This window comes from Xiphophorus maculatus, chromosome 3 (assembly GCF_002775205.1).
Source record: "Xiphophorus maculatus strain JP 163 A chromosome 3, X_maculatus-5.0-male, whole genome shotgun sequence".
Taxonomy (NCBI): Eukaryota; Metazoa; Chordata; class Actinopteri; order Cyprinodontiformes; family Poeciliidae; genus Xiphophorus; species Xiphophorus maculatus.
The window spans coordinates 31,255,865-31,544,222 of record NC_036445.1 but is presented as its reverse complement, the minus strand read 5'-3'; the positions used below and the strand labels follow the sequence as shown (position 1 = coordinate 31,544,222).

General features: G+C 38.9%; 3 protein-coding genes and 1 long non-coding RNA gene across 10 annotated transcripts; 1 reads left to right on the top strand and 3 right to left on the bottom strand.

Moving 5' to 3' along the window:
- Positions 1-14,815: 14,815 nt before the first annotated feature.
- Positions 14,816-16,992, top strand: LOC111608168. The gene is made up of 5 exons (XM_023331392.1): positions 14,816-14,857; positions 15,082-15,441; positions 15,597-15,657; positions 16,209-16,362; positions 16,725-16,992. The coding sequence occupies exons 2-5, from the start codon at positions 15,139-15,141 to the stop codon at positions 16,855-16,857; spliced, it is 651 nt and encodes a 216-aa protein (XP_023187160.1). The 5' UTR covers positions 14,816-14,857; positions 15,082-15,138; the 3' UTR covers positions 16,858-16,992.
- A 48,690-nt stretch (positions 16,993-65,682) lies between these two features.
- On the bottom strand, positions 65,683-67,471 carry LOC111608173. Of its 2 annotated transcripts, none has more exons than XM_023331412.1 (4): positions 67,225-67,471; positions 66,907-67,093; positions 66,646-66,773; positions 65,683-66,481 (listed from the first exon to the last, which is right to left on the bottom strand). In XM_023331412.1, the coding sequence occupies exons 1-4, from the start codon at positions 67,456-67,458 to the stop codon at positions 66,254-66,256; spliced, it is 777 nt and encodes a 258-aa protein (XP_023187180.1). In that variant the 5' UTR covers positions 67,459-67,471; the 3' UTR covers positions 65,683-66,253. The 2 variants fall into 2 exon arrangements, with proteins under 2 accessions (XP_023187180.1, XP_023187182.1); XM_023331414.1 differs by having other exon boundaries at positions 65,683-66,477.
- Positions 67,472-105,261: 37,790 nt separating this feature from the next.
- Positions 105,262-284,056, bottom strand: adgrb1 (adhesion G protein-coupled receptor B1). Of its 6 annotated transcripts, none has more exons than XM_023330323.1 (32): positions 283,466-284,056; positions 235,646-236,592; positions 193,285-193,443; positions 192,463-192,570; positions 189,350-189,517; positions 188,831-188,995; positions 188,493-188,657; positions 187,542-187,706; positions 187,344-187,445; positions 187,135-187,241; positions 186,081-186,275; positions 184,934-185,002; positions 183,087-183,195; positions 181,253-181,396; positions 174,484-174,559; positions 172,472-172,574; positions 172,318-172,361; positions 163,368-163,494; positions 145,152-145,255; positions 144,000-144,102; positions 143,763-143,913; positions 143,600-143,669; positions 143,251-143,317; positions 137,757-137,842; positions 133,988-134,047; positions 118,976-119,147; positions 117,676-117,771; positions 117,563-117,602; positions 115,132-115,793; positions 112,403-112,438; positions 112,026-112,184; positions 105,262-106,620 (listed from the first exon to the last, which is right to left on the bottom strand). In XM_023330323.1, the coding sequence occupies exons 2-32, from the start codon at positions 236,376-236,378 to the stop codon at positions 106,426-106,428; spliced, it is 4,740 nt and encodes a 1,579-aa protein (XP_023186091.1). In that variant the 5' UTR covers positions 236,379-236,592; positions 283,466-284,056; the 3' UTR covers positions 105,262-106,425. The 6 variants fall into 6 exon arrangements, with proteins under 6 accessions (XP_023186091.1, XP_023186090.1, XP_023186088.1 ...); XM_023330322.1 differs by lacking the exon at positions 133,988-134,047 and adding an exon at positions 126,962-127,051; XM_023330320.1 differs by lacking the exon at positions 133,988-134,047 and adding an exon at positions 127,323-127,421 and having other exon boundaries at positions 283,466-284,055.
- On the bottom strand, positions 201,796-203,076 carry LOC111608039. The gene is made up of 3 exons (XR_002752498.1): positions 202,995-203,076; positions 202,167-202,236; positions 201,796-202,052 (listed from the first exon to the last, which is right to left on the bottom strand). It is a non-coding gene; the product is annotated as an uncharacterized LOC111608039 (long non-coding RNA).
- Positions 284,057-288,358: the final 4,302 nt, after the last annotated feature.

The following is a 288,358-nucleotide window of genomic DNA, read 5'->3' as shown; positions in this document are numbered from 1 at the left end:
CTGAAGAGAGGCTCACCTGGATCCCTAACTGCCTACAAAACTCCCTCCAAAAACGAGAGACGAATTGAGGACCACGGTCAGAGACAATGTCCATGGGTGACATTGGGCTGCTCAAGAGTGAGATCCTCACCCTCAGGTGAGGATCTCACTCAGAGGGAACTTCACTAGGGGTACCAGGTGAGTCATTTTGGAGAATCAATCGACTATAGTGAGTATGGTGGTGTACCTGTTAGAGGTGGGTAAGCCAGGGATGAAGCCCATTGAAATATGTGACCAAGGCTGATGGGGAACAGGTAGAGGGTGAAGAAGCCCTGCTGGGGGTCGGCGAGAAGGCTTAGCCTGGGAGCAGACCCGGCAGGCAGAGACAAACTCCTTGACATCCTTAGCCATGTTCTTACACCAGAAGCGTGACTGGACTACCCTTAGGGTTCTGACTACACCAGGGTGACAAAACAATCTTGATACATGGCAAAGCTTGAGTACCTCAGGGACGAATAGACGGTGGGGAGGACAGCCTGGAGGGGCCCGATGCTGTTGGTTAGCCTCCAAGACCTGGTTTTCGACCTCTAGATGGGTTACTGCCAGGCAAACAGCCTTCGGAAGAATAAATTCTTCCAAAGAAGTCACTGGTTCATCCAGGGGTTCATGAATCCTGGACAACGCATCAGGCTTCACATTTTTGGAGCCGGGCCTGTAGGACAAAGTTAACACAAAGCGAGAGAAAAAGAGAGCCCACCCGGCTTGCCTGGTGTTGAGTCTTTTGGCTGACTAGAGGTACTGGACGTTCTTGTGGTCATTCCACACTAGGAAGGGTTCCTTAGCTCCTTCTAGTCATTGTCTCCATTCATCCAATGCTAGTTTAACAACCAGTAACTCTTGGTCCCCCATGTCATAGATGCTCTCAGCAGAGGAGAGGCTTCTAGAAAAGAAGGTGCATGGATGAATCTTACCATCTTCATACCTCTGGCTAAGGATCGCGCCAACACCAGACTCCGAGGCGTCGACCTCCACAATGAACTGTCGACTCAGGTCAGGAGAATGGAGAACAGGTGCTGTAGAGAACAGGTGTTTAAGTCTTTGAAAACCCTTGTCTGCATTAAGGTTCCACTGAAAATGAGACTTGGGAGAGGTTGGAGCATGAAGGGGCGAGGCAATAAAACTGTAATTGCAGAAGAACCGCCGATAGAAATTAGCAAAACCTAGGAACCTCTGGAGCTGCTTACAATCTTGAGGAGTAGGCCAATTCAGCACAGCGGAAACCTTACGGTCCTCCATGGATAGCTGGTTGGGGGAGACTAGAAAGCCTAAGAAGGAAGTCTGAGATACATGAAATTCACACTTCTCTGGTTTAACAAACAGGTTATTCTGTAGAAGACGAAGAAGCACGGAACGAACATGGTTGATGTGTGAGGGAAGATCCTTAAAGAAAACCAGGATGTCATCTAGATAGACAAAAACATGGAGACCTGTCATGTCCTTAAGGACATCATTCACGAGGGCCTGAAAGACTGCTGGTGCATTAGTGTCAGGTTTGAACACCTATTGAGACAGATTAAACAAACACAAGAGAGTTAGATTCTTTTGTACTCGCGAGGAGAACAGCCAGAGATATGTTTTCAGTCACACATCTCTTCCGTTCTGAAAACATGTATCTGTTCTCCCTTTTTATTGCCGTTAGGATCCCTGTTACAGAGAGCGTCTCAAAGGGGTGGGGAAAACACTTCAGTCACATAATTGCAACGCAAATGCTAGTCACCAGAGGTGTGACCAAGTCACTGTGTTGCAAGTCTCAAGTAAGTCTCAAGTCTTTGTCCTCTAGTCCGAGTCAAGTCTCAAGTAAAGACAGGCAAAAGTCGAGTCAAGTCTCAAGTCAGGAACCTTTAATTTCAAGTCATTTCGAGTCGTTTTTATTTTATTTTATTTTTATAATTTGCAATTATACAAAAAATTCAAATAATAGACCATTTGTTCGTTTTAAAATATGTATTTATCTCAAATGATAGAACATGTGTAGCTGAACACAAAGTATAAAAAACATCTTCAAATTGGACCGCTTTATTGCCCAGTTCTGTTAAACTTGATAATCAATAAAAAAAGACGAAAATGCTGACATTTCCACAGCACAATACAAAGAACCATAACAGCAGTTTTTTCCTCTTTTCTCTGACCTGTCAAAACAATATATTGTCAATATAATTTCCCAACGTAGATGTCTTCAAATACACCAACCATCCTTAGATGATACTAGACCCGGCTCATCATCATGATGGGACAGAGAGACTCTGTTCCCTGTGTTCAGGTCCAGAATCTGCTTTCTGTTCCGGAGCCCCGCTCACTATCCACCGGCTTCCTGAGCTAACACGGTACACATTATTTGTGGAGGCATTTGAAGGACCGGATTTATGGTAAATAATCACCAATTTTACCCGGAGTACACATGCTAACACGAAGTTAGCTAAAGTCAGCTATCTTACAGCAAAAGAAAAGTGCCACCTACCGATCTTTGTGAAGCTTCAAATGCCGGACAAAGTTGGACGTCGTGGCATCTCCATCCGATATTCTCTTCTTGCATGTTTTACAAGTTGCAGTTCGTTTTTTAGTCGAAAGTTCATAACCTACGTAGCCAAAAGAAATTACTCGCGGAAGCATATTCGAGCGGTTATTTCGTATTTAGTTCCCTAAGCTCTGCAGCTTTGCCGCGTTTTTTTAAATGTCCAAATCCTGTTAATTTGATTGGTTGTGCTGCAGCTACGTACACATACATACATAAGGAGAGAGGAAAACCATAGTGACGGTCTGCGCATATTGATACGGAATGAGTGAAATTAATTAATGACGCCACTTTATAAATAATGTGTTTTAAATTTTAAGACTTTGAGTAAAAAATATCAAGTCTTTTCAAGTAAACAGCTTCAAGTCGAGTCAAGTCCCGAGTCAATGGCATGAAAGTCAAAGTCAAGTCCGAGTCTTTGAGCATTTTTTCAAGTCAAGTCTCAAGTCGTGATTTTAACGACTCGAGTCTGACTCGAGTCCAAGTCATGTGACTCGAGTCTCCACCTCTGCTAGTCACTAACAAAACACATGGTATCTTGCCCTAGATTATTCTGTTCCAGACACAGGATAACACAGAGCAAGTTGTACGTCTTCATGGCAACAAGTTTTATAGCTATCTAACAGGTCAAGGATGCAGAGGTTTCTGCTGAGTGATAACCCTGTTGAAAACGGTTGTCTCTGCTCTTCCTCAGAGAGGCCTTCTGAGAAAGGAATCAAAGTAATTCAACAACACAGAAACATTCTTTATGCTAAGATGAAACAAATAAAGGCATATAAGACAAGAACATTATAAAGGCACATGAAACAACAAATATTTGATAATAATATATACAATTTACCTAACAATTAGTCAACCCAAATGGCATCACTAAATATTCATAGTGCCCAGTAGGGGTGTTGAAGGCAGTCATCCATTTGTCTCCCTCCCGAATACGCACCAGATGTTATGCATTCCTTAGATCCAATTTAGTAAAGATGGTAGAGCCTTGGATGTGTTCAAACGCAGTGTTTGTGAGTGGGAGGGGGTAACGGTTCTTGATGGTGATGTCATTGAGTCCTTTGTAGTCGATGCAGGGACAAAGTGAGCCATCCTTCTTTCCTACAAAGAAAAATCCTGCGCCAGTGGGAGATGAAGAAGGACGAATGATTCCTGCTTGGACGGCCTCCTTTATGTAATCTCGCATGGCTTGGTCTTCAGGGACTGAAAGTGGATATAAACGACCCTTGGGTGGGCAGGTGCCAGGTAGTAGGTTGATGGCACAACCGTAAGGGCGGTGTGGAGACAGAGAGGTAGCACAATGTTTACTGAAAACCTCCTTGAGGTCATGGTAGACCTTGGGGATCCCTGAAAGCTCAGGGTCCTGAACTGGGGCCCCTGGGGAACTGGCCAAGGATGATTGGCAGCTTGATGACAGGAGGAAAGACAATGGGGGCTCCATCCAAGGATCAAACCATGCACCCAGTCAATATCTGGGTTGTGAAGTCTCAACCAGGTGGCACCAAGGATTACAGGGATATTAGGTGAGTTGATTATCAGAAATGAGATGGATTCCTGATGATTCCCTCCCACGATCAGTCGGACTGGCTCTGTCTCCAGCTTGACCTGGTGTAAAACATGACCGTCAATAGCCTGAACCTCAGTCCTCTGAGTACTTTGTTTTAATTTCAAATGGAGTGAGCGGCTTAGCTCCGCATCCATAAATTCAGTGTCAGCTCCAGAATCAACAAAAGCTGCTAGGGAGTGGGAGCGACCATGCATAGAAATCTGGGCTTTGATGGTAATTAATGAAGATTTGGTTGTAGTGTGCTGGTTAAGTAGAGCACTACAAACTGAAGGAACTAACCTCTTGGAGGGACATTGGCGGAGTTGATGGTCCTCACTGCCACAGTAGAAACACAGGCCTTTCTTGAGCCTGCGCTCCCTCTCCTCTGGTGTCAGCCTGGAGTGACCAATCTGCATTGGTTCTGGTTGGTCCTGGGGGAGAGAGGAAGGTGGTTTGGGCAAAGGTGACCTCATTGTGAGCCTGGAGGGGACCCCCAAGGATGGGTAAAGTCGGTCTGAAGCCTTCTCTAGCCTTCTTTCATGCATCCGCTGGTCAATCCGGGATGCCATGGTTTCCAGATCAGCCAGATCCTTAGGGGGATCACGAGTTGAGTGTTTGTCTTTAATGCCCTAACTCAGACCCTGGTAAAAGGCATCACACAAGGCTTCATCATTCCAATCACTGTCAGCAGAAAGAGTATGAAAGTCAATGATATATTCATTAATGCGTCTCTTGCCCTGTTTAATTCTCTAGAAATGAGAAACATGACGTGGATTGGCTCAAACAAAAAAAACCACAGAGCACCATGTGAACATCACAGGGCAGCTCTCTTAAATCTTCAACTAGGAACACGGTAACGTTAAAAGTAACATGGTTAAACTTTGTATGCTGTTTACTTATACTGTAATACTGTGAAAGGAAAAAATAACATCATATGTGTCAAAATGCCATATGGTGTTTATGGCACTTTTATGCTTGAAGATGTATGTTTTACTATAATTTTCACGTAGTTTAGTGGTTCTTGTTAAGGAAAATGATTATTTAATGCTAAAAATACACTTAATCTTACGACATGTGTAAAGGGATAGCCAACACTTTATTTGGAACAGTTTTCTGTGGAGCATGGGGGAAGCAGGGCCTTTTCCTTCCCCATTGACACAACAGAGCAATAAATTTGCATTCCAATGGGAGTGGGGGGCTACGGAGGTGTCTGTGAAATCTCATCTTAGGACGTTTGCCGCCAGGGATCTTCCGTATCAGGCAGCGATGGGCACGAAGTGGTCCGCCCTCTTACTTAGATAAAAAAAACAGACACCTTTGCCATGATGAGGGGACTGTCCAAGTTTTCTGAGTCCCTACGGAGTTTCTAATAGGTCAAAGAACGGAACGCCTTGACTGCATATATTAAATAGGGAAACACCTTTTTCATTTAAAAAGTACAGGTCAGCAAGCAAACAGAGAGTTTTTTTCCATCTTTTTACTCCACGTGGGCGCCTTTGTCTGTCTTATGTGTTTCGTGTGTCTTCCCTTGTGTGTCTTATTTTTATGAGAAAATGCATATCTCTGTTCCTCTGCAGTTTTGTTGTCGATTGCTTTGTATGAGATTAAACTCTGTGATCTGTGACGTCAACACGTTTTGTTGTTGTTTCGTTTTACCAGCACGCGGTCGCTGCACGTCGCTGCACGGAGAGCGTCACTCGCCAAGGACTCGGAAGATCCCGGGCAAGATTAAAGAGGAAAAGAGCCAAACGTTTTGTCCAACGCTAGCATAAAATGATCCTCTTTTTTAATAATTGGGGGCTTCGTCCGGTTCTGGAATCTTGGCGGGTGGCGGTCTCTCCCCGATCGATCCGTCCGGCTCGTGCGGTAAGACGTTTTTTAATTACTCTTTTGTTGTGTGCGGCTGCTCGGAGTTTCGAAGCTGCAGGGGAGGATAGATTTGTTTTTAACAGACTGTTGTTTAGAAATTGGATTAAAAGGCTGGAACGTTTGTCTGTGGTAGACTTTGACGAATAGTGTGTGGGACACTTTATGGAATTACGCAGCACAGGGGACCGTGGCGGGTTCAGACGGAGGATTTTGCGCTCCCTCCGCCGTACAAAGGCTGGGTTTATTAATTATGTTCTTTGCCCTGGGAATCAATGACTGGGTCCCTAAAAAATGAATTTTCGTGCGTACAATAGTCTGGGGTAGACTTTGGACATAGCCTGGGGTAGGCTTTAGATTTTGAGGAATAATCTGAGGTAGATTTTGGAAATAGTCTGAGGTAGACTTTGAAAATAGCCTGCGGTAGGTTTTAGGAATCAAGTATTAGTGTGTGGTACACTAGACAGGTCTGGGGTAGGCCGTCAGATAGAATTTGTGGTAAATTCTTATTATAAGCTTGCGGTAAGTTTTGAGTTTGCATTTTTATTTTTAGCTGGCGCCTTCTTTGTATTTTTGTTTTCCTTCTCCTCTTGTCTTTCTAATTTGTCTATCATTCTGTTTAGTGTTATCTGTCTTTGTCTGTTTGTGGTGTTTTTGAAGCTAGCGGCTCTTCTGTGTGAAGTGTGCGGGCAGAGCTCTGCGTGTGTATCTGCGTGTGTATATGCGTGTGTATCTGTGTGGTCGTGTGTGTGCGCGTGCGCGAGTTCGGGCTGGCTGTGTGTTTGAGCGGAGTGTTAAGTTGTTTGCAAAGCGCTGTTTGCGTGAATGTGACTTCCTTTTGCTGCGTTTTATTGTAAAGTTATTATGGACACTGTGTTGCGACACGTGCTATACGCTATGGTTCGTAGAAGAGTCTTAACGGGAAAGTAGGACGATGGCGACACGTGGTCTTTTAGTTTAAAAATAAATAAATAAATAAAAATAAAAATAACAGTTAAGTAAATTAAACTGGTACCAGAAAACAAAATTATTGGTTGTGGTTTGATTTTAACATAACTTTGAGATCTCTCTTTTTAAAACGTGCACGGGGAATTAAAAGGTTCCTGACGATTGGAGTTTAAAATTAATTAAATTGACACATGAAAATATGTTAATAAAACATTGGACAATTCCTGAAGCTTCAGTAAATTTCATATAAACTTTAGTAAAATTGATATAAATTACAGTAAAATTTGATAGAATAATGACCACAGACTGACACTTGGGGACTGATGAAATTCTGACTGACTATGAAACCTGGCCGGATGTGTGTTTTGTGTTTTCTGTAATGTGTTTTGTGTTTTTGTATTGTGTTGCGATTTATGTTGGTGTGAAAGAGTGTGAGATTGGAGATAAAATACCACTTGGTATTTTATGTCATATAAATATAGAGCAATTTTTTAGTGCTGTCCCGTGGTGTTAAATTTCCAGTTTTAGGACACCCTATGTGTTAGACTGGACTAAATTATTAATATTAAGCGATAACAAATTGAAAACAAATTATGGGTTCTCCGGTTAAATAAATGAATAATTAAATAAATAAATAAAGAAAGAAAGAATAAGCCAAGAAAATTAGGTCACAGAGGATTGTAGAAATGCTGTCTTGGCAAATTAATAGATAAATACACACAAGATTGGGTAGAGAAATAAATAAACTAAAAGTATATAGCATTGATGACTGAAATATTAGCTTAAATGTTAAGTATTCCTTTTAGGCTGACGAGGAAGTAGTGAAATAGAATGAATTACAATGAGTAAAATAGGATTTTTTTTTTTTTTCATGAGTTGAGGATAAGAAAAAACGAAGATTTTTAGAGAAACAGGCTCTAACTGTAAGAGGTAATTGTTCAGATAACAACAAACTGCAATATACAACTGACTCTAGATATTTTAACAATCAGTCTTTTTCAAACAGACCAAAACTTTAAGATAGATAAAATATTGTTAAATCTACAGGACTTACGGATAATTAGACAGGATAAATTAGAAGTCACTCTCTTGTTAAATAGAAATTGGTTAAATATAGAAAAGTTTGCTAAAATTTACAAGATTTGTTGTTGAAGGATAACATTAAGTTTGAAATAACTTATTGGTTAATAAAAAACATTATATGGAATTATTGTAGAGAATCAATATTAAACTGTAATAAGAGATGATTAAATAGTGCCTGTAGACAGACGAGAGGGCGGCAAATAACATAAGAAAATTAAGGAAAATAAATAAATAGCACGAAACGAGAAGAAGCGACAAGTATGTTTATTTAGACATGAGACTGATGGAGCTCAAGGAGGAGTTATAACCCCATTCACAGAACTTCAGCACGGGAGAACGAGCTACAGCTGTGCTGTAACTTCTACCCCCACTAGATTCAACTAATTAACATGTGAAGCCTCTTTGTATACCACTAATTTTAAGTGCGAAGCAACCTCTGCTCACAGAAGTTCAGCAAGGGAGCACCAGCAGCTGTAAGGCAAATTATACTCTCTCCCATCGTTTACAGTACTTCCTGACAAAATATCTGCATGTAAGTTCATTTTTAAAAGTAGAAGGAACTAAAACATATCTGATGATTCCAGTGCCAAAGCCTAATAAAGAATTAGGTGTTCCTCCTGAAATCCTTATCGGCTCTCTTCCTGCCATAAAATCAGCCCCTCCAAGAGGTGGGGGAGGGGTTTTATGGTGGGGTTATAGCTTTGCCTTGTGCTCTGGCAGAAGAGGTTGCTCGGATAAGTGTAGTGACTTTAAAAATACAACTTATAAACTTTAAAAATACAAAAGGATTTAATTTTTCTTTTTTCCTAAGGAACATAGAGATTGGCTGTTTAAATTTTAGGGTATTGTTTCACATTATAGATTATAGGAAGGAGTAGAGAGTCTTTTCTCATCACATACGACAGGATTTTTGATGCGGTTTGGTTTCCTAGCTTTAGTGAAACATTTTCTCTTTAAAGTAGATAGTTTAAACAAGCGAATACATAGTGAGTAAGGAATAATGTGGAAAATGTTCAATATAAGTTTTTAGCATCAAAACACTGAGTCAACTGTCACACGCTGACACTCTTGGTAATGATTTTCTGGTTTCCTTTCATATTACTTTATATAGTGAGTAGTGAGTAGTTTAGATTTTTATCTTTAAATTGTTTTCATTAGTCTGACTCTTTAGTTGGCTATTTGTTGTGCACTCATTTAGTTAACTTTAAGTGTCAGTTCTTCTATATTTTGTTAAATATCACGAATTCATTTTTGAGTTACCAGTTTCCTCTCATTTTGCTCCGAAAGGGGGAGGGGGAAATTTGATCTTTAGTTTAATTTCTTTTCATTTGTAGATTTAGTGATATACTGACCAGTATTTGTTAGGATTTTGTGTTTAATTACCCCTTAGTGTGTTAATGGTCTGATCAGCCGTTATCTAAGTTCCCCTCATGTCTTGTTAGGTCAGTTTGTGCTTACGTCGTTCTGTTACTACCTGTGTTGTTTTTTTGTTATGTTGATTTCAGTAGGGGCCCACTTTATTATTTTTGGATTTTCTTTGTTAACTGTGTTTAAATTTTTTTCTTCAACGTCTCTCTGGTTCGTTTATGCAAAACCTTCGCTGAGTCTTAATTGATACACATGCTTTGTCAAACGCTAGTGAAAATTTTTGAGAACTTGGTGGAATGAATTATTTGAGAATCATAAGAGTAAAATTGAATAATGAGCTTTAGAACTGTAATGTGAAATGTTTTTTGAGAATAGTAATCTTGAAGGTTTAAAGCATGCTAACTTACATTGTTCTGTTTGTTTTGGGAGTTTGCCTGTTAGGACGGGGGCAGCATTGCATATCGGGTGGATTTTTCTCAGCTAAAATAATAACCCTGTTTCATCAACATCGTTATTTCACATACTAGAAATAATGATACATTAGCCAGTAATGTATCAAAGGGGGAGAAGATGCATGGGTTCATCTTTTATAATACTTAAACAAATTTTTGAAGAACATGTCTGATCTGTGCTACACATAAAAGTGAAAGGAAAATATTCTCTGGTAATATATGTGCTTATTTTAAATAGGTTTGAGTTGTTCTCCATTGAAAGATTTTCTGACAATGGGCTAACATATTTTGAGAAAATAGATAAATTTATAGTGATAATGAAGCATATTTTGGTTAATTAACTTGGGAAAATAATTATAGATATTAAAATATTATTGTGTCAGCCATTTTCAGAGCATTAATTTAATGGAGCATGAATGTTTTAAGAAATGTTTTGAAGAATCTGTTCTTGATTAAAGTTATCACTAATCACTAAAAGTACACAGGCGGGATTATAATGATTTTTCTAAACTTGATTTTGATTTTTTTTGATTTACATCCATTTAAAACGATTTTGAATAAAACTTTAAATTCGACGACAAGTAGAAGCCGAGGTACAAATTGGTATATTTTGAAAATGTTTGGTTTTGTTAAGGCATACATTTACATTATAATTTCTCCATTGTCAACTTTTTTGAATTTTGTTTAAGGAACGCATGTAAAATGATTTAGATAAATGACCAATAAGATCTAGTTTGTTCTATAAAAGTAATTTAAATGGGACAGTTTAATTCACAGCGATTTTCATTTTTGATGGTAAATGTAAGCTTTACAACTACATTTTTAGGTTTTTGTGTTTGTTTTGTTTCGTTTGTTTGATCCTATTTTTACAAGATTGGTTTAAGAAAAGATCTGCATTTGTTTAACATTCTGGGAAAACGTTATTTTGGAAACATGTCTTTTGAAGCAAATGATTACAGGGTTTTGGTATTTTTCATCGGTTGGAGCTATAGTATATAATAATAGCAACGTACATTGAAGGGATCACATCCACCATTTGATGAGCAGAATTGGACAAACTAGGAGATAAGGTTTCAAGTGATGTGTTGCTCATGGTTTTACACGCAGACTGCCCTGGAGTCCGAGCTCCAGGTGGGACTTTGGACTCTGTCACACAAGCTGTTGTCATGCGAGGCGGGGGTGGGGCTGCTTGGAGAAGCGGCTTCACACTATTTCGAAGATAGCAGCCACAGAGTCACGAGCGGTGGAGGATTCACTCTGACACGGGGTGACTTTAAGATGTTTGTGTTGAATACACAAAATGAATGATGCTTTTGGAAAATCTGATCTCTGTTTGTCGTTTCAGTTTGCAGCCGTTTTCCTGGTGCCCTGTGGATGTGGTCTCATTCAAAATCTGCGTTCTTTGATAAAAAGGATTAAAATAGTTCCTCTGATGGGAAGTGACAAAACAAATTTATTTTTGGGTGAAACCATCGTTTGATTATGCTGACAGTAATGAAGATGATATTAAAGAATGTTGTAATTGTGTTTCTGATGCTAATGAAATTCATGTTGAAACAAAATGTCTGTTTAATAACCTGTGACAGGTCGCTTCACGAGATTTAGTTTCCTCACGAGGAGATTTCATTTTCTCCTTGACATCTCTCTGTAATATTGACCTAATAATCCCATTTTCAGTGAGCAACGGACGCTCAGGTGGAAGCCTGAGGTTTCCGACTGAAGAAGATCAAGCTGCAAGAGGATCATCATAAACTTTTATTGCGTGTTTTTCGTTCGTTGTGAACTCTGGAAAGGACTGTCGTTTTGTTTTTTGCGCGCATTTTTTGAACAATTCCTGACGAAGACTTCATATTTTTTTTTGAGAGACTGTCGATGGACGTTTAAAAAAAAAAAAAAAAAAAAAAAAAAAACAGAAAAGACGTGCAGCAGATTGTAATTTTGTGTGTTTCTTGTTCGACGTTTGTAATTTTGTGATGAATGTTGTCTGTGAAGTTGCAGAGCATTTCTTACTAGTTTTTTTATATGTATGTCCCTGCTTTATTTTTTATTGTATACTTTGGGTTTTTGGTTTGTCTTGTGTTTTGGTTGTATTGAGATAATTTTGTTTTATGATTTTACATTTTTAAGGATAAGTCTTTCTACACCTTGGGTTTTGTTTCAAAGGGGGATTGTATGTAATTAGGGTACGTCACTCTTTTGTCTTTTTATTTTTCGGTTTTTTCGTTTCTTCATACATAGTTTTGGTTCTGTATTAGAAGGCTTAATCAATTTTTATTGAGGTCTTTTGATTAAGACCTCAAAAGGGGGATTGTTAAGGAAAATGATTATTTAATGCTAAAAATACACTTAATCTTACGACATGTGTAAAGGGATAGCCAACACTTTATTTGGAACAGTTTTCTGTGGAGCATGGGGGAAGCAGGGCCTTTTCCTTCCCCATTGACACAACAGAGCAATAAATTTGCATTCCAATGGGAGTGGGGGGCTACGGAGGTGTCTGTGAAATCTCATCTTAGGACGTTTGGCGCCAGGGATCTTCCGTATCAGGCAGCGATGGGCACGAAGTGGTCCGCCCTCTTACTTAGATAAAAAAAACAGACACCTTTGCCATGATGAGGGGACTGTCCAAGTTTTCTGAGTCCCTACGGAGTTTCTAATAGGTCAAAGAACGGAACGCCTTGACTGCATATATTAAATAGGGAAACACCTTTTTCATTTAAAAAGTACAGGTCAGCAAGCAAACAGAGAGTTTTTTTCCATCTTTTTACTCCACGTGGGCGCCTTTGTCTGTCTTATGTGTTTCGTGTGTCTTCCCTTGTGTGTCTTATTTTTATGAGAAAATGCATATCTCTGTTCCTCTGCAGTTTTGTTGTCGATTGCTTTGTATGAGATTAAACTCTGTGATCTGTGACGTCAACACGTTTTGTTGTTGTTTCGTTTTACCAGCACGCGGTCGCTGCACGTCGCTGCACGGAGAGCGTCACTCGCCAAGGACTCGGAAGATCCCGGGCAAGATTAAAGAGGAAAAGAGCCAAACGTTTTGTCCAACGCTAGCATAAAATGATCCTCTTTTTTAATATTCTACGTTGAAATAAAGAAACACGACATCAGTATGAGGAGAGGATTATTGAAACCGCTGTTAGAAGGAAAGACCAGAGGATTTCATCAGGACAGGTCAGGATCAGAACTAGTTTTTTTCAGACTTCTGTTTCGCAGCTCATCTCCACAGTCTCAGTGTATAGATGCTACAAGTCAATGCACTGTTTTGTTGAAGATATGGGTTTTCTCAATGTGAATGAATCAGGGATGTATTTTCTATTATACTTTTATATAATTTTTATCCTTTACCTCAGCTTGTGGCTACCCGGACGGCTCAGAAGACCCAGTCACCAAACTGCTCCCACACTGTAAAAAAAAACTGTAAAAAAACGGTAAAATGTACAGTAGAAATTTGAAGGAATTTTCCGTTTTTACATTTTACAGGTATTTTTCCCGTATTTTCAATTTGGCGCATTGCATCATGGGAACAAGAACCTGCACGAAGCGCAAAATCTTGTTCTGTAGCCATTCAAAGCTCTCTCTCCGACACTGAATGTGTATCCTGGACCCAGGTTGGACTTAGAAGTTGGAGTAATCGGTTTTTGGCACCTCTGGGGTAATGTAAAGTAAATCAATAAACATTTTTTAAATTAAAAAAACAAAACATAGTATTAGTATAGATAATATTTCAGACTGGCGAACCGCTATCTTCTTGTAAATACGGTATAAATTTGCATTCGTTTTACTAAAAATGTTTTTACTCATATTTTTTAAATACCGTTTTTGGTTCTGAAATGTAAAAGTAAGACGAGGTTATTTATAACGGTGACCGCTTTTCTCTTTTTTTCCCCACACTCCAAGTACGGCGCCCATTTTTGCATTTATCTCTTGAGGAACTTGCTAGCTTGATTTTTTCGACCATCTTAATAAGAATGTGTCTCACATAGCCCCCCAAATTATTGATATATATGACAGTCGTCGTCTGCTGTGAGTTTTCTTGATTTAGCCTTTGGTGTTTTGCGTTTTTTTCTTTTCAATATCCAAACTGTTGATAAATAGCGCGTGAAAGTTAGCAGTTCACGGCGTCATACTGCTTGTGCTTATTCTTAAATGTCAGGCTGTAGTTATTTTAATTGTTAAGCACAATTTGATAACCTGGGTGTGAGACGCAGGTGGGGGTTTTTTTTCTTACTTTGACAGGATAGTTTTTACGTCCAGACTCCAGCTTTGTTCTCTTCCGGTTCGTTTTTTGTTTGAACATTATCTTTTTCAGCCAGTGATAAATTTGTTTTGAAGTCAGTCAGGATATGGACAATTAATTTACATATTCCTGAAAGAAAAAAAGGGAATGAGCATTAGGAGGCCCAAAAACTGATATACATAAAGCATTTTGGTTTGCATTTAATTAGAAATTTTGACTGATAAGCCTTTTTGTAACCTCATACTTTTTGGTTACCTAAAGCCCACCTTACAAATTACTTTCTTGCAGTCATACGTTACTGCAACAAAGCCAAGACATTATGTATGTGTGTAATATTTGCACATTTACATGCATCTCATCATCCACATACTTGAAGCATTGCAGATCTCACAGACATGTCCATAATGTATTTTTCTCCTGTGGTCATAAAAAATGTGGAAGAAGGTTTTCTTCATATCGTTGCTTTGCTGTTCACATGTCAAGAACACATTCAGACTTAAAGACCAGTCAAACCCAAAATCGAACTCTATCTGTACAGTTAAAATGCTCATTCAATTTTTGTACAACAGAATATGTGGATGTCAAAGGGATAATTTCTCATCTAAGTGGCCACATAGAAGAAGGTTTAGCAATAACTTGCCCTTTTGATGGGTGCTCCAAAATGTTTCATGTGAAACCATCTTTTTCATCTCACATCTCCAGGTATCATAGGGGATGGAATGAAAGTCAAATATCAGCTGTGCATTTATGTGACGTTGCAGAACAGCATCTTGAGGAAACGGTTTCAGAACAGTCAAGCTCAGGTGAGGCACCATGTAGTTCAGAAAATGTAGGAGATGCTAATGTTGACCAGGCTTTGAAAGTAAATGAAAGTAATGATGGTAAATGTACCTATACAAAAAATCTGGCCATATTTTACTTGGGCTTGCAAGCAAAGTATTTAGTTCCAGCCTCCACTGTGACAGAGATAGCAACTGAAATGAAAACTCTTCAAGATATTCAGCATGAATGTACAATGTCTACACAGGAACAACTGAAAACTGCCTTCCAAACAAATCATTTTCCAGAGTCTGATGTTCGAAGAATGATGGCTGAAACCTATAGCATCCAGCGAGCAGCAATCAACAGAGGAAACTCCATCAGCAAGTTATTAGAAGACTGGCCTTTTCTCTTTGAAGCAATCCACCTGTTTGATCACACAACCACCCTTCTTGGCTTCCCAGTACAAACCAGACTGGCAGAGGAATTGTCAAAGAAAGAAAAGACAATAAAGGACTTCCTTGGGTCCAGAGGGGTGGATATTCCAGGAAGTGATGCTGTCCAGGTGATTAGTGGAATCGCAAAATTCTTCAAGGAGAAACCAGCCCAACTATTTTGTCAAAATGAGGTAAATTTACACTGTAAACATTTCTTTTTGTCCAAAAATATTAACAATTATTTCTTTTAAACATTAGCTGTTTAGTTCCGTCCATTATTAGAAGATTTACATGCTTTGGTGTTTACATTTCTCTATTTTGTGTATATTTTCTTTTCTCTCCTTAGCTGCTGCATCCAGAGAGTCCTGATCTTGACCTGCCAAGCACCCCATGCATCTTTATAATGGGTGTGCAATTATTATTATTTTGCTTTCCTCAGTCTGTTAAACTTTTGATTCAAAATTCTATATGTACTATGTTTTCTAGAATAACCTTCAAATAATGTTAAAGTTTGCTAATATACATTTTGATGCAATATCATACACATTGTTGGAACTGAATACCAGTGGTCCCCAAAGTCGGTCCTGGAGGCCCGACATCCTGCATGTTTTATTCTCTCCCTGGTGGTAGTAACAACCTTTCAGCAAGTCAATGTTCCTCTTAGGCCTCTAATGAGCCATCATTTGATCCACGTGCATTAAACCAGGGAGAACTAAAACATGCAGGATGCCGGCCCTTGAGGACCGACTTTGGACACCCATGGATTATACAGTATTTTGAATAAATGTAAGGACAGAGAAAAATATGTTGACAGGTACGTGAAAAAAAAGTCATATGAAAATTAATATAATAAAACATTTTCTATATAATTACTGCGCGTATTTAGAACATATTTTGGACATGTTTTGGTCACCTGTGGTGGATCTTAAACTCTTGTATTAATGATTTGTTTCTTTAGGTGAACAGCTTTTTAAAGTTGCTGTTGACCAAATGATTGTGAATGACCACATCAAGTCACCCATCGCTGCCCTAAGCTACGCCTTCTCCATGTTTTATGTCTTGAACATAAAATATCCAAAAGACATGTCCCTGACACTGGAATTTATACAAAGGTTGGTATATTTTTGTTGATATTTTGAATTATTTGGTCTGAGCAATAATAATTGATTAATTCTGTGCTTTTGAAACACAGTTCAGAAGCATTGTCTTATTTTCATTGTTTAATTTTCAGTCAATCTTTTTTTCCCCTTTTTTTTACAATTTTATCAGTTTCAAGTAACTTCAGTGATTGTTACGGGTTTGCCTTCATTAAAAGAAGTGTACTAACAATTTTGTTGTTTCAGTGATTGTTCATTCAAATTAGTCATAGTTGAGGATTGTCAAGAAGTTATTTGCAACTGTTCAGCTGCAATAATGTAATTTGGACGCATCTGTCTGTATGTTAAACTCAAGTATCCATTCCCTTTTTTTTTAGAGTCTTTCTGGGCTTAAACCCCAAACGAGGGTCAAAGGCTGAAATGAAGGGGAAGAAGCATCATCACATTCCACCCCGACTGCTCAAGTTTGTAAATGAACTGTATGACTTTGACAGTCCATGGAAAATTTGATTCTTGTAAAAGGTGATGCTTCATAATGTTCTCTGTTATGTTGACAGCAGTTCAGAAAATAGTAGTTGGATGTTGGTCCTTGTTTACACCTGTGATTTTAATCTTGTAATGCAAATTGCAAGATTAAAATTGTATTTTTTTTAATGTTAGTGTTGGATTGTGTTAATTAAATTAAACTTAACAAAATTATTAAATTGACTTCAAAGTCTGGACTCAAGAATGAACTTTACATTGACCTTAACAACTTTAAAAATATGTTTGACTGAATATATAATTGAGAATGCAATTTGTAATTATATTGTAATGATGTGTTGATATGGTATTGAAAAACCATGAACTGCAAAATAAAATTTGCAAATGGATTGTTTATGGTTTCATTGTTAACCCATCTGCATGAGCTATTTTAACACTAAATTTCATGGTCTAAATGTCCTTTTGAATAAGAAGTTGAGTTTTGCTTAAATTTATGTTTATTTAAAATGTAGTGCTTTATATTTATTACTTAGTCAATGTCTAACACAGACTTGAATGGTTTGAATGTCAAAAATACAAGTTTTTAAGTAACAGAAATGCTTGTGAATATACTACAGATTTACTGGAAAAATACGGAAAATTTTAGTTAGGGATTAACAGAAATGCAAGTTAATTAACATTGAAAAACTGTGAAAATACCGTAAGAAAACAGAAAATGTACTGGCTGAAAATTACCAGGATGTTTTCCTGTTTTTTTACGGAATGTTTTAATACATATTGTAAAAAAACGGAAAATTTCAATTCATTATTTACAGAAGTGTTTGTGAATATACAGGACATGTACTGTAAAAATACGGAAAATTTCAATTATGGATTAACAGAAGTGCTGGTAAATTTAACATAAAAAATGCTGTTAAATTACGGAAAACTTATGACCAGAATTTCCGTAAAAAAACAGAAAATGTACTGGCAGAAAATTACCAGGACATTTTCCTGTTTTTTTACGGAATTTTTTTTTACTGTGCAGGTTGACCAGCATACTGAACCCCTGCCTGTGCTCTGCTGCTGGTATAATATAAATCAATTTGTAATGTAATATACTTTTTTCTTTCACTTTTTGTGTATTTTTAAGTGAAATATTTTAATCTCAAGTACTAGAGTATTAAGACAGCTTATTAAAGAAATAAAAATAATTTAGTCTGTTAGATTTTTTTTTTTTTGCATATTGTCTATGCTGTCCATAGCAGAGTTGACATAGTACACTGTAATAAACATGTTTGTTTTGTACAAGTAAAAAATCTGTAGCTGGAGTTTGACAATTACTGATTTATCAAAGCTTGCCTTTACAGTAAAATGCCTAAAAATTTAAATTAAATTGTTTTATTCTTTATTGAAATGGCAAATGCACATTGAATCATGGCATTATGTAAATATGTTCATGAATACACCACTGTAAAGGTGCATGTTCATCAATGCAATATAAAAATTATTTATCAGAACCAGTTGTAGGGCTGTGTAATTTTATTGATTCTATGATATTTATTGATATGTTTTTCCTCAGAAAGTACATTTTTGATTATTGATACATTAAATCCTACCTTGAGTTTTATGCCATATCAACATGAATTAAATGATATTTTTTACCCAGTTGCACATGTACATTAAAACTGACATGCATTTGCATGTTGCGTTTGCATGTTGCATTTTTTTTTATTATTTTTGCCTCAAACCTTGATACTGAACATTTGAACATGAATGTGCAACCAGTTACAATTATTTATATAATGAAATGAAATAGATAAAGTAGATCTAATATAAGTGAAAAAGACAAAAAAAGGTTCCTTTTCTGCATAACCAAATACGCAAAGCTACACAATTAGCATTTAAACGAAGCAAATGTATAACAAAAAACATTTATTATGGCATCAGTTCAATTAATTAAATCCAAGTCTATGGAACAGTCATAAAAAAGTTCACCAAAGTCACTCTGTCACTCTAAAATCTTTCTGAAAATTGTAAAAATGTATCAAATCATATTGTTTGCTGAATATTGTGATATATACTGTATCATGAGCAGAATATCACGTACCGTATTGTATCATGAGATTAATGCATTACTGCAGCCCTAACCAGTTGTATCAAATGTAAACATTGTGCCCCAAAACAAATAATCACATCAAAAAGTTTGAAATGTTGTCTTTAATGCTTCTTTTTATTCACAAATATAATAATGTTTGTAAGAGAATGTGTCAGAGACATTTAAGCTTAAAATACTTTGTAGATCTGTGCTTTATGAATGTGGGAGGTAAGCCATACTCAATATGGCGAACGCCGTGGCGTATCGCAGCAGTGGGCTGACCTGCTCAATGAAGCATTTAGCATTAGCTTCTGGTTCAAAAGCAAAAAGTGGTGAAATCAGCAATTTCTCAGGTTTCCGACTGGGACTATGGTTAGCGTTTTGTTAATGTTGCATTTTTGTAATTGTGCTTCGTTAATGTTTTTCAATTTGTTGAAGTGGTTTGTGCCTCAGGGCCATCATATGTCACTGACTTTACAACAATCTCTTATACCAAGCATGCATGTACTGACAGTGGGGAGGAAAAATTACTCTTTAGCAGGAAGAACCCTCCAGCAGAACAAGAACCTGGCTTAATATGAAGGGTCAGCTGCCACGATCGACTGGGGGTTTGAGAACACAGAGCAGAATGGATAAGAAGAAACAATTATTGTTGTATTTATTTTTATTATTTTTTCCTCAAACCCTGATACTGAACTTTGAACATGAATGCGCAAAGTAAAAAAGAATTGAATCACTAGCCTTGTTTTGAAGAAGGTCTCAGTGTTCCACTGTGCAGCTTGTGCTGAGTCCTGAGCAGTTGCAGTTCTGTGGCAAGTGGTGGCAGTCTTGTGCTTCCAAAACCATTAGAGAAGCCATCATGACAGTATGCAACAATCATTGTCCTGCATTTCTTCACTGCACATACACATAGAGGAAACCCACACACTCATACATATAAAATTAAACATGCAAATTTATGCAGACACACATATTAATTCTAAAATGCACACCCCTCCACATAACACAGCAGCATGTCGACTCTCATGCAGCTCTTCATGCTGCCTGGTTACAGAGTTTCTTTTTAACCCAACATGTCCAGGTTTACATCTCTGCCAAAGCCTCGGCCTCTCCAGCCGGATCTATCCAAGCATCCCTGACACTGTAGAGATTTAGAGAATTGTGAGCTTGAGGTTTACACAAGGCTCATTGTGTGGAGAAGATTACTTCCAAGTGAGAAAAGGAGATCTCTTGCTCAACCCCCCGAGCTACAGTTTCACCCTGCAAAGCATCCAGAGGGCCAGTTTGCCTCAGCAGGCAAACAGATATCCCTGTGTAATGATAAGCATTTATTTCCACTATCCTCATTCTAATAAAGAATAAAGGAGAAGGTGACACTGCCACAACAACTGAATGTCAATGCACATGTTTGACAAGCAAATATACCAGTTTATTAACAGTGAAAATGAGTTCTACACCTCATGCAGGACAGAGACACACCTTTGATAATCTTGAATGGTTTTGTGCCTTCTGTTATTTTAATTGCTGGATGCTGCACTTTAAATTGGATCAATTAAATCATCCTGTCTGTTGACTGTTCTCAGATGAGAAATACACAGCTGCATCAAAAACAAATACTTTTTTGTTCTCTGCAGCATTTTGGCATTGTAACCCTTGCCAACTTAATAGAACTTTCATCAGTACAATAAAATAAAACCTGGGTAATTCTTTAATGACAGAATAAGATGCCTTCTAAATTAGACCAGGATATTGATGTGAATTAAGTATGCAGAAGTATGCAGTTTGTTTTTTCTTAATACAAATTAAGTAAATATTAAAATGGAAAAAAATCATTAAACCTGATGAAACTTGGGAAATAAAGACCATTGTCATTCACTAATAATACTCAAATAAAAGTATGGTTGTTTTTGTGAAATAGTAATAGAGGTACTAGTGCAAGAAATGGGCCAGAGAAAAACTAAATTATCCCTTCTTTTTTAAAGGGATCCACCATTAGTTGAACATGTTGGCCCAAATATGTTGTGATTTTCCTATTAACTAAAGAATTGCTGTTTGTGATACATAAAAACTAATAATTACTTTAAAAAATGTAATATCTTTCATTATATGTTTCACGCAGGGAGGTTGCAAATTTTTCACCTGCGCAATAAATGTTGATGTTACGGTTGGATCCGTTCCGTATTAGAATCCACAGAGTAAACACAGGAAAGCTAACTTTACCTGAGTTATTTATAGTATTGTGTTTGATTGGTGTGAATTTAGACAATGCCACACTGCATCACTGTTGACTGTAATTAAAGAAAATAAAAACAAATACTGAGGTGAGTCTGCATTGGTTCCCATAAGAAAAAAAAGAGTGCAATGGGAAAGAACCGAACACAACTTTGGGAGGACCTACATTTGTGCTCTTAACACTTCTCTCCAGAAGACTTTAAGTCTGTTTTATGAGCAAAACTGATGAAGCATCTAACAAGTGGTCATTACCTTTGCATACTAAAGCCAAATGCCATGTTAACAGTTTTTGCCTTCAAAGCACCTAAACCCCCCACCGGCTAGTGAACAATACGCTGGGAGAAACATCAGAGATAGGCAATGCTGGAAGCTCTTTAAAATTAATAAAACTATTGCTACTGCTGCTGGTATTGAATGTGAAACCACAGACCATACCAGACACAGAGCTATTTACAGGGCTACTTACCGGATCACAAAGTTCGATTCCCCCTCTGCCCACCTCTGTTATCGTGTCCTTGGGCAAGACACTTCACCCAACTTACCTGTGGATTAGAAGACTGCCCCCAGGCAATGTATGTGTGGATGAATTTAATGTAAAACATTTTTGAATGTCCGACTAAAAGGGTTAAAAAAAATTAACTAAAATCTGATGTTATATGCACATTCACTTCAGCACATTAGTGTGTGAATGTGCTGTTTATTGTGTGACAATGTAGAAAGCAGACTTTTAACCTTTTGTTCAGGAGATAAACATTTCAGTGCTATGGGTTTGCCTCCATTAATGCTCATTATTATTACTTGTCTTTACATATTAGATTTTTCTGCCTAAGACAAATAAATGCATTGGCAGAGACCACACTGTGTGCCATAGCCTGTTTTTGTGTTATTGGCAAAAGTAAGTGAGGCATGAGGGGCTCAGCTGGATTGCTGTTACCATTGAGTCAGTTTCAACACGTTACATATTGGAGTGGTATTTCTTTTTTATGCAGTTAGTTCTACATGAAGGTTTTAAAATTCAACTTTTAATGTCTGCAGAACATAGGAACATAGAAACAGGTCCTTTGTAAGAAACAGTCTGGAGAGCAATCTTCTATGCTAAAAATAGGTTTAAAGAATGTCTATAAGAATGTCCACAGACATCAAGGATAAATTTAGTCATATTTGGTGAATGTTTTTCAACATGTTTTTAAGTTTTTATTAGAAATCTAAATTTAGTCAAGAATGGCAAAAGAAGAATAAGCTGCTTATCCTCCGGACCACTAGATTATTAAGATAGCATATTTACTAGATAAGCCACACAGTTACATACGTCAGAACTTGCAACAAAAACATTTAAATTCAGGATATGTAGGATACTATGAGTAGTACATATGAAACTACGAAATGCTCATAGTTTTCTTTCCACTGCTACTAAAATATTCACTCTTTTACCTAATACAACTTGAACTTATGTCCTGTCTGCCTTAGAGGCATTCTGTCAGTGCTGCATCATCTCCCTGTTATGAGGGAAAGTCGCTGAGTTAACTTCAAAGGCACAGACGTGCTGCTGACAGTGTAGTTGGAAAACGCAATTCCTGCTAAAAGAAGATCCTTCCTCACAGCAGATGTTACTCTGTTGGTTGTGAACTCTGTAATGTTCACAACAAACACAAGTGTTTATTTTCACAGTTTTATTTATTTTAAATAGTTTGCCTTGGCTCCTGGCAAGGCGAGGCAGACAGCCCAGTGGAGCTGGTGCATAGCCTCTGTGAAACTGCCCCAGGGCAGCTGTAGCTACAATGTAGCCACTTACCACCATCAGTGGATGAATGTGTGTGTGTGTGAAGGCTTGAATAATTGAATGTAGTGTGAAGCACTGTGGGGTGTGATTCTAGAGAAAGTGTTTCAAAAGTAGAAGTCATTTACGATTTACCAGCTATTTTCTCACCTTTATAAAACCTTCTTTATATTTAGCATGCTTGATTTTAGAACTGAACCCATTGTCCGCTTCTCTTCCCTTTATTTGATAGTTTTTTCTAAGCTAAAAGGTTTGTTGCCAAGAGTTGAAGTTGTTTTTCTACATAGAGAGAACAACTGTAAAACAGTTGGATTTCCTTTGAAAGATAACTTGTCCTTTAGGCTTTACTGCACATCCGGTAATGTTTTCTAAAGGAAAGTCAAGAGGAGGCTCTGAATGCGTAGGTAGGTAAACCTGAACTTGCTTTCCTCTTCCTGAAAGAGAGCAAAGTGGCTGACAAAGGAGGGACTTAGTGGGGGATGGAGGTGGAGAAGGTTACAGCAGAGGGAGATGATTAGCATATTGCTCCAGGGACTAAGTTGATTTTCTGTACACTACACAAAGAGCATGTATGCTTTGTTATTTATAAGTTTGGTTCAAAGAAATACACTTTGAAAAGTAAATATTAGCAATGTGGGATTAAAAAAATGTGCTTCAGGTTGCACTGAGTTTAAAAATGGCTTCAAATAAATCATAGAAAAAGCCTGGATCCACCATTTGAAACAGTTTATTCAATTTGTACTCAAATCCAGTTCACTTCACTTCAGGCTTTAAATGTTCTCATGTAAATCAGTTTTCCTTACAACTGTGCTGGGTGAATGTTGTTCTTGGGTGGAACTTGTTGCTACTTTGAAATTCACATATATCTGTTGTTACGACCCGGCTCGGCCAGGGGAAAGGGAAGTAACATTAAAGAAACCTAGGTGGTAAGGTTTAACAGTTTAGAGGTTTTATTGTTTGGGTTCAACAAAAATAAAGGGGGTAAAAATTAACAATAGTCAAAATGTAGAGACTAACAAAAGGGTACTAAACAAAACACAACCCCAAACTTGGTTGGGCTTACCAGTTACCTGACAGGTATGACAGCTGCGACAATACTGGCGTACATCTGTTTTTAATCCCGGCCAGTAAAAATGTTTCAGAACATTCTGATAAGTTTTTGTTACTCCCAAATGTCCTGACCAGCTTCCTTCATGTGCCAAGGCCAAAATGTGTTTGCGGTAACCTGATGGAATCACAATTTGGTGTACCACATTCCAGTCAGCATCAGGGAGGACAACAGGGCACCATTTTCTCATCAATGCTCCATCATTTACATAAAATGCTACTGGTTCAACTCTAGCTTTGTCAGCACTTACAACACTTGAGAAGCACCTTGTAAGGGTTGGATCCACCTTCTGAGCTGCACAAAGCTGTGATCGGGAGATGGGAGAAGAACCAAAATCAGCTTGTCGCACATCTGGTTTCAGCTGCGGGACTGCAGGCAACTGTGTTGTAGCCGGTAGTTTTTTCTCCTCTGAAAAGATTGACATAAGCACACTGTCAGACAAGTCTACATTTTCCTCTGAGATTCCCTTCAATTTTTGAGCCCTAGTGAGCACACAGGAAGGAGAGACAGTAGTCTGTGTGGCGTCTTCCTCCTTAGGAAGGGAGCAGGGGACATCTAATACTTCTAGGGATGGTGTTACCTTACCACCTGCAATATCATTACCAAGTAAAAGGGAAATACCTTTAACTGGAAGCGCAGAACAAACAGCAATGGGGAAAATACCAGAAATCAGTTCTGAGTGTAACTGCACCAAGTGTACAGGCCGGGGGGCATAACTCATTTCCAGTCCTTGCAGAACAACACTGTAGCCACAAGATGACAACTCCGAAAATGGTAAGGTATCTGTTAAGATAACAGATTGGGAGGCACCAGTGTCTCGCAAAATACGAACTGGATGTGGATCTGCAAGTTTTCCTGGTAATGAAACATATCCAGTCAGCAAAAAAGGTTCATAACATGGATCGGGACTATAGCTAAGTTCAGCCTTTCATAGGGTATGAGACTGGCTCTTTATTAACCCCACACCTTTTGGTTTGGTTTGTGTGTTCTGTTCTTTTCGTTTCAAGGCTAAACAATTAGCAATGAGATGACCCGTTTTGTGACAATAGAAACACTCCTTGTCATTCTTTTGAGGAGTTGATTTGGGTTGCTCAACAGCTGACTTTATAGACACACTTTTATTGAGCACGGACTGAAAGGTAGACTTATGTGTAAGCACATACTCATCAGCTAACACAGCAGCAGAAGACAGAGAGCTTACCTTTTGCTCATTCAAGTGAACAACAACACGTTCAGGTAGACAATTTTTGAACTCTTCCAATAGAACAAGTTCTCTCAGAGTATCAAAATTTGTCACCTTACTTGAAGCACACCAACGGTCAAAGAGACTTCCCTTTCCTCTGGCGAACTCTACATAGGTCTGAGAGGGGCTTTTCGTAAAAGACCTAAATTTTTGCCGGTAAGCCTCAGGAACAAGCTCATAAGCTTTCAAAATGGCAGCTTTAACCACATCATACTTTTGGGTGTCTGAAAGAGGAAGGGCGGCTACAACCTCTTGAGCTTTACCATAGATTTTGCACTGTAGAAGCAAAGACCAAACGTCAGGTGGCCACTGTAAAGCCTGTGCTATTAGCTCAAAAGCAGAGAAGTAAGAATCAATCTCTGTCTCTCGAAACTCAGGTACTAAAGAGACGTACTTGGTAACATCAAAGGGGAACATAGAAGAGGGCCCCCTAGAACTACTAGTAGGGCTCTCACTGGTTGTTTGAACTGGAAATCTGGCCTTATACTCAAGCTGTAGCTGTCAAAGCTTTATAGCTTTTTCAGCCTCAGTTTCCAACCGTTTAATTTCAAGCTGATATTGCCTGAGTTGTGCTTTCTCCTCAGCCTCAGCCTCAACTTGCAATCTGGCGAGACGAACCTTCAGGCGAGCATCAACTTTGGACCCAACAGATCCAGAGGAAGCCGAGAGGGGATCAAACCTAGGAAGTGTGACAGGAGTCTGAATCCCACCAACCACCTTCAGGTCCCCCTCTGGTGTTAGCTCCTGAGGCCTCTCTGCAAGGTTTGAGGGGCCAGCAGATTCCCTCTCTGCAGCAGGCACAGCAACAGTTGGTAGAGCAGATGAGATTGGAATCTGTGAAGGCAAAGATAACACATTCAACTCAACCAGTTTATTCACAATTAGATCCCTTAGTTCCTTCTTCAGCAGGTGCTTGGAATAGGAAATGGAAAAGTAACTTGCAATCTCAGCTAAATCAGCTTTACGACAAGATGCAAGTTCTTCAAGAGAAGGTTGTTCCAAGAACTGGTCAATATTAAACTGAGCCATTTCTGAACTAACAACGCAAACTTTACAGCAGCACCTCCAGGCAGCAAAGACAAAAAAATTTCCCTAAACTGTAGCCACGGGATTGTATTAAATAAATCCCGGACGAGCCCCCATTTAATGTTATGACCCGACTCGGCCAGGGGAAAGGGAAGTAACATTAAAGAAACCTAGGTGGTAAGGTTTAACAGTTCAGAGGTTTTATTGTTTGGGTTCAACAAAAATAAAGGGGGTAAAAATTAACAATAGTCAAAATGTAGAGACTAACAAAAGGGTACTAAACAAAACACAACCCCAAAACAATCAGTTGTAAATCAAAGAACTTAACCAAACAAAAATAGACTTTCAGAACAGGGTACACAAAACAAACTACAGATCTCTAACAGAGAATCAAAGATCCCACACAGGGACAAAGTGAGTGACACAAGCTATCCAAGCTAACAAAAGTTATCAGAGCTAACAAAGGTTATCAGAGCTATCAAAACAAGTTTACAGCAGTCAAACCCCTAACAAAGTGGCAAGCTGTCTAAACAAAGAAACAGCCGCGCCTTCTCCCAGGATGTCCTTGGTTCTTAAAGGGAGGCCTCAACAGTGATTGGTGGAGCCGGCAATTGATAACCCAATCACGGTAGGCCTCAGGATGTGGCACAGGACAAGCAGGGCAGCACCCACTTCCAGGTGGAGTCAATCTGATTAGCCACTGAAAAACAACAAACACAGAAAAGGCCACTGGCCGTAACATCTGTCATATCAATTAATGGTGCAGAAGTATGTATTTTCCAGGCACATAATACTATTTTATTGCACAGCCAAGTAACTGTGTTACCTTCAGCGTTTTCTAAACATGCTATATACAGTATATCAAATATGACTTAAAAGAAATCTGACTTTCTGATACAACACCTTGAAATTGGGTCTGTGTCTCTTTAAAAAGGCATTCAGCTTGAAGCACGCTTGCCGATGCCCTTCCAAACTATCCCATTATGAAGCCTGTGTTGCATGTAATAACAGCACAAATGCGAACACCAAAACTTCAGCCACCAGCACTTACAAAGTTTGATTTTTGTGAGTCTGTGCTCTGTTGCGCCCTGTCAGTTGTGTCCAATGGGAGAAATAATCACCACTCACATGGCTTTATTTACAATTTGTTGTCTGCTAACAAAAATATCACAATGTGAAAGTGAACCGCACCAAACAGAACAATATAAAGTCTGCAAACAAGTGGACCAAAGGACTTTCCTATTGAGAATGCACCTTTAAGCTGAACTGGCACAAGCTGATAACATAGCATTAATATGCTGTTTGTAATTCTAAGAACAGAATCGTTTTTTACTAATGGATGTGGTTTGTCAGTCAGGTGATAAAGATGTTGCATACTAACAAAGAAATGAAATATGTGATGGTTTGCTCTGTCCAAGATATGTAATAAAATCAAGCACTTTTTTTTCTTTGTGCAACTATAATTTTGCTGGACTAGACTGATTATTTTTCAAGGATTATTCAGTGCTTTCCTTAGAATTTATTGTCTTTCCTTCCTCATCTTTTCTTTCAAATATCCTGAAATCAAGAGGAGAGGCTTTTGGGATCTGTGTTTTTCTCTGTGTTTATTTTGAGTTTTCTGTGTGACTGAGTCTCCTGTTGTCCTGTCTTTCCCTTGATCGTTTCCCAGGTGTGTCTCGTTCCATGATTACCTCCTGTGTATTTAATGTCACCTGTGTCTCTGCGTCTCTGTTGGGTCCTAGTCGTCTGTGTATGCTGTCTCTGTCTTCATGTCCATTCGTATAGCTAGTGCTACCTGTGTTGAGCCCTGGTCTCCGCTCTGCAGTGCTGCCTGGTTTTGGACTTTTTGTTGGCTTTTTTCATCATCAAACCACCATTATTCATCAAACCTGGTACCATCGCGTCTGCCTCACCACTCATCCACACCAATTCATGACAGAAGCACTATGTTTTGAATCTTTGAATTATTCTGCTGTTTATAATTCATACCCAAAAAACAGAATAACTTGTTTTGAAACTGCTGTTTTATGAATCCCTAATCTATTTCTTGGCTCAATAGTATTTGTTAGAAATACCCTTTACTTTTCCACAGTGGGGAAATTTAGGTGTAACAGTAAAGTGACAGGCAATTGAGGCATATACACATTTTGTGTACATGCCTCAAAAAATAAAATTAAACAACGTTTTTGTTTAATTTTATTTTACTTTTATCTTATAAAGATAATTAAATAATTATGAAAAATATATTGTACAGTAAGGGCATAATTACTTCATAAAATACTGTGCAGATATCAAAATGGGATCAATCTGAACCGAACTGAAATGGGATGAAAAAAGTCATGAAAGCCAAGTAAAAATATATATTAAATGTACAAATATGCGTTTGTGTATTTGTGCTTTAAAGATGACAAACAGTTCACTGATGCCAGTGTCAAAGAAGGTCTAAACCAAACTGATCTTCATTCAGACAGTAAGGTTGAGATTTGAATGTTTCTTAACGTTAACTTGTTAAAAAAATAATAGTTTCGTGTCATATCAGTATTTTCTTTTTTCTTCTATTTAAGCAGGTAAAAGAACATCAGTGATTTCATACTTGTGGATAGGTGTTGTGCACAGGATCTCTCCCAAGTGTAAATGTAATAGCAAACTGAAGTGAAGTGCAAGGACTCAGTTATAATAACAGATCCTCTATTGATTCTCTCTCAAGGGCCTAAGAAGGCAGTTTAATACTAGATGCAAACTAAATACACACTCTGGGAAGCCAATATCCCTGCAGATAGGCAGATCCAATAGATATTGTTTAGTAACAGCACTCCAGATACACTGCAGATTGCTCTACTCTTACCCCTAACCCAGCACTCCTTCATTCTAATCCAGGCATAGGTCTGTCTTCTCTGCTGTCACGGTGCTTACAGAGATTGGCAGTTTAATTAACTTCATATCTCTGTGTGCTGCAGCAGCAGCTACTTCTCGCTGGGTAAGAGAGTTTGTGTGGCAGCTGCAATCAACACATCTGTTCCATAAAGACCCCCTGAAACTGTGACGCCTGAAGACTCCAACTGAGATTTGCACTGAGATCAAGGATGTCTAAGTGCAGATGGTCCATAATCTCTTGACTGCCATTTTAATAGTAATAACTAACAATACACTGAGAGTAGGGTTATATGTTTTAATTTGAAAAAAGTCCTTGAAATATATGGCAAAACTTAGTTTTGTTTTTTTTCTTTAAATGAATCTTGTTGGTTTATTTGGCAGTGCAGACTCACCATATCATGTATTGCGGTGGTGTGAGGCAGAAGCAGACCCAGGTAAAGTGAGAAATGACGGTTTTAATGATAAATAAAGTCCAAAAACACAGGCAGCACGACTGAGCGGAAGCCAGGGCTCAACGTCGGTAGCAACTGGTATAACAAATGGACAACACGAAGGACTGAGTGCACATTAGACGAGGACCCGACAAAGACACAGACACACAGGTGACACTAAATTCACAGGAGGGTAATCAGGGAATGAGAAACACCTGGGAGTAATCAAAGGGAGGACAGGACAACACGAAGACTCAGGGACACAGAAAACTCTAAATAAATACACAAAAAAACACAGAACATGACAGTACCCCCACTCAAGGGCGGCTACCAGACGCCCAAAAAACCCCAAAAACACAACAAGGGTGGGCGGAGGGGCACTGGACCAGAGTCCAAAACAACAAAAAACTACCCACAAGGTGGGCGGAGGCAAAGGAGGTGGGAACCACGGAGGTGGTCCGGCGGTCGTCCGCAGCGCTGGAGGTGGGAACCACGGAGGTGGCCCGGCAGCCGCCTGCGGCGCTGGAGGCGGGAACCACGGAGGTGGTCCGGCAACCGCCCGCGGCGCTGGAGGTGGCAATAACAAGTCTCTGGGGCCGCCCTGAGGCGGCGACGACGAGTCTCTGGGGCCTGACACAGAAAACTCTAAATAAATACACAGAAAAACACAGAACATGACACATGCAGAAACTACAGTCTTCACCACAGCTGTCTTGAGTTTGATTCCCTGTTAAATAAAATTAACTAGTGCCAAAACACTCTTTCAGTACATGCCAATAGCAGAGTATTCCTCTCCATTTATGTATTTAATGACTAAATGACAGGCTTTGTATGGTAGTGGGTGTGTTCTGTTTTTCTAATTTTAGTGAGAACATGAGCAGCAATGTTCTGAATCAGATTTCTGAGCTGTGAAGATATGTTTGCAGTTATCCATCACTGTTTAATTCTTCATTTCGGGCCACATTGGGTTCAGTTTGTTAGATTCCAGGGTTTTATGTTTTTCTTTGTGGGTTTTTTGTTTTGTTTTGGATTCTTTGCTGCTTCACCGTTTGTCCACCAGATGGCGCCAGATGCTGCTTTCCTGGAGAGGTGTGCCCATGGTTCTACGCACCTGTCTTCAATCACCTCATTATTTCCTGGAGCATAAAAGAAGCTGACTGCCAGCACTTCAATGCCTGAGTGTTAGCCTTCTATGGTATTCTGAGCCCTCCAGAGTTAGCTCTCTGAGATTTTTTCACTCAGGGCAACAGTCAAGCCCTGCAGACTCGATTAGGAGAACATTATCATAACTACACTCACTGCTACGAATCTGCCTTACGAGAATTAAGCTCCCGCCAAGCCGAAACCAACCGGCGCTTAACTGAATTAACGAACTTTCTTCAGAATTCTGTTCCTCAGACTGCAGCTCCAGATCCTGCAACAGTCCCAGACCCGGTTCCGCCAGTCTGCTCCTCATTTTCGGAAGTCCGACCTCCTGCCCCTGAAAAATTCTCCGGAAACATATCCAGGTGCAAAGGTTTCATTTTACAATGTTTATTAATTTTTAACCACTCACCCCAGAGCTTCTCTCATGACGGCGCAAAGATCGCTTATGTCCTTTCCCTGCTGTTGGGTCGGGCTCTAGATTGGGCTGAGGCCAGATTTCCGTCTCCTGCCAGTTTTGGATGTACTTTTGATGAGTTTTTGAAGGAGTTTAAGCAGGTTTTCAGTCAAGACCCGGATAAGACATTTAATTTGTGTGAGCTGTGGAGAATTAGACAGGGTCAGCGAACGGTAGCAGATTTCGCCATAGATTTCAGAGTAAAAGCAGCTGCATCTAACTGGAACGCTGCAGCGTTAAAAAGTGCATATTTTCATGCTCTAAATCAGTGGTCCCCAACCCACGGGCCGCGGACCAGTACCAGTCCGTGGACCAATTCATACCAGGCTGCGCAAGAAATAATTAAATACTTCCTTTTTATGTGTTGAGTCTGGAGGATCTTTTATTTTGAAATTCCTTTAACCGGATTCTGTCGGTTACTTCTTGTGCACCAACATTGAGCCCACAAGCAGCAGAATGAGTTGGAAACAGCAGCAACCGTCCTGGTCCCGCAAATTTCCGAAGTTTTGCGTCCCCCATCACCTCCCAGTCCGCAGCAAATATGCGAAGTCTCGACCGGTCCGCGATACTAAAAAGGTTGGGGACCACTTCCCTCTTCGTGTCTCTGCGCTTGATGGAAAAGCCCTTCCTCATATCACCCATCAGACCAAACCGTTGCATTTAATTATTTCTGGTAATCATAGCGAATTCACCCCCTTCTTTGTTTTTCCCACAGCCAACTGCTCCATAATCTTAGGTTTTGAATGGCTACAACAACATAATCCTAACATCAACTAGTCAGATAAGCATATCGAATCCTGGTCCACTTCTTGTCATTCATCGTGTCTCCGTTCTGCAGTTCCCCCAGGTCCGTCTCCGGCAGAACCACAAGAAGCAGACCCTCCCGATCTATCCTACATTCCGCCCGAGTATCACAATTTGGCACCCGTCTTCAGTAAAACTAAAGCTCTCTCACTACCACCTCACCGCCCTTATGACTGCACCATCGACCTTCTCCCCGGAGCACCTCTATCCACCAGTCGCCTGTACAACATCTCCCGACCTGAACGGGAAACAATGGAAAAATACATCAAGGACTCTTTAGCCGTTGGCATCATCCATCCGTTGTTGGTAAAAAAGATGGTTTACTTTGACCCTGCATCGATTACAAGGGACTGAATCAGATAACGGTCAAAAACAAATATCCTCTCCCTCTGTTATCATTTGCTTTCGAACCAGTCCATGATGCCACAATTTTTACCAACAGACTAATGGCCAGATGGAAAGAATGAACCAGGAACTAGAGTCGACCCTCAGTTGTTTCACCTCCACTAACCCTTCCGATTGGAGTCAGTCATGTTTCTGCTGCTACTGGTCTGTCTCCGTTTGAAACATCATTAGGTTATCAGCCACCATTACTCTCCACCGAAGAAAATAACATTGCTGTGACCTCAGTTCAACACCACATCTGCCGCTGTCAGAACATCTGGAGAACCACCATCAACGCTTTCACCTTTAGAAGATTTAGTCCTGGCTTTTGGATTTTGCTCCCCTCGTGACACTGTGGAACTTACCCACTGGTTGCCCGTGTTCCACCTCCACCTCTCTTGTTTGATCATCAGTGTCTCCTGTTTTCTCCAGCTGGCAGTTGCACTGCTCCTCTGTCTCCCTTCATGCCAGAACTTACCTAGCCCATCTTCAACTGGACTCCGCTCAGTCGAACCACCCTCTGGAACCTGGACCACTCTAGGATTTTCAATAGACCGCAGCCCTGAACCCGCAGTCGAACCCCCCCCCCCCCCGCTCTAAGATCGCTCTAATTCATCCTCACAACTCCCATTTTCAAATACTTAAAGCTCACCGCCTCTCCTTGCTGTCCTGTAGTGTCCTGACGCCTCCAAGAACCCTTCCCTGGGACCACACACACACTCATTCAGATTTATCTTTGTATTTCAATAAACAGTCTTTAACTGATTTCCTGTTCTCCTGTGGTGTTCTGCATGTGGGCAAAAAAAATAGACCCAAACATGACACAGGTCCTCAAAGGGCCTGTTATGCCAGAATTTGATAGAATTACCCAACAACAAGCAGTTAAAATATTAATGTGGATGCCTGAGTTGGGTTTTCTTTAAGGTTATGAAACATAGATAGAGGATGTTAAAGTTGCAATGGGAGAAAGAAACCGGCAACACCACCTGGAATAACACTACAAGAAAATTGAATTGTAATAGGTAAGTTCTACTGGAAGAAGAAAACAAGAGTTGAAAGTTTTACAAAATTTAATGGAGTTCAATATTTAAAAAGCACTTTTTAATTTCAATATCCTAAAACAGATTGGTTAGGACAAAATTAATGGGGTGCAACAAAGTTGTTAGCTGAAATAAAATATATGTAAATCTCTGAGGAGACTGGGGCTTGCCAGTGGGGGAAGCTGTGATGTAAAAGGGGACAACATCCAGTGAAGAAAAAAAAAAAAACATCAATTGAAGGTGGTCCCTAGTGTCTAGGGACCACATTCACCTTCACACTACAAAATGCCTATACAGGGCCGTCGAAGCCCTGACTAGTACCAGACTAAAGCAAAAAAAAAAAAGAGAATCTATTGCAAAGAAAGAATCGAAAACAGGACAACCAGTCCCACCAGGCCAAAATCACAACGAAAAACAGCAAACAAAGGCCAACAAAAATATCGCATGGCAGGCTGGTCTACAGCGAATGGAGACGTACGCGCACCGCGTCAGGACACATCCTCGGTGGTGGTGGAGGGAGCGGAAGGGCGGATCCCTACACATGTCGAAATCAGCCTTTTTATAGGCAGGCCAACAGCGCCACAAATTAACAAAATCAAATTAATTACGAAAAAAGAATGATCTAAACTCCAAAATATATTAAACAAAAAGTCATTCAACTAAAGGCAATACACAAAACAATCTAGAAAAATAAATAGAATTATAATGTGCCCGAAGCACATAACAAGGATCATCATGCATGCAACCTGCATCACTTATGCCAGGTTTGGTGACAATTGATCTTTTGTGACATTTATGCAAGAGCGGAGCCAGGGGGGTAGAAACTACCGTAAGAGCGGGGTGGGGCTGAAAGTAACATGACAGAAAGAGGGGCTCGTAACACTGTATATTTACAGGAAAATCCTAATAGTCGAGAAAAGAGAGCAAAAAACAGTAGTTTCCCAGCCAAAATGGGAGGCTCGATGGGTATGCTCCAAATCGCTAGCAGGAGTTTAAAATTTGAGGTGTGAAAAAGAGAAAAAACGCCAAAATTTGCCCTTTGACCAAAATGGCTACCTCCCTGTACATTTTAGAGCATGCCTCCAAGAGAGTTTTTTTCTTGATTTGGTGAGCTATACCTACGTACATAATTTCAGATCTCTACAATGTACGATTTGTCCTATCTCACGTTAGGGGGCGCTGTAGAGCAGTGTGGCCATGCCCACTTGCGATTCCATTAAAATCGTCTAATTTCACACTGGAGGCAATTTTAGGCAAAGTTTGGTGAGTTTTTGAATACGTTTATGCAGCCAAATTTACGATTTCGGACGGAAAAAAATAATAAAAAGAAGAATTACTGCAGATACAATAACCTTCAAAGCACTTTGCTGCCCGGGGCTAATAAAGTGGCGGTATCACATCAACAAATACAATATTGCACTTATTCCATTTAAGTGGTGTAGGCCACCACGTTGCTTCCAATCAAAACGAGAACGTTCACAAAGACATGCAAACCAACTAAAATATAAAACAGCAACACCGTTTTATATGTAAAACACTATAGTCTGGTCATTGACTGTGCAACTCCGTTCAAAAAAAATTCTCACTTCCAGGACAGTGTGGGGTTTCTCTCCTGGATTCGAATTGTCTCTGGTAGATTTTCTACTGGGTCAATCAGCAAATGGAAGGAGAAGTTGTGAACAATGACGTCTGTTTTTGTGTTGCTGTCTGCCTGTAGATTTAGTATTGGCAGTGGAGGAAGTGAAGGAAGCTGTTCAGGCCACACTTCCAAATATTAAATGAACATTTGCCGCCTCATTCGGCTCAGCTCTTGTCTCTTCACAGTGGAGGATGATTGTTTACAATGCAGGCAACATCTGGTAAGCTTCCTGGTACTGAACTCTCGCATTACATAAGTCATGTCATGTAATTTTACCAAGCAACTTGGTAAAATTTTAAAACTCAACAGAGTCCATGCCTCCAGGAAGCAATTGTTTCTCGACAAAATGGATAAATTGACAGTAATTCTTTTGTCCTCACGTCAGTCAAGACCTTTGCTTGACTGTCTTGCTAATATTATTGGATATAGCAGAGGAATGCAGAAATAACCAAAATAAGAAGCAAGATAAAGTTATTACTGGCAAACCTCTAGGTTGATAATATTGTCACCTGGACGGGGCCAGAAAGCTGACAGAGGAAGCTTGGTAGAAAGGTCTCTTCTGCTATAGTTAATAATGGAGCTGGCTTCAAACTCACCTAATACTGTCAGTTTACTCCTAGGCAACCAAAAATGGAGTTATTGTTTGGCAGTTTGTCATCTGAACCACAGAACCAATGACGGTACATTGCTGTGCATTTCCAGGCTTTCTAATTGTTTGGAAGTTTCTTTTGTGGAGTCGCAGACAGCTGATCACGCAGTGGCCCACCAACATTATTATATATTTAGATATTAGTAAATAATTACTTCATTGAGAACAAAAAGTTATGTTTGAGAGATTATGATTATTGGGTGGACATCTTTTCACCATTGAGGGGAAGTTGATGGTGAAAAGGTCAAGTTTACAGCTTAACCAAGTAAAGCTGCAGACTGTCTTTACCAGCCCAAGCAACCTGTTTTACAGTATCACACGTTTCATATTGCTATCTGATACATTATCACACCGAAAATCCTATTATATCTGACACAGACCTTTAATAAATACTTTTTTTCATCACTGTCTTCTGTTATCTATTGCCTTGCTACACTGTCACTTTTCATTGGTGATGGCATAAATGTGAATTAAGGTGTCGTGGTGATGGGGAAAAGCTATTAAAATGTCTCCATTCAAAGTATGATGGTGAATTGATTGTGGCTTCAAACAGGTTTATTTATTTTATTTTACTGGGAACAGAATACCCTGGTGCTAACTTACAGATTATTCTCTTAACTATGACTCAGAATGGCTCTCAGTGTAGAACAGACTTCACATCTTTGAGATGAGAATTTCAGTTCATTATTTTTGAGAAAGCTGCTCTAGCTCTGAATGAAAAGCCTCTGAATATGGGGATCTTCAAGTAAAGCACCACATTTATTGTAGCTTTTTCTTCTGCACGTTGACTGGGTTGTTCCAAACCATATTGTTTGATCAAAAGCCTTCTATTGTAGCTCTGAGTTTATGTTTATGTTTTTTTCCTGCTGGAAGGTGAACCTTCATCCCTGTTCCAAGTCTTCTGCAGCCTCAGATATTTTTTTTCAGGATTGTTCTGGATTTAGTTCCATCTACCTTCACATAAATTCTGACTTGTGTACCTGCTGAAGGAAAGCTGTTCAGCCATGGAGATGACATGTTCACTGTAACTTTTTCTACTCTAACAACTCCCACTTGTTGGCCAAAAAATTCTGTTTTGGTCCAATATAATCAAAACACCTTCTTTCACATGTTTTCCCCTTCAAATTTTCAACAAGTAAAATTTGAAGGGCCTCTCTTCCACCAATATCAGATTTTGAAAGTACAAAATTCCAAGTTGTCCTGTTGACTGAGTTGCGGTACTCTACAGTTCCTTCAAAGTTAATACAGGCCTGAAGGCTGCTTTTCTGATTAATGAGGCCCTTCCTTGGGATGTCAGTTTAGACAGAAACAACCATCTCCTGCAAGGCAGTTGGTTGAAGAATGCCAGGCTTATTGTGCAGTTACAGGAGCTGTGTGACTTGCATTCATTGAGTTGAATACAAATTACTTTGTTTACTGAAATATTCAATGTTTAAAGGTAAAACATTCTGTCCGACAGCTACACTTTAGGACTACAGTGACTACAGACTCAAGATCAATACAAATTTATGTGATATCTTACAAAACAACCCACACCACAATCAGCTGAAGCAAATATATTAGAAGAGTGAAAGTCTATTACAATAAGCAAAGGATTGGGTCAATATTATACACAAAATCTGAAAAACTTTGAGTTTGAGAATCTATTTAAAAGCCACTGTTTTAGCAAACAAATTATATACTAAATAAGAGTATTGGAAGGTAAAAGTAGTCTGAAAGCAAATATGTACAGAAGTCTCAAGAATGAAGTAATTATTTCAAAACTCACTTTTTTTTATTGTTACAGACAAATCCCTCTGCAAATATCTCCCATTCATTCCTAAACATTGTTTTGGAAGCTAATTTAAATTCTGATTGGCTTTAGTTTTTTCATCTTTCCTACACAAAAATATGCAGAGTGATGGATGCTACAATAGATTTCTTAGGTCTATTTTTACAGACTGTAAATGAATGCAAATGAGATAATCATGGTCAAAAAGTCAAGGTAGTGGAAAATGCTACAGTACCTCTGAACAGTGTGTTAAACTATATGGACACACCTGAATCAGAATGACAAACAATGAAAAGGCCAATTCTCTCCTCCCAGAAGAAATAAATTCTGCAGAGTGTATGTGAGCATTATATAAATTTTATTACATACACCTCTGAAAACTCATTTCAGATTGGAATTGCTGTCTTTTTTAATCATATTTTGAAGGCAAAGCATGGCTTGTTCAATAAACTGCTATATATTGTTTTTCTTCCCCTCTTGACACAGACATGGAGTTTTGGATTTTTGCTCACTTTCTTCCTCTGTGCAGCCCACCTGGAGTGTGGCTGCACCAGCTCTGATTATTTTAGGTATGTGTCTAGACAATGTTCATCATCATGAAAAGCACTGTGAGTGTGTCAATAGTCTGCTTTTCTTTTCTCTGAGGATGAGAGGTTCACTCACTGCTGCACGTCTAAAATCCCGATAGGTGACACACCATGGATTTTTCTCTCCCCTGTTGATAGCTTAGAAGCAGCTTTTCCCCCCATCAGCATCAAAGAAAACTGCATAGAGAAGTGAAAGCAGCAGCCTGCTTAACCTAGCAGGCTTGCAAAGGTAGGTCAGACCTTGTGAAATAGCTTTGATTTCTCAGTAATGTCTTTTCCATATGACATGACTCTGGTTTACCGCTGACCGATAGTCAACAGTAGAGAAGCAACACATTTCAATAGTTTTGAGAGTTATAAAGGTAAGTGTTCATAATGAATATTTTGTAAAGCCACCTTTTAGTTTAATTCCAGTGTTCAGACTTATTTTTGTTACATTTCATTTGATTAATTACAAAGAATTTGAATGAAAACCAAACTGACTGAAACTTAATTCAGGTTCAGCTTAACGTTTTGGTAACATTCACCCTTTTAAATTCTAGTAGAAAAGGCCCTTAATTCCATTCTTTAACTTCCTCAATTTAATCTATTTAGACCGATGTTCAGCTTTTTATGATCGAAGGTCACCTCTACATCTAGATTTCAGGAAGTCATTTAATGAGCCTGTCGGCTCATGGAATTTTCACATTAAAACTACTTCAGGCATGACTGATTTTTAAAATTTACTCATGCAACTATGAAACAGATAATTATGGTGGAAAATTCAGATTTTGGATTCCAGTAAATTTACTGAATAAAAGAAGATTCTTGACTGACCATGAACAATTTGCAATAAATATTGAATTGAATTATGACAGAATTACTAACATTTAATCACTTCACTTTGGTTAACCACAAACACAACAACAGATTACTTCTAAGTTCAGAAATCTGGACATGGCAATCTCCTGCATTAAGTCTTGCCAGAACTTATCACTGGATCAATATCAGACCTACAAAGTGTAGGAAAGGAGAAGAGAGATAATTTTTAACAAGAAGTCTTCTATTGTTCAAACTTGAATATAGACTTAATTTAGATCCTACTGGGCATACCTGTATGTGCATTTGAAAGTCTTATTTCTTATATACTGAGAATTGCACATTAGGAAAAAATTTGTTTCAGTATAGAAGAGCAAAACAAAACAGAAAGAAAGAAATTAGTATATGCACAAAGCAAATTCAAAATGTTACATATTTTAAATTCTACTCTTATAGAGTCGTATTCTGTATATGTAACTCTGGGATGTATAATACTAGCAGTGAAAATCAAGTGTTGAAACAAAGTGTTTCTGTGTCAAATCTGGAGGTGTTGAAATGGAGTAACTCTTGACTTCTTAACTCTGACCTCTTACGTGACTATAACACTAAAAGAGTCACTGACTCTGTTGGTCTCAACTATTATTTTCAGTTGAGACCAATCTTTGTGAGAGACAACACATTTGCCACTTTGCTTTGTGATGGTATATTTAGTTTAACAGGACAAAATTTATTTTTTGCAGGCAGAGTATAACTATAAATGGACTGAACTTATATAGCGCTTTTCCAGTCATTTTTTGACCACTCAAAGCGCTTTACACTAGAGTCACATTCACCCAGTCGCACTCACAAACACGCACACATTTATACACCAATACACAGATCGGTAGGCAATTTGGGGTTAAGTACCTTGCCCAGAGGCACATCGACATGTGGCAGGAGGAAGCTGGAATCGAACCTACAACCTTCCGATCGCAGGACGACTACTCTACCAAAGAGCCACAGTCGCCCCCAGTAGTGCTGAAAACAGTTTCTTGAAACTTAAAGAGGATAAGACAGAGGTGGCGATTTTTGGCAGATCCACTTTAGATTCCCTGACCAATCTTGGCACTTTGGCCCAGTATGTCAAGCCGGTTATTACAAATTTAGGGGTCAAGATGGATGCTGGTCTTAAGCTGGAAGCACAAATTAAAGCCGTTGTAAAATCCAGCTTTTTACACTGCACTTAAGGCAGCTATCCAAAGTAAAACCTATTCTCTCCAGACAGCACTTTGAAACAGTCATCCATGCATTTGTGACCACACGGCTGGACTACTGTAATGCACTTTACATAGGAGTCAGTGATTTATATATTTCCCAGCTTCAGAGGGTACAAAATGCTGCTGCACGTCTTTTAACAGGTACACAAAAATTTGACCATATTTCCCCTATTTTAGCTTCCTTACACTGGTTACCAGTACATTTTAGGATTCATTTTAAAATCCTTTTATTTGTTTTTAAAGCTCTTAATGGCCTCGCCCCTCCCTATCCGTCTGAGCTGTTAAATTCTTATACACCGTCCCATTCCCTCAGGTCAGCTGATCAGCTGCTTCTGAAGGTACCAACAACAAAGTGTAAGCTCAGAGGGGACCATGCTTTTTCTGTGGCAGCCCCCAAGCTATGGAATGATCTTCCTTTGGGCATAAGACAGGCCTCTTCACTTGTTGTTTTTAAGTCTCTTCTTAAGACCCATCTTTTTTCTTTGGCTTTTGGCACAGTCTGAGAGGTTACACTTTGTTTTATTGTGTCTGTATGTATTTTATATTTCAGTCTTTTCTATTTTATAATCGCATTGTATTTTATGATTGTGTATAGCACTTTGGTCCTGTTGGTGTATAAAGTGCTTCATAAATAAAGTTGGTATGGTATGGTAAAAGTGAGCATAACATTCAGGCAAATTTTTTGTTAACTTATATTCACCTAAAACAATTTTCACATCATGAATTGTTGACATACAATGACAACATTGACATAATATGCCGGTACTTGAAGTACCGGCATATTTGCTCAATGGAGCAAACAGCAGTAGCAGATGTGCTGATTGGATTCTACATCAACATACAACAAACTCTATGCAGAAAGGCCCTGAAAAGATTTGAACTTGGAATATCCTTGCTTCAAGGCATTGGCACCATTCAGCCTGCCAGTTAGTGTGTTTGCTAGACTATTGTTTTTATTACTTCAGCAACTTAAACCCAGTTTCCCAAACTATTAACAATTTGAGAGGTCAGTACAAGAATCTATTACTAAGTCTATTATTATTGCTGCAAATCTTCAAGTTTAAGCTTTGTGCGTTTCATTTTCCATTTACTATTCTTATAGATTTGAGACTTTTATTTGATCATATTCCAAATGTTTAACCTTTTTGAAAACATAGTTTTGCTCTGTGCTGAATACAACCTAACCTTTAAAAGTACTGCTGCATTAACTTTCAGCAATTGAAGTTTCTCTTAGCTCATGATGACATTTTCAAGAAAAGCAACAAATATTATTTTTCTTGAATGTCCTCAACACACATACACACTCATCATACACACATACAGACATACACCTTTCTCATCTTTGTTTGGTGTTTTTAATGTTTGTTTTCCCCCTCATTTCACATATTACTTAACTAAAATCTATTTTTCAAATGAGTCATGGTTTCCAATGGGAAAATGTTTTTGAACCCATGAGCTGTATCTTATATGTGCATCTTATTTATTTCTTATGTGGGCTTTTCAGACTTGATGTATGTGTATTACACTGGATGGGATTTTTTGAGAGACATCAATATCTCTATAAATGGAAATACTACAGGTAACAAATGTCTAATTCACCCTCATTATGGTGCTCAAACCTGTGTCCTAAGAACAAGTGCTGTTTTGGGGTTAGGACATAGGTTTAAGACTAAGGTGTGAAATTAGTCAGGTTTATGGTTTGGTTTAGTGTAAAAGTCAAGATTTGGTTATAGAAGTGAATAAAAAATGAATGGAAGTCAATGAAAAAATTGTGAGGATAGAAAGATATACTATGTGTGTGTGTGTTCATCAAATTCATACTCACCACACTGACCATGGCGCTTCCCAACATGAAGGAATTTCTCAGAGGTTGTGAAGCAATGTAAAAGCTGTCCACCAAAGCTGTGGGGATTTAAATTTTCCAACTTTTTAATCTGTGGTAATTAATGAGTCAGAGAGGCTGTCCAGTAGCTGCTTGGAAACTTAGCCTTTTTTAATCCTTTGTGGAAAATAGATATTAAGAAAAAGCATGTGAATTCAATACAAAAATACTTTATTAATCCCAAAGGCAAATGAAATAAAACATGGTTAAAAAGTAGTTGCAGAAATGTTGACCATAAATATTTCCTCCCGTAAGAATGTCTGTTACATTTTTGTACTCTGCACATTACTATGTACTCAAAGAATTTAAAATGGATGTTTTAGAATTTTCTATGGAAGACTTGGTTAGGTGATTTAATCTCTCTAATGGTAAGATAATATCTGAGTTTATTCAGTCTAACTATAAAATAAACTAATGTGGAAAACATGCAGTTAAGATAAACGTCAAGCTTTCATCCAAGTTCTGGTTTAAGTAACCTGCTCTGTCTGACTAACATCCCAGACAGGATAATGTTCATTACTCCTAATTTATTATTGTCTTCTGATAGCTGTTGGTGCTTTAGAAGACAAACCCAGATCAACTGGTGACATTGATCCATCCATCCATTTTCTTACACCAGGCCTTATCCCATTGGGGTCGGGAGGGAAACTGGTGCCTATCGTCAGAGGTCAACGAGCGAGAGGTGGGGTACCCTGCACTAGAGCAAAGACCTGGCTTATGTAAACGAGCTAGTATCTTCATAATTTAAAATAAGACATACCAACAAAAAAAAATTCTTCTCTTTCATATACTCAAGGCTATTTCAATGTACGTCAAACCTGTTTGGAAAGAATACAGTGGTTTCAACACCTTTCTTTAAATGTTGCTTCTTTATCCTTAACTTGTGGTGAGAAAAAAAATTATCTTTTTCCTCACCATAAATTTCAACTTTATCCTCGATACATGACGAATATTGGAAATTCTCCAAATAAGCAAAATATTTTTCAAATATTTGAAAAGTCTCAGCAATGAATACGACACCTGTAACAACAAATGTTGCTTCCAAAAAGTGTGCAAGCTATCCTTGTTGAAAGATTTTCTTTCTTTTTTTTGTCCTAATTAATTATATTACATCTTTAAAGTAACATGAATTTTGGCAGTTGTTCATCATTAAGAAATGTTTTACCCAAAAATGGTATTATCCTAACAGGACACTATGCACAATGTTTTAAATCTAAGTTATAAAATACAATTCTTAGAGCAACAAATATAGTCATATTCATCCATCCATTTTCTAACACCCTAGTCCCTAGCGGGGTCGGGAAGGGTGCTGGTGTCTATCTCCAGCTAACGTTCCTGGCGGGGTACACCCTGGACAGGTCGCCACTTTGTCGCAGGGCTACACAGAGACAGACAGGACAAACAACCATGCACACACACACACACACACCCTTACTCCTAGGGATAATTTAGAGAGACAAATTCACCTAACAGTCATGTTTCTGGACTGTGGGAGGAAGCCAGAATCCCCGGAGAGAACCCACGCATGGACAGGGAGAACATGCAAACTCCGTGCAGAAAGACCCCGGGCCGGGAATCGAATCCAGGACCTTCTTGCTGCAGTGCTACCAACTGTGCCACTGTGCAGCCCCTAGTCACATTCATATTCAACACTTCTTAAATATCGTAACTGATCATTTTACTATTGTTGGGATTACTATGAGTTGTTACTTTTGCCTATAATACATCTATCAGTTCATGCTTTCACCTAGGCTGGTAAAAGCCAGCCCCTTGTTCTACGATTTGCTTCACCCAGAGGGTCTGGGCTCTCAGCTATTGACAAACATCTGTTGAAGAGTTAAATTTTACCCAATCACTAACATTTGCCCATAACACTTGATGCCAGGGCCAGCTCAAGCCTTCATTTTGGTGCCCTCTATTCCTGCTAATTATGTGGAATGCTGCAATCAACAGTTAGATGATTAGATCATTTGCACACCTACTATAAATTTATTAGACCTCTGATAGTGCTGTTTGCCTTATATCCTATGCATTTATAACATAGGATACATTTATCACCCAGTCGATTTCTGGGAGCTGATTTCCTTAATTTTGGGGGATTGTGATCAGCCGATGGTTATATGTGAAGCCAATCTTATCCTCTGATCTTATCTTTGTCAGCAAAGGATTAAAAATCAGCCTCTGTCCTCTTCTGCTCTACAGTGAGAAGTTTGACTGTCAGACCCACCAAGTCATGCCTGCACATTTGCAGTTAAAAATATTTACCCAACTGTTACCAACTCAGTGACATTCTTGCTATATTTAGCGACATTTAAGACATAAAAATTGGTATCAGCTAAAGTCAAAATCAGCAGGTCAGGCTTTTTAAACTGGGGGATCGGCCAGAAAATTGCAATCAGTGCAGCCCTACTTAAGATGGAATACATACACACATATTCATGACATTCTTCGATTAAATGAATTTCTCTTAAGCGTAACTCCAATAGCTAAAAATTTTATTTCTACCAGGTGAATCTTTCGCTCCTGAGAAAGTGGACCAGGTTCATTCTGAGCCTTCAAATGATTTTAACTAAAGTTTCACATACCTTAGAAGTTGATGTAAAAATAATGTTTCTTTTAGCCATGACCATGATCAGCAGCAAACAACATATCACCAACTACAGCTTAGAGCAACTGATTGATATATTAATGTAGTAGCCATGCAGTGTGATTTGAAAACATTTTGATAGACAATGTCAAACATTGAGAAGTTTTAATTGTTATCAAACATTATCAAACCAGCATGACAATCAACTCATTTAAAGTTAAAACTCAGTTTCACAAAATTACAAACATTCTAGCATAAATGTCTGGCTGTACAACTGGACCGCTCAAGGTCGCTATCAAGCTAATTTTCTATTAGCAGCTCCACAAATGTTTCTTCGGTAGCCCTAATCCTCTTCCGTAGAATCATTATCCCATGAAAGTCTAGATTTTGAATCAAACTCCAGGGTCCACTTCACCAGCATATGGCCTCATAAACATTACATTACCAAGACACATTCAAACAAACCTTTATCTTGACTTTTTTTCTATTCTTCCTCTTTCTTTTCTCTCTCCCTGAAGGATAATTTCTTTGCTGAGACATTGTTTTGCTAACTTATCTTCTACCAGAGCTTTGGATGTTTGGATGCACACTGCACATTGCACAGCAGCTCATATTAGCAGTAAAGCGTGCATGACCAACCACGGCCACCAGAGTTTATTTATTTATTTTTTGTTCAATTAATTTTTTTCACCACTGGAAGAGAAAAGAAATTAACTGAGCAAGGAGGCTGTTAATGTCAATTCAATATTTGGAAGATTGACCAACATGGACTGAACAAAATCCTTCACTTCCTGCTAAAACTACAGGCGGACTACAATTCTGAAACAGCACAGAAAATCAAAGTTCACAGTTTCTCTTTCTGTTCACTGATTGGTGAAGATAAGAGTTTAAGTTGCTTCTTAACTCTACCAGAGCAATCAAGTTCAATGGAAGCAAGCCCAGACACAGCAGTGAAGTAAAGAGATGAGGATAGAGCAGAATTGCCCAAGAAGGCAGAGGTCAGGCTTGCCCACACCCAGTACCCTCATTATTTTCTCACTCATGGACATGGAGCCTTTGTCTTTGAGGATATTTTATCTTCTTAGAGGGCCCAGTTGAACTCCTACTTTTCTGCAGACTTATGGCCTTGCTTTTGGGAGTTCTGCATACAGATGTCAGTATAGTCATTCTTGGAAAAATCTCACCATGACTTAGCTGCTTGTCAGCAGCCATATGCAGTAGGGAGGGAATTTAATATGACTGCATAATCCCACAGATGATTGTTTGAAGCTTGATCCCCCCTGGAAGAGTCCCAACAGGATCCTGGCTGTGCTGGAAAACCAGGTACATCAACTCACTTATTGCACTGACTATTCGTCCAGCTACACAGGAGACCTACAGGTGGTTCATGACGGTATGCCTGATGGTGACTACCTGAAAAAATGGTTCTGGGTAGTTCCAAGAATTTTCAAGACTCTGACAGTGCAGTTCTGCTGTTAGGCTGTTAAGTCAGTCTATCATTATAGAAATGTTTCATTCTGCTCATTCTCTTACTGATTAAGCTGTTTTGTGTTCACACAAACAGGTTATATGTACAACAGTGCTTGTAATGTTGATCAATGAATTAGTTTGTTTGTGGTTATAACTGTGTTGAATTGAGACTTTTCTTGAGACTATTTGACCAAGCCCAGGATGTGTGATGTGAGCTTGATCCCCTGTATGTTTGTAAAGAGTTTTATTTTGGAAAAGAGGCCTTGTTACAAAATGTTGCTTGAAAGCTCTACCTAATATAAAAAAAGTGCACTGCTCACAAAATTAAAGGGAACACATCCTATCATAATGAATAAAATATTTCAGTTGAAAATCTGTATTCATTACATTCTGACTTTAATCTCAGAATTCTGACTTTAAAGTTAGAATTTTTTTTTTTTTTTCGGTAGCCCTAATCCTCTTCCGTAGAATTATTATCCCATGAAAGTCTAGATTTTGAATCAAACTCCAGGGTCCACTGCACCAGCATATGGCCTCACTGTTGGTCTGAGGATCCCACCCCTGGTACCTCATGCTCAATACTTATTTTATCTGCAGTAAAATACTAGCCATTATAACTGATGTCATGCACATTTTATTTAATTCATGTGAATCCTTAATATTTAATTGACAATTTTATATCACCACCAGGTTATAGAGGATGTTTTATTCCTGCTTTAACACCTGTCGTCCACCAAGGTCATCCTCAGTAAGACTTACCGCGAATGAGGGTGAGGCCTGACTTCCATGCATAATACAGTATTTTTATGTTAAACCTCTTGACAAAAGGGAGCACCTTATTCACTAAATTGGTGTTGCTTTCAGCGGCCCAGCTGGGTATGTTCCATATATTTCAATGCAATGTTGAGAGTTCAACCTCCTAGTTTGTGCTCTTCAATGATAGCATATTTCAGTCCAGTAAAAATTGGCCAGGGGCTGGGGTCTGAATATTAATGAAGTGCTAAAGCTGTAATGTACCTGGGATATTAAAAGCCAGCTGTTCTATGAATTAAACTGAAACAGTTGGTGGCTCCAGGCAGCGGATTTTCTGAAGGAAAATGAAATTTAGTCATTGTGGCGGTGTAGTGCTGGTAATGAAATGCCATTTTAGCCCATTGAACGTGACATATTTTCTCCCTTCTATCCCCTATCTGTACCACTCTGAGAGGAAGTCAGATGTGTGACCTTTTCCAGTTTTCTTGAGACTTCGCTCCAGCAAAATGCCCTTCGATATTTTGCTGCGCATCTAAGCTAATTGAATCTAAAAGATTGTGCGTGAACCCAGGGCTGCAGTAATGAGAGCAGTGCTGCCTGGGTACAAAAGGTCTGTAAATTGATAGAAAAGGTGGGCGAGCCCTCTGACAATATGCCTGAGATAGAGCCTCCAAAGGGCATCTCCCATCCTGCCTGATACGCTGTGGGAGCCAAAAGGGCATCAAGAGACGAATGTTGAGTTACAGCCTATAACACTGATCCAGCCATCTTCTTCATCAAAAACCATTCAGTTGCACGATGGATCAAACACTTGAGATGAAAACATAATGCCAGCAGAGTTCAAATTTGGATATTTCTTCAGTTATAGATGAGGCAGAAGAATAGTTTTTACCTTTTGTTGTTTAAACTACTATTGTTATGTTCTCTGTCTTTCTTCAGCGTTAAAAGATACAGTATAAACATTTTAATTTTTTCCTATTTTTTTCCCTGAGCTATTGAAAAGATGTCTCTGCAGACAAGAACAACCGATACTTATTGATAAAATCATTTAACCAAGAATTCACACGTATGCAGCAAAAAATAGAATCTAGATTTTAACAAGCTGCTTTTCCCTTTAAAAACTGTAGCATATGTGCTGTCATTATCTGCAAAATACTATGATTATAGATGGATTAGCTTTGGACAGAACATTTTTACACATACAGGCAAAACCACTATATTTCGTGAGCTTTAACAATAAACCTCAGTGTCATCCACAGTTACTTTACAGCTTTATGTAAGTCATGTCTTTCTTGTATCACACAAGGTAAACAGAATCCCTAGTACTGACTTCGAAAAATATGTTTCCTGCTACAAATTAAAACCTAGGTAGAGTCATTATAGAAAGTATAGGAAGCCAAACAGAGGTTATGAATACTTAAAATAATTGAAAGTGATAATTAGTTTGCAGGAGACAAGCTAGAGTTGTGCATCCATACGAGCCTCTGGTCCAGTGGTCACTATGACCATGGCTGTTTTTGTAGTACACAGCTACAGAGACTGAGTCCCTTTGTAACGTAGCTAAACCTTACAGGTGTGTAGGCGGCCGCTATGAGATAAACCACTGCTCTTTCTTGCAGTCACCACATCCACATGGGTCTGGATTTTTCCAAGATGGCAGCGCGCGTAGACGCAGCGGCTTTGTGCTCACCGACTCGAAGTTTGTCTTTTCCACTCTGCTCGGTTAAAAACACCTACAACCGACAAAATTTACTGGCCATTGGTCAAGCAATCGGGGGAAGTCTGTCACAGGAGCTTTTCCGTGTCCACAACAACATTCCGGTCGATATTGCACGGACACCGGGCTCTCCCTGGATTACAATCCCAGTATCTATGACAGGGCGACGGCGCAGAGATCGTAAACAAAAGAGGGGGTGTCGCAGTGGCGTGTTAGCGAGGCTCAGGAAACAGCCACACAAACCACCGCTACCAAGCATTTTTCTCTCCAACGTGATGTCTCTCGTTAACAAACTGGACGAATGGAAGCTGTGGATTGCAACTGACAACCTCATCCGGGAATGATGCATTCTGTTGATCACAGAGACGTGGTTAAATCCAACCATACCGACCCGGAGATCGAGCTAGCAGGCTACACAGCACACCGACAGGACCGATCAGTGAGCTCCGGTAAGAAAAGAGGAGGTGGACTATGCGCTTATGTAAATAACAGCTGGTGTACGAACTCCACAGTAGTTGTTAGCCACTGTTCTCCAGGCTTGGAGTTCACCACAATTAAATGCAGACCCCGATACCTCCCACGTGAGTTTAACGCCATTCTACTCACTGTGGTTTACATAGCACCGGATGCTAAGGCTAGCTCGGCCGTGGGACTCCTGCATGATACTATCAGCAACAACCAGAACAAGTTCACATCGTCTCTGGGGACTTTAATCATGTTAATCTGAAATCAGTCCTCCCCAAAGATGCGGCTCTAATGGCTCTTCTTACTGTGGAGAGCCGGCTCTTTCGGCTCCCAAACTGCTCCCCATATATATTTTTGACATTATTAATTAATTAATAGCTTAAACCTAATTTTATAATATTTTGTTTCATTATTGACATTGTTAAAGTAAAAATGCCGCATAACAATGCTATAGCAATACCGATGCGTGTGATGTCCACATGTGCCTGTGCAGGTTGTTTGTCGAGCCTGCACGATAGAAAATGCTGACTTTGCACAGTCTGCACTCTGCCCTGGAGCTTGATGTAGCATTAAAATGAGTCCAAATCTTGCTCCGTTTTCTGTCACTCATTTATTTTCACCTATTCAGTTCTCACACTGACTCCCCTTCTTTCTGTGCTTCTTGACCGCTGAGTGAGTGTCTGTACATAAACACCTGCCGACGAACGCTATACAGCTTGGCCAACTGCCTGCCGTTTCCACAAAAAAAGTGGAGATAAACTTTTTTTTTCAGTGTTTTTCCGCCACATTATTAATTGAAACTATGTGTGATTGGTCAGATGTGTGGAGCACACGCTTGACATGAGGGCAGTGGACCGACCGAGGAAAAAAACTCGCCGCTCTAGCACTGGCTGAAGAGCAAAACGTGCAAGGAGAGGGAGAAGGGGGCGGAGAGACAGCGAGGCACCGCAGGACAAAAAAAAAACGATGTGGGGAAAAACTATCGGCTCTGGCACTTGCAGAGCACAAGCACAACGACAGGGAGGCGGAGAGACAGCGATATACTGTAGAAGAAAACCCAGCTCCCAAATAGGATCCTAAAACGGCTCCATTGTGGAGCCGGTTCCAATCGTTCACTTCAAAGAGCCGGCCCTTGGAGCCGGATCGTTCGCGACCGACACATCACTACTTGAAAGCCAGGAACGCTGCTTTCAGGTCTGGCGACAAAGCACTCTACAGTTCTGCCAGAGACAACCTGAGAAGAGGCATCTGCCAAGCTAAGGCATCATACAGAGGGAGAATAGAGAAGCTGCTCAGGAGCAACAACACCAGGCATGTGTGGCAGGGTGTTCAGCACATCACAAACTACAGATCCAGCAACCAGCCATGCATGGAGGGAACCACTTCCCTGGCAGAGGAGATGAATATCTTCTTTGCCCGCTTTGAGGCGACACCTACCACAGCTCTATCACAGCTGCCTGTCCACAGCAGCTCTGCTCTCACAGTAGAGGAGAGTGAGGTGAGGCAGGTGACGAGGAAGGTGAACCCAAGGAAGGCTGCGGGACCTGACGGTGTGTCGGGACGGGTGCTAAAGACTGTGCAGACCAACTGGCTGGAATCTTCACAGAGATTTTTAACCAGTCCCTGTCTCAAGCCACTGTCCCTCCCTGCCTAAAGTCCTCTACCATTGTCCCCCTGCCGAAAAGAACCAACATCAACACCCTGAACAACTACCATCCAGTGGCACTCACACCGATCACCATGAAGTGCTTCGAGAGACTGGTGCGGAGTCACATCCTCGCTGGCTTGCCTGCTGAGCTGGACCCTCTCCAATTTGCCTACAAAGCAAAGAGGTCCACAGAGGACGCTGTATCCACAGCACTTCATGCTGCCCTGACCCACTTAGAGAAGCAGGGGAGCTACGTCAGAATGCTCTTCGTGGACTTCAGCTCAGCATTTAATACTATACTTCCCCAACGTCTGGTGTCCAAGCTAGCAAACCTTGGGCTCCCATCAGCCACCTGCAGTTGGATCCTGGACTTCCTAACAGGTCGCTCCCAGAGGGTCAGACACAGGGTTGCGTGCTCAGCCCACTTCTCTACATCCTCTACACTCATGACTGTGTCTCCAACCACCTCAGCAACAAGATCATAAAGTTTGCAGATGACACGACTGTTGTTGGTCTCATCTCAGGCGGGAAGGGGGAGCTGGAGTACAGGGATGAGGTGAAGCGGCTGTCAGAGTGGTGCAAAGTCAATGACCTTCTCCTCAACACCTCGAAAACAAAGGAGCTGGTGATCGACTTCAGGAAGAACAAAACGGACATCCAGCCTCTCACCATCAGTGGGACCTGTGTGGAGAGGGTCCCAGTGTTCAGGTTTCTGGGCATGGAGTTGGAAGACAAGCTAACCTGGAGCACCAACACCAAAGAGCTGTTGAAGAAGGCACAGCAGAGACTGTACTTTCTGAGAATACTCAAGAAGAACCGTCTCCCCTCAGACCTGCTGCAGGCCGTCTATCACTGCTCCATAGAGAGTGTGCTCACGTACGGTCTGTGTGTCTGGTACGGCAGTAGCACATCCGCGGACAAGAAGGCGCTCCAGAGGGTTGTTAGCTCAGCAGAGAGAACCATAGGCTGCCCCCTCCCCACTATGGAACAGATTTACACTTCCAGGCTCCACAAGAAAGTTTTGGACATTTTAAATGACTCTTCACACCCTGGCCATGGTCTCTTCCAGCTGCTGCCATCAGGCAAGAGATACAGAGCAATAAAAACCAGGACAAATCACCTAAAAAACAGTTTTTACCCGATGGGTTAGTCATGGCACTAAATTCAAAGGCATAAGAACTTCTGCTCTTGACACCACTTTGTTAAAAATGTAAATTCTGTTGCGACACCTCCAGGTGCTGCAACCATCTTCTGATGTCTATTTATTTTTCATTTTGTACTATTTATTTCTTTATCTTTGTATATTATGTATATACACATAACCTGCATCTTAACTCGAGTCGAGCAAATCTCAATCTCGTTGTAATCTGTTGATGACAATGACAAATAAATCTTATCTTTTCTTATCTTATCAAATATCATCTCACTCATGTTAATTGAGCACTCAACATTTTCCAGAGCAATAGTATGAAACCTCTGTCTCATCAGTTTGTAAATAACACTAGGCAAAATATGCATATATCCTACGATAAAATGTTATCTAGAAATAAATACATAAAAAACAAAACAAAACCAAGAGAACATAAATAAAAGGACACTGAATATAAATGGGCTGTCAGGAATGTTTAGAGAGATCTGCATGTTTGGTGCATGGGAAAGTTCTTAGAATGGATACTAATGCAGTGTATCCATTTCAGAAATTTAAATAAGGGACGCCCACTACGGCCTGTGTCGCTCTACTCTCAAAAACATTTATTCAGTATAACTTCTTCAGTACCCCTGTTGGCCCCCATCTAGAACCGCCCTTGGGCTGCAGGTCTGTGTCTGGCGCATTTTTGGTTTGCATGTTTTTCTTCATTGATAGGAAGTCCGGTTATCCAAACTGGTAAACCATGTTAATAAAATAATCGTGAACATTAAATGGCCACTGAACGAAGTATTCAGAGAATACATCAGCATTTCTAAATAAAATACACAGAAAGCCCTAAGAAACTTTTTAAAAGTAGGAAATATTTATGTATTTACTGTTAATCTATAAGATTTGTTCTTTTAATGGCCATTTATATGATTTTAGCTAATACTATAATGTATAAAATAAATATCCAAACTCAACATCTTAAGCAAATAATCAAACCATAATAGTCTACTAACTACAATAAGACAGTTAATCAATCATAAAATGTTCAGGAGATGATTGATAGATGAAGAGGCACTGATGTTATTTAGCTGACTTTAGAATTTCTTGTGTTTTATTTTGGTCATTATTTTTACATTTAGTGCTGATATTGTTGAGAAATGAAATATATTTGCTACCTGTTGCTCGTTGTTATCTCGTCTCCCCAGGTCCATTAATGTGTCATGTAAAAGTGAAACCACAGAAAAATAAGGATACAAGCTTATGACAAATTTTAATCGAGTTTGATGGATTAAAAAGTCCCACCCAAATAAATAATCAATTATTGCATCGGTGATCTGTTTTAATAAGGACATATAAAAGCCTTATCGTATCGAACATCTGTTTTAATTGTATTGTTTGACCCTTATCTCACATTGCATATGGAAATATGACGCCAATTCATTGTTTATCGGAGAAAACAGATTGAAGTGTATTATTATCGTTGTATTAAATCCTTATTGTTAATTTCCAGATTTAATTGGGCCCCTTTTATTATTTAAATTAAACTCTTATCTTAATAAAACATGCTTAAGTTATACCTACCCCTATTGAGCTTTCTGGAAAGTTCTAGTGCTTTGTAACATGTCCTCTCAATTGCATCAATTGGTGCCCCCTTTTTATCATTTAAATTAAAGTCTTATCTTAATAAAACATGCATAATCATGATGAAGTTTCTGGAAAGTTCTGGAAATTACATGACTTTTGACCCAATGACCTCCTCAGACGGATGGAGCCTGCCCCTAACTGCTCTTATCTTGCTATTCCCCTCTAGCATATGCCCATCCCACTTTTTAGTTTATGTTATAATGAGCCTATAGAGATAAAGGGGCGGGATTTCTGTTTTTCTGCTTTAAATATTTTCTCAGATCATCTCTTTCTACTTGTTGCATTTGGAGAGGAAGAACCACTTGCTCTGAAAAATGGTTTGCATCAAAAGAGAAAAGCCTCAAAAGAGAAGACAGTAGGAAGCTAATCAACTAGCACGTACAGTACAGACCAAAAGTTTGGACACACCTTTTAATTAATGAGTTTCCTTTATTTTCATGATTATTGACATTGTAGATTCACACTGAAGGCATCAAAACTATGAATAACACATGTGGAAATATGCACTAAACAAAAAAGTGTAAAACAACTGAAAATACTACTGAAACTGAAAATTATATTCTAGTTTCTTCAAAGTAGCAACCTTTTGCTGTGATTACTGCTTTGCACACACTCTGCATTTTCTTGATGAGCTTCAAGAGGTAGTCACCTGAAATGGTTTTCACTTCATAGGTGACCCACAGTGTGTGTGGTATGAGCTTAGAGCAAATTCTGTCAAAGTACTCTGATGATGTGGCCAAAAATGATAAGATGGTTTATAATTTTGTCAAAAAATATCAGAAATGTATCACCAGTGACAGTTTGTCATTTTTCACTTACACTGCATGTCCTCTACAGATGTTTCAGGACTTGTATGGAATTAAAAAATAATAAAAATAAATAAATATTTGTACTTCCCCTTATTAATTAAAAAGCAATGTGTGTTTCTCTCCCTCACCCTTTTATTTTGTTTGTAAGAATGACAGAAACAAAAAATATGTTTGATCAATAAAAACATTTATTGAACATTCACAATACATGTCATGTCCTTTTTTTGAGTGTGTGTTTCCTTCTTCTATGGGAAAATGTGATCCATTTGATGGATGTCTTATTTTCCTTAGTGATCTGCCTGGATTCCTATCATCAGTTGTTGTCCAGTGGGGTGACGGAATGATCTGTTTGCGTTTTGTCGAAGGAGAGGGATCAGAAAATGTACTGTTTTCAGACATCCCACCCCCCTCCCCCCTGTGTAGAAACCCAGTACAAGTATGGTCTTTTCACAGAAGAGAAAGGAATATTTAATTGCCTTAACTCCAGATCTGTTGGCAGATATTTCAGAGTTAGACTGCACTATAGAGTCTAGAAAGTTTCAAATTCCTATAATATACACTGCTCAAAAAAATAAAGGGAACACTCAAATAACACATCCTAGATCTGAATGAAAGAAATATTCTCATTGAATACTTTGTTCTGTACAAAGTTCCATTTGCACAACAGCAGGTGAAATTGATTGTCAATCAGTGTTGCTTCCTAAGTGGACAGTTTGATTTCACAGAAGTTTGATTTACTTGGAGTTATATCGTGTTGTTTAAATGTTATTTATTTATTTTTTTGAGCAGTATATTTTCCCCATTATGATCTATTGTAAATGTTATATGATGGCTCTGTGCTTCTAATTTCAAAAGGTCATTTCTTTGAACTAGTGTACAAAAAGAATTATTCCTAATTCTGTTTGTAAGATTGGACAAAAAGTGCATAACTTTTATATAGAACTCAGCTAGGTCTGGTTGACCTTGAGGTGAAGTTAGTTTCAACATTTCCATAAATTCAACATTATTAAACCTTGAACGGGCTGTTGTCTGTTTATTAGAGGCCCTTTGGCTGACCCCACCCATCTGTGTCACAGAGGATGAGGTGCTGGCTTGTGCTTGCTTTCAACTCTGGGCTCGCAGGCGCACTTCTGGCAGGTGAAGCAAGGCTGGAAAGGTCTTGTTGTTGTTCCAAATCAGATAAGGCCATGTCTAACGATCTGAAAAAAGCGTCAATTTGATGTTGGATTTCTGGCGGCAGAACATGTGGTCTGCTATGTGCACGGACCACATTTTCTAAAGCCTCAAAATAATGTATTGAAGGTGAAAATCTTTGATCTGACTCAGGGCTTGATTCTAAATTAGTTTCAACAGACATACTAACACAGTGATTTTATTCCACTTTAGCTTTATTGATTCTTTAAGACAATGTAGCAAGAAACGAGAGATAGGACGGACAGCGTCTTCAACTGGAGCTTCTGAGAAGGATTTATATCAAATCCCAGGAAGTCCCTGTCATGGTCTGTGTTTTTCTCTGTGTTTATTTTGAGTTTTCTGTGTTTCTGAGTCTCCGTGTTGTCCTGTCTTCCCCTTGATTATTCCCAGGTGTGTCTCGTTCCCTGATTACCTCCTGTGTATTTAATGTCACCTGTGTCTCTGTGTCTTTGTCGGGTCCTCGTCTGATGTTTGCTCGTTCCGTTGTTGTGTCCATTCATTTGTCCTGTTTGCTACCAGTGTTGAGCCTTAGCTTCCACTCAGCTGTGCTGCCAGGATTTTTGGACTTTAGATTTGTTTTTCATTATTAAAATCATAATTTTCTCATATCTGCCTGGATCCTCAGCATCTGCCTCACCACCTCACACCACCACTTCATGACAGTCCAGTTAGGAAGATCCCTCCAGAGATTGAGGGGAGCTTGCATGAGATGGAATAGGGAGTCACTGGCTGAGGGGTTCAAAATGGCTTCCGTGTATGTTCAGGTCCTAAAAAGAAGAAGAAAAAAAGAGGAAATAACATCCCTGATTTAAAAAACATTTATAAAATAAAAAAGGAACATCTTTTTTTTACCTGTAACTGATTCTGCAGTTCGTCCTGTAGCGGCATCTGACCACATCACCACTGCAACTGGGCGGATTGTTAAATGCGCTTAAAAAAAAAATCAAAATATTAATAATTACAATGAGAAGAACATTTCTTAATTGGTTAGGATCAGCACACTAAATCTAAGCTCAATCTCCTAATAAATCAAGAAAGATTAAAATAATAGAAAAAAAAAATCTTTATTTTTCAAACTTACTGTGTTGTGGGTTTTGTTTACCGTCTTTCCCGAGAACTTTTCCTGCTCCAGTTCAGTTACCGGACAATCCCCACGAGCTGCACTTGCTTGAAATGGAAAAAAAATCTAATAAAAAAATTAATAAATAAAACATAGTGCAACATCTCATACCTAAGTTTTTCTCAGATTCAGAGGTTTTAAGACACTGAAATGAAATAAAAAACAGAGCAATATAAGAAATATAAATTAATCACCTCTCCTTGGGCTGCCACCTTATCTTGGTGGAGGGGTTTGAGTGTCCCAATGATCCTAGGAGCTATGGTGTCTGGGGCTTCATGTCCCTGGTAGGGTCAGACAAGTCCTAGGTGAGGACTAGGACTTGCAGTCCGAAGACCCCAATGATGAACGGCACCATTGGACTTTGTGTTCCCTCGCCCAGACGCGGGTCACCGGGGCCTCACTCTGGAGCCAGGTCTGGAGGGGGGGCACGACAGCGAGAGTCTGGTGGCCGGGCTTTTTCCCATGGAGCCCGGCCGGGCTTAGCCCGAAGAGGAAACATGGGCCCCCCCTCTCATGGGCCCACCACCCGTGAGAGGGGCCAAAGGGGTCGGTTGCAGTGTGTGATGGGTGGCGGCCGAGGGAGGGGACCCTGGCAGTCCGATCCTCGGTTGCAGAAGTTGGCTCTTGGGACGTGGAATGTCACCTCTCTCATGGGGAAGGAGCCAGAGCTAGTGTGTGAGGTTGAGAGGTTCTGGCTAGAAATAGTCGGTCTCACCTTGACGCATGGCTCTGGTTCTGGAACCAGTCTCCTTGAAAGGGGCTGGACATACTTCCACTCTGGAGTTGCCCCAGGTGAGAGGCGTCGGGCAGGAGTGGGCATACTTGTTGCTCCCCATCTCGCCGCCTGTACATTGGGGTTTACCCCGGTGAACGAGAGGGTAGCCTCCCTTCGCCTATGGGTGGGGGGACGGGTCCTGACTGTCGTTTGTGCTTACGGGCCGAACGACAGTTCAGACTACCCACCCTTTTTGGAGTTCTTAGAGGGGGTACTGGAGAGTGCTCCTCCTGGGGACTCCCTTGTTCTGCTGGGGGACCTAAACGCTCACATGCGCAATGACAGTGAGACCTGGAGGGGCGTGGTTGGGAGGAACGGCCCCCCCGATCTGAACTCGAGCAGTGTTCTGTTGTTGGACTTCTGTGCTCATCATGGATTGTCCATAACGAACATCATGTTCAAGCATAAGGGTGTCCATATGTGCACTTGGCACCAGGACACCCAAGGCCACTGTTTGATGATCGACTTTATCATCATTTCATCGGATCTGCGGCCGTATGTCTTGGACACTCGGGTGAAGAGAGGTGCGGAGCTGTCCACTGACCACTACCTGGTGGTTAGTTGGCTCCGGTGGTGGGGGAGGAAGCCAGTCAGACCTGGCAGGCCCAAACATGTTGTGAGGGTCTGCTGGGAATGTCTGGCAGAATACCCTGTGAGACGGAGCTTTAACTCCCGTCTCCGGCAAAACTTCGAACACATCCCGGGGAGGTGGGGGACATGGAGTATGAGTGGACCATGTTCCATGCCTGCATTGTCGAGGCGGCCGATCAGAGCTGTGGCCGCATAGTTGTTGGTGCCTGTCGCGGCGGCAACCCTCGAACCCGTTGGTGGACACCTTTGGTGAGGGATGCCGTCAGGCTGAAGAAGGAGGCCTATCAGGCCTTTTTGGCCTGTGAGACTCCGGAAGCAGCTGATGGGTACCGGCGGGCGAAGCGGCATGCGGCTCGAGTTGTTGCTGAGGCAAAAACTTGGGCGTGGGAGGAGTTTGGAGAGGCTATGGAGAAAGACTTCCACACGGCTTCGAGGCGATTCTGGTTCACCATCCGGCATCTCGGGGGGGAAGCAGTACAGCACCAACACTGTTTATAGTGGGGATGGTGTGCTGCTGACCTCTTGTGGGCCGGTGGGCAGAGCACTTTGAAGACCTCCTCAATCCCACCAACATGCCTTCCATTGAGGAAGCTGAGCCTGGGGACTCTGGGTTGGGCTCTCCAATCTCTGGGGACGAGGTCGCCGAGGTGGTTAAAAAGCTCCTCGGTGGCAAGGCCCCGAGGGTGGATGAGATCCGCCCGGAGTTCCTTAAGGCTCTGGATGTTGTAGGGTTCTGTTGGCTGATGCGACTCTGCAATATCGCATGGACATCGGGGACAGTTCTCCTGGATTGGCAGACTGGGGTGGTGGTTCCCCTGTTCAAAATGGCGGACCAGAGGGTGTGCTCCAATCATAGAGGGGTCACACTCTTAAGCTTCCCTGGCAAGGTCTATTCAGGGGTCCTGGAGAGGAGGGTCTGTCGGATAGTCGAACCTCGGATTCAGGAAGAGCAGTGTGGTTTTCGTCCTGGTCGTGGAACACTGGACCAGCTCTTCACCCTCGGCAGGGTCCTGGAGGGTGCATGGGAGATCGCCCAACCAGTCTACATGTGTTTTGTGGACTTGGAGAAGGGGTTCGACCGCGTCCCTCGGGGAGCCCTTTTGGGGGGTTCTCCGGGAGTATGAGGTACCGGGCCCTTTGATACGGGCTGTCAGGTCCCTGTATGACCGGTGTCAGAGTCTGGTCCGCATTGCCGGCAGTAGGTCGGGCTCATTTCCGGTGAGAGTTGGACTCCGCCAGGGCTGCCCTTTGTTACCGATTCTGTTCATTACTTTTATGGACAGAATTTCTAGGCCCAGCCAAGGTGTTGAGGGGATCTGTTTTGGTGGCCTCAGGATCTCATCTCTGGTTTTTGCGGACGATGTGGTCCTTTTGGCTTCATCAGGTCATGATCTGCAGCTCTCGCTGGAGCAGTTCGCAGCCGAGTGTGAAGTGGCCGGGATGAGGATCAGTGCCTCCAAATCCGAGGCCATGGTCTTGAGCCGGAAAAGGGTAGAGTGCCTTCTCCAGGTCAGGGGGGTTGTCCTGCCCCAAGTGGAGGAGTTCAAGTATCTCGGGATCTTGTTCACGAATTGGGGAAGAAGGGAGCGGAAGATCGACAGGCGGATTGGCGCAGCGTCTGCCATCAAGCAGGCGCTGTACCGGTCCGTCGTGGTGAAGAGAGAGCTGAGCCAAAAAGCGAAGCTCTCGATTTACCGGTTGACCCGGTTGACCCTCATCTATGGTCATGAGCTTTGGGTCATGACTGAAAGAACGAGATCGCGGATACAAGCGGCCGAAATGGGTTTTCTCTGTAGGGTGTCTGGGCTCTCCCTTAGAGATAGCGTGAGAAGCTTAGTCATCCAGGAGGGACTCAGAGTAGAGCCGCTGCTCCTTCACATTGAGAGGAGCCAGTTGAGGTGGCTCGGGCATCTGGTCAGGATGCCTCCCTGGTGAGGTGTTCCAGGCACGTCCCACCGGGAGGAGGCCCCGGGGAAGACCCAGGACACGCTGGAGGGACTATGTCTCTCGGCTGGCCTGGGAACACCTTGGGATTCCCCCGGAAGAGCTGGAAGAAGTGGCTTGGGAGAGGGAAGTCTGGGCCTCCCTTCTGAAGCTGCTACCCCCAAGACCCGAACCCGGATAAGCGGAAGAAGATGGATGGATGGATGGATAAATTAATCAAACAAGCAAGCAAAAAAATTAAGATTGATAGGTATATTTGTGTACCTAAAATACAAAGAAAGAACCACAGAAAACGTTTCAGTTTTCAACCAAGCTTTTGCAAAAGGAGAAGACACAGCGAACTGCTCCTCTGAACAGCTCACCATGTGTTCTGAAGCTCTGCAGTAGAACTTGTCTTTAATTAACACAAAACAAAAGAAAGGGGGCTGGTGCTGATAAGATCAGCAGTCATTCAGGAACTAACACATAACAAAAGGTAGATTTACGACTAAGGAATTGCTACATAGGGGGGCACAGAGTATAAACAAACTCAGGTTTACGACTAAGGAAACTCTCAGAAGACCATCTTCAAAGAGCTAGTTTTAAGGGTTAAAGAAAGGTTAGCTCTGTCTCACACATGTTCACTTTTACCAATAGATGACCCTAGTAACACTGCTAATGTAACAATGATAATAAAATTATTCTAACAAAGATCGTACTTACTAAAGTCCACAGGTGGAAATTCAAATTGATCTGTAAACATTTGCAGATCAATTATTCAGTTCGCAAACACACAAAAGCAAATATTACCACTCACCAGACATCTTTATTGCGTCAAAAGAGACACCGCATGTGGATTGCACCAGACGTGTTTCTGGCCTCTTCGTTCGCGCTTTGAGGTCCTCGACTTTTTATGCTGACCCATGGACGGTTGGCTGGGTGGAGTTCTTTTTTCTGATGGTACCATATCTTACTCAGGCAGGCAGGCAGGCACAACTTTTTAAAAATGTTAATATTCATCAATATTTTAACAATCTTATTTATTTACAACTATTAGCACAAATTGTCATATAACATTGGAAACCAGGCAGCTGGTCAGCTTTATACAGCCTAAGATTTTTTTTGCTGGCACTCTTAAAGATAGGGTAATGGGGAAAGAACATGTGAAAATACTTAAGGAACTCAGCCAGTCAGCTGAAGTTTGACTTCAAATGGTTGTTCCAAATGTACAATGACCCGATCTATCAAATTAGTTATAAAGTGGCTTAAGGACAACAAAGTCAATATTTTGAAGGGTTCATCACATTCAAAATTTGTGAATAACGCTAATAAACTGTTTAGAAGCAAATTTGATTCCATGTTTAGTATCAGTACCAGTAAAGTACTCTCTACGACCAGGATATGCAGAATGAAGATGGACGTCATTAAAACATACTGGAAAATACTAGAAAAAACGTGGAGAACTTTGGAAAAAATTCAGCTGCCACTATTGTAAAATGTGCGCACTTTATGAAAATGGTCAGTTTATATAACAGAACAGTATGTTTTCTTGCCCAAAATTGGCCCAAATCTTTAACTGGTTGTAGATACTGAGGGAAGAAAGTTATGTGGAATTAGCTCATTTCATGCTTTGTATCTTGCCTTCAGCTTGACCGCATACTGATGTCTGTCGGGCTTCAGTTAGTCAGTTTGAACTCACTTCAGTCATGTTGTACTTTCATGTGTTTTGTCGGGGTTGACGTGCCACTGCTTTTCAGCTCCCTAACTGAGGTGACTGGTCCGTCTTGTTCATGCTGCTGACAGCATCTCACTGTGATTTTTAAAATATTTGCTCTGCGCTGTGACTGCTCCAAGCTAAATGTTATTATTGCTGTGAAGCAAACAAAGATAATCTGCCCTCAAGGGAAATTATGGCTCAGATATTGATACTGTATAACACACTGATCCCTCTGTGGGTAGTTGTCACAGTGACTTTATCTGTCCTGTGGCCCACAGCAAAACAGACTGACCATGTGGCAAGAAGACTCATTACTTCACTTTACAGGCTGTCATAACACTGACAGCCCCAGGGAACATACCTGAGGCAATAGCAAAGAGAATGAAGCAGGTGAATAATTTTTTAAAAGTGAGATTAAATCTGTCACAATTTGTTTTGCATGGCAGTATAGTGTCTAAGTGGAAAATAGCAATTACATTCACAGTTTATCACATTGTGCCCCTTATCACATTTTGATTCAGGCATCTTCTCAAAGCCATTTCATAAATAACATTGTCTAGGAAATCAAATCTGTTAGCACAACAGAAGCTGCTTGGAAAGCTTTCTGATCTGCTGCAGTTGTGCAAAAAGCAGAGTGCTTATTTTGAAAAAGAGGGCCATGAAAGTCAGTAAAATACCAATTTGAAGGCCATAACCTTTTGTTGATCTGAGCAGATGGACTGGCTGGCTTGTGATATAAACCTTTCAGATGGAGGGTTGATGTGGGTGGATGCTACACTGCACGGACAAAAGGGATTCAAACACAGAGAATGTTCATTACGGATAAACAGCTGTGTTACAAATGAGTCCAATTACACAAAACTGACAATTTTTAAGGTTTTTTCTTCAGTTGATCAAAACTAAACTGCAGCAGGACTTTGACCAGAGCTGGAGGATCAAGGAAAATTGAAAAGCTAAACACAAATTGTGATGTTCTAGGTTGAATATTACTTACCAAATGCAATTGCTTGTACAACATGGCCCTGTTTCAGAAAGCAGGATAAGTAAAAGTCCAGAGTGAGTTCTGGGGTAACTCTGCGCATATGAGTCTTCAGGATACACGCATTGTTCAGATAAGTTGACACTTATCCTGAATCAACTTACCACAACTTACTGAGTGAATCAACCCTGCTCGGTTTCAGGATTGTTTGAACAAATCCTGAGTTTGTTCCTCTTTTTAGGTGAGACCTGGCACAAAATAAGGAAAGTGTCAGAAATGGGGTGTTCTATTCTTTCGATGTTGGAGAGCAAATACTCAGTCGGCAGAAGTTGATCACACCATGATTAGAATGTTTTAACATATTTTTGAGTTGTAGTCTTTCCTCACACACAGTTTATCTCAATGAAATTCCAGCCTGCACATCACTCATATGACACAAGGACATTCTTTGTGCTGCACTTTGTTTTAATGCCAAAGGGATTCTGTAGCATCTGAACTGTGAATGTACAGCAGGGTTCCTTTGTAGATGTGCATTTACCACTCACATTTATGTAATGAGGTTCTCCTGTGTTCTATGTGTGCATAATTTGCTGGAATTTAATAAAGAGTAGACCCCCCATTGGCTACTCGGGCACAGCAAAATGCCAGCTAAAATTAGCTATAATGCTTGGTGTAATACCAGGGTTCAGCCACCGCTATGAAGGGTAACTGCGGTTTTATAAATCTTAAAAAGTTTTAATTATCCCCTAAGATTGATTTCAATTGTCTGACATAAGAGCGCTACCTTGGAAATGAAACAATATTACATATGTTATTATAAACATATAAAAATAATTTATGATGTAGGATGATAGAATGCCAACTGTTTAATAAATCCAGATGCAAAATGTCTTCACTCCTAAATATTCCACACTCAACTGTCAGCTGTATTATAAGAAAATGGAAGCATTTGGGAATGACAGCAACTCAGGAACAAAGTGGTAGGCCACAAAAACTGACAGAGTGGGGTCAGCGGATGCTGAAGCGCATACTGTGAAGAGGTCGCCAACTTTCTGCAGTCAGTCACTACAGACCTCCAAACTTCACGTGGCCTTCAGATTAGCTCCGGAACTGTGCACAGAGAGCTTCATGTAATGGGTTTCCATGGTGACCTGCTGCATCCAAGCCATACATCACCAAGTGCAAAGCAAAGTGTCAGATGTAGTGTTGTAAAGCACGCTGCCACTAGACTGTAGAGCAGTGGAGCTGTGTTCTCTAAAGTGACAAATCGTGGTTCTCCATCTGGCAATCTGATGGACAAGTCTGGGTTTGGTGGTTGCCAGGAGAACGGTACTTGTCTGACTGCATTGTGCCAACTGTAAAGTTTGGTGGTGGGAGGATTGTGGTTTTCCAGGAGCTGGGCTTGGTCCAGATATAGTTAAAGTAACTCTCAGTGGTTCAGCATACCAAGACTTTTTGGACAATTCCTCGCTCCCAACTGTGTGGGAACTGTTTGGAGCTGGACCCTTCCTCTTCCAACATGACTCCACCAGAATAACAAAGCAAGGTCCATAAAGACTTGGATGACAGAGTCTTTTGTAGATGAGCTTGACTGGCCTGCACACAGTCCTGACTTCAACCCGATAGAAAACCCTTGGGATGAATTAGAGCGGAGACTGAGAGCAGGTTTTCTCATCCAACATCAGTATGTGATCTCACAAATGCGCTACTGGAAGAATAGTCAAAAATCTCCACAAACACTCCTAAACCTTTTGTACAGCCTACCCAGAAGAGTTGAAGCTGTTCTAGCTGCAGAGGGTGGACCAATATCATATTGAACCATATGGACTAGGAATGGGATGTCACTTAAGCTCAGATGTGAGTCAAGACAGGTAAGCTAATATTTTTGGCAATATAGTGTATGTATAGCCTAATATATATTATTCAGTAGTTCTCATGATCATAATGATGTCTAATTCATCTTAATTAGATGTAATTAAGAAAAAAATAGAAAACAATGCTAAGCAAGAAATACCAACAAGTAGATCAACATAATAATAAATCACACAGAAATATGGAATTTCAGGTGGATGAATTGTTTTGTAGCATATATTGCACAATATATAACTGCACAAAAATGTTACTAAAGTACATATCAAACATGAATTAAAAGAAACTTGACATCACAATTTGACACATTGAAATCTGCCCTTGTCTCTTTAAGAAGCTCCTGCTCACTCATGTTTAGTGAAGTTCATGGTTTCCCTAATTTTAGTTTTGCTATGTTTAGATTAATAAAACTGTTGAAACATTTTGCAAGGCTGCTTGCCTCTACAAGTTCTTACCTCTGCTCCATTGCAAATAAAACCAGTGCTGTGTTAAGCACTGAATTTCTGTGGCTAGAAATTCAGTTTCTGCCAAGCTCTAGCAAAGCCCTGGAACCAGCCTGGTGGAAAAGGCCCTACACAGTAAAATTTGCAGTGTTAAATCAACACCTAAAGAGTTGAATTTAACACTGTCTCCGAGTCTATTTGGTCCTTATCGGAATTGGTGTCAATTTAACTCTTTCAATAGTGTTACATTTTCAGAGTTAAATTTAACTCAAAATAGAGTTAATTTTTAACACTGACTAACACTGTGCAGCGTTAATAAAACTTAACACTCCTACTTAAATAACTCTGATAAGAGTAAATATGATTCTAATCAGAGTTAATAAGTTACTCCACAGTGGTGACAAATTAACTCTGATTCTTATGCTTTTCAACACTGCACTGAGTTATTGACAATCAACACTGGAGTTTCATATCTCCTATGAGTGTTACTCTGACATAGTACTGTGTTGACAATTTACTCTTTTGCTGTGAAAAAGCAACTCTACACAGATATATATGCAGTGCTATTTTTACATTTTTGTAGAGTTAAATGACAATCATAATTCAGTAATGCTTTTAAAATGTACAATTGAATAAAATCAAGTTACCACAGAAATGCATTTAACTTAACTTTATTGAACTAAAGCAGATTTAAAGGATTTGTTAACTTTTAGTTAACACACTTTTGGTAGTGTTACAGTAGCATGACATGGTGTACATCTTATAACAGTAGAGGACTTTGCATTGACTGTAAAATGGCTTCCAGGGTGCCTGGCATGCCAAGCAACCGATCTCAAGTCCACAAACAGTTAACTTCAGTCTCTTAAGAACACCATTAGCAAAATTATCCTATGTCTGCATAAAATGGCAATATGGAACCGCATATAAGGCAGTATCTGTCGTACCGTACTTCATTTGAACATCAAATGGTTTGAAGTATAACAGATCATTTATATGCAAAACCTTTCGAACATTATCTGGATGCAGCTTGACCTTAAAGGCATGGTAGTGGTCATCAGAACACATGGTTTCCATCAATTTTCCACAGAGCAAAACACTGTCATCTTTTACAACAATTGTTTGAATCTTACAAAATACAGGCATCTCACATGCTACCTCAGTACATATAATAAAGTCAGGACGGTACTCTGTACCATAGTATTTTATCCACTTGGCAGAAACCACACTGGTTGTCGAAACAATTCCAAACTTTGCAGCAATCGCTTCTCCCTCTTTTAACTCACAAAGTGTCACCATCTTTCCTGGACCTACACTGAATCTTTCCTTGCCAAATGATTCATGATACATTGCCATGTAACTTTTATGCTTTTTCGCTAATGTTTTAGTAATGTTTTTAATGCTTTTTAATTGTTGCTTGAAGAAACTAACACAGGGTTGTATGTTGCGGCAAACACGTAATGTGCCTTAAACAGTTCGTCAAAAGCACCAAGAGAAGAAGTTGACCTGCAAGCAATGACATTTTTGTCAAGGATGAAGAACTGGTGATCTACTTTCTTCCTCTGTCCCACAGCCAGGAGATAGGGTTGTGTGCTCATGACAGCATCAAGATGTTCTTGAATGCTGATTTCTGTCTGAGAAAAAAAAACATTACCATTATAATCCATAGCTGCAATACACAAGACAGTTTTCATATGGGCAAAAAGCATTTATCTTATGTGTGATATGGATCTAAAACTGAAACTCTTCAGTGAAACGACCTCAAATAAAACAAATACAATTTGCAACAAATACAAACATTCTTGAAGACCACAAGATGCTTCTCTGGTTGATAGCCAGACATCTTCCAAGGTTTCTTTTGGCCCAATGCAGAGGGGGGAATGAGGTGTTGCAGCAGCAAAATTGATGAGAGGTCATTATCCCAACCTGTGACAAGAGAAATTTGATGTTGAATTGATCATCAGCAAAATCTATGCAATTAAAATTGGTATGTGTGCATCACTAAGTGAAGCTCACACAACAACTGAATCCCACATAATGTGGAAAAAGCCATCCTTACTCATGTCATCATCCACTTCAGTGGCATCCTCAGGAGGGTCAGCTGCCAGGAGAAGTTCTTCAAGGTCACTGGTGGTTGGAAGTTTTCTGCATTGTTGGATGATCTTTCTCTTGAACGTGGTCATCTGTTGCTCCAGAAACTTGCCAGACACGTCTTCTTCAAACATCAGGACAAAATCCTGCTCCACCTACAATGTAGATAGTGAAAAACTTTAACATTTTCCAGCCACATTAATTGTATTCATTTGACTTGTCACAAAAATACATAATTTTTTTTACATAACTGTGAAATTATCAAAATAACCATTTAAATAATTACCAAGCCTTTGACATCTTTGAAATGTGAAAAGACAGAGAGTATTTTGCTTGGCTGTTGGGGGTAGAGGACCATGTTGCGCCGGAAGTCAAATGTGAGCTTCATCTTCTTCTTGATTGTGTCCTCATCGGCTGAATACTTAATCACTGTGATGGCTTCCTTACACTCTTCTTCACTCAGGACAGTCTCTGGAGCAAACTGGGTCTCCTGTCTGACAGCTGGTTCCCCCAAGCCCATGTTCACGCATTGCTTCTTTGCATTTTGCTATTAAATATAAAAAATATACTTAAACTTAAAAACAGAAGAAGAAGAAAAAAAAACTAACCACCCACAAACAAGTCAACACCCTCCCTACGGTAGCAGATCTTCAAGTGTTGTAAATGGTTTACCTCAATATGATGTTCGTCTGTCTCTAGCAGTGGATCTTTGAATAGTTTTTATCCTCCAGGCTAAGTACCCGATACCACTTGCAGCATCGTAATAATGCTCCTTGGGGAGCATTGAAAGGATGGCAAAAGCAGACATAGCCACAAAATGTCAGAATCATAACTAAAAGCTGATGAAGAATTTCTATGCAAACCAAACAGTTACAACTACAAGCAAGTGAATCAAAAAATAGGCAGAAGTGGATGATGACAGATCACATTACTCCCTACCGCCCCCCCCTCCCACACATATCATAACCTCGCAGTCACACATACATATCCCCCACCCCCACACAGCCATATTGTTCTGCACTTTGCACTGTCACATTATCTGTACTTTGCCATAATTGGACCTGCTGCTACTTCTTTGGTGTGGTTGAGTGCCTTTAGTTAATTTAGTTGTATATATTGTTATTATTATTATTGTGTGTTTGCTTATTTATACTGTATATATTTGACCTTTTGCACGGGAGCTGCAATGGAAATTTCGTTGAATTCTGTTCAATGACAATAAATGCTATCTATCTATCTATCTATCTATCTATCTATCTATCTATCTATCTATCTATCTATCTATCTATCTATCTATCTATCTATCTATCTATCTATCTATCTATCTATCTATCTATCTATGATTTTGACTGACACAACAAGCAAATCTGCTGAGAGCAGACATCTAAGAATATAAAAATATAACTTGTCACATTTCACCCAGAAGTTACACTATCATGTACACACCCCACATGTTCACCGACACCCATTTGTGCACCCATGTCAACACAGACCTGCATATCATGTTACTATGGCAGTGATGCAATCCGGTCAAGGAAGTATTGCGGTTGGTGCCAGAAGGCTGGCATCCTGAAGGTGAAAACTAATTTACTATGAAGCTTGTAATTTGTCTTGGTCTGATCTACAAAAGAAACAGTTTAGAGCTGTGGCAGGACACAATTGAGTGCCATAAAGTATTTGATGTAGATTTTTTGATTAGACTTGTGAAAATGAGAAGTGTTCACATATAAAACTTTAAATTAATATTTTCCAGTTAGTCAAACACAGAAGCTTCTTTTGTTTTATTAAAATCAGAGTTAAGGGATGGTAAAAGAATGGTAATTAGTTTTTAAAAAATTAAATGAAGCAATTTTAGACAAGTAAAAAAAACAAGTTTAGTGATGAATATCCACTTTTCTAGATGGCACCAAACTGTTCCAAATAGCAAAACTCCTAGGTATGTCTATACTAAAATGTCTCCAAGTTCTCTTTAATGTGTCTCAGTTTCACGCATTTTTTCACAGGCAATATACACAACTAGACCTGTCACGATAGCAAATTTTGCTGAGCGATTAATTGTCTCAAAAAATTATTGCGATAAACGATAATATTGTTTGAAGACCTTTTTACACTGATTTAATGGAAATGACGTAATAATGCATATGATTTCCTGTCAAAGATAGATACACTTTATTTTCAAAAGAATATGTAACACTGGAGCTGATAAACAAAATAAACAAAACAACCAAAAGCAAAATGGATTCTCAGTCTCCATTAACAAAAAATGTACTTGATAAAAACTAAACAACATAAAGCCAAAGTGGAAATAAATACTGCATTCAACCAAAAGAGTGCAGATTATGAAGTGTGTATATTATGTTGCCCTTCAGTAATAATTAGATTTAAATAGAGAAGATGGACACATCCCACTGCCTGATGCAATAGTTCACACTACATGATTTTTTGCTCCTATTTTTCCCCTTACAACAATCTTAGCACGTTGGTCTTTCTAAGATTGTGTGGTGTGTTATGGTAGATCGTAGTTGCCACTCCGATCCAAATCAGGGGTTTTCCCCGACTGGGCTGTGACAGGTAGCCAATCAGAAAGCATGGATTCTCCTCTGTGTTTTCTGAGGGGAAATTACGTTGGGGAATCCCAAACAGCTGACACGGCACAACCGAAGTCCAGCAGACATTGGAGATGATATGTGGAAACAACATTAATGTTTATTCAACAAGCAAAGAATATAGAAATGACAAGGGGAGGAGTTGGAGCGAAATTGCTACCGCAGTTGATAAACCCGGTTTCTTTTCAGCTGTTTTTCGTTAACGTGATGTAAATAGGTTCTAATGATTTTCATTCAGTCAGGACTGACACTAGCCACACGCATTGCAGGTAGATTGTAGTAAAGCATTGATTAATGTCTGGTTTTAAAATTAGTTCACTGGACTTGCAGCCATTATTTTGTGCCCATTGTTGGACACCACATGGCAGGACCGAACCTGATCGAACCGTTATACCTAGGATTTCTGTCGGCTAATGTGTGGTCTGTCAGGGTTTGAAAATGGGCCGACAATCGGCCGACAGCTCTAAGATCGTGTCGTGTGCGCTGGGCATTACACTAAGGAAATGAGGAAGGGAGAAGTAAGTGGAGAGCACCGGAGTTTAGCCTTTTTTCATTCGGTGACATCAACAGAAAGAGAAAAAGGCCGGAAGAGACGATAATGCCGATAATTGAAATGACGTCGATAGTTTTAATTTATCGTACGATTAATCGATTTATCGTTTATCGCGACAGGCCTATACACAACTAGATTTATGGGTTTCAAGTGTTTGTAGCCTCATTTGTTACATTTTTAGAAGGTTTATATAAAACATTGTTGAAAGGTGAAATAAAAAAAATCTCAGCAGCAATTTCACAACTGCAACCTAAGGAAACTCATGTGCAAAGCAACTGCATCAGTTAAATAAATGACCTGATAGAAATTAAAAGTTTTCAATGCATCATTTAACAGTAACACAGCTGTATGATACTTGCATAACCTTTCCTGGAGAATGGATCAACGAGGTAGGGAAATAAGCTCACAATTCCTCTGGAATACATTTCTTTAACCTCTCTGCATGGTGAGATCCTGCAAAATTAAAATGGCCAAGGTATATTATCCATGGTATGCATTGAATTTAACAAAAACTTGAATTTCATCTAAACACTACATTGAGCTAACCAAAGAATATTTACAAATTACCCATTCTTCTCTGTCATATCAGCTGCCAGTATGTTAACCATTTTCCTTCTGGTTTCATCTGTGAGGCACTTGCTTCGATTAAATTCCTTCATGATCCTTTCTCCACCAGGTGTGTTGTTGAGAATGGATTCCACCAACTTAAAAGAATAAATCATTTCAGCTTTTAAATACATATCAAGTGCTAGTGCACCTCTGAATTGTTGTAACTTTCAACATTAACAGAAAAACGTGGTGGGCTGCTGGTGGACAGCTCTAGCACCCCAGCCACCAAGCATCGTAGGTTTTCTGGGGGAAAATGTGATAAAGATTTTTAGAACACAATACTTTTTGTAAGTTCTTGAGTTAATTCTTACTTGTTCAGGTTCTGTGTCTAGCTGCTGCTTGTTTAGCAGAAGGACTCTCTGAAAGAATGAGTATCTCTTGAGAATCAGACGAGCTTGGCTAAGATTCCTCAGGCGATTCCACCAAGGAGACAAGAGAAGCAGATGAAAGACAAAAACACTAACCACAATGAATTAGCAAGCTCATTAAATACTAACATAAATGACAAATGTAACAAACCAGTTTCATATTTGATGGTTAGGACTCCAGCCAAGGGATCCTTAACCACATCCTCATCCAACTCAGTCCCAGAACTGTCAACAACCTTCACGCCCTCTTATAGCTGGCACGCCAAATTTTGCAGATGCTAGAGAAAAAGACAAATGTTTGTGTAAATCACAATTATGAGGTTATGTTACTCTAATACTCACTAATACTATGTGCATAGACGCATTAACATTACTGTTGTACTGAAAAGCCATACAGCCAACGTGACTTATTTTTATTTATGTCACCTTTTTTTTTTAAAATAAAGAACATATCTATGTAATATGGCTTGGACATGGATTTAAGGTGGACATAGTCGAGTTGGACGAGCTAACATTTTAAGCTAGGCATTCACTCGGTCAGGTTAGCCGTGCAAAACTTGGTATTAAGACATCAAAACTCATGCCGGAGTACACAATAAATATTCCTGTAAAACAATTCATGTTTAAAACATAAAACTGTATTATCTTATAATAAGAAACTTACCGCAGTCATTCGAGCAGGAGAAAAATGGCGTCACGCAACGGTTAGACTTGTTGATTTGAGAGGAGGAGGTGGGCGGAGCTTGTCAGAGTCAAATTGACACGACGTGTATACACTCTGGAAATTTACACCAACACTAGGTGGCATTTTACTCAATCTGTTGTTGTATTAGCTCTGAAAGAGTAAATGAATTGTGACACTGCATATTTAACACAGTCATTATGATTTAACAAAGTGACTTTTGTCAATATGACGGCTAAAACTCCCATACTTTCTACATACTGAGAGTGATGTTTTAGTTGTTAGCTGAAATACATATAAAACTGTGAAATCTATTGAAAAGTGTGAGTTCATTTTGTGCCTTCACATCATGGATTGCATCATTAAAAGCGGTATAAAGATCTGATGCATTCTAATTGTTATTACCAAAGTGAAAAGTGAATGAGGAAATGCTGCTCTATCATTTGTCTGCCTGTCAGGAGGACAAACAAAAAAACATTCTAATCCAATTAGCATATCGCTTGTGCTTGGAGTGTTCATTGACTGGCCATTGGTCTACCAGATGGTTAAAATTTCTGCAATTATGAGCAACTAGAAGTTTAATGTCTCACCACTATTTTCACTGGTGTGACGAGGTAGAATGAGTGTGGGTGGCTATAAAGCTAGAAAATGTCTTCATGTCAGTCATTTTGGAATGTATTTATACGGGTACTGCATCCAATCAACTGATAGAAAAAGAAATCAGAAACAAACTATGAAGACTAGAATATGTGAAGAAAGAAATCCCTTTCGACAGAGCTAAAGTTCACAGTGACTGATCTGTTAACAGTTTCAGATGGAATATGCTAAAGCTCTTAACCCTTTCATGCATGAATTATGATTCTTTGTGTCAGAATTTTTTTCTTAAGGCATAAAAAAGGTAGGAAATTTTTTTTGTAAAAATTATTTTTTTTTATTTTTATGTGATTAATTGTAATTTTGTCCAAATACAAAGTTGTTATTTGAAAAATACAACAGTAGTATTGTTCCTTAGGGGTTATCTGATGTCACAATATTTTTTTTACTTGCAAGAGTCGTCTACAGTAGAAGGAGGGACCGGGTCGGTTCTCATGCTTTTTTGTCTGTCGGCCATATTGTATTTAACAAAAAATAATTTCTTGCATTTGCAGCTGATGGCCAGTAGTTGATGGCATATTTTATGATGCATTAGTGTCCACTTCAGTGGTCTGTGTGCATTTATAACATAAAAATCCACAGGAAGCACAAGAAAATGGCTTTTAGATAGCTGTCCACTGTAGTGACCACTATGCATGAAAGGGTTAAAGTAGAAGCTCATTATTTATCATAAAATCAGCTTATATCTTCAGTGATCAGTTTTCTTTTGCAAGCAGTAAGTGATTTTCCTCTCCATGTGTGCTTCTGCAAATCTCTGATGCTTCATTCAAACTTCGTACTAACATGATTCTTAGCCAGGGAAAACATTCACCACATTCAGCAGTCTAAATTAAAGGTGTATTCACACCAGAAAAGTCCTTTGACCCGGACCGAAAGCAGACTTTTTGTTCCCGTATGGTGTGTTTGTTTTCACATTGTGCATTTTTGAAAGCAGACAATAATTTGTAAACAAAGCCACAGAAGTGTTTCATTGCTCCAATTGGACAGAAATAAGATAGCCAGGACAGAGCACAAACATGGAAAAACAAAAGTTTGAAGTCCTACTTGCTGCATTTCTTTTGTGCACATTAAGCCTGTTACTGCAACAGTAACAGCCTAAATCTCAAGAACAATTTATTCAACACAGCTTTGAAATTTTGGAACAGTGTCATAAAGTGAGTTGATGTCTTTACCTTTATTAGCCTGTCTAAGTAAAGCCAAATCACATTGTGAGCTACTTCTGTCTATCGGTCAGTCTTCTAATTTAATTTCTCTCTCTTTAAGCTAGGTTTATAATTGAAGTATCGAACTGCCTAACTATTGAATTGTAGTACAACTGCTGAGTACTTTAAAGCACCTACTGCAGAAAAAGTTAACCAGAAAAACAAGAATGACTATCACTCCTGTTTTGTCTTGTTAAGAATGCACATTGATTCCTTCTTTATCATATTTTCTATAATGTTATTAGTTGATTGCCATAGATGTTCTGTGACCAGCAACATTATCTTGTTTGACTTGTCCATCCTCAGTGAAAAACTCTGAAATTAGGCAAGTGCTTACATTTTAACTTAAGGACGCATTGTTGTTGAGAAGCAATGCAGATAGACAGACTGAGGATGGGTTTAGCTTGAAAAGATGTGCGATGCATGTGTGATTCATTGTAGTTGCTCTCCCAAGCAGAAATGCTTCGCTTTGTACTCCACACACTTTCAATGTATTATTCAACAGTTCACGGAGAGCAGTTGCTCTCTGAATGGCACTGAGAGGTCAATGGCTCATGGAGCACTATTACCATCTCAGGCTCTGACTGTCTGTGTGCATATGTTTGAAAGAGAAAAAAAGAAGTAGGCATAAAAGAAGAGGCAGAATTTGACATTTAAAAACCACTTTTGAACAATGCTAGGTGAAAGTCTAATCAACAGAAGACCTATACCTCGACACACTTTGAAATAGCAATGAACTGGCTCTATTGAAATGTGGAAGCTTTGTTTGGTCTTCAGAATGGCATGGCTACCACTTTTGCAAATGCTGCTTATTACTGTTTAACTTAAATACTTTATTATGTTTTATTTATGTAGTGTTTCTTAAAAAAGTAACAGGTATTGCCATAGAGAGGGCAGGAAAATGATTGGTAGTAAAGGCACTTTAGGGTTTCTCTTCTCAATCACTGTCACACATCACTGTCACAAGAAATAGGACTTTGTACATCTAGTGGTGTATCAAGGACAACTAAGTTGGACCATCACATCTAAATCATAAAAATGACATGAAAAATATTCAATGGCTTTCCCTCACTTACACATTTCTACACCAGTTAGAAACAACATTATGACTGCTGACAGGTGCAGGACATAATTTTGGATTATTTCTTCATCCAGATGTACGTCAGTGAATAGGGACAACACTTTGTCTTCAAAGTTAAGGTCCCAGTTTACTGGAATGTACTTCACTCTGGAGAGGTCCACGAAACACATCTGCAAAAGGGTCAGTTGTTGAACAGTAAGCTGCTTGAAATCATGTTCACATCAAACTGTTTTGTTTGCAATACTGATCTGATGAGGCTGAGAGTAGACACGGCAAGACTGACAATCTGTGCTGTGCAATGGCTGCTCTGATAAAAAAAAAAAAAAAACAGGGCTAGGCACCCAAGTAGCTGATCAAACTTGTTTGTATCCATCCAGATTATATGAAATGAGGTAATCTGTCACAAGAAATGTAAGCCTGTGAAAAAAAGCCTACATTTTTACGCATACAGATATGTTTGTAGTTCAACGGATCTTTGGTGCACTTCTAACCTAAAAGAGTGGAAGGGGAGGAGTGCTGCTTTATTACACTGGATGTGACTCGTACTGAATGTTTGTGCATATTCACATATTCTTTAATGTTTCTATTAAACTTGACAACACAACTTTTGGGAAAAGTGAAAAAACAGCCCCTCCATTCAACTATATGGCAAAATAAGTTTTCATAACACCGTTCATCATATATGGTACGAAGGGGTATTTTCACCACTGTTAGAACATTAAACCTTTTTTTTATTTCTTCATTATATTTGATCTTTTTGATTTATGCTTGTTTTGTGGTGGGAAACAAATATGAGAAGACCTTTAGCACAGTATCCAATACTCTTGGCCATCCAGACAGATCGAGCAAAGGTCCCCTCAGTGAAACCTTGTGAAATGTTATGGAAGGCTAAGTGTAGTCCTATTGGCTCTAGTGAAGTTCTAACACCAGAGGTGCTAATTAATTTGTCCAATGGTTTCTATTAAACATTTGTCTTTCTCTCTCTCTCAAATATTGGTTGAACTTTTCAAACTTTCAGTGTGACATTCTGCTACTGAAAGAATACACAGTAAAATTTCCAGATTAAAATGTACTCAATTTGAAAAAATTTTTACTCTAAAAAAGACATTTGGTCCCAGTCTAAATAGAGTAAAATGTACTCTCACGGAAGAGTTGAAATTACAGATTAAAATCAACACCATTTAGTGCAAAAATTTTAATCAATGCCAAGAGAATTTACTCCAAGTTGTTTAAAAGAAAAAGTACCCCTCCGTATTTTAACTCCAAGTGGAATATAATTTACTCTAAAGAGAATTGCATTCTATTCTAAGTAGAGAAAAATTTTAGTCTAACTAAAAATAAATTTTACACAAAATAGAATAACATTTTATTCCGAATAGTGTAAAATTGTGCTCTTAATAGTATAAAATTTTACTCCTAATTTAATTTAATTCCATATTGTGCAGTTAAACATTTAATTAAATTCTAAAACAGTGCCAAATGTAACTTTATTTCACTCACTAAGCAATTGTTTTATAGCTATAATACACAGCTGAGTTTGTAAGAATACAATGCAAAGACCAGAAATCAGTATTTGAACAGCCATTTTTATTGTTCACAGGAAACAGTATGGAACAATATAAACATTTGCATCTTCATGACTGTATGACACCTGTAAATCAAAAGCTCTGTAACAGTAAAGCTCTTCTACATAAATAACATGAGGTCCGTCTCTTGCATACAAAACTTGAAAAGCACTGAAATGCTCATTCAGACACACTGTTTGCAGAGCAAATGTAACAAACAGTAACCTCTCATCTTTCACAACAACATTGTAGATCTTATGGAAAACTGGCATTTCACAAAAAACTTCTTTACAAACAACTAAATCTGCACGATACATATTTCCATGATGTTTGGCCCATTCTACATTTAATACCTTGGTGTTGATTGGTAACTGAATCATAGCAAAACAACTATTTAACGCAGCATCTGAGCCCTCAACTCTGCAACCCTAGGATTCACTTTGGTTGTCTCCACATCCATCTCATAAATGGCGGTCTGCAGAAAGTTGTACACATTGACCAGATTATGATCATATGAAGTGCCGAACACAAAGTGAGCTTTAAAAAGCTCATCAAAACAGGCAAGAGAACCTTGTGATTTACAAGGTATGGTATGTTTGTCAATCACAATGAAGTACTTGTGAATCACGCTCCTCTGAGTCCCTACTGCAAGCAGGTATGGTTGACGGCTTTCTGCGATGCCATCAAGGTGCTCCTGGATGCTGGTTCCTGTCTGTGGCAAAAACAGAATAAAACATGATTAGTCTTGGGTTTCAAAGAAGAGAGGGTTCTAATAGATAAGGCAAATTACTTTTCAGCATCTTTTAAATGTCACTTGAAATTCAATTTAAGACCAACTTCACAAGAAATACAACTAATTAAATATATATAAAAAGGGAAAAATAGAGAATTTTGATCAACATAAATGTTCCCTTTACTGTAACCTTACCTTGACAAACTTCACAAGATGTTCACTGGCTTGTCTGGCTGAGAGTTTTCCTGGTCTCTTGCGCCCAAGGGGTGACGGTGGCAGGAGGTGCACTAGGATCAAAATGGATGACATGTCAATGTCCCATCCTAGAAGAAAAAGTAAAATAAACATAAGTTACCAAAACTTCTTATTTGCAACGATGTTAATACTTCCAGAGTAAGCTTACCAAACACTGAGGGCAGGAGGAGGTGCACTTATATTGAACCAATTCATATAAAATTCTGTTACAGTAAACACTTTCTTTATAAGTCATTGCAACTTACCATTTTCCTCTTCTGTTGTGCCTTCAGCATTGTCAAGAAGGTTCTTAAGGTCATCAGACTGTGTGAGACCACGACTTTGTTTGAGGACTTTCTGCTTGTAGACAGTGGGCCACTTCTCCAGGAACTTTGCAGAGATGGCTTCCCCAAACATCAATGTAAAATCTTGCTCAACCTAGATGAAGTGAAGGTTTTAAAAATCATTTTGTTAAACTTTCTCACATCCATCTTAGGATTTAATAAATAAAGCTTGGGAACTTATTGTGCAGTTTGGTTGCAGGATTTACTTGAATTTAGCCAATTACCACAACTAAAACAGAAAAAAAAACATATCAGCTCCATATAACTCGATATAAACGGGGTTTATGGACAACATAGTAAATCAAAAATGTTTTACTGACAACTTACACAGTTTGCATACAAAGCACAACTTTAATTCTTTTTTTTTTTTTTATCGTTGCTCTACGTTCAAGAAAAGTTACTAGCATAGTACTCCCGCGCCATTTTCTGGGCGGAATACTGACTCCACATGCTAGCAGAGCTAGCTCCGATAGTACAGCTCGCTCCTCTTTTAAACTCCGTTTCTCAGCTTAAAAATAGCGGCAGCCTTGACTTGCGAAAATAAAATAATGGACGTAGAATTGTACAACACTGATGTTTTTTTCTGCTTACATTGTTGTAAACGGCTAAATTAAGTTAGCTGAAGCACACATGCTAACTAGTTAGCCAACCATGTTAATTCCTCGCTGCACCCCTCCTTCCCCCACTACCAAACAGCAGCACGTCATCATAATTAGTCTTAATAATAAAAAAAATCATAAAACACCACGTAAAATATATCTACAACCCATTTGGGGACTTACCTGGCACACAGCTAATCGTTGCCTCCGTTTCCACTGCAGGATAACAAGATGGTGGAAGAAACGAAACTTAAGGAACTTCAGTGGGCGTGTTCTTGTTTTACTCCGATATAATTGGGGCCTGCCATGCAAAGCAATGGCAGGAACCTATTACTATTGTCGGAGAAAGTGTTTCTTTAATTGGGGCCTGCCCATAGCAATGCATAGGGATTGTAATCCCTATGCATTGCATGGCAGGCACCTATTGTTCTACACCTCAAAATAACTGCCGCTTCCTACTACCGTTAATGCGGCTCGTACCGCTGCATGCCCCCTCACAATATATATATCAAAACGTGAGGCTCAATCCTGTGAGGGGAGCTATTACTTTTGTTGGCATTTCGAGTAACTGTGGCGACATAATTAACAAAAAACGAGCCAAATTTAACTCAAAACAAAAGTCTAACTGACACAAAACAGTGTCAGTTAGACTCAAAATAGACATAGAATTTAGTCTGCCTCTCTGAACTGCTCTTTAGAACTACAATGACTGAAGGTTAGAACTACAACATGGCGGACACTGAGTGCCTACAAAAGAGGTCTGAGCTGAATGTCAGAACTACAAACATGGAGGAACTGTCAGTTACTACAGAGGAGGACTGAGCTGGCCTTTAGAACTACTTGTGTTTTGGACTTTGTATAGCTGCTTTTATCCAACCATTGTTACACATGGAATTAGTGTGCCAATTTAAAATTAAGCTTAATGAAAATTTCAAAATAAAAGCCTTGAATATTTTTACATCATGTAGTTGCTCTTTTTGGCTTTATTTGACTTTTTCATCCAAAGCACTGTTACACATGATATTAGTTTAGCTCTTTGAAATGAAGCATACTGAAAATTTCAAAATAAAAGCCTTGAATATTTTTACATCAGATAATTGCTCTTTTTGGCTTTATGTGACTTTTTTATCCAAAGCACTGTTACACATGGGATTAGTGTGGCAATTTAAAATTAAGCTTAACAAAAATTTCAAAATAAAAGCCATGACAATTTTTACATCAGATAATTGCTCTTTTGAGCACTATATAACTGATTTAACCCAGCAATTGTTACACATGGGATTAGTTTGGCACTTTGAAATGAAGCTTAACAAAAATTTCAAAATAAAAGCCTTGAGAAATTTTACATTAGGTAATTGCTCTTTTGAGCAATAAATAACTGATTTAACCCAGTGACTATTAGACATGGGATTAGTTTGGACCTTTGAGATTAAGCTTAACAAAAATTTCAAAATAAAAGCCTCATCATGCCCCTGAGGTTAGTGCACCGCCGCAGGCGGTGCAATAATATTATTCTGCATTATCTTTTTCGCATTACGCTTTTCGAATATGTATTACGGTTCCCGAACAAGAAGGATTTGTTTCCAATGCTTTTTTTCAGTAAAACGTGTTTGCTCAAACACACAATTGTGTGTTTGAGAGCTCAGAGCTCAGAGCTCACACCCTGCTGAGACCATTATTTACCATAGCAACGGAACTCAAGAGGCTATTGGCTGGTGGTTAGGACTACAAGTACGCATCACTGTAGTTCTATATATAGTGGAATACTCAGTTGAAACAGAGGTTGACTGAACTGGCCTTTAGAACTAATTGCTGCTATGGGCTGTATATAACTGATTTAACTCAGTAACTGTTACACATGGGATTAGTTTTGAACTTTAAAATTAAGCATATTGAAAATTTCACAATAAAAGCCTTGAATATTTTTACATGACGTAATTGCTCTTTTTTGGCTTTATTTGACTTTTTCATCCAAAGCACTCTTACACATGGTATTAGTTCAGAACTTTAAAATGAAGCATACTGAAAATTTCAAAATAAAAGCCTTGAATATTTTTACATCATGTAATTGCTCTTTTTGGCTTCATTTGACTTTTTCATCCAAAGCACTGTTACACATGGTATTAGTTTGGGCCTTTGAAATGAAGCATACTGAAAATTTCAAAATAAAAGCCTTGAATATTTTTACATCATGTAATTGCTTTTTGGCTTTATTTGACTTTTTCATCCAAAGCACTCTTACACGTGGTATTAGTTCAGAACTTTAAAATGAAGCATACTGAAAATTTCAAAATAAAAGCCTTGAATATTTTTACATCATGTAATTGCTCTTTTTGGCTTTATATGACTTTTTCATCCAAAGCACTGTTACACATGGGATTAGTTCGGAACTTTAAAATGGAGCATAATAATAATTTCAAAATAAAAGCCTTGAATATTTTTACATCAGGTAATTGCGCTTTTTGGCTTTATGTGACTTTTTTATCCAAAGCACTGTTACACAATGGAATAGTTTGCCCCTCTGAAATGAAGCATACTGCAAATTTCAAAATAAAACCCTTGAATATTTTTAAATCAGATAATTGCTCTGTTGAGCATTATATCACTGATTTAACCCAATGACTATTACGCATGGGATTAGTTTGGCCCTTTGAAATGAAGTTTAACAAAACTTCCGAAATAAAAGCCTTGACAAAAATTTGAAATCATACTGAATGGTGCACGTCCGCCTTACTTAACGTTCTTGCGGTTCTCCGCATGCCATTGATCACGTTGCGGCGTTCTTTAGCGTCGATGCCAATTTGTGGCGTGACAACGCCGGGCCCAAACCCGACGGGCGCGCCTTGGCAGGCCCCGGCTAAATTTCTTCCGAAATTTTCTAGTCTTCTTTATTTTTCTTCCGTAACCGTTAATGCGGCTCATACCGCTGGTGCACACCTACAAATGAGGTATCAAAACGTGCAGAAAATTCACGCCATTCCAGCTATTACTTTTGGTGGGATTTGGGCTTAACGTGGCGACATAATTCGCAAAAAACTACGAAAAAAACCCCATTATAAGTCAATGGGAAAAATCCTAGAAATACCCTATTTTTGAGGATTTTCTGTGTCGTCACGAATTCACGTAGAAATGCCATTCAAATTTCATTTTGTAGATACGTCTGTGATCTCTTCGAAAGTGAAGACGGCTCGTCGATACCAGTTACGGTTTGTCCACAATTTGCCTCTAAGCAACCCAAAGTTTCTCATTTTTCCTAAAGTTAGAGTGCGTCTCTGGCTGCTTAGAGTGAGAGATGAAGACAACTTTTTCAGCCCAAATCATTTTTGAAATCGCCATCACGCCCACAAATATCGCACGATTAGTATCAAAATCGGTCCTGACATTGATACGCCTGTCTGCTCCGGTAAAATGTTTTCGAAATTTATCTAGACGGTACGGTTTTCTGTCACGGTGCTTCAGAGCAAAGTCATGCGACAGGATTTTCTGAGGCTGTCTGAGGCTCTCTCCCATGTATTTGAATAGAATTTCAGATCTGGGCACAACATTTCTTTCTCTCATCGCTGTAAATGCTCTGAGTGAGGTACAGATATGAATCTCGGGACTGTCGCAGAAGACACATTGCCCTCTCATACGCTTCAAACGCTTTTCGAATATGTATTACGGTTCCCGCACAGGAAGGATTTGTTTCCAATGCTTTTTTTCAGTAAAACGTGTTGGCTCAAACACACAATTGTGTGTTTGAGCATGTATGACTCACAGCTCACACCTGCTGAGACCATTATTTGCCATGGCAACGGATCTCAAGAGGCTATTGGCTGGTGGTCAGGACTACAAATACGCATCGCTGTAGTTCTATCTATAGTGGAATACTCAGTTGAAACAGAGGTTGACTGAACTGGCCTTTAGAACTAATTGCTGCTATGGGCTGTATATAACTGATTTAACTCAGTAACTGTTACACATGGGATTAGTTTTGAACTTTAAAATTAAGCATATTGAAAATTTCACAATAAAAGCCCTGAATATTTTTACATGACGTAATTGCTCTTTTTGGCTTTATTTGACTTTTTCATCCAAAGCACTGTTACACGTGGTATTAGTTCAGAACTTTAAAATTAAGCATACTGAAAATTTCAAAATAAAAGCCTTGAATATTTTTACATCAGGTAATTGCTCTTTTTGGCTTTATTTGACTTTTTCATCCAAAGCACTGTTACACATGTGATTAGTTCGGAACTTTAAAATGGAGCATAATAATAATTTCAAAATAAAAGCCTTGAATATTTTTACATCATGTTATTGCTCTTTTTGGCTTTATGTGACTTTTTCATCCAAAGCACTGTTACACATGGTATTAGTTTGGCCCTTTCAAATGAAGCATACTGAAAATTTCAAAATAAAAGCCTTGAATATTTTTACATCATGTTATTGCTCTTTTTGGCTTTATTTGACTTTTTCATCCAAAGCACTGTTACACATGGTATTAGTTTGGCCCTTTGAAATGAAGCATACTGAAAATTTCAAAATAAAAGCCTTGAATATTTTTACATGACGTAATTGCTCTTTTTGGCTTTATTTGACTTTTTCATCCAAAGCACTCTTACACGTGGTATTAGTTCAGAACTTTAAAATGAAGCATACTGAAAATTTCAAAATAAAAGCCTTGAATATTTTTACATCAGCTACTTGTGTTTTGAGCATTATATAACTATTTTAACCCAAGGACTATTACGCATGGGATTAGTTTGGCCCTTTGAAATGAAGTTTAACAAAACTTCCAAAATAAAAGCCTTGACAACATTTTAAATCGTACCGAATGGTGCACGTCCGCCTCGCTTAACGTTCTTGCGGTTCTCCGCGTGCCACTGATTACGTTGCGGCGTTCTTTTAGCGTCGACGCCGATTTGTGGCGCGACGACGCCGGGCCCGAACCCCACGGGCGCGCCTCGGCAGGCCCCGGCTAAATTTCTTCCGAAATTTTGTTTTTCTAGTTTCCTCTATTTTTTTACTCCGATTCTATTGACCAATGGAAATGATTTCACTCTTTAATGTATAAACAGGACTCTTTTAGATGAAAATGATGTTAACTCCGAAAAAATTACTCTCCTATTTTTCCTGTGTAGATACATTTATTTTATTGGTCTTAACACATCTTCACTTGGGGGCAAATTGTTGTTAGAGGCAGTGTGTGCTACAGAAGATGCATTTAGCCTAAGGCATGGTTCAATAATTTAGAAAACAGTGTATTCTCAGATTCTTAAAAAAAAAACACTTAAATGTTGCTATAGGAATGTAGTTCAACTATCATTATTTTGTGTTCGTTTCCAAAAAGATGGAATAGTTACTGCTCACTGACAGTAAAAATGCCATCCCTTTGTTGGGGTGACAGTCTAAAACAGTCTCAGTTTAAATATCTGAGTCTGAATCTCTGAATCTTAAAGAATTGTCCTAGAATTTACACACACACACATATATATATACAGTATACAGTGCTGCTTGAAAGTTTGTGAACCACCCGAACATGGTCATTATTTTCTAAAGAAAAATTATAATAATCATGTGACATGAACATCCAAATCTCAAATTGTAAAGCAAACCTTCCAAATAAGGGAAACAAAGAAAAAAATATACATGTTTTCATTATTTATTCAATAAAAGTATTTTATCTGTCAAAAAACTGAAAATCTGCCAAGTGCAAATGTATGTGAACTCTTTCAGTTAGTACCTTGTGGCTCCTCCTTTTGCAGCCATTACTTCAACTAAACGTCTTCTATAACCACAAACGAGTGTCTCACATCTGCTTTTTGGGATTTTTGTCCACTCCTCCTTGCAGAACTCTGCCAGTTGAGTGAGGTTGGAGGGACATCTGGCATGTACTGCCCGTTTCAGATCTTGGCACAGCATTTCTATGGGATTGAGATCCGGACTTTGACTGGGCCAATCCAGAGTGTGAATCTCCTTTCTCTTAAGCCAGTCTTTGGTACTTTTACTTTAATGCTTTGGGTCGTTGTCTTGTTGCATAATCCATTTCCGTCCCAGCATCAACTCCCTGACTGATGGCAGGAGATTCTGGTTAAGAATTTGTTGATAATCCTGGGAATTGATGGTTCCCTGGATTATATGGAGTCGTCCAGGTCCGGAGGCAGAAAAGCAGGCCCAGACTTTCACATTTCCACCACCATACTTCACTGTTGGGAGGACGTTGTTTTCTTTACATGCAGTGTTTACTTTTCTCCAAACATGGCGCCTGTGATTGTGGCCAAATAATTCAATTTTGGACTCATCCGTCCAGAGAATGGACTTCCAGAAAGCCTCTGGTTTGTCCAAGTGCTCTCTGGCAAAGTTTAAACGGGCGGCTTTGTTCTTTTTTGAAAGCAGAGGCTTCCATCTAGAAACTCTCCCATGAATGCCATGTCTATTGATATTTCGCCTGATTGTAGACGCATGTACATTTATCCCAGATGCTGACATAGAGGTCTGTAACTCTCTGGAGGTGATGCGTGGGTGAGCCTTTACCTGCATTATTATTTTTCTGGTGCTTCTTTGTGTGAGTTTTGACGGCCGTCCATTTCTGGGCAGAGTTGCGGTGATGCCTAGTGCCCTCCACTTGTAAATGATTTGTCTCACAGTGGATGGATGAAGCTGGAATCTTTTGGAGATGGTCTTATAGCTTTCCCCAGACTGATGGGCTGTCACCACCTTCTTTCTGATGTCCTCAGATGTCTCCTTTCTTCTCGGCATTGTTGATCTGGTCTTTATGCCTTGACACAACAGTGGTTTGGTTGGTTTCCTCCCCCATTTAACCTGTGCACCTCAAAACTTTTCCCAAGGATGTCTCATTTGATTGGTCTGCTTAGTTGATTGCTTGAGCACTCACATGTGTTTCACCTGAGTCTTTTACCGGATTGTCTTTACCAGTGCAGCTGTGGTTCATTTACTTTTGCAGATGCTCTGATTCCATATTTCATTTAGTCTGCTTGCAATTCATACATTTCCCTCAAAACAAGCAAATGGAATCGATGAACATAAACCTGACATTTCATATACAAAAACTGGTAATGAGAAAATAACAAAATCATGGTTAAAAATAAGAAAAATCTAAATTACTCACCTAGTTCACAAACTTTCAAGCAGCACTGTATATGACAGTCGATATATATACAGTACAGACCAAAAGTTTGGACACACCTGTCTAATTCAATGGGTTTTCTTTATTTTCATGACTATTTATAAGGCAAGAAATCCCACTTATTAACCTGACAGGGCACACCTATGAAGTGAAAACCATTTCAGGTGACTACCTGTTGAAGCTCATCAAGAAAATGCAGAGTGTGTGCAAAGCAGTAATCATAGCAAAAGGTTGCTACTTTGAAGAAACTAGAATATAAGGGGTATTTTCAGTTGTTTTACACTTTTTTTGTTTAGTGCATATTTCCACATGTATTATTCATAGTTTTGATGCCTTCAGTGTGAATCTACAATGTCAATAGTCATGAAAATAAAGGAAACTCATTGAATTAAAAGGTGTGTCCAAACTTTTGGTCTGTACTGTATATATATGTGTGTGTGTGTGTATAATCTGAGAACATCATGTATACATTAAGGATGTGCACCTTTCAGCAGACTTATGTTCTTCATCCCATTTCAGACAGAACAACATCCAGTTGTGCCGCTGCCAAGGGGAAAATTAGCATATAAGTGTCTCTGTGACAGCAAAGCTGTGTCTTAACTGACTGACCACAAACACCCTGTGGGAGGAAACCAAGAGATTATCTCCTCCACCAACCACCCACATTAAAGCTGACCTCTACAGACTCCCTGAGGAAGGGTTCTGCCATTGTAGTCATTGATCTCCCACCACACACCATCAATACAGTTCTGCCTCAGTAATGGTACACTGCTATGTGAGTTAATGTACTGGAAATCACCAACGTGTTTGTACTTGGACGTGTAGTTAACGATGCTGACTTTCTCAATATGTTAAAGTGATGGCTGTAAAATCGGCTGTCAGCAATATTGGTGAGCACTTGCACATCAGGTTGTTTCATGATCTGGGATGTCAGAAATAGCTATGTAGAGTTTCTAAACTCTCAACTTACTGAAGCATGTTTCCTTATGTTTCCTTGTAGCTATGAACCATATTTCACCTCCCCCCCCACACAACCACCACACCATCCCACACCACACACATGCATGCGCACGCACACGCACGCAAGCCCGCTTTCTCACTATTCTCTTTACTTCACTAGAAAACTGCGAGAAAATAGGTGTTCATACAACTTTTGACGGGAACCTTTTCTGTTCCCATGGATAAACTCCACCCACACTGAGTGGACACTCAGCAGAAGTGAAGGGAAAACGTAAATACTCTATGCATAACTCATTTGTCTTGATTTTAATCAGCAGGTCAATTTGACCCTGAACAGTGTATGTCTCAAGTTCAATTATAAAGATCACCTATTGAAAAAAAAAATCTAAATGTAATATAAATTTTTTTACAAAAGATCAATTTGAAGGAAATTATTGTTTTTTTGTTTGTAGATTTTTTTCAGTGGACATAAAAAATGTAAATTCCATTTTTTATGTCCAAATGAGTAAATGAGCAAGTTGTTGTTATTGATCCTTTATTTGTGAAAAATAAAAAAAAAATCATTGCACAAATATTGATAGAAATGGTTAGTATTGGAGTTAATAATCAGATACAAAAATGTTTTGGAGGAATTTTTTGGTTTCTGATACTATTGCATGATTAAACACTCCCCGGGTCAAATAGACCTACTGCTGTACCTCAGAAATGAACATAACAGGATGTTTAAACCTGACTTAATCTAGAATTTTACTGTCCAGGCATATAGTGGCATTTTATAACAAAATCTATCAGCAGCTATGAAAATGCAAACATAACTTAAAATAAATTAGACTTCACAATTTAATACTTTAAAACTGGCCTCTTTCAGAATCTTCTCTTTCTGGCACTCTGCCTTCAGCAAGTCATCAAAACAATACTTCTACATTATGCCATATGTCTTTGATGAGGGATAACAATATAACATGATAGATGTTATAAACATATGTTCATAACATACTGTGCTGGCAGTAATTCTTCCCAGCCAGCAGGTGGTGGTGTTTTCATGTTAAGTTTGTTATTGAACAGTAGAATGAGTTCAGAAACGCATGTATAATGGCTGACAGAGGCAATTTATCAGTCTTCATTTAATCATTCTTCATCCTGTTTTGTTGTTTAGAGAAAGCGCTGCTTGTAAGTATTTTGTGTTATTTTATTACATCTGAGACAACATTGAGCTATAGTTGTGGGCATTTATGAAAGGATGATGTTTGTAAGGCTGATTGTGACATGTTATTTACACAGTATTAAGCATTTGTGCCCTTACTATTTGTATGATTTGAATACTGTGGTATTCTAATTCATGTTTTTCATCTTTATTTGTAGTTTCACTCTTTTGGTAATTGATAGCAACGTCAATTAAAGGGACATACGCCTGACAATCGTCTGAGAGTTTATCTTTACAACTGTTACTTGGAAACACAGTGGGGGCAGAACACATACACTGCCTGGCCAAAAAAAATGTCGCCACCTGGATTTAACTAAGCAAATAGGTACGAGCCTCCTATTGGATAAGTACTGCATAGGCGATTATCTTTCAGCTGGCAACAAGTTATTTAACCCCAGCTGATGCAATGAGTAACTCCTCATTTCTTAAACAACCATGGCAAAAGACACATCCTGTGGTCGTGGAAAAGACGTTAGTCTGTTTAAGAAGGGTCAAATCATTGGCATGCATCAAGCAGAGAAAACATCTAAGGAGATTGCAGAAACTACTAGAATTGGGTTAAGAACTGTCATCATTAAAAACTGGAAGGATGGTGGGGAACCATCGTCTTCCAGGAAGAAATGTGGTCAGAAAAAAATCCTGAATGATCGTGATCGGCGATTACTTAAACATTTGGTCAAATCAAATTGAAGAAAAACAACAGCAGAACTCAGGAGTATGTTTAATTGTGAACACAAAAGAATTTCCACACGCACAATGCAAAGGGAACTCAAGGGGTTGGGATTGAACAGCTGTGTAGCCGTAAGAAAACCTCTAATCAGTAAGGCTAACCAGAAAAAAAGGCTTCAGTTTGCTAGAGAGCATAAAGATTGGACTCTGGAGGAATGGAAGAGGGTCATGTGGCCTGATGAGTCCAGATTTACCCTGTTCCAGAGTGATGGGCGCATCAGGGTAAGAAGAGAGGAAGGTGAAGTGATGTACCCATCATGCCTAGTGCCTACTGTACAAGCCTGTGGGGGCAGTGCTATGATCTGGGGTTGCTGCAGTTGGTCAGGTCTAGGTTCAGCAACATTGTGTGCCCAAAGAATGAGGTCAGCTAGTCAGCTGACCTCATTCTTTGGTCAGGTAGTCACCTGAATATACTGAATGACCAGGTTATTCCATCAATGGATTTTGTCTTCCCAAATGGAACGGGCATATTCCAAGATGACAATGCCAGGATTCATCGGGCTCACATTGTGAAAGAGTGGTTCAGGGAGCATGAGACATCTTTTTCACACATGGATTAGCCACCACAGAGTCCAGACCTTAACCCCATTGAGAATCTTTGGGATGTGCTGGAGAAGGCTTGTGCAGTGGTCAGACTCTCCCATCATCAATACAAGATCTTGGTGAAAGATTAATGCAACACTGGATGGAAATAAATCTTGTGACACTGCAGAAGCTTATTGAAACAATGCCACAGCGAATGCGGGCTGTAATCAAAGCTAAAGGCGGTCCAACAAAATATTAGAGAGTGTGACCATTTTTTGGTGGCGACTTTTTTTTTGGCCAGGCAGTGTATGAGTCTGTTTTACATAATACCCATCATTTAAACCTCAAACTGACATAAAAAAGCTTCTTGGTACTGCTTGTACAGCTTGCAGCAAATTGATTTTCTGAACATGCTGTGTTCATGATGGTGAAATGCTCTATTTGTGTGCTTAATCTTTCTATTTTTCTGCAGCCATTGTGTCTCAACTAAATGGCCTGTTAGCCGAGCTATTATGACTGAAGAGTTAAGCGCTATTGTTGATTTATTTTTAACAACTGTTCCAATTGCATCTGCAATACAGCACATTAGAAACTATCCACAAAACTAAGCTGCCCAAGTGAAAAAAAATACTTTTGTATGTTTCAAACATACTTACATTTGCGTTAGTACATTTTAAGTATACTAAGTATTAAGTGTACTTCATATAAATGCTTGTACCAATTTTGACATTATGACTTTAAACATACTTAAATATAATTGTACCACAATACACTTCTAAGAAATATATTAAACGAAAGGGTACTTTAAGTGAGCAAAATATGTATTTGGTCAAGCATATCAATGAAACAATATGCTTTTAAAGATATTTTGTGTATGTTTTAAAACATACATTCACTTAAAGCTTATTTTAAAAGTAAACTATTAAATATACTGAAATTTCAGTATGTTTTAAATTACATCTCAGTGTATACTTTAGGCTAATGCAGTATGCCTTTTTAAGAGCCTTAATAATCTTTTACTATTTTGTTAAAATGAAAGGAGCCCGAAGGGACGAATGCTGCTAACGTGTTGCTTAGCTGGTGGTAAGTTTGCTTCAAAATGCTAATTATCTTTGTTTAATTATAAACAGTGCAGTACATATATAAACAAACTATTCTGGTTTCAGAAATAGTTATTTTATAATTTTTTTGTGATTTTTATGATTGATATCATGATAGCCATTGAATTTTATGTTATAACTGCATGGAGGCTCTGTGTGTTGTGACTTGATATAGTTTTTTTATAAACTTTATTGGGTTTAATTAAGCTCAGTATGCCAAAGAGACTTTGATATTGTGAGGCTGCTTAGATATTATAATTTTCATTTTTTATTTTTATTAACTGACAGAAGACTTAAATGTTGATTTACCAATTCAGGTCACAAACTCAAACACCATACAGGCGAGCTGTGCTCCCACAACAGCCCATGAAAATGTTATTTTCTCTTTGCAGAGTAGCCTGACCTGAGGGTATGTTTTCCACTTCCAAAAATCTCTACAGCAAATATTTATTCATTTTCCTCTTTTCATCAGCTCCTTTGTTTGAATCTAAAGGATGAAAGAGAACTGTTGGCAGGATGCTACCAACAAAAGATGAGGGAACTATTTTCAGCTCTACCTTATTGATTCTATTTGATGAGCGTTCAAGTAAATCTTACACATTGTTTTTCAATGTACCCTCTCACACTCAAATATGAGGTAATGCATAAAAATTTAAAAGGAATACTTACATTTATGCACAATCAGACTAACAGCATAGCAAGAACACAGTGAGATTTAATTTGCATATAACTGGATATTGGGTCCTACTGCAGATTACATTTAAGTAGTTTTTAGCAGAGAAAAGATGATTGTTTCTACATTGAGATATTAAGTCAGTGTCTTATTTGTGCCAGTAAACAATAAGGAAGGCAAGCTCAATTAATATACCAATATACTCATCATACATTAAAACTGCAGAGCGTTGCTTGGAAGACACAGCTGTTTTCTCACATACAGTATTTAAGATGTGCTGTTTACTTATGAAATAAAAGCAAAATAATTTGCTTTCAGTTTGAGCTCTTCTTTGTGACTGGAGGTGATGCTCAACATTTCCTTCCAGCCTTCCTGAGCACCATTTATCTTCCTGTTATAACCCAATCACACCATTAGCTTGGACGGGGGAAAGCTGTCAGTCTTCTCTTCCATGTGCGTGACGGGGGAGATGACGTCACGCACATCTCCCTCGTTAGATGGGAGATATGCGTGACGAGGGAGCTACTGGACTGAAAATGTAATCAGTTAATAAGACTTCTCTTTCTGTCTGTCTACAAAGACAGACTGAAATGCTTCAGTCCCAAACAGAGACATTTACTGTCAAAGTGCTGCACTAGAAATATACATAAAGCATTTTTTTCCCTTGACACATAGATTTTACACTTTTGGTTTTTGCTTAAGGTGAAATAAAATTACATTTGTGCAAGTCTTGCTAGCAACATCCCAGGGCATTGTGGAAAATAATGTGCTTAAGACAGATAAAGAAAACATCAAGTAAATGAAACCGTTTCTTCTAAGTGATTTTGATTTCTTCTGTTCGACAACTGAATCATTCCTCTAAAATAGATCATTCAGAGCATGAACATGAGGCCTCCAGCTATTTCATCTTTTCTGTTATTTCAAGGAAAGTGAATCAAAGATTCATTTTAATCAGTGACATAATCATCTCAGTCACATGTAAAACTTGGATTAAAGCTCACCATAGTCCAGGCTGTTTAATACATAACATTTATTTGTTGAGTAAAAATGTTTGTATTACTTGTAGTAAAGGATGTGAAGCTTTTTACCTTAGTCAAGATGGTGTGCACTAGTGATGGGATTTTTGGCTCTTTTATTCGAGATGCGGCTCTAATGGCTCTTCTTACTGTGGAGAGCCGGCTCTTTCGGCTCCCAAACGGCTCCCCATATATATTTTTGACATTATTAATTAATTAATAGCTTAAACCTAATTTTATATATTTTGTTTCATTATTGACATTGTTAAGCACTTATGATGAGTAAAAATGCCGCATAACAATGCTATAGCAATACCGATGCGTGTGATGTCCGCATGTGCCTGTGCAGGTTGTTTGTCGAGCCTGCACGATAGAAAATGCTGACTTTGCACAGTCTGCACTCTGCCCTGGAGCTTGATGTAGCATTAAAATGAGTCCAAATCTTGCTCCGTTTTCTGTCACTCATTTATTTTCACCTATTCAGTTCTCACACTGACTCCCCTTCTTTCTGTGCTTCTTGACCGCTGAGTGAGTGTCTGTACATAAATACCTGCCAACGAACGCTATACAGCTTGGCCAATTGCCTGCCGTTTCCACAAAAAAAGTGGAGATAAACTTTTTTTTCAGTGTTTTCCCGCCACATTATTAATTGAAACTATGTGTGATTGGTCAGATGTGTGGAGCACACGCTTGACATGAGGGCAGTGGACCGACCGAGGGAAAAAACTCTCCGCTCTAGCACTGGCAGAAGAGCAAAACGCGCAAGAAGAGGGAGAAGGGGGCGGAGAGACAGCGAGGCACCGCAGGACAAAAAAAAACGATGTGGGGAAAAACTATCGGCTCTGGCACTTGCAGAGCACAAGCACAACGACAGGGAGGCGGAGAGACAGCGATATACTGTAGAAAAAAACCGGCTCCCAAATAGGATCCTAAAACGGCTCCATTGTGGAGCCGGTTCCAATCGTTCACTTCAAAGAGCCGGCTCTTGGAGCCGGATCGTTCGCGACCGACACATCACTAGTGTGCACCTTCTCAAGATGGTGCATTTGCTGCTTCACGACATCCAAACATCAGTCAAGAGGATGACTACACACAATTAGTTCATCTGATTTAGCAAGTAACAAATCACTTTAATTATAATCTTCATAATTCTAGTTTGATTTTATACAAGTATACTTCTGCAAAAGAAAGCAAGAATCTTGTGTTATATTGTTTCCAATCAAAATCATATTTTGACTACAGACATTATTAAAATGTGTCATTTGTCTGTGGGCCTTGTATCATTATCCAAAGTACTTCATGGGATATCATGGGAATAACAAATGGTCTCAATCATTTTTGACACACAAGAATGAGTTTACAATAATTCCATTAGAGTTTGCTGATAACTTACATATATGTGGAATCCAAGGGGACTAGTTAGTGTTAGGCCTGACTTTAAACCCACTTCTATTCCCCCTAACCATTAGGTCCTGTATACATTGAGAAAAAATGGTTTGAATGAGTGTTTGGCAGAAACATTACCAGATTTTGTATCTGGAATAATGGCATAGCAAGTTGTGAGAGCTTGCAGTGTAGGACTGCATGCCTGGTTGGCAGCCTGGTGTATGTGTAATTTGGCTTTAACCGAGGAGACAAACCACTGCTCTGAAAACAGATTTATGTCAGAAAATGTATACAAACAGATGCTAATGTCAGACTCGTTGTTTATATAGCTGGTGTTTCTTTCCTTTTCCCCAATAAATAATTTGACACGATACATTTGTAGTATTGCACTCTTATTTATGAATAATAAATCTACTATTGTTTCTTGTGTGTGCGCATGTGTGGTTAGGTGTGTTTTTTTTGTTTTTTTACCAACAGCAAGGATGTTGGTTAAAGAAAAAGAAAAAAAAGCTGTAATAGAAAAGTAAGATAAGATCATTAAATGACAGGAAACCCTTAAAGTATGAGACGTGTGAATTTGGAAAATCAACTGCTCAACTTACACCACTTGAAGGTAATTTTACATGTTTGAGTAATGATCAACTACTTTCTTTTTTACTTCTTTGAGATAATTCTGAACTCTCAATCTCCTCATCCATCTATTTATTATCTTATACTTAAGTGATGTCAGGACACAGAGATCAAACATCCGGGAGGAAAACCTAGACATCTCCCCCCCCAGTAAGTCTCATTATGCGTTATACACATAGAAACACTTGAGCTGTGCTAAAATGAACTAATCTCCTATTCACTCTTTGCAGCTACATCACAAAATCATTCAAGGCGCCATGATGGACATCGGTAATGATCATCAATCATCAATTTGGGACGAGAGAAGGCTTTAGTAATTTTTCGATATCTTGCCTAGGTGCAGCATATTTGAAATGTTTTTCTTATTTGTTTTATTTGTTCTTATTTGCTAGTTAATTCTTGGCTTCTACTTGTTCAAATCAACCTAATTTGTCTGTGAACGTAACACCCTTGGGACACATAGATGGCGGTATTTCCAAAAGTTAGAAATAGCTAACTTAGAAACCGACCTCTGCCTCCCGACGTGTTGATCAAATGACCAACTTTGCCTGAATTCACACCACATGATTTATATCACTATTATAAATGGCGTTTCCCCTCAAACCGAAGAAACATTAACAGTTTTTTTCATACATGTTTGGCTACATGACATTTCAGCATTATCTCCGTAGTTGCTAATGGTTAGACATGTACCCTCGCTATAATATAATATAAAGTAAATGAGCGTTAATCATCTAACCTTGTAAAAAGTGTTCGCTGCAAATTCGTGATTACACTGAGGGCTGCCAGTCACTATAACTGACAGCTGCTATCCGTATCTTTCCTCATTAAAAGTTAGACAATAAAATTACAAGTTTGGTTTGCTTCCTTGTCTGTTTGTGCAGCCGACCACACAGCACCCAACTAAATAAAAGCGATATTAGACAAGTTGTCTGGCTTTACAAGATCACATAGGTTGTTTTGACATCCATCATGGTGGAGTGGGCAAAGTTTTGAAGAGCGTGACATCATGTGCAAAGGGTCAATACACCAGGGACCTCGTCTAAAACCCACCTGTTTAGAGCTCCCGTTGATCAATAATAACTGGAACCAGTGGCGGAGCTAGACTTTTATTTCTGGGGGGGCAAATGGGGGGCCAGGGCTATCTGTAAGGGGTCCACTGACTATGACAATGACAATACAGTAAAAGTACTTTCATTCACATACTATATATAAATAAAGACTCATGAAATGAGATTTGCTCATGTAATTTGCAGTTTATTATCAATGCATGCCACACAAAGCATAAGTGGACATTAACCTCTAAATGACACCATTGTAACAAGACAAGACTTACAATGAGAATGCAGTGTCACACAGTTCACAATTACAATATCTCAAAAAAGAAGGTTGTATGTTATGGAAACTGTTATTTAATAGATGCTACATGTGCATTTTATTTTCGAACTTAATGCAGCTATGAACAAATGTACTGACTCCTAAACTATCATTGATACAAGTAGCCCTTTTATATTGACTCCATGCATACATTGCATTTACATGGTGCTCTAACTTTGAGTGAAGCTTAAATCCAGACTCCTTGGACAATGCCTTTTTCCAATTACTGAAGCCGGAATGCAAAGCAAAGACACTATCTGGTGCATTAGGCAAAGAAAAATGCCTACAGGCAAAGCAGTAGGAGGAGTCTTTAATAACAGAATATTCTAACCAAGAATAGTCTTTGTACCAGGAGCTGTGAAAAGTTCTCTTTCTTGTTCCATGCTGAGTTCTGGGGAAGTTTGTCAAACTTGGCTGAACAGGGCCCTGTTCTTTTGACTTTGAAATATCTGGAATACAAACACAATGGTTATGTACACATAATTTACATGATCATTATGTCATGTAAATTGTGCAGCTACTAAGCAGGTCTTAGTGTAAGTAAAATTACCACTGGGTCCTTTTGGAAAAGCAAAAGGAGTGCTGGACACTGCTGAGAAGAGATCAGTGGTATCTCCTGCAATTGCCCCTTCTGGCTCATCATCATCCTGGTCAGGCGCAGAGCTTTCTGTGTTTTCAGACTCCTCCTTTGATGGAACTACGTTGTAAAAACAGTACATTAACATAATTGAACCAACAATTAAAGAAACACATTAGCAGAAGCCAGCAAGTAAAAATAACCTAAAACGGGGCAGGAATTTGACTGTTTCTGTAGATACTCTGACCTGGTGATGGTGGATTGGTGTTTGCCAGACTTTCTTTCTCGTGACTGTTCTCAGGACATGAGCTACCAGGACTGCTGATGTCAGAGCTGAACCCTGTTTGATCTGTGCCTGATTTGCTTCTTTTTATAAAGAAGCTGTCTATCCTGCCTCCCTGTCTTTTCATTCTCAACTGACCCTAGGAAAAAAAACAAGCCAGTCATGTTATGCCAAGTATCACTTCCTATTACTTAGTGTTAATAGATCCCCACTTCCAGTGTGTAGGTCAGGGGAAACAGACTGTGGCTGTATGTTCAGCATTCAAACTTCTCAGCTACTGGACCGACTAACCTGTTTTTGTTCATGATCATTATCGACTTTATTTATAAAGCACTTTAACAGCAGCCAGAGCTGAAATAAAGTGCTAAACATCAGCGATAAGATAAAAGAAAACATAAAAGAAAATGACAAAGCTAAACACATAAGAATTTAAATAAATTAAACATTTCATGGAAAACATAATAAAGCAAAAAGAGTAACAGATTAAATTGTCACAAGTTCATGCCCTTTCCTAGGGGAAACGGAACCTCTAACAAAGTGTTGCCGTTTCATAGAAAATGTTTAGAAAAGAATTAGTAAAAATAGCAAATGTCAGTGGGGAACTTGTGTGGAGTTTTTTCACTCATTTTATAGTACAAGCTGGCTCCATTAGCATTACCTTTCACAGGTAAGAAAGAAAGAACACAATTTTATGAACAGAATTTCTTGACTTTGTGGCCAAACGACAGCTTCTGAGCCAATAAATATTTCCCATGTAATTATATTGGCCAGAAGTAACTACTCTGATTTTTATTTTCTTAGTATAGCTAACATTTTTCATTCTGTATAGTTTTATTTAATGCGAGAGCTAATAAGAAATCGCTGTTAGAAAGAAAGAGCATTACAGACCAGAGGATTTTGGCAGGTCATATAATCAGGAATGTCGTGATCCATTCTGTCTGATAACACATGCACCACGTTGGATACTTTTTTTTTTTACTTCCCGTATTTATCCTCCCGACATTGTTCAGGCAGACGTGAGTGGTAAACACACTGAAACACGTCAGCGTCTTTACAATACTTTTTGCTTCTGCGTGCATTACGAGTCTGACTGGCAGACGTGACGTATCATAGCAACTGGCCGACTCGCTCACTAAGTCGGCGTCTACGTATGTCTATAGCTGTAGCATTGTTAGCTTGATGCTCGCAACTTATAGTAGTAACTCAACTACCAGAAACTATTTCCTGGCTGAGCACAAAATGTTTTTAACGGGGTTTTTTTATTGGTAGTAGTAAACCATTGTAAAACTTACCTTTGAAGTCAGATTATCCTCTTGGAGTCAAATCGACTGTATTCCTCTTAGATGTACAATATTTCTCTATCGTCTCTTCGCGGTTCTCCTTCTCTTCTTCTGTTGGGTCAACTCTGTTGTGTCCAAATGGTGTATCACAATAAACGTAAATGGTGCATATCGCCCCCTGCTGCTTTTGAGCAGTCACAACAGTCACAAGTGTCACAACCCATTGTGGTACATAGTGCTACCTACTGTGAAGGAATGACTGGGTGTCGTGACATGTCGATCATTTGGGGGGGCCGCTGGGGGGGCCAATCAGATGGCTGGGGGGGCACTGGCCCCCCCGGCCCCCCCTCTAGCTCCGCCTCTGACTGGAACATTGATAAATATATTTGATGTAAATTTTCTTATAGCTATTCTTGATGATTTTGATAATGGCATTTGACAAAAAAAATAATGATGGTGATGGTAAGTTTATACTGCCCCATTCATCTCTGTCTTGTGTCCTTAAGGAAGGCATTTCACCCACTTTACCTGCTGGTGGTGGCATCACTGCGTTGCAGTCAGACTGTCTCAGGGCAGCTCGGGCTACTATCCAGTAGTTTGCCACCGATGTGTGTGTGATTAGGAAAAACTGATTTTTCTGTAAGGCATCTCTGAGTGTCCAGAAAAGCTCTTTAAAAGTCTGATATCACATAACGCTTGTTGGTTGTATCATTGTACTATATTTTTAATGTGCAAAGAGCTTTTAACTGCTTTTTTGCTGAAATGTGCTATACAAATAAACTTATATTTGTGTAAGTTTATTTCTTGTTTAATTACTAATCTGATTAACCAACAAAGTAGATATATTCTGGGAACAGCAAGAACCTGGCATCCAGAAAAAAATGAGATTAGAGAAGAGACGAGGAGTACAGACTTAGAGGAACATAAGAACCTGACATCAGAGGATTGTAATGCCGCTGAGGCAGAAGCATATCAACAAACATGAGGGAAAGTGTCTAACAAGCACAAAATGAAGCCTCAGGGATTTTAGCTAGAAACAGAACAATCAACTAATCAAAGGAAAATAGTAAGAATCCAAACCACAAGGACCAAAATACAAGAAAGGAACAAGAACATCAACTCAACAAAATCAATTTTGTATGAACTACTCTCACAGTGAATAGCATCGTCACAGCAATCACTACTGTCATCAACCATATGAGGATATGGTGGAGGCACCAAACTCCCCGCACACCTCCCAGAAAATATCAGGTAGAGTGATCAGACTAAGACAACTGAAAGAATGGGGGTAAGAGATGGCAGTAGAATTTCACCCTGGAATATATGGATCGACCTCATTGGGCAACAGTTCACTCGCCTTGCCTAGAAGGACAAATGTCAGCCTTAAATATATTTTATTTTATCACTCTTAGATATATTTTATAAACTTTATCTCTTATATTCTATTATTAATATTTAAGACCTTGGATGGAGTAGCTTGTCAATGAATAAGCAATTTCCTCTTGGGGATCAATAAACTATATTCTATTGTATTGTTTACCTCCTACTGCATCAGGAATATTAGAATGTATTACTCAAGCTTGACTTTTACCAGCAAACCATATATTTTTCTTAGTTTATTTTGAGGTCAGACTGAAAGTATGAAATCAAATTAGCCTAGAAGGTTTCTAAAATGGCTAATCCAGGTAGAGTATCATTGAAGAGCTCAACTCTTGACACAGAGCATTAAATGTTTTATTGAAATTTGATTTTGTCTTTTTGATGGTATGGCCAAGTTCAAGTTACAGCAGTGTGCAGCTGCAGCTATCCATTAGCAACTTTCTCACCCTCCACCATCACCAACAACCACATACAAGAGTTAGAAGAGATCAACAAAATGTCGTCCAAGTGCCTTTCAATTATTGCCTATTGTCAGACCCTTGTAGGGTGAGACACAAGTAGACCATCAAAAAGCTAATGCCTTTTGATGGTCTAATTAACAACATGAGGTTAATGTGTCTGGATGGATCGTAATGATGTTATAGGCCACTTTTTCTTCATGCTACATCACCACGCCACTTAAAGCACTGTGGCAGAAAAACAAGCCCCCGAAGTGAGAAAAATCAAAGCGAACTCACTGTGTCTGGAACTGCACTATTAGTCAGGGGTTCACGGACAGCAAGAGGGAATGTGTGGGTGTGTTTGACAGAGTTGTCATGACAGGCGATGTTTCAAACAAACAGCAGTAAATTGTGGAAAGGTCAGCCTGTAGAGTTCAACGTGTAATGTACCAAAATTAATAAATGAGCAGAACACTAATAAAATGAGATCTAAGACTTTGTATCTCGAATACCAGAACTCAAGCTTTCCTTTTGAGACAAAACGTTTAGTATTTTACCGAGCAATTTGTACAGTTATAGTACTGTAGTTCAATTCAATTCAGTTTTATTTCACAGCAAAATATTAGCTCGAAACACTTTACAAAAAATTAATTTTAATTCAATCATGCATACATTCTAATTGATTTATCAAACAGTACATTAAGCACAGTTAATTAATCAAGTTAGGTTAAAAGGTTTCTATCCAAGGAAGCCCAGCAGAGCATCTAGTCACTGACTTTCAGCATTCACTCCTCTAAGGTAGGCATTGTCTTGACTTCACAGTAATCCCTCATAACGAGCATGTGTGTTTCAAATGTGAAGACTAAAAACTTTTTTCATAATAGTGAAAGTCAATAGCAGGAAAGGCATAATGTAGACATGAAATGAAATGAAAGACTTTTATACATAAAGAGTCCCCTTGTGTTATGTGTTGTTTAATTAAGAGTCTCCCACTAGTGTGCAATTTGTTTGCTTTTGTTTTTTTTTCTTTTCTTTTCTTATACTTTTTGTGTATTGTTTGACCTTTTTTTTTTTACTGTGCTCTAAAATTAATAAAAATAAAGTTAGAAGTAAAAAGATGACTGCAACGTCATTCAACGTCACCGCAGTGGAGAACAGTTTGAGAGTTTAACAGTTAACGGTTCCTCCTGGTCATATGTGTTGTTGCAGCAGGGGAAATAGTCCCCTGCTGGATGGGATATTTAATAATGCTGCTTGCTCTGTTGCTAAGCATCTGATAGTTGCACAGTGGTGCAGTTAGAAGCCCTGTTGCCTTTACAAAAATGGTCCTGGGTTCAAATCCCTGCCTGGGGTCTTTGCATGGAGTTTGCATGTTCTCCCTGTGCATACATGGGTTTTCTCTGGGTACTTTGACTTCTTCCAGTTCACAAACATGAATGATGGTCTTTTGAACTTCAACAGCCTCTGCTGCCACTGCCTCTTGGCCACTGTGCAGCTGCTCCAGCACATCATGACACAGGAACTCAGGGTGCTCTCCACCACTCACCTGTAGGAGTATGTTGTACTCCAATTCATCTTTCTTTCTATAATTAACTAACTCATTCACTGTAGAAAAGTGAGCAAGTTTTCTACAAGTGAGGCCTTCAGGAATTTCACTGACTGAGCCAGCATGGAGTCTGACAAACTGGTGATGGCTGAACAGTTGGTCACTGTTGAACACCAAGACACCAGAGGAAAGTACTGAATGACAGAAACTTGCACAGCCCAATCCAGAATATCAATAATATTGATAAGTTGTTATCAGTATGGGATCGATACTAGTATTTTGATACTTGTATCGAGTCAGAGTCCTATTTAAAATTGTATTTTATTTTTGTATTGTAGTTTGTCAACACTTCCTCAAAACAGATTTTGTTTTGTTCTGCTCTGAAATGACAATTTTTGGCATTTTGTTCATTTAGGAAAATAATGCATCCAAACTCCTAAAGGTAACGAGTTTCATGATATTTCAAACTTACATAAAAAGTTTAACTTTTAAACTTTTTATTTAAGTTTGACCTTTTGCTTCCAGAATTAGACATTTAGTTTGCATTCTGCCTGTACCCTCCAACCTTGTGCTGAGAGTACAATGTCTGAATGCCTGTGTGTGAGTGTGTGAGTACCTTGCAGGTGCATTTGACGTTTGGTTTTCTAAAAGTCAGAAGTTTCATGATATATCAAACTTAAATAAAAGTATTGGCATCAGTACGGTTCCTGTAGTTGCTTGGCATCAAATTGACACCAAAATATGTAGTATCACACACATCTAAAACCATCCAGTTGAAGCATATCTGTGTTTATACACTACACCAGTGGTTCTCAAACTTTTTTCAGTGATGTACCCCCTTAAAAACATATTTTTAGTCAAGTACCCCCTGACACGGGCAAAACATTTTTGGAATTAAAAAGAGGTACAGTGCTGTAAAATCACTGTCTGATTTATTAAAGCCAAATAACTTATATCAGTGAACCTGACAAATACATCCATATTGCAAACATTGCATGGTTAAACAAAAAAGAAAAACAGAACACGGTGACCACCAGGAAGGTACAACCCCTGGCAAAAAGTATGGAATCACCAGTCTTGGATGAGCACTCATTCAGACATTTCATGCTGTAAAACAAACTCAGATCAAAAACATGATACAATATTAAGGTCGTTCCAAAGTGCAACTTGTTGGCTTTCAGGAACACTCAAAGAAATGAAGAGAAACTATTGTGGGAGTCAGTGAATGATACTTGTATTGACCAAGCACAGGGAAATAAATATGGAATCACTCAATTCTGAGGAAAAAAGTGTGGAATCACTCAAATTGGAGGTAGAAAAAAAAGGACACACCCAGTCTATTTCCTTTCCCTAAATGGACACCTGCCCCAGATTAGATGTGCCCGTTAGTGTGCAGTTCAAAACACCTGCAGTCATGACACCTTGGAGGGCTGCTGGACGAAGTGGAGTGGTGAGAACCATGGCTCCAACAAGAGAAATGTCCCTTGAAACAAAAGAGAGGATTGTGAAACTTCTTGAGGAAGGTAACCCTTCACGCATGGTTGCTAAAGATGTGGGCTGTTCACAGTCAGCTGTATCCAAGATATGGACCAAATACAAACAGCATGGAATGGTTGTTAAAGCCAAGCGTACTGGTAGACCAAGAAAGACATCAAAGCGTCAAGACAAACAACTTAAGGCCATTTGTCTTGAAAACCGAAAAAGTACAACTAAACAGATGAAGCATAAATGGGAGGAAGTTGGAGTCAATGTATGTGACCGAACCGTAAGAAATCGCCTAAAGGAGATGGGATTTCAATACAGGAAAGCTAAACGAAAACCAGCATTGACACCTAAACATAAAAGAACGAGACTCCAATGGGCTAAGGAGAGGCAATCATGGACTGTGGATGACTGGATGAAAGTTGTCTTCAGTGATGAGTCAAGAATCTGCATTGGACAAGGTGATGATGCTGGAACTTTTGTTTGGTGCCGTTCCAGTGAGATTTATGAAGAGGCCTGCCTGAAGAAAACAACCAAATTTCCACAGTCCTTGATGATATGGGGCTGCATGTCAGGCAAAGGCACTGGGGAGATGACTGTGGTTAATTCTTCTATCAATGCACAAGTTTACATTGACATTTTGGACAGTTTTCTCATCCCTTCAATTGAACAGATGTTTGGTGATGATGACATAATTTTCCAAGATGACAATGCATCGTGCCATCGGGCAAAAACAGTGAAGGCATTCCTTGAAGAAAGACACATTCAGTCGATGTCATGGCCTGCAAATAGTCCAGATCTCAACCCAATTGAAAACCTGTGGTGGAGATTGAAAAAAATGGTCCACAAGAAGGGTCCAACCAGCAAAGCTGATCTGGCAACTGCTATCAAAGAGAGTTGGCACCAAATTGATGCAGAATACTGTTTGTCACTCATCAAGTCCATGCCTCACAGACTGAAAGCTGTTATAAAAGCCAAAGGTGGTGCAACTAAATACTAGTGATGTATTTTGAATGGTCTTTTGTTTATGCGTTTTTCATGATTCCATACTTTTTTCCTCAGAATTGAGTGATTCCATATTTATTTCCCTGTGTTTGGTCAATTAAAGTATCATTCACTGACTTCCACAATGTTTTCTCTTCATTTCTTTGAGTGTTCCTGAAGGCCAACAAGTTGCACTTTGGAACGACCTTAATATTGTATCATGTTTTTGATCTGAGTTTGTTTTACAGCATGAAATGTCTGAATGAGTGCTCATCCAAGACCGGTGATTCCATACTTTTTGCCAGGGGTTGTATAAAACCAGTCAAACCGTTTTATTTTAAAGTATATTGAAACTAAATACTGAATATAAAATTCAGTGCATGAACACACATTTATATTTTATCGAACTTTTTACAAAATAATTTTTCCCAAGACTTATTATGAGGAGCCTACTGATTTTTTAAAGATATTTTGAAAAGCTTCACGTACCCCCTGCAGTACCTCCATGTACCCCCAGGGGTACGCATACCCCCATTTGAGAACCACTGCACTACACACTCCACGTCTACGTTTAGTGGGGTTGTGCAGATCTGTAAGTCAGCCACCATCCTCAGCAGTCCTTTAACATTTGCTCTTGCCTGACTTCAGCAACACTGCCTAAACACTTTTATGCTGTTGTTTATATTTTAATAAGGTCTTCATGTTCAAATCAGACAGGGGGAATACCATTCTGCAAAATACGTATGTCTAATTCTGGAAGCAAAAGAAAGATCATTATTTATTTATTTTTTCTTAAATTCATGATTTGTCTTTCTACAATAGTTTATTGAAATGTACGTATTTATTTATTTGCACCTCCTTCAAAAGTTGCAGTTTTTATTTTGTTGTGCTCTTTTGCATAACAACAAAGGATTCTTATTCTTATTCTGATGATGCACCACAATGTGGTAGTCAAAATATTGACACTCTTGTGTACTTTTTTATATGACAACAAATATTTAGAAGAGAGTGCCCTCACTGTACAAGAGAAAAATAACACCCTTTTGGCCATCATATAAAAACACTAAGTGTGATTCACACCAGAGCACTTCAGTTCACTGGAAGTGAACCAGACTTTGTTTCCTTGAACAGCCGATGGATGATTTGTTTAAGCAGATTGTGTGGTTTGAAAATGGTCAGGAGAGAAAATGACATCTCTATGGATACATTTCACTCTTTCACTCGTGTTTCTTAATGCTGCAGTTGTCATCTTACATAGAGAACAACAAGCTTTTAGCTCCTGTTTTACCTAATGCTCATTCTCAGGCTTTACCATTATGTCGCTGCCAGGTGGTGTAACTGCTTGCTGTTACCTGAGTGGTCTGGTGTGTCTGAAGACAACCATCCAGAATAACATACTCATTTCTAAATATTTATAAAATGATTAAAAGAACTCTCTTGAGCGTGTAGACGGAGATTCGTTACAACCTAAACCCAGCAGACAGTCTGTGGCATGACTTGAATATTAATATTCACCAAATCTCAACTTCAGCTATATTTTCCACAATGGTGGCGGTACAAAGTATTCACTCAGAGGGGCTGAATATAAACTACAGTCCAGCAAGAAAATATTTTTATTTACTACATTCAATTTTTCTCACAGTTACGCACTCCTTTGTTTACATCTATCAGTTAAAATGTTTAAAAATTTGTTTATGTACTTGTAGTAGTCCTGTGGCAAGTAGTAGAGGTATGTAATATTGCATACTTTGGTATGGATCTGATACCAAGAAAATATTTGTCCAGCATCACCAATACAAATAGACACTTTATATTTAAATTTGTTATATAATTACTGACCTTTAAATGTTTTTGTGATTTTTACAGAATATGGACAAAATTTATTGGCATCTATAAAATACAATGATAACACATTAACATGAGTTGTGTGTATTTTTTCTAAATAAAGTGCAAAAAATTACCATTTGAGACCAAAAGAAAAATATTGAGGTAGAGTTGAGAAACTATAATACAAAAGAAATGGAATCTGAAACTAAAGTATAGATTTTAACACACTGGTATCGACCCAATATTGATACTTTGGTATCGATATAATTGATATATTGGATCGATCCGCCCACCTCATGGAAACTGAAAAGTTTTAGAGGTCTGAATACTTTAGCAAGGCACCTTTATCATCAGGGAGCAGACATAAAGATTAATTATATAGATATGCTTTTATTAGAAATAAGACACATTCATATTGTGCTCTGAAAACTGTACATCAACAAAAAAGCAGTACTGGGAAAATAAAAAGGGGGAGAAGGGGTGCGTGACCTGGAGATGGGTAGGGGGGAGGATCTGTTTTGGAGGTAAGGATGGCTTCATGGGGATATGGGGGTGGGGGGTGGGGCGACAGAGAAACACAGATCTGAATGACTCAGTGGTGATATCAAAACACACAGTTACATAGCGATACAGAACACTTGTAGTCCAGTACCCTGATGAGTCAGGAGAGAGGGTGCTGGGGGGGAGCTTATCAGTATCAGAATAATCATGTTCATATTCATAATAATGAGAACAACTATCCTCAAGCACAGTAAGAAAGATATTTATAGGCTAAAATCCATTCTGTAGAACTCTGTCGAAATAATTACAATGCTATACATCAGGACTCCAGGTGAGACTTGTGCTTTCCCTCTTTGCAGCTTGCACGCACACACACTGCCTGATGACCTCATTGGATGTCATCATCGTCGACCAATGAGTCAAATATAAGTAGAGCGCGTACTAATAATGCGCTTCTCAGGGCACAGACAACCCCCCCCCCCACACACACACAGGGTCCTTTCGGTTCACTTTTCCAGACTGCCAACATGTTAAGCTTTGTTATTCTCAGGGTGTCTTTACTTTATGAACCCCAAGTAGCCAGGCTCCCACTGAATGATATGGGCCAATCAGAGCTAGCAGCCCACACATGCCCACCACAGTCTCTGAACTCTCCCTGCTTTTTGTCCTCCGTCAGGTCAGTCTTGTTGACCTCGGCATGCTCCAATCACTGTGCCCAGATCGGTACTGAGGAGCGGGTTGGGTCCGGTCCAGGTCCTTAAAAACCCAGCTTAGTGTCACTGAGAGGCAACTGAAGCTGAGCTTAACATCAGCCTCCATCAGGACAGCCTCAATATTAGCCAAGAGACACATCAGGATTATTACATGGTAACAGTTGAATACAGGGGGAGCATAACTATGCTGTTTAGAACATCTGGATGATGCACACGTAGAAGCACGCCGTCTCTTGTTATGAGTCAGCTCACTGTTGTCCAGACAGTCCACTTTTCCGCCACAATAAAGTATCAAATGAAACAAAAAGAGATGCCATGTTCCTCTTCGCTCCAAACTCCAATTTCCAACCCTGTGAATCTAGTCCTCAGCCCTTCTCCAATTTATGTCCCTGCAGAGGAGTCTACTTCATTTTGTGTTGACCATGGCAGTGTGCATGAGGGTGCGTGTGTGTGAGTGTGTGGTGACAACACTGAAGATGGCAGGGAGCAGCAGGGTGTGAGGCCTTGGTCAGAGGTCACACTTCCGTCTGCAGGTCCATGATCTCCTGACCCACCAGGGGGATGGTGGCGCTGCTCTTCTCCCACTCCACTGTCTGCAGCTCCAGGGGCGATGCCGCCACCGCTTCCAGCTCCTTCCTCACCCAGGAAGGGGGCGAGTGGGGTTTGCGGATGCCCTCCCATGCCCTCTTACTGGGGGTCTGCTGCTTGTCCTGCAGAAAAGGACACAATAAGAGAACTCGCCTTTTTTTATTTTAGTTTTTTTTATTTGAGAAACATTTGAATAAAGCAGAAGTGGCCAACTCCAGCATCCCAGAGCTGGCGTCCTGCATGTCTCAGATGTGTCTCTTTTGGAGCATAGTTAAAGTAATGACTGAATCTGGTTCTCAGCATGTCATAAGGTGCTGTAGATGAATCATTCATTTGGTTCAGGTGGGAAAGAAGAAAACAGGCAGGTTGTCGGCTCCTGTACACTGATGGTGGCCTGAAAGTTACTTCATAATATAAACTCAATATAAATTACATCAACTTAAGGTTTCTACTTTAATTCTTATGGAAAGTGCAAGAAGACTGAATGGATTTCAGTGGATTTTATGGTTTTTTGCTTTTTGTAACTAAATGTTTCAGATTATCTCACAAATTTTACCATCAGACAAAGGTAACCTTTCAGAAAAGAAAAAGAAAAACATTTGCAAATATTTTATTTATTAAAGGAAAATAAATATCTACACCAACCTGGGGCAATATATTGTGGACTATAGAAATTCAGGAACAGATGAAAAACAAAGTCAATAACATCTATCAATTTGGAAAGCCGTTTGTAACGGTTCAGGATTCCAGAGAACCTAATTGAGATCGGCTAAGTGAGCACTGAGGAGGCTAAAGCAGCGACTCGTCCAGCAGGTCTCACACAGCTGATACATGCTATTGCTTTTACAAATTATTCACGATCAACACACATTATGACTTTATTTCTTTTCTTACAGTAACCCCAATGAAATACTGCTGATCAAAGGAAACACAAAGGCCCTTCTCACAAACCCCCAAATCCCTTTTTATTTTCTCCCAGACTGTTAGGGCAACTCTGTGGAGAGACAACATCAAAGTGGATTTTTTTCCCCTTTTTTGGGAGGTTTGAGTAACAGGACACTGTTCCAAACGGTGGAACTACTGGTTTTCACAAATACCAAGGTTGGTTTCTATATGGAATTTAACTTTGGCTTTTTCCCCAATAAAAGAAAGAATAATCTGAAAACAGGATTTTATTTTTAACTCAGGTTGTCTTTGACTGATGGTGGCAAGGAAGCAAAAACAGAAGAAACCTGTTAAGAGGCAAATACTTCTCACAGCACCATAAACCCATTTAGCAATACTGTCAGACAGGATAATAAATGCATCTTATCTTAATGAAAATGGTGGTTATGGAAATTATTTTAAAACAACAGCAACCCCCCCCCTTTTTTTTTACAGTGAATCAACTAAAATATGAATAATAAGAAAAGCATATGTGCTTTCCAGTAAAGGAGCTCAATGCAAGCATGAAGTGGCATGAATGTCCCCCCCCTCCAAACCTCCTTTTTCCTTGTAGAGTCAATTCAACGAAATTCTACAAGTGACGTAATAAATTGGTTGATAATGAAACAGGAGAAGCAGAGAGGCACTGCTGGTTGTTTGGCTGCTGGTGTCATTAAGCATAATGACCATGGGCTCCTTGCAGGTTTGTAGAGCCCTAAAAGCTCAGGGCGTCAGTGGGGTCACACTTCTAACACATCAGTTCCACAACAAATATAAGAATGTTTAATATGTTGTTTTGATTTCATGTTGTCTATACAGTGTAGAGATATTTAGCATAACATTATGACCTACAGTACTTGCTAGTGTGTTGGAGCAACTCTGTGGTGAAACTCCTTGAAGTTCTGGAAGAGGATCGGTTTGTTTGTCCACAACATCCTACAGAAGTTGAGTTGGCCTGAGATCTTAATTTGCTGATATTCTGACACCTTTCTGTCAGAATCTTCTTTAATACTCTGAGCTACACTCCCTCAACTGGGCCTGCCTTAATTCCTCATGTGCCTCAATGGGCTTTCATGAAGCTCCATTAACCTTCTTTAGTAGATATGGCACACTGCAGAACACGGACACCAGACAACATCTGCAGGTTAGGAAATGTGGTCATGATCTGCTCCCTTTCAAACTTGCTCACATCCTTATGATGTTTTTCCTGCCCTAATGATTGGAGAAGATTGTACATTTCAGGAGGAACAGGGCTAGACCAAACCCTACTTCCAAGGGGAGGTGGTTGAGAGATTTTAACATAAAATCAAGAAAATTAACCCTGACCATCCTCTTCAGTCAGAGGCTTTTTACAGGCTGCTACAGGAGATCTTTCATGCCAACCGCCATCACTGTCTTCAATAACTCTTTGAAGAATTTGGATTAATATGAGTTACAACTTTTATTTTCCCTTTGGGATTAATAAAGAATTTTTGAATTTGAAGGTCTACTTGCCACAAAGCTGTTACTATGAGATAATTAGTGTCCATTCTTCTCTCAGTCATAATGTTATGCCTCATTCATGTATGATCTTAAGAATTACTCTTTAGCAGAATGATGCAGTTATTTTAAATTTTATGTTGATAGTCTAAAGTTAAAAATAAAGCTTATCTGTGAATCCTTGAGAAAATTGGCATGAAAAAGAACTGAATTTATTTCAGTATTTATATAAAATGAAAAAACTAACATACCCTTTACAAATCCAGAAAGAAAGATTAAATTAAATTTGAAACAAGGTGGGCATATACTGTATAAGGCAGTTACAATGAACAATTAATTAATTGCATGATAAAATAAGGTCAATAATTTCCATTTTGAGGATTAATATTTTTGAACGGAAACTCTTTTACAAAAACGTCATAGTCAATTTTATTTATGGCTTTGGTTGTGTGTTGTTTATACTACATTTATATTTATTGATTCTGGTTATTTTTATTATCCCTGTTAAGAGTGTGAAATGTTCTGTACAAAATTAAAGCTCATTAATCTTTAACAGAATGAACTTGCATTATTATGCCATTATCAATCTATTTCTTGAAAATTATGTCAAACAACAATATTATCATTTATTGCAATAATTTTTGAGACAATTTATGATCAAGCAAAATTTATCATGACAGCAATAGTCATATATGCTTGACCCCTTGCTTTCTATGACTCCTCCAGGTCTACTCTTTTTCTTTCAGGTTTACATCCTAATCTCTTTGTTGACTTGAATGGAAGAGCTTGAGCTCACGTACACAGTTAATTTTTTTTCTTCTCTGTTCTTAAAACTGCAGAAAACTCAGAAAGGTCTTGAAGACTGTAAAGTGAAGTTACCTTTTTCAAATAAAAAGATATTTTAGAAAATAACATTTAACACTTCATTATTATAATAATGATAATGACAATATTTTTTTAAGTACATTTAAATTTGTTTTTTGTTAATCACTGAATGTCCGGGCTGTGTAGAGACCTTTGGAGGGGCAGGGGCTTAAAGTTAAACAGGGGCACACTGAACAAGATCTTAAAACACCATATAGTAACATAGCAATAACTCATAATAATCAAGAATCTAATATTTAATCGGATCATATTGTATCACTGTCATCATGTGGGGACAATGTAAAGCAAATTTACTCTAGGTTTTCCCCAACAGGTATAATGTTGCTTTTTCTGATGCTGTCAGAGCTGGAGGGCTGTGTAGACTGTAGTTGTTAAACAGACCAGAGGAGAGATTAAGTTTGTTACGAAATAAGTAAATTCACTGCTATTTTACTAAATAAACCCTAATAATATCCCAGTGTTTAATCTCCATAGCAACCTGGCTGCAGACTGCTTTAAAGATCAAAAAAGCTCAGAGGGGTTAACTCTACATATTTTCAAAGTTAGCACCTCAGAGATCTAGAATTGTAAGACTGAGAGATAAATTATTTTCATTAGATTTTGTCATTCAACAAGGTCTTGAGAAACATCCATGCATTGAAGTTTAGCTGATTACTACAGCAGTGTTTTCATAGGTCTGCCAAAAAAATCTATCAGACTTCTACTGAAGGTCTAGGGCCGATATAAATGCTTGAATTGTAACACAGACCACAGATCTAAAACTTTAGCATTTGTTTATTAAGAAACAATAAGTATTTAACAATACTATTAAATTTTATTTAATGGTTTCATCAGATATAAATTAAAAAATAAATTGTACATTTAGGATTTAATTCTAAAGTTTACTTTGTAAAATGCACAGAATCATCTTGATAGTTTGGTTGTTGTCTTACCATGGCTACAATCTGAAGCTATCTGTAATCTTTGTGTTTGGACTTGGTTTGTTTACAAATACATCACAGCAAATAATAGCCAAAAATCAGTGGTTGATTTTAAGCTTGGCCAATTAACCTGGTCCCTCTCTCACAGACTTCACTAAATATATATTTAAAAAACTGTTAGTGATGTTGATGTTCTTAGCAGGAAGCAATGACCCTAAATCAGATTCTGACTAAGGCCCCATATTTACATAGGGTCGGCCCTGAATGAAGAGGTAGTTGCTGCTCTGCACATCTCTGTTAGATGCGAGAAACTAATAGGGAGTTTTTATTTATGAGACACTAGCACTGACAGACCTTCAGGCTTTTTTGTTTCATGACTATTGGGCCACAGAGACTGTATCGGTTGCCCGGGTTTTATTTTTATTTTGTCAATCTGTCAGGAGTGATGTGAACCCACCTGGTAGTAATGTTAGGTTAAGGGAGCTAACAGTGAGCAGGCGGTACCGGGGCTTTGAGGTGCGTTCTGTAGAAAACCTCAGAGGCCTTCAGAGAACATCTGTATTCAGCCTGTGTAAATACTGCAGGATGCTATAGATCAGGGGTGTCAAACTCCAGTCCTCAAGGGCCGGTGTCCTCCAACTTTTAGATGTGCCTCTGCTGCACCACACCTGAATAGAATAATTAGGTCATTAGCAAGGCTGGGAGAACTGATCTACACAAGGAGGAGGTAATTAAGCCATTTCATTCCAGCGTTTTGTACCTGTGGCACATCTCAAAGCTGTAGGACAGCGGCCCTCGAGGACTGGAGTTTGACACCTGTGCTATAGATGAACTGAAGTGGCAACTGCTTCTAACCTGTGGATGTGTCAAATTAAAAGGGGCAGTTTAAGAACATTTGCCACACTTTTCAGATTTTTTATTGTTTTGAAATAGATTTGTTTATATTTAAAAACCATGCCTTTTCCTCTCTTTCCCTAGTTACACACTGTCTGTGTTGTTCAATAATAAAAAACATCTTAATAAATTTCTACTGGCAGGTTGTGGTTGTTATATGACAAAATGAAAAGCACTATAATCAGATCTCCACACTCAGCATTTGGTATTAATGATAGTGCTACATATGCTCACCCACAGTTTGAAGCCACCGTTCATTTATTCCGATTCTAACACAGAACAATAAACCACCATATTTCGAACCAAGGCATTGACAGTTAAACAGGAGAGCTAATGTCAGTGTTAATTTGTGCTAATGGTTAGAGGGAAAGGGAAACATTCAGTATAGCAGAGGGGAAGGAGCAGAATAAAATTAAACTGTTTACACTCATGTTGGTCTTGTCGCTGCCGGTAGAGGACACACTCCATCTTTTGGCAGCTTTGGCATCAACAGGTGGAGACTCTCTATCCTTGTCTGCACTTTGAATCTTCCTGTTCAGGTCCTGAAACATGTCCTGGTGCCGTTTCCGGGTGTGCATTATTTTCTACACAGGAACATCGCACGTTACGTACAAGTTTAATAGAACAGACTACCATCAGTTCTATGTCTGCTTTCTCTGCACATTAAACGTTCCTACTCTGCACAATACTATCAGTTCTGGAAATAAATGTAGTTTAAAAAGGTAGAAGTCTTTAAAACAGACATCTGGCTTTTTGGTGTAAGTTTCAGAATCTCTATAGGAAGCAAAGAAACTACAATTACCTCAAAGTCAAGCTCTGCATAGCGTGATTTTCGTCTCTGGGGGGGAGATGAGACAGAGAGATTAAAATTCCTTTTAGATATTGGAGGCCTTGTGAGCAGAAATACTCAAGTGTTTAATAGTGGAGCTCCACATGAACCGCTTTAGAAAAGGTCTTCCTGGGCTTAGGAGGAGTGAGTCATGGGGGACGAAGCGAGCTCTGCTGTTGGTTATTCAGACCCTGCTGGCACGAGTTTTCAATAAACAGCTTGTGACCGAATGACCTTTAGGTCAGCTGTCCCTGAGAGCTGAAGGAAGGCCTGACCTTCAGGTTGCCCGTTTCCTCTGGCAGCTGCTGCCTCACACGCCATTATGGAAGTGTGTTTTGCCCCGGAGTGAAAAGACACCAGCAGGCAGATGTCTGAGCCACTTTGTGCTGATCGGCGTGGCGTCTCATCCACATGCTGCTGTCTGTAGCGCGAGCTCACAGAGAACTAACCTTTTTACAGATGCTCCTCTAACATGGGCCCAGAGAAGCTTCTCATTATCAGTGGAAGCAAGCAGCTGTGGTATGCATCAGCTCGGAGATGACCGAAGTGATGAAAACGTGAAATGTTTTGACAGCAATTAATGATACTTCTAAGTATTGGAATGATTATTCAGTTTAATACTGTTTGCCTCATATGGTGATCATAGCTGGGAATCCTTTCTCACGCCAACGCTGTGTTGGTTAAAAGAGGCACAATAAATTATTCCAGAAAGCAATTATAGAACTTAATTGTTCCTTCAGCTGCTTGTATTAATGATTAGTTTATGTTTAATAACAGATGCTGCATCATTCATGACTGATGCAGGAGAAACAATAACTTTGTTAAAGTTAAATACTGATTTCTCTGGATTATGAGGCAAAGAAAATGAAAAAAATGTGATGAAAGGATGATATTTACAGTGTTTACATTATAAATCTTGCATATTATCATATTTTATTGAACTAACCCCATCAGACCAACAGAATCATTCTGAACACTCCAAGCATTTGGTCCACTGATCCCATCTGAAGATTTTACATAGTCATTCAAAAAGCTTATGACAATAAAAATATAAAAACAATGTCTCATTTCCACATTCATGTGTGTTCAGTCAGGATTTCAGTATAATCTGCTGATTATATGCCTTCCTCATAAAGTACATGTCTTTTCTTTCTATAGAAGTGATATTTCATCACATTTACATGTCTAACTGGATTAAGAGGAATATATAAATCTTCTGGTCCTTACAAGGTTACTAAAGCCAGTTCACTCTATCAGAAGTAGAAGCACATCCACCAGATGTCATTATTGTTCCAGTGCTGCTTCATATTTAGCTCCATCTATTTTTAAATCAAGTCCAACCAGCATGATACTGCCACCACCATGTTTCAACCTGTGGGGGAGAGGCCTCTTTTTTAATATAAAAAAAAAACAAACAGCAAAAAAAAAACACCTGAAGGGCTGTAACCCTAACAGTTTCTATTGTGCTTATTAGTGCATATCAAGGAGTATTTGGTATTTGAACTATTAAAAGCATTTGGAGAGCAGGTCTCAAGTATCCACAGGTTTGATCTACCTCCTGGAGCTTCTGGTCCTTAACCTCCAGAATTACCAGACAGAGTTATACCTAACAGGAATGTTGCTCCACCCACCCGATGTGCCGTAGCCGCCTATCCAACTCTGGATGAACAGAACCTCTGAATGTTCTGTGACTTTACAGACACATCTGAAGAAAACCTCACAAACATTAACAGAACAACGTCTGTTATTGGGTCCAACGTCTGAATGATCAGAAGTAAAGAACAGACTGCTACAGCTGTTCTCTTATATCTACATAACAGATATAAAGCAGTCCATAATAAATAACAATTTCAAGCATCTACTGTTGAAAACCCATGAAGGAGCTTGGTCTGTCAGGGATTCTGGGTTTCCCAAAGTAATAAATAGAACTTCATGTCTGTACGGCTAAAATTAAATCATATTCCCTGTTTGTGCCAGAGTCTTGGTTCTGAAAGGACTTCCAGGTGATAGGTTTAGCAACACACCTGCATGTGGAAATGATACATTACTGCCTCCTTAAGAGAATTGTTTTACATCTGTCTACATTGCATGCCTGGTTGTTGTTTTGATGGGGCTGGCATTGTTCTTATGAGTAATTAAGTTAGCACTTAATAACAATATGATAAAAAATCCCCCACTGTTTCCAAAACTGGGAAGTCGTACTTAAATGTAAATTAGATCTCATGACTTTATCAATAAATTTAACTGATAAGACAAACAAATCTAATGTCAAATCTACTTTTATTATTTACTCTATTATACTGTTCATAAAAACAAAATCTTACTAAGTAACTTTGGTCTTGTTTCAAGTGCAAATATCTAAGCACACTTGAAATAAGACACAACTAACTTACAAGTAACTTTTCAGCAAGAACAAGGAGTTTGAAATCAATAATTCCTTATATTGGTGGAAAGGTACTAGTTCCATTGGGAACTATAACATGGGAAAACATTTTGTTAGATTTTATGTTTCTGCAGTGAATAATACACCCGTTTCATTTACACAAGGTGTTCCACATGTTGTGGAAATGGAATCATCATTATTTTGTACATGGTGTAATACATAAAACAGTTTAATCACTGGCATCTTAAGTCTTACAGGAAGTGGAAATAAATTAGTTCTCTGAGTCTATCTGAAATCCGTCCAGGTCCGGTGGTCTTACCTCCAATGAGCTCATGGACAGTGTGGAGATGGTTTCACTCTTGGACATCACCCCGGAGTTGCCAGAGTCGCCTGCATCTGCCAAGCTGCTTGTTGTCTGCGAGTCTCTAGGCATGTTGTGTAGGTTGTGAGCTGGTGAGTCTCTGTCAGTACACGACACACTGACCTGGTCAGTAGGAAGGCTCTTGAGCCCAAAGCCAGGGACTGGTTCTCCAGCAGTAGAGTTGGCCAGATGGATGAGCCTGCTCTGAGGGAGCTGTTCCATGGTGATGTTATACTTGCTGGTCGGATCATCTTTCCCCTTGGCGGTCTTCAGGGTACCTGTGTTGTTAGCCGGTAGGATGACGTACCCTGGGCCTTTGCCGGTGCTGTCTGAGCTGCTGCCCTCCCCATTCCCTCGGGGCAGTTCCCCGTCCAGCTGCTTGAAGAGCTCGCCATCACAGATGTAGATGGATTTGGCGCCGGGGAGCTCAGTGCTGATCCCCTTTGCAGCACCTTTCTCCCGGCGCAGAGTGAGGGTGTGGCTGGAGTAGTCGGCCACATTCTGGAGGTGAACCTTGGTCATGCTGGCTGGCATTGTGTTAAAGTTGGATCCTTTCTGAAGGGTGAGGGTCCCGGCAGAAGCCTTGTCTTCCCCCTGGAGAGACGAGCGCTTCGCTGTGCCTGGAGACCAAACATAGATGAAGGATAAACTTCCCCACCTAATACTTAAACGATCAATGAACCTTCATCACATTCCACTGAAACAAAGGAGTTAAAAGATTAAGTTTTATATTACATTAATTAAATACAGAATATAAAGTGGTACAAGTCTTTATTATTGTGCATCAATATTGTTTAGTTCATCTTTGGGCTTGGACTGGGCCACTCCAACACATTCCCATGTGTTGGATTGTGTCCTGCTCTGTCTCAGTTTTGATCCTCTTAGAGCTTCTAAAAGGTCCAGAACTTAGTCTAGTAACTCTTCCCAGCTGCTTCTGCTGAAGAAGAGTACCACCACAGCATAATGGTGCCATCAGCATGTTTTCCCATGGGGACGTTATATTCTAGGTGATATGTATGGTAGTTTTCACATTGCAGTTTCTATCTAGGAAGAAGCAGTTCAACTCTGATCCCATCTGAGCAGAGCAGGATCTTCCATATTTGTAGTATTGTCTACATAACTTTGATATAAAGTTTGCAGTTTGATTTTCCTCTTTTTACTCTTTCAATAACAGCCAGATTTATGCAGTGTATCAAGATGAGCTGTGAATCTCAGTAACTCCTCCAGAGTTATCACTAGCTGATCAACACATCAACCAGTTCTGAAGTCCTTCCACTGGCTCCCTCTAACTCAGAGAATAGACTTTAAAATACTTCTGCAAGTTTATAAATCCCCAAATGGTTTAGTACCACAATACATTAATACTGCTGCTGTTGTATCAATCTTCCAGACCTCTCAGGTTCTGGTTCCAGGGATGCAGAGCAGATGTCGAGAAACAGCATTCAGCTTCTATCCACCACAAATCTGGAACAAACTTCGAGAAAACTGCAAAACAGCTGAAACATTGACTTCCTTTAAATCTAGAGTAAAAACCTACATGTTTTAGTCCATTTCTTCTGTCTGCTCCTCTTTAAGATGAACTTTCTGGACCAGCAGCCTCTCCTTGCTTAATGTTGCTTTCTTCTGTTATTAAAGCCTTACTTTATTAAAATCCTCTTCTGCTGCTTACTCCTTATCCAAACAATGCAGTTGGAATGTTTCTTTTTTTACAGGCTATATGATTTTAAATATAAATAAATAAATTAAATAAGCATAAAATATTCTTAGCATATTATAACCTGGGGTATTTCATAAAACGTTTAGGTTACTAAAATGCCTTAGACAATGCTTCAAACTAATTTTTGAAAGATTACTCTCTGTGGTCCCTCTTCCTGTTTGACTTCTCCAAAGAAAAACAAAAACAGCAATCGTGTCTCTTGTCACTTTTCCATCAGGTTTTCTCTGCAGCTCAGTAGCTTTTCTGCTCCAGATGCTGCTCCTAATATTCCATCTAATGTTAAAATCAGACTCCTGCTCTCAGCAGATTTAAGAGCAGAGCCCATATCTGATGCAGCGCTGCCAGAAGGGACTTCATTATACAGCAGCAGATTAGGAGAGACTCAGGCGGCCATGCTTATCTGCATTTAACTGCTCAGCACATGTCCAATCTACTTCCATTCGCCATGATTTAACTGTGGCACACAGCAGTCAAGCTGGATCTCTTGTTGAAACACTTCACTGAGAAAAGGAAGTTATTATGACTGTTTGACACAAGTGCTTCACATCTGTTCCAACAACACAGAGGAACCTGCAGCAGTCAAAACAGACAGATGAGCCACACAGGAACAGCTGTCCCTAAAGCTGAATAAAAGACAAACAACAAATGAAACATATCAAACAGGAAACTTACCGGATCTGCAAGCCATATCCACGTCTTTTTCAAAGTCAGTCTGAGGATAAAAAATAGCACATGTACTGACTGCTTCTTGGAAAGAACAAAAAAACAAGATGGCTGATGCTTACCATGAGTTGAGCATGGCCATTTTGAAAAGATCCACCTGAATCTCCATTAGTGTCTTCCTGCCGATCCACCACTCGACACTTGACCGCTTCCTGAACCTGCAGGAAACCATGGGAGCAGAGGTCACTCAGAACAGGACAAATACTAGCAGCACAGATACAGAGGGACAGGCAGGAGATTTTAATAACTGAGCCACATCAGGCCAGACAACCTAAACCAGGGGTGCCCAAAGTCAGCCCTTGAGGACTGACTTTGGGCACCCCTGACATCCTGCATGTTTTAGGTCTCTCTCTGGTTTAATGCACCTGGATCCAATGATGGCTTGTTAGAAGGCCTAAGAAGAACATTGACATAAGTTTGTTACTACCACCAGGGAGAGAACTAAATCATGCAGGATGCCGGCCCTCGAGGACCGACTTTGGGCACCCCTGACCTAAACCTTCTAGTTTAGATAACAAAACCTTTTACCATTTAGGTCCAGATGTAATGGGGAATATTTGCAGGGATTGTTCAGTTCACCTCTACAAAGCTTCTGCGTCATATGACCTACTGTAACCTGACAACTATCAATGTAGAGCACAGGTATCAAACTCCAGTCCTCAAGGGCCGGTGTGCTGCAGTTTTTAAATGTGCCACAAGTACAAAACACTGGAATGAAATGGCTTAATTACCTCCTTCTTGTGTAGATAAGTTCTCCAGAGCCTTGCTAATGGCCTAATTATTCTACTCAGGTGTGGTGCAGCAGAGGCACATCTAAAAGTTGCAGGACACCAGTCCTTGAGGACTGGAGTTTGACACCCTTGGTGTAGAGTGCTGCTGAAACAGTAGTCATTCATTCTCCAGGTGTGAAGTGAAAAACACTAGGGTTTTCAAAACCAAAAGCTAGTGTTTATGAAGAATGAAAACACTTTTTCCTCTAGGTTTTCTCCGCACAAAACGTACTATAACATGTTATATCCTGAAATATCAATAAGCCATATAAAATCAGAATAAAAATGCTAATTTTAGCCTTGCGCTTCAGTGAACTGCAGCACATAAAAAACAAAAGCATCAAGATTTCATTTGGTTGAAGAATCACACTAATGTAATACTGATGAAAGATATTGTGTTACTGCATTTTAAAGCTACTGTGGTTTCAACAATTAATTTTAATGAAGTACACACACTTAAACCCACTAACTGAAGTCTGCTAGTTTGGTGGTCCAGTTCAGTTCTCAGACTGATGATAGACCTCAAAATACAGTAATATAGTATTTCACAAATATTACATTAGCAATAACTCTGGGCGATCATGTTGGGTACCTCTCTGCGCAGGATGCAGTGAACCATTACGATAACAAAACCTTCCAGAGAATCAAACACAGCGAAAAGAATCTGGAAGAGGGCAGAACGCCGGTCAGTGATGGCCAGGACAGCAGACATCCATGTGAGGGCCAAGAGAGGCAAAACCACACAGGAGCTCCACAGTGACGCCCTGCAGGACATGAAGAGAATTACAGTCATAGTGTGACTACGCAAAGCAAAAGCTAGGACTACATAGGTTTTCTACCTAATGTACTACTGACATTTTATTACGTAGTTAAGATTAGTTTGCTTTCATAAAGATCAGTCTAAAACAAAAATTATTGAAATAAATAAGGTTACTCTCTTTCACAAAGGTAAAACAGGAAATAATATGAATAACAATATTTTGTTCTTCAGTAACTATCTAGGCTGTAAATAGAAGTTCTTACCCATGCAAAAATATATTCATTTCTTTAACTACCACATATTGTATAAGTATATAAATACATATATGTTTCTAAATTACATTTCTCACATGCATGTATATTTAAGATGGTTTAGTCAAACCACATAGGATTTAGTGCCACAGGAAAGAGAGGGAAGGAGTGAGGGTGAGGGTGGAGGTCAAAATAAAAGATGTGGAATGAGGCTGAAACAGAATGTAAAGACAAACACAGGAGGCAGAGCAGGACAGAGAGAAAGAGAGTCTGAGCTGAGGAAATGTTGTTCCTGCCTTTCTCTGCTTGTTTATGTTTCTGACTGATCCCATTTGTTCTAATGAGAGTATTAGAGATAAACTGTTCTCAGTACAAGTGTTCCGAAATGAACTGAGCATAATCAGCACTTTCACTTTTAATTACATAATATCCAGAGGTGGAAAAAGTACTCAGCTAACAGTGTAGCACAAGCAGTGACAGCAGAATCTTTCTAATTAATCCATAGCAAAGCAAAGGAAACTAGATGAAAAAAGGCCTGATATTCCAAATAACCGCTCCTATCATTCTAATCAGCTGACAGTTTGGACTTAGGCTGGTAAATTCGTTATCTTCATTCGATATATTTTCAATAACAGCTAATTACACATGTCTATATGTTTTCTGTGCAGTATTTCTATGATTTTACTAACTGCCCACTAGTGTTAACCAAGGAAAGTGTTTATAGGAAAAATAAATGAAAAATAAAATCAATCTTAACCAATTGAAGTTTGTGAGCTAATAAAACTTAAAGCTGTCACCAATTTATGACACTTAAGAATAAAGAGCACACAAAAAGAAAAGAGGACAGTACAATGTATGCACTGTGTGAATTTCGCCCTCATTTATTAATGGCAATACAGTGAACCCTCGTTTTTCGCGGGGGTTGCGTTCCGATAAGAACCCGTGATAGGCATAATCCGTGAAGTAGTTACCTTTATTTTTTACAGTTATTATACAGTATAATTAAATACTCTACATCAAAACCAAAGAACAAAAACTGTTTTCAAGCCTAAGCATTTTTTAAACAAATAGAACACTTTCTTACAAATAACTACAGCAAAATAATCATTTTAATCATCAATACAAAGTACAGTAGGACAAACTGTCCTCTGACTGTGACGCTGCGGCCTGACTCCGCTCTCCAGAGGCTTTTTCTCCTGAAGCTTGTGGTGCAGGTGTGTTTTTTCGAGAGAAGAACATAGTTATCGGTAGTTGTTGTCGCTCTCTTTTCTTCTGGGCAAAAATATTTGCCAAAATTTGCCAAGCTGTATTACGTACATTTAAATACCTCAACGCTATTAGCACACAGGTAGAGAAGAAGCGCGGAGACTGTTTAGCCAATCAGGACACAGAACACAATGCACTGTGAAAAAAAAAACTGCACAAAAAACTCCACGAAGCAGCGAGGCCATGAAAGGTGAACCGCGTTATAGCGAGGGTTCACTGTAGCTCAACTTTTTATATTATTGTTATATGTAACAAGTCTAGCCTGTAGAACAAAATATTATATTACAAGTCTTTTAAGGTGATGAGATCCTCATCTGAAAAAGTTCAGTCTACTATGAAATAATATTTGATATACATATGTATACATTTATAAACAACAGCTAAAGGTTTGGACACACATTCCCATCCAAAGTTATTTGAAATGTACCTTCTGTATGTTGAATACAAAACAAAAAAGTTTTATAAATGTAGACATGAACAACGGTCATGAAAAGTCAGGTGAGCAATTTTATGTCAGTGTGGACTTGGAGTGACGCAAAGAAAATCAACTTATACTGGAGAATTATTAGTTAAACCATTGTTGTTAAACCATCCATCCATCCATTCATCCATCCGTTCATCCCTTGGTAAGGATAGGTAATCCTTGCAGGGTTACCTATCTTCATGATCATTGTGGTATGTCCTGGACAGGTTAACCATCCATCCCAAGTTATAGTGAATTATATCAGATATTTTTCCTGTTCCTTAAAAATTTATAACGAAGATAAAAGAGGCAGATTGCAGGAAAGTCTAAAGCAGGGTTGCCCAAAGTCAGTCCTCGAGGGCCGGCATCCTGCATGTTTTAGTTCTCTCAATGGTGGTAGCAACAACCTTTTCAGCATGTCAATGTTCTTCTTAGGCCTTCTAATGAGCCATCATTTGATCCAGGTGTTTTAAACCAGGGAGAGAACCAAAAGATGCAGGATGCAGGCCCTCAAGGACCAACTTTGGACACCCCTGGTCTAAAGGCTCCAGAAGGTTCTGACATTTAACTAGCCTAACTAAAAGATTTCAAAAGAAGAAATTAAAATTGTGGACTCGTCTGATAGCAGGATGGAGAAAACTGGAAAAATGAATGAAGCATCTAGATTAAATCTTTATAAGCAAAATTGACAAGTCTTTTTAAAGATTTTTTAAGGATGATGGTGTTTGTGATAACTAAATCTAAATGTGGGCTTAGTTTGACATTACTGATTATTGCACAAGACACTAAATACTGGAACAACACGAACACGTTGTCTTGTGAATAAGGGCTCTTTGGACTGCATACATTTTTATGCAGTGTATAAATGTGAAGTGTATATTAAGTCAATTTTATTTTTTAAGACAATTTTATTTTTTAAGACATGACCTTACTTTGCTTGTATTTTTGTTGTTGAAAATGTGCTATATAAATAAAATTACCTTTACAATTATATGCCTTACAAATATATAACTGGCATTTCTTACAATGTATCTCCAGGATTAACTGAGGTGAATCACAACCATCTACAAATACCTGAAATCCAGAAAAACTTTAGATCCGCCCTAAAACTGCTTAGAACTGCCTATTTGAAAAGCTGAACACCAAGTGTGCCTTATATTCATCACTACCCTCAGTGGAAACCCTCTTGGCACAGCTGCAGAAGCTAACAAATGGCAGCATTGCCCAGGAGTTTCAGCTTTGTACTTTGTACTTTGTACTTTTCACATTGCGGTATTTAAGGAGTGCACATATTGTTTTCAAACCTAAGTACTCTCTCAGTGGTTGGTACTGAAGGGAGACGACTTTGTTCTGGATCAGTGGGAGGAACACTGAGAAAAGCCAATATGTTATGACATCATGATGGTTTGTGGAATTCAGCTCAGTGTCGTGCTGAATATCTGGGTTTGAATCGATCTCTGAACGTTATCAAGCTAAGACCTTACTTCTAACATTTGAACAACAGGTACTCGTATCTGACACAAGATTTGGACTAACATATCTGGAAAAACCCTGTTTCAGGTTCGTCTTTGTGTGTGCCATTAGACCTCTGTTGCAATGCTTTCACCTTGAAATTTAAGAGAAACCTTTTGAACTATTTTTTGCTCTATGGATAAATCGGGGTGGGGTATACAACAGACAATTGCTCCCAGCTGCTGAATTAAATATTGTTCGGAAAGTTTAATAAATCACACAAGAAACTGGCTCTATGAAGACCTCTGGTCTTTGATAAAGTTTTTGATAAATGATGCCCAATAGGTGGTAAGAATCTAAGGTTAACCAGTGATTAACTGGTGACAAATCAGTGACTAACCCTCGCTAACTTCAAAACTGACGTGAGAGTTAGTTTTGATGGTCAATTTTGGTCAAAAATACATCTTAGTCTAGGGTAACAATCAAAACCTGAGGTTTATCCAGGTTTTGACTTGTTTAATTTGATTTTAAAAGATAACCTAATTCCCCACTTTACACTGAGGTTCTAAATATGATATCACATACACACATGATCTGTTGGTTCAAATTTATATTAGGAATTTTCAAAGTTTCTCTAACATACCATGAACTACCAACATCTTAGGAAAAGTAGCTAAAAAACAGAAAATTTGAACATGTTGTAAGGGTTATCACAACTACAAGACTCAAATTGCTTTTTTAAAATAACAGATTGAATAATGTTGTTGGCTGGAGTCACAGTAAATGAATTAGGTTAACAACTGATATGAGTTTATCCAGGTTTTACATTGATTTATATTGACAACCATACTGTCAAAGGAGAAGAGAATGATAAATGATCAACTTTTAACTTCGTATGTACTCCAGAGTCATTACTTTTTAAATCCCACTGAATTCAGGTGGGTTTTGTTTTTGGGAAGAGTTTTGTGACACATTTACTGACCATTCAGGGTTGAGCAAAGAGAAAATGGACAAATGTTGCATTGTTTACTCTATTGACAAACTGAAGCCATGTTAATATGTACAGATGGAGAAATTGATGGGGTTCGAGCAATAAAACACATTGTTCTCAAAATGTCTTTTTGACATCTGCACAATAAATTATGACATTCATACAATATAATTACATTGTAAAAACATAAAAAAAGTGTTGTTAAAATGTGTCATGCTGTATGTATATAGTAATAATGTGATATAGTATTATATATTATATTATTATATATAGTATAGTAAAGAATGTGAATATATTGTCAGTACAATGAAATTCTCAGGTTTTAATGTGATATAGCTCTAGTTTGTTTGGTTTGGGTGTCAGCTCTTTGTCTCCACTCCCTACATCAGCTGTTTTGGTTTGCTGGAGCAGAAACAATGTGAAGAAGTGGACTTAAGTGATCCCAAAGGATTCAGAAAAAAGCAACACGTATGCAAATGTAGTACAAAATGAATTCCTGAGAAAAATAATGGTGTAAATTAACCACATAATATACCAAATTAACCAGCTACTGCACTACTTGTTGACGAAAGCAACATGTTAAAATTATTTCAACTTCACAGTTACACAATAACATGATAGTCAATGACAGCTGTTATGAATGAATGAATGAGTGAATGAATGAATATAGTTGATCAAACCCCAGAGGGGAAATTGACAGACCTATGTTATCACCTATGTTGTCATAGGTTGTTACAGATGTTATATGTCTCAAAATAACATAGATCTATAATTTGCTGCAGTGTTTCACCAAAGTAGAACAAACCTAATTTCTTCAATATCATTTGAAACAATATGTTATATTAATCAGTTGTTTCCTTTGTATTTAATAAGCACTAATGTCAGCAGTGTGATCCTACTCAAGTGCCAAATTAATTTGTAAAATCAAAAACACATGCACTTGTTTTCCTGCACTCTGGAAATACGAACATACAGCTCTACAGATTTACATCTATGTGTTGACAGAGATTTACAGTATATTCCATGGTCAATTTTGGTCAAAAATATATCTTAGTCTAGGGTAAAAATGCCTACTAACAACAATATTGTTAAAATATGAAAACTAAATTGCTGATCGTTCAAAATTATTGTTAATAATTCACTTCCCATCTGCATTGGAATATTGATGATCTTACTCCTCCTCCAACAACATTTTAATGTCATGTTGTTGTTTCATGATACAAAGGATTTTATCATCAACAGGACTGATGAAAGAGTAGCCTGGCCATTGCCTTGCTGAGCTTTTCTGTTCGATTAAAATCTCATTTTGCAGCTAGTCTGGGCTTTCTCCCAGTCACTTGGATTCCACCGGTAGAATTACTACTGGGACAATCAGTAAACAGAAGGAGAAGCTGTGAATGATGCTTCCACATATTGAAATACACTATTACCTGTTTTTTTCCTCTTGTATTGTGAACTGACAAAACATGTGCAAAGCTGTTATCAATTTAAAAAACTTGGACAAGTTTTAAATTATACAACTTTAAATATATGGCATTCTATCTCAACAATTTAACATCTCCAGAAGTATATATATGAAGTATGTACAGAATATACTGCATAAGGTTTCAGAGTGGAATGAGAAAGTTTTTCAGTGTAATCTCAGGAGTCAGGCAGGGTTCCATTTCATGACTGTACTTGTTCCCAATAACTTCAATCCTAATACACATGGATGCAGGACGTTCATCCTTGGAATAAGCGAAGCAGCTTATTACCTTGGCAGTGTGACAAGTAACAGACACAAAACTAGATATAGATTGTAGAATCGGAAAGGTGGCAACAGTGCTACAACAGGAGCTCCTTATATGAAGCCTCAGCCACTACCCTTTGCCAAGCTGTGCTTGTGGAACTCTATTGTCCTGTCAGCTGCAATTTATGCCTGTGACACTTGAAAAAGTACATAACTAATAAATAAAAGAAAGATTTTTTTCTTTTCACTGATGATGCATGTAAAGATTTAGTTTGACAGGATAAGTATTGCGACTTGCTAATCATTGCCTTCAAACATTGCAAAGGCAAACAACAGAGCCAGACCCGAGAACACAGGCACCATCCGAGAAGAACCAAAGAAATGTCTCAAAGCTTGTGGAGACACACAAGCTGTGAAAAAATAGAGAACTGAAAGACGTTCGCCACCCAAAGTGCAATTCAGCAAACAAGGACTAGGTAAGTCCACAAGAACTTTGGAGATACTCACTCTGGGGGTGTTTGACACTTTTAGTTCTGCTTTGCCTTACTTTTTGTGCTAATGGTGCTAAATCTTTGATCAGCTGATGAAAATTTGCAATTATTTGACTACTTTATTTCTTGCTACTGTTTCTAGTTGCATTTTGAAGCTCAGTACACAACTTGGGATACAGTCCAACATAAAGAAATGTGAACACTTGTGAATTTTTCCTCAGTTTTACAATATTAATCATAACTATTTTTATATTTATTTTATTTTTATTTACATATTTATAAATGTAATATAACGTATTTATAATGTAATGTATAATGTACAGTACAGACCAAAAGTTTGGACACACCTTTTAATTCAATGAGTTTCCTTTATTTTCATGACTATTGACATTGTAGATTCACACTGAAGGCATCAAAACTATGAATAACACTTGTGGAAATATGCACTAAACAAAAAAGTGTAAAACAACTGAAAATACCCCTTATATTGTAGTTTCTTCAAAGTAGCAACCTTTTGCTGTGATTACTGCTTTGCACACACTCTGCATTTTCTTGATGAGCTTCAAGAGGTCGTCACCTGAAATGGTTTTCACTTCATAGGTCAACCTGCCCTGTCAGGTTAATAAGTGGGATTTCTTGCCTTATAAATAGTCATGAAAATAAAGAAAACCCATTGAATTAGAAGGTGTGTCCAAACTTTTGGTCTGTACTGTATATGGTTGCTTTTCTGGACAATGGAAGCCAAAATAAAATTTAATTGAAAAGGTGTCCAAACGTTTGACTGTTGTTGGTTTTATATTGATATATGAACCAGCCTTTATCTGAAGATTTACGTTTTAACTTGAAGTTCTTATTTGCATTGAAAAAACTTGGAACGTTGATATTTGGCACATTCACATTAACTTGACAAAAAAAAAAAAGCCTGTTGCTTATGAGTTGCCAGCATGTCAGCATACAAACTATGAGGTGAAATGATGCATTGTAATTGTTCAGGCACCCTGCATGAGACAAAAATTTTGCTATTTTGGGATATGTGTGGCTTCTAGCTTTGAATGCTTCAGATAGAAGTGGAAAACCAAACAGCTAACTCATCTAATCAAAACAAGATTTTATGCCAAAGAAGCTAATATTGGAAAATTATTTTTAAAATAAGAGTGATCAATGGAGGCACTTACGGATCACAGCAAGGCGCACACACACAAATAATTACTGTGTGTGGCTGGCCTCTCTGCAAACATGGCCTCCTTATTGACAGCTTTGTGATTCTTATGAGACAAACACACACACACACACACACATACACACTTTCATTCAATCATTTAACACAGAAGAATAGGCAATTACATCACAAAATTAAGTTAACAGTTTTTGTATGAGGAACATATCAAAAGCCTGACTGCAAGAGCATTGCAGGAGGGGAAAAAATGGCAGAAGGATAAAGACAGAAAACGACTCAAGTGAGAAAGAAGAACGGCATACAGCAGAGGAGAGAACAGAGGTGAGAAGAATTAAGGTAAAATAATTAGCGGGACTAACATGGCGTTACTGGTAGCTGTGGTGGAAACGTCAGCCGAAGAGATAACTCCGCACTTGGCACATTTGAGCGTCATATTGTACAGTGGCACTGTCATCTGACTGCAAAGTCAAATTAACACGCTGTAACATACACAAACAGATACAAATGCTCCTACACGTAGACTCACACAAACAGGTGCGCAAATGAGCACATGGCAGAACACTACAGACACACACACACGCATTGAGTCACAGTGTTCTCGCACAGTCTCTCTCTCAGGGCTACAGACCTGCATGAGGTTTTGTGTCTCAGTGTGTGTAGATGTGAGTCTCAAAGGGACAGGGTAAGTGGGACAGGTCATGGCCCATACTGGATGTTTTGTTTTGTTTACCAAAATAAATAAATAGATAAATAAATAAAACATTATGTGATTTTTTCTTCTATAAGAAGCCAATATATTCATAATATATTATAAATTCATCCAGCATGTACCTCTGTGTTGCTTTGATTCTGGTAGTATCCTTGATAAACTTTAATTCAAAGGCCTCCAATAAACCCATCCAAAATCAACACCACAGAACAATCCTGACAGCTCGTCTACTTCATCACAAACTACACATTTCCTCCGTTAAACTTAAGGCTTAAAAAATAACTGATTTCATTCGCACTGTTGGCAAATCCTGCTCCAATCCTGCTCAAGTTAGATGCTTAGACAGTGAACCCCCAGTAATACTTGAGAATCCCTTTAAGAAAGGCTTAGAACTGAACATTTTAATAGTTCAAATGCCAAATATACCCTAATATGCAATAATATGCACAGATGGAAACCATCTTAAAACTGCCACAGAAGCTAACATCTACAACAGATATCAAACTCATTTTCATTTTGGGCCATATCCTAATTATAAATTTCTTCAAAGGGCCGGTCTGCATTGATAAAACCTGTTAAACTGCTAAAATATGAATAAATGGCAGGCTGAATTCAACAGGCACATCTTAAAAATAAATAATTTCAAACATATTTTTACATTAATGTAATTTGGCAGCAAACCAATAAAAACTGCTTTGGTTTGATTGATGAAGTAAACCTCGGCAACCTAGAGAGCATATAAAAAGCTATGAGTTTATGATCTAAGAATTTCTCATTTTCACTGTTGGGGGTTCAGCCAATCAGAGGCAAGAGAATACAGCTCCTGGATTCACTGCTAATGCCAGCCAGTAGTGTTTCAAGTACTATCGTGCTAATTATTCCAGCTTCCCAAGTTTCATTTTCTTCTGAACATTCTAGATGCACTGTGGATCTAGAATATATGGATTATGAAAAATATGCAAATAGGCAGACTTTCCACAAATAACTTGAAGTTTTGATCAACAGAAAAATCTGGAAATAGGAGAATTTGCCAATTGTGACCCTAAATTTCTCACTGATAATGCCACATCGGATCCAACTTTTTGTTGTTGATGTGTGACAGAGTCAAAAGTTAGTAAAGGAGGAAAGAGGTCACATCATGTAAAGAGTTAATGACAGAAGCATAGCAGACCATCATGGTGTGACATATGATTGCCTGACTGCTCAACAACCGCAACTTTACACACATGCTGCGTTGTCAAGCAATATTATGTCCATAATAGGTGCGCTGTGTGATGTCACATCTTTTGCACAAGCATGTCACTACAGGGGCGCATATTGCTCACACTGAAGTCTGATGACAGTTGTCACCGTAAATTATAATGTAAACTACCAGAGAAAAAGAAAAAATGGATCTCGGCTAAAAATTATATTAGGTTAAATTTTAATCTGATGACCGTGGCTATGCTCTTTATGTTTTAACCGTTAAAACATAACGGTCAGTCAGTCACATGTGCAGAATGTTATTAATTCTTATGTAAAACCCAAGTTACTGCAAGTGAAAACATGCAAACAGTATTTAATTAAAAAAAGAAAAAAGAAATCACAATTGATTTTTGCTAGAAGTGCCATTTCTAACATAAGGACAAGTCAGTTGTTAAACATGCACCAGAGGTAGTGCTATTAAAAAGCTATTTGAGCTTTTTAAGCAACACAGTTTCTCTGGACTGAAGAATACACCAGCAAAAAGTGTCTGTTTGGCTGATATTTAATAAAACATGAGAGCTGATTACTTTGATATAGTATTTACTAATCCAAACAGAGATCTTCATCTATACACATAACATGACAATAAAAGCGAGGTTAGACTAAAACTAAATGGGAGGATAGCTTAAAAAAACATCACTTGCTGCTACAACACATGAATACAAAGTTTGTGGATGAAAGTGTTTAAGTTGTTTGTTGAGAAAGAAACATGTTTTACTTTCATTGTCTGGACATCTTGTTTCATATTTAACTTGATAATGGATTTTGACTTCAATGTTCAGGAACAGTGAGAGCTGACCTCATGATGCAGATAGCGCTATGCACACAGTAGGTAGGAGGAGGTCTTCAGTGACCTTCACTGAGTTTGATTCTTCACTAACATTTCACTGATGTTTGCCTGGTCACTGTACGACAGAATAAACATGAAACTAATTGTTTAATTTTTAACATTTTGTTCCATATTTGAAGTCAGGATCACTATTTGATTTGTTATTGCAATCAGGCTGTGACATTGAGATTCCCAGCTCAATACGATAGAACTTTTATTCATCAGGCTCTTCTGTGGAACCAGCTCCCAGCTTTAGTCCACGAGGCAGACACCCTGTCTACCTTTGAGACTAGGCTTAAAACTTTATTTTTTATTAATGCTTAGCATTAGACTGGCTTAGGCTATTCTGAGCTATCACTGTAGTTATTCTTCAATAGGCTTGGGATACTGGAGAACAAATTGACCACTTTTTCTCACTTTCTTCTTTTACTACTCTCCAACTTGAATTATTTGCTGTTATTTCGACTTAACTTTTTGTTTTCTATGTAAAAGAAACAAAGAAGCTACATCTGGTCTGGCATTCTGATTGGCTGTGGTACGTTTCAGGAGGAGGGCATCAAGTGAGATAATACACTAATTATCTCATTAACTAATTGTTCTTCTCCTGCTATTAACTTTTTACTTATAATGAACATCAAAAATAATACAGCATCCGTTTGTCTGTTTCTTTTTGTCTGCTTTTTTTGTGCAACTTTGCATTAAAAGTGTCATTATTTACCAAATGACACTTCAGTTGTAAACATTTATGAAGACTTCTTCAACTGGAATATATCCACAATTGAATTGAAATGATTTTTTGTAAAGTTTGTTGTGAATTGGTACTAAATAAAGTGATTATTTTTTTTAAAAAGAGAAAAAAAGGCAAGTCAAATACATTCATACGTATGTCAATAATCAATGGAACAGTGCATCCTCTTTCAGTCCTCAAGAAGCTTTCTGTATGACTGTTGATATTTTTTATGGTTGGAAAGTCTCCTGGAAATCATCCTAATCACAGAATTTATCTGCTATTCAAGTCTCTGGCTGGGTAACTTCCACAAGTCAAAATTGCTTTCAGTCAGAAAAAACATGGTGGAAAAAAAGTTGATTTTAGATGTGAATCTGAAAGAGGTATGAAAAATGTTGAACCATACATATATATGTAAAATTATTTTTAAAAACATTTATAACATTACTCAGCGTAACTCAAGAATATTCTATTAGAAATAGAACTCATTTGAAAGAGCATGACTTTCTATAACATGACATATCATTACTGTTGCATACTTTACATGCAAAGTGTGCTTGGTTTGAGAAACTGCCAGGGAGCAACACTGGAGAAAAGGACTATTAAACATCTGAATGTTACAAGTGGTGTATTAACTGAACATGAGAAAATAAATACTGTACCATTGTTATCATAACATTTGATTAGTTGCACCTGCAGTGCCTTGTGTTTGCAAAGAAAACTACCCAGCTAATGTCCTGCTTGTAAATCTGAACTGGGTTTCTATTAGGAGTTTGTAGACTATCCCATCAGTCTTCAACATACAGTATGTTACTTTTTACCTCAGTTGATTTAAATAAATTAAAAGCTAAACGCTGCATTTCTACTGTGGAATTATATTTTGTCTTTTATTACTGTATGGGATTAGATTTATTCTTTTACGACAATATGTTAGCAGTTATTTAAGCTTACATTAATTAAATGAGTATGATCTGCTGTAGTAATATGCATGGGTCTAATATGTTATGGAATATTATGTACCAGAGATTGTATAGGTTTCAGGTTTTTCCAACTGGACTGACAAAATCTCAGAAGTAGTAACTCCTTATTAGGAAGTTCATTCGTAAAACTGAAACTCTTAAAAGTAACCCAAAATCATTATTTATGCAGGCAGGGGTGGTGGTAAAATTCCAGAATTACTTTGTTTTTGGAGCTTGAGGTGTGTCTAAAATCTACACAACTGTGAGTTATCGGAAAATATACCAGATATGAATGAATCCTTGTGTGCATCTTTTCGGTCTGATCTCCAACAGATATCATTTGCATTTTATTAAAATTAGTTGATTAAACTGAATGACTCGTTTTTGATCTCTCACATCATGAACCTCAGTAAAGACGTACATTTGTCTTTAATACTATACAGTAAACAACAGTTTAAACTAGGAAATGTGGTCCTCAAATATGATGACCATGATCATTATAAAAATAATATACATGAATGGATCTCTCAACAGACATCTTTTCTTATCAGATATATCATCAAGGTATAATTTTCACTACATAAGAATACTTTCAATATATAATACGAAACAAAACTTCTGAAAACAGTGGTGCAAACTTGATCACTTTTCCATTGGTAGGGTGACCATATTTTAAATTGGGAAAACCAGGACAACCTGGAGCGGCGGGGTGGGGGATGGGGGGAGTCCATACATTTGCGCTTTGGCATGTTGTTGGGTTACAGGGCTGCTCGCACTGACGCGGCTCAGGGAGTACGTCGCACGCAGCGCAGTGCCCTAGTGCCCGTAAATTTAATGGTCCAATGAAGGAAATTTAAAAAAACAGGACATTTCCTCACTTTCTAAAAAAATCCCGGGACGCCCAGGACAGGACGTGAAATACGGACATGTCCCGGGAAATACGGACGTTTGGTCACCCTATCCATTGGAAAATGTACGTTCATTTTTGACTCCATTTTTTATTGATAAATTATTGGTGGACAACTTAAGGAAGATAATAGATGGTTTTCTACAAAGAAAACGGTCCAAAGCCAGCTGTTGAACACGCAGCCAGCTGACCAAATGAATCATACATTATACAAGGAGACTGAGGCTGATCAGCAGAGTGTTAGCTGGGCACAGATAGCCACTTAGCACTGTTTTTCTGCCAATGTTTAGCCCTTGGATAACAGGACGGCTCATTCATAGCTGCAAGTAATCATACCGTATGTTAACCTGGAAGTACAACTCTGCTCTCTCTTGTTTTTGACTGGCTTCATAGAAATGTCTCTGAATCCAACTGGACATACCCTTGGTGACAAAGTGGTGTGTCTGATATAAAACTATGTCCTCATGCTGTGGAGCATTTCTGAAATAGTGATGCATTGAAGGTTTTGGTAGGATCTACCTCCACCCATAAGTTAATAAGGCACTTAGCCCTTTGAGGACTTTGGAAACATTCTGACCAAAAAGTGAAAAAAGCCAGTCTCCCTGCTGCCTGGGCATCAAGAATGTAACAGGTTCAATATATACCATTTTGCTGAATTCTTGGTGGTCTAAGATTTTTACCAGAAAGAAAGATGGCCTTCTAGAAGTGGAACTTAAAAAAACATGATGTCTATAATTTCTCTCTTTATGTTCAAATGACTGGATGGAAAAAGTCTCCTTTCTGGAACTTATTTTAAAAATCTCCACATATTTTGGACAAATAGAAAGATTTTCAAGCATGATCTCAGAAACTCAGACACATTATAGCTGTTCTGAATGGCTGTGTAAGACTTGGTTGCTCTTATTAATAAAGTCCTGTGTGATTTATTTAGATTCCATTTTATACTGCTGACCCAACAAGCCAGTCCAATCCTCAAACATTTTTAAGTAATACTTCAGATTACATTTTACTTTGCAAGCTTGGGTGATCATCTACAAGCTATAAAATTAGCCACAACGAAGCAAATTAGTACTTGAATATATTTTCAGAAATGAATTAATTGAGTGGCTATACATGTATGAAATCCAAACTATAGCACATCTATTTAAACATAAGTGTCAATCTTCTTGTTTTAAAGAAAACAACCAAAGGAGAACTATCAAGTGAATAATCAATATATCATAAAACTATGCAGACCAGTAAAGTAGTACTGTATCAGTATCAGATTTATATCTGGGACATTCTTATTTACAATATATCAAATAAGACCATCAGATACCACATGAAATATTTAATTCACAACCATTCTGAACCAAAGTTGTATAGAAAAGAAAATATTAATTGTACTGCTCTACTGCTGTGAGTTATTGATAGGAAAAAGTTAGCATTTCTCTAAAAGCACTAGAGACATCATTAAGGCATAGGCAGTGTTAGGTTCTAGCCAGCTAGCAGAAGGCAGGCAAACTGCAAGACCAGTGAAATAGTGGGGTGTATAGGCAGGAAATAATAGTGAGCCAATCAGTGATGCTTGCTAGAGGAATCAGCTTGTTTGGTAATTGGCAGGGCTGGTAGCCTTAGAGAGGAAAGTCGGATGGGCAGATATTTTTACCCAATCACTGATGAGATGGGAGGGGGCTTCTGAGACTGATGTGTTCCTGATTGGAGAGCCCTGAGTGAGAGAGAGGGGATTCTGTGCAAACTCAAACATGACAATTCAGACAGCAGAACGAATACAGTGAACAGAGAGATCATCGGAGAAAGCAAATACTTTTCAGAGAGACAGAGAAAAACAAACAAAAACAATCATATGTACCAACAATGCTCATGGAGATGGAAAACAGCCGGAAGAGTAAAGGGGATCAGGGTGCATGAGAGTGCTAATAAATAACTGACAAATTCCACTAAGGCAGTCTACAAATTCCAACAAAGGTCCAACGTGATTTGGAATATGAACAAAATATATCTTCTAATGTGCAGAGAATGTTTCCATAATAACCAACAGCACTGCTTTCACTTGCTGATGTCGACATGAAGCATGGCTGACTCAAGTATTTTGGGTGGAGATAGCTTAACCCTTTGGAGTCTTGGGTCTAAATGGCCGTTTTGGTCTAATTTTGAATTTACCCTTATATTTTCACCATAAAAACTATTTACCTTACCTTGTTTGGTATCATTATTTTCAGAACATCCTAAACTTTGTGATTTTACAGTGTTTGTTTCATTTTGACAAAATTTATTATCACATTGGAGCAAAAAACACACACAGAAACATGACGTCATGCCCGCCACAGGGCGGGCGTCGACCTCAAAAGGTTAAAGGCAGAATGTACAGTAGAACCTGGGCACCAAGTAGAGCTAAGGCACATAAGAACAAAGGCACATAATCAGACACCAATGAATGTGTGCACATTTGTGCTTTCAGCCAAGAGGACGAGAGTTGTAGCGTAGAAGTGTTTTGACAAATCCCACCATCCCCCTTTAAAGATTACTGGGGTTTAAATTGTGGACAGGTGTTTCATGTGTTTGGCAAACCACTAAATTTAGTATTCTATATTGGATCAAGTCATAGCTGAACACTTTCCCATGCCATCATATTTGAGAACACTCAAGAAAAAAGATGGTCTGCTTTTTTGGCAGCACTTTTCTTATCAAACAGACCACCTTTTCCTGAGTGTTCTCAAATATGATGGCATGGCAAATTGTTCAGCTATGACTTGATCCAATTTAGAATACTAAATTTAGTGGTTTACCAACACCTGTCCACACTTTAAACCCCAGTAATCTTTAAAGGTGGATGGTGGGATTTGTCATGGATGAGACGATGGTATCACTCACCACACCCAAACCAAACAGAAATACCCACAACAGGCCATGCATGCCCACATCCAAGTAAAGGGAAAATCAGAGGTCAATTGGCCAAACATGCATGTTTTAGGATCCTGGGAGGAAGCTGGAGTCCCCAGTGAGAACCCATGCATCTACAGGGGAACATGAAAATTCCACTCACAAAGTCTCCAGTTGAGATTCCAAACCAGTACCTTCTTCTGGATCCATCAATGGTACACTCTTATAAAGACAGCTGGGTCATTATCAACCAAAATCCACAAAACGATGGACAAAACCAGCTTGTCGATCAGATCATTTGTGACCTTCAAGTTAAGTAGGTGGTGGAAGTCAAGCTGAAGTCTCAATGGGCCTAGATGACGGTAGGTACGTTAGCTTCCATCAGTTGCTGACATAATCCCATTTAATAATGAGAATCTTTACTTGAATCAAAATCCTCTTTGACAAAACATTTCCGTCATACTCCTGCAAAGACATGTCGCGCATTGAGCCGCCACTGGCTGTTCAGAACATAATTCATCAACAATGCCAGAGATATTTTGCATATGTAAGCTTTCAAAAATTAAGCCGGCATTGGCAAACCAAATGAGGAGAGCAAAGGTGTTCAGGAAGGTCCAAGAAGGAATTTCACAGTAAAGATACGTGATAAAAAGCTTCTGATCTTTAGGGTTAAATGAGTCTGAGGTTGATGAGTTCTATTATATTATACTATAGGCTATTAACCATCACTGCTTTGGGACAAAAAAGACAAAGACAAAAAAAAACTACCCTTGGCTTATGTCTAGTGATCTGTTGTATCTCAGTAGACTGCAGCCTGGCTTGTCCAGTCTGTGGAAAAGAAATGTTCGCCATTGCTACATCACACTCTTGAAGGCAGCTAATCCCGGTTAGTTGGCCAATACAGGGCAGTGGATGCATGTGTTGACATCTCAGAGGGTAAACAGCAACAGGCTGATTTCTACCCACAATGCCATCTGAGTCATTTCAAAAAACAGACTGAGGAAAGCTATTTTCATTTTGTGAAAGAGACTCAAAGCCGAAGTAGGTAATTTTTTTTGTTTATAAAAAAATATGGTTTTTTTTACATATTTATTAAAAAAAAACATCACTTTGTCCAGATAGTATAATAAGAGCCAGATAATCTGTCAAAATATAAAGCTACTCAACCTCCTCCCTGTGGCTCTACTGCCATCTGCAGAAATAAACTGCATGGTCAGAAACAACCAATCAGAGCCAGGAGGAGGATCTTAGTCAATAACTATAGTGTAGTGTTTCCCAACCCTGGTCCTCTAGGCACACTGCCCCACATGTTTTAGGTGTTTCTTTGCTTCAGTCCAGGTGATTTCAATTGACAGGTGTTTGCTGAACTGCAATCAGCTGAATCAAGCCGGGATAAAGCAAGGGAACATCTAAAACATGCAGGGCAGTGTGCCTTGAGGACCAGGGTTGGGAAACACTGCCCTACTGTACGCGCTGCTAACAGCCTCCCTCTAAATCTCTGCTAGGCTACAGCTCGTTCCCTACAGCTAGCATGACATGTAGGTTCAGGCTAGTTAGCATGGCCACCCATAAAGGCGGATAAATAGGTTTCCTTTAATGAGAAGTTGGTGTTCCACCATTAACACATTGAGCAGTGCGTACCTGAGGTGATTGACAGTGGTAAGTCCCTCCTCCTGGCTCTGATTGATTGTTTCAGTCAAGGAGCAGTGGATTTCTGCGGATGGCAGTAGAGCCACAGGCAGAAGAGCTTGATTTTTTTCTACAGATTGTCTCATATTACACTGTTATGGTGACAGTTTTAACAAATATGTAAAAAACATTTTTTCATAAAAGTTACATATTGGAAATTTAAAACGTTTTTTATCCAAGCTCACTTCCAGGCATTGCATGGAGAGGAAGCTGCACATCACACATTTGATGTGGATCATATGGAACCAACTTGTTTAATATGTGTAGCATAAACATATATCATACAGAATTAAAAGAAACATAATGTCTCTTTCAGATGAGAAAGCTTCACCCCTGGTCAGCAACAGTACAGTCAAATCATAGTCTCTCACTAGGTACTGAGCTTTTTACTGAGATGTATAAATGCAACTAAACCATTTTCAGAAACACAAGAGCAGATAGAGATAAGGAAGTTAAACCCAACACATAATTTGCTTTTACACCCTGATTCCCTTTACTGAAAAGAGAAAAAGAAATAGGATTAAAAAGAGGATGGATTTACAGAGCTTTTACATCAATAGCAACACCTGCAAACAAAGAGCAGCTGGAGGAGAATGCAACAATTCAGAAACATAAAAGAAAGCAATGAGATGAGTCATCAATTTGCTCAGTTTGTGCAGGACCAATAACCAGACAGCCTTTGTTTTTTTTGGTCTAGTTCACTCAGAGGATTCCAGCATCAGATTTAGCCATTTCAGTTGACCGTTATTTCAGAGCTGAAGCTGAAAACAGCCACAATCCCCTCCATAACCAGCCAGCCTGGTTATAGGTCACTGTGTAAAATGAATGTGTGGTTTAAGGCATACCCCGCCCTCTCCTTTAGTTTCATATCAGTAATGCCATCTTTGGAGACCAGTTTGTTAAAAACGAGAATCCCAATAACCATGTTAACCTGCCAAAGACAAGAGGCACAGGGTTAAAGCAGAATAAAGGCACTTTTATTGCTTCAGAACATGCAGCACCACTGTAGTGAGGATGATGATGGTGGTGGTGTCTATAACGTCGAGCATGCATAATGGCTCGCAGAACAGACTCTAGGTAAGCTCACTGCTGGCTCTGAATTCTAAAAACTGAAACACATCTTATTAAATTTGAGTCACAGGCATTACATTAAGCAAAACATGAGGAAAAAAAGAAATTAAAAACATATTTTAAAGATTAAATAAAATTCATTCTGAACAGGAAACAGAAAACAGAAATCATACATAAAATATGAGTGAAATCAAAGGTGCTGGGAGTGATGGTACATGGCTGATTAGATGAATTCTTATTTCAGATTTTATGTATATAAACATTTCTACATGTAATCAGACGATAGAGTGAGCCAGGCTTTCAGTATGACTGCAGAGCAACAGTCTGACAGGTTAAAAACAAACTGCTCCTCGTAGGAAGGAAGGGCCCACCAGTGGAGGAACTAAAACTATTCTGTTTATAGACGTCTGGTTTTGGTTGATCATGAGAGTTTAGAGGACCGTTAATATGTCAATTTACCACAACAGAATGTTGCTGGCTAAGCTGAGGCCAACCCTTTTCTCTGTGGAATAGCAACTGTGAGAAGAGAAGGAGCTTTTCTTGCTGAGCTATTCTTGATGTTTTTAGCTGGAACAGCTACAAACAGCCTTATTAAACATTTTTCACGGACACTTGCATTCACAGCAGTAAGATTAGAACTGAATTAACCTAATTTATAGATTTTCTTTTACAATGACTTGACCTTTATTTATTTATTTATTTATTTTTAAATTATGTCCCTTCATCATAAAACATCTGACACACCCTCAATGACTAAAGCAGGACAGAGCCACACGAATCGTTTAGAAGTTTGGTCTTATTATGGTGGAATTTGGTAAGAATGCAGGACAATGGTCACAATTTAGAACGGACTCCAGGGGACATAGATGGTGGCATCATAAGAGCTGGAATGGCTGCAACTGGACTAACCTTCACAACAGTGAGTGAAAGTCACCAGACACATACACTGAATAGCATTACCAACACTTGGAAGGTTTTATGGGATCGGAATTATAAATAGGAACACAAAAAATTGAAGAATATTGGAAGACTAATGAAAAATCTATAATTGCTCCACATACTACTAACAACTTTGATTAATTGAAAAAAGTGATATTTATGTTTTTACAACAATGGCAGAGGCATCCTCAGCAAGAAATTGTTAAAAATTATTTTTCTGAACTAAAAATGGCCTGGTATAAGACCTTAAAACGCTGGAAGTTGGTTTTAATTTTGGCTTAGTCTTTACTATGACTTTAACTTGTTAGAGATTTTTTGGTATTATCATTTTATTCTTACTTTAGTTCACATTCAGCCTATAGATCATTGTGATTTTCTGTTTAAAGTGTTCTCTTCCTTACGTGTGTATGGAGGTCACTACTGTCGGTTCAACTTTACGCACCTCCTAATTTAGTAACTACCTGTGAACAGTCGTATTTTGTTCTATTGACAGTACTGACCGAGATTTGAACCGGGCTCAGACCTTTGATCAGTTATCACATCTGGAACTGGGTTGTTAGATGTTTGGGTTAGAAGCTTTACGACCTCTGTTGTTTTCCTGACTGCCCCCTTGCCTGTTCTTCTTTGACAATAAAAACAGGAGTCCTTGTGAGAGCAGATCAGAACGCTCTGTGGATTGTTCGGAGGAAGAATTGGCAGAGCCTTCCCTTTTGCAAAAGCTCCACGTAAAATTCATATACGTTGTCTGTGGTTCTTTCTTTTATTTAGGTTCGAAAGGAAAATACCTATCAAACTGCTCAACCACAATTATGACATAATTATTTAAAAATGTAAATGTGCAAGTTAGGAACAAGCCCGGTACACTGTAACCTCATAACATTAAGCAACAAATAAAAAAACAATGGACAGAAAAGTAGCAACAAAAGTAAACCTGTCAAAATAAATCACAATTTACATATTACATACAGTATATTGTGAGAAATCACAAACATGTAGTCTTGATAGGCATCCAGGCCAAACAAAGAGGAACAGCTCAAGTATTTGCTGCTGATGTGTTCTAATGTGTCTAATGAGGCATCCTGTGTGTCTGGTGACCTTCACTCCACTCAACTGCCTCTGAAGAACATTCTTTACATGGCAGCTGTCCGTGTACCATTTATTCATTTAGAGCCATTCAAGTACAAAGGAACCCAAAGTGCTTATCTAAATTAACAAAACTCTTTAATAATAAAAATATATTATAAAAATGTTCCAGAATAATTTAAAACTGAAATTTAACTCCAAATCATTCTTCATTCTCTTTTTTTCAATCTCTCATCAGGGATCAGGCAAACAGTTCATTAGTTGGATTGTTTGATCAAAAGCTGGATTAAACAAAGTTTCTGATCTAAAGGAGAAAACAGTTTCTACACAGCTGGTTCCAGATCTGCAAGCTGTCTAACCTGGTTTGCTCTGACTATGGGTGTCTGAAGAGCTGAGGGTCTTCATGGTTCGTACTTGAAAAGCAGCTCAGAAACTAATTTAAGCTAAAGAATCAGTAGCAAAATCTTCTCAGGTAAAGCAAAAGAAAAAAAAATTCCCATGTCCCGAGGGGGATTCCGTACCACTGAGTCTACCTGAGGGATAAACTTAAGCCTAGCAGTTTTGAGAACATAAACAATCACTTATGTTCTTTCTTCATTAAGCTGAAGGACATTTTGACCAATACACTCACTGATATTACGGGCACACACTACAGCGTCTGTAGACAGTTAGGTGGACACACAGAGGTATAAAGTTGTGTGTTGTCAGCTTACACACAGTAATAGAGATAAAAGTATGTTCCAAGCTAGGACAGACCATAAAGGTGTTATATAAAAGTGCCCAGAGAATGGATTATTGAGGACCCTCACAATTAATTTTTGTCTGCCCTGGATTTATAACTGTCAAATGACACAAAGTATCATTCTGTCTTGCTGCTTTGATGTTCTGCTGTACTACCATTAAGGAATTGATTATGACAGGTTTTTCTTTATATCCTCTGAGGTTTTATACTTCAGGAACATTCTATAGATTTTTATTGACTGCTTATTCCATTTGAAAATGAAATCATATCATTTATAAAATATGTATTTGATGGGAAATGTTAAACTGTGCAGTCAGTCATATATGTCATGTTACTAAGAATAGTTAGCCTGGTCACTGAGCACATTTTCCCCAAAATGTTTTACAGCTGAGAAGTGTAACACTGTTAAGTTGCCTCCAACGTTAAATTTGAGTTCCAATTTTCAAAGCAGATGGGATGCAACATTAAATAGTTCTTTACTAAGTTAGTATGTTGTAACTACGGTAATATTATAAAGCTCTCCACTTTAATAGGGAGTCTTTTATTATACCTTGCAGTTAAGGATTGAGAGCAATACCTTAGGTTTCAGAAAAGAAGATTTTCATCAACCTATTTACACTTTACTCTACATGATCCCAGCATTTCCAAATTTTATAGAAGGATGCAAATACTTCTTTAGCTAAACAACAGAACTCTAATTCATGTTGGTTAGGAACATATCCATAGTAACCATCATTAAACCAAATGGTAAACTTTTTAAAAAAGCTAAGGCTCAGACATGTATCCAGACTTTATCATGAACAAACAAGTCTGACATGCATATGCATACATGCATTTAGTGCAAACAGGAAACAACAATAGCAGAAAATACTGAAATTAAAAGGGCAGATAAATAGAAAGGAAGAGTGAAGAAGTAAAGAAAGGCAATGACATGAAACAGTAAGGTTATAGAATGAAAAATGGGAAACATGGAAACTACAAGCAGCAAAGAAAGCAATTACTGAAATGTAGGATATTAAAACAAGAAAAGATGCGGGGTAAAACAAAAAACAAAAAAACGAGAGCGCAATGAGTAATTAAGCAAAGAAAGGAAGGGAGGGTAAGAAATAAAAGAGAGGAAACGTAATGGAGCAGGAAGCTGTAGAAGAAGAAAGAAAGACATAAAATCATGGAGACAGAGCAAAAGCAAAAGGAAATTAAGGAATGAGGTGCTTTGCAATGTCCCAGCTTATTTTTTCTGAGCATTACAATATTAACAAAGAGTTAAAAAAAATGATGAATTCCCCTCATTTCTTTAATTCCTATCTTCCAGAGAGTCAGACTTTCCTAAACTGGAATATTCTGAGTTGGTCTTGATCAAAGGTTTTCTAGAGTTTCAAATTCCTTCAGAGTTTTGCTTGGAAATATATAAACCTCTCTCTTGTTTATGCTAGTCCAGACCACCAACCTGATCATTTTCAAATTCATAGCTTATGTTTGTTACCAGTTAACTCTGGTCTATTCATCTCTTTCACTATTTACAATATATATTATTTTTTAAATATGGGATGTAATTTATACTTCAGAATTACAGACTCTTTAAATGTCACTATGATCTGTAATCCATTCATTTTGTTCTCGAACAAGCAAACCTTACTTAGCAGGACAGTAAGCCTTGTTTCATTTGGTCATTTTAAATGTTAGCTGGCTTTCCTTTTCCAACTGGAGTAATAAACTGAAACCAACTGCTTTTATATTTATGGTTGAAGGAATGCAAGTCTGTTTTTGACATATATTGGCTGCAGCTCCAGGTTAAAGGCTTCCTGTTGTCACTTGTACAGATTTGAATTAGCTTTCACAATTTGACCACATTGTGCAAAGCACAATGAACATTTATTTTTTTAGCATAGTTATAACTTGATTGTAACTTGATAATTCCTTGCCATTCTCTTTTAGTTGAGCTTTAGTTGTACGAAACAAATGTTTCTGTACAATAACCTGAGAAGAATATTTTTTGTACATTATTTAGCATCTTATTTCTGTGACCTGGAGCTGATGTTGGGAATGTATTATTTTATGAAATATTCAACCAGCAATTAGGTTTAATATTTCTGAATTCTCACAGTAAAGTTGTTAAAGACAAGTCAGTATAGACAAAACAGTCTGTCAAAAATTTCTGCCAAGATTTACCATCAGGACCGACCTACAAAATGATGACTGGTGCTTAGCCAGTAAGAAGCTGCCAAGTCATATATACTGGAGATCTAGTGGCCAAGACCATTTTTAAAGCTTGGAATCATTCTTATTTCCATTTTAATGAAGCATTTAAGGAAAGATTGTGTTAAAATCTCTGACCAATAGCTTGCTATGGTAACTTTGTGCAAAAACTTGCATCCAAACAAAATGCAGCATTCAGTTTCAAAGTGATAACGTATTACATGGCACTGACAATTGGTGGTGATGAACTTTGCTTTGATGCAGAAGCTTTGACACTCAAGAAACACATAAAAAGATAAGAAAAATACCAAGACTACAGCTGCAGCAGGTCCAACAAATGCATAGAGAAGGCCTCCTTCCAAAGACAGCCAGCAGCTTCCAGAGAGCAGCAGAAGATACGGAGGTGGAGAGAGACAGGTGATTGGAAAAAGTGATGTTTGGGTTGGTGAAAGATGAGAGGGGCAGAAACATGGAAGGTTGGAATGAAAGGGATGTTGGCATGACAAGAAGGATGGGAATAAAATATAGATGAAACAAAGGAAGAGAAAGGTTAATTATGCTGTAAACATAACCCTTGTCTCATGTGTAATAACCCAGCATTAATATATGTATAGAGGAGGAAGTTCACACCATTAACCCATAAGAAAACATGCTTACTAGTTTGGAGTTCCGTATCCTTTTGCCTTGGTGAATCCCACTGAGATGGCTACAACTAGCGCTGGGAGACCTGGGAGGAAACATAGGACTCGATGTTCACTCAGAGGATGTTAAACAGCCATGAAGAGCAGAACAAGAAGTAGGCAACAGTCGGAATCCCCACCCCAGCCGAGACACAAGAAGCGCTTCCGTATGATGCGGTTCCTGAGGCGACCGGTCACGGCCATGTATGACTGCCAGGCCTCAGTCAGAACCCAGCAGAATGACGACAGGAAGAAGAAATGAAGGAATGCTGCAATCAGGGTGCATAAAACCTGGAACAAGAAAGGGAGACATAACACACTGAACATGCCTGCTGGGTTGCAGGGGTAATATAATACGGCCTCTCATTAGGTTTAACCTTGTTCCTTGTTTGGGTCTGTCCGATGAGAATAAGGGCATTGGAGGAGATGATGGAGAGGCAGAAGTTAATGAGGATGACTGAGCGCTCTGATCGAATGTACCTGCAGGAAGCAGAAAAAGAAGGAACACTTAGATCCAAAATCTACAGCTCCAGTTTAAAGGTTTCTTTAAACGCTATTAATGATTGATGATGGTGTGCACTGAGTTCCAGCTGCCAGCTTATTGTGTCTCTTCAAGCATCTGAGTGCGTTGTTAACCTGGGAAATGAATACAAGTTGTTGGTCTTTCACTATAAAGGGCTGAACTGCAGGACCGTGCTGTAGGAACTATTAATCCCACAATGCATCAACCTACTTTCAAGAGTTTCGCATCATGCATGTGACATCATGTTAACAGGAAGCCATTCTGTCTCTTCTACAGCCGTCACTCACAAGGGTGACATCAGGGAGACATTGCATGCAAGCCTTGACCCTTGCTTATTCATAATTCTGCAGAAGGAATCTTTGAATTATGCATTCCCCAAAAGAGACATTGTGTCTGACTGCCTGAGGGAGAAGATACACAGCCATGCTCAGCTCCAGTCCAGAGCTGAGAAGTGAATATTTACTGACGCTGTGCCAGCGGAACCTACACCCTGCAGCTTGATGACCGCTTGAGACCAGAGCAGAGGTGTTCCAAACTAGCATGTGCAAGCCACACATACAAACTGCAAACTGTTAGCCGAGCTGCTAACTTTACCCTGGTTTTCCCCACCAGCACTGCTATTAAAGAAATCACCCTCTGACCACAGAGCTAGGCTTCCATCGTTTATCAGATATTTCTTGATTTTTAAGGATTATTCAGGTAGCTAAATGGTGTATCTAATAATGTTTCCAGTGAGAGCATTATTTTACTTAACGATTATTTTACCAGGATATAAAATCTCTTTTTAGAGGGAGAGATATAAATTTGATATTATAATTGTCTATGTATTATTACAAGTTGTAGTTATTATAAAATTTTAATGTGCAGTTTCAAAAAATGGTTTAATAAAACAAAATAAAAGCATTTACATGTGATGGGACGTTTCAACTTGTTGAGTCCCTGATCTGGTATTAACACTTGCATCAATAACAGCAGCGTTGTTTTTTCTTTGCAAGCATTAACTTACTTCCACACAGACACGTAGATGATGATGAGAAGCAGCAGTGTGAGCGAGGATACTCCACAGCCAACAATCAAGGTTACAGATGGGAGCTGCATCTTATCCATGTTCTTAAAGTAAGAGTAGAGAAGAGAAAAATGTAAAAAAGGGAAAATACAACATAATAAATCATAATAGCAAAGCAGTGGCTTCAGAGGTTTCCTGCTAGAAACCTGTTCCTTCCTGTGAACAGTCAGGGGTTGTGTCAGGAAGAGCACAAAACATCCGCCATCTCTGTGTGCCACAACTGAGGACGCTGGCGCTATGGCAGCAATGTGGAGGGAGGTGTCGACAGGACAACATTGATATAATAACCATAGTGTGTTTAGGGGATATTGTGAGAGAAAGGTTTAAATATCTGCAATCTTTTAGGTAGGCTTGTCAAAATAATTGACGTTTGGTAAACATACAAAACTTTCATATTTAGAGATTTGTGTTAAAACCAATTTAAACTGAAACGTTCCATCCTTCCACGTTGGCACACAATTTCAAACAGCTGTTCCTCAGACACAAAGAAACTCTGACCCTCGCCATCTTAAACTTTTTTTTAAAGGTTTTGTTGGCTCTAGTGACCTTTATTTGATAGTTAATTGACAGGACAGTGGGTAATGAAGGAAGGGAAAGAAATGGTCACCAGGCCGGGAATCGAATCGAAGATGTATTTGGACTGTTAGGTTGTTTTTATGCTATCAGTTAACAATGGTCTCAAAATGACAATATTATCATTTATATCAATAATTTCTGGGACAATTAATCGCCCAGCAAAATTTGTTATTGTGACTGGCCTAACCCCGGGCAACATAAAATAAACTGCTCTGTGGCACTTATTTACACACAACAGTGATGAAATGGAAAAGCTTGGTTTCTACTAGTGCCACATAAATGAAATCTCCCCGTTTCCCCTTAGATCCAGCAGAGAGGTGTGCAGTGCAGCAGGTTTCACCCCAAGGTTGCATGGGGGCTTGAGCAGAATTTGATTTAGGGGCCCCTCTTCCTGCTAAGAACATCAACACCACTAACAGAATTTCAATACTGATTTGGTGGAATCAGGGAGAGGGGCCCAAGTTTAATTGGCTAAGCTTAGAAGAAATCACTGTAGTTTTTCTTTTGGTATCACCCTGTAATTTTTACATGTGTATTGCATTTTGATTTATTTGCTGTTTATTTTTCTTTGGGAAGCCCTTTAAATAACCCTGTGGTTGAAATATGTTATACCAAGGAGACAAAGTAGAAGCAGAGCTGATCCTCAGTTGGTCAAAAAAAGACAGGACATGCAGATGGGACTGTGAACATTGTTATTAATGCTGTTGACAAAGAATTGATAATTTGGCTTCTTTGTAAAATGGTTTTCTCTATTTGTTAGGCTGTGTCCCATTTTATCACCAACAGTTGTTTTATGACTCATCTTACTTCGAACATTGATTTTTTACAAAGATTTATTGGCCACATTATGCTGTTTTTGTTTTTAACAAAAATTGAAGCTTGCCATTAGTAATGAGTAATTAGAGAGACGCTGAGTTTCTCTAATGAGACCTACAATCTGGCTCGTCTTCTGAACACTGGAACATTGGCTACTTCATTATGAGTACTGATGCATCAGTACTCTTAAACATACTCAGCTCCTATGAGGACATCTCACTCTACATTGGGTATTGATTTTTTCCCCCCAAATAGGATTGGACTAGGTTTATCACAATAAATGTTTTTGCTGAACAATAAATTGTTCCAGAAGTTATTGTCACAAGCAATATCATTATTGTTTTGAGACCATTTTCAAGCGCTAAAATGGTAATGGCATAAAAATGCAAGAACACATTCTTGTAGATCAATAAACCTTAATTTCTAATGAATGTTTAACACTGGAATTGGAAGACATCCAAAATAAACCCTAACCCAAACACAGAAACAACTACATCCATCCATTTTCTGTATACGCTTGTCCCTAGTGGGGTTGGGAGGGGTGCTGGTGCCTATCTCCAGCGAACGTTTCGGGCGAGAGGCGGGGTACACCCTGGACAGGTCGCCAGTCTGTCTCAGGAAACAATAACTATAATGAATTATGTAAACAAACTCTATAAACAAAATTGTCCTTTAAAAAAAGGGCTAGTTGAGATCAAAGCAGCAGATTGAAAACTTGTGTCATCCAGTTTTTGGTGGAAAGGGAGAAAGAAAAGAGAAAAATGATAAATGATACAAATGGACTTTTTGAGCTTGAATTAATCTAACATGCAATTAATTGATTTATTTCCACAGGCCTAGTTTGGAGTTAGGGATAGTTGGTTGAAAGTAAATTTTTCTACTGGATTATATGAGAGAAGAGCATGTCAGTTCACCATTAATAAAGTGATTTAAAACTCGGGTTGCATGATATTTTAAAAATATGTAACTGTGAATTCTGTGGTGAAAATTTCAATAAAGATTTTTGCGACTGTTATATTTTTACCATTACTCATTGTTCCCGTCACTCTGAGCTTTTGTATCTCAAGCCGCTAAATAAAAAGTTAGGTGAGAGCACGCCAAGCAGTCCTTTGTGATTGAAGGTTGTGGCACTGGCCACATTGTTGTGGCCACATTGCTCACATTGTTGTTGCAATGGTGGATTAAATGACGACAGCGATTCATTTAGTCCAACTTAACACCACAAAGACTGCTCAGTGAGCATATCACACTCTGCAACCTTAAAATAAAAATGACCAAGGGTTGCAACAGTGTCCACAAGTAATCACAAGAACCCAATCTGTAGCTGCTTATCTCTAATGTCGCGCTCTATCCCAGTGAGTAAAGTCAGGGTGAGGATGGGGCAACTGTAGTAATAAGATCTGCTGTTGTTCACAGGTGGAGGGTTGAAGGACGTGTGGGGACAGGGACAGGCAGGCAGCCATGCACCCCTGTGTCCACCACCACCCCGTCTAGCACGAGATCAGGAGATAATTGGCTGAGTTTATAGTATGCCTTGTATCTCAGTTTGATATGTGTGTGGTGGCCAACTTAATTAAATCATTCTGATTAATCTACATTGCAATGAGTTACTACTCTAAAAGCAAATGGGTGGAGGAAAGGTAGTGAGAGCAGTGGAATGGAAAGACGTCTGCAGAGACAGACACACTCTTAATTCTGCTCATCCAGCGCTGCCTGGCTGGTTGTCCAGAAGTAGGAGCATTAGCAACTACATTATTCTACAACAGCAGAGACAGGCAAATGTTTAAATGGATTATAATAAGGCATACACTGTGCTGCCAAAAGTATGTGCTCACCTTTCTAAATCACTGAATTCAGGTGTTCCAGGCGTTCCATGACCACAAAGGTATAAAACCCAGAACCTCTGCATGCATTCTCTACTGATATTTGTTATAGAACTAGTCAGTCTTAGGGGCTCAGAGAATTCTCACCTGGTACCATGACATGATGCCTAGGCCTGTCACAATAACAAATTTTGCTGAGTGATTAATTGTCTCAAAAATGATTGCGATAAACGATGATATTGTTTGAAGACCATTTTAAACTGATGTAATGGTAATGACATAATGCAAGCACATACTGCCAAAAATAAATACACTTTCTTTCCAGAAGAAATAAAGAGTTAAGAACACTTAACACTAGAACTGGTAAACAAACAAAACAACCAAAAACAAAAATAAAATGGACTCTCAGTCTCTGTTAACAAAAAAATGAATAAAAACTAAACATAAAACCAAAATGGAAATAATAACTACATTCAACCAACAGAGTACAGGTTATGAAGTCTGTATACTATATTGCCCTTCAATCATTAGATTTAGATAGAGAAGATGGGCATATCCAACCACCTGATGCAATAGTTCACTCCTCCCTTAAACTAAGGAAATAAGAAAGGGAGGGGTCAGTGGAGAGCACTAGAGTTGAGGCTTTTTTCATCCAGTGTCATCAATAGAAAGAGAACAAGGCAGGAAGAAATGATAAAGCTGATAAATTAAAATGAGGTTGATCATTTTCATTTATATGCGATTGATTTATTGTTTATCGCGACAGGCCTAAGCCACCTGTGCAATAAGTAAAAAAGAATGTCCTTACCACTATTTATGCTACAGCAAATAGGTCAGCAGATAGTGAGTAGAAGTCACTGCTCTTTCTGCAGAGTCAATATCTACATATCTCCAAATTGTATGTGGCCTTCAGATTAGCTCAAGAAGCTTGCATATAGAACTTTATTGAATGGGTTTAAATGGTTGAGCAGCAATCTGCAAAGCTTTGGACACTGTGCTCTAAAGCATACTACTGCTGGACTTCAGGGCAGTGGAGGCCTGTTCTCTAAAGTAATGAATCACACCTCTCTGGCAAACCAATGGACGGGTTTGGGTCTGGCACTTAAATTCCTAACTTTGTGGGAACAGTTTAGGGATAGTCCCTTCCTGTTCCAGCATTCGTGTATGGCAGTGCATAATTGTAATACTTATAAAGACAAAGATGAACTACTTTGATAAAGAAAGATTGGAATGGCCTTAACAGAAAACTGGCCTCCACCCAATAAAACACGTTTAGGCTATGTTAGAACCATGAACAACCCTTGCCTTATTGTTCCACATTAATGTCTAATGTCATAAATGCTCTCCTGTAAGAAACATATTTACTAGCTGACATCATATGGATTAAGAATGAAATGCCACTCAATTTCATGTGTACGTGAAGACAGAAAAGCAAATACTTTTAGCAATGTGGTGTATACTTTGAGATGAATAAGCTGCAATTAATGGTAGATTTGTTTTTTTTCAATACCTTTTAATCAATCTGATTAAGTCCAAGTTGTGAATTCTCAACTAACTTGTTCACATATTTCTTATTTGCCAGGCAACATGTACAAGAATATCAAATTCATAAGACAAAAACTGCACTGCACCACAATGAATTATGAGTAAATTACCACCTGAAAACTGTGCCAAGTCAACAGAATGCAATCACTGACAGAAAAAGTGAAGCACCGGCAAGGAACGGTCAGATTTGGGTGTTATTTGGTACACCATTCATGTAAATATGGTTTCATTTTAGGTTTGCATGAGGCTGAGTGAGTATGAAGAAGTGAGTGTGAAGCAGTCCAGCAGGAGCTATATTTGACATGTTATTAAAATCAGTTGAAACTGTGACCATTTTATAGTGAAATCAACTGGAGACCAGAGTTAGACGACTTTTAGCTTGAAAATGTGACAAATATGTTGCATTTGTGAAAAATGCAGCATATTTGTCACTTACTGCACTTGTCGTGCCACACTTGTGCGACAACGCTGTGACTGAAGTCTGCAATATAGTGATGTGACGTTCACAAATGAGACGTCCTTCTGAATCTTTATTATGAACAATAGTATTGAAGTCTCACTGAGAACCATTTCTTTTAATTTTTTTATCGCTCTGCGCACACTCCAATAACTATCATTATTCTATTTTATCAAAAATAGAATAATTTCTATTATTCTATCATAGAATAAATATATTTATTCAATGATTTATTCAATGATTGAATGTATTTATTTAATCATAGAATAGGTAAAATACAAGAACGTAAGATCATACAGAACATTCTGATTATTTTCGTCACCTGTCATGTTGGTAGACATTATAGCTCTGTGTGCTGCCTGGCTTCATGCAGCAGTAGGCAAGGTGAGAAAGTCATGATGCGCTCTTTCTGCTTGGTTACTTCTTGATTGTTGCTATTTGGTCAGTTTTTATAATTGAGCGTTGTTTACCATTACTACATTGCCTTAATTGCTATGCTTAATGGTGCAGACAGTGTTGGTTTCTGACATAGGCAATATTGCCATTATTGTCAATATGGGCAACCACCCAGGGCTTTCTCTTGTCAGGGGAGGCATGAAACCTCTGCGGATTGTGGCACAGATATATTATATTATACAGTATATTATATAGTATTTAATATCTAGGTGTTTTGTTGGAATGTGGATCTTTAAGATCAATTTGAGAAGCAATTTTAATCATTAAAATTTTATTGTATCATGTAGTTGTAACCAGGATAATTTTTCTATATTAGATGTAGTTTAGTTATTTTATTTTCCATTTTGTTAAATCTAATTTTATTTTGTTTTATTTAAAGATCTAATTTAAAAATCCTCCTTTGTTTTACTTTTTCGACACTAACCGGGCGAGAGCAGGGTTGTTCTCGCGAGGGTTTAACGTCATATGACAGCTGCACGTCAGTCCTAAATTGACAGCCACTGCTTATATTGCTGCTAAATCGCACCTTGGGTAGCAGACGCTGTGGGACTTTGACGTGCAGGTAGGCTTGGGTGTTGTTCCCAAAGCGGTTTTGCTTTTGAATGTCGATTATACATCAATCGTATACCTCTGTTAAATTACAGACATATGGTCGCTCATCTGAACGCTGAAACGATCTCTGTTTGTCAAAAGAGGAACTGGTAAGTGTTGCTCGGGAGCTAGAATGCTAGCGCTAGCCTCCCAGCCTGTGATTACACACCTACATAAAAACACATTTGGATTGAAATTGCATGTAATTATGTAGGCTCAGATTCGATTATTAAGAAATGCATGTACATGTACATTGATTGTCGGGCCTGTTTCCGCAGGCCAGGTGTATTCCAGATCCCACCCCTGCTCGGAGTAACTGAAGGATCTGGGACACATTAAGAATTGTCTGGTTGTTGTATACTGACCGGACTGGCGAGCTAACCATAGCGGATTCAGAAAGTCACCCATAATCTGAGGAAACATCTCCAAACCGGAAGGGAAATTCAACCAACCACTTCACAGCTGGAACTAAATGACTATTTTTGTTTTTTCCCTTCCGTCACCGACAGAGACTTCCTTGGTTTAAGGAACTGGACTTTAAAGCTGTGAAACAATTTGTATATATTGTAAATATAAATACACCTCACTGATTTTGCACTCTCCAGTTGTATGTGTCTTGCAATTTGCCACTACCTCCAGTAGACGAACCTGGAACCTAGTTTTTCACTTAGAGTGACGTTGATTTGGGTTTTTTAATAATCTTAAAATGTAACTCGGGTTACATAGTACAGAGCATTGGTTGTTGTCTTGACTCGGTCTCGACCTCCCTCAGTCTTGCTCTCAACTCGGCCTCGGACCCTAAAAGTTTTGGTCTTGTCTCAACTAAGACTTTCAAGACAAGTCTTTTGAAATTCGAAAGATTTGGTATCTCTGGCCTTAGTATTGACTTGATCTCGGGTTTGGTGGTCTTGACTACAACACTGACTTAAGATAAGATAAGTCTTTATTGTCATTGTCACAAGGACAACGAAATTCAAAGGGTGCCATCAGTCGGTGTACATGCCCAAAAACAAAAAATAACTGTCTCACAATTCACACACAACGCAAGAATCAACAAACAACTGGCAAAAAAAAAAAAAAAAAAAAAAAGAACAGCCACATTCTCACATACATCATTTATGATGATTAATGGTTGTTTTTGATTGAATTTAGTTTTGTTATTGCTATCGGGTAGAAACTGTCTCTGAGACGGTTGGTTCTTGTTCTGGTTGCTCTGTATCTTCTGCCTGAAGGCAGCAGTGTGAACAGAGAATGAGAAGTGTCCTTTGTGATGTGTTGTGCTTTTCTTAGACAGCGGTCACTGTGCAGGTCCTCCAGTGAGGGGAGAGGGCAGCCAATGATTTTTTGGGCTGTATTCACAACCCTTTGGAGAGCTTTCCTTTGAGCCGTAGTGCTGCTGTTATACCATACGCAGATACAGTAAGTCAGTATGCTCTCTATGGAGCACTTGTAGAAGGACACCAGCAGCTTCTCCTTGATGTTGTTCCTCCTGAGAACCCTCAGGAAGTTCAGTCTTTGCTGGGCCTTTTTTATCAGCTCGAAGGCCTCACATGGAACATGTGAGGCCCTGCTCAATGTGAACCCCCAGGAAACTATATCAACATTGATTTTGTAAACGGTACGATGGCCTGAAGCCCATAAACCTCAGCAAGTCCCATGTGTTTGTTGCTTTTACAATGTAAGCTAATTGGCTAAAAAGTTCCTCAGCAAACACCAGGAAACACCAGGTAGCAAATCTGAAGCAGCATAAGAGGCTTACACAGGCTCACTGAAAATAAAATGACATTTCTCAATCCTATTCCACCTGACCATCCATACAAATAATACTGGAAGGAATCTGTTTAGGGGCTTTAGCCACCAAGTGCAGGTCTTTTATTAATTGACACTGTAAACTGGACACAAGCAGAGACAATGAAGGTATAAAAAAACAACACACCACAAAATGAGAGAAAGAAAGTTAAAATAAAAGTAAAAGTAAAATAGTGTGATGAAAAAGAGTATGAGACTAAAAGGAGAACAAAAGCAACAGTTAGGACAGACTTTGGGGTGTTTGTCATGCTGGGGCAGTAGCAGTATAGCTGCAGACAGAGAGGCCAGGTTTACAAGCTACTATGTGTTGCAGCAAGAATTACTAGCATGGTGATTATGACTAGCTCACTATATAGCTAGCTGTGGGAGAAGGGGTAGAGGTATGAAACAGCCTGGTAGGTGCTTACTAACTTTATAATAGACTATTTCACTGCTCATCACTGGCAAGAATGTTTACATCACACATGTGAATATATATCTGCATTTCTGTAAAGGAGGACAGGTTACATTACAATTATTCACTTACAGTTCATGTTAATATGATACCATGCTAACAATGTGATGTTTATCCAAGGGCATGTCAACAAAAGTGACATGGAATGCCACATCCCTGTACAACTGAGGGATGACTACTAAATGCACAAATAAGTAAAAACAAAAAAGCCAAGTAAACTAGTGGGACTATCATATGGCCTCATTTTGACAGGCAAGCATTACTCAATTCTGGTGCTCCAGTGTGATGAACACGTATCCTTATTTAACCACTCAGCTGTAAAATTCCTCCAACAATTCATCACTCCCTATCTCTGTCAGCATGTCCTCTTAGCTCTGGTTCAGTTGGAGAGAAAACCCCACTGCTTTCATTTGTTCAAAATATCTCCCTGGTTTCACAGCTGACCATTACTTAAAATGATCAGCTATTGATATTTAACTTTGTTTAAAATATCCATTGATTAATATTGGATACATCTGTTCTCTAAATGCCTCTATCCAAACTGGATTTTATAGTTTATAGTATTTCTATTATAGAATAATTATTGGTGTAGCTACTTCATAAAGTGGCTTGAAGAGGTATTCATACTAGGGATGCTCCGATCAGGTTTTTTGCTGCTGATTCCAATACCGATCTCTGCCGATTGCCTGGAATGGCTGTTAATTTTTTGCATTAGGTATAAATGATACTATGTTATCTGGCAAAATGGAAAAATGATCTGGCAATAAATCCATCTAAACTATAGACATATTAATACATATCTAAAATCTTTTTTTTAAAGTTACATGCTACAGCTTAAGCAGATGTTCAGTGTGAGAGTTCACTGTCTCGTGGAGGTTGAGTGGCGTTCCGTCTGTGAAATATTACTACCAGTAGCGCGTAGTGATGGTTCAACAGGGAGAGCAGAACCAGCATCTTACACCACAGCTCGAAGACTTGAATTATTTTTGAAGTCTTCGAACTTCTCGAAGACTTGAAAAAGTCTTCTCAAGGTTATTTGTTTAGCTATCTGACCGTCACGCTCTTCCGGGTAAGAGTTGGTAGTTGTGGGCTGCTTTACCTGCTGATGCATTTTGACGTCTTTCACCCCTGAGGTAATTTTCCGCCGCAACACGCAAATGTCCCCATTCACTCTGAGCGTTATAGTTCCACACAATAGGATTTGTTGCCTCTTTCCTTCCTCAGTGTGAAGGAAAGAGGAGATCAGCTGAACATGCAGGCTGCAAAGTGACATAGGTGATCGGCAACTAGAGACAGTGATCGGGGATCACCGATCATACACACTTTTTCATGGAATTCGGCTGATTATGATCGGTGGCCGATCGATCGGCACACCTCTAATTCATACCCTTTGAACGTTCCTATATTTTGTCACATTGCAACGTACACGTACAAATGAAAATGTACGTGACTCAAAACAGTTTTTACAAATTAAAAACTGAAAAATGTGGTGTGCAAACGTATTCATACAACCCATTTTCCCTTTTTGAAGAAAACCAGACCTATACCCAATCCAGAATATATGGCCAGATATGAAAACTACTGTTCACAAACACTCTCCATCTAATTTGACTAAACTTGAGCTGATTTGCAAAGAAGAATGGGCAAACTTTCAGTCACTAAACATGCTAAGCTGGTAGAGACAAACCCTAAACACCAGCAGCTGGAATAGCAGGAAAAGGTACTTCCACAAAGTATTGACTCAGGAGGCCTGAATACGTTTGCACACCACACTTTTCAGTTTTTTATTTATAAAAATGTTTTGAACCATGTATAATTTTATTCCTATTTCACAATAGTATAACACTTGTGTTGGTCACATAAGAATTGAATAAAATATATTTATGTTTGTGGTTGTAATGTGACAAAATACGGAACAGTTCAAGGGGTATGAATACTTTTGCAAGCCACTGTATGTTACACTAGTTTAGCAGCAAAATAATCAGCTCTTATTAAGCAATACAATTCTAACTATGATACAGTAAAACAATTACTTTTAAAGGTTATAGCACAAGAGTCCTACACCAGCCCAAACCTATAACATGTTGATGATACGATTGTAAATCTGACCTGTTTTATAATTCATAACATTGGAAATCTAAACAAAAGTTTGGTACTGATATTGTATTAAAATTAGATTGTTAAATAATAGATAAAATCATGCAGATAGATGGCAAATGCTTCAAATTTGGACCACAGGTGGCAGCTTGGTTAAATGTTACCACTGGTAGAACTTTTAGTGGTACCATCTTGTGCATTTTACTCAAACCTAAGCAAACAAACAAACAAATCTAAAAATGGGAAATTACACTGATTCAGATTTAAGGGCACCTATAGGTTAATTAGTATCTGTCACCACCCGACTGGTGATGACAGATACTGCATCATCATGTTGAAGGCAGAGGGACATGACATGATATTCAGCTACAGAAACCAGAACTAAACATAGGCTTCATAAGTAGAACTTTAGGTTAAGGCAGTGGTTCCCAAAGTGAGGGGAGCACAGTGGCATTGCAGGGTGGGCATGGGAAGCAGTATGGATGAATGAGAAAAAAAAAACAGTGTTTCACTGTAAAGATGGTTTGTAGAGTGTTTTGTTGCAACCTGAAGTGTGAAATAAACTTCAGCGGAGTTTGAAAACAAAATATGTGTATAGGTTTATGTCTGGTTGAACGATGTGTGTGCCCAGTTGATTTTTCTTTTTTGGGGATTTTATTGTAATCCATAGGGCAGCCCAGAAAATCTTTGGGAACCACTGGGTTAATTAACCCCGGTTGTCTGAAACATGAGTGAGGTATCTCACTATGGGACACGCCCCCGGCACCTGCCCCCCTGAAGCTCTACTACAATACGCCAGTCCTGACTGGCCGGTAGAAGTGAGGTCGGCTCCAGGAGAAGGTACTTCCTCCCAGTATAAATGCATGACATCACGCAAGCAATCTTCAGTCTTTTTAACACACCTCTTCCTCGCTCCAGGCAAGGAGGGTGACCTGGTGAGATACCTCACTCATGTTTCAGAGAACTGGGGTTAATTCCTTAACCTAAAGTTCTCTTTCAACATTTGTTTCAGTATCTCACTATAGGATATGATGACTCCAGTATTGCCAGAGAAGCATAATTGAAGAAGAAAAGATGCATCCTGCAGTTATCCAAGTGTGGATCCCACGCCCAGAACTGTGTGAGTCAGAGTGAGTGCTGTGACATCCAGTCTATAGAGCCTAGTGAAAGTGTGAGGAGTTGCCCAGCTGGCAGCATCACATATGTCCTCCAAAGGTATACCCTGAAACAGTGCCCAGGATGAGGCCATGCCACGAGTGGAATGAGCTCGTAGACCTGCAGGGAGTGAAAGGCCTTTACTCTGATAGGCAATAGCAATATCTCCGACTATCCAATGGGAAAGGCATTGCTTCGTTAGGGGCTTGCCTTTATGTAGTGAAATGACACAAACACAAGGATTAAAAACCTTTGGTATATAAGCCGGATGGTATGTAATGGTATATAAGCCAGATGTGATATGATTCCTCTCAGTAAACTGCATGCAGGAGGGGTTTACTGAAAAAGCTCAACTAGCTTGGCAGAAACCAATGCAACTAACAAAGTTGTCTTAAATGAGAGCACTTTAAGCTCAACCTGTTCCAAAGGTTCGAAAGGTACATGTGACAAGGCATCAAGTACCATCGGTAAATCTCATAAGGAGTGAGGCTTTTGGACACTGGCCAGAGCCATCATGCACCCTTCATGAACTGGCACACCAGAGGATGTTGCCCCATTGTTTTGTCTCCAAAGGCAAGCTGGCAAGCTGAAATAGCTGCCAAGTATACTTTGACAGCGGAAAAAGCCAAGCCTAAAGGCTAAAGTTGCCTAAAGTTGGTGCCCAAAAATGTGGTTTTTGGACACCAACCCTCAAATGCCATTTTCCCTCATATGCGCTACATGTTGAGACTGCTCTTGCGCTCTGAATTGTGTCAGTGACGTTCTGGGGAAGCCTATTGGCTGCCAGATTCACCTTCTCACAGGCCAGGCCCACAGAGCCAGGTGCTTCGGATGAAGATAAAATATTTCTCCATGTACCTGTGTTGGGAAATCTCTGCAGAGAGGGAGCTGCCACGGCTCACCTTGAAGTGACTGGAAAATCTCTGCTAACCAGTGCTTACCCGGCCAGCGGGGAGCTACCAGGACAAGTGAACGTTTCCTCTCTCACACCCTGGTGAGGGTAGGAATAATCAGTTCTAGCGGTGGAAAAGCATACAGGAGAACTGGAGGCCACTGGTGTTCTAGGGCATCCAGCCCCGTCGAAGCGCCCTCCTCGATCAGGGAGAAAAATCTCGGACATTGAGTGTTCTCCTCTGATGCAAAGAGGTCTACCTCCGCCTGACCATACCACTGCCATATTTGGGTTACAACCCCGCTGTGGAGTCTCCACTCCTTGTAGCAGGGATTGCCTCTGGACAGGAGGTCGCCACCCCTGTTCATCACCCCTGGCAGAAGGCGTGAGCTGTCAGTCTGAGGCTATCAGTCTGTGTGCCAGCATGTGTAAATGATGTGAGCACAGGCCTCCCTGCCTATTGATGTATGCAACCACCATTGTATTGTCTGTTCTGACCAAAACATAGTGCCCTCTGATAAAAGGTAGAAAATGTCTCAGAGCGATGCTACCCACCGTTGAAACAGTTGAATGTGCAAACAGCCGAACGTAATGACCGACAGTGCTGACGCCATCAGACCAAGCAGTCTGTGGCACAGTCTAAATTTCACGAGTGCGCCTCTGCAAAAAACTGCCATACAAGCCTGGAAGGCTTTCAATCGTTCTGCTGAGAGGCATGCTCTGAACTTGTCTGAATTCAGGAATATCCCGATGAAGGTGATTGTTTGCACTGGGTGTAGGATACTCTTCTCCCAGTTGACTGTGAAACCCAGAGCCACCAGATGTGATATCAGCATCTCGGCATGCGCCATAAGTTCCCCCAGAGACTGAGCTGCAATCAGCCAGTCGTCTATATACATAGCATTACGTATTCCCTTTTTCCTCAGAGGTGCGACTGCAGCCATTTCACAAACACGCGTGGGCTTACCGTTAGAGGCCAAAGGGAAGTATGAGATATTATTTTTCTTCCCCTGAAAAGCAAATCTGAGGTACTTTCTGTAAGGGGGGTGTATAGAGATGTGAAAATATGCATCTTTCAAGTCTACGGAGATCAACCAGTCTTCTCGATGCACAAACCTTATCAGAGCTGCATGTGTCAGCATCCTGAACATATACTGTCTCAGATATGCGTTCAGAACTCACAGATCTAATATCGATCGGAGTCACCCCGCCTTTTTTCCGTATGAGAAAATATCTGAAGTAAAAGCCATCTCTGCTTGGCTCCTGCGGGACCAGCCGAATTGCATTTTTGTTCTGCAGAGGTAATATTTCCCCCTGCAAAATGCGTGTGTGTTCTCCCCGGGCATATGAGTGTTCTATGCCTTGGAAACAGGGAGGAGTTGTTCCAAATTGGAGCCTTTATCCTAAGGATATGGTCTTCAGCCCCCAATCTGATGCCCTGCACGCTTGCCACAGCTGGATTTTTCTCGCTAGTGGGCTGGGAAGTGCTTCTGTAAGAGCATTGTTCAGTGCTGGCTGAGTAAGCTGTAGCTGCTGTTGGTCCGTGTTCTCTTTCATAGGGAAAGCTGCTGAGCTCCCCCTGTTGGCCTCATGTGCAGCTGCACGGCCACGTTCTATACTAGTGTCATTTTTGACACATTTATCATGTTTTTTGTTGCAGCGACTGAGTTGTTAGCTTGGTCTGTGAACAGTTAGCTAGCTCAATAGCTACCTTACTAGCCATGTTAGAGTTGCTTCTGGGAGCGAGAAGAGGTGTTAGACTGAAGATAGCTTGCGTGACGTCAGGCATTTATACTGGGAGGAAGTCCCTCCTCCTGGAGCTGATATCACTTCTACAGGCCAGTCAGGACTGGCGTAATGTAATAGAGCTTCTGGGGGACAGGCGCTGGGGGCGTATCCCATAGTGAGATACCGAAACGAATGTTGAAAGAGAACTAACTAAACTGTTCCAGATGTGAGTAGGAATAATGAGACTATGAGGGAATGAGTCAGTCGACTCATTCCCTCTTTAGCGCACTATGTAGTATGTTTATGGGCGCCTCTCTTGCTTAGCCTGATCAACAGGATCTGTAGCTCTAAAGCAGGGGTGCCCAAAGTCAGTCCTTGAGGGACGGCAACCTGCATGTTTTAGTACTCTCCCAGGTTTAACGCACCTGGATCCAAGGATGGCTTATTAGAAGGCCTAAGAAGAACACTGACTTGCTGAAAAGGTTGTTACTTCCACCAGGGAGAAAACTAAAACGGGCAGGATGCCGGCCCTCGAGGACCGACTTTGGGCACCCCTGCTCTAAAGCTTTCTAAAAATTAAATACATCTCAAGGAAGATTGTAAAATTACAAAACAATGAGGGAGATGTGATGTAGTGAATGAATGAGTGAACATTACAATAAATACAAAATAAAACAATACAGACTGTGCAAAAAAAAAAGAGAGACTGGTCATACATAAAACTAATACACCAACACACAATTGCATATCTCTGTTTTATTTCATTAAGCAGATGATGCCATGGGACAATAACACTAAAACAACACTCCAACATAGCCTTGCTATGCATCTGCTATGCATAAACAATTCGATCACCATCTAAGGCAGGCTGCCACAATTATTTGGACATGTTACCAATTCAGCTGCATGAGCACCGCAGCTCTTAAACCACATTTAAACTGAAGTTATCGAGAACAACAGGACCTATAACTCTAATATGATAAAACTGACATGACTGAATCTTACCTAACAATGGATGGTGAAGATTCAAACACCTGACATGCTAGACACTTGAAACTGAAATTGAAAGTGGCGTTAATTGCTTTCAATTTTGACTGAAAAATTGAAAGCAATTATCGCTTTCAAACCTAGTTTTTAGAGGTGAAAAAACTAAACAAAGATTTTAATCTTAAAGCAAAACTAATGTCCTCCATTGTTATGCAGTAAAACACCAATTTTCCCTTTATTACCCTTCATCCCAATATACCTGCAGTATTCAGAACAGGAGCACATTAAAAGTGGCTCACATGCTTCAAAGTTCTAACAGGACTTCATGTTCTACAATGTTCCTTTCACTTATCATGTTTAGGCTCTCATAAGATTTGCTTATCAAAACACATACACGACCTAGATGTAAGATGACAGATGTATGTAGTATCTGTCATCTTACCTGGTAAGACCTGGTAAGATGACAGCAGCTTTAGAATGGGAAACCAAAAAAAAGATATAGTATAATATACTCAGTCACACAGATCTAATGTAGCACATTAAAGCCAAGTTTTAAAAAATCAAGACTAAAGTGCATCCACCAAAATATAACGAGGTAGAAAAGATCAACAAAATTACAGTTAGGCAAAAAATATCATGAAAATGTCTAACTTTTGAAATCCCATGTAATTTAAAAATATCTTCAAAATGACTATGTTTTGTGGAAGGTTTATAGGTGCTGGGTGGCTCTCCCCACTTTTATTAAACAGAAAGTGTCCAATCAAAGATGGCACTAATTAGCTGAGTTGAATGGCAACATTAGATAAGAGAAATGAGAGGACTTCATCTGCAAAGGAGAAAAAAATCCATAATGACTCACAACATATTGATGGAATGTTTCAGTCTGAATGTCAGTGGGACTGTCTACACACAGTTAAACAGACCCTTGGTTATTTGAATGACTTTGGCTACCAGTTGTAATGTTGAGATATTTTGTATTGGAAAAGTGTCATAGAAACAAAAATAATGTCAAGGATCTTTCAGTGGTGTTATCTAACCATTCCTTTGGAAAACTATAACTTGCAGGAACAGATTTCCCCACTCCACAGATAGTTTTAAGTGTAGAAGCAACAAAAAACAAGAGGGAGAGGAAGGAAGATGGATGGATGGATGGATGGATGGATGGATGGATGGATGGATGGATGGATGGATGGATGGATGGATGGATGGATGGATGGATGGATGGATGGATGGATGGATGGATGGATGGATGGATGGATGGATGGATGGAATGGATTGACAGATGGATGGATGGAAGGACAGGTGGATTTATAGAGTATTAAATATACCATTCCAAGGAAACAAGCAGAAGTGTTTTTAAAGATGGATGAATGGATTGAGAATGAATGGACATTATGGTGGAAAGACTGATGTATGAATTGCCAAATGGATGAAAGAATTTTTAAAGGCCCGGAAAAAAAGTTCCATTCTTATTCAGAACTGAAATACAGTATATAGCTCTGGGAAAAATTAAGAGACCACTTAATAGGATAAGTTTCTTTGATTTTACTTTTTATAGGTATATGTTTGTAAAATGAAGATTGTTCTTTACAGACATTATGTCTACTGACAATGTATCTTCGAAATTCCAATCAAAAATTTTGTATGTAAATGCATGCAAAATTTCCATTTTTAGGAACCTAACTAAAACGACATTGACTTTTTCCCCCTTTTTGACTGTTACAGTAAAAAGACCTTTACTCTGCATTATGAATGCAAGAGCCAGTTAATTGACACTGAACGTATTATTCTTGGGAAAGGCCAAGCTGTTTCATAGTCTCATCCCTGGGCCATAAGCAGCATGATGAACCGCACGCTTCCTGCTATGTCTTTAAGAAAGCCTTGGTGCCAACGCTGTTGCCAGGGCAACTGGTGAAAAAACACTTGTGAGGAAATTTCCAGTCTAATAATAACTAATCGCAGAGAATGAAGATTCCCTACAAAGACACTGTCTTGTTCCCTAATAGAACTGGGCCACTTTAGAGTCTACAGAATTCTGCTGGGATATTCTCCATGGTTCTCTCTGAGCCTATATCAGCACAGGAATGTTACCATTGTTACCCATCTCACTGTAGTCCCATGCATGTTTCAGTAAATACAGATATGTCAGCATATATCCACATTCAATAAACATTTATCTTTTTTTGTGTGTTCGTATCCTTTTCAGATTACTAAACTCCCAGACAAGACATTCCCTCTTGGACATTCTCCAAGGGGCCTGGTAACCATGGAGACGCCAATGATCGCTTAGTATGATAAAGCACGTTATTCTGGACATCAATACATGGTGTGACATGTAATAAGGCTATTAAACTGTGTGGGGTGGGTGTTATTTTCATTTCTTACATTAATTTAAATCCTACTCAACCTGTTATGTGTGTGAATTAATACACAGGTTAGCCAAGTGCTGCCCTCGCCGCGTGCATTTCCTCTTGGATAGCATAAACAGCTCCATAAACACAGATACCTAGAAAAATCCTTTTCCTTGGCAATCTACAATAACCTTTATCTGCACGGCTTTGGCATGGCGAGACAGAGAGGAGAAAGGAGAGGGAGAGAGGCAGAGAGGGAGGATCTGTATATATGAAAGGACAATAACGATCTTTGGGAGGAAAAGAGAAATAAAAACCAACCCACAAACGCAGATAGATTCAAATAACAGCCCGAACAAAAATACAGTCTGCGACACCTTCAACGTCAAGGGAAGTCAAGGTAGCGTTGCAGCACTTACCATGTCGGGGTTCAGCCGTGCTAAAATGGCGAAGGTGGACAGTCTGTCACACACGCATTTGGTTCTGAATGAGTCGACGAGCACGGCTCTGCAGCCCCTGGCAGACCAAGATCCCAGCAGAGAGGAGCTGCACGAAGACAAACACACACACACACACACACACACACACACACACACACACACACACACACACACACACACACACACACACACACACGCAAAGAAAAGCGATGCAGTGAATACAGAGCCAGGAAAAAAAAAAGAAAAGACGGCGCGCGCGCGCTTCAAATCCCACCGCGTTTACACCGGCTTTTTAATCCGTTTTCCATCTCCGCCGGCTGGGCTGCAGCAGGAGCGGAGCAGAGCGGAGAACCGAGTGAGCGCAGCGTGAAGCGGCTGCAAAGCGACACACTGCAAATGATTAATATTATTATCAAAATAATAACGATTATTGTTAATGCCTAACTATTGGATACAAAGCACTTTAGATAAGAGGACTGTTCTTAATTAATCTTCTCAAATTAATATTTAAATTTGTTTCCTTTTCATTTTCCTGATTTCTTTTTAAAATGCACCAGTGTGCAGTTGCCCACCACCAAACAAGCATAAATTAATAAAATGCTATAAGCACCTGGAAGAAAATGCCCAATTTGGCTTCAGTATGGTCCACATGCAGACCAGAGGGGAGTTTATAAATGATTTGATTAGCAAGGAGCTGGCAGGTCTACGCAGAAGAGCAATAGTGCTCCTGGCAGTTGCCAGAGATTGAAAGTCAGTCATTAAGGTGAGTGAAGGTCATCAGACAGAGGATGGATAATTAGGCAGCTTTACCAATAATTGTTTTGTTGAAATTGACTCTCACTCAAACAGATCTGGCTGTTTTCAGACTCCTTTTGGGATGCACCAATTTGGAGTGTGAGATCCACTCAAATTTCAGCTAGGTCTTAGATAATACACCAAAATTTAGGCTAATTTATATAAGTTTGATAGTTTTTTTAAAAATGTAGATTAAGAGAAAAAAGAAATAGGACATGATCTAAACTTGTCTGACAGCCAAAACAGACTAAATAGGAACAGGGAAAAGTATTATTATATGCCATTTTCCTAAGTTAATTACTGCCCAAATAAAACCTAAACAGTACAAGTACCATTCTCAATTTTCAAGTTTGGTTGTTCTTGTAAAGATATGCAAGAACAACCAATGTTCAAATTTCATGTGACAGAAACATTGAGCAGCTTTATTACCCTGTTTCTTAAAATTTGTTTCATTTTTGGATTTTTCTTCCCACCCGTCACCCAAATCATAATTCCACAAGCCAAAATATACAAATCCCATTTTAAATTTGGTGTACTGTACCTCCAAAGACAGCACCCCTGTCTCTAACACTAAGCAGGTTTTGGTGTTACCAGGAAGCAAATAGTTATTGGCCTGAACATAATTATAGCCTTACTGAATTTGATCAAATTAGCCAGATGCTTTAGAAGCAATGACTTCACATGTCCCCACGCTGTCCCACATTATTTACAATCCTGATTGTTTTGGCACTTTTTGTAATATGTACAATAGCTGTAGGGTTGAACAGATGTTACCCTGGAGCACCACTTCATTATTAATGTCAGAAAAACTGAAGAAATGCTGATTGACCCTGAGTCTGACTATAGGTGACAACTTCCTGCTGTTAATTGATATCTAGAAAATAAACCAAGTTTTTGGGTTAACCATCAGCTTACATATTTAATCTGTTGGAAATTATCATCAGGTGTGATTTGATAATAATTTCTCTTTGCATCTAAAAACTAACTTGTCTGATCCAAAGTGCAGTAAAGGTGAGGTCCAGTGAGTCCTCCTTGCAGTCTATCTATGAAGAGTGTCATCAGACGTGTATGACCCTTGCTTGGAGACTAATAGATTTAAATATTAATTTGTTCCTGTATCCATCAGAATAATAAACGAAGTTGGTACAGAGTTTACAGTCACACTGTTGATGCTGTGGTTTGCATTCTATTCTGCAAGGTGTAATATGTGTTTTAAGAGAACAATATGTGTATTTTGGCTTTTGTGGTGTCAGCATGATTTTATTTTTTGTAGTGTATTTAATTATGGTGGCACTGCCACCGTAGCATATATAGCATATATATATTATTATAATAATTATTATTATATTATTTGACATATGCCCTTTATATATCAAATTGAAATCTCAAAGGGAGCAGTCTAACAGAAGTGAGGTTGCCATTTTGCACCATTGGTTCTTCTGACCAACATGACCAGGCAAGGCAGGTGAAATGTCTTACCCAAAGGCACAAACAACAGGGGCAGATGGACTGGCAATCATACCAGCAATCCACAGATTGCAGCGCAAACTCCTACTACTGTCTCACCGATTTGTTTGGTGCACACTGTCAAAGATAAACGTATGGGGGACAATAAAGTATATAATTACCTATAGATTTTGATTTCCACAAAACTGAAATACATTTAGCTATTGAGGCTTGTAGCATATTTTGTGGTCTAGAATTACATTCTATGTTTTCATGCACCCATAAAATGTTAGTATTTTTGTGTGCCCAAGAAGAAGTTTGTTTTTTCTGATTTAAGGACAGTCTGTCCTTAAAATTTAAGGAATCCACTTCTAACCATCTCCATAAGCTGCTGCATATTTTGTCCAGACCCAAATATTGTCAGTATTGGCTGAAATGGCAGCTGCAAATTCCAGACATACATTTGGGATGGCATGTAGCTACCATAAGATAGATACCATATGCCATTGGTATATATAAGATGAACAATTTTGGCCAATTACGAACACTTATTTTCTGGGATAACTTATACACAGTTTTTTACTTTCTATATTTCTTCTGTTGGCTACATTATGGCCAAAGATGTAGATCGTCCTCTTCTGAAACCATTCTGACAATCTGTTACATAATTAATATCTCTCAATCTTTATGTTAGATAAAGTTATCTAAAATCTGAGTGAATATGTTTTCCAGCATAACTGAAAGATGAGAATGAAATATAATTGCCTTATAATTAGTCTTCCATAGAGGAACGACTTTGGCAGTTTTTACTTGGTGTAGAAAGATCCTAGTAGTAAATGACAAAACTGTAGGGTAATGGGCTTGCAATAAGACCAATGACTTTCTTTATTAGAATTTCACTCAATCCATAAAAATGAGTCTGTATGTTTCATTTTTATTTATCTTTTCTGATATATTGGGCCACATCTTTGTAAAAAAATAATAATAATAATCGCATTGTTCATATCAATGCACACTTAACATCCTTAATAAAATGTTTTGGGATATTTTAGGAGTCTTTTGTCTACAGGACCCAAAACTGAAGAGCTGTTATTTTGCATCTAAAGTGCCTCAAAGCAAACGTCACATAATAAACTTCATAACCTTCCAGCAAGTTTTTAACAGAAGATATATTATTCAAATGAACACTTTTACAGTGACTGTGGGCCTAGATTCTTCTGTTGTGTCCCAACAACCATTAGATAACCTTTGATAATAGTTCAGAAAAAAAGGTTGAACCCACAGTTTTGACCCACAGTCTGATTTTCCAAAACAGAGCACCTGCCACAAGACAGAGGAGTGAGGCTGAGAGTACAAGACACACAGATGTAAAGTGAATGCTCTCACTGATAAGAACACTTCTCTTCATAGAAAGCAGCTTGTTCCTTCATTAGAGTTTAAATCATTAAGAGTGGAACATTAAAAACAACACATTGACGAAGAGCCTGATTACAGGATGATTGCTGCTTTCTTTGCTCTAAAACAGCTCAGTAGGATGAAGGTGACCTAAACAGCACTGGCTTACTTTATGTCACGTCAGTGAATCTGGAAGGTCTATTACTGGTGGAAATAATAAAGATGGTTTAAGAATATGAACCATATCTCCACACAGTTTTCCATTGCTTGAGTTTGTAAGCAGAGAAGGTTTAGGATGTAGTTAGTTTTGCTTCTTAGAAGCAGGCAGCAACTCAGTGCTGACATTAGCACCTCACCTCTAACTGAAATCCAATCTATTGGGACACAGAGCAGTTTTTCTGTTGAAGTGATTAAGTCTCTCTGTGAGGCACACAGGAGCTTGCAGACACTCTTGCCCTCGCTGTTTAATTGGATAATTTAGGTGCTGGTCCAGCAGCCCTGCATGAAAGGATGTCCTCTGCCAAGTCAAGGCCACATGGATAAAGAGCAATGTGCCAGCACAGAAGAAACAGAGAAAAGATCTCTTAAAGGAGTGAATATGTGATTTATGCTTTGATACAATTCAAAGATAAAGAATTTGAATTTTTGCAACAATATTGGAACAAATTTATCTTCATAGACCTAAAAGCCCTGGCATAGAGGGAACTGAATCTAAATGCATGCCACACTTTTCAGAATTTGTGAGAAAAATTTATAATTTTTTGTAAGTTTGTCACATAAAATCACTCACAATGCAGTTTGAATAGAAGCTACTTTATTATTGTCACTAAATATAGTGACACTAATATATTCATTGATTGATTGATTCATTCATTCAATCATTCAGTCATTCATTCGTGCCTTAAACATTAACAAACCACTTAACATGAAACAATATAATAAAATATACATGCTGCGTTAAGAATGAATAATACATAAATTATGTATTATAAATTAAACCGTCAATTTAAAAAAAAAAAAATCATGTCATTAGTGATTTTGAATTGGTTCAGAATCTACCCTATGTCAATGTCCAATCATTGTCTTAAAAAAAAGAGCAAGGAGAACATCAGTTCAAACCTTTATGTTTATGTTTCAGTTCTCACATCTTCTTGTCACCCCTCATCTGAGATCTTGCTAATAAAAATGTATGAAATCCCTAAAACCCTCCACACAATCAGCTACCTTTGACAGAGAACACAAACACCTCCAAGAACAACATGATCAACATTATGCAACATTTTAAAGTGTTAGATCTGCCAAAGCACGCACTGTCACAAGCTAGGGCTGACACCACATCAAATGCAGCTCAGGTTTTTAGAGCACCATAGGCAGGAAAAGCTGCAAACACAACCACACAGTGATGTCAGGCAGACGGACAGAAAGATGCAGCTGATGTTCTTGTTATCGATTCCGGAGTGAAGCGGGAGAGTGCGAGTGAAGGCTCGAGCAGTCTCACAGCTCTTATCAACATGACAAGGACGACTCCTCAGACTCCAATTTCTTTTCCAAATATTAACTCATTAATCATAGCTGCCGACCAAGATGGATTTTAATTTTACCCAGAACATGTCTTGTTCCGACCCCCAACCCAACTCCCCAACACAACAAGATTGGTTTTTTGTCCTTGTTTTGTCTCTGTCGCTCTCTCTTCCACTGCTCTGCCTCCAAAACTTGTAGTAAACAGTGACAGCTGGAAGGTGACTGCAATCAATAACGTTCAATAGTCACCAGGTTAAGTGTCAAATAAAAGCTTGTATTCAGATATTGAAAGGTAGTCCAGTGTTTTATGCTTAACATAAGTTTAGCTTTATTCTCTTATATGTTTTTCAAATTGGATGAAGACTCGTCTTCAAAATAAAACAAAACAAAAACAAAAAAACAGGCAGAGCCAAGATGATCAATGCAGGGTCTTGGAAAAATCTTAAGGGTCATATTGACTACAGTGCGATGACAAATGATAAAGAAGAATGGGGAGGGAAGGAGAGGTACTAAAGAAACAGCATTGAAATCTCAATTTCTCATTTTACTTTGCTGCTGGTACACCTGGATCCATCCATCCATACATACAAACATCCATACATACATACCCTGATTCCATGCTGGAGGGGAGTTGGTTCATATCTCCAGGGGTCACTGGCATAAACCCAGGAGAGTTCACCAGTTCATTTCATGGCAACAAAGAGGCACACAGGACAAGCAACCACACACTCACTGTCTCTCTAAGGGCAATTTAGAGAGACCAACTAAATTAGTGTTCATATTTCTACACTGTGGGAGGATGCTGGAATACCCAGAGAAGACCCACACATGCATGGTGTCATAACAAGAAAAAGGAAGTTAAAAATAAAACAAAAGCACAATGCCTTTAGTGGAGTATTAATGGTAATTTCTGTCGAGAAGTCTGTTTGGATGTGTAGTCAGACCAGGAGTGGTGTGATTGTGATGCGCTTCACTGACGCAGGCTACATTCATAACTTGATAACAGTAATTTTTAGCCATCACTTATGTCCAGATTGAATGCTTCTGCCTTTTTCTGGTGAAGAATTATGATGCAAGTCTAATGTCAATTATATAAACGTCAGATGAAATGCAATCTGACCGTTCAAACTGCAGACACTTTGAAAACTATACGTGATAAGATTGTAACTGGGCCATTCAGACTGCCATGAAAAAGTCAAATATGAATCTCATATGGGCAAAAACATGGATTTGAATCCCATTTGCCTGTAGTGACCTGTCCAGGGTCACCCCGCCTCTCACCCCTTGACCTCTGGAGATAGACACCACTGGGGATACGTGTGCTGGACAATGGATGGATAGCTGAGCTGGATTCGATACAATGTCTCTGGGTTTGGGTCAGGTTGGATTTTTTAAGCGTAGTCTAAACTCCAATGTATAATCTCTGTTGATTAAAAGAAATCCTCAACTAGTTTAAACCCAATTCATGTTTTTTTTTTATTCCATAAAGTTGTATATTATATGATCGATTTGTTGGGGAAAAAAAGAAACAAACAGATGAATCAATAAAACATGACATTCATGTCCAGAAGTGGATGTAAACCTGGGGTTCCAGCTGCATGGTTAGCACAAAGTCTCACTGCACAAAGGCTACACAATTCCTGCCTGTGTTTCTTCCTTCCAGCATGCTGGTCCCCACTCTGTCATACTTACTCTAATCTGTTGTCTGAAAGAAGCAGAGCATTTAGGAAGAAGCGGTAGAAGAGCTGTGCTTTGAATCTGCCCAAAGAAGCAGTAAATTTGAACCGTTTCAAGTGCTTCTTTTATTCTCTTTGTCTCCTTTATGCTCTCTAATTGTTTCTACCCTTTCAGCAGATTAAATGGATAATGATTCTAGATGGTGAAATGTGTGTCTGGGAACAGAAAAAGGATGAGTTCCCTAAGAGTTCCCTTTAATTTTTCATACTGTGTCAGTGACTGAGCAGTGACAGCCATGGCCGAGTAAAACTGCTGAACTGGCCAGCACATCACCTTACCCAGAACTGGACAGAAGTTCTGGGTAAGGTCTTTGAAAAAAATGGAAGCTTGGTGTCTGTATCCAAAAATGACATCTCAAAAGTACTAACGGGCCTGAAAAATATAACTTTTAAAAATTGAATCACCAAAAATGCTGTGAGGTTTTTTTTGTGTTTTTTTTTTTACATACTCAACAATACGCTAAGCATGAACGCTCTTAATCATGCTAATAAAGTATTCAGATTTGGAATGAGATGGAAGATCCAACACTTCAAATGCTTTTTCTTTGTCAAATCAAAGATATCCAGTTTTCTTATTTTGATTGACGAAAACTGGAAAAAATATTTTGGCTATTCTAAGGAATAAGAACAGGAAGTACATCAGTCTTGAAAACATTTGCATTTACACAAGTTTTGAGACAGCAAGTAAAAGCGGATTTGGATGCACCAGGTGTCCTTTAGAGCACGAGTGAATGAGTAGAGCTCCAATTCACCATCAAAATAAAAGGAAATCCCAGAAAAGGTGATCACATTGTGTTGCTGCACAAAATCAGCAACACAAATGGCTCCAGGACCCCACTTTGAACACTCTTCCTCTCCACATTCAAAACAACCTGCAATATTTTATAATTTTGTCATATCATGTCCCCAAACACTTAAATTACTCAAAAAATGATCAGTAAATAACATGAAATAGCTTAAAAATAATTAAAGCCTTATAATGAGTCTAAGAAAAGAGACCTTGGTTCTCTTCCCTCTATGGTAATATTCCAAACAAGAATGTTACAAACAGAATTTATTATCAAATTTAACGTGAACTATGACAAGATGGATTCATGTTATATTCACTAAAATGTCTGTTCTGCAAATGAGATAAAAATCTGTAATGGTTTTATCATTTAGATGGATTTAACATCTGCAGAGGAAAAACTTTCTTGGCCAAATACTACAACCTACACAGCTGTACAGTAGTAATATACACATATGTATATTACTCATCTGGTTTCAGGACATATGGTTAGCTTGTCTTTGGTTAGACTTTCACATTAAGCCTAGTCTTGTGATATTTATGGTCAGGCTCTGCTGAAATATTCTGGAGCTGTTAGATGCTTCAGAAAAGCATCAGAATCCCAATGAAAAATGACCAACATGGCATCCTTTAGGATCTTTCAACATCTTTCAGCAGAACTGCTCTTTATGTACATCACCCTGGATTTACTGCAGGCCTCTCCACTTTGTTGTGCTGCACACTTTGCCGGCTATGTTAGAAAAATCTGACTAAATAGCACAGAACATCAGAATACTAGTGACAAGGAACTCTTCCTGACCGTCCTGATTTGGAGCAAGAATATTGTTGGGTCAGAAACTGCCAGCAGACTTCCAAGCCAAAGCTGACAGTTTCCGTATGTTTGTTGAAGAGCAGACAACTGAACACAACATGTCAACAGAACCTTTCAACATGCACAAGATCCTCCTCATGTTAGATAACTTCAAAAAGGTTTTGGCAAAAGATTTGTCAGAGTGGCTGGCAAATCCTTTTCTCATTTCATGATAAATTTTTTGGCTTATTCGAGTTATAGTCCGGAAAATTCGATCAATACGGTCCTCTTGACATGGGAAGAGTTTGCATGGGTTAGTCGGTACAACATAATGTTAACTCAAAGGTAACCAAACGCATGCAATTCAGACAATAGGAGCAAGATATGTGGTTATAACTCCCATGAGAACATTGAAATTCACAGGGTTCAGTAGGTAATCAGCAACAAAGAGGAGATTACCTGTCACTCTCATCCCATGATATACAGGTTTGGTTGGTAGTGCCCTACAAATGAGGAACAGAGAAACAGAATCATCACAATGAGTTTAAGTCCAACTGGGCATGCGCTTTGAAATCTGAAAGGACTTTAGAACAGACAGAAGTTTTTTACTGACGTTGTATAGGTGGGAGAACTCGACCACAACAGGTGTGGAGAGGGAAGCTGGGAGGGGCTTGATGGTCACTGACAAAAGCTTAGAGTTGAGGATCGTGTTGTTTCTGCAAAAAAACCCCAAATAAAACAAAAATAATAAACACCACATTAACCTGAAATATCCAATTAAAAGAAGTTGTGCACTATTAACTTATGCACTAATGGTCACTGAACTTGTTCTTGTTGCTAACTGATGAGTTTTCCTCCTGGTTTCTAAAACACCAAAGCAGCTATTGATAATCAACCAGATTATAATTGAGAATCAAAAATAAAAATCAATGTTTTTATTGCTGGTAGTGACAAATAATGTTTGTGTTTTATTTTTTAAAAATACTAACATTACTTTTTAATTCCTCATGCTTTTGTAGTACATGATTTCAGGGTCTGGTTTTGAAAAGATTGATGGGGCTTTCTAGTTTTAGTCATGTATCCAGACATTACAAAATCAGACTTGTTTTGGATTTTTATCACAATCACAACAATCACACTAAAGCATTGCTATCTAAAATGGAAAGATTATATGAAAAATAATATTTCTATATTATTTTCAGAACATATGGAAAGAAAAAATATGTTCTGAGGTAGGTCAATGGGTTATGTTGACCCACTCTTTCCTGGTTATTCTTAACCAGGAAAGAGGTTAGGAATAATTTTTGAGGTAAATAAATTTCACATAAACCCATTGACTTTGAACTGTGAAATAATATGCTACACAAATAAACTTAACGTGAGTTGAAACTTGACTCAACAGGCTGTTAAAGACGGGACCAGACCTCCAGTGGAAAGTTCAAATGTTTTATGAAAAGTAATTTTCTTCTCCCCAAATCTGAATAACATTTCTTTGCAAAAGCTTTTATGAATTTTAGTGCATTTGTTGTTAGATTATTTTCTCTTTACTTAGTACGCATTGCAGTGTCTGCCTTCATATGAACTATCAATCATGTTGCAAAAGACAATGTGGGAAAAATTAATTGCTACTGGAAGCATAGAAACCAAAATGACCAAACATGGTCAACAGCCCCTAGTTGTTTCCTGCTCGCTCACATCATCATGGTGTCATCTCCCCATAATCAAATTCTCAGCTCTTAGAAGCACAATCAATCAACTTAAACATTTGTGTCATCTAGTCTCTTGCTTCAGACTCATCTCATTTTCCCTGAGAGGTGCATTAAATGCAGAACAGGAAAGAGGTTAGGAATGAAAATGCAAAAGTAAAGATGAGAAATACAGAATGAGGCAGAGGACTGAAAAATGACAGAAATCCAAAGTTTAGCAAGAGATACAGTGAAAGGGGGGGGTTGTGTCTGTCTCATTTTCCTGCTGAATATGTTACCAGTACATTATATGCTTTTAGCACATTATCATAATGGACATCTATTTCCAAGTGTCAGCACAGCTGTATGTAGCTGGTTAGACTCAGAAACTCACTTACATGTATTTGTGTTCATTAACTTAAAAATATCTTCCCATCACATTTGAAGCTGCCTTAATTTAACTTTACTACAATGTAAGAAAATGTGACCAGGAGATTTTCAAGTTATGTTTAATTTAGTCACCTTTTTGTTCATCCAAAATTGAAATTGTCCACATTTTTACATGAAATCTCAAAGACATTGAAATAAAGTAGAAAAAAAAATAAAAATAATAAAAACATGTTAAAGTCTTAGTTGAAAATTCCTTCAAATTTCTACAGTGAATTTACCCTTTTTTATTTTTACAGATTTCTTTTGCAGTGCAGTAACAGACTTTTCTTTTATAAAATGTAACCTAGAGCTTGCTGTATCCAAATCATTGTTTCCAAATAGCTGAAACTCATCCAGGTAAGTTCAAAGTACTTTACAACAAATCCTAAAATTATTCTAGTGTTGAAAATGTCACAATGGTTCATGTGAACACCATTCTTCACCCTTAAAAGCAGCATCATATTTTCATAAGATGATTAATTGCGTACATGTCCATCCCCTTTAGTCTTACCTTTGCAGAGTCAAAATGCTGCCCAGGTTCCTGTAGAGAACAACGCCGGTTACAAAGGTCGAGTCGTCGTCTGCTTCTGTGTTTGGGAGGAGCAGAAGTGAGGACATGGTGAGCTGGCAGGTCAAAGTCATGAAAAGATTGCTGATGCATTCTGAATGGCTGAGTGTGTAAGGAGAGAGCAGGTCAGCCATGTTGCTTCTGCACCTACAGCCAAACAACACCACACCTTACACCTGAGACACACGTGTCAAGGAAACCTAAATAGATTTCATCATTTTCATAGATTTTTAGTAAGTGAATAGGTGGTTTATTTGCCTGTTCAAGAATCATTTTTTGGTTCCATGTTCTTTTCCAAATGTGGCCACTTTTGATGACTTTCATGAAGAAGAGACTGTCAGAGAGCAGGATGGCTGCTGAGATTTAGCTTTTAGCATCAACAGAGCTACACTGCATGTATGAACTGAGTTAAAGTCGGAATGTTCAGGAAATTAATAAGAAAATCTTCTGGAACATGCATGAAATACTTTTACAGCTGAGCGTTTTAGGGACTTAACCATTTCCAACCTAAAAAACTATCACTGCTGCACTATAAATATCAGCTGATTTAAATTAGAACTTCTGACACTTTTTTAAACTCACTAAATAAGCTGCCGATTTGTCCACCGTCCATGAGGTACCGTGCTTTTAGACTTTTCTGTGTGTGAAAAATGCATCTCTAATGGTATGTTCTCTCAAGGCTGCAATGCCAAATCCATTGTTTCCATACAAACCTCTAAGGCTGCACATAACCTTGCACACCAAACCCTTGTACAGGTTTTGGCAGTGAAATAATTGTTTTTTTGTTTGTTTTTTTTAGTCTTAACAATTTTACAACTTTTTATAAGTCAAAAAAGATTTTTTTTAAATTCACACATGGCAGAAACACACACATTACATTCATCCTATCATTATTTGATTCAGCATATTCATAATTTTTATGATTACTTAGTTTTGTCCTCTTAGTGCTTGGAGTTGATCACATTTTGTTGGCTTCTGTTTCTCCATTTATTGTTTTAAAATTGAGATCAGGTTCTCAGTGGAGTAAAGATCCTGACCACAGGTTCAAAACTTTTGTGATTCTGGAGCCAGTTTGTTCTAACTATTCCCCTTATTCATGCTGCTCCATCATGCTGGAAAATAACAGCGATTATCATCAAACTAAACTTAGATGGTAAGAAATTGCTCATAGAAAATTCTAATGTTATGCCAGCTTTTAGGAGCCAGTCCACTTCCTTAAAATGTCATTGTGTTGTTTGTATTCACTACAAAATTATTCAAGCTTTCAGCAAGGAAGTTTTTAGAATTTTTGTTTTACGGTTCTAACTTTCAAAGAGATGGCCACCCATCCAACAGGCTTTCAGCCTCAGATTAACTGCCCTGGCAAGATAGTGTCCTCCCTGGGGGCTGAGTCTGCTGGAGGAGACAAAGCTGAGAGGACAGACATGACCCAGAGCAGAAGCCCAGGCTGGTTCCAACAAAGTAAACAGCAGTCATTGGGTGGTCTATCATAGGGCAGCCCAGTTGTCCTGTAAAGCAGAACTGCTGTCTGATCGACACACTCATACTTAAGGGACCATTTTAGAGAACACAGTTACCTAAGGGTGACAGGATGCTGGAGTACCCCGAGAGAAACCATGCATGCACAGGGAGAAACGTTCTACCAACTGTGACACTGTGCAGCATAAGAGCTTGAACTTCCTGCAGGACTTTCTGGGTGTTCTTTTTGGAAAGAACTGGCCAGCTTCTTGTGTAACGCAGATGTTCTACTGCCTCACTGTAGATGCAGATGTGTCACACCCAACTGATGCTGAACAAGTTCTCCAGGGTTGATACCAGATTCTTGAGAGCTCTCCTTTGCAGTAGAAGATTCTAAAACATTTTTCACTTCAGTTATGCATAAATTGAATTTTTGATGATCCAAAAAATATTCCAGCTGTAGTTTTGTTGTATGTGTTTAGATGCAAAGAAGGGATGTTTAACCCCAGTCTGTGACTTCGATTGTCAGAGAGATTTCAGTGTCTGTTCAGTACCAGAGGCAAAAACACAAGAAAAAACTTTCACACAAACAGGATCCATGTGACTGCTCTCCACAACAATCCAAAATCAATGTGTACTCACATTTTAAGTGACTGTGAAAACTTGTGTCCATAATGCACCTCTACTGCTGGTTCTGTTTGCACCATTCTTTGACATACCAAAACAAAACCTATTCAGAAAGCTCCTCCAGAGGTCTCTGGACACTGTGCCATTTACAGGCCCATACTGCTCTGAGCTGCTACTAAACATGGCTTTAGCTTTCATAAATTTCCTCATTTCAGAGCAGTATGGAAGGAGATTTGTCAAAACTTGACAACTGGACTCAACAGTAGCACTGGGCTGAAACGAGACCCAAACCGTAGGAAAACACGCCTCCATCTGCCGGGCCATCTGAAGACATCCAACTCTTCTGCTCCAGCACACTATATGGCAGCCTGGAAGCGCACAGCAGTGTGCCAGGCAGAATGCAGAGAAAGTGGCTCCCAGGCAACAGCTGAGCTCCCATGGGCAACACAGGGGAACCAAGCAAGATGTGTGGGAGTATGAGGGGGATGAAGTATTATGTGTCCTGCTCATGCACTCTCTGGCCACACCATGCAATATGCTCAACCAGATCGAGTGTGTCCAACAACAACTAGTCTGGAGGGATTCTAAGACCAAAGACCAAAACATACATTTGCTTATTCAGAGCAGGCATAAAGCATATGGAATCCACACTGAAATAAAAATAAATCTATACCCAAGTATGCACCAATTCTTTGTACATTTATAACAAAACTTTAGGTAAGTGAAGAAATTATTTCTAAAGCAACAATGCATGTCATATATTATTTATATATGTATATGCATATAAAAATATACATGTACATATGTATTTATGTTAGCATGGTTACACACAGAGGAGTGCCAAAATAAATTTTATTACTTATATTAGGTTTGAAAGTGTAATATTTAGATATGTTTCTTATCATTTAAACATATAAATAAATTGTGAGACTCCAGTTACCATCAAGCAACAGATGATTAGAACTGTATGTTTTTCTTTTTCTTTTTGTTTGTTTAGTCTTGCAAAGTAACATACTTTACTACAGTAATGGAGGTCCATCACCATTTTGTTAGATTCCTTTTAAACATTCCAAAATAAGATACCAAAACCATTTCATCAATGTGAACAAGTGAAAATCGGATCCTTGATGTGCTGGCTGATGGTGGAACATTACTGCTTGGGAGACACTTCCCTGTCAGTGAGGAAATTACCTTTAATTGCACCTGATTGGATCCCGTTGACTCTTGATTAGGAATGACGGGCTCATTAGTATGCTGCTTGTTTTCAAGGGCCTCAACACTCACTAATAAACACCCAAAAGTGCTCTTTAGCACAAGGAACGACACGGGCCAGCAGACGGGAAACAAACTGCCGGTTTGTCAACATAGAAAGATTAGGACTCACCAAAACGCACTTGTTTTTCAAGAAAGTTGTACAAATTGAAAACTGCATGCAGAAAGTTCCAAAAACAAAATTTTTCTGTGAGGGAGTAATAATTCTTCACAAATATTATTAACTCTGAGAGGTCCAACTTGTATCAGTAACTGGATGTTAGTTTTACGGATACATTTAAAATGTCTGCCTTTGGGGTGTTGAGCAGTAAAGTAATTAAAGTCGCTAAAGGTCTAATTACTTTCCACTGAAAGATGCATTTCACAATCAGTTGTTCTGGAGCAGTCAATGCAAACCATCAGCGGTCAGTTTCCTGTATGGTTTTAATTTTTCCCGATTTTAACATGCCACAATTAAATAGAGAGAATCCACCTTATCCTGCAGCCTAAAGCAGGCATAGTGAGTTAATGAATTAACACAATGACTTCACAATCTTCTTCATCATAACCAGTGACAGCAAAGTTATTTTGAAAAAGTAACTTGATTTCTGATAGCTTGATTTTAAAAGTAACAGTCCTGGTTGCCTCACCCTAAACATGAGAATCAAGGTGAGTCAGTAGTGTTTAAGGGCAGCATTTCCTCCTCTACATCCTGTATAACCAGTTTCTTGTACTCAGCTTCACTTACTGGTTTTTGTACCAGGTACAAATGGCTTTCACACCTGGTTTTTGTACTGGTGTTTGTACTGGTTTTTGTACCACCCAAACAGAAAAAAGTTCAGCTCTTTTCTGTTTGGGTGGTGGTGGGGGAGCATGCTGTTTTGTCACAGCTTTCTGCTTTGCATCACTTGTTGGACTTGCTTTGTCAGTTTGACGCAAATGTCTTTTTCAAATTCAATGTGAACTTTTGTAGCCAGATAGTTTGGAAAATTGACCGTATATTACAAAACCTGACAATAGAGGAAGATTTACAAATGACAGAAAAAAATCACAATAAATATACATTCACATTAGCTGAAGCCTAAGAATGTAAATACAGTACAAAAATAGTTGAAAAGTTATTATTTTTCCTGTTTGTGTCATCTTATTCAAGCAGACTGTGATCTGCACATCAGAAATAGCTAGTAAGCATATTCAGGGATAGATGGATAGTGGCTCCATCCTCCACTAGGGGGCTTTGGCACTCTGTCCTTTTTGAATTAAGCTGCTGCATGAATGAAGTACTGAAAATCTCTTGTTATTTTGTCTCCCATTCTTTCAGAACTTTGTCACATAACAGAGGGAACAACAAGCCTTGATGCTGTCATTTTTAGCTGACACCAACTCAAAATAATGCTTTTATTTCCAACATGCATCTCTCTCCTCCCTTTATTGTTTATGTTTTTGTTGCTGCATGGTATTACACATGAGATGTTTCTCAAGAGGAAAGCAACAATTTATGTTTTTTACTATGTAAAATGACAAAAATAGTAAAGTGTTAGATCATATCTTACTGAAAAAATGGGTCTTATTAGAGTAAGGCATTGATGACATCACTGATCATAACATAACCCTTCCTCTTGTTTTCTGAATCTCTTAGCATCATAATTTAGCCTCAGATTAGAGGTCACGACCAGGAAAGCACTGCTTCTCATCCAATGAATGCCCTGAGAAAATAAAAATGACAATTTGGACTAGGGTTTTCCAATTACTTTAAATGGGCTCAGGTGTATACAATCCAGCAGCAAGGGAAGCAGACTGCTCCTAAAAGAATGGACTGTTTTCAGGAGCTGAATGATGTCCAGTGTAGTAACATGGCAGGGTGCCTGCGTAATAAAGCAGTTTATTACATTTCACTCAACACTAAACACTGGTTTAGTGTTGAGGGACATAATTGTACTCCATAAAGTCCTGACCTAAACTGATCAAACACCCTAATTCTAAATTACAGCAAATAATGAGAGCCAGACCTCTTGCCCACCATCAGTGTCTGACCTCTAACATCCTATTCAGGAAAAAAGGTCAGAAATCCCCAGAAACAAACTTTTAAACCTTTTGGAATGTGTTCCAAGAAGAGTTGAAGCAGTAAGCATGATATTAAAAATGATGTAAAGTTTTTTTGCCTTGAAGCTGAAGATTGACCTTAATTCTATTTCTCAATTAAAGTTCTTCTCAAAGAATATGACCTTATCATTTCTCATGAGCACAGCGTGCATCATATTGTCTGAAGTGCTCCACATTGAGCCTGTACATGCATGGTCACACTCACTGCTCTTGTATATTATAAAAGAGAGATGAGTAAGATTATAAAGTTTAATTAACTAGAAGAAGATGATAACAGATTTTGAATATTAATTTGCACATTTGGGATGTTTTTTTGCTGGGGGACCAGGTTTGCTCCCGCCTCCTTGTTGTGATTGGTTGCTTCATCTCAACACTGAGTTGATTTCCATATGTCTAGCATCACTTACTACTACATGTTAGATTAAGTTCAACCAGATCTCTTTAAGAGACAGGCTGAACTGTGGTAGTTCAGGGAGCTGTTGTTGTTCGCTTGTGAACTTTTCCAGAATATTTTTCCCAGAATTCATAAGCTGTGAAGACTTAGTCTGGAAAGTTTGAAAAAAATAAAAATGGAGTGTTTTCTTGCTGAGATTTCTTCATTAAGACTGAGTATTCATTATGTAACAGACTATCAAATAATGACCCTACACACAGAGAAAACACAGGGCCTAATGAAGGAAAATTTTTTGATTAAACCAAAGAGAAGTTCAATCAGTTTGTGTTTATTAACAAACACGTACATGGGCTTTTCCTACACAGTAACAGTAACTTTGCTTTAAAGTCACGTTTGGATAATTCCCTTTGTGTGTAAGCAAGAATAAGCATCTGGATGCTGCTATTTGCATTTCAGTGTCATCAGATTGTGAAGGCATGCAGGCAGGGTTTGTATTAGCATCTTTAAAAAGTCACTTTTTGAAAACAACGAGCCTTTTTTTGCAGCTGCTGAACAGCGGGTGATGTAGAATCCTTCCATTCTCCTGCATGTTTTATGTGCAACATTAAATCCGAGCGTCTCTGTGTGTGTTTATCTAAGTGGGGGGCTTTGCTCTGCAGATTAATAGCTGTAAACACTGTTTTACAAATTATCTAATTGTCACTATGTGTCTGCTTTTCTGTGCTGACAAACACACACAAAGAAACACACACGTAGTAGCCGTTCTGTTCTCAAATACAGATTAGACTGTATTTGAGAACAAACTCTGTTAAACTCTATCAGATTTTGAAGAATGTTTGGAATTGACATTTTTAAGAGCATCCATCAAGCAGCATTTACCCGACTTTCCAGTGGACAGGATGTTCTTTGGTATGCTGACTCGGTCCTCAGAGTTCCGAGCCCAGTCCACCATTCCTCTCCAGCCTTTCATAGGGAAGTTGAAGTCAGCCTGATCCATCACAGGACGCTTATGGATGCTCAAAACTGTAATCGACAGAATAGTGACTGAAACACTTACATGGATTATCTACTGTATGTGAGCCTTCAAAATTTCAACATTTGCTATAAAAAGTAAGCACTCTCTCTTTCAACACATTATTAGCATTATTGTTGAACTGAACTGAATCATAACATCTCCTGGGTGCAAGCAGCATTGAGTCTGAGCCTGGGAGATGACAGCCTAGTTCTACCCCGTCCACTTCTGGTGTTTTGGTGAGAAAGATTTTTTCTGATCAATTAAAGAGTTTTTTTTCTTTGTCTTATAGATTTATTATTTATCCCTCTAAACGTATTTAGAGGGGACTTCAAGTTTTCATGGATTAAAAACTGCACGTCAGGCACTATAAAAACTTGGGGTATGCTATATATCAATTTTGTCAACAGGTCAGAATACATAGCGAAAATAAGCCAAAAATGCAAATATTTTTTATGAATAAATAAATAAATAAATAAATAAATACAGGATATCTTTGTTTGAAAGAGGCTAGTATCCTGACAAACAAACCTGTTCTGGACAGATCTGATTAGTTACATTCTTCACAACTTGACTCCTTTCATGAGAGTGAAAGTAAAAACTTTTATGACAGTGTGGAATATACTTGGAGGAGGTGGAGCATCCTTTACATAGCACGGCTCATGTTTAATGTGTAGGAGGAGGAGAGGTCAGCCAGTCTGAAAAGATGTAGGTGGCAATTTGGCTCCAGACATTAAGGTAAACAGGACTCTTCTGATACCTCAATCCCACATGTACTCCTCCAATCGAGATCAAGTTTTTATCTGGAGGTAAAAGTAACCAGCGGCCTCTGTGAGGATTATTTCATGTTCATGCCTTTTCAAATGAAATGTTGAACATCTGTAGCCAATGAGTAATACAGAAAAACAGGAGGTAGTAGTAAAATTGGATTCAAAATCTCAAAGGAAACATAATTTCTCCCCATTCTGCTAGTATAGCTATTTCCTGCGATCTGAGCAGGAAATAGTATAAAAGTGAAATAGAATGCAAAATAAAGCGCTTCTTCCTAAGAAAGAAAATATAACTGAAACAAGAGGAAAATGAAAACAAACATTCTAATCTAAATCAAGCAAACCTTCCTATGAGCTCACAGATCAGCCAACATTACAATAGACAGGTCACACATCAGATCACTCCTATGATCACAAAGCCTTTCCATTTCAACACCAAGGTGTTGTTTTAACACACCTGTTCATTCCATAACACACAAAAAGCAACACTCACAGTCAGCCAGTGATCCACTTAAAGAAAACAACTGAGTAAACATTTTATGATGTTTTTATATATTAAAACTCTAAAATTGAAACACAGGCTCAGGTTCACTTTGTCTTGAGACTAAAAATATTTTTTATAATAAATGTGTTACACATGTAATAGATTGTGAAACAAATTAAATATAAATATTTCAATTGATTAAAATAAACAAATTTATTTTCATAAAAATACAACTTATTTTAGTGAAAATAAATGTATTTATTTTCATTAAAGCCGCTGCTGTTAGCTGTAACAGTGAATGAGTTCTTAACTGCACAACACTGTTTCAGGAATTTTGTTTTAAGTCAGGTAATATTTTCCAAACAGAAGTCTGGTTTTAGAGAAAGAAAAGCAGCAAAACGAAGAGGCTTTTGATATACAGATATAAGGCGTGAAGATGACGCTAACCCAGGTTATCGGTGACTTCATACATGTCACGGAACTCTTTCATCCTTAAGCCAATGACGTCCACAAAGTCCTCCATGAGACGGAACAGCTCCTTGATGTTGGAGCCCAGCTGAGAAAACAGACACATGAGAGTTGGAAAGAAGGAAAAGATTAGGAATATGAGATGAATATTCTGAGCTGCTGCTTAAGTGTAAAACACACAAAATACTTTTTCTTTACACACAACGTCCCACTGTTGCTTGTTGATTCAGAACCATGCTGCTTCTCACACCAGACTGCAACCAGCTTTACCTTCACTTCGTACAATTCTTTGCGTTAGTAGCTGTATGCTTCCAATGTTAAGTTAGAAACACTGTTCAAGAGAAAAAACATCAAATTCACCAACAATTTTTTGCAGCAACCATTTCGATCCTACCAGTGCTTTTTGTTTTCAGTCAATGTCTCTGACGCCTCACAGCTGAAATAGTTTCCATTTACACAAATATAATTTTGCACATTCTAGTTTGCATAACTTCATGTGTAGTGTAAATATCTGCTGACTGACCGAGTCTTCGTCATTTAACTTTGACATGCACAGTCTTGTTTCAGGACACATTTGGACACATTTGTAAAGAGCCCCTCTTCATCGATAAGTAGCAACCCCATAAATGGAATCCATCAAGATTATTTACTATTTTCATAAATGATTTTTTTTATGTCACAAGCTATCAGAAAAATTATTCCTCGCAGATGACTGCACAGCCTTCTCCTCCCCATCCCTGGACTTCCTGCATAATTGTCTCCTCTTTGGATAGAAGTGACTTTGATGTTCTTCCTTCTTTTTTACAAAGCATTTGTCTGAAAGTCTAACACACTTTTCAGTTAAAGGTAATGGTTGCACTTGTTGGACCCTTCAGGATGTCTGAATGCCTCCTTCAGTGCAACTGAACCTCTTGTTCCACATGATAATCAAGTGAGTTTTGAGGCTAATGGATGATAGCTGCATGGCTTTCTTTGGAGGTACCAGTTGCTAAAACAAGAAAGAAATAATTTCAAGTACATCCATTCATTTTAAAGGAAAAAGTTTGATTGATTTGACTGTCATTTATTTCAGCAGGGCTTTTTCAAAACCTCACCTGTGCTGACATTGGCCATAAAGGCAGTTACCCAGAGCAGCATTAGAAAGGGAGGAATAATCTCCCATGACTGGAAGATTTGTCAGTACCATTAAAAAAATCAGTTGGTTGCATGTTCTACTGCATCTGCTGATGTGCATTAAGTAGGGAGTTAATACAGCAGTTTTTGCTGCTGACAATAGAGGTGTTTTATTTAACATTTGTCTCGGTCTGCAATGAGATTTAGTTTCCCCCAGATTTAAGAGTCACAGATACATGTTGTTTAGATAGAGACTGTGTAGATACATGTACTTAAAAACAAACAAAATAAGATTTATACAAGTGTTGTAAAATGGCTTAAACAAATGATGGTTTATGCTGAATTCTTTGGTCGACTTATGCTTTAGAAAAATAAAAACTGGCTTATGAAATGGTTTAAGAAGCCTAGCTGGTTTATTAAGTGCTTCTCCTATACCTGCGTGGTGACAGTCCTGGCAGAGCCACCTGTATACTGATGGATGCAGCAGATGGAAGAGTGGGCGTTTGCCTTGACTCAGTTCCTCATTAGCTAAAGCTATTTCTATCTTCTTGTCTGTCCTTTCTCCTCACCACTGTCTGTCTGAAAAGACACAGGTGGGCTGTTCTGACATTGTTTCACTCATCAGCTTCAGGGTTGTCATTACTGAACACAGAGTTCAACAGGGGAGGAAATTACAAGCAAAGCAGAACTGTTTGAGAGAGGGTGGTTCTCACCAGTTGTGCTTCTTCCCATCTGTCCCGGTTCTCTTCCATCAGCAGATTGCTCACCGTCTGCACAAAGTTCTACGAAACAAAAATGACATTTTTTTCACTCAGGTTCATATGGTTGTATTTTTGAAGTATGTCTAAGGTTAATGCCCCACTATCTGGTTCTACTTGGCACTCCAAAAGATAATAACACTACCTTCAACAATGTCCAATTATATTCCTACAGTACACAATCCTGAAACAAAAAACATACTAATGAATGTGAACCAACCTTAAACTGGTCAAAACATATAATTCTTTAGCCACTTTGTCCTCTTGAGAAATGCGTTTGTATTTTCTTTTCGTACATTACAACATGCATCAAATCCTATCAGATTTTGTTGTAGGCTACTTTGGTGATTATAACATACTGAAAGACAGGATTTTTTTTTTTTTTTATCATCGTGCTATACTGAATCATACCTTGCTTGGCAGACTGAAACAAAATAAACTGAAACCAGACAGAAATTTAAAAAAGATCAGAAAAAGTAAATGAGGTGGATTAGCAGAGCTCGCCAACAACTGATGGTGTCAGAACAAGTTAGTATGGATTATCATCTCTGCTGCCTGGATAACGAGCTGTTAGCATATCATAGCAGGCATGAGACTGACATACAGCAAAAGTGTCTTCAAACTGAGTCTACTGAGTTGTTCCAAGATAGTCATGGATGAATACTTGGTGGATATGAGTTACAGGAACATTTAATAGTTTTATTAACTGAATTGAATTATAAAGTACAGAAAAGCAAAATATTGACTATTGGTGCTTTTAGATTTGCCATTGTGTGAATGTTTAATTGGCATAATAGAAATTGTTACATTCTCAATTAATAGTCAAAATCCCATGTATCCTCCACTACCTAAGATTGGAAACCTCAGGCAGTAAATGGCCCTTATCTCTAACATCTTACAGAATTCAAACAAAAACATTCAATTTCCACAATATTTCTATCAGCTCTGGGACTAACTCCCTGAATACATAAGATGTATGTTCAGAAACTGAACTAAAAAACAAGATAGAAGAACCCCAAATAACTAAATATGTTTCTAATTTAATTCTAACTCTAAGCATTTCTACATCCAGAAGGGAAATGTGAAAAGACCTCGAAATTACCCTCATGTCTGCACTGGTGGGACTATAGTATGCCCTCCTGAAGATCTCTGTCATGTTCTTCAGTACGTCCAGGATAGCCAACAGATCACCACTGTAGCTTGTTCCATCATCAGATGTCATCCTCAGCTTGTTCATCACTTCTGAAACTCCATCTCCCACAAGGCCACGCTGTGCTTTGGACAAGTGTTCCCGAGTCTGTTGGAGAAAGTTTCTGTTAGTTTATCTGTTATTTCTTTCAGGGGCATCTCATATCATCTCTATAATTAGTGAGTTGTAAAACAGGGATTTTTTTCTATTTTTGAAGTTTATTGAAAGTGTCAAGTTACAAAAAAATTACAGCAATGCCATAAACAATGAACGTTCAAAGGAGTGGATAGAAGTACAACCTTTTTAAAACCTACCCTTTCTCAAGTAATGAAATATTGTCCAACAAAATCTTGTCTAAAATGTTACAATATTGTCAGTGACATCTGTCAGAATGTGACTTCATCTAGTGAAGTAAGTGTAAGCTAGTAAGATGAAGCCCAGATATAAACATGTGCTTTAAGTTACCATCCTGTTGTATCTGTGTTTGAAACTCTTATTTTGAATTAAAAAAGGAAGTAGTTCTGGAGTTGCCATGTTAGTCTGATAAGTACATAGTATAATAAAGAGAAAGTTTTCAGTGCTAGGTAGAAAAATATATTTCTGAGAAAAACCTTTCAAATAATTTGTGAGCACCATCAGCGTGTGGGAACTGTCTAATCATTTGATGCTAATGGCATCAAAGCTAACATCTGCTTCTGGGGAACGTTGTAAACCCAAGGCCTATTTCACAGGTTTTTATCATGGCTGCACTGCCCTCACTCTCCTGCAGATCAAGAATTAGAACACTAAATCAGAACTGGATACTGCTACATAAACCAGAAATTTCTTAACAATTTAAAATGTATGCACATTTTTGTGGAAAAGAAACAAAGGGACCATTTCAATGTGTTGTTTAAAGCAGTTTGTGATCTGTGAAAGGTTTATTTTTTTTTCAAACAAGTCAAATGAAAACAGATTTACTGCTTACTAAGGTTTGTATATTGCGATAGTCATTGGAAATGCATTTCATATAGGTGGGATTTTCCCAGTAGGCAATGCCCTCCTCATCCAAAGAGCAGCGACGCAGGATAACTCCTGTGTGGAGGAGACACATAAGTTCAGCTGAGCACTGAGGATTCTGTCATGCAGTTTCTGTAAATAGAACCTTGTGTGAATGCATGGAAGATGGAAGCTCACCTACGGCATTGGAATCACATTGTACTGCTGCTGTATCCCCGGCAGGAGTCATCTTCCACACAACCTTAGAGAAATTGTCCTCATCACATATCTCATGAGGTGCTGTTTGCAACAGAAAGATAAATAAACTGTGTCAGTCACACTAACGTGAGAAAACGTACATGCACATTTCAGATAGAAATGTTTCTATTCAGTCACCTGGGCATCTCTTTTCATTGCAGTGACGGATTTGTTGTCTCTCTCCAGGACAATCCTGTCCTTCGAAAAAGGGCCCATAACAAACCCTGTTCCTCTGCTGCGTCCCCCCTCCACAGGTTTTAGAGCAGCCTGACCACAAGGACCAAGGCTGCCACTTCCCATCCACTAACAATCAACACAACATGAAATGTTGTTTACTACAGTAAATTCCAGAGTAACAATTCAATTAAATTAACTTAAAGGGGCAGAATTATGTATTTTCCAGACAAATAATGGAATTTTGCAACACAATCACATAACTATCCAACTATATATAAATATGACAAAGAAAATTTGGCTTTGTAATTTAATGCCTTGAAATTAAGCCTCTGCCTCTTTAAAAATGCCTGCTCTTTGCTGAAACTCCACCTCCAGCAAGTCAGCAAAACTTCACTCCTCTATTAACTTCACACTGCGTTGCCACTGCTCAGAGTGTATATTGAGCTCAGCAGATCTGCAGTTCCACAAAGTGTTTGCTAATTGCTGCCGACTATTCTGAAAGAGCTGAGTGGGGGCGGGGGGGGCGGGGGGGGGGGGGGGGGGGGTCACAGGGAGGCATGCACTGTGAGGCAGAAGCTTGGAAAAACAGCTCCAAGGAGGAGCTGTATCTCAAAGGAGGTGCTAGTTCCACACAGCCGTTTTGCATAGCAGAACAGTTGCCATGGGAAATTAAAAGATTTCTCAAATATTCATAAAAGAATCAAGACAAAACTCCAGGTATATTTCTGATGAGAGAATAACATTCTAGCAAATGTAGAGCTCAAAAAAGTTGATTTTACATAACGCTGCTCCTTTCATAGACTGAGTTTAAAAACAAAATACAAACCATCAGAAGGCTAAAGCTTATTTTTAATAGGAAGTCTGTATGTTAATTGCAGAGTGAAAGACACATTCTGCAATAATTGATCATACCTGGACAATCCCGTAGGAAACAGTCAACCGTCTCCAGCCACTCTCCCCTGCACTCCGAGCCTCCATAAGAGGGGCCATTGCATTCCCTGGTTCTCTGCATCGTCCCATTGGAACATGTAGCAGAGCAGGAGCTCCAGCTGGACCACTCATTCCAGACCCCATCCACTGGGAGCCGGCAGGGCCACAGCAACAGCGAGGACAAAGAGTGTGACCAACCACGATGTTTATGAGCTGGGACATTATTCACAGCTAAGCAAACTGGGAGGGTTTGCTTAACTGTGATCTATGAGAATGTCTACATTACATTATTGGCTCATTGGTTGATGGGTCTTGCTTACCTGGACAGACGGCTATGTTGCAGAATTTGGTCTGTTTCCCTGGTCCATCACAGGGTTTTCCCTCAAACTGCGGCGGGGAACAAGTTCGTGTTCGGGCCCTGTAACCTCGGCCACAGGTGGATGAACACAAACTCCACGGTGACCACTCATCCCATGTGCCGTGAACTGCAATCAGAGCAGCTATCATGTGACTTAGTAGACAGATGTACAGACCATCCATTTTACAAATTGAAACTAAGAAACATCACAGTGACAGGTGACCCATCTTTTACTCCACTGTGGGTTTGGTTTTATGGAGAACATCCAGGCTATTGTTTCTAGGACCTCCCACTGCTGTCTGTTTCCATGAGAGCCTGACAACACTTTGAAACCTGATCTGCTGATAGAGTGGCTAATAGGATCTAGAGGGTCTTCTACAGGCAATACATGGTCAGGGAAAGGAATGAGCGCTGGGAGGAGACGGGTGCAGGTGACTGTGGGGGGTCAGAGGGATCTGGTGGGGGTAAGGGCGAGGCTTACCTGGACAAATTGCTGAGGTGTTGCAAGGTCTCTGCTCTCGCAGTGGCCCGCTACAATGTGTGCTGTAGGAGGAGGACACACAGAAACGAGTGCGACTCTGCCAGCCTTCCCCGCAGGTGGCAGAACACACACTCCAGGATGACCACTCCTCACCTGAAGTTGATTCTACTGAGCAAGATGGAATAGGTAAAGAATGGAAGGATTGGGAGGAAAAGGAAGAAAAGGAAAGGTCCATAACTGTTTAACATGCAGGATGCAGCCTCCGGGGCCAAAAAAAGAGGGGCTGTGGTATTAAAAGGTAAAGTATGTCCGTGCCACATTTCAAGGGGCCGCCTTTTATTGAACACCTAGGATTTCATAAATATTGAATAAAGTTTTCTTCCTCAAAGACAAATGTGGTTGACAGATGGGTTTTCTCATGGTAGCTTGAACTTGCTGTCTTTTAAGATGATCGGTCTTCTAAACAGCACAGCTGATCATTCTAAAGGACAAGATAAAAAATTGTTTAGGAGCCTACAAGTCATTCTGTAAATACCGTCCTGTCTTGTGGTAACAGGTAAAGGCTAACCTTCTTTGTCCACATTCATACATTGCTCCCCTCAAACAAGCGAGCCCTGAAATGGAGCCCAGCATTGGATCTGCTTGTTCTTTATTATATGTCAGGCTCAGATGTCATATCCTATGCATTGACTCTATGTAAAAGTGAATGCCATCGCCTTAGGATATGTCATTCATACTGTTACATTCAGAGACTGCCAATTAGATGGGTCACTGAACCAATTAGAGAAGCCTGAGTAGTCAAAGGCGGGCTGGGAGAAAAGAAAAGCTAACAGGAAGTGGGAAGCTAAGCACATTAAAGTGATGCCTCACTCAAAGTCAAAAATCTCTGGAATATTGTTCAACCTCCATAACTGACAGGTAGCTGCAGGTTTGCACTTTGCCATCTTGGATTGAAATTTGTATTTAAATTAGAACTGAACAACCTTTCTAGGCAAATGCAGTGTATTTGCCTAGATAAATACACTGAATCGAAATGAAGTACAGCCATCAGTTTGTTTCAAAACATTATCCCAAAACTATTCACAGTAACCAGCAACAAGGAATAGTTCAGCAATTCCGGACATATGTTAAGTTCTATGTAAAAGAGAAATTAGAAGCAGTTACTACCATTAATAACTCTAAACAGCATGAGGCTGGTGTACTCTCCATATTAGAACAACTGTCAAGCCTCCTATTTGGCTAAATGTATAAACATTTATTAATCTATAACTACAACATAATCAATTAAGGCCCATAAAGCTTATAGAAATGTACTCAAAAATAACTCCAACTGTGCAGCTAAATGATGCAGATAGGATATTTACTTACTACAGTTCTGTTCAGATTTTGCATTTGAGTGGTAATATGGTCATATTTGGAACCCTATCTTACTTCAGATAGGGTACTGAAGTAATGATTGCTCAGAACATGATCTCTGGTAAATGATGTTAAATTTCATATCAGTCATGAACATTGTTATTTTCCAGACAGTAATAACTGCTGTTGAATGTAATGCAGAGATACAATAAATGGTCACTCTGCTATGTCGACACTACAACCTGTTAGCTGTGTAAGCATACATAAATGTGTTGACTGCTTGATTTGACAATTTTAAAAAGTTACTTGAAATGCTGTTGCTGCTTTTATTGCAAATGTTTTTACTAAATAAAGAGAGGCGAGAAGTAACGAAAACCAGACCCTTTGCTGTGTGAATGGGTGAATGACAACGTTTTTTGTTGGTTCTGTAACCTTGCGCTAAAATTCTATACCTTAAGGATGAATGTGAACTAGTCACCATCTTTCCTCAGCTAAGGTTAGTGTCATGATTGGTGAAGGTGGAGATAAGGCAGAGTCAAAATGTGAACAGCAACATGACATGATGAAGATTTATTTAAACTCAGTACATGGTCCAGAGTGTTCACCAAAACTCAACAGAATATGATAACAATGAAGAGATGCTCCAGGGATGAGAACTAGATAAGAAAACTGAAAGAAAAATTTAACTTAAATAAAACAAAATGCAAAACAACCTAGAGAAACAAAACATGACACCAAGAAAACTATGAAACAGTGTTCTGTTTCATTCAGTCTCACTATGTTCAGTCAGGGTCCATGTTGGAAATAAACTCACCAAATTGATAAATAACCAAAGACTATGAATAACACCCCTATGGAACACAAAACCCCATGATAAAAAACCCCCACCAAAATCATGACAGTTAGAACTTCTGAACTTTGAGTCACTTTATAGTATATAATCACTTTATTTCTGAGACTTTCTAAGCTGCGATATTTAGGTCTGAAATGAAAAGGTCAAAGTAAGTTATTAGTTAGAAGTGTGATTGCACACACTAATGTGATGTGAGTTAGGTCAGTAAACATAAAAATAAGCTACTGGCTATTTATATTTATATAATAGCTATTTTTGGTTTAAATCTCTATTGCCAGAAAATATCTCTGCAAAGGGTCTTTACATTGAGGCCTGCAACTTTGGTTTCTTTTTCAACATGAACAGTGTTGTAGTTTATTTTCGAAATGCTTTTTTATATTTGAATGTATCTGTGTGTGGATGTAAAGTATGTGCATAAGGTGGAGGATATGTACATGGATGTTTTGTACACTTTATAATTTACAGAATTTCTATGTTCTGTAAATTGAATGCACAGTAAAGTAACTATTCTTTCCTTGTATTTACATGTATCACCGATATAGCAATAATATCTTCTGTTTCAATCATAGACTGAAGCTAAAAAAAAGACCAGTCCAATTTGTTGAACTATTCCTTTATGTAAATTTTTTGACTTTGGTGCATCATCACTTTATCAGAGAGCAGCAACTCTGTTTGATTTCATATTTTACAGAGAGTACACAGTGTTCTGTTTCATTCAGTTTCGCTATGTTCAGTCAGGGTCCATGTTGGAAGTAGTCCACTGTGGACAAGGCACTGCTGTGGGAGATTTTGATAGATGTGTATGTTTGAAATGTGTCACAGCTGTATGTTGTAAAAGTAAACTGGTCACCCAAGCTGCCACAGTGACTGATGCATGGGATCCCTCTGCGTCCCGTTGTCTTACCTTCCTGAGGACTCTGCTGTCCGCTGCGGGGGGGCTTGTCTGTGTCATCACGCTTGGGGTTGTCCACCGAGCGGAGAGACTGGCTGCGAGAGAGATGGCGACCTTTGCCTAAAGGAGGATGAGGCAAGGCCAGGAAGGGGAGGAGGGGCGGGGTTAGCAACCAGAGCTCCTTCATTACTGGCTTATATTTGGGGCACAACCGTGACGTGATTGGTCACCCAGAACAGCATCAGCCAAACTTGGGACTTGTGTTGTGCTGTTGGTGTTTATGTGCTGTTCCTGTGTACTGACGATTTCTTTCAGTTGTTGTATAATGCTGTTCAGAGTCTTGAAGTGCCTCTGCTGGAATGACTAAGTACAAAAATACACTTAAACCCATCTCAGCTGCAGCCATGACTTATTGCTGTGAGACAGAGAAATGCACCAATCGTTCTGCCCAGATGAAAAGAAGCTTTAAGCTGTCAAACATTTCAATAAAAGCACTAATACTTCTTGGTAAATTGTCTCTAATAAATAAAGCACTCAGATGCTCACTGCCTGAGTCACTTTAGCCACTTGAGGATTTTAGGATTTTGAAATAATCAGGTCTTTGCATTATTGACCAAAAACCAGTTGACCATGCAGGTTTTCTTATTTTCATCGATCAAAGTCCCCTTTCCAACATGCACTCCTTAACTCAAAATACTGAATCACACGCATAAGATACACAACAGAAGAATAAGTTAGTTGGAAAGGAAGGGTAAGTGTAGAATATCTTTAAAATGTCTAACGAAGACAAAGTTTCATTGGTGGACAGAACCAAAGCCAGTGGGAAGAGCTAACCTGTGCATGACTGGGAGTTGCAGGGCCGACCTTCCTCCACTATGCCCTCACACAGAAAAGACTCTTCTGGTGGCGACTGGCAGGTCCGAGCACGGGTTTGGATTCCTCCGCCACATTCACTGCTGCACTGCCCCCAGTGGCCCCACACACTCCAACCACCTGCAGACACAAACACAGCCAGCAGAAACAGTCACTGTTAAAACACTGCAGTACTGTCAACACTACATGTGAGCTAACTGACAACAGCTTTTATAAATAAAAACAAAACTGTTTATTTTTCCTGGAATGATTAAATGAAAATATGTTCTTCTTACACTCTGAAGCAAATATTGCAATTGCAACAAACTGACAGACTGTGTAATGTTTCACACAACACAGTGGTACTGTAGAATGGTTTTTGCTATATTAACTTATATTAGCCATTTGTCAAACTTAAAAACAATGAAACATGGCTATCAGCATTTTTTTTACAAGAAATTAGACCCTAAATTCACATTCCTGCTTGTCTAATCTGATATACTGAAACAAATTCCTGTGCAATCCTGCCTTCATAGTTCATAGCCAGTAAATAGAGTCCTCGTGCGTATGCTTCTCTCCACCTAAATACAGCTGTGAAGGTTTCAGCGGTTTATTGGACAGCATTAGTGAACAAACCAAGGAACACAGCAGATAGGTTAAATGTAGGATTAGGTTGAGAAACTGCAAACCTACTAGACCATGCCTTTCACCAAAACAGACAGGAGAACATTGTTTAGAGAATCGTGGAAGAATCCTGAGATAACTGTGGAAGAGACTCACAGCTCAAGATGGAGAATAAGACAAAAAGACAGTTCTTTCTATCCTTTTCCACCAGAACCTACTCAGTGAAGTTCATGTCTACATGGTTACGGTCATTTTCACTTACACTTGAATAAGAGGCTCTGTGTGAGTGGGGTCATCCTAGCAGAGTGGTCCCACGATGTGAAAAGCAATGTGGCATTAATATTCGACATAAACGCAACACAAGTACAAAAACCTGTGTTGCATTTATCTTGCATCTTGTCATTACACCAAAAACAAAACCTATTTGCAGTGCTGCTATTTTCTTTAGCACACTCAGTATTGCAAGTTTTTACAAATGTTAGAACTGATCCTTGTGACACAACCAACTCCACCTCTATCCAGTCAGTGACTGACAGTCTCCTGATGTGTTTCCAGTCAGGAATCCCATGTAGGTACTGAAGAAAGGGGTTAGCACCATATAAACATAGCAGAAACTTAGTGGTCAATCTGCATTGATTAGATGCTAGGGGAAAAGGGCCATTAGTTTTGGACTACACAAATCTTGCCTTAAGCAAAAAGTGACACAAAGACAGCAGTGACCTGTTTCCACATAAAAATCTCTGACAAGTCTTGAGAAAATTGATGTTGACATACACAGTCCATCTAGTCTAACCCAACTTTGATTACTTAGCAAAAGCAGGCAAAAAAACTGCTCTAGAATGTGATGTTTGAGAATCAGAGGGACCTCCTTTCAACACCTAAAGTATGAAGAAGGCTGAGAAATGTAAATCACTCAACTGTTAGAATACAGTCTCTTTTCCTGAAAGAGTGGGAGCAATTATTTCCTGAGTTGTCAGATTGGGACTTCTGGATGTGTAGCTGTTTTGTCAGTATACATATTTCCTCTAATTCTAAAAAATGTTGTTCAATCAGGAAAAAAGGCAAATGTATTTGCCATAAAGAGACTTTATTTAAAAGCATCCATTTTAAAAAAAGTGTTTCTGAGGAATACCCACGCTAGCTTCAGAGTGGTTAACGTGGGTATTCCACTATGACAGAAGCCTCTGTGATAATGCTAATTATCAAGGTAATCGCTTGATAATGGACTCTCTTCATTGCACACACAGCCTTAGATGTGAGAACACATAACATGTGCAAATTGGTTATATAATGCCCCTCTATATTCCACAGAAGTACATACGTAGGGGTAATGTTCCATTACCCAACATTACACACACCAACTGAGGCCAGGTTGAGAAAATACAGGAGGTACAGCTACCATCTATGATATCCTAGAGTCCAAAAACTATCAAAGAACACATAAAGAATCTCTTGTTGCAAAGACATTAAAGTAATCATCAAAGCAGATTGAGAGGATAAGGCTGTGTGTGAGTAAATACTTTGAAAATTCACCTGCAACAGAATGAAATAAGCATCACAGACTGATGGTATCTTGCAGTGAAAGAGTGTCTGAGGGGAGATTTTTTCCTCTAGAACCATGGTGTGATGAATGCTATTGTCATTGTCAAATTCCCTGTTTCGTCTATTCTGATTTAACGCTCGCCATTAAGATGTGTGCTGATATGAGGAGGATGGAGCAAAGTGCTGCCAAACGACTCTCTCCCCGCCTGTGTCCTCCATGCTCATAAATGTTTAATAGCACAGACAGATGCCTTTAAGCCCCCACAGGCAACGACAAATATGTATTAATCTGCATGAATAGAACATGAAGTTGGCCCACATCCAGTCGCACACAGTTTTAATTACTCGCAAATCAATTTCCTTCAGGGGCGAGACTGGGATGAGAGAGGCCACTGTGAAGAGCACTCGATTCAGTGCAAAGAGTCAGACCTACACACACACACACACACGCATGCACACCCACAGATAAATCTCTTCTGCAGCTGTTTGTCGTCCCAACATGCCAGAACCATGAGTGTAATATGACTGATGTATATAGAGCACCGTCAAAAAAATGCATGTTTGAAAAATGTTTCTTTTAGAAAAATCATGAATGTATTATTTCAAACTATGAAGCGTTATAGTTAGCAGATTACTATTTGTCATGTACTTTTGAATTAATCTGTATTTATTACTGTATCTGGAACACAAACAAGTTGAAATGGTTACTGTGCCTAACAAAGCCATGTCTCTGGTAGGCATGCTAATAAAGTATGTAGACAAAATCTGTCCCAGCCAATGAAAATACTGCCATCACTTAGTTCAGTGGTGTGCAATCTTTTCAACACAGAGAGCCATTCTTGAACTCAGTCTGGATAATAAACTCATTTAGAACCACAAATGTTATGTTGTATTGATACATTTCTTCTAGGAAATTGGTCATTCTTAAAAAAACAAAATCATTTGGATACATTTTTCTCTGGGACATGTCGTTGAAGACATAGACACAGAGCCACATGTGACTCCGGAGCCGCAGGTTGCAGACCCCTGACTTAGACCTTTAAGAACTACAGGGAAGTGTGGTGAATTGGGTACATTTGTATACATTTGTGGTCATTTTGCTGCATATGTCTTTGCAAATCACACAATGGACTGAAGATGGATGCAGCTCAAATAGGTGTCCAGCAAATGAAAAAAAACTTTTCAGGTCTGTTTAAAGAGAAGATTTTTTGAAATGACAATGATGGTAACTTTTTTATTTTTCCTGCCTCATAAATACAGTCTTGGATAGGGTGGAAAATGTGAGGGGAGTAATGGAGTTTTGTCTTCCCAGGTCTGCAAAGACATTTCATTATATTCTCAATTTAGAGGGGACTTTTGTTTGAGCACCTCGTCACAGGAGCATCTCTCCTCTTCAAGGCTTAAACTCATCCTCCATCCTTCATGTTCCACAGTCCCTACTTTATTTTGATTATCTGTTTTTGTCAAAACACACACTTTCTTTGCAATGTCTGTGGGGGTGTGCACGTGAGCATGTGTGGTCGCATGGTTCACTGGGTGCATGTGAGTGTGTCGACGAACTTCCTGAAAGTCACCTTCATCTTCTATTTGGAGCGAAAGGATGACTGCATGGGCATCTCTTCTTACAGCTCCAGTTTCTGTACTTTTGATCAATAGCTAGCACTTAGTGCACACACACACACTCCCACACCCCCCTCCCCACGCCGGCACACACACATACACAGGGTTTTAGTGGATACCATGACTGCAGATTTATGACTGAGGAATGTGTATGTTTGTGGAGCTGTTAAGGGAGCAAAGAATGGCTAAAATATGATGTTTATGGCCCTGTAGAAACAGGCAGCCAGTTGGGGAAGGAGGAGCTGCAACTGGGGGAAATGTTTAGAAAGACAGAGACATGAGGACGTAGAGGGAGAATAATGATGAAAACATGAAGAGCAGGCAGCAATGGGGTGACTGGTTCACACAAAGCTGTGTGGCTGAATGAAGGATAAGGCAAATGCTGACACCCAGAGGACAGAGGCAGTCAACTGCACAGCAGAGATAACAGGCGGTGAAAGGAGGAAATGGGGGAGGGGGAGCTGCAGGGGGGAGCAAGATGAAGGGAGACAGGAACAGAAAGAGGGGAAAATGTGACAACAGATAAGATGAGGAGGAAAGAGGGGTAGGGGGGAAGGATAAGCTTCACTTGAATGGCACAAAAAGTTAAACTCATACACAGATGAAAACGCTCACACATGAGTTTCCTCATTTAAAAGGGAACAAAGATTTTTTTATCTGAAAGTTTTTTTTTCATTGAAAAATATCCAGCTGAACTGATCAAACTGATATTCTGCTCTACGGGCAGAAATGTACCTCTCTATATAATAATCTGTAGAGGAAATAATATTAATTTATAATCTTCCTGAATAGCAAACATAACAGTTGCATTTGAACTATTACAGATTTATTGTTTTCTATAGATGTAAAGGTACAAAAAGGTCAGTAGTAGTGAATTTAAATTGAAGTTATCATTTTGAAGATGAATTTGATTAAGGCCAAAAACTTAAAGACATCTCACTTAAGAAAATAGCACAAAATTAATAAAAACAAACAACCATCCTCCGATGTGTTTCAGTTTATTTCACGTTAACATGAAGTAAAATAAAAAGCACACAGAACCAAATGTGTGTCCCAAATTAGAAACCGACATAAATTAAATGTTGAGTATTCGCCGACCATCTGTTATGCTATTCTCTGGGCATTTGTTATGTTTATTGAACACCATTTAGCAGCTTTCAATCCACTGGGTGTTGCAAAAAGTACAACTTTATGGGCACTTTGCTTTCCATATTTTCCTCAAGCTAACCTTTTTGCTCCAAGTCAGCTGCACCATCATCCAGTCTACTTTTCAAAGAGCTAACAATATTTCTCCACTGCTGCACAGCATCAGATGGAATCTAAACATTTGTCACACAGCTGATTAGAAATAAACAGAACATTCTTGGATTTCCCTCTACTGTGCATACAGTTCAAGTTAACCTGAATGACCAACATTCTTCTTTTGCACTTTGACAACTACTCATTACATGATTTAATTTTTAATAAAAATGCTATTTCAAGACAGAACTTTTTTTTTTACCCCTCAACGGGGTCTTTTATGTGCTCTAGTGTCCCTTATATGAAAGTAGGCTGACAGGAGAGGGGGGAAGACATGCGGAAAATATCGTCGGGTCCGGGAGTCGAACCCGCGACAGCGACTCAAGGCCTCCAAACATGGGTCACGCTATCCCCTACAGCACCATGGCACGCCCTCAAGACAGAACTTTAAAATCTAATTTGCACTTTAAATAGTATTTTAAATGTTAATTTTAAGGGACCAGCATAATGTGTTTTCCATTTACATAGTGAAATTTTAAAGCAAAATCAATTAACTATGTTATATTCAGTTGTTATTAAAATAGGGTTAGGGTTACACACACATGCACTGATTCAGCACCTTAAAATAGGGCCTCTGTAGACAGTTCCACCAGATTTTGCTAATTGCTGCTGGCTAGTCTGAAGGAGCTGAGAGCTGAGTGGGGGAGCTGTGGGCTGGGCTTGCTCTGTGAGGCAGAATCTTGGAAGCTTGAAAACTGCAGCTCTGAGGAGGACTTTGAAGGCGGGGCTAGGACCACCCAGGTGTTTTGGACAGCTGAATGGTTGCCATGGGAGATAAAGGATTTCTCAAATATGCATGAAAGAATTAAGTCAACATTCCAGCTATGTTTTGATGAGGGAATAGCATTATTACATAAGATAAAGCTATAAATTAGCACTAATTAGGATTAGTAGGCCTCCACTGACACTTTCCAATACACCACCCATGTATCCTGACTGGAATATTCATCTCCTGCTCCTCCAATCACAGAAGAGACCCATCTATTTAAATTTATACTGAGCTTTCAATGCTGTGATTTGATCTGAACAGTTTGTTTCTTTGTTTTGGAGTGTCTTGTGAAACCTTTGGCTTGACATGTTCGCTTACACTAATTGTTCCTGCCAGGTTTCTTTGTTTTAGTGCATAGTTTAGGTCCTGCTTGCTTTTTCTTTTTTGAGAACCTAGGTGGTTTCTGGATGCAGGCTCTGATTGTTAAAACATTTGTTAGAATAAGTTCTGGTTGAATTCTCCTGGAATATTTTTCCCCCCTATCTAACCTGTTTGTGAGTCTGGTTTTGGTCCTGTATTTTATAAATATAATTTATACCTATCCTGGTGTCCTTCCTTTAGATTCCCCCCCTCTTTCCCTTTCACTTAAAAAAATCTTAATAATACACCACCTGTTTTTTAAAACCCATTCCATCTGGTTCATTGTTACTTCCCTTGCTGAGCTGGGATGTAACTAAAATCTTACTCCTTTGTTTTTTGGAAAGGTTACATGCAGCAAATTCAACTTTTTTGTAAGACCAAGTTACGGAAAAAAATAAAGCTGAAAAAAATGTGTAACTTTGATCTCAACTTTTTGAAAAAGTTGCTGGGAAATCTGTAATTTTAGGCTGCAACCATCACAAAAAAAACAGTGCAACACCATGTAGACTGCCTGGTCAAACATTTCAGCTTATTGTTTGGCTATTTCTCATCAACTCCACTGGTTTGGTTCTCCCTCAATGTGGATGTCATTTGCAGAGGAAGCCATGGCATAAATATTGCTGTCAATTTCGAAAAAATTCCTTCAAAGCTGAGGCTCAATGTGTACAAGTCCTGCTCAGATATTTTAGTGTTGGCTGCTCGTTCTGTAGAAGTGACAGGTTTTGTCATTTTAAATACGGCCATCAGTCGGATCAGTGTCTGTTTAGACACGATAGGACACTTGTCTTAAGAAAATGTGCCGCTCACTTTAATCCCTAAGGGACACTGCTGGGGAACGGAAATGATTCGAAAATATTTAGAAGAAAAAAGAAGCTTTGTGTTAAGTATGCACTGTTAGACCTTTTATTGTAATTTTACAGTAACTTACTGGCAACAGTGTTGCCAGTAAGTTACTGTAATTACCATTCTACAGTACCTTTACTGTTATGATATTTCACAGTTAAGTTTTACTGTGAGTGTGCATTACAGTTATAACTGCTTTACTGTAATTGTATTTTATAGGAAAGCTGGTCTACTGTAAACTTGTTTCACAACATAATGTCAGAGTTTTACTGTAAATTAAAGTTTACATTTTTTTAATATAAGAATATTTTACCATAAACCGAAAAATTTCATAAAAGAAATTTTAGTCCAAGTACTGTGAATAACAGGTATTTATTTTCAGCAGATTTGTAGAAATAAAATCCATTTACATATTCGCAATGTCATAAAGAACAATGTCACAATACAATATAATGTGCTATAAAACAACAAAACCATAGAACACATTTCCTACATCAGAAGAACTTTTATTCCATTCGTCAAACAAAATCAGTGGGATCCATCTTGTGGAAGCTGAACTGTAAAGAATAAGACAGACAATGTGGGAGGTCATGAGATGGTCAGGAAGTTACCTACATTTTCAAATTTACCAGGAAGGCTGACAAATTAAGCTGAAGTGACAATGTTCAAATGCATAAAATCTTTGTCATAAAGCAGCATTAAGTTGATAATTTGTTTAAAAAAAAAATCAATTGGACTGAAGTGATAATAGAAGCTGCATAAAGAATGAGCAGGACTGGCTTCACTTCAGGTTTTTGGATTGTTTATGGCAAAAGCAGTTAGTCAGTCTTCAGTAATTCAAAAGATTGCATACTACAAATGTCCCCAAGGGGACGATGAAGTACAACAATCTTTTTAGTCATTTTGTTGGTGCTGACGGATTACTGCAAAGGTGTGCCAAATAAACTGAAAACTGCATAGTATAAAAATACACCACACTTAAACGACTACACACTTATACATTTCTGTGATTTATTAAGAGATGCAGCGACATCCACTTTTTACCACGGACACAGAAAAGATGCAGGCTACTCTAAAGAGCTATTGTGTAGGAATCACATGGCATTTATAAATAATCATTAAAATCATATGAAAAAGGCTAAAGTAAAGTCAGAGCATGCAAGATAGGAGGAAAAGACAACAAAATAATAAACATTTACATTTGGTAAAATACTTACCTAGTTAGAAGTCCTCCATTCAAATTCAGCAAGTCGTTGGAAGAAGGTGGTGATCTGGGAGTTGACACTGACTACTTTCCTCTTGACAAGACTTCCCGTCTTGCAGCTTGTATCGACTTTGGCTGTGCATTTGGTACCAACATCTGGATTGATCCTCACAAAGAATCTTTTAACAGAAATAAAATATATTAATTGTAATTTTTAATGAAGATGTACAATACAGCAATCAGCTATGGTTCTTCATCATCAGTCAAACTGTCATTAAATTTAATTCATAAATGGCTTGGTGTAGAGTACTTGCCATTGTATCATCTCCAGCGTGGTGGATGCTGACTCCTGATACTCCAGATTGAAGACATAATATGACCCCAAAAAGACAGCAAGGACGCTGGCAAAGTCATGTAGTTGCTCAGGCTCGAAAAATACCTTCTCCTCCATACTGACCATCCACCGGGTTGCAGACATCAAGCTATTTCCTAAAATAGACAAACCCTTGTCAGGCTAACGCTAGTGAATAAAAGTACAGACTACCATAACAATTACATACATTGCTACAAAAAAATTATAGTGGTAGAAAATATTCCTCTTACCAAGCATAATTACCCTTGGTGTAGTGGGTAAGGTCATTTCCATTTCAACAGACATCTTGGTGGAAGATACCTTTAAAACATAAAAGGAAAACTCTCTTAAATATGAATTACTGGTAGTAATTTACATTTAAAGGGCCAGTTCACCCAGATTACAACAGGTTTTTGAGAACCTCATCCCGGAGACCAGACTAGACTTTACCCCTACATCCTGCTACCACTCTGAAACAGCGGATGTGAATGACAGTTTGTGGGGCTAAATGCATTTTTTAAAGCATTACATTCCACAAGTACAGTTCCACAAGTGTTCAGTCTGACTTCTGCAATGGCGGTGACTCCTGTGCATGTGGGACCTGAATGCAGAAAATGTTCTGAAGGAAGCAGGACATTGCTCTATTCCACATGCAAACCGATAATTAGCTGTGTGTTGATGTTTCTTCACATGACTACAAAATTCTGTAAATTCTGAAGTACAAATGCTGCAGAATTTACACCTGTACATAGTTGCACCTGTTAGTACTGACTTAACTTTAAATTTGCAGGAGCATGGTTTAAACATGTGAACAGTCCTTATGTGTAACCAGGGTTGGAAATTAACTTTTTTTGTCCACCTGCCACTGTGGCTGAACAAACTCAAAAAATAACAGAAACTACTTTAATTTTTTTCACCTTTGTCCTCATTTACAGACTCTTATACACTATGTTGGAGATGTAATGGTACTTTAGCAGGCTAACCAGCTGTAGCAAGCTCAAAGTTATAGATTAGGTTAGCTGCTCCTCTACATTTCCAGACTATTTTGTGGCTTCAAATATGTTTGAAGAGCTTTTTACCTGTTGTCTTGTCCTTTGAAGAGATGAAGCTATGTTAGCAGTCAGCAGGACAGAACTGCACAGCCACTTGGAGGGAAAAAGCTAGTTAAAACAAAAAAGTCATCTGAAGAAAAGAAAAAAAAAAGAACAAAGTTAGAAATTCATCCTTGCTGACCTACGTAGCTAATCTGCATTTTTAACATTTGCAAGATCATGGTTTAAACAAATGAACAGTCATTAGATGTAAAAAAAAAAAAAGGGGGGGGGGGGGGGGGATCAATTATCAGTTAAGGTTATATTGTTCGACAAAGGATGTAACAACAATGCTAACAGACACTCATGCACTGAGCTTATCTCAACCCAAAGCCGCCCGAGGAAGATTAAGCGGCAAAAGTCAAGCTAAAACCTTATTAGCACCTTAGCTAATGTTAATTCCGAACCAGCTCAAAAAATAACACCACCATATTTTCCTATCTTTCACCTCATTTACAGACACGTAACTTATAACGTTGCAATATGCCAGTTATATAAAACACCAGAGTTAGTAACGTAAAGGTAACGTTATGTTACCAGGCTAACCAGCACAAACGAGCTCATGCTATAATGCTAAGTTATAGCATTATAGCATGATGCTATAAGCTACGTTAACTCCATCTAAAATGTACATTTCCAGACTAGGTTTTGGCTTCAAAGAGTTTTCTAAGAAGTGTTTTTTTACCTGTCTTGAAGAGCTGAAGCAGTGTGAGCCCACAGCACGGAGACAGAGCTGCACTTGCACTTGGAGAGAAAAAGCTGGTTGGAAGCTAAGCCACGCTTGATGACGTAGCTAGATAAACTGCATATTAATGTTAGCTAGGATGTGAAAAAAAACAAAAGTACATTCTCTCTTTCTGCCTTAAAAATATGTTAACCACTAAAGGAGTAAAAATACAGAAACAGGGAACCACGATGAAGCAGCTATGATGACCGTTGGAAATCAAATATAATTCTTTCTGTATATTATAAGTACAGAACCACTACTGCAATGTGTAAACAGTAAATTACTGCAACTTCAAAACATACAGTAAGTTACTGTAATACTATGCACTATACCCATAATGCAATGCAAATTACAGTAACTACTTGTAAAGATGTCTTATGGTAGTTTTACTGGGCATTTTGTGGTATTTAACTGTAAAAAATACAGCAAAGGGCGCTGCGTGTGACGTAATCCCTGAGCCGCATCAGATAGCGTGGCTGTCAGTACGCCAACAACATGCCAAAGCGCAAATGTATGTTTACAGACGATTTACAAAAGAGTTTCCCGCTTTCAGACCTCCCGCCCGCTCCAAGGTGTCCTGGTTTTCCCAACTGAAAATATGGTCACCCTATCTTATGGTAGTTTTACTGGGCATTTTGTGGTATTTAACTGTAAAAAATACAGCAAAGGCTAACAGTGTATGATGACCGTTGGAAATCAAATATAATTCTTTCTGTATATTATAAGTACAGTACCACTACTGTAATGTGTAAACAGTAAATTACTGCAAATTCAAAACATACAGTAAGTTACTGTAATACTATGTACTATACCCATAATGCAATGCAAATTACAGTAACTACTTGTAAAGATGTCTTATGGTAGTTTTACTGGGCATTTTGTGGTATTTAACTGTAAAAAATACAGCAAAGGCTAACAGTGTGCCTTTACAAAAGGCCCCAGCAGTAGATCAGTTCAGAAATAACGTTTGTTGAATTAACATTGAAGAGATAATATTAAGTGTTTTCAAACCTTTTTCAAAAAATTGTGGTTGATAGTTGATAATTTTTTAAGCTTTATTTTTTGTCATAACATGGTCTTACAAAAGAGTTGAAATTGCTGCACATAACACATCAAATATATCCAAATCCAGAATGACACAATCTACAGCGACGCTCAAAAGAGCTACAGATAAGACCTGTTTTAAAGATGCAACAATTTAATTCTCATCCAGCCACAATATGAAATAGCTCAGAAAACCCAGATAATTGCTGGGTTTCAGACATGTGACCCAGATGATGCACGAAATTCAAATGGAGGGCCGGAAGTGGATTTCTCCAGTTCGAAACAAAGCAAAATTGATCACAAGTACGCTAATGCCCTAAATAGGTAGAAACAGATATATTTAGGATATGATCCGTATTATCTCGGTAAAAATGACTTCTCTTATAATCTTCAGGCGATCCACATAACTAACTATATGGAGCTGCAGACCTCATACGCCGAGCTAGAAGAAAGTTTTCAAAACCCTGGAAAATACAATCATTTAGCTTCAAGTTGGGTCAAGCATTTAGGATCAAAAGAAGCATTAAATGGCTGTCGACTTGTTTCTGTCGGATGAGTAGTGAATTGTGCTATTTTAAGTAATTAGCCTATGATAACAATGCTAAGTTACTTCTATGAGCTTGGATCTCCTGGTAAATAATTTATTTAGCTTCTGTAAACCCAAATTCATGCTGGAGTTGTATGTTAATGTTGAGTCGTTGTAGGACGTGGAATCAGGTCCAATGTAGGTCAACTATTCACACCTCACTGTGACTGTAAGGCTGGGTGGGCTATATTTAATTTATTTAGCTTTTTTTTTTAGCATGAAAATCCCACTGAATAAACATATTTTCTGTCCGTGACTCGGCACTGAGCTAGCTGCTAACAACATCAGCACTCTGAGGACAACCAAGCTAGGGCGTAAAAATAATATATCTTACCTTACATATGAATGCTTGTCTTTCTAAGTAACTGTCCAATAAAACATCAGGAAGTACAATTTAAACCATGTGATTGTTATCTGTTAGAAAATGGGCGCTGCAAACTCTGGCGTTGTTAGTTTCTGCACCTCCTGTTATTAGCTGTAGATTGTTGATCCACTTTTCTCCTCTTTTTTCGGTAAGTTTTTAAAATGAACTCTCTTGTGACCAACTACCTTCAAAACATGAAAATAACGTTTATCTTTCCCTCTATTATCTCTAACGGTTGGAACAACCATACATGACACAGACTTTAGACATTTTGATGCTGGATCAATAGAAATAAATGGGCTGCATTTACTTCCGGCCCTCCATCTGCATTGGGTGACGTCAGTGCTACGTCATCTGAAACCCAGCAATATAACTTCAATATAACAACGCATTGTCTGGCATGCATGTTGATGTAAAAATGAGGAACTGAAGCATTTGGGAAACATTAAGCGCTTTCTATCGCTCTTGATGCGTCCCTTGATTTTCTTTAATGTGCATGATTCAGATGAAGGGTGTAGAATTTAGCTGGTTCTGCTGTATTAGCATGATATGGGCAACATGGGCAACCGCCCAGGGTGGCATCTTTTGTGGAGTGCCATCAGTTCCTCAAGTAGCTCCCTTCAGCCCCCTCACAACCACATGATCTGAATGTCAATATGAATGAATATGAATGTGAATCTTAATGTCTTGTGCAATGCACTATACCCTCCCTAACCCCCTTTGTGGTGGGCCAACGGGAGGAAGAGGAGAGGGATGGCGCTCTGTATTTTAGGAAGGATTATGCTACTTTTCCCAATAAATCAGCTTCTGTTTTACATATTTAATGACACATCCGTGGCTGAAAGTCACATGATGTATAATGTGGTTAGATAATTATTAGCTGTATTTACAACACAGTCAGTTTAAGCTTACAGCTGCTCCAAGCATCCAACATCTTCCTCTACTAAGGAAGAGAAAGATATTATTCTTCCTCTTCCTTAGATGTGACATCTAAAGTCACATAGCATGAAGCTATGTGACTTTTTTGGAGGGGGGTTATTGCTGTAACATCTTATGATGGACATAAATTATTTATTCTTTCACCTCCAGCTTCTCTGCTTTTTTCAGAGCTTCTGAGCTTCATTAACTAGTGACAATCTGGCATCCAACAACATCCAAAAATCATTTTGCTTTTGAAAACCTGCACATGACTCTACTGCATAAAAAAAGTTTCTAGTTAGCAAGATTATTTAATCATCATTTCCAGCAAAAATCTCCATAACAACACAGAATGAACACAAAGCAAAACTGACAGTATTTGAACAAAAAACAAACTCAGTAAAAAATCTCTCAAATGACATAAGCTACAATAAAGACTGAAGAAGACGTCCAAATGTTCTTACCGCCTTTCTGATAACAAAGAGGCACTAAAAATAAAAGTGTTCCATGTTGTTCAGCTCAGACTGATGCGGTTTTGATAGAAATGCGACTCAGAATGCTTCTTAGACTTAAGGCCAGCATGTCAAATGGCAGCATGGTTTAAGTAGCATGTTATCAGTCTGTCTCAGTTTTTCAGGAAACTATGAAAGTTAGGCTGCTGCTTTTCTTCATAGTTTCTATGTACAATTTTTCTCTTTTCTCTTCACCACTTACTATCAGTAAGCACCTTCACTGAGCATTCCATGCTGAAACCCATTGTCTATGAAAACGTGGCCCATCAAGGGCAGCTCTTCCGTTTCAGGTGCAGGTCAGCCAAGAAGACATTTCAATTCTGAAGATGGATGTCGTACTTTAGAGAGAGCGATAAGAAAAGGCTTGAGAGGTCTTTCACTGCAAGAATCACATGCTTTTCTTACTTTTTTTGCAGCCTGACTGACAGCTCACAGAAACAAGGTTTATAACAGCCATCTCCATCTTTAGCCCAGATGGCTGTTGATGAAGCCTGTGGTCCCAGATCACTATGACAAGTTTCCTAGCTCAACTCCATTGTGCTGGTCTGCTTTAAAAAAAAATAAACACAATTAATCTGGGTGGCCCTGCTGCGAACTTATCTTTGGGTTTTCCACTTCAGTCAAAGCACTGAAGTCAAGCTACATAGAACTACTCCAGCTTCAGATGGATATTGTTTACCAGTCGTCTTCCTAGGAAAGCCCCGGTGCGCCAGGCTGAACTGTCCCTAGGGGAACTCCCAGAAACTCCAGATCTATTTTCTATATGAATTTCACTACAAGCCCCCGGCCGCCGTTCTCTGGGTCTCTCTGCGACTTCTTCGTTCACCATGAATCTGATGCATCATTGTTATCCATGTTTCTCCAACTTACTTTGGGGGCATAATAAACTGCTCCATTAAAAAGGCATACAGCCTGTGCTAGTATATGAAACATATTGAGAGGCGTCCAGGGATCACTAACCTGTAAGATCCAATGGTGCACACGCACACACACACATAGGTCCCTGAGCAATGCAGTTTATTCTTCCCACGCTTTGCACCTCTCTCATACATCACAGGCCCTTGTCTCCCCACACAGTGTGGGATGGTGACTGCATTGTGACTCAGACTTACAGACACAGTTAGAGAAACAACGAGAGAAAGATGAGGATGAGGAGGTGGCAAGGATTTCATTCTGGTGGACCATTAAAAAGGAGCCTCTCACAACACTGCTGGCGAGGCAGCCAGGTATTCAGTGTGGGAATAATCTGGGTAAGATGAGTTTGATTTAACGCTACAGTCTTGTCTACTCTCTGGGGAAAAAAAGTTATGTTAAAACCTGCAGATCCTGTTCATGAGACTCATATAGCCACGCTTCTCAAATTGTTGTATAAGTAGTTCTTTGTTGGGTTCTGCAGGGGAGTGGTTTCCTCTACATTTACAGGGTGGCAGGCTGAAGGGATCCAGCTGGTGCTCATCAAGACCAATCAGCGAAGATCTTAAATAGGAGCAGCTTCCCTGAGGCAGACGCCAGATGATTTTGCTTCAACAGTGGTACACTCTGGCTCTCTGTGCTGTTGTTACTGTGTTTAACTTGTTCTGATTCCTCTCTCATCTATTCCCTCCTCGGAGAACCAGTTGTGATCACTAGTGATGGCCTAATGAAGCCTCATGAAGCAATGACGCTTCCCGGCCCATTGCTTTGCCCAAAGGTTCATAACTCGATGCATCATTTATTTCTCACTAGTGACATCTGCTGTTCAAACTGTGACAGCCTTGTCACTCAGATAGACATATTTAAAAAACATTAGTAAATGCAATATTGTCACAAAGTTTTTGTCAAACTTATGTTTAGTAACAGGAGAGTCAAGTAAATCCTATTTAACTAATCTTTTTTAGTTATTCAAATGATTTGTAGCCAATCCTGGTATGTTGACTGTCAGTGGCTGTTTTCTTTTGTCACTGATTGATTTGACAATAGACATTTGTTTTAATGTATTCGGAGTGCAGTGCTTGTTGGGGCAGACAGTATTCTTTGAGTTTTGATTTCCCTCCTGAAAAACTAAAATTCTTCAAAAATTCTCTTTTTCTAGGATTCCTATTGGCTCTCTGATCTGATCCCTTATATTTTTACTTATCAGGCCAGAATTGTACTCTTCCAACAGCTTTAAGTCTGTTTCTGCTGTGCAAGACTGATAAATCTTTGCAGAACGAAGAAATAGTGGAATTTTCAAGAAGGTGCAAATTTTGGAGGTGAAGGGTTTGATTATTTTTATTTAAGAATCTTGTGAGAGATCATCTCGAAGTCTTCCCAGATATCAGATTTTTGTCTTCTTGCTGGCTCCAAGTTTATTTGTGTAGCACATTTCAGCAACAATGCAGTTTCAAAGTGCTTTTTTTACATAATAAAAAACACACAAATATAAAGTCACAAAATATACCATAATCAACAATTGAGAAAACCAATAACAAACATTACATTTTGATGAGTGCCATCATCAAAATGCCGCCAGCAAAAGTTGTTGCTTTAATATACATGAACTATAAAAGGTTCCTTTTATTTCGTCCACTGCTGAAGACAAATACTCCTCTGATGCGATCACATACAATAACCCATGCCATGAAGCAGCAGCTCATCACACTTTTATTTTGAAAGCCAACACGCAAAATGAAGCAGTCACGTGACCCATGAGGCTTCGTTTGTTGCCGGTCACGTGGTTTTCAGCAAAACGACACAAGCCTCTAAGCGAGGCTTCATCGGACACGCCCCCTTATTACTCTGTACAAGCTTCGAAGCCTGGCTTCAGATGTCCCATCACTACTGATCACTCCCTGGTGCTCAGACTACCTGAATTACCTGATCCTCGCTGCTCCGCTAGGCCTAGCTCCTGGATACCCCCATGACCACCAGCCAGCTGCTGCTTGTAAACCCTCAGTCTCGTGCTGGAACTCCTCCACCTGGAAATCCCACACTGCACCAACTGCTGGGAAACCCATGTACCCACCGCTGCTCATCCTAACCCTCAGACAGTAAGCCATCACCAGGTTACACCATCATTCCCTTCATTCCCTTCCCTGTTTAACTGCTCACCTTTTCTCAGTTCCTCCTCTGGCCCGGTTCCTCCCTGCTGCTGCAGATCAACGCCTCTCCATTCTCTCCCCTTTGCACTCAACTATTCAATAAATCTGTTAAACTGCGTTTGGTGTGCGTAGTTGTTGCTTGCCTTCGAGTCCTGGTAACCTCTCACCATGACATTCTTGGGGTGTAGTGGTAGATTGAAGATATTTGCTATTTATTATTTGCCTGGTAAATATAATTAAATGACTTCCAATAGTGGGGAAGATTAGCTCTTTAAGTAAGCTGGTCTTTCCTTCATCAGAAGCGTTTCCAGTGGAACTGAAACAGACATCATGTAAACAGGAATGTGTCGGTGGTTCTTTAGGATGCAGCTGAAGCTGTAACTGGAGCTAAGAACTCAAATAAATCTCAACCTAACTGTGTTCCAGCTTCAAGTTGGAAAATCATAGGGATTTGCTAATAAACTGAGGGAGTTTTCACACCTCATGGTCTGGTAGACTCAGTTTGAATCGGGGCTAAAATTGCAACATGAAATTTTTAGCTAATGTTCTTCACAAAATGTAGATAGAAATGGAGTAGAATCAGATTTTAGAGGTTGTAGAATTTGTTTTTGGTAAAAAACCACAAGCCATTTCTCCCTCTAGCATTAGACTCTCGCATTTGTTTTAGTTCTATTAACCCAGAATGCATTGCGCTATTATCTGCTTCCTGCTATTGGAGCAGTGTCCAGTCCGCTTGGCATTCATATGTATTCAAACCACACTGTAGATGACTTCAACCAAATGGAGACCTAGGTTTTTAAGTGGACCAGCTTTTTTCCCTGCATCAGAGTTTGATTGCACATTCCCACCAAACAATCTGGACTTTCTGGTCAAACAAATCAGAGTTTGATTAAAGTGGACTAAACAGGGCTGGTGTGAATCCACCCTTATTTTTGTTTAGCTACTAACATATTAACTCCATTTAGATAAGGCAGTAAGATTTAGTGAGATACAAATCAAACGTATTGAATACTGGATTATGACACTGCAAATATTGATAAACATTCAACTGAAAATTCTGACTTCTACATTCAGTCTTTCTGTTAGTTTCTTCCCCACAACTCCAAATATGGAATTTTCAATTTCTAAATAAAACACATATGGGCTCATCCAGTCCCAGTGTTTTCACAACTGAAGAGAATCAATTAAAGAACAAATATTAAAATAGGGTAGTGTTATGTTGTAACTTAACCTCGGAGGGAAATGATGATTAATATTAAATATTTTTTAGATTCTAATTGTGTTTTACAAAATGTACAGTCTGGTTTTAGAAAAAAACATAGCACTGTTACTGCCACGTTAAAGGTTTGTAATGATCTTATCCAGGCTCTTGATAACAAAAAACATTGTGTTGCTTTGTTTATTGATTTATCAAAGGCATTTGACAAAGTAAATCACAAGCTTTTAATTGAAATTCTACACAGGATTGGGCTCTCACATCAAGCTACCATGTGGGTAGCTGATTATTTGTCAAACAGAACCCAGAGAGTTCAATTCTCTGGTGTCACTTCTTCTACTCTCACTATTTTAAATGGGGTACCTCAAGGCTAAGTTCTGGGTCCGCTTTTATTCTCTATTTATATAAATAACTTGTGTGACAATCTGTCAAATGCTTTTTACAATTTTTATACTGACGATTTAATAATATACTGCTATTCTGCATCACTATCGCAGGCAATACAGTATTTGCAGTCTGCTTTTAATGTAGTTCAAACAAGTTTACAAACTCTGAAGTTGGTTTTGAATGTGGACAAGACAAAAGCAATGATTTTCTCACATGCTAGAAAAATACCAGAAACTTCCCTATTGCTTACCACTGCTGTAGGAGCACAAATCGAGTTTGTCAGTAATTATAAATATCTTGGTTTTATTCTAGATAATGAACTCTCTTTTAAAAATCACATAGCAAATCTACTATGGACATTGAAAATGAAAATTGGGTTTTATTATCGAAATGGATCTTGTTTTACACTCAAAGCTAGAAGAAAATTGGTAGCAGCGACATTCCTGCCACTTTTGGATTATGGAGATGTTTTATATATGAATGCTTCGACCAAATGTCTTCAATCATTAAATACTGTGTATCATTGCGCTTTAACCGGTAGTAGACGTCTGACACATCATTGTGATTTGTACGCAAAAGCTGAATGGCCTCCTTTAAGTGTACGGAGAAACAATCATTTAATGATCCTGATGTATAAATCTTTACTCGGTCTAACCCCAGCATATTTATCCACTCTCCTACATAGAACTGTCAGTTTTCATTCTCTTTGCTCCAATAACATTATTCTTCTGCATGTCCCACACTTTCGAACTGAAAAAGGGAAGCAGGCATTCAGTGTGTTGGCCCCCACAGCGTGGAATCAGTTGCAATCTGAACTTAAGATGTCGGAAATGATTTCACTGGACTTATTTCGAGCAGTTCTTAAAGATAGGCAACAAGATTCTATGAAACAGTGTCATTGTTTTTATTGTTTTATACTTGTGCATATGTATTAATTGTTTTTATCTTGTAACCAGGTTGCTATGTATTGCAAATTTTTTGCTCAGGTCCCTCTTGAAAATGAGATCTAGATCTCAACAGAGTTTACCTGATTAAATAAAGGAATATGAAAAAATAAATAAATACATATTTACTTATAATCAAAAGCGGGGTAATGATGTGGAAAAATTACAATTAGGTCACACCTGCTAGTTGTATTGCTATATGTTTACTCTAAGTTCTGTATATTCCCACCAAGTTAAAGCTGTTTGGGTTACATGCACAAGGTTGGACATTTTTTTTTCCCAGCTGCATGGGAACCAGTCTGTTTCCCATGTTCTGGATCCCTTATCCCTTTGTACAAAACTCATATGTTGGCTCTGCCTGGGAGAGCTTTTCATGCAGACCTCCTTCGTTACTGATTGTCCTACAAGCTCTCTGTATTGTGCACAATATATGAATAAACCTGATTGAGTGATTTCACCTGAACAGTGCTTGGAACTAGTTTTGTTCCACGACAAGGCTTTCTGATTATTTAATCATGGCCGATTGCATTTTTAGCAAATACCACTGTCTGACCAAATAAGTGATGAATGAATAATGTGACCTTACACAGTCCTAGCAATGGTATTATTTTCAATGTGAACCCTCAGAAAAGTAAAATTAAATATATTACAATTGAACAATTAATTTTTATTCTAAATCTTCATTTTGAAAAATCAGCCCATGATGCAATGAACTAGAATTAAAAATACAATCTGCTGCTGTTTCATGCCTGTTAGGATGAAGGTACTTGTTACATCAAGATCTGATTCTTCCCACCAGTTTGAGGTCAATAACGAAATTGAAGCATATCAGTGAGACTGCTCATGTGAAACCATCTCCCCAAAAGGTTGGATTTACCTGGATCATTTTATTCCACTGAAGCATCACTTCAATTACACTCAGATCGAATTATTCACATCTTCAGATGCTTGCTCAAGCAAATTAATTCAAAGACACCTGTGGGTGTCTTTGAATTAAGACACCCACAGGTGGATAGGAATTTTCCCATATTAACCTGATTAGGACCCCAATCACAGAAAGATGCATGTAATCAGCATTTTCTGATCCTGATCATCTTGACGCAAATAAGGCCATAGCAGGTTATATTCAAATCAGGCTTATTCATGTTAAATTTTAGTCAATTTCACAGAAATGTTTTAATCACCTTAATCACTTGCTGCCTTTTGAATTCTTTACAGCATTCTGCAACACAGGATGCCTTTGGCTTCAAAACTGTCAGTTCTACACATTATACACAGCACCAAATTTATTTCATAGGGAACCAGTTGCTTGTTTTCCTAAATTGGCTTGCTTGTTATGTCACAAATTCTGGCAACACAGACCCTAACAGTCAGCCCAAAAGAGAGAGGCCGCAGCAAGACACACCAGACAAAATCTGACTCATTCTGCTAAAGGGATCCTGAACCACTCTGGATTTTAAATGGGCACAAACAACAATGCTGTTAACAAACCTTAATGTATCACTAATCAGACAATAATGTGCATTGTGGACAATAATAAATGATTAATAATGCATCTAACTACTGTAAACAGCATCATTGGAATTATTTCCTACTTTGAGTCTTAATGTTTCTATCTGCATATTATTGAAATTATATAGACAGATTTTAACTATTTGCAGAAAAAAAACAAGCATTCATGGATTTATAGAACATAATTGATGCAAGATCAAATGATCAATAAATGTCTTTTTTCCACAGAGGAAGTAAATAATAAAGAAGGAGAAGGTAAACCCAAGGTCAACTGATTAAAATAGGTGTTTCTTTTATTTATTTTTTTGTTTTATGTACACTGTGAAGAGTTTGCTTATCCATATTTAAATAAAAATTTTTACATGTATTAAGGGAAACTCCTCTCAAAAAATGTATCTGCCTCTGACAAATCCATGTGGAACCAATTACTCAGAAATAGTTTCCAGGAAGATAATAGGTTAAAAACAGTTTAATTCAAGTTTATTTGTCTGGCATATTTCAACACCAAGGCAGTTCCACAGTTACATGACTGAGAAAAATAGCAAACAAAATATCATATAAATGTTACAAGAAGCAAATTCATAAACACTACAAGTTCCTTTTAGTGATGTTTTTACTAATTCATTTATACTTCACCATAAAACATAATCCAGTAGCCAATTATGAAACAAGCAATAAACATTACATTTTGTCAAATGTCATCATTAGTCAACAAGAATGATTTTCATATAAATCAAATATATTAATCAATGTTCCAGTTATTATTAATAAAAGGTAATTACACAGTTCGATTTTTAACGTAGATTTAAGGGAACTCAGTGTTTTGACTATTTTGCAGTTTTCTGGAAATTTGTTCCAGATTTGTGGAGTAAAAACAGACTTCTGCTTCTCCATGTTAAAAAGCCTCCAGCTTTAAAAACAAGGCAGGAACTTAAAAAGCACTTTCTCCAAATCCTGAAGTATTGCAAATAATTTTGGTAATTTATAAACCAGCTGTTAAAATTACATAAACTGATGTTGCTATGTGTTTTTTTTTTTTACCTACATCACAATTAATGTAGAATCTCTCTCATGAACTTGCTCTGTACTAAATTCTGTACAACACTCTTTCATATTTGAAAGTGTTAACTGTCATGTTGCCTCTCACAGTTTCCAATTGTTTTGTTTGTATATTAATTTGAAGATCATGAGGTGTGAAGAACAACAACCTTCAAATAGTCCAATTTGCTCACACCTGCTGAACTTGATGGACTCTGTGACGCTGGTTGTTATGTGAATGTGCTGTTATGTGAACTCTGACCCGGAACTTAAAGTGTGCTGTCAGTTTGACCCGCCAAAAGAAAACACGGGTTGATTATTTTGCGCAGGTTACAAACATCCTTAACTTCATGCTTAATGATGAAGTTATGACTTGTCTTCAAGACAAATGTTATGGAATCCAATGTTTTCTCGTCAGTGAACACACCGTACCTAAACCTTGTCGAGCCGATGTGACCACGACACCTCGCATTGTGGAAGCTGCTCAAGAAGAAAGAAAGTGCATTATTATTCATTGAGACAATTGAAGTCAGAGAAAGCACAAAAGAGGTAAAAAAAAAAAGAAGGAATTTTATGTAGAAGAGAGGAGTGTTGGTTTTCATTTCGGTGTGGTGGCTACTTTTAAACAGGGAGTGGTCTTCAAAGTATTCCAGCAAAATTGTACTGATTTCTGTTTATGAGCCATTAAACACTGACTGTCATGGAACATGTTGGATCTGGAAATGCAGGCAGCCTTTTGGGAAGCTTAGAATTTTTTCTAAAAGTATGTGTTTGCCAGAGAATACACTAACAGACTGGTGATTATAGTGAATATTACTAACAATACTCACCTGGCTACTCTCATAACAAGATGTGAAATTCTACAACAAAATGTAAATTACTAAACATTGTGCCACACAGTGTGACATTGTCTATTTGTACAGTAAAAATTAATGATGCTTTTTACATTTCCTAAGAAAAATCAGAATTGGCTAAAATCTTATGCATTTTTGAGGTTTTGTAGGATCAGTAGATCAGAAATAGGCCACAAATCAGTTATTGCTGTGGCTTTAGTACTAAAATAACAAATACTACAATATCAGCAATTAATATCAAGAACTATGATTAAGACTCACATTAAACCACAGGTGTCAAACTCCAGTCCTCAAGGGCCGCTGTCCTGCAGTTTTTAGATGCGCCACAGGTACAAAACACTGGAATGAAATGGCTTAATTACCTCCTCCTTGTATAGGTCATGTCTCCAGAGCCTTAATGACCTAATTATTCTATTCAGGTGGTGCAGCAGAGACATCTAGAGGTTACAGGACACCGGCCCTTGAGGACTGGAGTTTGACACCCCTGCTAAACCACTCCTTAAACCATAAGGAATTCAGGATTCTGAAGCTAGAGAAGGTTTGTTGTAGCATTTTTGCCTTTTGTTTGTAAGACACTGAATAGATCCAATAAATGTGAGCCAGCCTCTACCACAGCTGAACTCCATGTAATGCAGGGGTCCCCAAAGTCAGTCCTCAAGGGCCTGCATCCTGCATGTTTTAATTCTCTCCCTGGTGGTACCAACAACCTTTTCAGCATATTGTAACCAGGATAATTTTTCTATATTAGATGTAGTTTAGTTATTTTATTTTCTATTTTGTTAAATCTAATTTTATTTTGTTTTATTTAAAGATCTAATTTAAAAATCCTCCTTTGTTTTACTTTTTCGACACTAACCGGGCGAGAGCAGGGTTGTTCTCGCGAGGGTTTAACGTCATATGACAGCTGCACGTCAGTCCTAAATTGACAGCCACTGCTTATATTGCTGCTAAATCGCACCTTGGGTAGCAGACGCTGTGGGACTTTGACGTGCAGACATATGGTTGCTCATCTGAACGCTGAAACGATCTCTGTTTGTCAAAAGAGGAACTGGCCAGGTGTGTTCCAGATCCCACCCCTGCTCGAAGTAACTGAAGGATCTGGGACACATTAAGAATTGTCTGGTTGTTGTATACTGACCGGACTGGCGAGCTAACCATAGCGGATTCAGAAAGTCACCCATAATCTGAGGAAACATCTCCAAACCGGAAGGGAAATTCAACCAACCACTTCACAGCTGGAACTAAATGACTATTTTTGTTTTTTCCCTTCCGTCACCGACAGAGACTTCCTTGGTTTAAGGAACTGGACTTTAAAGCTGTGAAACAATTCGTATATATTGTAAATATAAATACACCTCATTGATTTTGCACTCTCCAGTTGTATGTGTCTTGCAATTTGCCACTACCTCCAGTAGACGAACCTGGAACCTAGTTTTTCACTTAGAGTGACGTTGATTTGGGTTTTTTAATAATCTTAAAATGTAACTCGGGTTACAATATCAATGTTCTTCTTAGGCCTCTAGCGAGCCATCATTTGATGCAGGTGAGTTAAACCAGGGAGAGAACTAAAACATGCAGGGAGCCGGCCCTCGAGGACCGACTTTGGGGACCCCTGAATGTATGAAACAAGATTAGAGGCATCTGAGTTCTTCATGCTGATTGTTTAAAATCAGAGATACCTGGAGTTGTTATAGCACAACAAAGAAAGTAACTGCTTGCTACATGAAACAATATATAGTTTTACATCAGCAGAACGGCCCAGAAAGGTGCTCGCTGTTACAAAGAATTTAAAACTAACACACTGCTGGTCCCAGATTCCACACTGCACCCCACTTAAATACATTCTGTGGGTGGTGCTGGCTAACACCACAATTTCCATCAAACAAATGTGCTTCAGAATGAAAATATTCAATGAAAGAAAACAAGGTTGTGCCACAATACAATGTCTTATAGTTAAACGGGAGGGGGGCGGAGGGGAGGAGCCAGGTCTCTTGAGATGTTGAATTCAATTTCAGCTTTCATATTTTAAACAAATATTATACTTTTCTGAGGCTGATATAGAATGCATCACAACCGAACATGGAAAGCAAACAGTGAATCCTCTGGAGAGGTTCTCTGGCAGGAACTCAGCACTGACTGCTGGATGTTCACATCAGACATCACACATTAGAACTCCTTGCTCTTGTTCTGCTTTACCTACAAACCCGCACACATGTTTGTAGTTGCGCCAAAATCCCATTCAGGAAATTCTGCACATTTAAATTCTTTAAAATATCCCCTATTAGCACTGATGGTGTTATTTAAATAAACATGTTTTAAACAACAAACTATGTACTGTATGCAGCCCTTACTCAGCAATCAAGCATCTGGTTTTGCATTGTTTAATCAATATCTTTGTTTACTCATGGTCTGAGATGTGTATTTGCCTTGATTTTGATCAATACAACTGTCCACAAAACAACAATACTGTAGCATGTTTTAAGAACGCAAATAGGTTCTTAAGTTTTTTTTGTTGCATCAGATTAGATCCCTGTCATAAAGTAGCCTGGCTTCTGTTCTTGTTGACTTTTTTTTGCCACGTGTGGTTCCATGTTTATAGACTTCTGACACATCTAAGAAACACTTCAATAGAAGATCTTTGCCTTTCTCTGTTTTGGGCAAATGTGTATGTGTGCTTTAAAATACGTTGGAAAAGAGTGAAGAAACTGATGTGGAAATGTGAGTAAAACACAAGGAGGTGCCAGTCGTCTACCTGTCAGGTAGATATTGAATAGACTTTTAAATCTAGAATGTTTGAATGTTTCTTATTAATTCTCTAATCAGCAACTGTTGATGCATGTTTTTCCCTTGTAAGCTATCTTCCTGCAGAAAATAACATTTTGTTAAAAGACATGAAGAGTGTATCAGTTGGATGTCATTTTAAGACAGGAGGACTCCTCCATAAACTTCTGCACATAGTGGCATTCACAGCTGCCTACGCAAACCCGTAATGAATGCATAAACCAGGTTAAAGATGCGTTGAATGCATGCATTTTAAAAAAGGCACATTTCTCCAGTAGCACTGGAGAGACTCTTTTCATGTTGCATCAATTCTTAACTGAGTTTGGTGGATGGAGGACATGTTTATTTCTTGAATGATTAATATGTTTCAGAGTCCTCATAAACTAAGCACTAAATACAGTTGGACTTTGTTTATACAATTTAATGTAGGAAATGCACATCTCTTTATTAATTATGTTTTATTACCTCCATACAGCTTTGGACCATATAACTTAAAACAAATATGACTTTGAGACGGACACTTCCAGCGTCTATCACAAAGTTGCTGAGAACACTGTGACAACATTATGTAAGACAGGGAGATGAGGCCCAGCCTATCATTTGCAGGATAGAGGATCCAAAAAGTCTTGGCTGAACAGAAGTTTCTCCAAATTTGACAGGAATAAACTGTTCTTCAGGCTCTCTGTGTGTGGGCACAGCTATACTGAAACTGAGAAAACATGAAATATTGTTGGAAACATGTGAATTTATACTATTTTCAAATGTTAGCAGCTTTTAATTTTAATGCTGTCTGTTGCCTGGTCAAAACCTCCACTTCAGTCTCTCCACAAAGGTGAGCTGAGGAAAGGTGATAAATGTTGGCTATTGTCAGTAACTACAGACTGATGGAAGTGCTTAACCTACACCTAGCAACACAATCAAAACATATTTATCTACCAAGGAGAAAACACAGGAATGGCATATCATACTTCTCAGCATGGTTAAAAGAAGAAGACTAATCAGTTTTCTTTTTGCAAAAACCCATTTAAAGAAAAGCTAAAATCTACATAGAGATATAGTTTGATTTAAAGCTGCTGCATTTAACTTTTATTAAAACTATGATGTTAAACATATGTGGTAACACTTTATTTGAAGGGGTGTGTACAAGGCTGACATGACACTGTCATAAACATGACAATATACCTGCTAGGAACACGAAGGAGTCTTCATGAACATTAATGACTGTCATGAAGTGTCATTTGGTAAAAAAATGACACTTGTAATGTAAAGTTGCACTAAAAGTTACATTAAAAGTCCATGAAAAGTGTCAAGTTTGCATTATTTGGTAATTAACACTTTTAATGCAAAGTTCCACTAAAACCTGCATTAAAAGTCCAATAAAAGTGGCAACTTAAAAAAAAGACTCCTTTTTTCCATTTTCATGACATGTGTTATGTCATGTTTATGACAGTCATGTCAGTCTTACGCACACCTCTTCAAAAAAGTATTATTTGGAGATGTACAAAATATGTAAATTTTTTGTGACAGGATAATATGAGACAGATAATCTGGGAAAAGGTGGAGGTTCTTCACCTCCTCTCAGTACTACTACAGCCTCCTGAAGAAATGCACCATTCCTGGTCAAAAACAACCAATCAGAGCTTGCTTTCACATTAAAATTTGATGTAGTGACAATTACTTAAACGTGCGATGCACAAAAAAATTCAGATGTGAGAAACCATGCATAAACATGTCACTGCACACGTTATCTGATTGGTGGGTGGTGCCGCAGGGATAAAGCACAACCCACATATGGAGACCTTAGTCCTCGACGCGGACGTCACAGGTTCCAGTTCTGGCCTGATGACCTTTGGCTTCCTCCTCTCTCGTTACACAATTTCCTGTCTAACCACTATCAAATAAAGGCTGCTCAAGCCAATAGAACCTTTGTAAAAAATCTGATTGGCTGTTCACTGGGCACAGCAAAAATATTGTCAGCGGTCCGTTTGGTTATCTGTCCCACTCAGAAATCTCTTTCCCGTACAATTAAAGGAAAAGCAAATATAATCTGCACCGCCTTTTGGCTTCAGACCCAGAGCATCCAGATAGCGCTGCTGATTGCGTATCATCAACAATCAACGTATTGTTGATGATACACTGGAACTATTAGGTTGTTCTGCTACTCCAAACTGGTATTGCTGGAGGATATTTGACATCTATTTCATTATTATATTTTTTTAATGTTCTAAATATTTGACCAGTCGTCAATTTTGTCATATCTATGCATCCTCGGCATAGCTGTATCCAGCGTATTTTATACTTGTAATAAGTAGGTGAGCACAGGGGTGCCTGGCCCGCAGCTGTATGGCTGTAAGCACTGTGTTGAGATTTTCCTTTTAGTAAAAAAAGAAAAGAATAATTTTTGGATTTTTTCATTTTCTAACCCTCATTACTGTTAACAACGTTGAGGAGAGAAAAAAAGATATTATGTGTCAAAACATCTTGTACATAGTACACATCTGTGTGAGTCCACGAGGGTGGGCATGCTTAAGCCTAAGTGTTTTTGATGAATTTACTTTTGTAAATTTGGCGGCTTGGTTCTTTTCTGTAAGCTAAAAATGAATGAGCAGAGTTTTAACCTTCCGCAGTTCTAAGAGTCTGGATCCCACCTGAACTTTTTACTGAGTGTGGTTTTGGTGGGTCACCGGTTTATGAGTTGTTTTTTTTTTGTTTGTTTGTTTGACGGGTCACCCACTTGGACAACTGTTTAATCCGCTTATGATGCGTCCACACCAAACGCGTTTTGAGGGTCAGGCGTGTCTGGTTTACATTCAAAGTCTATGTGGAGAGTCGCTCGAAGCTTTAAAGGCTCAAAAGGCTCCAAACGGTTCAAATCGCACTTGATGCTTGAAATGCGCCGCAACGGCCCTCGACTCGTCTCCACATAGACTTTGCATGCCTGATTGCGGGTTAAACAGTTAATTCTAGTTGAAACTTTGCCAAAAGAGTAGATATTAATCAAGCATGGCTGCTTCACCTTCTCCTCCTCTGGATATCTGACAAACCACCTGAACATGGGAATCTCCATCCTCCTATCATATGGGTAGGCTTTGCTTTCATGCCTTAATTATTAGGCATAATTTTAAAAAATAGGTCAGCTGTTTTAGTGGGCCATGCGCTGGTTGTGCTGGTTTTTTACAACACACACATGATGCGCGTTGTGCTTTTGCGGGTCAGGTGCCGTGATAGTGTTGTTCTACCCTCCGATAATATCTTGCAGGCGCCCCTGGGTGAGCAATTACTTAAGTGTGTCAGGCTGTGTATGAATATTTGTACACATGCCTCGCAGCCTGAAAAGTTGCTACTTTACAAAGAAACTAGCCTTTTGTAGACACAACACATATTCATTGTTTTGGACATAGCTTGACGCATTGATCTAATCATTAAGCAGATGATCTAATTATGACAAAACCTTCATACATACTTCAATTTAACATTTGCGTGCCTGACATTCAAAGTGCGTAACAGATGTGACGAAACACCCCATGGCCCCCCCACCTTAAAAATTAATATGGCGCCGCTGTGCCAGACAGTCCTTTGGAGAGACTTAGGCTCATCACTGCAAATTGCAGTTTCATTGCTGCCTGATCAGCTTCAGTGTAGGGGAACTTCATGTATGGGTGATATACAGATGGGACTGTCTCACACTGCTGGCATGACTCGGCTGAGGGATGACTGGGACATTCCTGACATCAGCCAACTCTCACTGAAATGCTCCGATTGCAAGGAATCCCATCACAGTGAGATCTTGAACTGCTCCTACTAGTTTGCCTTTGTTCAGCGAATTCTGAGCAGAGCTCCAGGGTGATCGCTCTGAGCAATCTGAAGAACCTACTAAGTGATTCATCGTCTGTATGATTTCTGAACACACACTCCTTCCACATCCTTCCTTTGGTGATGTCCTTCAGCAGAGCAAAGTTACCATTGTTTCACAGTTACACACACCTTGGTGCTGTCTACACCTTGTCCACCTTAAGAGTCACCATACCTGACCATACCTGAGCTGTTGGAGGTAATCTGCTGAATCCACACCATATTCTTTATTAGTGAGAATGACAATACCCCTCAGATAATTTACATGCACTTCATGTGCATGGCTGCACAGACCAATGCACATTTACATGCAACAAAAACTGAAGAAATGTACTATTTACAATATTGTAACATTCTCATTGATGTTACAATATTAAATGTGATTCCATTCCATCACATTTAATGTTTAGGTTTAAACATTAAAAGATTAAATTCATGAAAGAACATTGCATTTAATGCACCTTGAGTACTGCATGCAATACTCATTACAACACAAAAGCCTAATCTTCAATATGTTAATACTTTAACTTAAGTTTTGAAAATCCTTTTTCATTTGTAACATTTCCTGTTTTACTTTCCTCACACTATAAGTTTGTGTGACTATTCTTTTTTCATGTATTCTTTTATTCTGCTCAGTTTATCATGTTTATCTTTTCTGTTACTGATGAGTGCCTTGTTATATTGTTTTCTTTGAATTTTCAAAAAAAAGACAATTTTGCCTTTTAATTCAAAATGTCATATGCAGCGATGAATTGTGGACAATGTACTGAGCCAAAGTGTGCTATGTTGTTATGCCGCCATGCAAAACACATGAATCTAACCTGAGAGGAAGAGCAGCAACTTCTATACTAATCTAGAGGCTCCTCTTCATAGAGGTTTCCTACAGGTGTGATAAGCCATAGATGCTTATTTGAAACTAGACATGATTCACAGAAGCAGATGTGGGTGTATTGGCTGACAGACCAAACTGACTAAGTTAATAAAAATCCTGCTTTTTTTCATTCTGAGTTCTCTCTCTCTTTTTCTCTCTTTCTCTCAGCTTTCAGTCATTAATCTGATCTGGTAATGGTATGGATACCATCTGCGTTGGTAACTGACCCAATAGATCCACTATAAAAGGCCCCAAAACATTTGTTTTCTCCTAACAACCTTCCGGGTCCAGCTTTATAGGATGAATAATGGTTGCCGTCTGGCACAAACCACATCATGGCAGAAAAATAACCCTCTATGACTATTTATAATAAAATGTAATACTAAAGCACTTAGTAGGTCTGCACTGCTGGAACACTGATCAGTTCTTCACACAGAAAGATGGTTGTTAGTTCACTTTAAGTTGGAACCCATCTGGGTGGAGGTTGCACGTCCCTACAAGGAATTTCTTTTTCTATTCAGCATTAGAAAAGATGAAAATATGGGTTAACTGTCCACCCTAAATGACAATAAGGGTGGACACCAGGGTATAGGTGAGAGGCCTACCCTGCCTCTCACCATTTGACTAATTCTGAATGTAAATAGATCAACATCCTAATTTTCCTGGGTAGTAATTGTAATACTAATAATAACAAATTTCAGGGTATTGAGGTCCTAGTATGCAAAAGCATGTTTCCATTCATCCAGAACATCAAGCCGCTGTTTTTGTTTATTTGTTTTTCCATAATAAAACCCATAATTCAGCTTAAATAAAAAAAAGGTAAAAACTTAAGCACTCTACACTACATTTTCAGATACCAAAATTGCCCACCAATTCAAGCAGAACAGTATCTGTAATTAAGAATGTAAATAACAAAACCTGAATATTGCAAATAAAATTATATCTGTAATAGTCTGGATAGAAATTTAAATATCCATTGTCATTATATAACTGATCTTATTCCGTGTTGACTTTAATTATTTGAGTAAATGCTGTGATAGCTGTGCTGTGTGAGCCTGGTAATAAAACAAGCCCTTGTTCTATGCGTTGCGTCATCCAGAGCATCTGGGCTGTCTGCTGTTGAGAAACAATTGCTTCCTGGAGGTGTGGACTCTGTTGAAGTTTTAAATGTTACCCAATCACTAACATTTGTCCATGACAGTTCATCGCTATGGAGCTTACCAGAAATTACCTGCACTGTAAACAACCATCCTCCACTGCGATGCGAGAAGAACCGAGCGAGGAGGATGTTAATGTTAATACATTATGTGGAAGTGTGACCAACACGGAATGAATGGCTTCCTTCACTTTCTCCACTGCCATTAATAAAACTACAGGCAGACTATAATACAAAAACAGAGTAGAAAATCAACATCATGAATCACTACTTCTTCTGTTTGCTGATTGGCCCAGTAGAAAATCTACCAGAGGAATCCAAGTCAATAGGAGAAAGCCTAAACTGGCTGTGAAGATGTGAATCTAACTGAATTCAACAGCCAGACTGCATATTGATACTGAGAAATGTGTTTTTCCTCAAGATTACCATCATGTGAAAATCTCTTCTCTGCCCATGCCCATGATAAGCTTGTCTACGTCATACATTCCTAAGAGACTGCTCTTCATTGTGTCCAGTTGAATAAAAACCCAACAATGAGCAGATTGAGTTTGACCTATATGATGAAGTACTTGTATGCACAAAGCCACTGTTTGCAGCTGAGAAATCCCTGAGACGTGACAGTAGCTTCAGTTTATAGGGTGACACAGCACTCTGCAAAGCTTAAGGTGGAAAATCTAATTTAAAAAAATTATTTCTGCATCACAGATGTATCATACATCCCAACCAGATCAAAACATGTCCAGGAAACAGCAAGTAGGGCTCAGAATTACACTGCTAATATTATTTGCAGCACAGCTTAACTTCAGAAGGTAGGTCCTCTATGAAGCGCACCCAGATGTGTGCACGCCTGTGTGTGTGTGTTTTGCTCTTCTTATTTGCTTTTGTGTGTGTGTTGCTCAAGCATTTCATGGAAGATGTCTACACTAATGAGTCCTTTTCCTGGCCGTGTCAGGCTTTGGCTAAGATCCGTTCAGCTCATTGTGGCTCTGTGTATCAGAGTGTGTGTCCTGTGCCTGCTGTGGGTGTGACAGTGTGTCACCTCTGGGTGTCATTTCAGGTGATACTGCCAAGGAGAGCAGCCTTTACAGCCATCCTGCAGAGCCACCGCTTGCGCTTAACAAGGACAGGGAGGCACACCAGCACAGATGAATGGCTCCGGCTCCCGCACAGGGCAGCAGTAAACACGGGCCTCGCCGAGGTCCGCTGTGATCCATCTTCATTGTACAAATGTGAAGAACTACAGTCACACTAACATTAAATGTCCTCAAAGCCAAGGAGACCGCCAACACTCACTTTAATTCTCCCTTAATTTTCTCCCTGACGCACACATAATTTCAAACTTCCAAGGTACTGCAGTCTTTCAGTAACAGAATAGTGGAAGAAAGGGCTAGATTTCTCTAAAAAAAGAGAGAAAATGGACAAAGAATAGTGTGGTCACAAGCTGGCTGTCAGAAAGCCGAGGCTTCTCTATTGCATCCTTACATCAGCTGACTATTCTCCAACAGTCACACATGACTGATGAGAGCTACTGAAAAAAACTCAGACTGTTTTTTTGCTTCCTAAATCTCACATTTTTTTGCAACTGTCTGGAAATTGATGGTGTCTCACTTAGGAGATGTACACACACTCCCACATTTGTCTGCTTAACATTTTCATCCTGGACCACAGCTTTTATCATCAAGCAGTAACTATCAACAGTAAAATTGCTTAATTAAAGCATGAATTAGGGGAGGAGGGATCCGCTGTCCACCAGCTGCCTCCAGGAAGGAGACTGGCTGCTACTTCACCTACTGTAGGCCAACTTGAGAGGCAGCTGAAGTTTCAAGTTTTCAAGATCAATGTTTTGCAGATTAAAAGACCATGAACGAGTATGTAAAAAACAAAAAAGTATGATTTTTGTTTCCATCCCCAATTACACACCATAGTCTTGGTTACTCTGTCGCTTGGTCTGTTTTTGGCTTGTTGAAAATGAAATTACTGACAAGGGAGAGTATTTTATTGGACAAAAAAAAAGACAAAAAAACAACTGCAGACAAGCATGGTCACATATTGTAAGAACAAGAAAGGTAATTTTATTGTGAGAATGCTAAATTATTAAGCATACTTTAAATGTCTCTACAGTGTCTCTGACCTGTCTGCTGCGTTCCTTGGCCTTTGTGATGCTGATTGTTCTCTAATGTTCTCTAGCAAACTTCTGAAGCAGAACAGCTGCATCTATGATGCGTTAAATTTTTTATCAGAAGTTAAAACTTAGTCCTAGGTCCACTTCATATTTTGTTCGAATTTGTGTTGGTAGCGAGTATACAAGCATGATAGACAATGCTAAGACCCTCCTCCTGACTCTGATTGGTTGCTTAGTTAGAACTGAGAGAGGGCAGAAGAGCTTAATTTCTTTTTAATTGATTATCTGTCTCATATCATACTGTCACCACATTAGAACAAATATGTAAAACATTTTTTATAAAAGTTACATAATGCAGCTACAGTGGAGCTCAGATTTCCGTTGATGCATATTCCTGATGTATTAAGGATCACAACGAAATAATTTGTCCACGTCTAGTGATCAGAGTTTGAATGATATCTGGTATACCCTTGAGTCCAATGTGTCCAGAGTTAGTCCTCAATGGCCGTACCCTGCATGATTTAGTTCTTTACCTGGTTCAACACAGCTGAATCAAATTATGGCTCAATGGCTCATTAGCAGGCCTTTCTAGATCACTGACAGGATGAGGACTTTGACATCCATGCACATTTTTAAGCTTTATTTGAAATACAGTAGATACCCAGTAGTATTCAGAAAGGTTAGGGACCACAGCTGCCCATAAATAGTTGAGCCCCCGTCTAAACTTACAACTGCCTATTTTAAGAATTCAGAAACCAACTTTACCATTATGTCATGGTATATGTATCAATGGTGCTCTTGAATTCGCTGGATTGAATTTGAAAACATTAGGCAATATAATCAGATCCCCACAGTGTAGCTGCTGAACACGCCTGCAGTCCACTCAGGTTCTGACGGTGTTGAACAATAATTCATATGATTGTTTTAATCAGAGGACATAAAGTGGGTAGAGAAACATGATATTTTACATAAGCCTATCTTGACAAGCTTAAATTGTTTGTCCCTGTTCCTCACGTTATTTCTAGCTTGACATCTGTAACATATTTAGTAGCTGGTGATTTTAACCATTGCCCTGCGACAGACTGGAGACTTGTTCAGGGTGTACCCCGCCTCTTGCCCGGAACATTAGCTGGAGATAGGCACCAGCACCCCTCCCAACCCCTCTAAGGGACAAGGGTGTACAGAAAATTTATGGATGGATGGATGATTTTAACAATTATTCTCACCCCAAAGCACAATGAAGAGTTACTTACAAAATAAAATACATCAACAAGTACTTTTACTGTTATTTTATTCAAGGTAGTTGTTAGTTATCATAATTATTATGGCTTTCCAACTATTTACAGTATTCCAACGGCAGCTGCAGTCAGAATTCCCAGTCTGAATATTATCTTCTTGTGGAACATACTGTTGTAAACAGCGATCCACTCACTGAACACTGCTGAATCTACATCTTTTGCATCTTTTGCAAGCTGATGCAGGACTATTTCATGCTTTTGTCACCCTCTCAGCTGAAACAGCTACAGCAGTGGCACATGAAAACGAGGCAGTTTCTTTCCCAAAAAGCTCAGCAGCAAGATGAAACAGTGTGAGACAGGGAAGCAAACATCCAGCCTCTGCTTCAGTATGTTAGATTAAAGCTGTCCGGCAGACAAATTCGACAAGGGTAAAAAAAATTAAAAATGGGGATAATCACCACAGTCGTTGTTTATAGGAAATGATGCTGGTCATTAAAGGGGGTGAACATGTAGCAACAATAATGGAAGCTTATTCTGTCTCATCCCATCCCCTCCAACAGTTTGAAATAAAAGAAACAGACAGTAAGGCTGCCTACAGGGAGTGTGACCTCTACATCAACGCAGAGCGTCTCGCTGCCATCTCTCCTCGCTGGGTTCCCGCTGGAAACACCACACCTAGCTCTCTGCACATGCACACACACCAATCAGCTTTTTCCACTTCCCTCAGTCAGCCACCCACTCACATACGGGGAGCTGGTGCGTGGTTGCATTGTTGCATGTGCCATTTTCTGCTGTGACATCATACCTCGTGTATGGGTGCGCGTGTGTACAATTACACAGCTTAATCCGCGCGAAGGCGTGTTAGCATCCAGTGTGGAGAGGAGCAGATTCTGCGATGCTCCTTATGGTGGCGTGGAAAGCCCTTACATCAGCAGCGGAGGGTTGAAGGGAGGGATGCAGCCTTCACATTCATTTTCCTGAGCTGCTGCTGCCTCCCAGCAGTTCCCTGACTAATGACCATTTCTTCTTTCCACATGATGTCACGTTTTGCGGACAGTATATGTTATTTATTTATCTGTCAGTCATAATCAGAAAGCAGTGGTCGAATTATGGAAGTGATGTGATCTCACACTGATTCTGACATTTCCACTGGAGGCAGAACACTTGAGTTAAAAGCAGAAAGGTGAAAGTCAGACCTTCCCTGCTGTGAAACGGCTGACAGCCTTTTTTCCTTTATAGCCAATCAAAAAATAACAGAAATATCTGAAAGTAAGACTGTTCCTTGACAGTTTTTATCATTTTAATCATTGCATATATGTACATATGTGTGTATGTATTATTTACATCTGGCTTAAGAACTATTTTTCATTCAGAAAGAAAATGGGATTTTTCTTTGGGAAAATGGGATTTTTCATTCAGAATGACTGCGGGATAGAAATGGGGTTTGATTAAATAAGTTAAACTTCTTCAAACTACTTTTCAGACTCATAGTCACCAAACAAGCGGTGTACTGCATGTATTTGAGTATGTGTTACACCTAGAAAATATGCAAGTTCTACTTTTTTATGTGTTGTTTTCTCTTGGTGAAATATTTATCTGAAATAACAATAAAAGAAAAGAATTAATTCAATTCACTCATTGGCAGAACTTTTTGAACTTCCTGGCTTTTAATAAACCTCTCGCAGCAAAGGAAGTGCTGTGAGAGGCCCCAACTACTTACTTGAATAAACTAATGCATTTTAGTTTATACAAGGAGCTAGAAATAAAAAAGGATATGTCAATAAAATGATGGCTGAAAGGTAAAAGCATGTTTCACCCAATCAAAACTGAATGATTAAGGAAATAAAATGGTAATTATTAAGGTTGTTTTTACCCCTGATAGTGCGGTAGACTTGGTTCAATTGGGGACAAAAACGACAACATTTATTCCATTTTCAGCTGCTGCAATTCTCTTTCACATTCTGCTGTGCCAAACAATCCAAACCCTTTGAGCCACCTGTGCCCCCCTCACCAACCATTGAAGGAAGTGACTTGAAGACCTCTGAAGAAGACATTTTTCACAAAATGTAAACAAAAATAGAGTGGCCTCAGATTTTAGCAGTTGTAGGACTTATCTCCCAGTTTTTGACAAAATATCACAAGCCATTTGGTGCATTTGTTTTGGTTACAGTTACCCAGAAATCCACTTAGTGCTTTTGGAGCCGTCTCTGCATTAGAACTGTATCTGAACCTAGATCTAGGTTTGTAGGTGGACCAGAGTTCATTACACATTCACATTCCCCAAACCAACCAGACTTTCTAGGCAAACTGACTGGAGTTGCATCAAAGTGGACTAAACAGGGTTGGTGTGAATGCATACTATAAGTTCTTCATTATATCAATACATGACTTTAAATTTCTCTTTTACGTGCTTCCTATTTTGGGAATGGAGATGTTACTGCTGAGCTAGACTGAGGGTTTTATATTGTCTAACAAGCAGCTCTAATTTGTTGTCTCTTTTTACCCTCCCATGTCATTTTACCTCCTCTCTCTCATCTACCTTTCGGTTTTCTCTGCTTCATCTCTCCCTTCATAACTCAGGGCTTAAACGTAGAACATATTTAAAAGCATGGAAAACTACTCAGGAATAAATGATGCTACTTGTAAGATTAGTTGAAGACAATAATTATCGTTTGTTTTAATCATAGCTGCATCTCTTTTGGCTCCACTCTGCTCTGTTCCTGTTCTCATCCTTCTCAGCTGCATCTCCCTCCATTGTAATGACTTTGTTGATATAAAATGATTAAATTATTAAATTGCTCACATGACCTCTGTCTTTGCTGAGCTGGCATCATACATAACTGAGACCATCTTCATTGCTATAATTTGTTGCCTCTCCCCCACTTTTCGGGTTCTATCATTAATTCTTTCTGGTATCACTTCATCACTGCGCACAGCAAAAACTGCTTGGAGTCCAAAAGTTTTGCCAGTAATAGATTTAACATTAAGATATTTTGATGACGTTATTAAGAAATTACAATTACTTACTTATGACCTGCAACAAGTAAACAAATGTGTCATTGCAAAAGCCACCAACTTCACTGGATATCACATTTTTTCCACTTGTTTGATGCCACTTGTGACGTTAGTACTTATAAGGTAAATTAGTTTTAGTGTTCAACTACTTTTATTCTACAGGGCCAGGATGGAAGACTGTTTTCATTCAACGAATCATATTTACTTTACATACAAAATAAAGACTCGTTTTTGTACTTACTTTGCTTGTTTTTCATTTATTTCTTATAGCGTCCCACTTTTCCGCCTATTTTTCATCCCATCCGGTCTTGTGTTCCACAGATGATGGTTACTGAGACTGCACAGCAGGCTTCTATTTACACTAACTGGGATCTAGAGATTGTAGACAATAACCTAAAAATATTTGAAAGAAAATACCTTAAAAGTAAATGTAGAAAATATTCAATACAGTCATCCCGGTTAGCTTAGCAAAGCACCGCTACGCCAACACTAATTTTACTGAGAGATTTCTGAAAATGGCTTCCACTTCTAAAGTAGTATTCGCTCAGTTTTTCACAGTGAACCCTGAGGTGCTAAACTGAAAACAATATAGATGTGCTTAACTGTTCATCAACAAGAGCAGAAGAAGTGGTGTTTTCAAAATAACAAATGGATTATGGCTACATTATTTGCAAAGCTCCAATTTTTCTCATTCTAAAACGAACGGCTGCTTTCTGCTCAGTCTGAGGAAGCCTGATGAATACTCTATGTTAGCTTTGGAAGAGTTTGTCACATTTCCACACGCTCAGTTTGTGCTTTGCTCAATGCAATCCAAAACTGCTGGGGTGAACTGTCAGAGTGGAGTAGAGCTGGAACCACATTATATGAGGAAAACCCTGAAACAGCTTAAAACAGCTAAACACAGATGGATCATTCTGGACAATTAGGATATGGGTTAAAAAATAAGCCTAAAATGATCAGCTATGATGATGCACTCCACAGAAAGAGAGTGTCTTTATGGAAAATTTTCAACATCCTTGGAGAGGAGAATAAGTTAGATTTTAGCAATAGTTAGATGTTTGTATACTAATACTATTTCTAAATGTCCAGACCTCCAGGAGGAGCTGGTTTGTAACTGTTTCAATGTCAAATAAAGATGTGATAAACAATGCAGGTAGAAAAAAGTTTCATTTCACTAAGAATGTAGAATATACAGAATAAACTGTGACTGTTACGTTATCCTTTATAAACTTTATAAATCTTAATTTGTATATAAATGTAAAACACAATTTGTTGCAAACTACATATGAGTCAATATTATAAAACACAATACTTAGAAGCAATCTATAAAGATTATCATGTATATATAGTACAATAAAAATTGAAACAATGTTCCCAACAGATTCTTAATACTTTAAACCCAATAAAAATGTTTAAATGTTTTGTCAAGATGACTGAACTGACTGTAAATCTTTGTCTGGAATGTGTGTGTATGTGAACAGGCACAATTCTATCATAAGAAAAGGTGATGGGGGGAAGAGGGAAATCTGCACATATTTATTTTTGATAGATTTCTGGAGTGCTAAAATAATAATCAAACAACTCAGCTTTTTATGATGCAAAACACTTAAATTTTACTAAAAACAAAAACAGAAGAAGCCTCTTAGGGAACAGTCTGTTTTCCACAGATCAGCATATGATATTTCATATGGAAAGAAGTCATAGCAAAAGGTTCATAAAGCTGGCTTTCCTGAACTGGAAATAAACTGGAAGCTGACGTCCATGGCAGTGTGTTTGTGTGAAATCTTGTTTGGTTCCTTTTGTAAAGGTCAAGACTCAGATAGTTCCTGTGCTTTGTGTTAAATTGTAGCTGAATGTTCTTCAAAATTACATAAGCTCTTAGGTAACTTGTAATGCTGTATAATACCTGCAGTCTTTGTTTAAATCATTTGGATCAAGCACATTGTGATCTCCTCACATTCTGCCGACCTGTCCTTTGGAACACTGTCCTGCTGTTCACCCCAACATACAAAAGTTTGTATCTCTGAGCCAAACGCCTTAAGATGACTTTACACTCCTATCAGTATATATCATCAGAGATCTCATTAATTCATTAACCTTGACTCTTTGAATATCAGGACATTCCAAAATTAGCATGAAAAGCACCATTACTCTTACCTTAAAGGTTAAAGATCTAACAGTAAAAAATTAGATGATGTTTCAGAGAGTTATGAGTGCTCATAATTGGCCAAATAATTATTTGATGAATTAAGATGGTAAATTTCAGTTTCAACCATCCGATATCACCATGTGAGTGGAGCATCTGCATAGCAGAGCTTAATTTTATATGTGTGTGAAATTAAGCTGTGCTGTTACTGGGTAATTGCTATTGAATTTCTTAAAATTTTATTTATTAAATGTTATTGATAAGTTATGAGACTCATTTGATTCTGGAGTTTTGAACATCAAAGTCATTTAAAGCAGCTGGTGGTTAAATTTTTCAGACTTTCACATCTATGATATTAATTTTCCTGAAAAGGAATGATTAATGCTGAACGTGTCAAAATGGACGTTTTGATGTATAACCAGTCCATTAACCACCCAGAGCCGTGCACCTTCAACCCTCTGCCTCACTAAATAATAGGTGATGTGCATCAAATGTGGAAATCTGACTTGACACATCCAGCTGACAATGGATGTCAGGCTGAATAGCAGCACTTTTCTGAATTATTGTGCCCATTTAAGGCACTGTGACTTTCAACCATTACACATAACACATAAGAAACTATCAGGTTTCTATTTCTATTCAGGTCTATGCTGGACCAGACATTCTTCCATACATTCAAGACAAAACCCTTATCTACAATCCATCGATCTTAGTCAAACCCGTTTCACCTCACACCACTCTCCCTGTAAGCTCTGTGAGCCTCTTCACCATTAATTCTTTCATCCCTTTCTGTCTGTGCTCTCTGTATCTCCTGTCTTCATTCATTGCTCACGACAGACACCTTTCTAGTCCCATTTATTGCTGCACAGGATGTCTTAAATTGTTGGTTCCCTGGCCTTTTTTTCATTCACAACCAATTTTCTCTCTGCAGCCTTTTGTTTGTCTTTTTCAACCAATTTAATCCATCCCATCATCCATCCAGGCCAATATTCAAAAAACAATAGGCTTTTACCTTGGATTGCGATGTAGCTGTTTCGTCTGCGTAGGCTGAAGCACAAGGAGGCAGAAAAGCTATAATGTGTCCTTTGATTTTTATCCCTTCATAAGCAAATGGTGAATGGTATACTTCTGTTTTAACTTTCACACCTTAAGGCACAAACAGCCCACACCCTGCTGTTGAGCACCATAAACAGGATTACATAAGTGTGATAACTACTGCAGAGGAGGCAGAGGTAGCGAGGGGATATTGGGTTCTTTGGAGACTGGAGGTGGATAAAGCTGGAGATATCCAGTACAACATCTTGCTTGGTTGGCTTCCCATGACTGGCTCAGTATCAGCCCACCATCAGCCTGGGGAGGGAGAGATGGAGAGGCAGTGATGGTAGGACAGATAAGAAGGAGGCAGAAGAGGAGGAAGAGAGGGAAAAAGACCAAGGGAAAAAAATGTGAGATAGATGCTGGAAAAGGTTAGCCGGAGAGAGGGGAGCCAAGAAACGTTTTATCCCTCTGGCCATAGTCCTGACAAAGCAAGGATAGAGATGTCAGGCCACATCCTGTCCACAGAGGGAGAGGGAAGGAAGTCAGGATCAAGCAGCAGACAATTAGACTACAAACCACGAACCCTTAGCCCAACGTGTTTGTGCCTTTCTTCCTATCTAGCTTCTTCTTTTGTCTCTATTTACATCACTCGAGCCCCAGCCCTCCCACCCCCCACTTTGTGTTGAGCATCCTCACAGCTATCCAATATCAGGGCAATATCAGCACTTGATTCTTCTCAGTTTCCCAAAGCTTCCCTGAGGCCGATCAAGTGTCACTTGTTGGACTGCAAAGGAACCAAATGCACTGCAGACACTGCAAGGTCACCGAGCTCGCTTCCATCACAGGAAACCTTAAACCTCCCATTTGCCTCTTTCTGGCCCTCTTTCTCCCAATTGCTGACAGAACACACCTATGTGCTTCTGAAGCAATGTCACACTACTGTGCTCACTTTTCACAAATCATACACATTTCCCCTGCATTGATGGCCACTGAAGATACCCTTTTTCAGATGCCTTGCTGAGAGCATGCTAAACAGCGATGCTGACCTTCCAAGGGCAGACAAAAACAAAAATCTCTTTTCTCTGCAGTTTCTTGGCAGAAAACTATATTCTACCCTATTGTTTAGAAAAGAAGCAGAGATAATTGTTAATCTCACCATTTCAGTGATTTTGAAAGGCTGAGCAGTCGATCCACAAACAATGATGTAATTTCTACTGACACTTTTTATTTTAAACTGCCATAAAATGAACACTACTCACCATTTATTTCCGCATCTTTTCCGCTCCCTTTCACGCTGGGCAAACAGTTTTCCAAGTAAACTCCATTGTGAAAACAACTATTACCCACACTGAGCTGTGGAGGCTTATCCCAGCACAGGCAGGGGGTCTGCATTATGCCGCAGGGTCTGTTGGATGTGCTGGAGGCCAAGCAGTCTTCCAGCCACTGGCAGAGCATCTGACAGGCTGCCATGCTTGGATTGCGCTTCCCCACCACCAGGTACTCGGTTTTAAAATCCTCATCACCATTTTGGGTGGCCATGCCTGCCCGAGGAGGTCCTTTCCTCATTTGCAGGAACTGTTTTCCAGCCTCCAGGAAGGCCACAGGAACAGAGGAGTCACACAGCCTCACAATCTCATCAAAACTCTCCATGCCCAGGTACGTACGCGTGGTCTCCAGGAAGGAGTCATACTGGAAGGTCCGCAGCTGAAACGGCTGGCAGCCCCCTGTGGGTTTGGTCACCTTGATGAATGTTGTGTACCGTCGTGGATCTGGGTTCTGTAGAGTCCAGGAACAAGGCACAGTGGGGAACACTGATGATGATAAAAAGAACCCAAAGAAGCGGTTTTGAACTAAGGTGGAGCAGGAGTCGGACTCAGGGCCTGAGGGGGCGGCATGGCAGCAACCGCCCATCAGTAGAAAAGTGGCACAAAACGATAGCAGTGCTGGAAAAGGCCGTCCTGAATGGCCAGCAATGAGAAAAAGGTTTTTCATGGTTTCCAGTTGAAGGAAAGGGGGCAGTTCCACAGGCAGGGTCGATGGGGTCTGGTTCCTGGTGAGTCACTTCCCCAGTTTCCCAGATAGCAAATGCATAGAAAATGGAGAAGGAGATGGAAAGAGAGTGACGAACGTGAAGAAATCTGGTTCTTCTCAAAGATCCAGCGATATGCCCATGGCTGAGTTACTCAACCCTGAGGTTTGCAGGAACCTGTGAGAAGGGAAAGACAAGATACAGATTAGATTTAGGATCTAATCAGACAACAGAACAGGATTACACTGATTCCATTTATCCTCACAATAGAAAATTTCTATCTGCTATCATTGTTAGCGCGGTTTTCTCAGAACAACTGGATTCTACCTAGTTCTGCAGAACAGAACTAGGTAGAATCCAGGCAGATGGAAGCAGGGAGCTGGCAGTTTAATGGAGTTTTTCTTCATTATGCAAGTTCAGATTGGTCTTTTCCTGAGAGACGATTACTTTCTTCACACGCCTGCTCCCACACCTCATCTGGCAGCAAAATCATTTGTCCAATTAGAAGACTATTAATTACAAAAATGCAACAGCTGCAACCATTCATTACGGCTCTTATTCTGCTGTGATCAGGACTCTTTGTTTTTGCTTTATTAAAACCCAAAAATCAGCTGATGCCTTAAGAGTATTTCAACAACAAATGATGTATATTCTTATGGTGGTTTGATGTTTTCAATAAACATTACACAATATATTTGGTAGAATTTTGCATTATTTCAATCAAAGAGGCTCGACTGAAATATGAATTAGCTTAGAAAAGGAAAACAATTCAAACTCATTTTCTCTGCTTTCCTAACAAGTCTATTTGTATTTTGGGAGAAAAAAAAATATTTCAACTGAATAATTCCAACTGGTTCAATTTAGAGAAAAAAACCCCCAATAATCTTAAATTATTGTATTTTTCAAGAAATAAACAGCAATGTAATTTTCATGCTTAGACAATAACATCAGGTGACAAGTCTCTGGGAAGTGACATGCAGAGTTTGCTAATTTGCATGTTCTACATGTAGTAAATGTATATAAAACACTACAAATAATCTTAATTCATACATTGCACTCTACTTTTACTATTAAACTGAAAGAAGAAAACAATCTCATTAATATGACGTTGAAAATCTTCAAGATGTTCTGTCATGTTCATCTGATCAGATCATAATCTCCAAACAGTGACGGGTGTTTTCTCTGGAGTTTCTAACAGACACTGGACAAAAATCCAACCTTTAACTTGAGTTTGTGCAGTTCAGCAAGATCAAAATTAAAATGTGAGCTTTTCGAAAAACAATTTCTGCTGACATAGAAAGGTCAAAAACGTAAAACAACGGACCTCATGCCGCTGTTAAACATAGTGGAGGATGTGTGATGCTGTGGGCTTGGTGCTCTTGTTAGAGCACAGGTAAGGTCTACTTTGTTTTCCCAGCTCCTCTTGTGCAGACAAGATACATGCAGACAATCATTGGATGTCCACAATGTTCAGAATTCAATGCTTCACTCCTCATAATCACTCAAACAAAGCTGATTTATGTAGTATGAGTCTGGAACATAATGTTATGAAATTAGTCAAACAGGTGGTTTTCCCATTGTTTTTATTATTTGTTGTTTCATCATTATCACATCACACAATACCTCTTTCAGCATCATAGGATTAATATCACTAATCTGCAGTAAATGAGAGTAAATGAATGCTTTGGCATGGTTATAGACGAGGGAGGAATGAATTCTTTTATTTCCGTTATTTGCAATGGAGGAAATTCCTAATTCATATTTTCAGGATACAAACCGGCAGTTTAGACAAAATAAACACACATTTCAATTTATACTGTTGATGATTAATTACATAAAAAATCTAACTTTTTCATAACCACTGTTTTTTTAGTAATAGAGTTCTTCAAATACAAACAACATTATGAACTTATAACTGTCTTAATTAGAGCAAAGCTAATTTGGTAAAAAATAAAATATTAAAAGTGTATTTCTTCTGAATTGCTTCACAATAGTCCACACAATATTTGCTGGAAAAGTTGGATTCTGGAACAAGTCTCTGTTAAACAGAATGTTTAACCCCTTAACCCTCGCCCCCCAAAATCATCAAAAATGGCTGCTGTTAAATCAGCTGCTGTTCTTGAACACTTTAGAGTACATGCAAAAGCTTGGTCTCTTTATGAAGATGAAAAGCTAAATTTTCTATTTTTGCAGTCAAAAATACTTTACCTGTAAGTAGTTTGTAACTATTACGTTTGTAACACAAAAGAAATTGAAAAATTTCACCCATATTTTTCATTTTTATTTTTTGTAAATGTACTTTGAGTGTTGAATGTACTGACTGAAAAATACAATAAATCTGTAGAATAAAGCATTCTGCTCATGGATTTCAAAATTGATCAAAATAGCAGCACTCTAACGGTATGCTAGCCCCTCCCCCGGCTCCCCTCCTTCTTAGCTACCCCGCCCCCCCGCCCCGCCCCCCCTTAAAGATACGGTATCCCCCCCTTGCTCTTACTTCTTACTCAAATCTAAAACTTGTCAACACTCTTACGGCCATAATCATCCACTCCCATGAGTTGTTAAGTTCTGCTGAAGAAATACATCCAGTTTTGACATGTTCTCATGTTCAACGTGTCTCTCAGTGGCTCTCCATTGGTGAGAAAAAGTCCTGTAAACACCATTATGCATGAGGGCACACAGAGCCTGACTTTGACGCAGCAAAGGTGCTGCCATGCACAAAACCATGCACAAACCCCAAAATGCCTTATATCGTTATGACAGGACGCATGTGGCTTTAAATTTAGTCTCCGAGTTGACCAGTCAGAAATATTCCAGAAAGAATAGAACCATGTCAAAATGAGCTCAAGTCGCTCTCTGGATATTATTGGCTCGGAAAAAGCCATTTCATTACATTATTGGTCGAATGCGGTGTCAATCAAAGAGGGAAGGATGGGGGCTGGGGGGGGGGGTTAGGCTGTCCTACAAAAGCATCATAATGGACACCAGCAGAGCATATCTGGGGGTCAGGGGCAGGGCCCTAAGCCTCCATGGGGCCCTAAGCGAAATGTGGTTTTGGGGCCCTCCATCTCTGCTAACAATGTGGACTGACTGCAATCAGCAGAGGTCATTCACACACCTGCTTTAAACTTATCTCTGACAGTGCTGTTTACATTATATACATGATATACAGTAGATATACATAATAAGATACATTTATTGGCCAACTGATTTATCGACCAGTTGATTTCTGGGTGCCGATTTCCTTAATTTTGGGGGATCGTGATCGGCCGATACACATGAAGCCCATCTTATCCCCTAATCTTATCTTCGTCAGCAAAGGTATAAAAATCAGCCTCTGTCCCCTTGTGCTCTACAGTGAGAGGCCCACTAGGTCTGGTCTGAACGTTTACAGTTAACAATATTCACCCCGACTTTCTTGCTATATGTAGCAACATTCAAAAAAAAAAAAAAAATCCATATCAACCAAAATCAAAATCAGCAGGTCAGGCTCTTTAAAGATTGGTAATTGGGGATCGGCCAGAAAACTGCAATCGGTGCAGCCAACATTCTTTGATTAAATACATTTCTCTGAAGCGTTACTTCAATAGCTAAAATTTGATTTACACCTGGTGGGTCTTTCTCTCTTAAGAATGTGGATAGGTACGGGACTGATTCTACGCATTCAAATGATTTTACCAGACGTTTCACATAACTTAGAAGTTGATGTAAAAATAATGTTTGTTTTAGCCACAAAATGATTATGCTCAGCAGCAAACAACATGTCCCCAACTACAGCATAGAGCAGCTCATTGATGTAGCAGCTATGTAGCCTGACATAAAAACATTTTGCTAGACAATGTCAAACTTTGAGAAGTTTTAATTATTGTTATCAAACTTTATCAAACATGGCGTTTTGAAGCCAAAATACCTCAGAAATATACAAAGCCAACCATAAGAATCAACTCATTTAAAGTTTAAACTCAGTTTCACACAAACACAAAGACCCTAGCATAAATGTTTGGCTGTTGAACTGTACCGTTCAAGCTAATTTTGTATTAGCAGCTTTACAAATCTTTTACACTACATTACATTACCAAGTTTCATTAAAACAAACTTTATCTTGGCTTTTTTCTATTCTTCCTCTTTTCTCCGTCCCTGAAGGATAAGTCCTTTTTTGAGACATTGTTTTGCTTACTTAACTTCTGACCGGAGCTTTGGACGTTTGGAAGGGCGCTGCACATTGCACGGCAGCTTGTTACCGCGAAGCGTGCTGTACCACCAGGGGCTCCCAAGAGCAATTTATTTTTCTTCTTTTTATCAATAAAATAATAATTTCTACATACATTATCAAATATGTATTATTTGATAATATATATATAGTACATATAATTATATATATATATATATATATATATATATATATATATATAATTTCACCATGAATTTCACTTCATGGTGAAATTGTGTGTTTTTGATATTATAATGGCATAGAAATTATTACAAAAAAAAATCATTTCCACTGAGGGGATCCCTTAGTGCCTCTGGGGCCTGAGCGGCTACTTAGTTTGCTTATGCCTTGGGCCGGCCCTGGTCAGGGGGGGTTTAGCCAGTGCAGTTAAGGATCTGGTTCAGGTGACTGTATTCAGCAGCAGCCCTGCATTTTTTGTGTTTCTGGTCTGGGTGGACTTTCTTTGAAGATTAACTGCAGTCAACAACGTCTGACTTGGGTTTGGACTAATTTTTCATCAACTTGTCAGCCTCAATCTGGATCTTAAAAAAAGATGTAAAATAACTTTAAAATAGAAATAGGAAGGCCATTTTTCCTTTGTTTTCTTTAGTTTCCCCAGAGACACTGATATTAATTGATATGACATGCAACTGCTTTTCAGCCCAATTTCAAACAATTGATCAAACTGTTCTGTTTACAAAAACACAAACCTAAACATTGTGAACAATGGTTTCCCTTCAAGCTGCATACATTTTTCTTGATCTGTCTGTCAGCTTTTGTACTGAATGTGTGGCAAAGTTAAAAATTTTATGTCAAGATATGACGATCTGTTCATCAAAAACACTAGCTTTGCAAGAATCCAGAACACAAACCCTCAACACAGTGATGTCAGAAAGATAGGGGGTGGAGGATGGTGTCTCCATCTGAACAACAGAGACTCTGAATCTGTCTTTAAATTAACTGACCATGCTCTTTGTGAGATAGAAATGACTGCAGAATTTTCAAAAGCTTTTCAAATACTCTGGCAAAGTCGCAATATCCAATAGCACTAATGAGGAAATATTTCTCCTTCCTCGTCATTGAGTCCTCATTTCAACTTGGCCTGACTCATGTTCCATCTTATCTCACCTCACTTCATCTGCCCTCATTCTGACTGTTCGATAATTTCTGCCTGTGCAGAAAAAAGGACCAGGAAGTACTTTGTTGGCTTCGTCATTAGCACACAGGCAGTGAGTGGTGCTTTAGTAGAAGACTGAAGGGTTTGGTTTTGTTGCCTCCCTCTCTTTAAAGTCCGAATTCTAAGAATAAAGTCACAATTACCACATTGATTGACACTGACAGTTTTTTCTCCAGAATTCTGACACAATTTTTAAATTTATTAAAATTCTTTTGTCATCTCTTCAAAGTGATATCGTTTATTGTGTCAACGCTTAAGCTGGGTGTATTGATATGCTCCTATTACTAAGTACTGGATTATAGTTCTCTGCAATAGAACTTGACAAAGAGAACCTACAGTTAAGACTCCATAATTTAGACAGATGTAGCAGTGGAACAGGAAGAGACAGACGACTTGGTTACTATCATCAGTTTGACTACCAGATATCTGTTTATTTAATAGGGAAAGGTTTGATCTTGTATCTAATAAGTGAAATCACGTTAAACGTAACTTTATTGGAAAACACTTTTGTACAAGGCCATTCTTGTTTAATTTACCTTCTCAAGAGCAGGTTTTTATCAAAAAGCTGTTATGCTTTAAATTTTCTTGCACCACATTTCAGGTTAACAATTTTAATACTAACCGGCTTTCTCTGTCTGAACAAATATGAGCTCATGAGAATGTTTTGTGAAATATGCCTCTTCTCAATATACTTGGAAAAACATATTAAAAAGAAAAAACAAATCAAATATTATGGTATGAAAATCCCCCTCCTCTCCCCAGCCCTTTTTTTTTTTTTTAGCTCAAATGATCATCAAGAGATTAAAATGGACCAGTTGCAACATCCAGCAGCCCAGGAGCAAAAAAAACCATGTAAACACTCCCAACAGGCTCCCAGTGAGTCAGTCACAACAATGGCTCAATCATAGCGAAACAACAGGCCCCAAACCGAGACGTACAGGGAGACACAGAGACAGAAAGAACATTGATGAGAAAATGATAGTCACAAGGCATATCACTTGTCACATCAGCAGCGCAGGGATTACTGGCTGATTAGCAGTGTAGCTCAGGATCTGATACAGAGCTGCTGCGCTGCGGCCCAAACAAAACCAGAAATGCCTGACAGACACATACTTCTCTTACATTAAACATGTCACAGTTATTCTATCTCATTTTTTTTCACTCACATTACAATGTGCCAAGGATAATAATCAGGATAGATATTGATCATGCAGACCAATAAGATGAGGAATGACAACAAAATGAAATCTGTGAAGATCAATCTGACATAAACTGATATTTTTTTGTCCAATCAGAGGCTTTATTTCAGCATCCCATTTCACTCCAGCCACATGATCAACTTTATTCACTGCAGATCAACTTTATTCACTGCACCCTTTTGCAGTTTTTCTTAAATGGCTCTCCTAATCAATATTACAATTTTCAAACGTACATGAGTGAAATAGTTATGATCACTATGTGTTCTTGTATTGCCAAACAAGGGATAACAATGGTTGGCAGCTAATTACAGAACACCACCAATCTCTGTCTTTATATGCAGTTTGTTTTGAACCAATCAGTGGGCAGAAGTAATAAAAGTAAGCATGTTAGCCCTTAAATTAAACATGCTGATAAACTGGTTCAATAAATTCCCACAACAGCAGGAAAGAATGTTCTCCACTACATGTCATGATTTCCATGTTCCTGCCATGTTTCATGCTGCAGCTCTTCTCTGCTCCTCCTGACTCTGCTGACTGCTGATTGCTTCCACTTGTGTTCTGCCTACATAAACTTCTGCTCTGCACTTGGTGCAAAATTGTTTGTCGTCAACCATTGTCACAACCATCAAGCATTCTTTTCCAAGTTCCTATTCCTATTAGTTACTTTGAAAAATTAACTTATTTACTTAACTGACCACTTCATTTTAAAAGTAACTTAATTAGATCACAAGTTACTTTATAAGGCAGAAAGAAAACTGTCAGATGTCCCAGGGGTAAAAAAAAATGTTTTTCAAAGTGATAGAAATTGTTTCTTAAACAACATGATGAATCATAAACGGATAAATTATGGAACTTGGCAGTGATACACATAAGCTTAAATGTTTTTATTCAATATTACATTACAGTGATGTTGTGATGTATCTGATCTGATGCAGCATCCAATCAGATTCATTATTTCACATTTACACAATAGAAAATATATTGAGCACGGGGTGCTGCTACTGTAATCTTTTATTATATAATTAAATGTTTTGTTTTTGATTGAGCTGATCACCTACTGTAATACATAGGATACAATTATACACAATTAAGGTAGTTATACATCAGAGCATTGAAAATGCTGCTATATTGTGTCTGCAAAAAAACTCAGGAAGAACTGCTGACACATCAGCATTGAAAATAAATATTTAATTTCTGCCAAATACAGTATATCCTACCCACTAACGGGTTTTCTAATGTAGAGATAATTAGTGCTATTTCCTTGACCTTAGTGGTCGTGATGTGATGGCTGATTGCCATGAAATGTGTGAACATAATTAGTACCCAGGTATACAGGTGCAACAAATGTAATATGTGTAATTATCTTTATCACATTACTTCTTTGTATTCCGGAAAGTTGGATGTTCTGCATACATTTCGTCACAATATGTCCAACAATCAAGAGATGAAGCAGCTACTTTGGCATTTTGCCACCAGCAATGAAGCAACAAACCAACTCAAATCAGATAAGATTAATTATTTTTGAAAAGTGGCTCCTTAGATTAAAGCTGAACAAACATATTTGTCCCATGTCTTCTTCTGCTGAGGACATTCCTTTACTGAAATGACAAGGAATAAATGTCAGAGCTACATATCATACATAAAAACCATCCACAGAAATCATTCAGACCATCATGCAAGATTTCAGAGGGGAGTGGAAAGTGAAGTTGTAGTCTGCAGTATCTGAGGACATTACTAAGAGCTGCTTCAACATCGGCATGTACAATGGCAAAATGGCTGTGGTGGGACACCTTGCACACATTCTGTGCTCCACACACACATTGGAGAAGTGTGTATAATCAACTTGATTGCAATATCCTGTACTATGAAATCTTCTATCACTGCTGCAGTTTTATTTTCAAGCAGGTGAAGCAGAACACACGACTGAGCTGAGTTGTGTGAGGAGAACAGAAAAATATTTAGGAATAATTTTGGATGCTCAGTTAAACTTTAGGAGCCATGTTGATAAAATCAGCAAAACTGTTAGATCAAACATAAACTGTTTTAAAATTATTAGAAATTGTCTAACACTGTGCAGAGGTGGGGTTTTTTTTAACTCCATGATCCTCTCACATCTGTCCTATGGAGCTATTATCTGGTCACAGACCAGCCAAACTCAAACCATTAGAAAGTCTCTATAATTAGGCCTGAAAGGTTTTATGTCAAAAGCCAATCAGATTCCATCACTGTAACATTATGGCTAAATCTGGCATTCTGGACTTTTCTAATTTTATAAGTCATAACCTTTTAAAACTGACTTTTAAATGTTTAAACAGACTTGTGCCTAAACCATTAAATGATTATATACAGAAATTGCAGGGCAGCAGTAGATCTACCAAAGCAGCTTTACATGGATATTGTAAGGTTCCATTCCATAGAACCACTTTTGCTCAAAGTGCTCTGTCTGTGAGAGTATCTGTAGAAAGTATTAAGGAAGGAAAGTTATTTGGTTAGCTTAAGTTTTGGAAACAGCATGGCTCTGCTTTCCCTCCTGTTCGCCGGGTCGCGAGCGGATGTCGTCACGGCTGGCAAGGAGACGGCGAGGCACAATGACGTCACAGAAATGCAGAGTTTAATTCAATAGAAAACACCGTATGAATTTAACAAGAAAACTTCAGAGTACACAGAAGTACATTCTTTACCTGAGACAAAAGAATTAAAAGAAAAAGAACAAAGGCGCCTTTGGAGACAGCTGATGCTTAAAAGCAAAACAGGGCAGCTGTCTGAATTCTTATTACTGAGCATTCCCTTTTCTAGTGAAGGCGTTTCTCTTTGTTAATATATGCAAATAGGGCGTACCTCTGTTTTGACCAACCAAGAGCTACCTTGGAAAAAACTTAGACCTTCCCCTGAGTTTTAATGACAAATATCAAGAGTCATTTTAGTTATTAAAATTATAAGTTATTTTCACAAAACCTATCTTGCTCCTCTGCAGTCAGCTTCTCCAAAGATTTGAATCTTTACCTTATCACAAACAATAATGAGATAGAAGTCTTTTTCATCCTGTAAAACATAACATTCAAACCATTCCCTTTTGGTTTCCGATATTGTCATAGTTAGTACATTTTCAAATACATTCCATTTAACTAGATCAGTACTTGTAACTTGGGTAATATATTTTAATCTAACACACTATTGCTATTAATATTAAGAAAGTGTATCAGAAATTAAACCTCAGTGTTTCCAAGATTCCTAAGTTGTGATCAACTCCAGATGCAACTCTGAGCTCCTGAGAAACCCCGACCTCTGACCTGCGAGCCGGGGAAGATATTCTTTATGGCCTCCTAATTTAAAACCTTTCAAGAGCTTTGTGTTTTATGGCTGATCTAAGTTACGGCCTTGCCAGAAAAATGTTTATCTGTGAACTCCTGCTTGCATCTGCTTTTGTCCAAAGGAATGTTGGTCTACTTAAACACACATGGCATTAGCTTAACTATATTAAACCATCAAAAATAGCCATGATTCCTTAACAAAAGGAACTCACTTCCTGCCAATTTAAAGTCTGTAACCAATTTTAATATGTTCAAAAAACAAACAAAACTTTGGTTATGTCAAAAACAGAACTGTATCCATACTTCATGTTTTTATGTTTTATTGTTTTACATGCATGACTGTGTATACAGTATGTTGTCAACATTGTGTTGCATTATTTTAAATGATTATTATTTCACTTTCTACTAGTTTTTAGATGTACTGTTTAAAAGCCCATATAAGGACAACGCTGTGAATTAGCTTTAGTTATAATCTCTATGATGCAAACATGGGACTGCTGTTCTGTTAAGTTTGTCTATTTCGATGTGTGTCTGTCCCTATCAAATAAACATAAACCAATTATGTTTGGTTTAAGCAGTTTTAAAACTTAGCTTAAGTTTTATAACATCAGCATGGTCTGCATGGAGGCATGATACACTGCTAAATATACAACATTGTTACCTGTCATTAAAACACAACTGGCCACCAGTGTTGATGGTGATGTACCACATACCTGCACAAAACATTTCTAGTGTTTTCTGACCAACATGTTTGATACTGGCAACATCTATTAGTTTTTAGCGGGAAGATTGTAAAGATGAAGTCATGTTGATCGATGGGTATTTCACTCTTCTACTAGATGGTTAATGACAGTACAAGAGTCACAACTTTTCTACTGTGAATGCTGACAGAAACAACACAAACTAGACATCAGATAGCTGACTACAACAGGAAGTCTTGTGAAATATTTTTTTTAAGTGTTCATTCAACCAGGCCTAAGAAAATTCAAGACTTCCACCATTCTGACAACACTTCAGTTTGCATACGCCTTCAAAAATATAAATCCACCTTGAAAAGCTTAAAACCACCAAGAAGACAGTCTCCTCTGTTCATGACTGGTTTCAGATAATTAACACTAGGCCTGCTCTAACACCATCAAGGTTGTTGATGTCTAGAACCCTTCCTTAGAGCAGTGCAGCAACATGGTAAAGAAATGGACAGATTTTGGCAGTCACATGTCAGTCACAGTCCTGATGAAAATCCATCTGTCAAACAGAACCCAAGGCCAGTTGTTGAACCGTGCATGCAGGGGCTAAAGAGGGGACAGATGGGGGCAGCAGTAGTATCTTCATCATATACAATGAAGAAACCTGAAGGCCTATAATTAAGACATGATTTATTATAAGGAGAGGATAAATCATAAACATCAGGAAAAATTCAAATGAAAAAGTTGCGTGCACAATTGTATATAGTGTTCATAGTGAAGGAAAACTGACAGGAAATGGCTTGTCTTAGCCTGAATGCAAAACTACTGTATAAAGCAAACTTTTCTTTTCTTGATAGTGTCTTTAGTCCAAAATAAGTGTTTTCATATGTAAATTCTGCAAAGTTGGGGGGGATATTAATATAGCAGCAAGCAGTAGGGATAACAGAGGACTTTTTTCTCAGCAAAATGCTGCCATTTCTGCACATCTGCACCCATATGAGTACACCCCAACCTGCAATGCTCTGAAATTAAACAGATAATTATCTGTCTCTGCTGATGAATGTGTTTACTGTGGTAAATGTCAAAGCCTTTCTAATAAGCATAAGGAAGACATTTCACATCCCACAACCCACTAAACACACACACATACATGCACACAAACATGTTCACTATTATTCAATTTCATGTTTTAATGTATCCCTACAAAACCTGAGTTCTAAAAACACTTCCTTTTTTTTCAGGGGGCTTGTTTTGGCACTGGTGGCCGTTGTTCGCAGGAATCAGACAGGAAACTGGGGGTAAAAACAGAACAGCAAAGGTCCAACGATCTTGGATGGCTGGATTGTCTCTTTATGCAGAGTCTACCACAAGACAGGTACCACCCCTTGAAAGCACTTTCAAAATAGCAAAAATCAACTAAAGAGTCCTTCAAGCCAAGAATCTCTCTAAAGTTTTAACAGTTACTACTCTCTTTCCTGTCCTCTTTGCCTTAACCATCTCTCCGTCCACCTCCACTGTGTCCTTGGTGGAGGTCAGAGGACCTGATGTCACATGGAAGTCTTGGTTCTGTCCAGTCTGGCTTTACTTTAAGTAAAAGGAATTCTTTCATCTGTAACTACATTTGAACAATTTCTGATATTTTACCAACATTGGTAATAGCTGTTCCATTTCTAGGTTTGAGTCAAGTCTGAACCTTTATTGTATTTTTTAGGTTGTATTAGAGTAACCACCATTGTACTTTTGTTCACTTTTAAAATCTCTCTCTGTTTCATGCTTGTAAGTCACTTTTAAAAACCTAAACATGTCTCACTTCACTGATATGAGTGAATGTTGTCATGCATTGCTGAGCAATGTAGAACCAGGTACTGCAGGTGTCTGTTCTGTCATGAACTCAGCTTGGTTTGTGATTTCATTTGCTGGAAGAAATCCCAGTAGCATTGTGAGGATATTTTACCAGCTGCCCTGCAGTCGCTTGTTCTTTACATTACGGCACTGATCCGTCAGCAACCAGAACTAGAATCCATCTAACCCTCCCCATAGATTTACTGCAGCATTTTCAGACTGAAGGTTTTCAGTAGCAACTTTTGCAATGAAAGCTATTATTCTGACATTGCTTTCATTAAACATCTAAACAAAATTGTGAAATGTGTTCATTTGAGTTCATTACGTCTAGCATTTGCATTGGAATTAAATATTTTACTTCCAGCATGAATTTCCATAATTTCTTTCAGAGTGGGGCATTCATAGAAGAGATGGCTCACTATCATTTTGACTTAAAGGCAATTGCTTCATTGCGTGTCAGTCTAGTCTATCAAATTTGTTAAGGTGTCTTGGTCTAGATAAATATGTGGGACGGAGAGAGCATTCAACCAACAGTGTTATCCTCCCTGAGCTGCTAGTGGAGCAGAAAAATTGTGATGCTGTCAGTGTTCATCAGTCAAAGCCCACAGCGCAGGCTGCAGACAGCAAACAGACGTCAGCACTGTTTCCAACACTTGAGCTCATAAAACCCCAACAATGTAATTGAATATGGCTATTATTAGGTTAACTGTACAGACTGTTTATTCTGTCAGCTAAATGCTGCTCTGTCCACCAGTCAGAGAATCAAAGCAGAAGTATGGTGACAGAGAGCAGTCACTCCAACAGACCATGGATTTGTTCCAGTGGATGCAGGGCTGAACACGACCGTCACTGGATTTCACTGAGACGAGAATTTGCAACATATGTAACCCTGGATTATAGTGTTGCTGCACACAGAGAGCAGATCACAAGTGGTTTGACAAACACATTAAGATCCCCCGCTTTGTAGGATTCTCACATCTAACACTTGTGCAGTCGAGCTCTGCCCACAGCCATGACAAAAGGCAAAGCAAGATTAGAGTCAAGATGCATGTGGGGGTGCATGTGTGTGTATGTTATCTTCCCCTCCTAATGCCCATATCTCTCAGTGGGGATGTTACTGATGGCAATGTGATGGTCCTTTATTTTCCACTCGCGCCATAAGTCTCTGCATAATGGCCGCTTTGTTCTACAACCTAATCGCATTAATATGAAAGCCAATTGCTTTGGATGGCAAATCAAATCAAGCCAGATTGCATTCAAATGAAAATGAGTTAATCAGAAAAGCTATGTGTTTGCACAAAGGAAACGGGATTAAAACTGAAGGAGAACATCATATACAACTGACTGCATTTAAATGCTGCTCCATCCGGCTGTAAAATACACTTTGCTCAAACCTTTGAGCAAAAGCCTTCAGAACGCAAACCCATTGTGTTTGTGTCAGACAGATTAAAAACACATTCTCTATTGTTTTTTTCTGTCATTACAATTTGCAGTCACAGAAAGCAAATAAAACTTTAATTTGTTTAAACCTGTACTGATTAATTTTTTTAAGCAGCAGGACCCTCCATGCCTGCTGCAGCCCTCATCTAGTGACAGTGTTCAGCATTTCACCAAAGGATGCTTCAGTTTTGATTATAAATCTCTCTGAAAGATGTTCCAATAATTGGTACAAGATCTCCCCCCATACTGATGACCTGCTGTGCAGGCACATCAGGGGACAATCATGTATAATTAAACCTTATAGTGTCTGCTATAGTGCTCATTTACATCTCCTTTCCTGGTTGGAGACAGATGTAAAAACAGCATCCTCAGAGGGGAAAACATGAAGTCAGTCCACATGTGCCAAAAAACGACTTTACTCCAAAGGCAAGCCAGGAGCAGACAAAAACATGTTTACAGGGGAGCAGACGTCTGTTTTGTGTCACCATAAAATGTTATAATAATACAATCTATTAAAGTGTACCAGTGTATAAAATGTTGTCCTTTGACCACCATAGCCACTAGAAACCATCTTTGCTCATCACTGCTGGATTCAAAAACCCATAATGGCAATGACCTTCCAGTCTAAAAGCTTCACAACAGTTACAGGAGTATATGTGCTGGTGTAAACATGGCTAGTGTGAATGGGCAGATTACATTGCTGAAATTATATCACTGGTTTTTGGTGACAAATATTAAAACAGAATTTGGGAATAGTTAAATGACGCTGATGCCAGCCTGCAAGTAATAGATCAATACTACAAAGTTCAAACATTTTGTGGAACCAATGACCTTCTCATGTTGATGACAACTGTTTGTAATGTACTGATGAAAAAACAAGGTGGCGGTAAAGAGAACAAAATTACACTTAAAAACTATTCCAACGTCAATGTCTCTACGTCAGAATCCCACACTTTACCAGCCTCGAACTTCCCACAGTTTAAAGTTGTTTTTTAGTGAATTAAACTGCAAGATAAACTTTGTATTAAATCTTGAAAACACTTAAATAAATTGTCATGCTTTGTCATAATTTCCTATTCAGCAAAAATTGGAATATAGCTCACTCTATAAAGACTTAAGCTGAAAATATAAGCTTGTCAGGGTTTGCAAATACTTGGAATCTTAATGCCAACAGTTTATCAAGAAGAGTAACATTCAGAACCAAAGTCAAGAAGCACAACTTCTGCATATGAAACTGCTTTACAAAAATAGCAGAACTGAAGTGATTTCCAGGTATTCCACAACCAGAGCTGATCAAACATTTGCACGCTTTCCTTCCTTCCCTGTCCATTTTCCTGGTTCCTCAATATTTCATCATATCAGTAAAGGTCAACACCTGGCTCATAAACATAATTTTTGTTGTCACCAAATCTTACTAGCTCCGGAAGTGCTTTTTCTTTACAGCAGTCAGATTAACAGTGACGCCAAACTCTGAAAACTGGTCTGCATTTAAAGTATATGCATAGTTAAGTGTGTCTGTAGTCTACAGAGGAAGATACGTCCTCTGTATACGCTTCTTCTGTTTCCAATTCAATTCTGTTTATTTACTGAATTGAGGTATTTAAAGTTGCTGAATACAGACTAATTTTATGTGCAGCATCCTCTGCTGTTTAAACTAATAATTACAACAATTCTACTGCTCTCAAGCAAATTTTTGAAAATGCTTGTCATGGTCAAATGCTCGACTGCTATGTAAAGTCATAAATGTGCCTGCAAAAGGAGGATCCAGAATGGAAACCCAAAAGAGAAGAAATGGAACAACTGAGTGGAAAAAAAAGATAAATCTGCAGCCAGATGCTGCCAAATGTGCAAAAATCACAAATATTTGCTATAAGTTCAACTTCTGCAGCAATAGATGAGAAACAGGACCATGAAGTCAAGGGGGAAAAGAGACAGAGAAAAGAGGGATGATGATGTGGTAAATTGTCATCTAACATTAGCAAAACAGTGAGGGAGGTAGGAAGAATGAGGTAAAATGAGAATTAAGTTCTCATTTTACCTCATTCTGCTGGTAGAACAATATTAAGCTAGGTTATATGATTTTATGTGGCAAAGCCTCCTGAGTGAAAAAGATCAGATCTGACCCATTTTTGAAATGGATCAGATTCAACAAACAGATCATGCAGCTTAGACTTAAACTGTGGATCAAATTCACTACATCATAAACTAAAAATATTTGACATTATTTAATTAATGTTAATATAAAACCAACACAACAACAGTAACATTCCTGTGTGGTAGCATTGGTATTTATCAGTAACACAACCTTAAACCAGCCAATATTATAGTTAGTGGCACCAATGAATTGAATTTACACACAAAATATTTGTTAGAACTAAAACATAAATAGTACCTGTGTGCATATTTGCACAATTTATGTTTTAGTTGGAACAAATTACATTAGTTTTGTTTCATAAAGAGTTTCATAACTCCTCACTCACAGTTTTATGTTTGTTGCTTACTATCTCAGCTGATCCCCACCTATTCACAGTTCAGTATTTGCAGATTTTGTGAGTTAATACAAATTCAAAAATATTCATGGAAAATTCAGACATTTCCACTGAACATATCTAAAATATTTAAAAGAAAATGCAGGTGATTTTCGTTACACTTTTCCCTTTTGAAAAACTATTACTACTAGACTTGAAAACAGATTTAAGAAAGTGACAACAATGTGGTTTCCTCAATGGATTATTCAATGTGGGTGATGGACAATAAATTAAAAAAACAGGCAAACACAGACGTTCCTTTTTCTGTAGCAGAATTTCAGGTTAATAGACATTAAGCAAAAATTAAGCAAAGTCACTTCAAGAATAAAACATTAGTCTTGGATGAGTGTTGAAAACGTTCTGAGCTGTTAACAGCATCCAGATGAACTGACTGAGTTGCAGGCATGCCTCTCACTGACCTTCAGTGGTCCCATGCTGCATCTCCTCATTCGCCATGAAAAGTGAGTTTTCACTCAGCAAGCAAGGCGATGAAAACGCATGCTACCCGTTCATCATTAAGAGTTTACGTGAGTAAATTGACATGATGAGCCGTGTTTATGCCAGATGCATTTTACTAATTACTTTCCAGTGGAAACATATGCACAATTATCCACACATGCAGACACACCCACACACTGATAATGAGTCAGAGAAGCAGTCAGTGTGAAAATGGTCTCAGAGGATGAAGTGGTCACACACCAGACATACAGACGCCTCTGTGATGGTTCTTAATAATAGTCATTGCTGATGATGTGTTTCATCAGAACCACAACAACAAATCTTATGTTTTAATAGTATGATTTATGTTCAGAAATAACAATAAATTATTGTTGTTGGGTTGCATTAGTTAGTCCTCCTTTGTAGGGGTGGCCCATGCCTCCATGGGGCCCTAAGTCAAATGTGGTTTTGGGGCCCTCTAGTTCTGCTAATAATGTGGATTGGCTGCAATCAACAGTCATATTATTAGATCATTTACACACCTATAAACTCTATAGGTAAACTCTATAAACCCTATAACTTATTGAATCTCTGACAGTGCTGTTTACATTATATCCTATATGCAGGTATCATATAGGATACATTTATCGGCCAGTTGATTTCTGGGCGCCGATTTCCTTAATTTAGGGGGATCAGTGATCGGCCGATACTTACATGAAGCCGATCTTATCCCATGATCTAATCTCAGCAAAGGTTTAAAATCAGCCACCGTCCTTTTGCTCTGCAGAGAGACTGACAGACCGGTCACCAGGTCATGTTTGCATGTTTACAGTTAACAATATTTGCTCCACTGTTGCCAACTCAGCAACTTTTTAACTATATTTAACAACATTTCAGTTTAAAAAAAATGGTATTGGCCAAAATCAAAATCTGCAGGTCAGGCTTTTTAAAGATCAGTAGTCAACGATAAGCCAGAAAGCTGCAATCAGTGTTCCAATATTCCAATATAAATTGGAATACATCCACATGTATTCATGACATACTTTGATTAAATTATTTTCTCTAGGGTGTAATTAGAATAGCTAAAAATTTTACTTATACCAGGTGAGTCTTTCTCACCTGAGAAGTGGACAGATACCAGTACCAGGTTGATTCTGAGCTTTCAAATAATTTTAATACGAGAAGTTTCACATTACTTAGAGGTTAATGTAAATATAATGTTTGTTTTAGCCAATAAATTATCAGCAGCAAACAGCAGATTGCCAACTACAGCTTTGATTAGCTTGTCGATGCAGTAGCCATGTAGCATTTATTATCTAACATTTTGTTAGATGATGTCAAATATTAGTTTTAATTATTGTTATCAAGCATGCCATATGCTTGATAACAATACCATATTGTTATCAACAATATGTGCTATTGTTGATAACAATCAACAATTGTTTGCAGTTGCTTTTGAAGCAACAGCAAAAAAAAAAAAAAAAAAAAAAAAAATCAGAAACATTTAAGGCCAACCACCAGAATCAACTAATTTAAAGTTAAAACTCAGTTTCACACAAACACAAAGATGTTAGCTTAAATGTTTGGCCATGGAACCAAACCCTTCAAGGTTGCTATCAAGCCAAGTTTCTATTAACAGTTCTGCAAATCTTTCTGATAAACTTTAGTACAGTTTAGTAAAGTTACTTTACATTACCAAGACATATTAAAACAAACGATTATCTTGACTTTTTCTCTATTTCTTTTCTATCTCCCTGAAGAATAGGTCATTTTTTGCGACATTGTTTTGCTAACTTATCTTCCATCAGTGATTTGTAGGTTTATGCTCTGATGCACAGCAGCTCATATTACTGTGCAGTGTGGTACCTACCGCAGCCAACAAGAGACCCCAAAAACAACTTATTTTTAAATTTTTCTTTTTGTCCAAATAAAAAAGATTTCTACAAATATTATTATTATTATTATTAATATATATTATTGTAAAAAAATCACAACTTTATAATGAACTTGCGTGTTTTTGTTAATATAAACACATGGAAATCATTACTAAAAAAAAATTAAATCTGTTTCACTTAGGGGAACAGATTTAGTAGTAAGTGGCTACTTAGTTTGCTTATGCCTTGGGCCGGCCCTGCTCCTATGTGTCAGCAAATGTTGTTTTTTGTTCATTAATTTTCTTTTAAACCAAATAGCAACCTATGTCTCTTTAGACAGACTTTAATAGTTGTGTTTTAACACAGATTGGCTATATTAACTAATATTTAATTTTTAAGAAATGAACTTGTCAGGTCTAAATACCTATTAGAGACAATTAAACAAATACAGGAAAGACAAGAGAGTTAGATTCTTTTATACTCGCGAGGAGAGCAGACAGAGAGATGTTTCCAGTTACAAATCTCCACCTACTCTGGAAACACATCTCCCGCTCCCTCTATTTTATTGATCTTTAGGAACCTGCCACAAGGGGCGCTGCAACCCTATGGGGTGGGGTCAAAGCATTCATCACATGGTTGCAGCGCTAAATAACATTCACTTCTAGACACATGTTATCTATACTCTAAATCTTTCTTGCTCCAGGCCCGGTGTGAAACAAGACACATTGCATAGCTTCAAAGCAACGGCTTTGTATCACAAAGAAGCACAGAGCAGAGTTTATTGTCAGGCCTGTAAAACTCTGCTGGGAGCAATTAATACCTCTGTCTTGCAGGAAGTCCTGCAGGGCAACAGCTGCTGTGAGTAGCTGTCACCCCTATTTCCCAGGGCAGTCTCAGGATAGAATCAAAGTTATTTAACACACAGAAACATTATCTAAATGTAACTACAAGGCTACATGATACAACAAATATTTGATAATTACTAATAATACAATTTATCCAACAGAACTTCAAATAGAATATCTACATACTGTATCTCTATACCTTCATAAATCCATTCTGAAATCTCCAACAATGAATGGTGAACAGTTAGGGTACAACTTCGAAAGGTCATATCCTTTTGAAAATAAAATATGTTGATGCTAAAACTGAACTCTACAACAATTCTTTTTTGTCTACCCCACAATAATAGGTCTAAGCTTAGTAATTAAAAGTCACATATGGTTTTGTGTATTTTTAAAATAAAAAAAAGGTTTTTGGCACTTGTGGTCTTCATTAGAAGCTGGACAGGAAATAGAGCAGAGAGAGAAGGGGAAGAAACGCAATAAACGGGCCAGGGTCGGGAATCGAACCTGGAAAGTCTGAGTGGACAACATTAGCCTCAACGTAACAGTTGCTCTGCCACTGAGCCCCATGATGCCTCACAGATACCAATTTCCCATGAGTATGACTACCAAAAAGCTAAACTTCCTCGATGAGTGCGAGGAAAAACTAACAGTGGAATCACAGAGCTTGTGTACATGTGTGTATTTGAGGAAGAGATTTTCAGTGTGTCTTGACACCATTACGAGTCAAAGTACTCGTGGCAGCATGAAGAAGTCTGTGAGAACAAAGCTGCGTGTTGAGTGAGAAGCAATTCTGGCTGAATTCTTCCTTAGACTATTCCATCCATCCATCCATCCATCTTCTTCCGCTTATCCGAGGTCGGGTCGCGGGGGTAGCAGCTTCAGAAGGGAGGCCCAGACTTCCCTCTCCCCAGCCACTTCTTCTAGCTCCTCCGGGGGAATCCCGAGGCGTTCCCAGGCCAGCCGAGAGACATAGTCCCTCCAGCGTGTCCTGGGTCTTCCCCGGGGCCTCCTCCCGGTGGGATGTGCCCGGAACACCTCACCAGGGAGGCGTCCAGGAGGCATCCTGACCAGATGCCCGAGCCACCTCAACTGGCTCCTCTCAATGTGAAGGAGCAGCGGCTCTACTCTGAGTCCCTCCCGGATGACTGAGCTTCTCACCCTATCTCTAAGGGAGAGCCCAGCCACCCTACGGAGAAAACCCATTTCGGCCGCTTGTATCCGCGATCTCGTTCTTTCGGTCATGACCCAAAGCTCATGACCATAGATGAGGGTGGGAACGTAGATCGACCGGTAAATCGAGAGCTTCGCTTTTTGGCTCAGCTCTCTCTTCACCACGACGGACCGGTACAGCGCCCGCTTGACAGCAGACGCTGCGCCAATCCGCCTGTCGATCTCCCGCTCCCTTCTTCCCCCATTCGTGAACAAGATCCCGAGATACTTAAACTCCTCCACTTGGGGCAGGACACCCCCCCTGACCCGGAGGAGGCACACTACCCTTTTCCGGCTCAAGACCATGGCCTCGGATTTGGAGGCACTGATCCCCATCCCGGCCGCTTCACACTCGGCTGCGAACCGCTCCAGCGAGAGCTGCAGATCACGATCTGATGAAGCCAAAAGGACCACATCGTCTGCGAAAAGCAGAGATGAGATCCTAAGGCCACCAAATCGGACCCCCTCAACACCTTGGCTGCGCCTAGAAATTCTGTCCATGAAAGTGATGAACAGAATCGGTGACAAAGGGCAGCCCTGGCGGAGTCCAACTCTCACCGGAAACGAGCCCGACTTACTGCCGGCAATGCGGACCAGACTCTGACACCGGTCATACAGGGACCTGACAGCCCGTATCAAAGGGCCCGGTACCCCATACTCCCGGAGAACCCCCCACAGGGCTCCCCGAGGGACACGGTCGAACGCCTTCTCCAAGTCCACAAAACACATGTAGACTGGTTGGGCGAACTCCCATGCACCCTCCAGGACCCTGCCGAGGGTGTAGAGCTGGTCCAGTGTTCCACGACCAGGACGAAAACCACACTGCTCTTCCTGGATCCGAGCTTCGACTATCCGACGGACCCTCCTCTCCAGGACCCCTGAATAGACCTTGCCAGGGAGGCTTAAGAGTGTGACCCCTCTATAATTGGAGCACACCCTCCGGTCCCCCTTTTTGAACAGGGGGACCACCACCCCAGTCTGCCAATCCAGGGGAACTGCCCCCGATGTCCATGCGACATTGCAGAGTCGCGTCAACCAACACAACCCCACAACATCCAGAGCCTTAAGGAACTCCGGGCGGATCTCATCCACCCCCGGGGCCCTGCCACCGAGGAGCTTTTTAACCACCTCGGTGACCTCGTCCCCAGAGATTGGAGAGCCCAACCCAGAGTCCCCAGGCTCCGCTTCCTCAGTGGAAGGCATGTTGGTGGGATTGAGGAGGTCTTCGAAGTACTCCGCCTACCGGCCCACAACGTCCCGAGTAGAGGTCAGCAGCACACCATCCCCACTATAAACAGTGTTGGTGCTGCACCGCTTCCCCCCCCTGAGACGCCGGATGGTGGACCAGAATCGCCTCGAAGCCGTATGGAAGTCTTTCTCCATGGCCTCTCCAAACTCCTCCCACGCCCGAGTTTTTGCCTCAGCAACCGCCCGAGCCGCATGCCGCTTCGCCCGCCGGTACCCATCAGCTGCTTCCGGAGTCCCACAGGCCAAAAAGGCCCGATAGGACTCCTTCTTCAGCCTGACGGCATCCCTCACCGAAGGTGTCCACCAGCGGGTTCGAGGGTTGCCGCCGCGACAGGCACCGACAACCTTGCGGCCACAGCTCCGATCGGCCGCCTCGACGATGGAGGCACGGAACACGGTCCACTCGGACTCCATGTCCCCCACCTCCCCCGGGACGTGTTCGAAGTTTTGCCGGAGATGGGAGTTAAAGCTCCGTCTCACAGGGGATTCCGCCAGACGTTCCCAGCAGACCCTCACAACACGTTTGGGCCTGCCAGGTCTGACCGGCTTTCGCCCCCACCACCGGAGCCAACTCACCACCAGGTAGTGGTCAGTGGACAGCTCCGCACCTCTCTTCACCCGAGTGTCCAAGACATACGGCCGCAGATCCGATGAAACGATGACAAAGTCGATCATCGAACTGCGGCCTAGGGTGTCCTGGTGCCAAGTGCACATATGGACACCCTTATGCTTGAACATGGTGTTCGTTATGGACAATCCATGGCGAGCACAGAAGTCCAGCAACAGAACACCGCTCGAGTTCAGGTCGGGCGGGCCGTTCCTCCCAACCACGCCCCTCCAGGTCTCACTGTCATTGCCCACGTGAGCGTTGAAGTCCCCCAGCAGAACAAGGGAGTCCCCAGGAGGAGCACTCTCCAGTACCCCCTCTAAGGACTCCAAAAAGGGTGGGTAATCTGAACTGTCGTTCGGCCCGTAAGCACAAACGACAGTCAGAACCCGTCCCCCCACCCGTAGGCGGAGGGATGCTACCCTCTCGTTCACCGGGGTAAACCCCAACGTACAGGCGCCGAGATGGGGAGCAACAAGTATGCCCACTCCTGCCCGACGCCTCTCACCTTGGGCAACTCCAGAGTGGAAGTATGTCCAGCCCCTCTCAAGGAGACTGGTTCCAGAACCAGAGCCATGCGTCGAGGTGAGACCGACTATTTCTAGCCGGAACCTCTCGACCTCACGCACTAGCTCCGGCTCCTTCCCCACCAGAGAGGTGACATTCCACGTCCCAAGAGCCAGTTTCTGCAACCGAGGATCGGACCGCCAGGGTCCCCTCCCTCTGCTGCCACCCATCCCACACTGCACCTTAGACTATTCAAATGTTAAAATCAGTTTTTTACAGCTTGTCTTCCTGAGGTTTTGAAATGTTTCTATTTAGAGAATGAATGACAGCGAGGAACTCAAAGTTGATGGAAGATGCCTAACAGACACAATCACACTTCAAAAACTGCTCTTTTAATGAAGATGGAATCTCGCTACGACTCATAAATCCTTATTTTGTTTAGATAAGAATTACTATGGACATACCAGCTGTGTGAAATTGATACTTGCTTACTGAATATCTGACTTTGTCATCTTCCATCCATCCATCCATCCATTTTCTATTCACCCTTGTCCCTAATGGGGTCGGGAGGGTTGCTGGTGCCTATCTCCAGCTACGTTCCAGGCGAGAGGCGGGGTACACCCTGGACAGGTCGCCAGTCTGTCGCAGGGCAACACAGAGACATACAGGACAAACAACCATGCACACACACACTCACACCTAGGGAGAATTTAGAGAAACCAATTTACCTGACAGTCATGTTTTTGGACTGTGGGAGGAAGCCGGAGTACCCGGAGAGAACCCACGCATGCACAGGGAGAACATGCAAACTCCATGCAGAAAGACCCTGGCCGGGAATCGAACCCAGGACCTTCTTGCTGCAAGGCAACAGTGCTACCAACTGCGCCACTGTGCAGCCCCTTTGTCATCTTATATATAGGTATTAAACCTTAAATTTATCAACCTAAATTACAATCAGAATGTTTATTGAATGCTTACTTGTTCTTGAGAGATAACATTTCATATCTTTTTTTTAGCAGAACCCATCATTTAATTGGAAATATTTCACCACCAGGAATGTGCTAATCTGGTCCACTGTACCAGCTTCAGTTCCTGATTACTTTTGTAACTGTTAAATCATGTTTAATCTGCTCAGGATTTTTATTATTGTCATGATATGATTTTTCTATACACCTTACTTCTTAATCCCATTTTAGATTGCATGAATTTATTGGCCAATCTATGTAAGCCAATGTTCTTCTGTAGAGCACAACCAAATTGAAATCATTTGGAAACATCAACTACATCTTAAGATATTTATAGCAATTCTTTTATTTCTTTAAAGACTGGGAAGATGAACTGCATAAATATACACTGATTATGTAGACCAGTGGAGAATGGGAGGTAAGCGCATAAGTTAGCTCAGTCTTGAACTGATATAACAATATAACAATATATAACAACAATAACAATATCTCAGTCTTGAACTGATATTTTCTATACTGTTAAATTAGAGTGGATTTTATTTATATTTGGCTATTTTCAAGTGCCAGGAATAAAGTGGACTCTTAAATATAATTTTCTACTTTCTACAGATCCTTCATATTCACCACAATTCTCAATTTGCAAGATATTTATGAACAGAAAAATTCATTGCTATTGTTATCTTAGGTTTACTAGATTTTGAAAATGAAATAAACTAAAAACTAAACTAAATTTATGAGCATAATTTTTAGCCTAATCATTCACACAGACTGTAACTGCACCTTGTCAGCTGCCAGTATGCAGCAGATTTAACTGTAAGGGGGACACAAATTTGGTGTGAATGCAGAAACATCTCTGTGTTTGAGACACAGCTCTAATCTATCGTGCTCAAGCAGGGCAATAAGGGCTTTAAATCCAGGCTATTACTGTAAACCTAAAATACAACAATGAACAATGAGCCTGTGTGGTGGAGCTGTAGAAAACAGTTCTACCATGTGTGTGTCAGTAGTGGAATAAGAGAAAACAATAACAAAAAAGGATCCAAAAGGATCAGATTAGGATCTGCTGCAAATCTTAAGTTATTTTTAGAGTAAATATGATATTTGATAGGGAGAGGAAGTAACCCACTGGAAAAAATAAGGTGCTTTTTATCCTGCTCTCACTTTACTTGTAATATTAATATAGTCTGTCAATCAAAACAAATATTTTTCCCAAGAGTTTATTCTGAGGGTTTGAAATTAGTATCAATATTCTACAGACTGATTACACAATATATCAATCAAAGCTATATTTCATAGACAGTATTGCTGCTCTTTTTTGCAAGACTTAGGCTCACAGCTAACAAGGTTGGATGTTTTTGACAATTAACCATAACTCCATTGTTTGTTTACATCTCTACACCCACAACAAAAATTGCCAGGCATAAATAATGATATGGTTAACACCAAGTGATCTGCTGTAGTTATTAAAAACTTGAAATTGAAGAAAGTAGTGCAGAACCAACGGCAGTTTAAAATGCGAGCGTCATTCTGAAGGTCTGAACTGTGCAGCAAATCGAGTCAGACTCTGGGAGCGAAGATAGTCCATCGAGACAGCACAGACCCTCACTGTCCTGTGGCTCTTACTCAGCTGGTTTGTGGGTGTGTGCATGTGTGTCTGATAATGTGAAGAGATTTCCCACGGTTAAAGGGCTCTATTGAACAAGGCCTTGCTCCTTTCCCCTCATTGCCATGCAAAGGGACCAGCTGCCTACCCTCGGCCATGACAGCTAAAATATTTAGCACTCTGTTCTCTGGGGACATCCTGACTGACCAGTCCTCACAATCCTTCCTTCTCTAATGTCCACTTTTGTTTCTACTTCATCCATTGTTTCTTTTTTTCATCACTTGTTTGTTTGGACTTCCTGTTGGTGCTGGTTCTGGTCACCATACACTGGTTCTGTAGATAATAGACTCATTGAGTGACAGATTTTAATTCTGTTCCCTTCTAATGATATTTGCTCTTCCAGCAGTGTGTCACACACTATCAAAATGTCACAGGCAGATTTACAAGTGCATAAGCTACCAAAACAAAGCAGTTGTTCTGCAGTTTCAGGAGGCAGAACAATCCATATATACTACAAATCAATGGAGGGAAATGTATAGCTCTCACCTGATGACCTAAGATATATATAGGTCTTTGGATGCATTGTGTGTAAATATTGCTAATTAAGAAATATTGCAACAGTTTTTGATTGTATTGATGAACGTTGTTTGTTTTACATTGCTGGCAGTTTTCTGGACATTCTGAAAGCTGCATGCAGAGAGAGAAATGTGCAGTGATGCTTATGTTGCAGAAACATGTCATGTGGAGTGTTCTTTGTACTTAGGTTAATTCTGCACCTTGCTAATATTTATTTATGTTTTCCCAATTTTAGGCTTATTTGTGCTGTATGATAAAGCACCTGAAACCTGGATCTTACATCCTGACTGTTGAGGACAAATGATGTACAAATGCTTATTTTGACTAAAAAAGTCAGTCTAGTCTAATGTTTGTTACTAGCCTACAGTGGAATCAGGAGAACCTCAGCTGTCCTCCAAGCACTCACCTCTAGAGGGAAAACTGAATGCTTCTGCTCAGTTGCTTGGCAGTTTTTGTTTTAATTTGTCATGACAAAAGATTCTCAGCATTTCTTTCTTTCCTCTCCTCACTATCTGTTTCTCTCTGTGTCTTGTCTGTCTCCTTGCCTTTGCTATCTGAGCAACACTTGTTTAAACCCTTGTGGCATGTTGTTGTGATCCCTCTGCACAGAAGAGAAAAAAGTAGGGCCTTTAGGATACATTTACCCAATGCCAGCAAATACTAGTACTGCTCATCTCCAACTACTACTCAAAGGATTGGGTTGGAGAGTTGGCACAGGACCTCTGTGTTCCCCAAAGTATTTACAGATTCATTCTTTTTCTGCCAAAGAACATTTTCAGATCACATGAATTTTAAGATCAAATAATGATCATTGGAAAGTGCCTGTCCCCTTAACGACATGTGCCCCTAGTGGCAAAGACTACGACTGAGTGAGAACGAGTCTCTTACATCACTGTGGCCCACTCTTTTTTTTTTTTAACATAATTGTAGAAATCCAGGAATAAAGCAGGATTTTCCAGCAGAAATTACCTGTTTTTGACCAAACCAAAAATTCTCAGCTGGCTTTAAGTCATTTGAGATGTTTGACGAAGCTACTCTTAAATTACCTTTGTGTTTGTTTTGTTGAACTACTGGTTGGCCTGTTGTTGTGATATTGTCCTGCTGTATGGTCCAGGAGTACTTGGATTGTTTGTCACAAGTGTTCATTAACAGCAGGAGCATAACACAACCATTACAATGTCTGACTGCAGCTGTGAGGACATTGAAAAGCATGATCGCATTTTGTTTCAAAACAAATGTAGGATTTTTACTCATATTCTTATTTTAGGTGAACTCAGAGACTTTTGCTGAGCATGGCTGTGAGTGGTGAAATGTTTCCAGGATCCACTTTAAGTGGATGAGTTGTAATTTGCAATGTACCATTAACTTGCATTCTACCAGTCTTTAACGGCCCTTTAAGCACTTTGTTACTTAACCTTGCCTGACTCTTGTTAACACATTAGAATAACACTTATTGGATTTTTATAGACTTTTGCTGTTCTGATAAATGCAAAAAACTAAAGCAGTTTTTGATTATAATGCTTGAATATGTTGAAATATGTACAGTGACGTCTTTGTGATGTCAGCTGTGAGAGGATTTCAAAGATTTATGTGTGCTGCATTTGTCATACATCCAATCAAGCAACACAAAAGCATAATTGTAGTCATTACAATGTCCAAAAAACATCCCTCATGTATTACAAAATACTACACCTTCTCTGTAAAACCGTATGAACGAACATGAACATGGAATTTCTTGTAAGATAGACCAAAGAAAATAAAAAAAAACAAATCCAAGTGGTTTTTCCTAAAATGTGTTTTTCATAATAAGTGTATTTCTTTATCGCCCAGCCTGATGCTCTTCATCAGTAATGTCACAACATGTGATTTTTTTCTAATCTTGTTTTGTGGCAGACTTAAAGTGCATCAGTGTGGCTCTAAATGTGAATAAAGAAGTGCATTTTTGAAAACATCAAATGCTGTCATCTCTATGAAATGTGCCTGTCACTTATGATGTGTCTCTGGTCCTTACAATAAGTGTATACTGGGATAAAGTGTGTATAATTTATAGCATCCTACTCTGTGCAGCAGGCTGTGTTACCTTTCCTGTGACATTGGCTCATGTTATATTTTCCTTATATAAAGATTCTTTACAAAGTGCCCGAGGGGATCAGATGATGATTAGTTGAATCTACCAAAAAAAAGGTCAAACTGCTGCCAGTTCCATTAGGATCTTTGTTATGACACCTTAGTAGAAGCATTTTTTTAGATGTTCATACTGTGAAACTGTTTTACTTGTTCCAACAAAATAAGGCAGCCTGACTTAGCTCTCATTAAGTTTTTTGGCATTCAGCAAAAATAAATAATTTGGAAAATTATTATTGACCTAAAACAAGAGGTCAGATTTAACGTCAGTGAGACAGTGAGAGAAAAATATGCACATGTCTTATAGGCCGTGACTTTAAATTGTTAATTTCAGTTAACTGATTGCATAGATTTTAGCATGTTGACACTTTTATTGCATTTTTTTTACAGACAAAGGTTCCATCTGAATATATTCTAATTGATTCCCACCACTACACATATCTGCACCAAAAATGTGTGTGTGTGTTTGTTGTGTTCCCCTCAGTCTGTATCCCTGGTGACTGGTCACTGTGTACACGGTTGATTACACACACTGACAGGTTCGCTTCATCACTGTACACTGAGCTTGTGGTGCCTACCTGATCCTCTCTTCCTGTCACAAAACATTTCCTTTCTAAAGAGAGCTGCGTTTTTAAGCTTTTTGTTGCAGACTAAAACTGTTATTTCTGGCAGCATTTTATTTCCACTCCATATCCAGACATGAAAGTAATGGACTGTGGCATTTTCATTTGAATTACAGTCTGTTTGCTCCTCTCATGTTGATGGAAAGTTTAGGTAGTTCATAAAACTTTTAACATTTGGGATTCTTCTATCAGGAAAAAAATCATTGGGTGCAAAGCAAGTGAGGCATGTTGTTTCCTATTTCTTTGGCACAAGTGAAAGACTTGGGTAGTTGAGATAAGCAGTAGCTGAACAGACAATGAAAACAATGCCTGCTGCAGAAACTCAGATTTCATCAACATTAAAAAACATCTAATCTGCTCCTCCGGCACATGCAGAGATGAAGCGTTCAGAGATTCCAGAAAGGGCAGATGGTGGAGAGGATGAAATGAAGGCCAACAACAAAATCCCTTCCAACACATTTAGTTTCTTCATTAGACACCAGAGAGGGGGGAGAGGGAAGTACAGACTGTTGATTTGGTATCTGTCTGTCAGTTTTTGCCTACTGCTCTCACTTTGACCTGGAGCCAAAGCCAAACAATGGCTGTGTATCAAACAGGCTGCGCTTCGGCAGCTTGATATTCTGCTCTATGCAAATTCAGAGTGTCTCAGTGCTTCTCTGCAGCCTCTGGAGCAAACAGACACGATGCTATCAGAGGTTAAAAGCAGGCTGAGGCTAAATGTCAGAAGACAAATACGGACAAAGCAGCTGAAAAAAAGCAACGCATCATTTAACAATTAGCCCTCGTTTACCTTCAAATGCTAATTGAAGACTTAATGTGACACTGCGGCCATGTTGCCATTAAAAGAAGCCAAATGACTAGTCATGTAATGAGTATGTCAACAGCTAACACTTGTTTTCAACACGTGCTAAAGGATTTCAGTAAGCTGTGAAGTAGGGGTGCACACATGTAGAACATATCCAGTACTGTCCTGTTGCTTCATACGCAACGAGTACAGCATCATTTCATACCTGAACACATGTAGAATGTCTATGTGTGGAACTGAATGCGAAGTGCAATGTTCTGCAGTACAACTTTAAAAAGTGACACGGCTACAAAACAGAATGGATCCCCTGGTACTCACTAAACTCTCCTATGTGAGAGCATTAAGGTTTCTCACGCAGCTACAGTGAACAAACAAATGTGAACCAAAGCAGAACTTGATGTTGGTTTTTCCAAAATCCAGGGCCTATAGGCAAATGCTAAGGGTGCCATGAATTTAATGGGGTGCAATGTTTTTATTTTTCTTCATAACAACAGCCTACAACTGTTATTACTTTATATATTATAATTTGGTGATGTTACCCAATTCCACTATAGCTAAGCGAATGTGAGGAATATTATTCAAAAGGTACTCCTTTAGCAGTGCCTTCTGCAGCACGCAGAGAGCGCAGCTCAGCAGAACAAGCGTCCAGTAGCTGCAACCCAACAGACAGTAATGCTGCTGACTCTAAGCACACACACCAACCAGCACAGCTAACATGTCATCATGTCAAAAAGGAGTCTTGCATCAAAAATTGTAACATTTTCTTTTGTTTTGTACAGTACATGAAATAGTCCCCAGCTGGAACATTTTATTGTGTTTCTGGTACAACAGTAAACCTGACACACAAATTAAATATGCAGACAGAGATGGTTTGCACGGACGCTTCCCTTGGCTCACTGGGGATTCATTCCTGCTTCAAAACAAATCTGATGAGATGCTGGGAACCCCTATTGTTGTGTTGAAGTTGTGCTAAAAGGAATTAGCCTATTAGCAAAGTCATTCAAGCCTAAAATAGCATCTCAGTGCTAAACTTGTAGCAGCAGCAGCACAGATACCCCCAATGCTAATGTCAGCGTCCACAGTTCACATTTCTAAAGTTCAATGAACAAACAGGATTTTCTGAAACACTGGAAAGAAGCAACAAATGCCTTTGTTTTTGACTTGATATGCTGATATGTCTGTATTCAATACTTTAGCAGTAACAAATGATTTTTGAAGTGAAAATGTTGCTTAATTCCTAGAAATATAATTTTTGGTTAAAATGCAATTTTTTGTCATTTATTAGATAGATAGATAGATAGATAGATAGATAGATAGATAGATAGATAGATAGATAGATAGATAGATAGATAGATAGATAGATAGATAGATAGATAGATAGATAGATAGATAGATAGATAGATAGATAGATAGATAGATAGATAGATAGATAGATAGATAGATAGATAGATAGATCTTTATTGTCATTGTCACAAGAACAACGAAATTGAAAAAGTGCCATCAGTCGGTGCATATGCTTAAAAACAAAAAATAACTGTCTCACAATTCACACACAATGTAAGAAATAACAAATAACTGGTAAAAAAAAACACACACACACACAAAAAACAAAAACAAACAAAAAACGAATAAATAAGAACAGCCACATTCTCACATACATCATTCATGATGATTAATGGTTGTTTTTGATTGCATTTAGTTTTGTTATTGCTATCGGGTAGAAACTGTCTCTGAGACGGTTGGTTCTTGTTCTGGTTGCTCTGTATCTTCTGCCTGAAGGCAGCAGTGTGAACAGAGAATGTCCGAGGTGAGAAGTGTCCTTTGTGATGTGTTGTGTTTTTCTTAGACAGCGGTCACTGTGCAGGTCCTCCAGTGAGGGGAGAGGGCAGCCAATGATTTTTTGGGCTGTATTCACAACCCTTTGGAGAGCTTTCCTTTGAGCCGTAGTGCTGCTGTTATACCATACGCAGATACAGTAAGTCAGTATGCTCTCTATGGAGCACTTGTAGAAGGACACCAGCAGCTTCTCCTTGATGTTGTTCCTCCTGAGAACCCTCAGGAAGTACAGTCTTTGCTGGGCCATTTTTATCAGCTCGAAGGTGTTCATGTTCCATGTGAGGCCCTGCTCAATGTGGACCCCCAGGAAACGGAAATCAGCTACCCTCTCCACACATCAACACAAAATAACAAAGGCAGACCAATCCAATGAGAGTCCAGATTCTTGTCTGAACTTTCCTCAAACATAAAATGTAGCACATAATTCATAAAGAGCACATAGAAACTTAGAAAGCTGATTATGATTATTTAGTTTTCTGAACCACATACATGGTGCTGTGTCTCTTTGTTGAAGTAAGAAAATCTGCAGTGTTCAGATCCTCATTGATTACCTCCTGACTTGAATGTTCCCCTGAGCTTCATAACTTTACTTTTTTTTTTTTTACCTGGCAAATTTGTCCCTGAAACAGATGCTTCATCCAGCATGATTGTTTTGGCGATACAGAGCCAAGCCGATATGCAGCAGAGCCATACCCAGGACGCCTACAGACTGCAGCACACACACACTCACCCCTCTACGCCCACACACATGCACACGCACGCCCACAAGCAGGCACACACAGAGCGGTGTGCAGAAAAACAATTAGTTTTCAAAAAGCTTAAGAAACCAAAAACTAATCTCCTAAAAATTGCGTCAGCTAAAAAACTCTTGAAGTCGACCAATTATTATTATCAACCCCATCAGTTACGCTGAATACACAATTCACAGCAACCCTAATTCTGATATTTGCATAAAAAGCAAATGGAACAAGAGCTTCACTTTCATATTTGAAATATTTTGTTCACCTGGTTCAAAGCATGGAAATATTTTAGTTTCAAGGAAATATATTCTCCTGCTTTTCGTATGTGTTCATCTGCTTGTGCGTTAACATAAAGTGATGGTCAGCTTAAATTTGCAGTTTTTTTATTCAGTCTTAAATACAATTTTGTTTATCTTTATCTTAAGACGCCAGCAAGAAAATTCCCTTACCTTTGTTTTTTGTGATATGCATCCATATTTCCAAAGCAGTGATGTGGACTCTTTCAATATTTTGGGGTTTGTGGTTGACACCTTTGGGTAAATGGTGAACAAAAACAAATATTTATTTGTATTTATTTAAAGTTAAGCAGATCTTCAAGCTGAGAAGACCTGAGAGGAAAATGGGAACAAAGATGATCAGAGGAAGAGGACAAAGAGGAGGGGATAATCAAAAAGACAGGAGAAGAGGACCAGAGTGGAGAAGAACCATTTGTTAGAACGCAATCTGATAGAGAGGAAATAAAACCAGCCCAGACAGGACAATAAATATGTAGATACAAAATGAAATATGAACACTTATTGCTTGAGAGAGAATATAAGGCGATGCATAAATTGCCTTCTTTGTGAACAATTTGTTTTCATCCATCATTAGCTCATCATGCAAGAGCAAAACAGCAAATTAACAAGTGCTTAAGTTGGCAAAATATGCTACGTTCAGTACAAGCTGCGATGTCCTCTAAGTGGAGGAAAAACAACATTATGGATGAAATGAAGTGGAGCACAGAGAGGTCACAAGTAAATGCTTCACTTATGCAGAACTGTTGTACAACTCGGCTGACAACAGCGCGTTGGACAGTCAGCACTTCACAACCACATGGCTTCTTTTTCAGGAAGACAAAAACTTTACAAAGACTTTCATAAGACAAATTGCCACCTGATGACTGTGGATCAATATTCGGAGGAAAGTCAAGCAGTTTTATAATGGTGGCATCTCAGATCTGACAGACATGTTTTTATGAGAGTTGGCTTGTTGGAAGTCAAACTAAATAAGGCAGGTATGAAACTGTACAGGAAATTAAGTCACTCCTTGTTAATTTCTGAATAGGAAGTTCAGGAAATACCATCTGAAAAGTAACCAGAATCTTCTTGGAAGCCTGGAAGCAGGTATCTGACTTGGGCTTTGTGGAACTGGACATAGACAGAAAAATTGTCTGGTGACGAGAATTGACCGATATTTAGCTTGATCTCTCATGGCACCTTTAATGACTCTTAAAAAAAAACATTTACTGATGACTAGTACTTTTTGTGGATGTTAAGTGAGGCATTTAAAAATTCTGACATGAATCTCCAAAAGTTTTTAAGTAGCCATCTCTTCCAACAGAAGGCATATTTCTTGTTAATCAGCTGGTTATGGATGACCAGAGCTAACAACGACTTTCTGTCAACCAGAAAGGAAACCCTCATAGGGAAAATGGTTCACACCCACTCAGAGAGGGTGAGGTTAATCCCAGTGTTATGGTGAAAATTTCATAATTGAACATGTAGATTTCTAAATGTACTTCAAGTTTTAAACCAAACCAAATTAGAAACATAAAAAATTAAGCCAAAACCAACTGAAATATGTAATTTTGGACTCTTCTAGATTTACAGGACGGTGTTTTTTTATGTCTCTCCTACTTTGTCTATTCTAACTACACCATGTTCCAAATTATTATGCAAGTGATATTTTCTCAGATTTTCTAAAATGGTCAATGCAAATGATGGTCAGTATAATTTTCAAGTCATGAACTATTACAGTATAAATCAATTTTTACTAAACAAAGCTCCCCATGAGAACAGTATTTTTTTCCAAAATAAAAAACTCAAAATGCACTGTTCCAAATTATTATGCACAGCAGATTTATTAAACATTTTATGGATTATAAAGAAGTGCAAACGGTCATTCTTTGAATGTGCAGCATTAAGTGGTCACCTGCACTAACATCAAAAGCTATTTCAATCAAAGACATCTTAACAGACCGAGTTACAGGGGTGGCCGAATAGTAGTTTCATGCACCGCAAGCCTCTGGAGGATCCTCCACCTTGAGGTTCCAGAGGCTACAGCAGCTTCAAATAACTGTTTGCTGCTTTGTAAAGACATTTTAACAGCTGCTCTCTTAATCCGATGAATTTGTCTAACAGAAACCTTCCTCATTATGCCTTTATCTGTACAAACCCATCTTTGTTCTGAATCAGCCACAAATCTCTTCACAGTACGATATCGCTTCAGTTTTCATTAAATATCTAATGTTTTCATACCTTGTATTACGGCACTACATTATCTGATGATTTTCGTCACCAGAGAGATCTTTTCTCTTTTCCATATTGCTAGGAACCCGTGACCTGCTTAATAATGTGGAACATCCTTCTTAAGTTGATTTCCTTTAATTGAGCTCACCAGACAAACTAATCAACCAGCTCTCTGAAATTAATTATAGTGGTTCAAAGAGCCCTGACACACAATACCATCTATAAATTCAATAGCACAAAAAAGTTTTTTATCTTTATGACACTTAAATCCAATTTGCATAATAATTTGGAACACGGTGTACAGGCATATGGACAATTATGGGCAATTGATTTTGTTGAGTAATTTCCAGTTTTATGACAGCCACTGGCTCTCCACCCACTAAGGAGTTGGTGTCAGTGTTATCAGGTTTTGATAACAGCAAAACTCTTGAGTGTAGAGGTAGTTACTGAGAAGCAAGACACAAAGCATTAGCAAAAATGAAACCGGCTAAATGACAGAAATGTCAAAAGCTATTTAGAAGTTTATTTTCTTCAGAGGCATGCCGGCCGTTTGTTCCAGCTGCTTTGATAGGAGAAAGTAAGACTGAATACATGAAGCAGCAAAATTTCTATATTGAATAATTTTCAGCTGTGAACCTTTGACAATCGTTTAACATGTTGAATTTTTTAAATATTGGCAGTCTTTTGGAAATGTCAGGGAGAAAGTAAGGACCTACATTCTTTAAGAAATACACACAAATAATACTGTTTTGTCAATGAAGCTAACCTTGCTAATCATATATACGTATATATACAGTATATATATATATAGATATATATATATATCAACCCATTCTCACTTCCAACTCGTCATATATTAACGCATGGGACGGTCCGTCCTCGTCACATATTGACGCACAGGGTACCCCTTTCGCGTCAATATGTGACGCGAGGTGTTTTACCCTATGCCTTACCGTAATTGTTGCCCTAATCCTAACCAAATCGTCGGGTTTTGAAGTGTCGGCTGCTGTTGCGAGAACCTTTCGCATCAATAATCCACGTAAAACATGTGACCTACCCAAATCGTCAACATGTGACGCTGAAGGACCCTGCCCAAGTCGTCAGCTATTGACGCGAAAGGGGTACCCTGTGCATTAATATGTGACGCATGGTCAGAAATCGTCCCAACTCGTCAATATATGACGAGTCGGGAGTGAGAATGTGTTGTATATATATATGAGAAAAGACAGATTAGTCAACTCCAAATCAAGTTGTCTTTGTTTGAACATGTTTTCTGTATTTAACCCTCTTGTGGTCTTAAAGAGATGGGGTTGATTAGACCCCACAAGTTTTTTATTCTGTGTGCGGTCCAGTGGGGTCACACTGACCCCATTTGTGACTTTACCAGGTACATACGGTACCTGGTAAAAGAAATAACCGTCACTTTCTGTTATTCCAGAAAGTGACCGTCTGACGGGACAACCTCCTTCGCTTCCCTGCTGTGACATTTTCTGCACTTTTTCTGAGTGTTGTGTTAAAACCACGGGAGGGTTAAGTCTACTGAAATGACAGTTTACAGAAAGAACTTTTCAACAGGTCAAAGATAGAAGCCGGAGATCAGGTGCATTTCCATTTACCTCAAACATGCAGGAAAAGAAACATAATGATTTCCACTCTCCCTTAAAGCCCCAAAACTTCAGTAAGTTGAATGTTTCCGACTTTCTGACCCTGAAATTATAGAATGCCAGAATCTCTCAGACAGGAATTGCAGCAATGAATTTTCAAGTGGGGAACAAATAATTATTTATCTACATTTTTGTCCGACACGATTTCAGGATTGGCCATAATGCATTAGCAGATAGAATTAAGTGAGTGTGAAACATCAACACAAAGAACAAGCTCTGCGGTGAGACAGAGCCCACATCTGGTGGAGTATGCGGTTCAATAGGGAGAGTGGTAATAACCCTGATTAGTTCCAGTGTTGATGGCTTCTTATAGAGCTTCCAGGGGAGAGCTGAATAGAGATGGAAATCAGGGCTCAGCCACGGATGATTATCCAGACACTCCAGATCAAAGATTTCCCCTGGACTCATCATAGCAGAGCAAGAATAGATCATTTTACCCTGCACTATGAAACTACCTGTGCTTTATTGGGATACTTCTGAAGGAAGCAGCAGAACTGTTCCAATTTAAACAAACAAGTATCAAATAGAACAGCATGCATCTGCGTGTGTAGCAACTGCTGTGCATATGGTCATCAATTTATGCAGCCATAATAACTCACAGAATGTTCCTAGAAATGCTTCATAGACCATCCATGTCCCTATGGCTACTGAAGAAATCAGCAAAGTGCCAGGAGAATAAAACTACAGCAATGACACCATAATGTGTTGATGATAAGTGACACTTTCAGCCAAAAAGAGGGTCACGCCACCACTGAGAAAGCTGTGGAGGAAGCAGAGAGAACCATCTGTGAATTCACAAGCTAGGTGTGTGTGTACAGTATGTGTATGTGGAGGAGACGGCGTGAACATGCCCACGTGCTTTTGGCTCATTTCTGTGGCATTTCAACAGCCAACAACGAGTCACAGGAGAGGCACTGATGTGGTGCTGGAGAAAAGTTCTGCTTCTTTTAGCTCACGCTAAATGTTCATATTATGGTCAACTTTTGTGTTCTAAGTTAATGTAGTTACTTCCGTTAGGGGAATATGACACCATGTAATGATGCTGCACTGCATTCCCAGAAAAGAAGAGACAAAATTAAGCTATATTTGATCACTGTACTGTACAGGTTTCCTTTTCCCAAAAAGAGCACAGTGCTTTACTCTGCTCAAAATTTTACAGGTTTACATTTTCTCACTCACTCACTCACTCACTCACTCACTCACTCACTCACTCACTCACTCACTCACTCACTCACTCACTCACTCACTCACTCACTCACTCACTCACTCACTCACTCACTCACTCACTCACTCAGATCCAAATGACGGTAAGTGTTATAATACTTCCTCAAAATCAAATAAATATGGCGAACTACACTCACTGGCCATATTTTTAGGTACAACTTTCTTGGCTTCACACCTGCCTTGATTCCTTGTGGCATCTCTAACAACACAAGTTGTGGGAAATGGTCCTCGTTGATTTTAAATCATATTGGCATGACAGATTGCTGCATATTTGTTGCTGAATTCTGACCCTACCATCTGAATGTTGGAGCTGAAATACAGACTCGTGAAACCAAGAAACATTTTTACAATCTGTTATTGTCTCATTCTGGTGAGCCTGTGTGAACTGTCGTTTCCTGTTTTTCGCTAACAGGAGTAGCATCTGGGGATTAACAAACAGTCTCTTTGCGAAATCTGGGCTAGATAATTCTGAACGAGGAAGGCTCAAAATTCAGTCCAGATCAGCTGAAAATAATAGCTTCAGTTAACCCTGAATTATGTTTACCTCAAATGACGTATATAAATCATTAGCAGATCCTCCAGATATTGATTCACCATGGTAACTGCAGAAAAAGAAGTTATGACACAGCAATGGCCTTGTTTGAGTTTTTCAAGAATATGTGTTTGCATATTCAATAAGAAATACATACGTCAAGAGCAGAAAGAGATTCTACTTGGAAGAAAACCAGTTGACTTAAATCTGAAGCTTACAAAGCATTTATGAACCATAATTAGTATGGTGTCTTTATCACATAACATAAATGAACAGTGACACCATAAACATATTTCAAGTGACTCATAACCCCTTTGTAATCTACTGCAGCAGCTCTCTGAGTTATCTTTTATCCTGAAGCATCTGAACCCTTCACAAAATGAGTTAAACAGTTTGGTAATCCCAGTCTCAGGCTGCCTATTCTCCTCTGACCTCTGACCTCAACAAGGGATTTCCATCTATTAAGCTGCCGCTCACCAGGAAGTGCCGGTGAGGCACCAACACGATGCCACATTTAAACCCTTTTGTCCTCTGTTCGGATGCTCGGTTTGCTCTGTCCACTTGGAGTTGCTTTTATCATACTTTGTTTTTTTTTAAATCCAATCAAATTGTCTGAGATCATTCCTCATCAACATAAAATAAAATTTTTATGCCAGGTTTTCCCTCTAGTTTACATTTTTAGTGTAAGTGATTTATAATGACACTATAATGTTTTTAGAGCAATGTCTTGTCCAACATCTGGACCAACAAAAACAAAAGAATTATTATCATTAAAGGAAAAGCTTCAAAATATGTGAATGGCTTTTTGACCATTTTCTATGTTTCTGTGCACGTTGTAAATGGTTGGGTTAAATATGGTATTCAATTTTACTTGTGAAGAATTTTTTTCTGTAATTGCACATCTCTGTACCAGATATATTTTATTACAGCGGTTTTTATCGTCGGAGGCTGAGTAGAGCAGGATATGTATTTGTCATTTCCAGTCATAAAGAAACAAACCAAAAACATCAGCTTGTTATGTGCCGTTTGATATTTTCCTGTGTAAGTCACAATGGATAAACACATCTGCTACATAAAATTTGAAATAAAGGTCCAGCTGCCGTAAAAATAATAATAAGGGCGTGCCGTGGTGGAGTAGGGGTTAGCGCGACCCGTATTTGGAGGCCTTCAGTCCTCGACGCGGCCGTCGCGGGTTCGACTCCTGGACCCGACGACATTTGCCGCATGTCTTCCCCCCTCTCCTTCCCTGTTTCCTGTCAGCCCACTGTCATATAAGGGACACTAGAGCCCACAAAAGACCCCCTGGAGGGGTAAAAAAAATATAAATAAATGATAATAATAATAATAAAAACACAATGCAACTGTAATGACTCCAACAGAAAAGGGTGTTCAAAAAAGGGTTTTGCTCTTTCATGCGTCACATATTGTGCAGTGTTAAAAACAGATCTGGAGTCAGGATGGCTTCTCTCATCACACTGAGGTGTGAAGGTGTTTCCTCTACTTCACTCTGAGAATGTGCTAACATGGAGTCAAAAATAGCAGAAAAGAGAACCCTGTTAATTAAAGACCCTGATTCACAGACACTCACCTTAGATGCGACCATACTATTACTGCTAGCACTCAGGGGTTCCAGAAATATGAGGCTGCACCCAGAAGTCAGATGAAATCCTTTCCCTGCCTAAAACCAACAGACACAGAGTGCAGCACTGCAGACTCTATTACCACACTGACAAAAGCTCATTCTTCTGGATGTATGAGCAGCGTGTGTTTCTGGCAGGAGGTGCTAAAAGTCACCTGAAGGCTGCAGCTCCTGGCTGAGCAGCTTTATTTTCAGAACAGACTAAATGTCTAAACGGCGTAAAGCTTAAAAATGGAATCTCACATCAAAGATCTGCTTAGGAAGGGACAGAGCCACAGCAGGATGCCGCAAGTCATCTCACAAGAAATCAAATAAAGCTCAATAAGATTTAGATGTTTGGTTTCTCCTGTAGTTTTATTTAAACCAGGAAAAATATGAAAATGAGAAATCATAGGGAGATGCAAAGATTAAGGCTGTAAAAAATATGGAAACAGTTTCAGGATGGCCTTATAAAGAAATGTCAGGTAGTAAATTGATCCTGCCATAAAAACACATGACCAACCATCCTTGGCATACAAATCAGAGCCAAGTGTCATCATTTTTCAGCTGCTGTCTAATCCAGTGAGAGGTTTTGTCTGAAGATTCTGAAGATATGTGAAAATATATATTTTTTTCCATTTCACACAAACAAAATAGAATAATCACGCATACTGACAGGTTTCTTAACAAAATGCATAAGTAAGAAACCACATGACTTATTTTGTCTTGCAATATTAAACTTTGGTACATATATTAAAACATATATAAAATTACTGCTACCTGAAACCAATATTTACTTGCTGCCATTAAACAATGTGTGGAGATCTTATGTTGTTAAAATGCCATGATACATCTTGCAAAAGTGAACTCTCATAAATTGCTTAGAGTCATTGTCAAGACATCTGATAAGATTACATTAACATCATAACCCTCAGATACGAAGGTGCATCCTCTTAAGTTTGAGATGTCTATGTTTTTCAGAATTAGTTTTTGATTTACAGCTATGTTGACATAGCACACTAATTAATGAATGTGAACCCAGTGTTGTACACTGGATCATCTCTCAACATTGTTATATCCTTAGCTAACATGCAAATCTGGACTTGACCAAAATAACACAGTAAGTGGTGTCTAGCCTTACATCTACACATGGGATCAGATTTAGTAACACAAACATGCACAAGCAGATTTCTTCTGATATTCTGGTAGTCATAACTCTTCTTAGCTCAGACTGGTCAGTAGTGTGGAGTCATCTGGAATCCCTGAGGAGATGAGAAGGAATCATGAATGCAGAGTGGGATCAAAGGGAAGTTTAGACCATCTCTTCTCTTGATCTTAAAGGGAAAGGATCATATTCCATCTCCAACATCTCTCTGCTTCCTAACTGTACGGCCAAGTGAGCTGGATTAGCAGAGTTTTTGATGGTGTCATCAGGAAATGTTACTGTAGAATATCATATCTGGTGCCTGGATGTTGAGCTGTCATGACAGTCAGACAGCAACAGCGTCTTCAGTCAGAGGCTTCTTCTGATCCATTGCAAGACAAACTGCTGCAGAAGATCCTTCCTGCCCACAGTATCACCATCCGCAATGACTCTTTGAAGAGACTTGAATGATAAGAATTGACATCTAATTTCCCTTTCATATAAAGTCTATTTGAATTGAATTGATCAGTGAAGTCAACAGTCAAATATACCCATACACCAGCGGTTGTTCGCAATTTTGCTGCGGGCCGGGGGGCGTGTTGTAAGTATCGAGTCTGATGCTGTTGTTCCAAGAGGAGGGGTTGGCGGGGGAGGGGGCGGGGGGAGAGGGGGGGGGGGGGGGGGGCAGTACTCCGATGTTGTTTTGTTACTCATTCTGCTGGAAGTTGGCACAATTTTGCTGAAGATGTAACCGGTAAAATCCGGTTTAGGATTTTCAAAATAAAAATCCGGAAGTAGTTCATTATTTCTTGCACGGCCCGGTACCAATTGGTCCACGGACCGGTGGTTGGGGACCACTGCCTTACACTAAATATTTATTAATAAATGTATACCTGATGTAACACAGCTGGTAGTTTCCCTCTACAACTTAACATAGTTGTAAACCATCACACGTACTGTATATCTGAAGTGTGGCCTTGGCAAATTAAGAGGTTTGTGATCTAAGCTCTAACAGTGTTTGGTTTCTGAAAAAGCAATAAGGTCATTTTTGTTTCAGAAGAACAATGCAAAGTAATAGGTATTACAGTTTAACCTAAAGGAAATCAATCCAGCCTTGATGCTAGAGCAGAGAATAAAACACGATCTGTTCCAAAGGGTCATGTTCTACATTGTTTAGTCTACACAACATTTGCATTTTTATGCTCATAAACACCTCTGACAAGCAGGCAGTCTTCTTTGTTCCTGCCCTGATGCTCTGATTGCTGTTGTTTCCATATAAAATAGCTGACACGGAGCTCTCCTTTTCTACCTTAGCAACAGAACTGATGAAGTGATCAGACGCTGCTGGCTCTCACAAGACGACGGTCACAGCTTCCACTCATGAATGAGCTGCAATACATGGAGAGAATAATTGTGGAACTTCAGTTTTTAGAATTCGTATTTTTCTTGCAACTTAGCGGGGGTTTGTTCATGACGACCAACTACCCAATAGAACCTCATGATAGTTTGTGACGTTTGCACTTGCTGCAGCACCAGTCCAGCCAGGTTGGAAATTACGCTGGATTTTCTGTTAAATAAACTTACATGTTCATGTTTTTTTTTTTTTTTGCCAGTTGTTTGTTGATTCTTGCATTGTGCGTGAATTGTGAGACAGTTATTTTTTGTTTTTGGGCATGTGCACCGACTGATGGCACCCTTTGAATTTCGTTGTCCTTGTGACAATGACAATAAAGACTTATCTTATCTTATCTTATCTTATCTTATCTTATCTTATCTTATCTTATCTTATCTTATCTTATCCCATCTAATGACATTCAGTACGTTTGATACTTGAAACCACTTTAGTCAGTACTTGTTAAATGTTACGGTAAAACTTTTGTAACTGTAGAATCAGAGTTCCTGATTCTGTTCCCACATGGCCAAGCCTCATTAAGTACCCTCCCAAGCCTCTCATTTTGTCCCTAATTAGGGAAACAAATAGTTTTACTGGATCTGGTGGACCTCCAGGTCCCTTCAGGCAAAAAAAGAAAAATAATTTCCCACATTACTGCTGACAGGCCAGTGGGACACAGTATCACAGTAGGTTTTCATTTTAATGTCCCTGTGTTTGGGAGTGTATGAATAACCTGTCCAGTAAGACTGATTGCTGGCCATTTACTCCAAAGCATGATGGGTAAGGCAGTTTTTAGAGTTCAAGGGCCTCCTAGACGCACATCTTCTGAGTCTTGTATGCTCTCTCTGTCCCTCCTTTAATCCATCTTTGATCGTCTCACTGACTGTCTCCTTGTCGCCCGTCCATTCATTCATCTCCCTCCTTTTCAATGATGCCCCCTGTTTCCCTTCACTGTCTCATACTGGTCCCTCTGATGTTACAAATTCAAATATGAGTGTCTTTGACGGCTCGCAGCCTTGGACAGTGTGGCCTTGTTTGAAAAGAGAGTGATCAGAGGATGGGAAGACAGAGGGGGGGCGAGCGAGGCGACAGCACGGGTATTTTCCGAAGCTGCGGGAGGATGTGGATGCAGAAACAAAAGAGGACATCTAGGTTAAAAAAAACATGCATGAATGCCTCTGAAAAGGCCAGTGTTGCGTTGCTGGCTTGTCTCATCCCTGCGCCTCGGAGCCAGCAGTGCCTGTCAGGGCTCCACTGTTGACTTCCCTTCGCTTATCTCTTCTCTTTCTGGAGATAAAACAGTTGACTGCTAACATGCAGTACCTGTACCGAGGGAAGCCAGGGTAATGCTTGTCATACCCTAAACCTGGCTCCGTCCCAGAAATGCTTGTGACTTTAAAACATCTGACAAGTCCTGCATATCGGGTTCTCCTTGGAGCTTTATCATTGGCCTGATGTGGACATAATGGCGCTGTGACAAAAAGTTCCATATAACACTTTTATGCTTAATATTGCTTCAATCACTGGATCATCTGGATCGTCGCTAGGCTGAGGTTTCAAACCAGAACTCCTTCAATCTAATCATTCATCCTTTTTAAATCCCTTTCAATGACATTTCAGGAAAAAATGAGTTTTTCCAACCTGCATGAAGCATAGAGCAGACAGGGAATAAAGAAATGATCTAGTCTTTAAAAATCCCCATTTATTTTCTCAAAAGATAACATCATGCAGTCACAATAAACAAATTATGTATTTCTATAGCTGCCTGTTTGACAACATGTCATTTAGTGAGTGCTTCAGAAATGCCAAGGAAAAGAAGTATTCCGGGTGAGAAAAAGATTAAATCATCTTCCATTTAAACTGTGTTCTCTGTTCTTCAGGAGTGTGAATTGTAAACTGTTTGGCTGGAGGTTTGTTGCTGTCTTACTATCAAGCATCAGCAGCTAGATGGCTTATAAAATAATAACAAAAATAATAATAATAATAATAATAATAATAATAATAATAATAATAATAATAATAATAATAATAATAATAATAATAATAATAAAAACATTCAATGTTGCTTTACTGAAATTCTGTCCTAGAAAAGAGTTTAATTTTCCAACAAGAAAATAAAAATCTTAATAGAATATTTTTCTTTCTTAAACACAAATTTTCATTTGGCACAAAATTCATCATTATGTGTTTTATAAAAGCACATAATGTTTGTACATTTATGAGTACCAAAGATTTAAAAATTAAAAGCATCATACCATTTTAAATGTTTAAAGTGGTGCCACAGAACAGTGGAGCCAGACTAAACAGATTTTTCTGATAGTAGTAGTGCTGCACTACCCACTCTCCCCCCACCTGTTGCTGCACACTGCTGGTCAGCAGGCTTACAGAAGGCCACTACAATTCCTTGTTTTAATGTAACACAAACTGGGAAAGAGCATCCAGCACTCTCACTACAGTAACAATGTTTAATAGAATGTCTATAAGGAGCAGAATGTGGTGTCATCTTGCTAAAGGGCAAGTAGTATCTGTTTATTTAATGTGCCAGAGTCTTTATAACCAGCAAATATATTATCAACTTATAATATACAATGACATTTAGTGAATATTTATTCTATGGTTAAATCTAAGGACAAAAAAAACTCTTCATATAATGTAATTATATGAAACACAATTATAACTCCATCAGTAAGTACGCTGTGTTGTTTTAGCTGCAGTAACACATTTCTTTCCTGCTTTAAGAAAGATCATTTAGATCATGTGGTAACTAAGACTGTTCATGGATATCTGAGAGATGCATCAGCTGTGAATAATACCAATAATAATAAAATTCACCAAGAAAGCCATTTCTTCCGATATGAGGCTAATTTAGTCATTCATTTTCTTTGAATAACAAGCTCCAACTGGAGGTTTTAATGAGTTTCAAACCAGAACTCCATTAATCCATCTTCAACAGAAGGTTTATGCAATGTCAAAACAGAAAGTCAAAAAATGTTTGCATGGACCTTAAAAACTAAGCCCAGTTTCTGAATCTGTATTTTAAGATCGCATTCTCACGTTAGAGCCAACTGAAAGGGGTTAATGCCGATTGGTCAGAAATCTCAGCTCTGAGGCCATACAGCTTTATTTATTCAACAGTCATCTCCTCAGACTGCAACGCACTGGAGCTGGAGCTTTAAATGAGCAGATGAAAGAATGGATGTTCTATAGCGCCCCCAACAGTCTGAGCTAGCCATATTAAAAGGGTTAGAAGATCAAATATTGACTTTGCTTTCCAATGTCAAATGAAGAGGAATTATCAGTTCTTATTAGACTGATATGAATTCCAATATCTGCAATGTTTCCAAACTTGCCTCTTCTGCTAGCCCCGAGTGCCACAGCTTGGGCAGGCTAAGAAGTCCTACTCCAGCTCCAGGAGACTCCAGGGAGGCTCACCGAAGCAGAAGAAGACTGTGAATGTGAATGACAACTCATTTAGAGGCGATGAGGTCTCCTGAGAGGTAGGGCCATCAGCTGGAGACAGGCGGTGCGCCACAGCCTCTTAATCCGTCTCCTCCACTGCAAAGACTCAGGTTTCCCCCATGAGCATCACCGGAGGCATGATTTCTGCGTCTGCTCATCAAGTATCACCAAGACATGACTTCAGCACATTTCAGCTGTGTTCCTGCAGATCCAGATCCTGTTTCCAGGATGTTTGAAAGTGGATCCAAGCCACCTGGAAGCTGCAGATGGAGAAATCTGAGGAGTTGACCCGCAGCTCTCCTGATTTACGTCTTTGTTTGTTTATACAAATAAATGAAAACATGTTAGGAAATAATTTTAAAGTGTAGATAAATATATAAGGAATCCAGGAGAGATGCACTGAGCTTCCTCCGGACCCACACCGCTGTTCTTTTCAGAATAATCCAAACGATCGGTAAACAATCGATTATATGTTGGTTGAATATGCATAAGAAAAGCTGGTTATAGTCCAGCATTTTATTTTAAAGTAATCACATTCTCAAGAAAAATATGAGCAATTTAAGTGAATGGGAAAATAACGTGTAAGAGAGCCATTTATGTTGTGCCCAGCGAGCGAGTTCATAGTTAAGCTCACTTCTTCTCTGTTTTACTGAAGGACACTGTTGCTCTTACGTATTTACCTTCAGCAGAAAAACATAGAATGGCTCAACTGTCTTGGTTCTGAGCAGGGTTGGGTTAGGGCGACACCGCATCCCCGGAGAGCCGCGCCGCGCTGCGTCGCCGCGCTGCGTCCCCGCGGACAGACGATGCCCTGAGCCACCCTGAGCCTCAAAGCGACTGGGCGTGTGAGCTTTGGGAATCACTCGGATGCCTCCTGGTCTGGCTCCAGGAACACCAAGTTGTTGAATAAACGACAGCTCACATATTTTAATACTTGACCTTTTTGTGGTATTTTCTGCCCTTTAGCCAGATATGAATTTCCCAAAACAACAAGGGCAACGCGTCCCAAAATGTTGCCACAGAAAACTTTGAGATGACCGGACCAGTTCGTAACACATCGGTAACAGAACTGAACTGGACGAAATAATACGAATAATAAAACAAAGAATTTACCTTGAGTAAATTACCACTCCGCCGAAGCATGGCAGTGGTCAGCGGTCGGTGTGTTCGGAGTGTTCAACAATTCCAGAAGGGGTAAGTCCTGCCATAAGTCCACCAAACGCGTTTTAATTCTGATAAATCTCGCCTCACCCTAAGCTAAATAAGTACGACGCTTCGGGGACGAAGAGGACAGAGAAACTGTCAGGAGTTCAGGTTCTCTGTTTGATGCGCTCCCAGTGCGTAAAACGCATTCAGCTTGTATTCTCCCTGTTTGATTCCCCCACTGCTTCAAAATCAAACTCTTCACTTCGGACAGAAATATCCTTATTACACATTAGTTCGTCTTCTTCTATGTCTTGTTTTATTTGTTCGCTGTTTGTTTTTAATCCTTAGAGCCTATTTGTCTGGAAAAAGTTAGGCGATCTTTGAAATTGGAAATCCTCTCCGCACGCACGCCTCACTCTCCCCCAGGTAAATGTGAGAGCTGCGACAGAGCCGCAGATCTAAGGGAAGCTCGCGCACGTCTCTGGAACTGCCGTCTCCAGCTCGCGGCTCTGGAGCGTCCTTGTCCGTCCGTGTGTCCGCGCGGCAACAGCCAAATTCCTTATTTGGAAGCCCGGGGCTCGCGCTGGTATCAAGAGAGCCAAATTACACCACAATAACTTCCAGGCAGATCTTTCAAAATAAATACGTGGTTTAATAAAGCAGGAGGGGGAACCCTTTGAGTAAGCCTTGGGAAAGAGTCAGTATGCAATAAATACACTAATTATTCAGACTCTTTCTAGAATACTTGAGCAATTAAAAAAAAAAAAAATTTACCCTCTTAAATTATATATTTTTCTATATGAATAAACAGGGTTATGAAAGTATATATATTTACTTTCATAACCCATATATATATATATATATATATATATATATATATATATATATATATATATATATATATATATATATATATATATATATATATATATATATATATAAGTATACTCTGTAGAAACACAAATTCTTATCAAGTATTTTTGTAGTTTTGCCTTATTTCAAGTGCACTAAAATATTTGCAGTAGAATAGACAAAAATACTTGATAAGAATTTGTGTTTCTACAGAGTATACTTATATATATATATATATATATATATATACATATATATATATATTTTCACCTATGTATAGAGGTAAATAATTCCCTAATATTGATACAGTACTACCAGTTCTACTGGCAAGAAAGAAAGAGAATTAATAAACAAAAGTAGTAAAGAAATAAACAAAGAAAAAAAGAAATAAAGAACAAATGAAAGAAAGGAGGAAGGGAAAGCCCTGCATTGTCACATTAATAATAATATCATCCATTTTTTTCTTGATGAAAGCTACAAACACGCACGCACGCAGACACACCGAAGTCCAGTTGAGAGATTCCACCTTCCTCATGGGAATACTCTTATTTTGAAGCCCAAACGCTCATTTTCCTGCGACATTGTGTCTTTACTGTGTTCAAAGCTAAAAGGTTTCCTCTCAGTGTAAAATTCACCCATCAGCCCCCTCTCCTGGAGTCAAACTGCGTCAATTGAAATCGTGTTGAGGCTGTGGCACTACCTTTCTCACATAATGACAATATGTGCCTAATAAATAGCACCTAGTTTTCCAGAGAGCTCTGAGGACCATGACCAGTGACTGATTTTATTTATCTCTTCACCGAGGCTCCTGCAGGCGGTAGGGTAAGTTAGCCACTAGGAAAACATTTTATTCTGTTAGAAGCTGGTTAGGGTTAGGGTAAGAGTGAGGATTTGAGTGAGTTTGACAAGGACTAGTTCACAGTGGGTAGACACCTCAGTCAGAGTATCTCCAAAACGCAGCTCTTGTCTATCAGTGCTAACAACTTCTAAGGAAGTTAATGCTAGTTCTGGTAGAAAGATGTCAGAAAACACAGACCACATTGGTTAGTGATGGAGGAGAGGAAAACTTTTAACAGGAGAAACCCCCAGCAGAACCTGACTCAGAGTCAAAGGTCAACAGAGGGTTTTACCTTCAGAACTGGTGGATAACAGTTGAGACTTCACTGACTTGAGTCAGAGTCTTAAGAGGCCTGACTGTGCTAATAACTTTACTATTTAATTATAAGAGTACAAGTAAGGCATTTATGTCAAATTTAAAACTTCTCTTTGATGCAATAACTGTGTTGTAATAGGTATCACACAAGAACACGATTGAATAGAAAACAGAACCTGGAATATCGAGTGACGCAATGTTTTTTGTAAAGATCATAAGAACCCAACCGGGTCACTTCTTACCAATGTTGTGCATCAAAGGGTTACAATACTCTCTGGAGTCAGAGTCTTAAGAGGACTGACTGTGCTAATAACTTTACTATTTAATTATAAGAGTACAAGTAAGGCATTTATGTCAAATTTAAAATTTCTCTTTGATGCAATAACTGTGTTAACCTATATTGTAATAATTTCTAACTTTGCTTACTAAAATTGTTTTTGTTAAACTGTGTTTGTAGACGTTTCTGTGGATTCATTGCTCCATATATAGTATTTAACAAATTAGAATATAATAGAAAAGTTGATGTATAACAGTAGCTCAGTTCACTAAATGAAAAACATTATACAGAATAATTACACACAGACTGATGTTTTGTTGATTGTAATGGGTTTTGTTCTTAAGCTAATGAAACATAATATATAAGATTAGAATACTACATCTGCTGCTAATAACTTATAGGGGCAGTTTTATGTAAAATCAACTTCTTTGATCACTGTGTCATAGGAAGTATTTCTCGGTGGAACACTCCTATGGACGTTGACAAAAGTTCAATGAGGAAACAAATATTTTGTGATGACTTTCTGAAGGCATAGTATATAAATCTAGAACCAACTTAGAAAGTAATATCTGGTTTTATCAGAACAAGAATCCAGAGTGTAAACGCTAAGTTTACACTCCAAGTTGGAGTGTCCCTCCTGTGTCACAGGAGTGTACACAGTTTACACTTCTGTGTATACTTGGTGTAAATACAAAAGCAGTGCTTTGTCACAAAGTTGGAGACTAAAAGTAAAAAGTATATATATATATATATATATATATATATATATATATATATATATATATATATATATATATACTGAATACTAACAAGACTAGAAGGAAAAATACATTTCAGTCAAATAGGTATCACACAAGAACACGATTGAATAGAAAACAGAACCTGGAATATCGAGTGACGCAATGTTTTTTGTAAAGATAATAAGAACCCAACCGGGTCACTTCTTACCAATGTTGTGCATCAAAGGGGTTACAATACTCTCTGGGTTTATATTCATGCTATCAATCTGTGGCCCCTTTTGACTGCAGTGTAACTGGAGCCAAACCACCCAGTCAGGCTAAAAGCCTTTGATGTTGATAAACAAACAAGCTTTGAATTTTTTTAATTTGCAGCAAAAGCGAAACCCTATAGAAGGTGTGCAAAATAATCCCAATGACAAGTCCTCCAGTACTGCATTAAACAAGCTGTTAGTTTGGGATCTCTGGGAATATGGACAGATCTCTGTTTAAGCTTCCAGGGTTGGAGGAGCAGCATGCACCCTGACCCTAAATCCTCATGGACAAGCAGTAATGATAGTGTTGTCTCAATCTGTCCGCACTGTCTCACCCTTTTTCTTTACAATGCACATAATGTCTTCAGGCCTTGTCCCTCGCCCAGACAGTCACACACATACTCATGGAGACAGCCAGCATTGCTACAGGGGGCAAGTACACAGCTGGGAACCCAGTTTGATTTGAAACTCAGAAAGATCTGACAGGCTTCTGGATGCAAGAGCACAAACAAATGCATCTTTCCTTCATCACTGTCATTGTCCTGACTTCAGTCAAGGATACACGGCCATGTAGACGAGCACAAAAGGATGCAGAAAGGCATCTCTGGACCACTTAGCAAACAGCCTTGTCAGATTTACGTATGAGCAAGATGTTTCACATGAATAATTCATATTGGGCATCAGTTGTATGAATGAAGCGTTGAGGTTTATAAGACTTTTTCTTTATGACTGTGATGTCTCATGTGGTTATCAGATATATTTTGGGTTATCCTGTCTTCACACTGCAGGGAAATACACTTATTTGTCCTCTTTCTCTGGCGTAGCCATAAAGACTTCCAGTTCCTGACTAAGTCAAAGTCCTGTGCAGCCATGAACTGCATTGACATGTGACTGAGTGTATTTCTGGAGTCCCTTTATGTTGGAATTATGTACAACTGAAGCATTAGAGGACAAAATGGATGTGGAGATGAGAATGAAGGTGAAGTTGAAATGAGCAGCTGAGCCAATATCGGAAAGAAGGAAAAATAAACCCTTCCTAATGCCTTCCAGTGACATGGAGTAAGTGCCGGTTATGTTTCCTGGAATTAATTACACTCGGTATGAATGAGTGTTGCTACTCAACATGATGTAAAGTAGAATAAAAGCAGCAGAGTAAATGTTTCCCATCATCCTATTTGTCAGCCATAATGAAGCTGTAATTTGGGCCACATTGCCTTAATTGCAAATATCCTTCATGTTGACATGATTTCAGGACTTCACAAAAGCAATGTTTTGCTTTGCATCCATGCATATGTTATGTAATTCTCACTGTAGTTCATGTTTGTCGTTTGCAGGTTTGCTATGGGTGAACACTTTTTTTGTGGACTTTTTTAAATCAACATCTGTCTTTTAGAAGAATGCGGACAACAAAAGTGTAATCAGTGTTCGGCTTCCTTCTGGCATTCAGCACAGAGCTGTCTGAGTGTTTTCTACACCAGCCAGTGGTGACAGAGCACAGCAGCCTGTGATCATCATGCTGTTTAGCTATTAAAAGTGGTAAGTAAGGTTATTATACTTTCTAGAACTTCCCACTTACAGTATTTGCCA

Bases quoted from the DNA above. Each gene is read 5' to 3' on its own strand.
- LOC111608173 (XM_023331412.1), bottom strand. From the start codon at position 67,458: ATGGGCTTGGGGGAACCAGCTGTCAGACAGGAGACCCAGTTTGCTCCA. The intron at 67,094-67,224 runs GTAATTATTTAA...TCTACATTGTAG, and splicing joins TCAAAGATGTCAAAGGCTTG to GTGGAGCAGGATTTTGTCCT. The intron at 66,482-66,645 runs GTTTGTATTTGT...TTTTTTTCTCAG, and splicing joins ATCTTGTGGTCTTCAAGAAT to ACAGAAATCAGCATTCAAGA.
- adgrb1 (XM_023330320.1), bottom strand. From the start codon at position 236,378: ATGAAAAACCTTTTTCTCATTGCTGGCCATTCAGGACGGCCTTTTCCA. The intron at 174,560-181,252 runs GTAAATGCTGCT...TCCCAAACACAG, and splicing joins CCTGTCCACTGGAAAGTCGG to AAGCAGACGACGACTCGACC. The intron at 112,439-115,131 runs GTAAGACCACCG...TCTCCCCCCCAG, and splicing joins TGTCCATGAGCTCATTGGAG to AGACGAAAATCACGCTATGC.
- LOC111608168 (XM_023331392.1), top strand. From the start codon at position 15,139: ATGATGGCTGAAACCTATAGCATCCAGCGAGCAGCAATCAACAGAGGA. The intron at 15,442-15,596 runs GTAAATTTACAC...TTCTCTCCTTAG, and splicing joins AACTATTTTGTCAAAATGAG to CTGCTGCATCCAGAGAGTCC. The intron at 15,658-16,208 runs GTGTGCAATTAT...TTGTTTCTTTAG, and splicing joins CCCATGCATCTTTATAATGG to GTGAACAGCTTTTTAAAGTT.